Source organism: Sebastes fasciatus, chromosome 15 (assembly GCF_043250625.1).
Source record: "Sebastes fasciatus isolate fSebFas1 chromosome 15, fSebFas1.pri, whole genome shotgun sequence".
Classification (NCBI taxonomy): domain Eukaryota; kingdom Metazoa; phylum Chordata; class Actinopteri; order Perciformes; family Sebastidae; genus Sebastes; species Sebastes fasciatus.
Genome location: NC_133809.1, coordinates 19,039,982 through 19,328,339, shown reverse-complemented (window position 1 = coordinate 19,328,339; position 288,358 = coordinate 19,039,982). Strand labels below are relative to the sequence as shown.

Genomic DNA, 288,358 nt, shown 5'->3' with positions numbered 1-288,358 from the left:
CTGCGGCCCAGCAGGCAACGCACCCCCTTATACCTCCCAATGGGAGCGCCGCCGGAAAGTGTCAGTCACAAGACGTCGGCATCTGTAACCTGAGGGAAGCAAAACACTTAGCTTCTGTTTCTCCACTTTCCCTGACACAGCACATTGGACGTGGGCACGTGTCCACTGAGCAGGACCTCCAGTGGAGTATCACACGCGATGCAGAGTATAGGGAAATGCTCACTGCACACAAATACATTGGTGAGCGTGAGGCTGGCTCCGTTGGAGAAACAGCTCTGTGTCATGTCATATTCAAAGTCTCATCTATCAGCAGCCTCAGTTGGCTCGTGCCACATCTCCTTTCAGCAGATGACAAAATAAACTCACAGGGCCAATACTCACAGGCCCAGATGTCTGTGAACACAACACCGGTGCCATTGCCTGGGAGCGTTTCTTTGAGCCACACAGAGCTCGGTGCCGCATATCTCTGACTTACAGTATCCTGGAGCTGGGATGTTGGTTCTGGTGTGTGGTGTGGAAAGCCTCTGAGCCTTTTTGATGCGAGTATCAAAATTAACCAGACATTTCAGAGGAAATATCCCCAATAAGTGACACGGGGGTTGAGATATTTCCTGGCACACTTCTTGTCCAATCAGTGCCGTCTGAGTAAAGTTGTCAGGGAAACAAAAGGGCTTCAGTTTAGGAGTGCAGCTCGGTGCAATCTCTGATTGATTCACCAGTTCGTCTTCATCAGCATTTAGAGGAGTTTGATGAAAGAAGCTTTGACCTTTCTGATGATTTGGAACATTACTCATCCCTCGCTATTTCTTAAAGCTCTAGATGGAGTTTTCTCTTCTTCTCTTCCGCCTGGAATCATCTGCTAAAGAAATCTCACTTTAGACTTTTTGGAAATGGATTTGGACCATGAAGCTGCACCAAGGACCTGCGCTACAGAGTAGTATAAAACTCACTGGTAGAGTTCACTGAGACTGAAAACATATACAGTGATCTGACAAGGGCCATAAACCAAGGCGGTTCAGTAACACATAGTGTAGCTAATGCACATACTGTAGCCTAATAAGCCAGAATAATCATGTGGAATAAGCCTTTAAAACCAGCAGGAAGTCAGCGGACAAATGCAGGAATGTGTCCCAACATGTGTTTTTGTTTAGTAGCTCTATCTCGTCACAAAAAAAAGAAGAATTACACTGATTCCTCTGCTGCGCCACAGCTACGTCCGACGTCAACCTGCATCAAGATCTAATGGAATAAACGCACATGCGACTCTCAGATCTGTTCACTGACTTTAAAGTGGATTCATGTTTATATTGTACAAGCAGCCAAAGCTCCAAATTGGAAAATGTTGCATGCAGCTGTCTGGTGACTGGTCGCAGTGTTTTTTCCCCATGTGCAGAACAAATCACACGGCTAAATATGGTTCAGAACATTTGTTATTGGCAGTTCATCAGAGATGGTCTGATTGCACATAGGAACTGTAGTGAGATCTTTGCTGATAAATTGTTATAAGGAAAAATAACGGTGCGTACATTTCCAGTTCACGCAAACATTGTATGGAATAAATAACTTTCTATGAGCTGTACTTATTTGTATGGTATAGTATCTGCAGAGTGTAAAGATAACACTATTCCTAACTTGGTGAATAAGCCCCCCTTTTCCTCTTTTTCATCGGGGAAAGCCTTTTTGTCCAGAGGAATTCAGACAGACGCCCACCCCCACCTCACTTCAACGCAGCCACGCAAGAACGTGGAGTCTCCATTTGTTCCCCGGGGACATAGCTTCCTCGAGCGTGCTTCAGCTTTAACCGTAAATGCTCAGACATGACAGCAAGAGTTATAACTCCACCAGTGCAGGGAACCTCCGATTTGTGGGGCATGGAAAGATCCGAACAAGAGGAAAGTGGGAGGGGGGAAGGGGTTCCCGGCACTCTTAAAGGGTGATGGCCTTATATTTTTCTGAGAAATCACCAGTTTTTTGTTAGAGGATGGAGAAGCCCTAAAAAAATGTGGGAAATTCCTCAGATTCTTGCTTGTTCTAGTAACTCTTGTTGGGTGTTCACCATGTTCTTCTATTCTTTTCTTTTTTTATAGCACATTTGGGTGACACGTTTGTTTCCAAACCCCCTCCTCATCACACGCAACCATGATCCAAAAGCTGGAGAAACTCTTGAAGGTATTTATTGACTGATTATTGGGGAAATTTACCACGCATGTGGCAAACACATGGAGTAATTTAAACACCTCTAATCTGTACGTGTGAAATGACTCTTGATGCAAATATTCATTTAGTAATCCCCTTGCAGAGTAAATGCCTTGTTGTTGTGACTAGAAGGAAGCTTTTGGAAATATCAAATAAAATGAGGCTACATGTGGTGTTTAAACTGACCAATTCACAGTTTTCAGTGGGAGACATAGAACTGTTTTGAATATCAGTCATGCGTTTTTAAAAGAAATATATTAAGCTGTGTTTTTTTTGTACATGATGTACATAAATCAGAGCTGTGAGCCTTCCAGTGAACATCTGCATGTGCTGGCGTGTCCCGCATTGCGAATGACTGGAAGCGATTCCCTCCGAGAGCTGCAAAATCTTGGAAATTAATCTGTTTTCACAACATGCATGTTGCCCGGATTGCAGCCAGTACACGAGTCATCTCTGTGGCTTGATGTGTAACAACAAGAACTTTCAATTCTTGCTCATAATGTACTTATAAGGGGGTTAAGGTCAGTCAGAGAACAGCAGTCCAGTGAGACGCTTCACCGGGAAGACTAATACAATGTCACGGTCACAGGTAGGACCTGCCCTTTGTGCCGGGAATCTCTGAAAATATTTACCCTGCTAAAGGGATTTTTTGTATGCCAGGAAATAAAAGCCATGATAGATATTTTGGCAACAGTATGACACTCCAGAAAATCTGTTAAACAACCTCAAAGAAATATAATTTTATATTCCTCATACATGTCTGTAGAAAATGAACATAAAGATGCACAACATGCAACACCTTCTTTTTCATTTTAACATGACTGATTACCCAATCGTCACGCTCCGCTCTATATTTATTGCACTGCTGTATTTTAAACACGGTGTAGTGGTTGTGTTACACCACAAGAAAAATAATCAGGTGTGGTCTGTTTTAGTGTCCTCCTGAGCAACCGAGACAACACCAGGCTAAGCTCGTACCCCAGGGCCGCTGCTGTACGGGACTCACGCCTGGATGAGTTATTGTATGGGAGCTGTTCAACAGTTGTACCTGGCATAAAAGTTAAACACTTATCACTATTGACTTGGGCTTGTAATGTTGATTGTAACAATGTTAGATGTGTTATGGTCGTCATTCACAGCATTTATATTCCTGTTAATTTGCCTGCAAAGTGTTTCTCCCTCATCAGTGTTGTGCAGTAAAACAAGCTAAACCGCACTGAGCTTACAGTGCCAAACTAAAATGATAACATTCAAGGAGCGGTAATAACTCATCTTAATGTACACGTTATGCCTACAGATGAGAAACATCAGCTCTCAATAACCCCCTGCAGTTGCAGCTGCAGGAAGAACACAGGAAAGTGCAGTGATAGTTTTTCAAGCTGTAGGGACTACAAACAGTAGTCAGTACTCCCTTTAACTACTCTCCAAGCTGTTGGAGGCCCTCACAGGCCGAATGGTAACAGATTCAATTGGGGGAGAGAAAAAAAGCCAAGACAATATCTGTTTGGGTACATTCTTAGGCAGCATTCCCAGACACCGACAGTGACTTCAGTGAGGCTCTGGGACTGTGCCGGCTTTGCCAAGTTTATTCAAAACACAGGGACATTTGAAAGATTGTCCAAGTAGGTGATTGATGGAAAGAATGAGAGGTAAATGGAATAGCTGAGATGAGGTAAGAAAATTTTTTCATCAAGTCACGCACACCTCAAGTGAGGGTGCTGAGAATAATCCATTTGTATATGTTGTGTGCATCCACGCCACATGGCAGAAGAAACCCTTTTTGAGTGAAAGTCTGGTGATACTTTTCCCGTGAGGACTTGGCAGTCATCTTGACACTGACTGGAAGAAGTAGCACAAACGGGCAGTAAATAAAAACGTCTTTATCAAGAAGATAAAAAATGAGCTGCTGCCATTTATTAGCTTCTTCACTGTGACCCTGACAGACTCTGTTGATTAGTTTCCAGGAGAAGAGCAGTGGAATGGCTTTAGATGGCACATTCCCCAGAGCACGGTGGACACTGACTCTGCACAGCCAACTGTTTTGAATCAGCGGTAAATACTGCATGGTACATTTAAAGACCTTAAAAGGGATGCCAAATAGGAAAAACCCTCTAAGTAAATGCCACAGAATTGCAAGAGTGCATGCAATCAGTCTTCACATGCAAATGTCTGGACAGGGAGTACCCGTAAACAAACGGGAAAGGTTTGTATTATGTCAACATATGACGGTAAAGAAAAAAAAAAAAAAAGCACTCATATCCATATGTTTTTATAGGGTTTTAAAGCTGTACGCATCTCCAATCAGGTCATGGCAGTGAGAGGCAAACTTGATCATGTGCAGTACGAGCTGGGAATTCCAGGACAACTCGTGCAGGAGTGTATAACCTATAGCTCGAGGCAAATCTGTGCAATAAAGCTACTGGGAAATATTGAAATCCCACCTGGTTCTGTTCAGCAGAAACATCTGTAAGAATGTAAGGAATTCCAAAGATAGGGCAGCTTTTGCCTGATTTTGCATCATAAAAAAGGTTTTAATCAGTGGCTAGTATAGACAAACACTGTTTATCTGCAGTGTGACTCATAAAGAGCGCCCCACAAACTGGCGGGGGGGGGTTATTGATTTATTATTATTGATTTAGGTCAAAAGTGAAAATCAAACAGAACTGTAAAAGCCGTTTCTGTTTTCTTAAAAGTACTGTAGGTCAGTCATGTGCCATGAATCGTAAAAGTAACGTGAATGACACATTAACTTCCAAAAGGCCCCCGCTGCACCGAGGGGTGAAGTTTCATGTCCCTAACCTGCCTCAGCGGGGGGCCATCTCTGATCTTCTCACCTAGATAGCAAAGAGTGTTCATCCGATACATGAGCGATGATGTTTTCCGAGCATGTTCTCTATTTGATCTTCACACCGTGTTATCTCCAAGCACGTGATTAAGTCTTAACACCTGGGATGGAAAGTGATTACCTGCCACTGGTGCTCATGCATGTAACATATACAGCTACTCCACAGAACTGTATGTGACCTAAAGATGTGTGACTGATGAGTTTATTATCTAGAACTATGGACAAATGGAGCATGTAGGATGAAGTTGTCTTTCTTTACTATACTGTAGATGAACATTTTGGGCCAAAACAGAAACATGCAAGAATTTGCAAAAGATAGATTAACCCCTTCCATCCACTTTTTCTTTTTTTATTTCTCCTAAGGTTGCTTTAAAGGTGCTAAATGCTAGATTTGGAGCATTTCTGTTGCTTCGGCATGGCTCTCAACATGGCGATGGCTGAGCCGACAGATCGCAGCTAAGCAACTTCGTTCTCTGCTCAGGTAGACATTACTACACTATATCTTAACATAGCAAATTTTGCTGCTATATTAATGCTCTGGATATCATATAAGGCACCTTTAGAGCAGCAGTAATCAATATTTTTGTATTAACAATGGAAAAAATTACTCTCTGGTACTCTATGGTTACTTGTAGTGATGAACGCACATAATCATCACCTCACTCTGCTGTTCTCCTCAACTCTAAAGAGTGTTTTTCACATTTTTTGGTTTTACAGCCCACAACTAAAACTACTGTTTTGATTCAGTCTCTAGTGTCAACACAATTTTCCAGCAGGCAGCTGTTTTGTGCAGGAAAGCTCTAAAAACCCACCATCTGCCAAGCCCCAAACAGCATACTGACAAAGTTAGCAACTAGTTTGTGAAGAAAAGTATAGCATTTGGCAGCTAAAAAAGCCAAAAGATTTTTCTTTGAAGTTGGTGGAGACCAAAATAGTGCTTAAAAGAGAGTGAACATTGGCCTAACATTTGCCAGGTGGCCAGAAACACAACTTCCAAATGAATGATAATGTTGTTGCTTCGTGTCTGCTGGTTGTGTAAGTTCTGTTTGCTACCAAGTTCGCCATATCAACACCATATCAACATGCTCACGTTACAAGGTGATGATATGCAAATGTTGGGTTTACGGCTTGTTGCACTGCCCCCTAATTTGCCAAAAAAGTTAAAGGAACAGTGTGTAACATTTAGGAGGATCTATTGAAAGAAATGGAATATAATATAAATAAGTATGTTTTCTTTCGTGTATAATCACTTGAAAATAAGAATCGTTGTGTTTTCGTTACCTTAGAATGAGCCGTTTATATCTACATACGGAGCGGGTTCTCTCCACGGAGCCAGGCCGCCATGTTTCTACAGTAGCCCAGAACAGACAAACTACTGTGTTAACTTTTCCTGCCTGGGACGGAGTTTCTAGAGGCTCAAAGAGTAGAGCAGGTTGTCCACCAATCGGAAGGTCGGTGGTTTGATCCCCGACTGCTCCGGGTCACATGTCGATGTGTCCTTGAGCAAGACACTTAACCCCAAATTGCTTCCGAAGGCATAGCCAACGATGTGTGAATGAGTATTTAGATTACATCCTGATGGGCAAAGTTGGCACCTTAGCAGCCTCTGCCCTCAGTGTATGAATGTGTGGGTGAATGGATGAATGCTGACATGTAGTGTAAAGCGCTTTGAGTGGTCGGAAGACTAGAAAAGCGCTATATAAATGCAAGTCCATTTACCATTTCAATCTGTAACCTCACCACTAGATGTCGCCAGATCTTACACATTGGACCTTTTAAGTTTAAGCAAAGTTTAGTTCTTGATAAATAATCTTGTTCAACACTGACTTCTATATCAGCTTGTTCCTATTCAAGCTATGTGAAGTTTACAATGATTGAAATAGTCAAACCCTGGACTCAGTCATTTTTATGGCTGCACCCATCCAATGGAAATATTCTACATGTCGACTTCCACATACTTTAATTCACACGTTTCCCATATATTCTACCATATTTGGTATTTTTGGAAGCTTTGGGATCTACGCTCCAATAGAATTTAAAATAAATTTCTGAGGGTTTGAACAAAGTTTGTCTGCACTGCATGACTTTGTACTGACTGACATACCATTGATTCAGTGGGGTTGAAGAGATAAAGAATATTCCTTTGCATGTTTTTTTGTTTTTGCATTACAGCATTTTTAAATCTATGAGTAATCCAGAGTAAATAGGTCATGGGTCACACAGTTTAGTAACTTTGCGCGAGCTTGGCGCTCCTGTAAAGAGCCAAATAAAAAGCACTGGAGGTGTTTAAAGTTACATTATAGCAACACCGAGCAGCAGGGCTCCCTGTGGGCTCATATCTAACTCCATTAAGTGATTTTGACAGAATTAGACCATGGGCATCACCACACACCTATGATGACATGGGAAAGATGCAAAGTGGCACACTTTGCATCTTTCAGCGACTGTGGAGCGCTGTGTTCTAAATGGCTGTTTAGTGTCTGAAGAGGTGGCAGCATGGAGAAGCATGGCCTCACCTGGCTGCCATCGTTAAAGGCTGTTTCACTATGAGTTTAATATCCTTCAGGGTCGACATGGCGTGAGCACACTTCCTAAAATCGGTGTGGAATTTTTACGAGAAGGCCAAGAAAAGCAGGGTCTCGTAGCAAACTGAACTGTAAATGTGTGTGTGGGAGGATGAAATAGTGCCATTAACATCTAGTTTGTTCTGTACAGCCCAGTGCACAATATCATCAGTGAGCTATTTTCTTTATAAAGCTACTATTTCCTTCTGAGGAATTGTGGGAGAGACAGGCTCCGATGGTGCTCTGTTAGAAGGGGTTTGCATGGGATCTCTTCCCTCTAAAATCACCACAGTGGCAACAAACCCATTTCGATGAACAGTAGTAGTGGGAGTGTTGAAAGTTCACAGGAACTGTAGACGTATTCACAATTGGCAGGGGTCCTCTTCTTGGGAAATCTTGTGTTTTGAAATGGAGCCGAATGTCCTCAAAAAAACTGATGATTCCAGCTGAAAGAATCTCAGTGACCAAACTGCACATACTGCACATTTCCACATTTCCATTTTTGCATTAGAATATTACGTCACCAGCTTCCTGTGACTGAATCTTCCATGTCTCCCCCTGATGAAATAAGAAACCAGACATTTAATCAAGATAAATCCTAGAGCTGCTTCACCAGCCTGTTCTCATTCCCAGGGTGTCAAATACCGACGCTTTGTCATGGCCGTCAGCGTTTGATACCGTCACACTTTAGCGCCTGTATGAAACACACCAAGCTTTCCGTTAACTACAATGTAAACCCATCCGCGGCAACAGTAAACGCTCAGAGACTGTGCACCAGGAGTGTGGTGAGGTAGTTTAAAGAGCGAAAAGACACACTAAGGGCGGACGGGAGGGGAGATGGATGGGTCCAACAAACACAAGGCTTTTATCCAGGACACCGCTGTTCGTCTCCTGTGCGTTAAGTTTCACTTTCACTTTACAATCAGTTCTTTGTTCGTGTCCCGTGCTCACAAGGTTCAGTTTCATTTTCACTGTTCAAATGTAGTAGTTTTAAGCCCAACTATGTACCTAACTAAGTGGTTTTGATGCCAAAACCTAAAGTGATGCCAAGGGGCGTGAGCAAGCGGCAGTATGTGACGAGTTAGGATGAGAATGTGTTGGCTTCACTTGTTCAATTTGCCAGTGAATATACCGTAGTGAAGCACTTTGCCACTGCACTCCTTTCTCAGGAGTTGGTGGAGACCAAAACCGAGCTTAAAGAAGAGTGAATATTGTTTACCAAATTACCAAATGCAGCCTGTTGGCCCGAAAAGGATTGACACGATAATGTGCAAGGATTTTGATGTGCAATAACGCCTTTCTTTCTTTTGGTGTGTCATTTGTACGCCATGTAGTCTTTACTGACTGCAATGTAGACGCCTCTGTGTAAATATACTATAACATAGAATAAAAAGCGAGAAAGACTACTTATGGCAGGTTGGTGGGGAGGTGCAAGTGTCCAACAATTTTTTTATGATTTTTAACCAGGAGACCTTGTGTTCGAGACTGGTGTTTTGTTTTATAATTCCGTTACATTTGTGACATGTTTTTCTTATTAATGCTACGTTGTTTCTGTATGTATTTTACTTAGTTTACATACTTATTTTAAGCCCAACCATGACGTTTTTCCTAAAACTATAAGAGGTTTTGTTCACGCCAAAAGCCTAAAATGCATCCTTGTAATGTTGTGCTATTTATACGCCTTCCCGTTAGACCTGGTGCCAAATGAATGCTAATGTTCCATGTCCGCTGGATGTGTATACAGGCAACTGTTTGCTAACAAGTTAGCCATAACTTTATAAACTGATAATCACCCATTGTTCTATGACTAAAGCCACAAAGTCTTCTCAAATAATCTGTAACAATACAGCTGCCTCTAGCTCTAATTTTAGCTGTCTGACTCAGTGTTGTCTTAAGTTGGAGTTTTCCTTGAAAATTAGATCGTACAGTAAGAGTACTTTTCAAACCATTTAGATACACTTTCCAAAAAGTCATTATCCACTTGTGTGGTCATCAGGAACTCCAGCGTGATGAGCCTCAGTTCCTTCACAAACCAAACACTCATTTGTGCCGCTTTCAAAAGACCTTTAGCATTCCTGCGTACAGTTTTCCTCTTATAGTCGAGTGGCGTGTGGTCTGTCAGCTCATTAGTCAAAGGTGTGCATTTAGCAGGAGAAATGTCACAGGACAGCAGAGAGCATTTACTGCCATCACTCACCAGGCCTAAAGCCCTCTGTGCTCGTACAATTGGCATGCGAGGAGCACCACGGATGACTTGGTGTCGGTCTGTAAACAGTAAGAGTAGACGAGCTTTCAGAACGTCCGTCCAACATAATCAGACTCTGACATCACTTGCCGGAATCGAGCAGACTCACAGCAACCAATTAATCATTTTCTTCCATGCATACATCCAAGGATGAGATAGCTTAAAGCCACCACAAGAAGATCTAATCCCTCTCTGGTGCTCTGCAGTGGCTGTGTTGAGCAAAACAGATTCCCTGAAACTGAACTCCACTGGATTTCTGCATATGTAGCTAAACGACTAAACATCAAACATGATTGATTAATGGCGCTTAAGTGCAAAATATTGGAAAACATTTACACGCAGAATATTTTTAAGGATTTAGGATAAGCAGGTTCTTATAATGCTGCTTCACAGAACATAATTTTCGCCATACTACGCCAGCTCCAAAGCCACTGGTAATATCCATACTTCCCTCTTTTATCCCTCCAAGGCCAAGCGTTGACTACGATCAAGGATTTACAACAGCTAACGAGTCCAAGGCATTTTAGTGTTCTGGCATGAGCCAAAGACCAAACAGCTGAAAGAATAAAAAAACATTAGTTTAGTCTGGCAATGCACTGCCTTCAGTTCCTTTCATAAATGATACCTTTTGATTCAAGCCAAGCATTCAGCCGCACAGATAGTTACTATAATATGTTGCACACAAAGTTCAATATAGACCTCAGCAGAAAGGATTAATAGGTTATTGTCAGGGCTTTAACATCAATCCACAGTTGTTCCAAACATAAAAGATGATCAGTGATCGATGATGACCTTGCTGGTGACCTTCTGATAGTCTATCAGTGACTCATGTTATTCTGTCTGTGACTAGTAGCCATAATACAGTTGGCCTCTTACTCACTCTTTCCACTTTCACGCTCAAGCCGTTGTAATTTTTTTTCCAAAAACATGTCTTACACAAGCTTGCTCCTCCCCCCAGGGATATTTTATGGCAGATAACAATGATTCATTCGAGCAAGGCCCACTTGCCAAATAAAACGTTGTTAATACACGCTAGTCTTTCATACACACCTTTCTTAATAAACATGTTATCCTGCTGTTAAAAACTATAGCTGCGGGGGGATTGATAACGGAGCCAATCCAGGTAAACGGTTGCACGGACTTCAAATGTTTGATGAATTAGTCATTGCAAATGATGGTAAATTTCAGGAGAAAGTCTTAACCTGTCTGTACGACAACGTAGACTTTCTGCGTCATATCATCCCTGTAAACTGCCCATCCTCAGATGTTGTTCCAGTTCAGCATGCTGTTACCATGCTGTCATAAATACACAACTATTGCATCTTTAAAGATGGAAAAAACACATTGGCTTGATTTGCTCAGAATGAATGAATAAAGTTTTAATACACCATAAAATGGCACATATTTATCATTTAGAATCTATCATTTAGAAATCATTAAGCATAATGACTTTTCAAAATGGGATTTGCACTTCTCACTATGATAATGCACATCACAACTGTAATGCGCTCCATAATTATACAAAAAAAGCAACCTTTTTTTCGGTGGGCCTTTTTTTTTAGGTGCTTAAAATACATTTTGCTCCCAGCCCCTTCCACAGCAGTACATTGCTTTGCTCCCATGCGGTAGCTCCTGTCTGCTTCTCCAGACTGGGGGCGTGCCGACTGTCGTCTACTGTGGGTAATACACTATCCTCATACAACCCCACTTCAAAACACCCAAACTACTCCTTTAAGCCCAAGGCAATATAAACTAGCAATGTTAAATACAGTGCAGTAATAACTTTTAACGTTAACTGATCTTTTCACCTGCCTGCTCAGATGCATGCCATCCTATTAGCCATCACTTCACCAATGTATATAAGGTGTAGCTCTCACCTTATATATAGGGGAGAGCTACACTATCATACAAACAACCATTTGTATGATAGTCTGCGTTGCCATAGAGTTTTTCCTTCATTGATATCCCGACCGTCTGCGTCAGTCCTTTGGATTTGTTTTGACTGTTTTGACAGTGAACCTGTTGCCAGTTTCAAGCCTACTTGACTACTCATTACATTATAGCAGTACACATTATAATAACAGTGCTGGAGCATTATTTCTGAGTGTGCCCTGGGGTGCCCTGTTTTATATGAGATCTCAGGTCTCGAGTCTCTCAAATCTGTTTGTGCAAACACTCGGCCTGAGCATGTTCAGGATCGTCTGAATATTTGGTGCTTCAAGGAATAGTTTGACATCTTGGTGGAAAATGCGCTTATATGCTTTCTTGTCGAGAGTTACAAGAGAAAATTCATACCCCTTTCATGTCTGTGCCGTAAATATAGAGTTAAGTCGGTAGCTTAGCATAGTACAAAGACTGGAAACAGGGAAACAACAAATATAATGTATTAGATAGTCAGCGTTGGAGGTGTTGGTGGGCAGCTTTTGTTACCTTTGGACCGGGCAGCAAACTCAGGGTCTGAGAAGTGAAGCCAATGCAGAAATACCTTAAACTTGCATTATATCTAACAGCCAGCAGGGGGCGACTCCTCTGGTTGCACAAAGAAGTCAGATTGTATAGAAGTCTATGAGAAAATGACCCTATGTCTCACTTGATTTATTACCTCAGTAAACATTGTAAACATGAGTTTATGGTCTCAATCACTAATTTCAAGTCTTCTTCAATACAACATGATGTTCATTTAGTAAATTATGGTCCCATTTAGAGTCAACCTACCTTGTCTTTGTACTAAGCTAACAGGCTGCTGGCTGTAGCTTAATATACATGTACCGTACAGATATTAGAGTGGTACAGTATCACTCTTCTCATCTAACTCTGAGCAAGAAAGCGAAAGCGTGTATTTCCTAACATGACGAAGTATTCCATTGAGCACAGTCTATGAAATTTACATGTACATAACTCTTCTCTTTATGCAGGTATTGCTGTTTTGTTTGTTTGCGCGGCCATGGTAGCTATCGCTACTCATGCTAACCATTATAAACTACCACAGTGGCTTGTTTCAAGTGGTTTTGTCACTGCTTCAAACTAGAACATCTCTGAACAGACTTCCTGATCCTGGGTGTTTAAAACATTACTTATAAAAGCTTTTGTGTATTGGGACATACAGAAATGTATTTGTATGAATATATCACATTCTGGGACATAACGTATCCAGTGAGGTACAGAAACAGACTAAACTGCATTAGGTCAATATTTCCTGTTAGTATAAGGTGTTTTATCTTGAGGATAGCAGAGAAATTCTGCGATTAAACACAAATGAACTCTCCCACTCACTGACAAGTGCATGTAAGCGCCCCCAGTTGGAAACTAACGCTAAGGGATACACACAGAGTAAACACTTGCTATCTGTCTCCGCTGTAGTTTTGGCTCACTTTAGTGGGTTCTCATCGGAGCTTGGCAAGTCTGTTCACCTCCAACACAGTCTTGTCAGTTTCCCCTCCCACGCTGTGAACTCCCGGTCACGCCCAGAGACTCTTATCCCACTTTCGCCCCATTTCACAACAATAAAGCCATTTTCCATTTGACCAGTGAAGCATCATAACTACCGTATCACTTCCTGTAAGGTTTATGGATCACCAACGTGAATACTACATGCTGTAAATCTTATAAGTCACAGAGGTCATAAAGGAAATTCCTGTGATATGTATACACTGGCTGGATGACAGGTATCCAGATGTTGGGTCTCGTCACAATCAGAGGTCCATATATCTAACCTATTTTTAGACAGTAAGCACCTCTGTGCTTCCGTTTTCCCAGAAGGCATTCATCTCTGTCTGTCGCACACTCTCTGTCTTCAATTTTCATCTGTATCCACAAGTCTGCATGCTGGCGGGATTCAAAGAATTAGAAAAAACAAGGTCAAGGGTGACGTGACACAAATCTGTCATGAGGATTGGTCTGGGAAAGAGGAGAGTGAGAAAGAGGTCATAGGCTAAACGCTCAGCCATAAACCTTATCCTTCATCTGCTTGCTGATGTCATGATGTGGAAGGAATCTGAGCAAATATTTGAGTTAATAAGAATTTCAAAAAAGCTATTAAATGCACTCTTAAAGCTAGAGTTGATAATCTTCTTCAAAAACATCTTTGTTATATTTGTTAAAATTCTTGTTACATCCCGACAGCAATCAAAAAATCTAATGCTCTGACAAAAAAAAAAAAAATCCGGTATCTGTGGCAGGACTTTAATATCTACCTACCTGTCTTCCTGTGCACATTCTGCACGTGAACTCATTGCTCATCACCGGAGTCTTCCGCTAGCCTCTTGCTATTAGCAACTCTTGCTAGTTTCTTAAGATTACCAACCCTAGCTTTAATGATCAAATGGTATGGACAGTGGTGGAAAGTAAGTACATTTATTACACGGCTTTGTTGAATACTCAATTCTGATTCCACCACGGCGTTCTACAGTCTGTTATTTCTTTATTGCAGACCGTTGATATGGACTTATTTCTGATGTCGGTCAGAACGGAGGACCGTTTTTGTGTCAAATTATTGATTTCTTACGTAAGGAGCCGTGTAATAAGCGGGGAAATGTACAGCTAGTGTGTCACTGTTGTGAAATAAACCCCTTCAGAGTGATGCAGGGTGTCTGGGATTATTTCACAACAGTGACCGGCTAGCTGTTCATTATCTCTTACTTACTCAAGTAGTGTTTCAAGGTACTTGTATTTTACAATACTTGAGTATTTCCATTTTCTACCAGTTTACACTTCTACACTACAGTTCAGGGACAAATATTGTACACTTTACACCACTACAGTGATAGTTACATTACGGATTAAGATCAAAATAAATAAATAAAACATACAATAATAAGCTTATAAAATACAACACATTGTTAAAGGTAAAACTAGAGGTTCCAAATCTTTTAAGCCCGTTACAAAAATCAGTGTGTAGTTGGTGCCCCTTTTCAGGCTCCAGTTACACCAAAACAATGTTTCCATCTAAACTTCTCAGATGGTCCCATATAATTAAATGTTAAGGGCACATTTTTTTTCCGTCTTTCCTACCTCATTAATCATCTCACGACCCCTCATATTTGTCCCGTGGCCCTTTAGAGGGGGCCTAACCCCTTGGTTTTAAATAAAAGCAAATCATTTTTCAGAAAGGCACCTCGTTCATGTATTAACTGTTTCTTTGGCTTTTTTCTTAATCTAACCAGGGCCGGCTTAAGTCATAGGCCATATAGGCTCGTGGGCGCCCTTCCTCATTTTCTGCATCGAGGTAACACATAAATAAAGAAAGAAAGAAATACACTTTTCACCCCTTTAACTCTATTTCTCACACTTTTTTATCTACTCGTCTGCAATTATTTGTTAATAAAAGTTTAAATTGTCGTGAAACTGACTTAACACTTTTAAGCCAACAATATCAGGGACCAATTGTTTATTTATATTATAATAAATACAGTTATTTATGAAAATAAAAATCTTAATTTTGGTCTTAAAACCATTGTGATGTCTGATTTGTGTTGCGGTTTACAGGCTTGAACCCAAAGGCGCCGGTGGGGGGGGGGGCTCCACATCCGTCTTTCTCCTAGGGGACCAAAAGGGGCTAGAGCCGGCCTTGAATCTAATAATAACATAAAAGGATTTAATGGATGAGATATGCAATAAAATAATCCCCCCCTATTTTCCACAATACTTATATTTTTGGATTCTCTCTTTTCCACTTATTATTTGGATTGTCTCACACTTATTCAAGTCTACCTTTGTCATTTTAGTGCTTATAATACTGTATTGTATATATTTAGTATTTTTTACTCAATAAATACTTTTCACTCTTAAAAACAAGCTTGGTGTAGACAGGCATATGTCATACATTCCTTGGACTATTTTTATACTTTATAGGTTTAAAGACAGCCAGAGACCAGTATCCTCCCAGTTCAGCTCTCATTCTAAGACCAGTTCATTTATTACTCAATGAGTCCCCTGGTGGCCAGACTGGGAATAGCACAATGAAAGGCACACCATGAACCAGTAGCTGAAGAAATAGCTTTCTGCTGTATGTCATAAATAGGAGCTGGAATTAATACATGACTGTGGAATTTGATTTAATGTTTTATATGACTTTTAAATCCACTCATTACTGGTTTTGTATTTCCAGTCAGCTGAAATAATTGGCCAACTCACTTTTGATCATATTCTTATTATTTATTTATTATTTATAAAATGACAGCTTAATAAAATTAAGACTATTAGACGAATCATTAAAGTTTAATTTGACCGGAAACCGGCCCAGTCTTGGCTCTGGAGTGTGTATGAAATATTTGTCCGGTGATGGAAACCCAGTTCAGGAATGCATTTTTTCCCCTCAGTGTGTACGTCTCTCGGATGTTCCTCTGACTGGCTGTGAGGTAAGAAAACAAGTCCGTCCCTCTCTGCTGCTGCTGCCGCCCCATTGGTCCAGCAGGGACCTCAGGAATGTCCTCAAACTGTTTAAATAGCACTTGTATCAGCAGGATAAATTCAGTAGAATAAGTCTAAGCACCGGAATAAACCCCGGACAGAAGCTCAGAGAGACTTTGCAACTATATCTACCCAAAGAGCTTCTACAGGAGCTAAAGGAAGAGAAACAGGATAAACAAAAGGACTTTCTTCTTATCTATTTTCAGCAGGAATTCTCACTTTAAAGGTTTGTAAACTATTTTCATTACCATCATTATTTATTTATGACAAATTGTAGCCTAGATGTGTCCCGTGACGTTGTGTTTGTTATTCTTGTTGCAATAGGGACCACTTTGAGGTTTCAACATGATGCTGTGTGGCATCTTTTTGCTGTTGATGCTTTGGAGCTGTGAAGGCGCAAGATTGGCAGGTGAGACTGGAAAACCTTTTTTTTTAATATATGTATATATATTTTTTTACCTGTAAAAGTATTTCCATATTTAAAGTAATCATTTCTACAGGTGATACTCACTATAATATTTTAATAATATCCTATAATAATAGTTATATTCCTATAATATTTTGTTGTTGTAAAGTCCTTCAGTAAATATATTATTACTTTGTTTATGTTTTTTATGCATTTTCATGCACACTGTCATTATGAGAGAGAAAACTGAACAATGCCTTTTCTTTTCTTTGACCGCAGAGAGCCGGGATGATAACAGTGTGTATGACTTATTTGATCTGGCCCGGGTAAACAAGAGACGCAACGGAGTGAGTTTGGTCAAAGGTGCAGATCCCTACAGCCCTGCCTACAAGGTCCTCGACGCAGACCTGATCCCCCCAGTCCCCGACAGCTCCCTCAGGGACCTCCTCGACTCCATCCAGGCCGAGAGGGGCTTCCTCCTCCTTGTCAACCTGAAGCAGTTCAAGAAAAGCAGGGGCAGCATCTTGACCATCGAGAAGAACGATGGATCCGGGCCCGTTTTTGAGATCATCTCCAACGGCAAGGCGAACACCCTGGATGTGGTCTACTCCACCATGAACCAGCAGCATTTGGTGTCCATCGAGGATGCTGATCTGGCCACTGGACACTGGAAGAACATCACGCTGTTCGTTCAGGACGACCGCGTGCAGCTTTTTGTCGGCTGCGAGGAGATCAATGTGTCAGAGATGGATTTGCCGATCTCCAAAGTGCTGACCCAGGAGGTGGCACACATTGCCAGGCTCAGGATTGGAAAGGGAGCTGTGAGGGACAAATTCATGGTAAGTTCAACTGTGATTTAGCTCAGCAGATTATTGTCTAATGATGAAAATAATATGTTGTGCTCACAGAATATCTGATGTAAGAAAATAAAGTGTCTCTTAACTGGAATTTATTTTTCCCTCAGGGAGTGCTTCAAAATGTGCGCTTTGTCTTTGGGACCACTCTTGATGCCGTACTGAGAAATAAGGGATGCCAGAGTGGAGGTAAGTCTGAAAAATAAATCTAATATATCAGTTGTCCTTAACTGTGTGAATCTTACTCAGCTGTGCTCCAGTCAAGAGAAATTAATTTGTCTTCTCTCCTCTTTCCCCCCTGCAGCTACCTTAACTGATGTCATGACCCTGGACAACCCAGTCAACAACTCCAGCCCTGCCATTAGGACTGATTACACCGGCCACAAAGTCAAAGGTGAGACCTCCCCTCCCCAAAGTGTGTCTCTGCTCTACTGATCAGTTGTAAGATTTAAGAATTAAAGTAATTTATTGGACTCTTCTCTCCTGCCTTCAGATCTGCAGACTGTCTGCGGCTTCTCTTGCGAGGACATCGCCAGCATGTTTAAGGAGCTCAAGGGACTCGGCGTGGTCGTCAAACAGCTGTCGCAAGAGCTCCGCAAAGTGGTAAGCTCCAAGGGCCATCTGGGTCTGCTCTTCGTCATCACTCTGCTCTTTTCCACTCGTCTCCGTCTTCACCTCCACTAACGCATTCCCAGTGCGTAGCCACTTGTCGCCGTAATGGCAGCCCCCCGGCCAAGTCCTTAATGAGACCCATGTGAATACACAAATATGTTTGGCTGTCGGTTGCGTTTGCACTGCTCCGCTAGAGTCAAGCAATGTCTTAATCACGGTGTCGGTCAATGATTCATTTGTATTGGAACTTTGGCAAAGGGAAAGTTTTCCGTCCTCCATCCTCAGCAACTTTCTCTTTCTCTCTCTTTTTCCTCCAGACTGTGGACAACGCACTGCTGAGAAATCAAACCAACATCTACAGTGGAAGCTGCATCCACAACGGCATTACGCACAACAACAAAGATGAATGGACCGTGGACGGCTGCACTGAGTGCACCTGCCAGGTACGTGTCATCACACCTGCTGGAATGCAACCTTTAAACAAGCCAGGAATCAGCTGAGGAAAGGTTTCCTGTAGCCCCGCTGTAATGAAGTGATAATAGTGTTTATGTTAGCACCTTTCCTGTATAACGGCACCGCTTCTGTCTGAAAGCCATCAGCACTTCTTCTCCACTCGCAACAAAGCAGCATGGGGTCTTTTTTCCCCACCGGTAACACCTAGTGAAGGTTGTTCATGTGTTGTGTAATTAGGTAGGTGTTAGTGGGACAGTGTCAGTGAGGATTATGTTTTCTACCAACACAGCAGGAGTGTCATGTTCGTTGTAAAGATCACTCCGTTTTGAAATGTAGCAATTAGGCTTGGAACAGCACCAGCAAAGCCTGTTTTTTTCTGTAGCCAGTCAACCAGTCAGCTCATTATTCTTGTATTAATTCAACTGTTCCTCTATCCAGAACTCTGCTACCCTGTGTCGCAAAATCTCCTGCCCTCTGATCCCATGCGCTAACGCCACCGTGCCCGACGGAGAGTGCTGCCCTCGCTGTGGACCAGGTAAGCTTCTTTTTTAGCAGATTTTCTTTATTTCCTTCTTGATATCTTTTCCCCGAGCTAACTTTATGTCTTGGCCTCTACAGCGATCAACTATACAGAGGATGGTTGGTCCCCCTGGTCTGACTGGACCCATTGTTCGGTGACTTGCGGCAGGGGCATCCAGCAGCGCGGACGCTCCTGCGACCGCATCAACAGCAACTGTGAGGGCACTTCTGTCCAGACCCGTGACTGCTACCCCCAGGAATGTGACAAACGCTGTAAGTCACTCAGCGCTCTTAACGCAGCCATTGTGATAATAAATATTCTCCGATTGAGAGTGTGGTGAATTAATTGTGCATATGCGTTGTTCACAGTCAGGCAGGATGGCGGTTGGAGCCACTGGTCACCCTGGTCTTCGTGCTCTGTGACCTGTGGTGAGGGGGACATCACCCGGATACGCCTCTGCAACTCTCCCACACCCCAGATGGGTGGCAGAGACTGCCAGGGAGATGGACGTCAAACGGAAATCTGCCAAATGTCACCCTGTCCTAGTGAGTTGAATTTCAGTAGCAAAGTATGTTAGAGTGTCTGAATACAAGGAAACATACTGACGGTTTTTATGATACTTTTTAGTCAATGGAGGTTGGGGACCTTGGTCACCGTGGGACACCTGCAGTGTTACCTGTGATGGAGGAGTCCAGACCCGCAAACGTCTCTGCTCTGACCCCATCCCCAAATATGGAGGAAAGGACTGCGTTGGTGATGCTTCTGTATCTCAAAGGTGCAACAAACAGACCTGCCCTGTTGGTAAGCATTTAAGATAAAGCAAATATTAAAGAAATAAGTCATTATTCACAACAGATTAAAGCATCAATTCTTTTTCTCTACAGATGGTTGTATCTCCAGCCCATGCTTCCCCGGCGCAAAGTGCAACAGCTTCCCCGACGGCTCTTTCAGGTGCGGCAAGTGTCCACTTGGCTACTCTGGGAACGGCGTCGCCTGCAAAGACGTCGACGAGTGTAAACTGGTCCCCGATGCTTGCCACACACATAACGGAGTCCACCGCTGTGAGAACACCGCGCCCGGCTACAACTGCCTGCCCTGCCCCGGTCGTTTCTCCGGTCCTCAGCCCTTTGGAAGAGGACTGGAACAGGCAACTTCTAAAAAACAGGTTTGAGTTATTACTTGCTCACTGTGCATGTGGCTAGAAGGTTAGCTGTTTGCATTTTTTTAATTCTCTGTAATCTTCTTTAGGTTTGCAAACCCCGCAACCCTTGCCAAGACGGTAGCCACGACTGCCATAAGAATGCAAACTGCATCTACTTGGGCGTTTACTCCGAGTCCATGTTCCGCTGCGAGTGCAGGCCAGGGTACGCCGGGAACGGTCGTATTTGCGGAGAGGACAGCGACCTGGACGGATGGCCCAACACTGACCTGCGTTGTGTGGAGAACGCCACCTACCACTGCAAGAAGGTAGCCAGACCTCAAATGGACAGAAATACAGTAGAAAAGGCTATTTTTACCCATCTACACTCTATTATTGTGATGATTGCAACCTTAACCGCTCCTTTGTTCCTTTACAGGATAACTGCCCCAACCTTCCCAACTCTGGCCAGGAAGATCACGACAAAGATGGCCTGGGTGATGAATGTGACCATGATGATGACAATGATGGGATCCCCGATGATAGGGTGAGTCATCACGGCAGTTTATTTCAGCCCCAAAGTGTGCTCTCCTCAGAGACCAGACATAGCAATCAGCAGCAGCCCTCCTTCCTCTGGGCAGCAGGAATGTAAAGTCTCTATGTTTTTGTGCTTTCACCAGAGAGTGGAAAACATGTAGCATAGGATAAAGCCAGGATTGAGGACGAGGTGGCTTGTTGCCCATAATTCTTAGTGTGGATTTGGAAAGTTGGGCAAGAAAAATGCTGTGGTGAAAAATTACCAGCTTGCTTTGCAGTGGAATATCACATTCCAGCGAAAAAACAAGCCATGAAAAGCAGAGTTTTGTTCCTATAAATATAATTTCTTTGAGTAATGACCCATTTTAGTAACTGTACTTTTGATATTTCTCTATGAATGTAGGACAACTGCCCAAAAGTGTACAACCCTGCCCAGTATGACGCAGACAGAGATGATGTTGGCGACAGCTGTGACAACTGTGTGTTTGAGGCCAACACTGACCAAACCGACACTGACAACAACGGAGAGGGTGATGCCTGCGCTGTTGACATTGATGGCGATGGTGAGTGGTTATCTTTCACGCCTTTCTTTAGCCGTAAAAAGCATTTCCACAAAAGGCTAAGATATGTATGTTTTCGACTCTACAGGCATCTTGAACGAGAACGACAACTGCCCATATGTTTACAACGTGGACCAGAGAGACACCGACAGGGATGGTGTGGGAGATCATTGTGACAACTGCCCTCTGGAGCACAACCCTGATCAGGTAACGTCACATCTTTCCGTCTCAAGCCATCCTGGGTATGATAGATCAATATGTCATGTAACTGTCTAGAAGTTGCTGCTTTAATGAAACAGATGAATGTGACAGCTTTGAGGAAAAATGAGTGCAATGTAATTTTGCTGAGGCGCAAAGACACTGGACACTTGTCTGAAAGGACATTGCTTGCATACCTGAAAACAAGGGGCTACATTTAAATCAGTAGCACCTCTCATATCGAGGCGGGTGGGAAAAAATGGGAGTTATTTGAAGTGAGGACAAGAGTCTTATAGTGCGAGTGGGAACATCTCATCATAAAGGAATTCTGTTCCCCTACAGTTCGACTCTGACTCAGATCTCGTAGGAGACAAGTGCGACAACAACCAGGACATTGACGAGGACGGCCACCAGAACAACTTGGACAACTGCCCCTACATAGCCAACGCCAACCAGGCCGACCACGACAAGGACGGCAAGGGTGACGCCTGCGACCATGACGATGACAACGACGGCATTCCTGACGAGAAAGACAACTGCAGGCTGGCATTTAACCCTGATCAGCTGGACTCTGATGGTGAGTCAGTCTCTCAGTGTTGTGTCATACATATGTGGTCTTTTGAAACATTGGTACCAGTTTTGTAGCTCCTTGTCTAATCTTTGTGATTTCCATGTTTGTGTTTTCCTCTCAGGTGATGGCCGTGGTGATATATGCAAAGACGATTTTGACCAAGACAATGTTCTGGACATCTATGACGTGTGCCCGGAGAACTTCGACATCAGCGAAACAGACTTCCGCAGGTTCCAGATGGTTCCTCTGGACCCCAAGGGCACCTCCCAGATCGACCCCAACTGGGTGGTCCGCCATCAGGGCAAGGAGCTGGTGCAGACCGTCAACTGCGATCCCGGCATTGCTGTTGGTACGTAACACACAGACAGACATCTCGCTGCGTCGACATAAAGTGGTAGCGAACCATTTCTAAACCATCTCTTATCTTGATTCAGGTTACGACGAGTTCAGCGCGGTGGATTTCAGTGGAACCTTCTTTATCAACACTGACAGAGATGACGACTACGCCGGGTTCGTGTTCGGCTACCAGTCCAGCTCGCGCTTCTACACGGTGATGTGGAAACAGATCACGCAGACCTACTGGTCCCACACGCCCACAAGAGCTCAAGGCTACTCTGGCCTGTCGATCAAAGTGGTCAACTCCACCACCGGACCTGGCGAGCATCTGAGGAACGCCCTGTGGCACACCGGAGACACCGCAGGACAGGTGAGAGCAGATTCACTGACTCAGGGTCCAAAGCATCATTCTAAACAATATTTGAAGCTTTTCTCATTTTAACCATCATCTTTTTCAGGTGCGCACCCTGTGGCACGACCCCAAGAACATTGGCTGGAAGGACTTCACTGCCTACAGATGGCATCTGACCCACAGACCCAAGTCTGGACTTATTAGGTGAGTTCAAAACCACGGAAACACGCCCTTTCATTCAATTACAAATCTGTGTAATTCATATTAAATATGGCAATGAGCTCATGTGATTGCGTTTTCTCTTTCAGAGTGGTCATGTACGAAGGCAAGAGAATTATGGCTGATTCTGGAAACATCTACGACAAGACGTACGCTGGTGGGCGACTGGGCTTGTACGTCTTCTCTCAGGAGATGGTTTACTTCTCAGATCTCAAATACGAATGCAGAGGTAAGGACAGGCTCGATATTGGCTTGATATTTCAGAAAGAATGGTTTCATCACATTAGAATTGATTTGTAACGTGTTTTCTTTCTTTTATTTCTTTCAGATACATAATTGGACCAATGCCAGAAGAACGTCCGTCAGTATGAATATAATATAATACAAGACCTGGAATCGATATCTATTTAACTGTTTTTCTTGTGAGAACTGCACATCGGAGGAATGACGAGCAAGTGAGGTAAAAACTGACCTCAGGACTTTAAGCCAAATGAAAGTTCAATGACGATTCTGCACCAAACTCAAATTGTGAGCGCAGCTCTGCTCAGAAGAAATTGGCCCTCTCGCTTTGTTCTGCATTGAATTGAAGGGGGCGGGGGGGTCCCGCATTTTATCGCTTTGCACACCTGAACTTTTGGCGGTTGGCGGTATTCCTCTGAGGATGAGGGACCAAAGGGAAGAGTGTTTTAAATTTTTTTTAAACATTATTTTTGAGCATTTATAGACATCTGCTGTGGACTCAAAGATGCTTGTTTCAGTATGAAGAAAGCAGTAGGAGAACTTTCTTAGGCCGGGGTGAATCTGCCCGTTTGAAGGAACTGTTGAGGGACCATGGACAGTATGGACTGACTGTTACTATCTGAGAGTGAATGTTGTTTGCGTGTTTGTGCATGTGTGCCACCCAACAAGCTTAGTTATGAAGACAACCATCAATTTTTCTTATTTTGATTTCTTTTAACAACCCCCCTCACCGCACACCCCACGCAGACCTGTACATATATATACGAGGTCTTGTGTTTAGCCTTTAGGCTTAGGGCTGGCCCACAACATTCATCTTCTCAGGAAAGAGCACTAGAAGAAACGAGGAGAGCACAAAATTCAGGACAGCACAGGGCCCCGGAGCAGGTGCACTGAACACTGCTTTGGTACAGTAATCATTAGCAAGCATTATGTCAATTCCTCTAATCTTTACTGAATGTGTCACGGGACGTAAACAGCTAGGGCCAGTCTATTTCCTGTCATGAGTAAAACCATTGTAAGTATGGCTGCTTGTATTTACTTATTCATCATAGAGGCTTTAATTCTCTGCGTCTTAAAATGTTTTCCGCAACCTATTCCAAGAGATAAATCATTCCATTTGACCGTAACAGTAAATATTTCAAAGATAGGCATCACTTACAGTATCTCTAAGTATTCTGCTTCTGCACAGTGTGCATGACTGGTGTGCCTGAGCTTGTGTGTCGGCCTACATTATTTCTGACAAGGGAGAATCAAAGGAAACCCTTCATGTACAAATATTACCTCATTAGTTCTTTTTGTATTGAGGCCAGCAATACACAAGAATCACTTGTCTTCGCAACAGAGTATAAATTGGTTGGCTTCTTTTTTCTTTTTTTTTTAGCAAGACTCCAGTATCATTTATATGCTGTATATAAGATATTTTTTGTAATGTTGTCTTATGTTGTGCTTTATATATGTATTTCCTGTGCATTTTGTTTTGATAAATTATTATGTTTGTTTTATGTCAAGGTTATTTCATTTGTGTAGATATATGCTATTTAAATAATTTATCTAGAAGCGTAGCCTCGTATGGAAGCGTTTCTGTCTGTATAAACTTATTTGCACACTGACACAAGGATGTCTTTGTTATTTTGGTTTTTGTATGTGTCTTTTTTTTTAATTATTAGTGAAGCTTTTCTATAAACTTTGTACTATAGTTTCTACCCAAAGTGCTGTTTATACTCCTACCTGGTATTTTGTAATGTCAAGTGAACAATAAACACTTTTAAAAAAAGCATAATGGTCGGTTGGTGTCTTTTTGGGGCAAACAAACAGTTAAATAGTCTCAAGACTTCTTTTCTCAATGATTTTTGGACTTCACATCTACTCTGATCGAGGTCTTCTCCCTAGAAAAGCAAAAGGAGCCGAGCCATGCTGAGTCAAGCAACTGGAATCCATTAGTCTGGTGAAGCCTTGGAGAAAGGGAGTATCCTTGGGAGTCAAACTCAAAATGAAGTATAACCCACTTACACAGCTCATCCATACAGATCTGCTTTCACATCACACAGGCATCACCTCACACCTTCAAACAATGAAACTCCACGTGAGGGATTCAGACATGAGGAATTTTACATTCTGAAGTGATAAATTCACTCTCTTTGGGGACGTAAACTTATGGCTGCGGTGCGCTCTTGCCAGCAAGAATGTGCATTGAAATTCCACAGTTTTTCATAAAAATGTCTCAATAAAACAAAGTGGATGACTGGGTCTACCCTGCACCGGTATATCACTGAATTCAGACTGCTAATTTAGATGTTTCACAGGGCCTGAAAGAGCTGTAATCTAAGGCACCAGTGTGGTTCGGGCCAGAAAAACCCAGACAGTCTCAGTGTGCCGCAGGTCTCTTTACATTAGAAGTGACCTCATTCTTACCACACTGAGCTCACTGTGTTTCCATTACCCCAAATGAGCGCCATATCTAACCCCACTCAAGATATATTGTGTCAACTACATGAATGGTGTTTGTAAAATGGACAAATATGTTACATGTGCTGCATGTGTATCTATGAAATGGTTATAAATGTATGGAATAAGTCTGATGTAGTGTTTGCGTGTGCTCTTTTGGACCTGTGCTGAGGTATCTGTCAAGACACTGGTTCCCAAAGTGGGGTCCAGGAGGTCCCCAGCAAAAATGGGAAATTTATGTTCACTATAACTCCATCCATAAGTAACAGGATGGCAGAATGTATGATTATTTTGATCTTGGGTTTCATACACTTTCTGTAATAACACATCTAAAAGCAAAAATCCTCCGCGGTCTAATTTGTGTCAGTTTAGGGGTCCTTGACGAACAAAAGTTTGGTGTTAAGATCCCTGGACAGATAGTGCTTCAGGTTTCTCGTTGGGATTTGACATTGGAGGCTCACCTGGCTGGCGTGTTTTCAGTCCAGAGGAATGTGAGATAATTCCTGCCGTTTAGCCGGGGTCAGAGTGTATGGGCGAGGTGAAGAGTGAGGCGAACAGGCCTGTAGGTGTCCAGTGCAGAGAGAGAGGAGAGGCAGGACCTCTGGGCTGAGATCAGCCAGGTGCAGGCTTGCTACTCACGCTGTGCAAGCAGGAGCTAATAGGAACTGTGTCAACAAATCTCCCAAACAAAACCAAAAGGCATCATTCGCAAAGCTGGCCATCTTTTGTCAGTTTGAATGAAAATTAAGTTGGAAAGAGGTCACACAGGGGTTCAGTTTCAGAGGATCCTACTAACCTGACTAATCACCTGTAGAGGCACGAATGAAAGGAATGCTAAAGTGGATCTGACTATCCTCCCTCTGTTCTAATTAACAGCCACATTACTAACAGAGACATATTTCATAGGAGAGGGCTTAAAGTTAATAGAATATAGTGTTCAGACTTCACCCCACAGATCAGTGTTTATGTGAGCAGTAGAACATTCTGCGGCCACCGTACCCGCTTATTAGATTTAATGGCAGCAATTTTCTGTTCTCATCTATGATACTTAGGTTAATACAAAGGGTGGCCCTGCTGCTCTGTTTCCTCATGCAGGGCCATAAACACAAATAAAAACAATGGGATGCAATCCAGCTGCTTATTGAAAACATGGAGACCAATTAGGATAAGGTCTTCAAGGTGGAAGTAACACATTACATTCACTCTCCTTTCTGTAACAAAGTCATTTTATTGTGTACTTTTTTGAGTATTTTTTAAAAATCTGTAATTTTACTTATACTTAAGTACTTTTTTATCACAAGTATAGTACTTTGCTACATTTTAAGTCACATCTGTAAATGATTTAAAACAAAAGTCACATGAAAAGTCCTGATAAACTGTGAAAATGGAAATCAGCAGCTATAGACATACAGTATTAAACCAAACACTCCATAGAATAGGCAAGCACCCAACTGGACTATGCACGCACTGTAATAAACCGGAAACTGTCAAGCATGTTCTTACAGAGTGCAACAAATATGACAAAGAAAGAAGGGAATTGCTATCAGGAGTAGATGATGGAAATATTAAAATGGGGAATCTGCTAGGAAAGACATCTAAGAAAGTACACAATCTTCTAATGAATTACTTAAGGGCAACAGGAATAATGGAGAGAATTGAATTGTTTGTATTATTATTATTATTATTATTATTGTTATTATTAATAATTATTATACATTTTAATTTTATTGTTATTGTTTATTTTTTATTTTTTATTTATTTTTATTTATTTATTTTTCCTGCCAATCTACTGCTCCACACTCCAGTCCAGTAGCTGGTTTGCCAACCAACAATAAACATCAAAGAAGAAGAAGAAGAAGAAGATCAACATCTGCAGGTGTGTCTGCGGCCGCAGGATGACGTCAGCTCTACGTCAGAGAGGTGACGCTCCGGAAATGATACGTCATAAATGTTTGCTGTTCACGGAGCGCAGAGTTCACGGGCCGAGGCGACTTCAAGTACAGTCAATTAAAGTATCAAATATGGGGTTGGTTAGCGTTATTGTACCTCTGCATAGTTAAAACATGTCTATGTCTAACGTTATCTATATTAATTACGGAGTTAATACGCTGTCCCTGGCTAGCACGCTAAGTGACAACAAGTGTTAGTGACCGGTAACTAGGGACCGGTAACTAGGGTCCGGTAACCAGGGCAACGCTGGGTCCGGCTAGCATTCAAAGCTAAATGCTAACATGCTCGTGGAGGAACTTCTACCTGCAGTGAGGCGTTTGTGACTTCCTGCTGTTTGAGACTGTTCATCCATGATGTAATGGTAGAGTCTCATTCAGCTCAAAACGTTTTGGATTTGAGGAGCACAGAGAGAGGCCGAGTGGACTGGTTCTACTGGGACAGAGAGGCTGAGTGGACTGGTTATACTGGGACAGAGAGGCTGAGTGTACTGGTTATACTGGGACCAGAGAAACAGAGTGGACTGGTTATAGTGGGACAGAGAGGCTGAGTGGACTGGTTATACTGGGACAGACACGCAGAGTGGACTGGTTTTACTGGGACAGAGAGGCTGAGTGTACTGGTTATACTGGGACACAGAGAGACAGAGTGGACTGGTTATAGTGGGACAGAGAGGCAGAGTGGGCTGGTTTTACTGGGACAGAGAGGCCGAGTGGACTGGTTATACTGGGACCAGAGAGGCAGAGTGGACTGGTTATACTGGGACCAGAGAGACAGTGTGGACTGGTTATACTGGGACCAGAGAGGCTGAGTGTACTGGTTATACTGGGACCAGAGAAACAGAGTGGACTGGTTATAGTGGGACAGAGAGGCTGAGTGGACTGGTTATACTGGGACAGACAGGCAGAGTGGACTGGTTTTACTGGGACAGAGAGGCCGAGTGGACTGGTTATACCGGGACCAGAGAGGCTGAGTGGACTGGTTATACAGGGACCAGAGAGGCTGAGTGGACTGGTTTTACTGGGACAGAGAGGCAGTGTGGACTGGTTATACTGGGACAGAGAGGCAGAGTGGACTGGTTTTACTGGGACAGAGAGGCAGAGTGGACTGGTTATGTTATGCTTTGAGGATGAAGGAGAAGAGGAGTTGAACCTGGAGCACATTGTGGAGGACCTCAGGACAAGACTGGCAGGGTGCCGTTCAGACAGGTGAGTACAACAACACAATGCTGAACTCTCCAGATGAGAACGTCAAAAAACACTTAGTTGCCTAGCAACTCCTTTGCTGTTATATGTGTGTTTTAGTTTATATTGTTTACGTGTCCATGATATCTGCTTTGGTGTTTTTTTTATTCTAATGTTAACTCAAAAAGAAGTTTGGTCGCCGTGGTGTCCATACAGTAGCTGGTTTTATTTATGGTCAATCATTTTTGTTTAATTGTCTGAGTTTTGTTTCTTTTCTGGTTTCTTCTTGTGAGGCTACACTGAGAAAGTTAGTTGTATGTTTATAATTGATAATCAGTTGTATGAACAGACTGCAGAGAGCCCACCTGTTGGTTTGGACTGAAGGGGTTTTGTTGTTGCTGATGTTGTTCCACTTGTGTATAAGTAAACATTTAATGCAATCTATTTTGTAAGCTAAATATGTAGTATATGTAGTATGTAGTATCATACATCATCATATAAAGTGTAACGCAGTAACTGACTTACTTTTTACTTTTACTTAAGTACATTTTTACACAAGTACTTTTACTCGAGTAAAATGTCTTTAAAGTAACAGTACTCTTTCCACCGCTTGCCAAATAACCTAACTACAATTTTTTTTACAATACTGACACATTGTGGAACATGTAGGCTACATAAGACAGGTTAGTTATATAATTGTGATAGGGTTAGAAATATACTGGTTACTAAATATGTTTAGGTCCAGTCATTTTTTCTGTCTCAACCCCCCCAGTAGCCTGATAGTGACATCCCAGCAATGATGCATCTTGATAGGCGGTCTGATAGCAGGGCTTCAGATGGATCGAGTCTTTCTTAGGTTCTCATGGTGTTGTGTCATTTGTCTCTAGATCCTGGGTCCCACTCTCTGTCAGCTCCCATTCATCCAGCAGACTAAGTAACTGCTCCTCAGTCAGGTCTGGTGACTCATTCTGCAGGAAGACACAAACATAATGTATTTATATATGATTTTAGACCATAGGGTTAAATAAAAACAAACTCAGGAATATGTGCACACAGAATACCACCATTTTATAAACAGTCATGCACAGTAGAGGCATCGAGATCACATGTCCCAAATTAATTACAGAAGTGATGACTGGATATTTTTCAGCTTAGCTGCTGATATCTTCCTAACGTCCTCCCTTCCGATTACGAACATCCTTTACTGGGCTTAAAACTAAGTTCTTGACAAATACAGACAATGTATTAATGCGTGTACTGTGATAACAGTGGCAGTTCATAATAATAATGCTGCGCTCCTCCCCTGCGCTTAGCTGGAAGCCGTCCGGGGAAAAACACTTCCAGTTGGATGTAACTGTTGTTTTTCTACTGATAAGTCCGACTCCTCACAGGCAGCCTTCTGGGAGAGCATGTGAGTTCAAGGAAAAAAGCCAACTTTCTTAAAGTAGGTTACGAGGGAAAAGGGTTCAGAATATGAATAAAAGTCAGTATCTATTCATAGGAGTGATGTGTTATCTGGCAACCGCAACTGTAATATCTGATTTCAAATTACTATTGGCAATGTAAACTTGTAAGTCCTTTATCATAATAATGAGGTGAGATGGGACTAATTCACCTACGCACGTGTGCTCAGAGACAGTTGCCATCTCTTGGTGTGACAATGCTGTACTTAGTTTAGACAGCTGCGACAACGCAACAGTCAGATTTTTTCCAATAATGTCAACTCATTATTACCTTCCATGACATTAGCATTATGCCAAAAACGTGTCCAGGAATGCCAGACCTTAAACCTCTCAGTTGAATAGTAGGCTAATCATTGTCATCGTTTTCTCAGCATGTGCACTTCTGTTTCTAGCTGTCATCCCACACTGAACACAATGTCCCTGGCATTAAGGAAGGAATCTGGTCCCGATCTGGTTATTCTGTCATTGATTCAAGTCCTATACTAAAGCCGTCTACACGTGTTCAGCGGTAAAAACGCTCTGTGCTGTCTGTGCCATTGTTTTCCTATGGGGAGAGTGGTGCCGCCCGACAAGGTGGAAGCACTACCCTTGGCGTGGCGCACCACTCAAAATCACCACCGAGTGCTGCGCTCAAAGTTCAAATTATTTCAACTTTGACCTTGTTGCCGCTGACCTTTCAAAGTGCAGCCAATGAGATAACGGCTGCAACTGTTGTTGTTGCCTAGAAACAGTGAATGCTGTTCCCTGTGCTCTTTTTGAGGAGATGTATTACCTGGTGCTCTACCTCGTGGTGAGTGAAAAGCATATGTCCTGTCATGTAAAAGCAGCTTAAGACAGAAATAATTGATTCTTTTGGCCATTTGTTTATGTTGTTTCCGTATGAATTTTACTTAGTTTATGTACTTATTTTAAGCCCAATTATGACATTTTTTCCTAAACCTACCTAAGTGGCTTTGTTGCCTTAATGTAACTGCGGATGTTACCATAGTTTTGATGCATGGTGTTCAGATGACAAAAAAAGGCCGAAAATGCGTCCTCCTGCTGCAGCTGTGCCAAGTTAGATTAGCACAAAGACACGAAGCAAGGTCAAACAGCTAGCAAGCTTTATCTTGTTTTTGTACGGATTAAAGAAACAAGATATAATGTCATGTTATATCGCCTGAGCTAAAGCTGTAAATCACCTGAAAATCAACACATTTATTTCTCGTCGGGCTTCATTTAACGGCTCAATCACAACAACCTGAGCAAAGTGTAAGTCACGTGCACAATATTTGCATTCCTATAGTACGAGTGCAAGCTGGTGCAATGTGTGAAATGATGGGGTAAAATGAAGATACTGGGATTCAGCCAGGAATCACAACTATAGATAGAACATTAAGGAGGTACTTCAGAAAGTCTCTGGGGCAAATTGTTATCTGTATTATCCACATTATCTGACATATGACAAACACGTTTTTGTCTTCTAACCTCGATGCATTCACAGTGATGTCATCGGAGTACTACAGCAGAAAGTATCGACGGCTTGTCTCGTGAGTTGGTCTCAACATCTATGTTGAATGAATACAATTCCTTCCTACATCAGTGGAGAACTGGCCCCTGGGCCTCTGGATGATAAAAGCTGAACTATGTGACTGATGTCAGTGACCTTGAAAGCTGAGCAGCCCACGCTTGTGGCGAACCACTCTTGCACCCTGTTTGAACAGTAGCCAACAGTGAGCTGTACAGGGGTGGTGGTCCATTGCAGGGCAGATAGCTGGAGCGCTGAACAGTTCTGGCTTTGTCAAGTTCATCACCAGGTGGGAAACTGATACAGGACAGTGATCAGGAACCTTGATCTTTAACCAAAGGTCAGGGGTACACCCAACCAGCCATTGTCCCATCTGGAGGTCAATCCACACACTGAACTCACCATCACAATTGGTGCAATTCAGATCCACAAAGAAGTGAAGTGAAAAATGACTTTAATGAATGCACTGTAAAGAGTAAACTAAACAGGGTAGTGCTAGGGGTTTCCCTTACACTTACTTTCCCTGAACACGGCTTTGTGTGGCTACAGGTCAGACTGAGGCTGATACAATGAGCCCGCTGGGTCTGGATAGCAGGTGGGAAAGTAAGAGCACACGGAGCAGTGCTGACAATAACCACCAGACATATCGTGCTATCTGACTCTAACTTTGTCTTTTCAAAGACTCGCTGACTTCAGTGATGAGAGCCGATGTGCCCGAGGCAAAGGCTGTTCTTATCATCTATGGAATCGCTCATTCGTGGATTAATAGATAATTATCTAATAATGCGTTGGGTTCATGAGCAGCCACGTCAAAGCCATTTCCTCGTCGATGCAATTATGTTCCGACTCGAATCAATCACGATGTTCACAGCAACTCTTTGAGTAGCAGGGAAGCAGCAAGGGAGAAATATTAGGGGGAGAACAACACTGAAAATGAAGCAGTGTTTGAAAGCACCTGACCTATCTTGCTCATTTTCAGGTGCATACTTGTATTTTGGGTTTCTACTAGAACATGTTTTCACACTTTTAATGTTCAAATAATATATTCTCATACCGGCTGTGCTGCAGCACCTCTTTTCCCCCTCTGTCTGAAATGCTCTGTTTGAGCTCCTGCCCCCCCTCCCGAGAAGCCCAGTCTGCTCTGATTGGTCAGCTGGCCCACTGTTTGTGATTAGTCAACTGAACCAAACTCTTCGGACTCTGATCCAGCTCCGCTCTAACTAGCTTTATTTGAGGGCGTACCAAATTAGCCGTTATGCAAATGTGTTACTTGGTGACATCACCACGTTACGAAGGAAAAGGCGGGACTTCAAGAGAGGTGTTTCAAACAGTTCAGGAGCAGTGTTTCTGTGGGGGAGAGTAACTCCCTTTGGTGTAGACTTTGTAACTTTGGAGACCTTTTACATGCACAAGAAACTATATAACACACTAAAGGAAAGGGGGGGAAAGCACAATAGGTCCCCTTTAACAAAAAGGTCATTATAGAACAGAACAGTGTTATCCTAATGAATGTGTATGGGGTTCTTTCTGTTAATTTCATTCAGTAGTGTTCAGTAAGTCAGTGTTATATAACATAGGCGATAGTCTTTCCATAAATCTGCCAAAGGCCCCTAACTTTCCCCAGTAGGAACCTCACTGTTACGTGAGTCTATAGATTCTCCACCTCCAGCTTGTATTTCACATGTTTATACCAGAGGATGTATGTTTGGGAACAACTCCAAAACCAGCTCACACAGCTACACACTTCCCCCGACTCGGCAATGGTTACCAATGTATGTATTTACTTCCCTTGCCGTGTGTTTGCTTGCAAAAAAAACACTTGTGACAGCTTAAAAACAGAAGCTTGTCCAGTTCTGATAAAAGTTTTATCCTCTCCTGCTCTACTCATCCGTGTCCTTGAGTAATCAGTCTGATGATAATGCTGTGTTGACAACCGGGCTCAACATTGTTGTTCCTGTCTCAGTGATGACCCAGTGGAAGAGGAGGCGGGTACTCTCCAGAACTCCCTCAATCAAACATATCATGTATTTTCTTTGGAAAATGTTCACGTATTCGCAACTCTTTTCCTGAAATGAGTGTGGTGTCTACTGGGAAGCTGGTTGTAACACTTTAGTTTAACTGGCTCTTTAGAAAGTAGCCAGACAGGAAAACACATATCAGTCACCCACAGACACCCTTGGCCTCCCTACCATTAAGGGCACCTGAGGTCAACCACTTTTAAAGTGTCACAGCAGTAAAGAAACACTTTCTTTCTTCCATCTCTTTTTTCTCTCCTCTCTGATGGAAAGTCTAACTTGTAGTTCCCATCCAACCGGCTGGTACTGGTTAAAGGCATTTCTGCCCATTAATAGTCCAGCCAGTAGGCCACTTTTTATTGGCCCATTCAGGAACGCTCAAACACTGACATGCCTGTAATTGACGTGATTTAATTTTTGTGCCCTTCGTCTCAAGTTGCAGTAATGGCTCACTTATGTTTGTGCAAATTGATGTTACAGTTCCAAGAAAATCATTTATTTCTGTGGGTGGGGTGTCAACTATACCTATTAAAATGTAGAATAAACATGGAAGGAAAGCTAAGTGTATCCAAAATGCCTAGACACTAAGTGTGTCACTATGCATATGTTCATGTGCATGCACAAAGATACACAGGATTTTTTCTTGCCCCCTTTCACTATTTAGAGGTGAAGGTCAAGTCCATAGGCAAAGGGCCATGTCTTGCTCCATGCATGTCAAAGGAGACAAACGTGCAGTGCATGGAGGCTGAAATGTGTCCATGGTGCCTGTGGTCTCCTGTCCATTGGTAGGAGAGCATTTTCTGAGTAATTGCAGGGGTCATAAATGAGTAACATGGCACAACCTGTCATGACCTAAAGCGTGTCTGTCATTACTTTCTGGAGGACTTTGAACTTGGACTGGATTTGTCTGGTAGAGATGTCTATCAGCAACTGGGTCCTGGAGAGTCTCAGAGGGTGGTCTGGTCAGATGTGAGGAATACGGATGATCGATGAAGAGTATTAGCTTCATCTAGTGGGGATAGATGAGACACAGGAATGTGATTTTGTCTTTGAGTGACTCAGCGGGATGTGATGGGGAAGAGGTGAAAACAACTGCATGGGCATAATATTCTCTCTGTGCCTAAGATGGGTCACACTGTGGTGCAAGCTGTGTTTTTTCCAACACCTAAATGCAGGTTATTATGCCCGGCATAGCAAGCTAGGCTAATTAGTTCCAATTTGAGTTGAGTTGGAACTAGTAAGAAAAGGGGGGGGACTGTCTCGTGTCAGCTTTCATTAACTACACAGGGCTATGAAGTAGATGACTCCTAGCAATGCCCGCTCTAAAATATCAGTCAACAGCTGCCATGGTGAACACCCACAGTAAACGTTGTTTCCACATATAGGTCCAAAAATGGTTTTATGCTCCTTTGAAAAATATGCTGTAAATAACTAATAACTTTAAATATGTGACATTGATCTAAATTGATTTAAGCTTTTTTAAAGGAGAGGTTTAACAACAGTACTTTTCGGTGCAGCAGTAAAAGCACCAGTGCATAGACAGTGGTTTACAACATATCACAAATCCCATCTTTACAACAAAAGCCATCTTTGTCATGAGTGGGAACACCTCTTAGTTTCTGCCAGAAAAACAGTGACTATGTTTACATGCACACTAATATTCCACTATTATTCAGAATAAGACAGTATTCTGAATTTGATAGGGGTCATAGGGGTCATGTAAACAGCATATTCAGTTTGGATTTTCCGAATTATGCCTTATTGCGAATGGAGCATTTTCCGATTAAGACACGTGGATATGCCGATATTATTCTGGTTTTAGGAGCATATTTGAAAATGTATACAGTGCATTCGGAACATGCCTCTCAATTGGGGTTTTTACTGCGGTTTCCGACACACGACTTCTAATTTACAGCCAGCTCTGTGTGTTGTACACAAACCAACTAGCTGACAGTTCATAGAGCCGCATGCCCAAAAGAAAAGCCCAAATTTATGGTCATAAGTAGAAACACAATTACTTTAAACATTATGAAAGACTTGGATAACAACAGGTTTTTGTATATGTGCAAATATCACAGCGACGACCTTTTCAAGAAGGTCCATTAATCGAAGTATGCACGGCTGCATGTAAACGGGAATATTAGTGGAATATTCATTTTCATTAGCCATGTAAACAGCTTAGTAGGAATATTGTCTTTTTTGGAATAAGGGCAAAAAACAGAATATTTTGTGCATGTAAACGTAGTCACTGACACAGCAAAAGGAGACTATTGTGGAGAACCCTCTTTGTCAAACTGTCTCTATTTCAGGAGATCATAAAGTGGCAAACAAGAGCAGACAGTGTGACAAGCCAAAAGCTAACAGCCAGTAGCCATGGAAGGACTGAAGAGTAGGGAAGAGGGTGAGAAAGAAAGAATCCCTTTTCTCCATGCTTGGCTCCTCTTTTCTGGCAAACCTGACCGGCCTCCTGTGGAAAAAGAGTTGTGAAACTGCAGAGTTGGCACAACGTAACCTAACAGATTCAGGTCCACTTTGACCTATCGCGGATGGGTTGGGTATCCTCTTTGTATTGAAAGGACTGTAGGTGGAGTTTCATGTTGATATTTTTGTATTATTCCAGGATGCTGTAGTTACATTTTGTGGTTTTAAAGATTACCTATTCTGCTCATTTTTAGGTGCATACTTGTATTTTGGGTTTCTACTAGAACATGTTTACGTGCTTTAATGTTCAAATGCTTTACTTTACTTTGATTGCTCTGATTGGTCAGCTGGCCCACTGTTGTGATTGGTCAACTGAACCAAACTCTTTTGACTCTTTTCGCTCTTTTTTTTTCCGCTCCAGCTCGGCTCTAACTAGCTTTGTTTGAGGGCCTGCCAAAGTATCCGCTAGGCAAATGTGTTACTTGGTGACATCACCATGTTACGGAAGAAAATGCAGGACTTCAAGCGAGGCGTTTCAGGCAGTTCAGAAGCAGTAACTTTGCAGACTTTTTACATGCACAAAAAACCTATATAACACACTAAAGGAATGGGAAAAAGCACAAAAGCGTAATAGGTCTCCTTTTAATATAACTTTTATCATCCAACCATGCAAAAAAGGTTCTCACATCGCTAACAGATTTCTGAAGAATTGAAAAATAAATACATATTCTAGTCCCCACGCACTAGGAAACCTTGCTAACATGAAAAAGAGTGCATGATTAATGATGTCGGCTTTAGAAGACTAAGATTGTCCTGCTGGGACCATCCGGCCTTACTGTTAATGTTGGGATTGTGCAGGAAAACTAGTACTGAACCCTGCTGAACTCTTCTTTCTGGAAATGTTTTTTTTACTGTAGTTCTATGTCTCATCAAAAGAGAACAATGACCAGTAATACCAATAATACCTTTCTCTAGAGGAAAGGCCAAGACCTTTCTACACAGGCAAACATTACTAACTGTGAGAGGGAAAAAAATGAAAGGTGAGAGAAGAGATTCCTTGGCAAAGAGATGAATTTCACCGGAATGGGGTTTTTGTTTGGATTGAGAAAGGAGAAGCCGAGATGACGCACAAATTTACAAGTCTCAGATGTGAATCCAACACAACACAGCTTTTGTTTAAATAAATCACCGCAAAAAGGTAAATCAGGTAGATCTCAAGACAAACACTTAAATTCTTAACATCACACGCTGGAATCAATCAAACTGAGGCAGAGCAGAGGACCTGTGCTCACTGCTACAATGTACGGGACTAACCTTTTGAACATTTTCCACCTTTACAATATGTGCTTCACTCCAGCAGCAAGCCAGACTAAACACAGAGCGGCATACTTCCAAAACATCTAATATCCAATCCATCCTGGTAGTTTTTTTAGGGATATGGTACTTCAGTAAAATATTTTTATTTCAAAAATATTCCTAAAACAAATTCATGAACAGTCAACATTAGCTTCCTTCTCTGGAATTCATTTTCTAACTCTTGTCATCACCGACTGTAGTAAACACTACTTCTTTATAAGGTTTGACAGACAAATAGCATTTTCTGGGCCATAGTATCACAAGCATATATTATTGTTTTTGGACTAGATTTTCAAAATCATTCCAACAACTGAGAGTGTCATCGATCTTCTCGAGAGGAAGAAAATAAGAACATCTTTTAATACTTTAATAGTATTAGTATTGAGAGCATTTGGAGGAATACTTACTTTACAAGAAAGGATATTCCTGAATTGCTCTGGCTTTGATTAAAGTGATAGTTCAGGTGTATTGAAGCGGGGTAGTATGAGGTAATTATCCATAGTAGGTGTATTATTTACAGTAGATGATTGTTGACATGCCCCCAGCATCGAGAAACAGAGAGGCATACCGGCACCGGAGCAAAGCAATACAGTGGTGTGGACGGGGAAAGCAGAAAAATGTATTTTAGCCACCTAAAAAAAATGTATATCTGTTTAAGTGTACGCTATATTTAGAATATTTTCCAACAGCGAACTGAACTGTTACTATACTATTTTTGTCAATGAAGCCTGCTGACTTTGGAGATATATATATATATATATATATATATAAATTTCACTTTCAGTTAATTTCCCCGTTGGAAAGGAGAAGGAAAGGGCTGTCTGACGGGTCTTTCTTTTAGGTGGCTAAAATAAGTTTTTCTGCTGGCCCCGTCCACAGCACTGTATTGCTTTGCTACGGTGTCGGTACTCCTGTCTGCTTCTCCATGCTGGGGGCACGCCGACTGTCATCTACTGTAAATAATACACTGACTATGGATAAGTACCTCATACAACCCCACTTCAAAAAACCTGAACTATCCCTTTAACTGCACAATTCAACACAAAAACTCTTTCTATTCACAAACTAATCTCCTCTTAGTTATCATGCTCTTATAAAACACAGAGAACTACGCACAAAGCCTGAACAGTTTGTACCCACTTCAGGTGCGAGAAGACTGTGAGGAGACATTTGAATTACGGATGTTACACAAATCAACTTTATGAGTATACTGGAGCTGTGTGAAACTGTTCAAGAATGCCCTCCCAGACAAATTCCGTACGAATAAATCTTTTCCAACCACAAAACAAGCCCGGTGGCACAAAGGATATACACAGTGAGTGTGCTGTTTACATTGCAGGCGCTTACTGGGTTCAATCATTTAGTGACAGTATATAAAATGCAGTGAGACACAGCTATATACAAAGAGTGTCCACCATAAGTTAAGAGACTGCGGTTTTGATGTTTTGTGATCATAATGAGAGAACTGCTTCCTCAAACGGAGCTTGGCTTAATTAGCAAAAAATTCCACTTGTGTCTCCTTAATTAAGCCAGGAATAGGTTGGGGTTGCATGGCATGGTGCCTTGTTTGATGTAAGGGCGTGGTTGCTGCTTCATGTTTTTATTACCTCACTGTTTGTGAGCATCTTTTATGTTTAAATTAGGCATCTATGCATCATGTTGTGGTTCATCACTGTGAGAACTGATGTGTCGGTAAAGTTAAGTCAACACATTTAAATTTGTATTCCATCGACAGCAGCTCTGTGAAGAATCTAACCGGTAGTTTGTTGTGCAAGACCGGGAGAAGCTACCCCATTCGAACAATGACAAAGTCAAACCACTAAATCTATCTCAAATGTTTTCCTTTTCTCTCGCACAAAATTTAAAGTCATAAATGTCAGAGAAAGCAGAAATCAGAGCTATCAACCTTTTGTTCTTGGTACATTCTTCTGTTGTGCCTTTAGCTACAGGGTTTGGGGAGAGGATGACACTTCTTTGGTTGTAACTCTGCAGAGGCTCCTAAAAGCAGACAGAGCTCAATGGTTTCTAGGAAACACTGCGGAGGGCGGACATCGAATCTAAGCGAAGAATGCTCGAGAGCAATGAAACACGGTGGAGGACAAAAGGCTATCGGAGGAGTAAACGTCCGTCCTTGCCCTCGGATCAAACCCGTGTACAAAAGCAAAGCAGAGGAAGATATTTAACTCCTCACTCAAAACATACATTTTACTCAAAACATACATTTTACACAAAACGTTAAAGTAAGTGTGTTAGTGATTCAAAGAGAGAGAAGAAAAATGGAGAAAAACAGGAAAATATATGGGCCTGCAGAGACACGAATATTGCATGCAATTTCATTGTCCCCCTGTGAGAATGACAGAATGAGCTGTGCACTTGTAATAATTTGTCACACACATGTCTACAGATAGAAGCACTGAGTACTGTTACAACCATAGAAATAGGATATGAGTAGAACGGACATTCCCATTCAAATCAACGTATCAGGATGGTCAGAGTGGCGGCCATTTTTATGTGTACCGTTGCCATTGCAACCGTTGTAGCGGGTTGACTTCCGTCTAAACTAAACAGACTTCCGGCAAGTCGCAGACTCACTGAGGTGAGCTTTGACTAACAAGCAGTGGAGTAACGTTAGTAATGTTAGAACAGAGAGTAGGGCTGGGTATCGGTACTCGATACATTTAAGGTATTGGCCGAAATAACCCAGTACCAAGTGATATCGAAACTTCTCCAGTCAAACAATACCTGCAATCGATCATTTTTGTGCCCAGATCTAGAGCAAAATGACTATTTGTATGGTTTTGCTTGCAGCCGATCACCACAAGCATTGTTCAATTTAATGCGACGTGTGTTTGGCCCACTACCACATTGGTATTGGTATCACTTTAAGGGTACTGGTATTGGTACTGGCATCGTCATTTTTTAAACGATACTCATCCCTAATAGAGTGCCAGAGTACATGAGTAAAATTTAACAACTTAATGCTTCATTCACACACTTGTAACAGTGTAGGAAAACATATTGCTAACACCAGGGACAAGTTTGTTTGGCTAATTTTATGTAACCAGTGTAGTATTAAAGCATGGTGGAATTAGCAAGCTAGCTAGCTATCTAGCAATAACAACGAACAACAATTTCTTTTGTACAAGCCAAATGACCGGGGAAAACAGTTCAATGTCCGCTCTACTTCTATTCTATTTCTATGGTTATATTGCATACACAGAGTGAAGGGATGTAGCCTAAGTGCGAGTGTGAATTTGAGCATGTGTTGCGAGTGTGTGAACGAACATAGCTGCTTTGAACTCACAGTCATCTCTTGGCCCTGGTCCAGGGTCTCCAGCTGCTGTTGGATCTCTTGGAGCCGCCTCTCCTGCCCTCTCCTCTCCTTTATATCCTGCAGGACCTTCTCTCCTGGCTGCGGGTCCTCATCCCACTTCCAGCTAACCTCCGAGCCACGGCCCTGACACACAACAGACACGACTGGTTCTCACAGGGAGCAAACATCTCATCTCACATGTGGACATGCTCGGGTTAGCTCTCCTGGAGCTGCACTCACAGCTTATGGCTTTCACTGGGAAACATTTAAATAGGGATCAAAGTCATATAACAGTTCATCGCAATTAATTTGAGTGAAAGTTTTCCATTTCTCCAAGACTTATGAGTTACAGTATCTCTGTTAAAATGTCATCATTGTGGCGTGTTCTAAAGATGTAGAGATGAACAACAATCTTTCTCTTCTGCGCTGAGAAAACCCAATACTTATAGCTATAGCTATAGTCCAACATAAATCACACATTTATGGCATCCACGTGCACTGGGCTGACACAATGGTCTGCAAGCTGTATCCAAGGCAAATTCTGAAAATGGGTCAGGAGGAAATGGGAGAGTCGTGTCTGGAGGACCATCCACAGACAGCTGATAAGCGAGAGGCTTGTCTTTCTGACCACAGGATGGATCTATTTCATTTGGGCTCGGTCACAGAGAGAGCGAACAATTCACAGTAAATTCATCAGATTCAAATAACCCATTTAGATGTCAGATCTATCACAGATATTTAAACAAAATGCTGTGCTACACCGAAGGAAATAGCTTCTGCAGACGTAGTGTTATGAACAGTAGGTGCTGAAAAGCGAGCGCATTTGTGGCTGTTCATATCCTTCCCAACCCCACCCACAATTTATTTCTTTATGAGCAAGGATGGAAAAACATGACAAAATTAACAATACCGACTGACTGACCAGTAAATGACCTGTGGTACGGTCATACTTCGACCTCTAAAAATACACAGCTACTCTATAAAAGCAGCAGCTAGGTTTAAAAAATGGTCGGGTCTGAGAGGATGCTGCCAACCGCAGGGCTGTTTTGGAGTGTCAGTCCAGCGCCATGTGGTTGAAATCTCCATCTCTCTCGGTTAGTCTGGATGCCAGGCAGGCGTATGTATGATCTAATAATGTTGAAATTGATGGATATTTCATAAAATGTCGACATCTCAATGGGGACTTGCATACAGCGAAATGGTAGGTTACCGGAGACAGCGGGGCCCAGCAGAAATTGTGAACTTAAACTCTGAGTTACTAAATCTATTTTGACACATTTATGATAGGATGTAATCTTAGTTAAACCCTGAATAGGAGGGGAGTTCAGTTAGTGGAGCCAGTACGTTGAGAAGAAGAATGAATGCTTCTTCACTTGTTAATAAGCAAAACAGACATGCCTACTGGACTAATACCACATTTTGTATTTACACAGATTTTAGACTTAACTTTAATATTTAAATCTTGGCAAAAACAAGGCGATTTTTCCCAAGTGTGTGTGGCCTCACCTACCAGTGCCCTCTGTCTCCCTATAGGGAAATAATGACAGCTTCTATCTGAAGCCTCTTTTAAGTGGTCGTTACTAGAGCCCTTCAGTTAAGACTCCCTCATTCAGACTACAAAAGCCAGGACCACGACGGGATCAGACTCCTGTCATGCACCAGAGTGAGAAACGCGGCGTTCCAACCAGGAAAAATAAAAATTAAAGTCTAGCTTTTCCACCGTCCTCACACCACTAAATGCACGTTTCTAAAAAAGCCCAAATCTTTGGGAGAAACTGTTTATTTAATTTGGAAACGACAGCTGCCCTACTTTTCAAGAACTAGACTGCAAACTTTAAGATTGTCTGCGAGGCTTAGCAATGATAAAGCTATCACTGACCACAGTTTGAATGCATTTGGCGTGTACAGTATGTCACATATTTTCTTACTAAACCAAATCTCTGTGGCTAAATTAACACCCTGAGTGTAAGGGGAAAGCCCACAGTCTCTTTATATAAACTTTATTGATTTGACCTTAATTACAGCAAAGATAGATGGTCCACAAATTACACATCATCTTTCCTGGCTTTCAATTTCTCCTTACTGTATCTCTGCCTTGTATTAGCTTAGTTACAACAAAGAAAAATCAAGCGCTCTTCAATATGATAATTATAATATTCCAATTCTACAAACTAAATTAGCAATATCTTATTTTTATTCCAATGAATTAAAACAAGACTAAGAAGGAGTTCTGTGAGGCTGTAACAGTGGACAACCTCCCAGTCTGAGAAGTGAAGCCAATGCAGAAGTGCCTTAAACTTGCATTCTTTCTAATGGCCAGCAGGGGGCGACTTCTCTGGTTGCAAAAAGAAGTCTGATTGTATAGAAGTCTATGAGAAAATGACCCCATGTCTCACTTGATTTATTACCCCAGTAAACATTGTAAACATGAGTTTATGGTCTCAATCGCTAGTTTCAAGTCTTCATCAATACAGCATGATGTTCATTTAGTAAATTATGATCCCATTTAGAGTCAAATAGACCATAAAGCAGGATATGCTTTAGGGCATGGCTACCTTGTGATTGACAGGTCGCTACCACGGCGTTGTCTGGTCTGGGTGTTGTCCGTGTTTTCGTCTCACAACTTTAACCCTTTCACAGTGTATTTCAGTTCATTACAGTTAATTGTAACATTTTGGTCGCCTAAAAATGTCTTAACCAGCGTTCGGTTGTACTTAGCTCCACCCTTTCGTGTCACTTTTGGTTGCAAAAAATCAAGATGGCGACAGCCAAAAACCAAGACGTAGACGGCCAAAATGCCGCACTTGAGGCTTAAAACCGTAATCCACAAACCAATGGGTGATGTCAGGTGACTACGTCCACTTGTTATATACAGTCTATGGGCTGTACTTAGGCTCAGCGGTGCTTTCTGCTAACTGCTAACATCAACATGCTAACATGCTCATGATGACAACATTCAGCAGGTGTACCATATTCTAGTTTAGCATGCTAGTATGCTAACATTTGGTAATTACAGCTGATACTGATGGGAATGTCATTAGTTTTAAAGGTATTTGGTCATAAACCAAAGTATATTTTGACCTGAAAAGTTACAGGATCACAAAAGTGACTATGATTTATCCTCAGGGGAACAAGAATGTCTCCAACAAATTGGTTGGCAATCCATCCAATAACTGAGATATTTCACCACCAATGTCAGTCTCATGATGGCGCAGAGAAAAAGTCAGAAGATCACCAAAGTCAGTAGACTTCAATGTCTATAAACCACAAATATCTACCAAATTTACTAATCTAACCCAGTAGATGTGGAGATATTTTACATGATAAGTGAAAACTTGGACCTGTTGGTGGTGCTGTAGGAAAAGTCAGGCCATTAGGATTTATTCTCTGGGAACCGGGAATGTCACAAATTTTCATGGCAATCCATCTAATAGTTGTTGAGATATTTCCGTTTGGACCAAAGAGGCGGACCGACCGACTGACCGACATTGCCAACCCTACATCCCAAGCTGCCAGCATGGCTAAAAAGAAATCACAACAAAAATAAACTGTATTATTTCAGAGTCATGTAAGGTTCATCTACACATGTTAGTTCTAATGTTTGAAATATAAAATGGCAAGATAAAACAGATTTGATATCGTTGGCAACCTTCTAATACTGCATGTGAATGTGTACTTGCTGATAATAGAACTGACAATTGAAAGCTGTATGAGATCATATGTGTTAACCTGACGCAGGGTTCATTTTCTGTTTTATGGAAGACTCGTAGAACTTATTTGCAGGACTTTGTCCACAGTGTTTCTAAATATATAATTGATTAAGCAGTCATAATAAATTAGTGCAACAAGTTTAGATCCATTTCCAAGGCATTGGCGAGGATAAACAGTAGATTAGTCTCTGATCTTGTGCCAGTCAAATTATAGTAATGAGTCACTTCTTGGAGAAGACTAAATGTTTCTTGACCTTAAAATACTCCAGTGATTGTTCTAGTGCATTACGGTATTTGTGCTTCTGGAATGTTTGATAGCTTTAACTTAATATGAGGTTAGACTGGGTGACTTCCAAAGGGAGAGACCAGCTTATCTGAACATCAGCAAAATGCTGGTAATTGGCCCTCGTCCTAGTAGCCACTTGACATTCTGTTGAAGATCTCCAATAATCACATCACCTATCTGGGTCACAAAACCGCTGGGAGGCCACAATGATGTTTTGTTTCAGTATGAAAAACATGTCAAACATAATTATCTTTTTTAGGAGAAAAGTATGTCAGCTTATATTGATGAAATACCAAATGAACGCCCTGTACTTTGATGTTACATTAGTGTCACGAGTTGATATAAAGTGCAACATTGTCAATATTACGCAGACTGCCAAGTGCACCTAGAATGCAGAATGAATGTTAATTAAAACAGGAAAAGGTCATTCGTGCGTGATATGACAACGCCTGAGAAGCTGTCCTTGTTTCACCTTATGGTTCAGATTTCGCTTTCCCACAATATGGGGGAAAAAAATAACGGTTAGCCAATTGCTGTGAGCAAAACCATCATTAGTAGATTATTTTGAATCAGATAACCTTAATCAAGCACGCATTTCGCATTCATTAAGTGGTTATTGATATCCTGTGATCAATTTTATGATTGCAAATAGAGGCAATACATTCCATCCAGTGGTTGTCATGGTGTGAAACAGCTGCAGCGGTTGATGGATGATCCAAAGTGATGAAATAGGAAAAATTGCGTGGATTATTTTATGTTTATAATCTTGGATGCCTCACACTCGGCAATAGTGAACATATAATTATATCATGTCAGTCATATAAGTTTTGTTAGATAGTGGAGGGAGCTATTGGGATTGGTAGCCTTGAGCTTCTTCTCTGCTCCAATGTGGGTTGCATCTGTGCTACGATTTGCCAAATATAACAGCTGGATCGTTTCATGCGACGTATTCTCAGACACATCAGGAAAACAAGACAAGAAAACAAGACAAATGATTAGGTCACCCTTATGTAGAAGTGTCCTGCTGCAATACGTGTATTGTATACATGGAAAGAGGGTGTGTCAGCCCACTGTTTGCTTCAGGTTCCTTCTTCTATCAGGCGTTTAGGTGGACCAAGAACTGCTGAGAGAGCTTGATTACCTTATTCACACACTCCAGACAAGCTAAACAGGGACAGCATGCTCTGAGGCAGCTAATCCAAGGAAGCGTCAACACCGAAATCATCAACGCTACCGCTTACTCCAAACAAACTAATTCGAAAAACGTGTGGTTTTTTTCAACCAAGTTCTTCATGCATTTTTCAAACTAGCTAAAATTGATTAAAAAAAAAAAAATAGAAGGACAAGCTGTCATAAGAAGGAAAATAGAGACTTCTCTGCAATTCTTTTTTTTTCGCAAACATGATGCAAAGAGTTGCACAATTCAAACAAAGGAAAAAACACTCCATGGAGATTTCCTCGAAAAACACTTATGTTATGTGGACGCTAGCCAGCATTTCAAACAGCAGTTTGTTTTAGCATGCAGTAGCTACTAAATGGCTCATTGGCCTCGACTCTGGGGGGGTCACATTAAGTCACTCAGTCGTTAAAAAACAGGCTACACATATAATGAAAACGGGATGTTTTGTTATACATGTTTTATTTGTTTATTTGGTAATCTAATGCAATCCAGTACAACCCTGCAATAATTCTTTTCTTTTTAAAGAGCATAACTGAGCTACTAATTGAAATCTACAATTTACTGTAGTAATTTTGTATTTAGTGGTAGTGTAGTGTTATATTGGACTGCATTACTTTGAAAATCCACTCTATTTACATCAGAGAACAGAATGCACTTTTCACTATATTGCAGTACAATATGTGTCAACAAAAACTGAACATCATAAATTTCACAAACTGGGCTTTTGTGGATTTAATAAGATTATTGGTAACTTAAGTGTAATTTCTTATAGTAGGACTTTGTAGAAACTGATTCCTATTGACTGGAAAATATACGCCCTTGTGTTTGCGGACAATACGTCTTGTTAACGACCCTTGTCTACACATTGCAAAGGGACAGTGCTGGTATGATGAAAAGGAGCCAGCCATACTGACTCACACCGGGAAGTCTGGTGTTGTTCAGAATAGCACGCTCCTCTCTTTCTCTCTGTTTCTCTCCCTCTGATTCTCTGCGAATCTGAAGTATAGTAGGAGCTCTGGCTGTGCCACGTGGACCCAGGCTACCTGCCAAGGCCTGTCCACATGCCTCGCCACGAGCACTCCCTGTGAGAGCTCGGGAGTAAAAGCTGTTCGGAAGCTATGGCTGAGAGTCTCTTGATTTCACTCTTATTCCCGTATTCCTTTCTCTGTCTCTCAGACTGACATTTTGCCCAGCTATGACTTTCATCTGTAACATCTGCAAAGTTCTGAGACAGAGGTGCTGAAAAACAGATGTTTGCCATACACGTTATATACCTACGTGCATGCTGACACAAGCAAGGTAATGCAAGGTAAAGTAAGGTAATGCAAATTGTTTTGATCCTGCACCATTCCCCTTGTTCAAAGGGATAGTTCGAAGTGGGTGTGTTTAAAGTGGGGTCGTATAAGGTACCTATCCATAGTCAGTGCATTACCTACAGTATATGATTTTCAGCATGCTCCCAGTTTGGAGAAGCAGACAGGAGTTACCGCACAGAAGCAGAGCAATGTACTGCTGTGGACAGGGCCGGCGGGAAAATGTATTTTAGCCACCTAAAAGAATATCCGTTTAAGTTTAAGCTATATTTAAAATATTTTCCGATGGGAAACTGAACTGAATCTATACGGTTTTAGTCAGATAAGTTTAACTTTCAGTTCAGTTCTCCATCGGAAAGGGCTGTATGTCTGTCTTTTTTTAGGTTAAGCGGTAAGGCGGACCAAATAAAAAAAAAAAAAATTAAATAAGTTGCTGAGGGGCATGTACGAAGGAGCGAATTCAATACTTTCTCATCTCGAGAGCTGCCACTTACTTCTATGCAGGGAATCGCGGACTTTGATTTTTGTTTTTATCACGTTGACTCTGCATATATCTACTGTACGCACGAATCCTGTCACTTTGCGGACTTTATTTAGCATATTCTGTATGTTCTCTTCGGCCCACGTCGGACAAACACCGGACTTCTGCAGAAGTCCAGGTCAGTCCTCTCTCACTTATGTTAACCTGTCGTTTACCTGTGTCAATCTCACCCCGTACAGGCAGCCTGCGTTTTGGTTCGCTTGGAAGAACACCCCTCGCAAGCGGTCTCAGACCGGTTGTTTTGGTCCACACCAGAGTGCGATTACTGTGTTCACAACCGCCCAAATGAACCGCACCAGAGTTCAATTCAAGCGGACTAAATGTTAGCTTGTGACAGCGCCCTTAGCTGGCTAAAATATTTTTTTCTGCCGGCCCCGTCCACAGCACTATATTGCTTTGCTTCCGTGCTGGTACTCCTGTCTGTTTCTCTAAGCTGCAGGCACGCCGTACGTCATCTACTGTAGGTAATACACTGACTATGGATAAGTACCTCATACAACCCAACTTCAAAACACCTGTACTATCCCTTTAACACTGTAATTCTTTCCTCTCCCTCCTCAGCCAGAAGAAGTCAGTCCTCAGATCGATCTAATACTGCTCCATAAGAGACAATGTGAGGGGTTGTATATCACAATCTTAAAAGTGTCCCAGATATGGAATTTGTTTGAATCTGAGTCGTCTTTTCCTCCTCCAGAGATCATGTTTTTACGTCAGTGTTTTGGATCTGTGTTAGATGAGTTGGTGATTGCTGAACATTCCTGAAGTATTAGAAGATTCACTTGTGGGTCATCTGGACTTCATACTTTTTTTTTTTTTTTTTTCAGACCTGAGGGTGGTCTGGAGCAATCACTGTTGCACAGATCAAAACCTTCTGGTGCATCCTACAATCAGAAAAGCATGTTGAATGTGATTCTGGGTTAAAATATTCACACCACCTGTGTGTTCTTAGTATCTCAGCAGAATCCAAAGAGCAATCCAAGGTCGAAAAACGTTCGATCTGTTTGAAGTTTTCACTGCTTGGGTTGTGGAATAAAATCTTGCATCTGTGATCCTTCCAAATCATTGTACATACTTCACAGTCTCAGGCTTTTACTGTGGCTGAGAGACCTCCACCCAGCATCACTTCACTACTAATGTCATTTAAGTGTTTTCCAAATAGTGACAGAAAAAATTAATTTGAGCAAAGAGCTTAAGAAGCAGACCATGTTGAATATTTATCAGAAGCATCTGGAGGGAAAAACGTCCAAGCATCTTTCTGCACTTATTGTCACCCAGTGACACATGCTGTGTCAGGCATCTGACCTACATTTCAGCTTGTGTACAATGAGGTAGTGATTTTTCAATGGTGAGAGACATAATATTGGGACTGTTAGCATTGTTGCGATGCTTGAAAGAATAGTTTGCAGCTAACAGCTAGCCTGGCTGTGACCGAAACCACAAAATGTCATTTTTCAAACCGATCTTACGGGGAGGCGTATAAACAGCACAACTTTACAAAGACATTTTGCATGTCATGAGGAGACATTTTAGGCTATCCGTGTGTCATTTGTACGCCACTTTTCGTGTGTCATTTGTACACTTACTTAAGTTTAGGCAACAAAATCACTTAGTTAGGTTTCGGCAACAAAAAGTTATGGTTCGGCTTAAAATAAGTACGTAAACTAAGGAAAATACCTACGGAAACAATGTTACATAAGTATTCAAAACATGTCACAAATGTCACTAAAAACATGTGACAAACGTCACTGACGTAACTTACAAAACTTAAACGCTTTTCATTTTACGCCAATAGCTCTAAGCGGAGCATTTTTACGCGGAGGCGTTTACATTGCAGTGATTACAAGTACAGACTACATGGCGCACAAATGACACGACAAAAGCAAGAAAAATGTTCTTATTGCACGCTAAATGCTTTGCGCATTATCGTGTCATACATACTCCTTTTTGGGCTAACGAGCTGCGTTTTTACACTTCGGTTTTTGTATGAATTAAACAAATAAGATATAATGTGGTAATGAGCTTGAAAGTGTGTTTAAACAGAAGGCGTAGTACATTTTTGCCTCGCATCTTTCGCACAGATCTGTATACTTGACTTTGAGTAGTTTGTGCAGTCCTTGTTGATTCATCCCAAACAATGTATACTGTCAAGATGTTAGCTGTAAGCTAATCGCATCTTTCCATTGACTTAATATGTGACCGTGCCACCTTTTAAAAGTTGCCTCACGTTTTTTTCCCCCAAAATGTCGAACTATTCCCTTAAAATATGGTGTGCTCTGCCATGTATTAAAACACAAAGAATAGTGGGCTGTGATAATATCCTAAAATGTTTTAATGGTCTTTAATTTGGAACATAGAGGAGACTGGCGAATATTTTAAGCGTTGTTTATTGTTGTTTATTTTGTGACTGAATAATCCAACATGGAGCGTGATAACGAGTGGAACAGTCAAAAGTTAGATCTCAACCATAACGGGGAAAAAAAATCTCTCTAAACCACTTAACACAACTGCTTCTGTGGATAACACCAATGGGAGAGGCGTTTATAAGAAGACAATAAACTGGGTCTCATGGGAATTATAGGGTGGGGAAGGGTGTGGAGACTATTCTTTTTAGCCAAGTTAACCTTGTGAAAAGCCCCAAGCGTGCCACATGACAAACCTGACATCTCAGTTCTCACCATGCAGCTGCAAAGCCAGACTCCTGCAGAATATGTAAGCCACAATGGCTGCAAAGATATGAAACTTTTCATATTAGCATACACTTAAATTCCAAAGTTTTCATGATAATACACTATAATAATCCATTTACTGGCAAGTTTGCCAGTGTGTTGAATGCTGGAGCCAAACTTCAGCCACTGGTAAGGAACAAAACAGTCACATCCTTTTCTGTTGTGAATTAGCATATTTCCAATATTTCAGCAGGGACATGGACATCATCTTCCAGACAGGACAGTTTTTTCCTTAGCCCAAAGGACAAGATGTCTTTTTGTGTTTTCTTTGTGTTTTTTTTGTGTTTTCCTCATCACTACTGAAGAGAAATACATTATTCTATTAAAATGACACTGCCTCCTTTTTTTTCTTTTACTTTCTACACGCAGTGATGAAGGCCTATAGAGCTTCACAGTGAGGTTCTGTAAATGAAAATCTGGCAGAAGTACTACACTACCCACAATAAGTGTAACAGCGACACCTCCGATTGGTGGAGCCCGCTGTTACCATGAAATGTGTACCGCATCAACGGACGGCTAGTGAGTGTACGTCCTTGTACGCGCTCGTACCTGCTGCCCGATGGTCTGCTCCCGGATTTCAAACCACGCCAACATGGAGGCTCGTTTGGAAACTTTCTCTCATGTTATGACAATAGTTCACCGAAATGTGTTTTTGAAAACATTTAAGGCGAGAATTAAAGCATATAGATGCTGAATCTGTCTTTATTTTACTGTAGACCGACAACGGTTAGTTTAAACGTTTTTCAGGAGCAATGGTTTAGTAGTTCCTACACTGTTATAATATGTATAATTATGTACAGAGTCTTGTACCTTTGCCTTTTTTCCATTTTCCAATGTTGTTTTTTTTTGCTCCGAATCAAATGATTTATGGTCACGATTCATCTCATAGCTGGTTGGCTTGGTTCCATGCTTAAAACTCTTTATATAAGGATTTTCTGAAACTTCAACGGAGTAAATTAATGGGAATTCACTTTTGGAACCGGAGGCGTTACACAAGTGTGCAATCACTGTTTAGCTCTATATTAAATTAATACTATCTGTATCACATTTCTGAGCATTATGAATATGTTAAGGTCAGCTCGTATCCAGACTTTCTATCATGAATTCTAACTCAGCTTACACTTGACGCTATAAATTAAGAACTAACCTACACTTTAGATGACTATAACGTGACCAAAGCTTTTCCACAGCTGTTTAATTATATGACCCGTACCCAATAAGATAAATTTGTAAACTATCTGCTGACCGCGTTGTGTTGGTCAAAAGGGCGTTTTCTGTCCAAAACTCTGCTCCCTCACTTAACATTCGCTGTAGTTAGAATCATGGGTGCTCATCAGCAACCACACAATGTGACTGAGTGACCTCATAGTCTTGTATCAAAATATAGCCAACCGATGCACAACAAAAACACAGCTGGAGTTACTATGCAAACACAGAGGGGGTGGAGGCCCTGCTGCTGATTAAGGGAGGGGATCCGATGCAATCAAATGCAGTGGGACAATGACCGAAAACCATATTGTATATTGACATTCATTAATTTCCATTGTAACCACACATTCAAAACACCCACATTTGAGAGAATGTAACTCTGACACACACAAACACCTACACACCCATGTCACCAAACACCCAACACCAGCTAATTCTCATGACAGAATCCCCCTCAGCTGGCTTCAAACCATGGGCGGTGCAGGCATTACCACACAGCGGCACAGTAGGAGGGGTGTACTGTACGTTAATCCTATGTGCCAACAGATGTTTTTAATGACAGAAAGGCTATTTCAGCTGAAAGCCTGAGAAAATGGGAGAAAGCAAAGAATGCAAAAGGAGCAATGCTGTCATAAGCACAACATTGACAGCATCCAAGGAAAACACTGTTGATTCCATTCAATCCAAATCATTAAAGGAGGGTTTATAGCTACTTGACCTTTTCCCTATCATTAGAAATCATCAAAAATGAACCAGAGGCGAAGAAAACAAGGCTTTGTCCCATCAAGACTTTCACCATGACTCACCATGTAGTCATATACTGAGTGATACCATGCTTCTACAAATACTGATTCTGTGGTTTATGGCATTATGAGAGGGATTTTTCTGTGCTTTATCATTCAGTCAGTGCAGAATAATATGCACCTGCCACTAGGGAAGTAACAATAGCAGAAATTTAGTAGTCGATACCAATACCGGTGAAATTCCACGATTCTCAATACCATGGGAAAAAACAAAAGTAAAGCAATAAATCCCATGTACTTCAACATCCACTCCTCTATTACATTTGCATACTGGGTTTTGTTAGGAAATCAAACAGGTCATAATTCCCTCTATTATCTATTTTATATTGTTGTGAAAACATCTCCTTCAAACAACTGGATTTATTCAAGTTTCTCACCAAAAACTACATTTTAAAAGATTACATTTGAACACATCATGATAACGTTAGAATTAACCTTCGCCCAATATTCCTTTTTACTTAATAGAACTTGAATGCACCATAATGTAAATCGATGGCACCTCCCATTAATGTAAGCTATTAGCTCTGTACAGGAATGTGCTGCTTACCGGCTGCTAACAGCTAACGTTGACTAGCTCTCTTCATGCAGATTTCAACACAGATTTGTGGTTCACAATGTACAGTAGCATTATCAGGGAAAAAATAGGGTGCATCCTCTGGCCGTGTCAGTGAGTTTACTGCATCCCATTTTCTATCGTCCCCAGGACGACGGGACACAATTAGTCCCTGACGGTACCTGCGGTACTTTAGAAATACAAGTAACTTTCCGTTTACAGAATTTTGGCATCGACTTGGTACCGACGTATCGGTTCTTGTGACATCCCTACCTGCGACTGCACTGACTTATAGAAATGGACAGAGAGAAAAAAAATAGCTGGTCCCAGTGCGCTGATATGTGCTTTATCACAAAAATACACAGGTCTAAAACCTATAATCCACAAATGACCACCTCTGTTCGAGACATTTTCACCTGTACAAAAATGTGCTAAGTACGCTTTCGTACACTTTTGTTCAAAAATGTATTACTACAATTATATGTCTGGCTGCAGTATGTGAGCTATTGGTCTTCCTATCCAGTATACAGTACTGTATATGTGCTGTAGTAAGCCTTTCTGCCTATATATCTCCAAATGAAAGGGAAAGCATGGTTCCTTTTCTGGAGCTGGCACTCCTCTACCTCCACCAGCTCTGTAATTAGGTTCTGATGGGGGGACAGTATCCCGGCTGGTCCCGGGCCTCACAAGACTGCAGCCAGCCCTCGCAGGCTCAAGTGAAGGACCCGCTTAGCCAGAGAGGCACTAAGGTGGCCGCACATGAATGCACCAGCTGCTTTTTACTCAGAATATCAATCACAACTTATTGGGAAAGGATGCCGCCAAGTTCGGAGATCACAGATTCAAGCCTCGACTGATCCTTTATGAGCGAGTGCTCACTGGGGAGCGGTGAATAACTTCTTCTTCCATGTAATACGTGACAGATCCGACGTGGCCAGAAAACAAGAGACAACAGCAAATGTGGTCATCTGGGCCGTGATTTAATATCATGTGTTTCAGTGGTGTTGAAACAGATGATGTGATGATCTCTTTTGTGTATGTTGCAGATTTCCCTGGAATGAGCAAGCAAACAAACAGGTCCCTGAATTGCTGTCCAAATGGTTTCAGTATGAAAATCAGACTGGTGCAAGCTACTGCCGAGAAGAAAGGTAACCGCAAAACAAAGCATATTTACTTTTATGACCACCTTTAAGATTTACAGGCACTGATGTGGAATGAATGACTGGCCCTGAAAGACATTTATAGTCAGTGCAGTCTATCTTTAATGTATGCCACACCAGACGGGATTAGGGTAGGGTAAGGTAACCTCTACTTTTTAAGAAATACAGGTGTGAGGTTCACCAACCTTTCACTTTTTATTTTATGAAAACACTAATATTTTCAATGTTTTGTCATCTGAAGATGAATCATCTGCGAACGGTTACTTGAGAGACAGAAGTTTTGTGTCATTGTTTAATTCAGATTTTACATCATTTGGACAGGAATGCCTGCATTAGCCATTTCAGCACTAATGGAGAGCAGATGATGGATGGATGATGGGGAATTTTACTTTCTAGAAAAACTCTTTTAACCAGGCACGATGATTAAAGGGTGGGAAGGGAGGGGAAATGGTTACACAAAGTAACACATCCAGCTGCCCAGTTATATCACAGTTTTGTACTAATTGGGCAAAATCAGCTACACAGAAAGCAGCGGGAAACTGGGAAATAATTAAGCCAGCAACATAAATATTCCAGACATTATGACATTGATCATGTGCTATTCCAGCACTGGGATTCAAGTACTGCAGTTTTTCCTCGTCTACATCCAGCAGTGGTAGTAGAAAAAGGCACCCTGGGTTCGCAAAACTGCGTTGTAAAGTTTTTATGACTTCAAAAAACACAATTTTCCACTGACAGGCTACGCAAATGATGAGCAATGCCATCTGGCCTTTTAAAATGCAGTGAGATAAGGTCCTGAGATGACTCACTGAGCTCACATCTACGAGCGGGCCCAAACCCAGAACCAAGGCCTGGAAAAACAGTTATATGAAGATCTGTTAAGTTAGTTCTCCACTGTCTGATGTGGTAATGATGTACAGATCATACTCCAAACTCAGACAACGTACAGTATTTAAAGGGGAGCATTATGAGTTGGCACAATTTAAAATGTATTAAATGTATACATGCAACTCAGGGAATGGACAAAATATTAGAAATCACTAACAAAAAAGAGTCCAAATGGGCAAAACATCACCAGGTATGAAAATTATGGACACATAAAATATTATAAATGCCCTAAATGTAGCAAATTTTCCATTGCTTGTATGGAAAATAATAGTTATAATAATAAAACAAAGCAAAGGTCAAAGCAAAATCTTTACATTAAATTTCCTAGGAGCAAACAATGCACAAGAGGCTTCATATGGAAACGTGGAAAAGTGGATGGAAAAGTGAAGCAACCCTCCGTTCCAAATCACAGCTGCTTACATAATACTGTTTTTCCCCACTTAGGAATAAGGGAGTGACTCCCTGAGGGTCAATAACAAAGGATTTTACAAGAGGGGTTGCCATCGATGCCATACAAAACTTAATTAATGACATTGCGTCAGTGCAGTTTTGGATGGTGTTTCTATATACACCCATTGCTGTTATAATGTGTAGACAGTAGTGCTGTTGGATACGTACCTGGGCCATGCTAAGGTGTGTGTATGAGCTTTGCACTGAGAGAAATTCCTCGACAGGAAGGAGAAGGCGAATTTTGGAGTCAATGTCAATCAGCCGCTGCAGGTCAGAGGGCTCCGGGGTGTAACCCTGGCCTGTCCGGACTGACACAGCCCACATGTCCTCCTGCAAGAGAATCACTGCTGAATTAAGTCATGGCCCACTGGGTGCCTCATTTAGTAGTAATCTCAATAATAGGGGACTGATAAACACTATCTAAAGCTTATTTAGCTACTTTGTGACAGTGATTTCTTGAACAGGGAAGAGGTACAAGTCTGACTCTCGCTCTTGGTATTCACTTCTGGATGGTGAACAAGGCTGCTTCTAGTCAAATGCCAAAATTTTGACAATTACCCCCTCCTTCACGGTGACTGTTTGTCCCCGTGAGACTCTCCTTATGTCCCATGGGAAACAGTGTGAGCTCATCATAGCACAGTGGTGAGATAAAATCTTGCAGTTAAGGTTTTAATGCCAAAAAGAAGATCACAATTCTGCAAAGGATGCAGCTGTGTGACCTCTGAGCGTTCTTAGGGGGGAGCAGAAGAAAACAGCAAACACAGGAGTCTGTCAACTAGGTGGAGCACCATGCAGAGCCAAAATTTAACAAATGAGATCAACAAATTCTCATGACAGTGATTTGTGTTTCATGTTTGTGGATCTATTCTGATCAAACTACTTTAATGTGTTTAACCATTGCAGTGGTTTACTTGGTTGTGGCAGAATCATAGACTGTACATAAGAAGTGGACGTAGTCATCGTGACGTCACCCATTGGTTTGTGGACTGCCGTTTTGAAGCATCGAGTTTAGCGTTTTGGCCGTCGTCATCTTGTTTTTTTGCAACCAGAAGTGACACGAGAGGATGGAGCTAAATGCAACTGAATGCTGAATAAGGCATTTTTACTTAACTTTCATGAACTACAAAACACTGTGAAAGGGTTAAAGTTGTAAGACGAAAACATGGACAACTCCTAGAATTGTCAATCACAAGGTAGCCATGCCCTAAAGCATCCCCTGCTTTATGGTCTATTTGACTCTAAATGGGACCATCATTTACTAAATGAACATCATGCTGTATTAAAGAAGACTTGAAACTAGCGATTGAGATCATAAACTCATGTTTACAATGTTTACTGAGGTAATAAATCAAGTGAGAAGTAGGAGTCATTTTCTCATAGACCTCTATACAATCAGACTTCTTTTTGCAACCAGAGGAGTCGCCCCCTGCTGGCTGTTAGAAAGAATGCAAGTTTAAGAAGGCACCCCCCATTTTGGCTTCACTTCTCAGACCCCGGAGTTACCCACTGGGTAGAATACCTAAATCCCGGACTTCAGACAGGTCTCGGTTTGTCCTTTGTATTCACATGCACATCTTTGACCATTGCTTGAAAATGTGAGTTGTTAAACAGACATAACATAAAACTCTCAGACAGACAGAATGATAAAATTCCACCATCATTTTTACAATGGGACACTGGAAGTCATAGACGAGATGTAAAACACAGCCTTAGAGCAAAGTTATATTTGTACCCTTGGCCTTTACTCAGCACTACTCTGAATCTGTCCCACTGCACTGATGGTATAGTCATCTTAGCTAAGATGATATTAAATGAAACCAAGAAATAATTCTGAAAAACTTTTTTAGTCAAACAAATCAATTCCATCTTTAAATGAATAGTTTGACATTTTGGGACATACGGTTATTTTCTTTCTTGCCGAGAGTTGAATGAGAAGATTGATACCACTCATTTGTGGAAGAGTGGGATTAATGTTCTCATTGCCTCTCGACAAGAAATCAAATAAGCGTATTAGCCATGTCAAACTTTGCCTTTGATAAAGCAGGAGATTACATCCACTACTGCAGCACCAACATGTTCTGTGATGACGGACTGCTACTGATTTACTGCCTCGGGCTACCAGAACAACACAAAACCGTAGAACTTGTTAGGATGAGAGTCAGTAACATAAAAAAAAGTGTGTTAGGCAAACAGAGAGCGGCAGCGAGTGTTTGATGGGTGCCGGGGGATTCTGCCAAGAACTGACTGAAGTCCTCAGAACTAAAGACGCATTGCTGCCAAAGTCCTGGTGACATAAATTATGTGCTCGCTCCGTTATGACCATTCATAATAGCACGCCTCGCAATAACAGGAAGTCTTCCTCCCGCCAATAAAAAAAAACCAGAGCATCTGCGCTCCCCTCGGTTTGGTATCTGCCGCCACAATTACTGCGGTGTTGTTCTAAAAGTCAAGGCAAACATCATAAATAGAGCAGCAAGACATGAAAAACCTTGGCAAAGCTGTCCCACGGATGCAGAGCTGTCGGGGTCAAGCTAAATGAAACCGTATGTGAAAGGTAAGTATGTTCCCTCTCGCTTCCCAACATCCCATCTGACTTCAAACTGGCCTCACAGCTGCCAAAAGGGGCTATTAAAGCAAATTAAAACTTAAAATAAAAATCATTTGAAGTTAGGAGGGTGCAGGTGGGTTCACAGTGAAATAGTCTACTGCTCCAGGTGCCCCGGCGTCTCAGCACACCCTCGAGTGCAACTGTAGCTTATATTAGGGCTATATGAAAGATCCTGGCCTCTGAATTTTGCAGAAACGCCAGAAAGGGAATTGTTGAATACGAGGATGAATCCATAACTTGCGGCATTCCATTTGAACTGCATATGACACTTGACATCTGGTTTGTAATCTGAACTGCTTTGAGGAGTCCGAATCTTCTGCCCAGAGGCCGTCTGAGCTGCCAAGCAGTCATCAAAACATGGATGTCTGACCAATGTTACTCTGTGTGTGCAGTTCTGAGGGCCAGAGTCTGCTGGAGTTACTCAATGTGTTTAATAAATGGCCAAATGTTAGATAATGACACAGATTCCAACAAATTAGATCATGAAAGAAACATTTAATTAACGGCAAGATGAAAATGGCTGTGGCTAAACACTGGAAGCAATATTTGCTATGTTTTAAAATGAATAATTATTAGATCAAAACATTGGTAGCAGACGCAGTGGATGGGATCACCCGCTGCTCCCCATAACACTTCTAGACATGAGGGGGAAGTATTAAGGAACTTGAAAAAGAGCGACTCATCCTACAGCACATGTTGTCTGTTAGGGTGTCATGTCAGCCTACCTCGCTGTCTGCGCCTTTGGCACTGTCCTCTTCCTCTTCGTCTACGTCTCGAAGCAGCTCAGCCAGACGCTCTTTCTCTGCCTGAGTCAAAGACACGTGGTCCCCCTCACCCCTTATTAGCTGTCGCATTTGGAGAAAAAGAAAGAGAATGATCAGTATTCATTCTTCATAATATCAAATCATTATTTGCACAATTCTTTTCAGCGGTGCCCTACTAGGCTTAAAATGTCTCTCTCTTGAACCAGAGATAAATATTTTCTCCACTGGAAAAACAAACAGTCGAGAGAATTGCTCTGAGCCGTGCGATATACCCCGGCACTGCATTTGGCCCACTGTGAACTTTGACACACCTCAATGTTTCTCTTGACAAAGTCCTTCTGTTGTTTCTTGCCTTTGGAAGCTCTACAGTGGCTGCCTTCAAATTGCTCTTCCCCAGTCTCCTCGTGGCCCGGTTCAAATGATTCTGACGAGCTGTCTGGCCTCTCTTCACCTGTCAGGCAATAAGCCACACTTTAGATTCCAAAAGGTAAATATTGAAAAAGTAAGTAAAAGCTCTAATAATAAGCATTAGCCAAATGATATTACAAAAACACAGAATTTCTATAGGATTAATCTTTCAACTATTAGTTCTTCTTCCATTATCTGATCAACATAAAGAGTGAAATATAAAAATAATTGAAAATAAAAATGGACTATTCTAATGCTAGCCCTGCAAGGCTGAGTGACAACAAGCAGCCAACCTACCTAAATGTCTCTGAACAGAGCAACACAATGAATTCCTCACATTTTCCTTTTTCCTTAGGGGCTCAATATCATAAAAGGCCATGATCAGGAAGTTTTTCATGGGTTGCAAAGCGGGTAAACTGTTATGCACTTCTGGAAAACTCAGTTAGTGCACTAGTATCTGCACCGGGCTACCATGAAGGGGAAAAACAACGGCTATAAGTTCCCTGAGCTCATGGCACCATCAAGTGCACAATTTAGGCAGTACAACTGAGAACATAGATTTTAATATTCGATTCTCACTAACTCACTTTGCTCCAAGTTCTGTCTGTCTCTGTTGTGCTCCCAGTCAGGAACCTGAGTTCCAAACACAGGCACAAAGTCGTCCTCCTCTTCTTCTGTTCCTTTGAGATAAAAAAATATATATTTAAGATGTCTCACAGTGAATGTATGTAGTGTTGCTGGCCTGTATACTGTTTCCTATGCTTACCAGTGGGTGTTTCCAGAGCCAAAAACAACCTTGTGTTCATGGTTTCTTGGGCACATTCAGAGTGACCTTCAGCCTTATTCTGCTGCAGAAAAACACACAGTAAGCCTATTAACATCACATCATATATGTAATAAGCGTGAACACCTTTTTTAGTCAAAAACAGTTTTAGTGAACCGGTAATGTAAGTGGAGTGAATGCAAAGACTGTGTCTACCAGAAGCTCTTGCCAGAGTTTTGCTTGAAGTTCTTTCCTTTGACGCTTGACTTCCTTTTCTTTGCGGATCTTTGCAGACAGTATTTCATCAAGTCGTCTCATTTCCTCAATGGCTCTCTGTAGTTCGGCATCTTCCTTCTCTTCATCAGTAACTTCAATGTGACACTGACCTAAAAGATGCACAAATATTACATAGTGTGGTGTAACTTAAAGCAGCAGTGGGTAGAAACGGAGCAAATATGATTGAAAAAAAGTTATTTTTATAAAACGGTCACTATATCCTGACAGTAGTGCATGAGACAGATAATCTGAAAAAAATCATGTGCCTCTGTGTCCCCCGGTGCTCCTAACGCCATCTGCAAGATTTCACAGACCGGATTAGATCTGTTGATGTTAACCAATCAGAGCCGAGCTGGAGCCTTGCCGCCTCTGAGTAGCTGTCAATCACTTCGCTCAGCGCTGCCTAGTTTGACCGCTTGATTGGTGTTCACGAGTGATTGACAGCTGCCTCCGTTGAATGAACAACCAATAGGAGCGCTCTCTCTCTCTGAAATGACCTGTGATTGGCCAAAGTCTCCCGTCAGAGGCTAGATTTTCTAAAGCCTGAAAACAGCCATGAGGAGGTGCAGAAGTCTAGTTATCTCTCACAACACTTGAATTACAATATGCTGAAAGGTTATTATGGAGTTTATGCCCAATGATCCCAAAAATATTGTAACTTCTTACACGTATAAATCACCCGGGTCGGTGTCCCATGCGCGCCCGCATATGCGCGCTCGCGTGTGGCTACGCTGTTCAGACAAGACTCCAACACAAACTACACGGAAGCACCAAAACCTTAAAGTTATATCTAGTGAAGCCCGTCTTGCAAAACAGTGTTGGCTGCGGTCCGAGGACGCAGTGGGAGACCGTAGCTTCGGTCTCCAGGGCCGGAGTCTCTGCTCCTCTGCTCCTCTGCCTGCCTGCCTTCCTTCACTCAGCTCGCTCTACCTCACATGCATGCACGCACACTACACACCGCAGAAGACTTTGTAGCTCTGAGAATATCTAGTGAATGTAGAGTGGACGTTTGTGCAGAATTAAATGCTGCAGCTCCTCCAGACCAACAGAGGTTTCCCGTGTCTTGTGAAGCTACGGGGCTCCGCAGCGAAAAACTTTATCGTCTCTGACCGGGTGCCGGTGTCTCCCTCCGACCGGTTGGGAGGCTGAAGCAGGAAAAGCCAACACTAGGATCAGCACTGATTCATGGAGAGACCTTCGTCTGGTCAGCTAACATTACTGCCAAGCAGGTGAAATAGAGTAGAGTGATATTGTGGTTTTAGCTGATGTGTGTCGCCTCACTATTTTGATCGTTGCTCGTTCACGTCTATTTAGAGCGAGCACAGGCGCAACCCCAACGCTGACTTTCGTTGACTTAACGGCCACAGGTGTCGCTGTTAACAAGAATTTCTGATTCTTACAAACAGTCCCTTTAATTAAAACTGGATCATCCTAAAACTGAGTCTATAGCTACGCCATTTGAACACTTACTTTTGTCAGGATCTCTGGCTGAGGAGTTGATTATAGTTTCTTCAGAGCTGCTCTGGATCTACAGGAAATTGTTTATAAAGTTATTGGAAATGATCCAATTTTGTCAGTTAATAGATAGATAGATAGATAGATAGATAGATAGATAGATAGATAGATAGATAGATAGTAACTTTATTGATCCTGAGGGAAATTCAAGTTTAAAAGTAGTAAAAAGGTAGTAAAAAAGTTAGTAGTGCAAAGTACAGGATTCCCTGAGTCTGTCATCATGAATCATGAATGTTGTAATGCCAAAGTATCACTTAATTACCTGAATATCAGCAGCATCGCTGGTCAAAACAACAAGGGAAAAGGGAGCTGTAGGACCACTTCTGTCACTGTGAGGCAACGACACACATCTACCTGTTTGCTCACTCGACGCAGGTCGAGAAATGTCGTCTAAACCACCTCTGATAATTTCCATAGTGTGATTTTTCTTCAGCTGAATTTCAAGAAGAAAAACGACCAAAAAAGGTATTTACTTATTATTAATGTCGACTAAGTAAAAACCCGCTTATCAACAGAAACCTTCCACAGTTTGTCCGCACCATTTATTTGTTGGTAACTATGGACGCAAACACTCCCGGATGTTGTAACTATGGAAATGTGCATTTGTTACTATGGCCACCGGAGGAGGTCGAGGCAACGCAGCTGATGGATGCTTCAATCGATGCAGCTAGCAGCTAGCGCATAGCGGGTAACAAGCTAGCCTATAGGGAGCTAGCTAGCTGTAGCAGTACCTCGTTAAATCATCGTCGTCGATGTAGCGGAGATATTGTTGATACATGTCGACAGTGTGAGGAAACGAGGGTGGAGGATTGGAGGCAGTGTTTTGTGGTAGGTAACGCTTTTGTTCATGTCTAGCTAGCAAGCTAAGAAGGCTGTTATTGATGATCCCAGTGTAGCTAGCTAACCTAACAATGAAACCCAGCTAGGATGTGCTCTGTTGGATGTGAATGTGGTAGCTAGTTATCATCAACATGATATAGTCGGTATGTAACTGTGCTGTTTTGTTTTCTCTGTATTATCAAACGTAGCTATCAGAGCTAATGAGGAGGCACTGAAAATGGGTGTGTATCCTTCAGAACCAGAGTTATGTTTAATATGTGGGAGATGTAATCAGCTAAAGTCGTTTATAATTAGCTAAAGACATAAATAACGGCATCCAAATAGAGGAATTGGTGGTTTCTAATTAACACTAGCTTGGTATAAAAGATTATATCATTATTGCTAGTTGTTTTTTTACCTTCAGTTTTGTCATTGTACCACAATCACACCCATTCCGCTGGCAGCTGTCCAAGCTCTGCAGAGTACCTGCAAGCAGGCAGGTGACAGCATATGGTGAAGGCTATTATGGGGGATTGGATTTTCCATCATGATATATAATACCTTTTTATTATTACATTATTTTTCTCATCATACCAGGTTGAGTTGACTCTGCAAGGGGAAGATGTGCAATGGAATGATAGAGGCAATATCAAAAGCCTTTTGGGCCCACACCTCAGCCACTAAACGGTCCTTCTTGTTGCTGCTGGTACTGACTGCAGTGTCCACTGGGCAAGGGTCAGGTAAGAGGCAATACAAATACACATAATATACAATACAAAGTGTTATGGATTATGTCTGTGTTGTATTAACCTTTCTTTTCTCTGCTGAAGAAACAGTATCAAATCAACTTTGTCATGACACAGATCAAATGGGTGAACATTGATTTCAACACATGACCGTTTATCCCAGCGTATTTATCAACAATAGTACATCACTAATAAAACAGCCCTATAACTACCTGATATGTCAGTGCCATTGATGTGTTATTTTTTTTAGTATAGTTCACTAATGAAATATTTAATGTAACTACTGTACATATAATGAACTATTCTTAAAGCTAACAAGTTGTGGAATTCATTAAAAGCCACAGTACAGTAGACAAAACAAATAAGTCCCCTGTCTAATGTGTGACCAGACCATGTTAGGATTATTGCAGAAAATAAGCTCTGTGGCAAACAAACATATATGATACTTACACATTTTGTTCAGCAAGATAATCTTCATTAATAAACACCATTTTTATGATTTTCGAAGTTTAAATGCAATTGCCAGAAGTAAAAAAACAAAAACAAAAAAAACAACTAACATTGTGCTATAGACGAACTACACCACGGGCTCATGACTTCACGTCACCACCACTAAGCTAAAGGCGGACTAGTGTTCATCGTGATGACGTTTTGTTATATAGCCACTAGTTAGCAACGGGCTTTGTTAAGACACGTAAAAACTTCAAAATTCACAAGTGGGGTTTTTGTTAACTACAGACCTTATATCAGGCATCTAAACCCAATCAAAAAACCATTGACTTCCAGATGAGGGAACCGGAAGTGCAAACATGTTAACTCACATGAGTTAGCATTTTTAGTTCTTAGGTTTAGGACTCATTTCTGCAGCACCCTATAGGAAAGGAAACACTAGAGACAGCACAGGTGCTGATACTGACCTGATTAAGTGGATATCCACCATGACACAGCCAATCCGCCTTAAATACAGTTTGTTTGTTGGTTGCTCTTTGCAGCCGTTAACATTTTGCTCCATGGCAGTGTATCTCAAAAACTAATGCTGTGAAATTAGTCATGGATATTCATGATCTCTAGGAGATTAATCCTACTGATTGTGGTGGCCCATTGACCTTAACTTCTTCACCACTCACACCAAATCTTCAACTTCTTCACAGTATTGTAATGTTAATATAATAGGAGGACTGCCATGACACATTCTGAGCACATGTGGTGCCACCGCAAAGCCTTTCTAGTACAGATGGTTACCATAGGTCATTCTGTGTCTCTATCACTCTGGCTTCACTGGGTAACGTGTCAAACCAGGCTCAAAATATTTGTTGTATTAATTCTACTGAAAACCTGAGCGGTTTCACAGAATTTCTTCTTCTGTGTTCTTCTCTTTCCCAGGATGTGTGAGGCCGTACATGGTCCAGAACAGCTGGGTAAACCTCACAGAAACCAACAGGGGCTCGTTCCCTGTGGGCACAGTACTGCAGTACAGCTGCGACCCTGGTTACCTGCCAGACGGACCCAGCATCCTCACCTGCAGCACACTGGGACGCTGGACCTCGGACCCTCCTCACTGTATACGCAGTGGTGGTAAGATATTTTTTTGTCCACCACTAATGAGGACTGTGTTGTGAGCAGCTAACCTGATTTAAAATCCTTCCCTCATGAGTAAAACCATCTTTATTTCCAGTTATTTTCACATTTAATTATGCGCCACTTAAATCTCTGTAATGATTTTTAGCCAATGTTGCGTACATATAAAACTAAACTAAAAAACACACAACACATTTTTAAAATTGGGCTGGTACTTTATATGTTGCATTTTTCCCCCCTCATCAGCATGTCTACCCCTCTCCAAACCCGAAAATGGAGGCTACACCTGCCACCCAACACCCTGCCGGATGTTTTCCCACGGCACTGTGATCGAATTCTTCTGTGATGAGGGCTTCGTTCTCAGTGGAGACTATAACTACCTGACCTGTCAGGATGGACAGTGGGACGGCCCCATGCAGATCAGTTGTGTGAGCCAAGGTTGGTCAGTCCTCAGTCTCAGATCTATACATTAGTCTTAAACACCCAACTGTCAATAAAATAATGCCCCAAATATTTGGATTTCGTGGATAAACCAGTCCACATAGAGATAGTCTTAATACTATCAACAGTCTCAGCTGTGGAAGTTCGTACTGTCTTCATTTAAACAGTCTTCAAAACAAATTTTTATGTTAAGCTCTTTTCTTATTTGAATTGTTATTAAAGTTCCTGTACTATTTTGAACTCTCTTTTATCCGTGCTAAACTCTGTTACCTGTTTTATCTTTACCTGTAAAGCTCAATGTAAAATAAATGAAAGCCTATATTTATTATTATAAGCTATTTACAGATATTAACTCTACTTTTGACTGTCCCTTTTTTAAGGTTGTATAAGACCCTCTACAGTGCAGCATGGCTCAACTAATCTGACAGACACCAATAGGAGCTTGTTCCCTGTGGGCACAGTACTGCAGTACAGCTGTGACCCTGGTTACCTGCCATCCGGACCCAGCATCCTCACCTGCACCCCACTGGGACGCTGGACCTCTGAACCTCCTCGCTGTATACGCAGTGACGGTAAAGACAAACCCCCTCATAGTACCGCCTGCATTTCTGACCCAGTTTACGCCTGGTATCAACATGTACTGTACCCTGAATGAACAGATAGTATCTGCTTTTGTATTATATTATTTTTAAATTTCATTTTCACCCCTACTGTAAGTATTTCCTGTTTATATTTCGGTTTACGTCTGCGTTCTTAACATCTACAGTTTGTTTACATTAATAACGTTGATTTGGATTCAGCAAAAACAAGTTGAAGTGTTCCTGTAAATGACCTCAGGGTCTGTGATCACACAAACCAACTCCACAGGAGGTCAGACAGATTTGTTCTTTAAATCAACATCCAGCAACTGCGAAAACAAAAATATTATGACCAACATGCTGCCCAGATTGAAGCATGCTCAGAATGTCCTTGGACAAACAGATACACCAAGAAGACACCTAGTGAAACAGCAGACAATACTGGAGTCTTCTGTATTTATTGTTTTCCTTTCTGTATTTTTGACTGTTGTCCCTTTTTTTTTTAAAGGTTGTATAAGACCCTCTACGGTGCAGCATGGCTCAACTAATCTGACAGAAACCAACAGGAGCTCGTTCCGTGTGGGCACAGTACTGGAGTACCGCTGTGACCCTGGTTACGTGCCAGACGGACCCAGCATCATCACCTGCTCCGCACTGGGACACTGGTCCTCTGAACCTCCTCGCTGTATACGCAGTGACGGTAAAGACAAACCTCTACAAGATATTTAGTTGTTTTTCATAATGTGAGCTTGTGGTAGCATGTAGAGGTTGAACAGAAGAGGCACGAGAATGGAGACTTGGGTAACTCTGTGTGTCATTTCGGATGTGTAACTACTAGGGCTGTCGAAATGAACGCAAAAATAACGCGTAATCGCAAATTTGTTTTAACACCACTAATTTCTTTAAGGCATTAAAGCAATCGTTCTTCCGGAGGGTGTAGCTTGTCGGGAAGGAGGTTAAATAACGCTCCAAATTTGGTGAGGAAAAACTGGCATGGCCATTTTCAAAGGGTTCCCTTGACCTCTGACCTCAAGATATGTGAGTGTGGGTTCTACGGGTACCCACGAGTACAGACATGCCCACTTTATGATAATCACATGCAGCTTGGGGCAAGTCATAGTCAAGTCAGCACACTGACACACTGACAGCTGTTGTTGCTTGTTGGGCTTGAAATTGCCATGTTATGATTTGAGCATATTTTTTATGCTAAATGCAGTACCTGTGAGGGTTTCTGGACAATAATTGTCATTGTTTTGTGTTGTTAATTGATTTCTAATAATAAATATATACATACATTTGCATAAAGCAAGCATATTTGTCCACTCCCATGCTGATAAGAGTATTAAATACTTGACAAATCTCCCTTTTAAGGTACATTTTGAACCGATATAAAATGTGTGATTAATTTACGATTAATCACGATTAACTATGGACAATCATGCGATTAATCACGATTAAATATTTGAATTGATTGACAGCCCTAGTTATTACAGATCGACACAAAGTAGTTCCTGTCCTTCAAATATGATTCAAAACAGTTTAGCACTGATAGCTTAGCTTAAACAACATGCATCAGTGAAGTTGATGTATTTTTTTGTTTTCCTTTCTTTCCATGGGACAGTATGCCAGCCTCCATTTCAGCCAGAGAACGGGGGCTTCACCTGCCACCCCGCCTCATGCCAAAGACTTTCTCATGGCACTGTGATTGAGTATTTCTGTGATGAAGGCTATGTTCTGAAGGGAGACTATAAATACCTTACCTGTCAGTTTGGAGAGTGGGACAGCCAAATGAAGCTCAGCTGCCTCATGGAGCAAGGTAAAAAAAACAATTAGATTACACATTTGGACAACTAGATAAATAATGACAGTAAGTTCTGTACACATAACTGTGTCAACTGTTGTCTTTCTCACAGACCGCAATCCATCTTTACCGTTAGGCATGCCCGCCTTGTCTATAGTGGCATCCACAGCCAGCTCAGTGGCCCTCATCCTGCTCCTGGTGGTGCTGTTTGTTCTTCTGCAGCCAAAACTCAAGTCCCTCCATCGGTGAGTCCGCCCTCAAAATACAGAATGTGCTTAACAGTCAGGAAAATAGTCGTAGAAGTAACGAGTTCACATATTTTTAACTTTGTTGTGCTTCTCCACAACTAGACGTGATCAGGGCGTGTCCGGCCAGCCCGTGTCGATCATGGTGGAAGGAGTCCAGGTGACTCTGCCCTCGTATGAGGAGGCTGTGAACATCAGTGGAGCCTCAGCTCCCAGCTCTGAGTCTCGAGTCCAGATAGTGCTGTCTGAGGGTCAGCATGCCACGGCGCCAGAGGCTGGCCCCTCTAGGCCCTCTTCCCTCAAACAGCAGCAGTCAGAGATGGCTGTGGTCCACCCTGTGCCACCGTCCTCATCCTCCTCGTCACCCTCACCCTCATCCTCTACCTGGGTCCTGGAGCATGCAGGTGCTGCAGCTCCTTCATCCTCACGAAGAAGGCCGTCTGCAGGCAGCGACCAACACAGCCTGTCTCTGGACTCTGAGACAGACTACTCTGATGGTAAAGCCCTCTTCAAACACACTTTTTACTTACTTTAAGGGCAGTTCTGTCTGCGTTCTTTTCTGTTTTTTCAAATGAAAACGCCCACTCAGCCGTAAGCAAAAAACAGTGACACGGGTTACTAAAGTTAGCTAATCAGTGACGTTATGAATCATGTGAACGCTAGCACTAGCTGAGTCAAAGTTAACTGTGCTAAGTTTTGGAAATAACTGAAAGGGTTAGTTTTGATTTTTTGAAGCGGGGTTGTATGTATACTCCCACAATCTGCATGGTAAAATGACTGTTTTTGTGAATGTAGTCTGGTGTCTTTGAAGAGAGCGATATAACGGTTTCAGTTCCCTGGCGGAAAATGGCTATCTGACGGCGAAGTAAAGTGGCTGTGGACAGGAGCTGCAGAAAAGCGGATTTTAACCACCTAAAAAAAACAATATCAGTTTAAGTGTACACTATATTTAGCATATTTCCCGCTTTACCTCGCCATCAGACAGCCCTTTCCAACAGGTAACTTTAGCTGTTATATCACTGTCTTCAAAGCAACCAGACTACATTCACAAAAACAGTCATTTTATCTCGCAGAACACGGGAGTTTCTGGTCTCACGCTGCCTCGATCAGTTAGTTTGTTATTGTGTGACTTTTGGATCCGAACTAACCTGGCGTCCACACAGCAGTACATTGCTTTGCTTCCATGCCAATACTCCTGTCTGCTTCTCCAAACTGGGAGTGTGCCGACCGCCATCTAAGCTAGTTTATGTAAAGTTAATACACTGACTATAAGGATGTGTATATATACTGTGTATATATAGCAGCAACATCATGCAGAAACCTACATCAGGTCATGTGGGAAAAAGTTTTTAGAGTGGTTCGGGGGGAAAAAAGCATTTTGACACTAAAACATACATACTTTAATGACAATTTTAATGTTTGGATTTGAATACATAAGCAACACCACCATGAATCAACAGAATGATGTAAAAAAAAAAAAGATCTCGCCCGTTAAAGTCCCCACTGTACTGATGCAAATGTCTGTCTGTTGTCTTTTTGCACTATGGAACTGTGATGCTGGAAACTTGAATTTCCCTCGGGATTAATAAAGTATCTATCTATCTATCTATCTATCTATCTATCTATCTATCTATCTATCTATCTATCTATCTATCTACAGACATGCCATTGCTGAAGGAGGCCTGAAAAATGCAGCAGTCTCTGGACACACCTGAGACAACCGGCGTTGCTACTGACCTGTACTGGTGAGCGGGATGCCTCTTGAGAGTTCGTCAACACAGACGAGGTCAACTAAAGCAGCTCTGAGTGAAGCTGTGGGTCACTCAGAAATAGTTCCTCGGTCCATCCCAAAGGAGAGCAGAGAAGGGATTCACATGTACATACATGCTTACATTTTTTTATAGGAATTCCTACACTATGTATGTACGTCTAATGTCTGAAGCTCAGTTTGAGGCACCTCCTGAAGGAGTGTGTCTTAAAGGCTGGTGAAAAAAAAAAAAAAAAAGACTGATGTATTTCAGTTGAACGGGCAAAGCTGCAAACTCATTTTGGGAGCTAATAATCTCTTCAGTGTCTTGTTTACTTTTTTCTTTAACCACATATCGCACCATTTGAGTCGCACATCGGCAAAGAATGCATGAAGTCCAGGTTATCTAGATTGTTGTCCAAGTCATGCATTGTCTTCAAAGATTTTTGTGATTATAAATCATTATTTAAGGTGTTATTAAATCATGACTCACATCATTCCACATGTCACTGTACAGTTTAAGGCTGCTTGTCCAACCTAGAGTTCACTCTGCTGCGTTTTTCATTGGATTGAGGGCAAACATTTTAAGAGACTTGTTGTTTCAGGTCTGCATTTACTACATTTCACCTTTGCAAAGCGTTCAGATGTATTCTCTTTATACTCATACCTTTGCCCCCCGATGGCCTTAGCTTTCCACTTCTATGCACAGGTATCTATAACATGTACAATAAGGAATTTTAAAAATGAATGTCAGTTAAATGCCTCCACTGCTTAGTGATATTATGTGTGGCTCTGTCTGACACGTCACTTGTACACCAGAAAATATTATTCTCTTAATTTATTCAGGCTGCGTGGAAATTCCTGTTTAAATGTAAACAGGATAATTAAGATGTGTATTTTATTTATTTGTGTCCAGAACGCTGTTGATCAGCCATGGCTTCTTTTGATGCTTCCACAGCGCTTGGAAACTTTTAACTTCGCCGCTTCAGTTTTTAATTCTACTGCAGGCACGTTACATGTGACACTGTAAATACGGTTGGGGAAGCTCCAACACAAAAACGAGCAAGTGTACAGATTAGTGTTATGTCAGTGTTCACTTTGTTTGACCGTCCATTGGATTTACTTTTGGACTGAGGAATGGATGTTTTGTTTTGTGTGTTTTGTGAAGATGGTATTTTAATATATGTAAAAAGTTTTAAGTTAAGTTTACTCTGTATATACCATGCGGCCAATTTGATTAAATATTATTTGAGGTGTTCAAATTGGCTGTATCCTTCTTTTTCATTAGACCGCTTTAGAGCTGCAACGATAAAATAGACAACTATTTTGATAATCGATTCATTTGTTTGAGTCATTTTTAAGGAAAAAACGTCAAAATTCTCTGATTCCAGCTTCTTAAATGTGAATATTTTCTTGTTTCTTTACTCCTATATGACAGTAAACTGAATATCTTTGAGTTGTGGATAAAACAAGACGTCTTTGGGAAACACTGATCGACATTTTACACCATTTTCTGACATTTTATAGACCAAACGGCTAATCGATTAATCAAGAAAATAATCAACATATTAATCAACAATGAAAATAATCCTTAGTTGCACCCATAGACCGCTTTTCAAATCTTCAAACACCTGAGATGGATTTAGTATTTAAGCATTAAATAACGTCCCAAAAGAGCAAATGACACGTCAATAGATTTTATAAACTCATTCATTCATTCTCAAGGTGTCAGTCATAAAATTAGCAGATTTCAGTCTTACACCAAATATTTTGAATACAAAAATATAAATACAAAATGTCATTTCTTTTAATCATCGACTTCCTACTTCAACAGGCACATTACCCGGAGTTAACATTGTATAGAACTGATTAGGTAAACAATAGTTAAAGTATTAGTGTTTGCATAAGCTTTAACAGTCTTTCTGTCAGTATCACAGGCCTGAGTGAAGAATATGCAGATGATGTGGAGACTGTGAGGGCACCGAGTCACCGCATCCTCAGCAGGTAGGATTCAGCTCTTCTTCGTTCACCTCTCCAGCACTGCGCTGTCATCTGCGACGCGTTCATGGCTGCGTCTTCACCTCCACTTGTTTAACGTCAACAGCGTCTGTGTAAGAGAAGGGTGATATTAGACTTCTGCTTTCTTTGGTCTCAATTCAAAAGAGTGCATTTGCTCATCTGACCCCTCCAGCCCTCCTCCCAGCCTCGTTGTACAAAAACACACAGGCAGCTGTGACATTTACCCTCAGCTGGTGGCTTGAACGCTTGGTAACATCTGAAGCAGAGGGTCAGCAGAAGGGCCTCGGTACACTGGAATGTGTAGTATATCAGAGGGAAGAGGAACATGGGTCCGATGACCTGAGGGGAAAAGGCCACTTTTAGGATGGTAACGCACAGCTGGATGTTTTGACACCCTGTTTCCATGGAGACTGTCCTGCTGCATCTAAAAAGAGATTAGTTTTGATGTTACATTATTTGGATTTCATACTCAAATGCACCAATTTTATGGCTACCAGAAGAAATAACATGATTACATGCAAAATGTAGTTAAAGTATCAAAAGTAAAAGTACTCATAAAACAGACAAATGGCTCCTGCAGGGTTTGACTAATGCATATATTATTTGATTATTATTATTACTGATGCATTAATGTGTAAGTAGCTTTTTACTGTTATAACTTTACTTTTACTGTTGCTTAGTTTAATCTATAACTGCATCATATTTTATAAACCCATATAGTAGTACGTATAGTAACTATAAGCTCTCAGATAAATGTAGTGGAGTAATAAACATAAGTTCCCCTGTAGTGTAGTGGAGTAGAAGTATAAAGTAGTATGAAATGGAAATAGTCAAGTAAACACCACTGGTCCCCAACCTGGGGGACGGGGTCCTCTAGGAGGTCCCCGATTAAACTGAGGGGTCACAAAAAATCTGCTTCACAAAATTATCTTAATTTCTCTCTCTAATTTATGCATTTTTCTCATGAAATACTACTAGATACTTTCAGCTCTTCAGGCTGCCAAAAAATCCTTAAATTAAACAAACCAAGAAAGCAACTCAAAGACGGGTACATTGAGCGTCTATTCACTTACCGTGGACTGAGTCTGCATATGACAGACATGACGTATCCCAGCGTGAAGCCAATCAGTGGCATCAGTGCAGCCACGACCAGAACGTCAGGCGTGAGAGCCATCCATATCACGTCTTTGATGGCGATACCAGACAGGCTGAACACTATGATGCCGGAGACAATCAGGATGCTGAGACCAACCTGTAGAGAAAGTGAAAGCAAGAGTCAATTTATCTCCTCTAAATGGTACTTGAATCAACGGAACCTGCCAAAATAATAAATAAATGACTCGATAAATAAATAAATATGCCATTAAATGAACCAAAAATATGAAAAAATAAATGTAGGCATTCATTAATTGATCAAATGTGACATAAATTGCTTCTTTATTTATCTTGGTATAACTTCCCTTTTCTATCTACTCTTCCATTTAATTTTCCCTTTTATTTATTAATTTATTTATTTTTATTAAGTTTTAAATGTGTTTATTTTTTTTATTTTTTTTTTTAACTTATTTTTAAATGTATTTATTCATTATTAAATTGTATGTAATTAATACAATTTATGAATTTATTTATTTCTGCATGATTTTAACCATAACCCTTTGCATTTCCTTCCCATATTTATTTCCCCAAACTTATTTATTTCTGTTTTCTTTTCTTTTTATATTTATTTATGCATTTCTGCCTCATTATACAAATGAGGGGGCTGTCATTAAACATGAGTCATGAGATCAGAGTGCGTAGATCAACCATATGCTAGTGAGTCATTTATTTATTTATTTATGTTGGCAGGTCCCGTCCTCCGTAGCATCTCAGCATTGAAGCACGAAACTTCTCTCTTCTTCCCTATTTCCAAATGTGGCAGACATCATCTGGAGGCTTAAGGTCTGCTCTTAGTTAGCATTAAATGACTACGGCTTCCTGTTTATTTAGAACACAAATTACGCCCCCGCCATGTGATGACTGGAAAACACAGTGAAAACAGTATGGCTGAATTCCATTTAGCTGCTTCAGTTTCAGGGTCCTGGTATTGTTTTCCTCTTCTGACAAGTCAAAGTGTCTGCCTGTGAAAAAGGGCTTTCTATAACAGGTTAGGTTTGTGTGAGGCACATTTCAAGAGTCTCACTTTTTTGACGACCGATGAGTAGTTTGGTTTGTAGTGATTGATGCCGATGCCGATTGCACAAGGCAGCAGGGTGAACGCGAGAGCAGAGATGATGCCGACGTACGGCACGGCGTTTTCCAGACCTGGGAAGCCTTGGCTGTAGATATAGAGCAGCAAAGGCATCAGACCCAGCGCCGCGATACAGGAGCAAGTAGTCATCACGATGCTGGGAGGACGTCACAGAGAGAAGAAGCATTATTAGACTGACGTGCCTAAAATGTTTTAAATTGTACATTTAAAACAAGGCTCTTGGAACATTTCTGTCAGGAATCAATACATCAGTGAGAGATTACCTGAGGTTCATGTCACCCTTCATGGCCAGGGAGAAAATGTTTGATAAGCTTCCTCCTGGACAGCAGCCACAGATGAGCACCGTCACCGCCTTGATGGGATCCATCTGTAGCACTTTGGCGAGAGAGAAAGCAGTCAGGGGCATGATGCCGAACTGGGCCAGCAGTGCGATGGCGACTCCTTTTGGCTTGAGGAGATGGGTCTTTATTTTGGAAATCTCCATCGTGCAGCCGAGGGATATCATGGTGATGAAGAGGATGACGATGGCGAAGAAGTCGATGGCTCTGTTTAGGGAGGCGGGGATGTTCAGGACGCCCATGCTTCCATTGCTAGAGACATTTCCCTCAGTGTAGTTGTTAGCTATTCCCTCGTAGACTCCTGTCACATTCATTGTCGCGCTCATCTCGACACTGTTTATTGTGCAGCGGCTTTCACCTGTCACACAAAGGAATTACAGTATGAGACTCTTTTCATTAGACTTTTATACACATATATAAATGCAGCCACTTACATTTCAATTCAGTAATTGGTTAGGTAGTTTGACTACTTCTTTTACTACTTTTTTTATGCAATGCATCTAATATAACCGGCTTATAACTCACTCATAAATCCACTCATGCAACCTGCTAGTTGTAAACCTAGCAGGTTGCAGATGTCCAATTTAGGAGCTTTACAATCCCCCTAAACAAACAGTGCCTCCTATAATAGTCAAAACAGCAGTTTTAGAATTTGTGCTACCAGCAAGCAAAGATTGCTACAGCTGCAGTTTTTTTAATAGTTACTGTAGTTGTGTGCCCTAAAACAAAAATGATTCAGAAAATGTAACGTCATTGTTGATGAAGCTGACAATATTCCATATTTATTTATAACAAATTCCATGAAAAGACCAAAACCATCAACGCATCAATCCATCTCCCAAGCCAACTGGTTCTCATCCCAACTCGTTATATACTGAGACTTTGTCAGACCCCTCTGCGTCACTTTTCGGTCGCAGTGTTTAATGTTGTGAATTTAACAAAAACACTTGCTTAGGTTTAGGAAAGAACTGCATGGTTGGGCTTAAAACTACTACGTTTGTACAGTGAAAATGACATTGAACGTTGAGAACACGGGACACAAACGAACAGCTGATTGTTACGTGACGCACGTGACACGAACAGCGGTGTCCTGGATGAAAGCCTTGTGTGTGTTTGTTTTATTCACGTAAAGTTTTACAGCTAGATACAATACTAGTTTTAGTCCAAACCCAGTCTGCTTTTCATGGTCTACAGATTTGCTCTTTTGAATTTCAGACAAAAATTCCATCAAAGGACATCATATCAATGATCAGTGTGGAATGTAAACACCATACTAACAAGAACGCACAGTATCATTGATGTGAAGCCCAGTCAGCCAAAACGCCAGCAGTTGTCAGATCTCAGTTAAAATCCAGTCTCTAACATTGATCAGCCTGCAGAAGTAGACAACAAGTGTTTCGCTTGTTGTTGCTTCATTTGAATGTTTGACGTATACTGTCCAGGATGAGTTTGACACTAGAAGGCTGTTTTTCCATTTAATCTGCTGAAAGAGTAAAGTTTCTCTGACCTCATTAAATCTCAGTTTTAAGCTGTGTTGGTATGAGTCATCACACCTGGAAGCCAGTTGCAGCTTAAACAAGTGTGTTGTGGAAAGTTGAAGCCTTCATACTTTTCAGAGACATTTTATGTCAACAGTTAAACTTTTGAAATAAATGATTTTTAACTAGGTAATTTATTTATTTTGTGGAAAAACCAAATCAGATGCAAATTCATATTCCAAACAGTATTTTTTTTATGTCTGGAGGGAATCTCTAAGAAAACTTAGTGTAGATTTAGCGGTACTGCAAAAGAAAATAAACCCTTTGGTTTAAAAAACATTTCCCCATCAAAATCTGACATTATGTATTTCTCCTGTAATACTAAACCAACCACTCAGCCATTTTCCTCTGTCTGTTTGTTCATAAAGCAGTCGATGTTTTGATCTAAAATGATTGATATAATGTAATGTAATATTGTAACTGCAACCTCAGATTGAGGCCTTTAAAACATCTGCAAATACTTAAAACAACAGATCAAAAAAACGAATTAAAAAACGGACTTATTTTATAATTGTATTACAATCGACACATTTCCTACAGAGACAGCTGCCAACAGTTAAGTTGTCCAGTTATTGTCTTTGAAGCCCGATACAACATCTGCCTTCATGCCTGAATTAATAATAAACATACTTATAGAGCCATATTTTTGCACTGCGTGACATATTATCTTGTTACAACACACATGGCAAAATGTAGTGTAGTTTAAAACAACTCCATACCTGCATTTTGATATGTGACTACATATCATCAGAGGAATAATTGCACTGGCCATGCTCATTGTAAAGAAGGAATTTATCACACAATGCAATTTAATAGTTTTTGGATAGCACTACAAATTCTACGGCAGAGGGACGAGCAGGCTGTATCTCAACAGTACACAATACTTCAATTATTTTAATCATTTTTGGTCTTTTCGTGGAAATTGCCGCTGATAATATAAGAATAGAATAGTGGCAGTCTTACCCTTTAAAAGTAAAGATATCCTAAAGATAGACTAAGAAATAAAGGCACTTTCTTACCTTAATTTAAGTCCAGCTTCTGTAACTTGGCTGTGCTCACTCCCACTCTTGTTTCCATCTCTGGGTACATTCTTGTGCCTAACTCCTTTTCTCTGTTTGGACCCCCTGCCCGCCCCTCTGTGTCACATGATGGGGCTTATGGTACCATGGTAGGTGTAAACACAACTCCAGAAGAAAACCATCCGTTCAACTCCTTGAACAGCTGCTTTCATTTCATTTGTTAAATTCTAGTAAACCCAGCTTTTACGCCAGTTACTGGAAGTTGCTCCCCTAGTTTCTGTTTTTCAGGGCACCGTGGGAAAGTGTGCCGTCGGTGGGCTCGATAATGTGGAAAGAATGGAATTGCTTCTGTACCTCTAAAGAGGCACTTTATTCATTTGGCCTCACTTGCATGTGTAAACAGACCCTCAATTAATATTATGCAACCAGGCAGAAGATCCAGTTTGCCTGGCAAAGTTATCAGTCTTTTCAAAAGGGGCCCTCTCTCACTGTGAGATTTGGCTGCTTTGTACACCAAAACCTTTTATTAACAACTCACACAGCTGATCAGATTTGTTAGGCAAGGCTGAAATGTTGTTGCCTTGATATCTGAAGCATGGTAGAGATTACAAAGTTGAAGGGGCCATATGTTAAAATCTCAATGCACCTCACGTGCTGACATTCGGTGGAATCTCTTACAGGAACAACAGCTGAAGTTATCTTGCTTCTTCCACAAACATAGAAGTCTTGATCAAACAATCTTATACAACAAAACATGATACAACATGTTATTGAACTTGCCATATAAATGAAAATGGGTGTTGTTTAAGGTTTTGGGAGGCACTGAGGATGATTTAAGTACTTAAAGGAGCTAAATATGAAATTAAGAGCATATCTATTGTCTCCACATGGCTATCAAAGAACGTATATTGACAAGAAGTGAAAGTCAATTGTTCATTCCATTGCAACATCAGCACCCAGCAGCAGCGCTACGCCTCCGCCATTTTGGACTGAAAGCGACTGGACGCCAGTAAAAATATCCGCCTAAAGAGTGTCGCACAAAAGTAAATCAAAATTATTTCTATTTTATTGTCATATTCTATCGAAATGGCCTGTGTTGAATAATTAAATATTATATATATAATAAGCGTTTTCAGTCCAAAATGGCGGCAGTGGCTGTTGTCAAAAAAATCCCCTCGTCTCTTTGCTAAAATGCACTAAAAGCTTGCATAGCCAGCCCAGCTATGTCAACAAAATAAGGAGAAGCTCTGATTACAACACACACAGAGGGAGAGTGACTTCATTCTCTGCTCAGGTAGACATTACTCCTCTATATCGTTACATAGCAAATAGTTGTTTGCAGAGATGGGGACTTGGACTCAAGTTGCGCTTAAGTTGCACACACAGTGACTTAAGACTTGACTTCGACTGGCAAAAAAATAACATGTGAGCATCTCTGGGTTTGAGGAATATGTTAAACAGTAGATTATAAGGTGTCATTAGTTGGAGACCCAGTGTAATTATACAATACAGTTATACTCTAACTGTTGTTGAAAGATAGGTTATAGTTATTATTGAATGCCTAATAATGTTAGCAATATTTTCCTGTTACCCTGCGTAACGTTAGTCTATATCCATTTTTAGTGGCAAAATACAGTTATTTACTTTAAAGGAAAGATTATTATTTATTTTTTTCATATTGCATTGCAATAGCCAGTTTAAAGTGATCATATACCAAACAACTAATCAATGCTGATATTGTATGCTAATAGATAAAGGAGTGACGATGCCGTACGTGCTTTGAATCCCTCAGATATAGCTGTGCCGTGTTCTAAGTAGACCGGATGACATGCAGCAGATGATAGAACGCTCATTACAACCGTAAGACACTCGACACTTGACTTGCATAAAATGACTTGTGAGCATCTCTGGTCGTTTGGTCTGCTATATCAATTCTCTGAATATTGAATAGAGAACCTTTAAAAAGCAATGTATAATTCTATGTATTTATAAAAAATATTTCCATATAATAAATATCACCATCTAAACCTGAGCTGAATTGTAAACTGGAAGTAAGACAAGAAGAAAAAATGGGGACGAAGATCATTTACAGACCTGTTGTTGAATCTTAACAAAAAACAGGTGCAGGTTGACTGAGGACAGTCCAAGCCAGCTTGAACAAGCATGTTTATCAGGAAAGACATCCAGGAGTTTCATTTTCATGTGTTACACAGAATTCTAGTGAATCCAGCTTTTAATAATCCAGTTACTGGAAATCATCCCTTATCCATAGTGAGTTGTTCTCCTTAGTTTCTCTTTTCAGGGAATTCTGGTGAAGTTTGACATTAGTGGGCTCGATAATGTGGTAAGAGAGAAATTGTTTCTTCCATGCTGTGGAAACGAGGTTTTAGCCACAGGCACACACACATCACACACATAACAGATTGTCTCCAGATATTGACACCTTTAAACTTGTGGACAGTTTTAGGAAACTTTTAATTGTGTGAGCAAACATTGAATTTCTGGTACTGCCAATTAATTTCTTAAAATAATGGATATAATTATTCTTTTTTTAACATATATTTGATTTTATACATTTAACACATTATACATAGAACACGGAACCTTTCCCCGAAATTATATAACATATGGCAGTGTATAAAATAATGATAATAATAATAAAAATTCTTACTTGAAAGTAAATAGCTAAACATGAAGTTAAAGAGATATATATTTACAATAAAAATATAATCTAAATAAATAAAATAGATACATAAATAAATGAAATAAGGTCACAAACATAAAACAAAGTAAACATATTCCTCACATATTCCTCCCAATAGATTAGTCATTCTAACTCTCACTGACGTCACACTTCTAGTTCCTCTTCAACGTCACCATTTTTAACAAAGTCCAAAAGCATTTCCCATAAGTCATAAAACTCTGAAGCTTTCTTCCTAACTACATATGTGAGTTTCTCAAGAGCCAAACTTGATGTTAAGTTTTTCAACCAGTGGCTAAGAGAGGGTCAACCAACATTTTTCCAACACAGAGCAATCGAACGCCTGGCTTGTAGTAGACATAGGTCAACCATTTTTCTTTCTCTATGGGTTTGAGAACAATCATCTGTATTATAAATGCTTAATATACTGTACATAGTTTAGGATTTAAAGGTTTTGGAGAAGAGGTCATTTGAGAGATATATCGTATCACAGCAGACCAAAATCGTTGAACCTCCTCACATTCCCACAAGCAGTGATATAAAGTACCTTGATGGATATTACACTTATAGCAATGGTCAGGGATATAAGGATCAAATTTGTTCTCATTATCCAATTATATTGTATAATTTATATATATATATATATTTTAAATTATTATTATCATTATTATTATTATTATTATTATTATTATTATTATTATTAAATGTAATACCGATTTTAATTATGTGGATAACATGATTTTGTGATCTTGTTGGCCACAGGTTTTGGTGGCTTGATTGAGGTTTTTAATTGGAGAGATGCGACAGTGATGACAGTGAAGGTAACATGTGCTGATGTGCTAGAGACACCCTCTGTTGTCTAAATAGTAAATGATAAAGGTGTAGGTGTAGGTGCATGTTGTTTTTAAGCATGTACAAACAGCCCATGTTTAGCTTTGTTTTGTTCAAATAAAAACAAATTCCTGATAATAGAGCACCTCTCTATAGTGCTGCAGTAGGTTTATAAGCAGTGATGGGTTGCTGCAGAAGCTATTTAAAGGTCCTATGGAGGCAAGTGTGCAGCCATGAATGGAGAGAGTGGGGGAGGGCAGCCATAGTGAGCTAGGCCACCATCTGGCCTCATAATCATATGCTGGTGAGAAGAATCTCGTTTATTGTGACAATGACCACTGAAACAGCACACTTTAGCACAATGCATCTTGCTCCTTAATACCACAGAAGCATACTGTTGCATGACAGGTAGAGAGAGTATGTTACATGCATGTAAGGCATCACTGATTTATTCATGAGATGTTGCATTTAATATATTTATTTATAACTTTACAACAAAGATGCTCCATTTGAGTCATAACACCATATAGAGATGTAAAAAAACACTGAAAGGTCCTGAGAGGCTGCTGTGTTTGCATGACAGGTAGAGAGAGAGAGTATGTTACATGCATGCATGTTTAAGGCATTTATTCATGACAATTTAATGAGATCTAATATATCTATTTATAACTCTACTACAAAGATGCTCCATTTGAGTCATAACAACATATAAACATGTAAAAAAAACACTGAAAGGTCCTGAGAGGCTGCTGTGTTTGCATGACAGGTAGAGAGAGAGTATGTTACATGCATGCATGTTTAAGGCATTTATTCATGACAATTTAATGAGATGTTGCATGTAATATATTTATCTATAACTATACAACAAAGAGCATTTGAGTCCATAGCACCATATAAACATGTAAAAAAACACTGAAAGGTCCTGAGAGGCTGCTGTGTTTGCATGACAGGTAGAGAGAGAGTATGTTACATGCATTCATGTTTAAGGCATTTATTCATGACAATTTAATGAGATCTAATATACTTATTTATAACTATACAACAAAAATGCTCCATTTGAGTCATAACACCATATAAACATGTAAAAAAAACACTGAAAGGTCCTGAGAGGCTGCTGTGTTTGCATGACAGGTGGAGAGAGTATGTTACATGCATGTAAGACATCACTGATTTTATTCATGACAATTTAATGAGATCTAATATATTTATTTATAACTATACAACAAAGATGCTCCATTTGAGTCATAACACCATATAAACATGTAAAAAACACTGAAAGGTCCTGAGAGGCTGCTGTGTTTGCATGACAGGTAGAGAGAGAGTATGTTACATGCATGCATGTTTGAAGCATCACTGATTTTATTCATGACAATTTAAATATTCAACAAAAATGCTCTATTTGAGTCCATAACACCATATAAACATGTAAAAAAACACTGAAGGTCCTGTGTTCCTGCTGTGTTTGCAACTTGTAGGGAGATAACGGTATATTTTTTAGTGGGCGCGTCCAAACCCCCGTGGGATTCTGGGAAACATAGTCCATATTCCAGAATCAGCACCACAGCACAAACGTTCTCCGTGTTAGCGAAAGACTCCATTACCCAGAATGCCTTGTTTCGGGCGCGCCTGCGCTGTTTATGTTGTTCCCCTCGTCCATGTGTAGGCGAATCACGTGTTAGAGAGAAACCCGTTGATCGTCATGTCTCTGCTGTAGCAGCCAGCGAAAAGCTCAGCCCGTTGCTAAAAGATTTTATTATTTGCCTCCCAGTTGTCTGTCGCTGCACTTTTTGTTTTGACAGCTGCTTTGTTTTCCTTTCTTCTTCAACCTGTTTACCGAAGAATGAGCGAAAACGATGACATCGAAGTCGACAGCGATGTATGTTGGTTTAGTTTCCCTCTAGAGAAGTAGCTAGTAGCACAGATATATATATATATATGTGTGTGTGTGTGTGTGTGTTAGCCAAACAGCAACTTTAACTGACAACCTGAAGCTAGTTAGCTTAGCTTAGCTTAGCTTAGCTGGGTTCTTTGCTAAAAACTGGATTTTTGAGCCAAATAGGGAGAAATAAAAGTGTTTTTCAGGTGCTAACTGACTGGCTGAGGTTGTTAATGGAAGTCCAGTATGGTGAATAAGTTGCGTGGTGTTTTTTACTGCGGTCAAGTCGGGTCAAGTACCGTCGATTGGATTTTTTGATGCATATCTATTTGTGCAATTACGGTACAGGTGCTGGGAGCGGCCAAAAAGCACGTAGACCGACTTTCGCTCACTGTATTTATATTATTATTATTATATTATATATATTATTATTATTATTATTATATATTATAATATTATTATTATATTATATATATATTACTATTATTATTATTTATTATTATTATTATATTATATTATATTACACATAATATGATGAAAACTATTTCCTTGAAAACCTGATAAAATACGATATATTTAAATATATATATTATTATTATGTTATATATTACATTATTATTTATTTATTATTATTATATTATATATTATATTATATTACACATAATATGATGAAATATGTCTCCTTGAAAACTTGATAAAATATGATATATATAAATATATATATATATATATATATATATATATGAATACACCTTCACTGTGAATACAGCATACAGTATGTTTGCTGAACATCACATGGGATTTCTGCTCATTGACTCTAGTTATATGAATATATATGTGAAATTTGAAGTACTGTACATTTGTGGAGAAAATTAAAGGAAAAGTCACATTCAAAGTCAAAATACATTGAAACTCATAGAGCATGCCTTTTAAAAATTAAAATGTAATGTTATATTATAACAATTGAGGTTATTCTGAGCAGATTTCTTTTGGGATTCTCAGCAAATGTGTTGTAGATGTTTATTGTTGTTTTGTCATAGTTAGTTATATCCCATGCATTACAATGTGTATGTATAGTGGATGCGGTTTTATATTTATTTAGATTGTTCATCATCTTTTCATCAGGTTTGTAATGCATGTTGAGTATTAATTGTAGTTGAATGTGAGTATTAACTTTAGTAACTTTGTTTTCAAGTCTTTAAACGTCCATCTTGGCCCCTTCACTGTCACCGTAATTGTGTGAATACACGCGCAACAAAACCCAAACGGCGACTGTGCAAAACACCAGAGACGGATGTGTTGATGTTTTCATGTTTTGTCGATTAGGGGACGTGCCCGAGTTCAGCTGTTATATCCCTGCAGCTTTTCAAATATGTCCTCCTACAACGAGAAACCAGTGCTGCTGCTGCAGGACTTGACACTGCATTTGCTTTCTCTAATGCAACATCAAACATACTGTGTTGTACATGCACATCTAAATCCCCCATGGTTCACAAACCAACTGCATTTAGTTGCACATACATGTGCCGTGGTGTTTTATTGAGTATGCATGTGAAATGGTGTCAGATCCTCGATCTGGTCACATATTTCTCAGAGCCATGGATTCCCCTCCCCCCTGTTTGATTAAGCTGGGATCTCCAGCGTTGGATCCTCTTAGAGCCACAGTATACATATACACTGCCAGGCTTGTACAGTTGTGAACATTTATTATGTTACAGGATAGCTCAAACCTTAATATGAAAAGCAAGATATGATTTTAGTGGTTTCTTTGTACAGTACTCTGTAGGATAGAGGTGTAAGAAAATATCGATACACATGAGTATCGTGATATTATGTTTTGTGATACTGTATTGATTCTCCAGAACAACTTTCAATTAATCTCTTCAAAAATCTGCTATGCTGTCTTTCAGAGTATTGCTCCAAAGTTAGGCTAAATTTTGGCGAGGAAAAACTGGCATGGCCATTTTCAAGGGGGTCCCTTGACCTCTGACCTCAAGATATGTGAATGAAAACAGGTTCTATGGATACCCACGAGTCTCCCCTTTACAGACATGCCCACTTTATGATAATCACATGCAGTTTGGGGCAAAAACCATGCTGTTTTTTCATCTAGTGCATCTTTACCCCTGTATCATGATACGTATTTTCTTTTTTGTAGATACATATTTTCGTAGATTCTTGCCAATATACAGCCCTAGTGTAGGAGAAGATTTGTTTCCCATGTTATATATTTATCATTGGCAGCTTTTATTAATGGCAATGCAGCTATACAATTAAAAATGTGTATAGCCATGACATCCATGACAAATCTTATCCTATACTATATTTGTCCTGTTTTTATAAAATGTTTACTGTACTTGACATGGTAAACTGTTCCAATGAGTGTATGATAACTATAAGAAGATCAAGAAATCTTCATTCAGCCATATTAGGCCATATTTGACACACGTGTCAAGTCTATGTCTATTGCCAATCAAGCCGTCATCAGGTGAGTTAAACTTTTGCACCAGATAAGCATGCATTTATTTTGCTTTGGAAGATACTGAGCTCAAGATTAGATCTATATTAGTTCTGTTCAGTCCATTTAAAACAGCAGAGAGAAGGTAGAGATTGGAGTTGATATTGAGCTCCTGTGAAGGGCAGTCGTTGGAAAAAGTTAGATAAGACTGTCAGGATATGCTGGTTCAACCCTTTCAGCAAGTTAAAGCAAACAGCACGTCTTCAGTTGAGATCCCCTCTCTGTAAACATTATACTCGCATCACAGGTTCCTGCTCTATGGCGGCAGGGAAATTAGATTTACACATATACACACAAGGACCCCGTGGAAGATGAAACCACGACTTATTCTACTTATTTGCAATTTAAAGCTGCAGCATTTGCATTTTGCAGCTTTACATTGCTCCCTGTCTTCTTCTTAAATGTTAAAAATCTAATGGGAATGAAGTAACACACTTTGTTGTGACTTCCTTCGTTTTATCTTGTGTGTTTTTAAATACATGACCTGCTTTTTAAGTATAAACTTTGCCTGTCCCTTTGCAGGCAGACAAGCGAGCCCATCACAATGCGCTGGAGCGCAAACGCAGGGACCACATTAAAGACAGCTTCCACGGTTTACGAGATTCTGTGCCTGCATTACAAGGGGAGAAGGTGAGAGGAATATTTATGCATTTTCTACATTTCCATAAGTACCAGCAAGGATATTGATTCCTTTTTTAAGGTAAGACTTATGTCAGCTGTCTATCTCAGGGAGAGCAACCTTGATCACATAAAGAGCCACTTTTAGATCCATCATTCATCTACCTTAATGCTAGAAAACTATTAGTATAAGCCTGACCTGCATGTCCTTAGAGGCAGGAAAACAAGCAGAGGCAAAATAGTCATTATGAAACCATTCGCCCTTATTTCCTTTACTGCACTTTGCTGTGCACATGCAAAGCACCTTTGCAATGCATGAGAACTGTATGTTGACCTGAAGACTGCCAGCAAAAACAAAATAAAGCTCAGGAGACGGCTGCATTTCTCTGGTACAGATGACCAGCAGGTGAGAACGCAGCTTCTCTAACCTTCACTGCAGTGCTTCCTTGCTGTTTTCACAGCTCTGCAAACGCAGTGGTCACCCACAGTGGTGAAGTCTGCAGCTCAACAGCTGCATTTCCAAGTCCATAACATTCAACCGCCTTATCAGACATTATTCCAGTTTGTAGCCATCAAAGCAAATACACACCTGGCATTAGAATGCGTCTCCACATGCGTCTTGAGTGACCACTTGCGATCAGATCTCACATCCCCCCTCTATATGCAAATAAACACATGGCTAATACAAGAGACGTTGTGATGTAATATTACAGGAATGTCTATAGTGATGTGAATTTGGGTACATTTTATGAACCTAAAAATATAAGGTTATTGTCTAACAGCGGTTCCCAGGGAGAGCAGGTGGGCGGGTGTCACATCTGTGCAGAGCACCGGAACAAAAGCACCGTCACATCACCGACATCACCTAACATCCAAAACACACAAGGCCTTTTTTCATTTCCTTGTTTATACATCCTCGATTCCTTTCCTCGCCTCCTCTACTCACATCTTAGTCCCACCCACGGAAGATGGAAGCAGAGGAGACGAGGAAGAGGCATGAGAGAGGAGACGAGGCAACAGGCATTTAACAAATGAGACATCCTTGCCTCGGAGCCGTCATTTTAAACAGCACAGCTGCATCATCAGCCGTCCATTGTTTTGTTATACCGCCGTATTTTATGATCTCTGTCAGATGAGCGTAACAGTGTTCATGACAACTTATATATTTACTGTTAATTCAATTCACACCATGGCATAATGTGACAAGTATGTACAGATGTCTTTTACTTTTTTTTTTTATTTAACAAGCAAACACACATATTAGGCCTTTTTATATATCCTTTATATAATGCACTACTAATGTTTGTATGAAAAGTATTATACAAATAAAGAGTGACATATATTATATACAGTATATGAATGAGTGATATATATTATACACACAAACACAGTTCTGTTTTATCTATATGACAACACGAAGCAAATTAGTGCTGAATGCAAGAGAATATTCTTATTGATATAATAATTTGCTGTCAGCAGCTGTTTGCACTTGTAGACATCATGTCACGATTATAGCAGTTGAATTGGGTCTAGCCTACATTCAATAATAAACATGTAATATCAAGGTGAAATGTCATTAAGGAATGGGGTTAGAACAGCGCTTTACAAGGCGCTACACAAACGGTGAAGGGCAGAAAGTTTGATCATCGTGAATAGCTGCAGCTTATGAAATGAAAAGGAGAAGTTACATTTGTAGAGTCCTGCCATGGTTGGAGATCATTCCAGCTGTGCGTCACATCTCTTTTATACGCCGCGGGTGCCGAAAAAACTCCTGCAAAGGATACACCGGTGTATCCTCACTTATAGCTCCCCCGGATAGACTCCTCGATCCTCAAGCTGCATCTAAGGAATTGGCATGTCCTTCAAGATGGAGTGCTGAGATCAATTTCCGGGTCACAAGAGGAGAGACGAGGAGGCACAAAATTGAGAAATGAGAAGGTTAACTCTCAGTGGTTTCTGTGACATCAGAAATACAGCAGCAGCAATGCACTTCCCATGCCTACTAGTCTGATACTCTGTAGATATATAGCCTATAGATAAGATATGTTTTAACATGTTGCTATAGCATATGAAGAAAATACAGTTGTACCGACAGGGAGTAGTGCACTGAAGTTCTGCGTTACTACGTATAGAGCCAGCCTGTCTATTCACATGAGGAGCACAGTGAGACCCCGCGGATCCAAGCAGGAAGTCTGTAGAGTAGTCAGTGATTCAGTGTGGTCCAGGAAACATTCACGTACACACTGCTAAACAAATATGTCCATATACGGCACAGACCACCTCTGATTGTGGAGCGATCAGATCTCAATGCGTCCTCAATGGGTCTTGGGTGCATTCACAACCTCTACTCAGAGCTGTCCGCTTGTAATCAGTCACATGTTAATGCGTGAGATCTGAACCGGGCCTTAGAGGTCTAAACAGGAGGAATGTGAAAATCATGGGCTCATTTTAAAAGATGTCTTGTCAAGCAAAGCCATCCATGTGTGTTGCACTCTGAGTTTTGAGATTGTCCAATTTATGTCCTCAGTGTACTTTCACTTTTAACTGGTAGAGATATGTTTGTATGTCCAATTTATGTCCTCAGTGTACTTTCACTTTTAACCGGTAGAGATATGTTTGTATCTACAGTCTATTTTATCAGTCAGTAAATCATTCAAATGAAATCCAAGTGCAGCAGGCGTTGGTATAATTCAGTATGCAGGTGTGATAGTGCTTCAACATGAAGAAGATTAGTGCTTTTGTGTTAGGAACTATTCTGCAATATGTCAATGTTAGGACAAGTCCCAAAGGTTGCTGACCCCTTAGAATAGTCCTGTTTTTGTACTCTTATTTTATATCAATATTAAAAACTAATTTAAGCATACATGTATTGCACTGTGATGACTGCATAAACTGTTGACATATTAATGTTGTTCTGCCTGAACGAACAGACACTGCAGCTTTTCCCCCATGGCTCTCTGAACTTTTTGCTGACAGAGTTCTGTCAAACAGGCTTCCCGAGCACAGATTCTAGACAAAGCCACCGAGTACATCCAGTACATGAGGCGAAAAAACCATACTCACCAGCAAGACATCGATGACTTAAAGAAGCAGAATGCACTGTTGGAGCAGCAGGGTGAGTGGAGTTTTGCATGTGCATGTTTTTTGTTGTTGTTAATGTCTTGTTATGATGAAGTGTGATGTACATGGAGGATGGAACCTGCCAAAATAAAAAATAAATGACCCGATAAATAAACAAATTTATGTTTTTAATGTACTAAAAATAATATTGAAAATAAATGTAGGCATTAATTAATGGATAAAATGTGACATAAAACGACTGTTTAAATTTGCTTATTTTTTTTTATTTACCTTTGTATTAATTCTCTTATCTATCTACCCTTCTATTTAATTTCCCCTTTTATTTATTTATTTATATGAACTTTAAAATGTATTTTAGATTTATTTTTACATTTATTTATTCATTCTCATCAGTATTGACTTGTCTCGGCAAGATTATAAAACTATTATTAAATAAATACATACAATTTAATTATGAATGAATACATGTAAAAATCTATTTAAAATAAATAATAAATAAATACGTTTAAATTTCAGAAAATAAATAAAAGGGGAAATTAGAGTAGATAGATAGGGGAATTAATACAAAGGTAAAATAAAAAAAAAAGTAGCAAATTAAAACAGAAATATCAAATTATGCCACATTTGATCAATTAATTAATGCCTTCATTTAGTTTTAATATTATTTTTGGTACATTTAATTGCATATTTATTTATTAATCAAGCCATTTATTTGTTTATTCATTTTAGATTTTGGCAGGTTCCGTCCTCTAAAGTATAGGTAGTCTTTCAGTTACAATATGCAGCATTCAATGAGATCTTCTGCATTCTTTGTCTTTCTGTGTGTGGGAACTGCAGTTCGCGCACTGGAGAAGGCGAAGGGGAACACTCAGCTCCAGACAAACTACTCTTCTGACAGCAGCTTGTACACAAACCGCAAAGGCAGCGCGGTGTCTGCCTTCGACGGCGGGTCCGACTCCAGCTCTGAATCAGAGCCAGATGAGCCGCCCAACCGAAAGAAGCTTCGCGTGGAGCCCAGCTAGACTCGGATCGCCCGCCCCCACCCCACCCAGTTCTCCAAACAGACTCTTTTTGCCCACCAGCCCCAACTCCTCTCACCTGTCCGCACTCAGTCCTGCCTTCTAACGCCAGTCCAGGAGACAAGGTGGAGACTGCGTGAGAGAGGTGCTATGATGTATAAAACGCTTCTACCTTCCTTTTTTCCTCCTGGCAAGCATCCCGTCACTCCGTTCGTGGCCCAGCAACAACTTTTAAGACCCCCAAAGTGAGGCAGCTCTGCAGTTTTGAAGGACTTTAAGCTCTTTTCAAACCTCATGTTAACCATTCATAATCAAAATATGGAGATGACAAGGTATGACGCTTTAGTTAAGCTACACAAAAAAGTTTTTTTCTCTTTTTTTTGGATAACCTCTGCAATCTATTGGAGTTGTGAGACTTTTCGACCTTTCACAAAATGGTAATTAGGGAGTGTTTACCTTTTTAATATTCATACTTTTCCAGAAAAGAATGTGAAGTTGCTTTTGAAAAAAAAAAAATGTCTGTTATGCAAGATGCAACCCTCCTTATTCAGTGTAGGTGGCTGAAGTTTTTGTCTTTGAAAATGTTTGTGTAATCAAAAAGAATCCCTCTATTTATAGTGACGCACCGAAAATTGATTTCTTACCCTCATGTCTGATCTCCCTTATGTTTGGCTTGAGATTTTCCAGAGAGCACAGGGGGATGAACAAGTTGACCTGCTGTTTTAGTGGATTTTCCACAGGTTCAACTATTTATTTTCCTCTATTTTTATTATCATTATCAGATAAAATGTGGGTATAACAACAAAAAAAAATCCCCTAATGGATACTGAATGTTACGCAATGCAGTTCAAAGGCAGCGACCTTTTATTTTTGTTAATGGAAGTCCATTTCAGTGTGTAGTATATAACACTGTATACTCTTTAATGGTGTCAGTTCTGCAAAGAAAAGCCTTCCCTTGAAATATTTGCCTGTGCTGGGAACGTTTATCTTTCTTTTCTTTTCTTTCCTTTTTGCAGAGGTAAATTAGTGTGTACGTAATCAATATTTGTTTGTTCCATTCCATGGAAATTACAGGTATGTTGTACATACTGCCAACGGTTGTCTTGCAAGTTGAGGCATACCTTTATTATGAGACTATAAATAAAACTATTTTATCCTTTTGGGATGTATTTGTGACTCGACATGTTTTTAATAACATCATATGATACATTTTGTACATTAAGCTTCCAAAGTTACTACTTTTTATGTGTTTGGGGGTTGGAGAGAAACAGCTGAGTGAACTCATTTCTAATCCCAGTTAATGAAATAATCAGATGTGTTCAGTCAAATTTATGAAACTAATAGAATCAAAGCAATCAAGAGGGATAATTTATGAACTATTGGAGGATATTAAATGTTTCTAGAGCACTATATTTGAATTGTGGTGTCAAGGGCACAAAGACAATTCAGATTTCATTGGTTTTCTACTGAGTTTGACCAGTGTGTAACATGTCAGCTGATCTATTAGCAGAAATGGAATATAATATTCATAACTATGTTTAGTGTATAATCACCTGAAAAATAAGAATTGTGTTTTCGTTAGCTTAGAATGAGCCCTTCATATCTACATAGGGAGTGGGTCCACTTCACGAAGTACACCATGTTGCGTGAGCGGAGCGGTACTCAGTTGGTTGCAATCTGCAACCACACCACTAGATGCCGCCAAATCATACACATTGTACCTTTAAGTAGACAATAGGAGCATCAGGAGGCAGGTGCCTGTACTCAAGCTACTAGTGAGAATACAGAGGTAGTGATGGCGAGATGACGCTTCATGAAGCACTGAAGCTCTTCAGCAAATTGGTTCGCAAAAAGGTTAATCGTACGAGGCTTCATCTGGTCTTCAATGACGTAATTTGTCTAAAACGATACAAGCCTCGATACGCGCTTCAAAGACAACTTCCTGGATTACTCGACACACGCTCCGAAGCCTCGGCACAGCACGTAACATCACTACACGGAGATCATGTCCTTAGTTATATTTCCGGGAATGTTTGGGTATTAGATAATATCAAGAAGAGTTTACATTGAGGGATTTTACATATCGTTTTTTTTAAAGCCTGATTCTGGTTGAAAATTTTAAGTTTTTATTGTTTTCATGCTAGAATAAATAAATGACCGTGAATTAGGGATTTACTATTCTCCACCAACGTTATGTAACGGCAGTGTAGAGGAACAATTGAATGCGGCAAAAGAGACTCTTCGGACTCCACTCCAGCTCCGCTCTAACAAGATTTGTTTTAGGGCGTGCTAAACTATCTGCTAGGCTGGTACTATGCAATTGTGTTTCTTGGTGACATCACCACGTTACGGAAGAAAAGGCAGGACTTCAAGCAAGGCTTTTCAGGCAGTTCAGGAGCAGTGTTTCTGTGGAGGAGAGTAACTCCCTCTGACGTTGACTTTGGGCTTTATAACTTTGCAGACTGTTTACATGCACAAAAGACTATACAACACACTAAAGGAAAGGGGGAAAAGCAAAAAAGCATAATATGTCCTCTTTAAATGATGATACCCTATAAAAGGAAAAAGTCCAAATGTGCTGGGGTGGGTGGGGTTAACTTAGGGGGAATTTGGTCTCAGTTTCTCTAATACTTAGCTACAGCTCTGCATATATTGTTAGTTTAAATATTGATTTTGGGATCAGCTCAGGGTGATGTGTCCCTGCTGACACTCCCACTGCTAGAGGCAGCTTCTTCAAGGATGCAGGTTGCATGCTGCATTCAGGGACCGTAGGAAATATTTTAGAAGCAACAGGAACATAAAGTAGGAAATAACATACTGTATTTTTTACGCAGTGTTAAGACTGTAGATGAGAAGGTTGCGATCACAAAAAAAAACAATAAGCAAAAGAGATGCATTTAATACATTTTATGGATAAAATACACGTGAACTCAGCATAAAATCAGCATGTTTGTGTTTCTACAGTCTTTATAACTCACTAAACGCGAACCGAACCACAAAATAACTTGTTATATTTCAAGAAAAAGCCACTTAAACAACGTGGTTATAAAAAAGGTTTCGAGACGATTTGTTATGAGTTCCTCTCATGGGGTTTCTACTTTGTTTTTACGATTTCCGAGTGTGGAAGTAGTATTTTCCGAGGGGCAGTGAACGCAGCGCACAGCAACAGTGCTCCCACAGCTCCATGGAAGAGTCATGCTTTCTCCTCCTATGTGTTAGTTTTTATTATCATGGCTAAACAATACGACGTATTGTTCCGGTTGCTGATGCTCGGAGACTCTGGGGTCGGGAAGACGTGCATGCTTCGTCGGTTCACAGAAAGTGACTTTGATCCTTCACATATCTCCACCATTGGTAAGTTATCTAACAAGTTTTCAGCCTGTTTCTAAACTCATCCTCTGTGTCATCAGGTTGAACCAGATACACATCAGTGAATACCTTTTTTTTTTTTTTTTTTTTACAGAATGAATGACACTTTTACTGCATTTTCAGAAAAGTAAAACTGTAGTTTTCCCCATTTGTTCAAAGTGTGTGAGCAGGCCTACTTAGCTAGAAGGATTAGTGCAAAGTGCCTCAGGTCATAACAGCCATGAAACTAACTGAAAAACACTGTCAGTGTGCTAAGAAAGCCCAGCCTAGAACATTTACATTTTCTAACAGATGTGCCTCTAGATGAAGATAAAGGATGCAGAGGAGGTGTGAGAAAGCAGGGCTGGTAACTGTCACACTAACAATGGAAAAGAATATCAACTTTATTAATGTTCTGCCCTCAAAGTGTGATATCCTGTTTTATTCTGTAAATGAGACCTGTAGAGTGATATGCATATTAGTGCTTCATATCATAGCTGCCTGATCTTTTCCTGACTGTGTGAAGAACTGATGACTTGGAGGAAAGTGGTGGGTCTGTTAATAGGCTACACAAAAGAGTAAATTATATCCACATAAGCAAAGAAAAATACTTTCATTGTAGGCTATAGACTATAGTTTGTTGTGACTGTAATAGAAAGGGCTGTAGTGTAGTGGGAGTTCAGGGGCAAAAGGTTGGAGAGCTGGATCTCAGGAGAGCTTTACATGGGATTAAACCCAGTTATTTGGAAAAAGTGTATGGTACGTAAAATCTCCTTGCTTTTAGATCCCTGATGTTGTGATTATTGGTAAACATCCGACAGCTTCCTTTCCAGATGTGCATCCCCAGTTCTCACAAGCACAGTGCAGTGGTGTAGTGGTTGTTGATGAGGTGGATGTACTTCTAGATAGATGGGTAACCGAGGAGGAAGTGGGTATACGCTCCTATATATTCCAATGGCTTTTTGGTTGATAGGTGGGTATATTGTAAACCACCAGAAGAAGAGTTGGTTATACCTGTGTATAGCCTCCACTACACCACTGGTTCAGTGTCTTTCAGAGATGTGGGAACGAGAAAGCTCTAACACACAGGTTAAACAGACCTGTTGAATGCACAGCTTTGCAGATATTAAGCTACAGTATATAGACACACTCAAGTGACGCATGAATGACACATTTTAAACATGCAAGCTTGTGTCAGTGACAAGGTGTTAACATGTCTTTGTATCCCACAAGTAGCATTGTTTGTCATGAATATGAAGTAATATTTATAAATAGCCAAACATATGTTTGATATTTAGAAGTATGGCTTTTGTATTGCTGTTTTTTTTTGCACTTTTTCTATGTACTTTATTGAATTGTTTACTGTTTACTGTTTGTTTTGGATGAATCACACCTGCCATCATAGAGCTTGTTTGCCTGTTGGTGTTCTTTATGTGTGAATATGGGTGTGGTCTCCACTCTTCAAACATTTTTACCTGACGAAGATCCAAGTAGGATCGAAACGTCGTCTTTTCTTTGTCTATTTTTTTGCACTGTCACACTGTCATGGCTCACTGGGAAACTTGAATAGAGCAGTGCCATCGTTGACGTCATTAATACATGCTATTCCTACGAGGGCTGGGTGATATGGCCATAGTCTTCTATCCTGATATTGGTCATTTCATATATTTGATAACCATATATCACAATATAGCTTGTTTTCTGGTAATTCAATAAATAAATCTGTCTATATGAAATAACCACATGGAAAAGCCTATTTCTGTATACCCCTGTGTGAATTACATACTTGACAAATGAAAAGTACTGAGTATTTTTTCTCATTTAATTAAGAACTTTAGTGCTAAATGAACATAACACTAACAGTTTTAGGCAAAATAAACATTTCCAGCTATACACCGACTATGTTTACATGCATAAACAAATACAGAGTAATAAGATTAATACAATATATTACGATAATGTAAAGTGTGATGTATAAACAAAACCGCAATCTTCAAATGGTATTCCCTCAAAACATTTCACACCAGATTTTCTGAAAAATTTGAGTCTGTATGTGCTTGTAATTATGGATTTAGAAGACGTAATTCTCGATATATGATTTTTTCACGATAGGATTCCATTGAAATACGATAAATTATTATTATGTTGTTGGCTTCACGAAAGTTTGATGGGTATTTTTCACCATTTTCTCTAATTTCTTAGCTCAAACGATTAATTAAATAATCAGGAAAAATAAGCAGTAGATGAATCATAAATTGAAACTAATAATAATACGACTTTTTTTAGTCCCGATAATGATAACAATACCTAAGCTTTGAGTATCAGCCGATACCGAGTACCGATCCGATACCAGTGTTTAATTAATAAGCTGTTTTCCTCACTGTGTGGAAGTGACGGCGATAAAAACTATTTATGTGTAAGGCAGAATCAGGCTTGACTTAAACATTTCTTTCCTAACTTTGTAAAACAAAATGTAACAATAAATACATAGATATAAATGTACTGAATTGTTATTTATTAAATAATGGTATCCGATACTAGATCAGCCCATTGTCACGATACCCAATCCACATATTTGAGTCAGTATCGTATCGGTGCAACCCTAGGAAATAATATGCCACATTGATAATATAGGATAGATAACCTCAAAACTACAATACTACAGTATATACAGTTTAAGCATCAGTACTTGTTGGCAGCTGGTGTTATTCTGTCACATGTCTTAGCTCTCTTGTCCTGTTACTGAGCAGAAAAAGACACAGCTGTAGTTCACAACAACCCCCTTGTGGAGACTCGATGATTTAAAAGCTGACACTGTGCAGTGCCTGAGATACTATTCATTAGGGATAATAGTGTCCCTGAGCAACACTCATTAAGTGCTCACAAGCACATAATGGCCCATGTAAAGCAGGATTTTTCACCAATTTGTCACAGTTGCTTAAGTGATTCCGGTTTGACCTTGTGAAGGTGTTTGCAGCTGGTATGTGCTGTTGACTCTGATTCTCTGTGAAATAAAATGTCATGTTCTTCTTTTTTTATTTGGTAGGAGTTGATTTTAAAATGAAAACACTAGAAGTAGATGGAGTCAAGGTTCGAGTACAGATATGGTAAGTTATGTTACGTATATTGTTATTGCATTTACAGTATGCTGACGTGCATACGGTGTGATCTTCTGCTGATGTGGCTTTTGTCTTCTGTGCAGGGACACGGCTGGTCAGGAACGTTATCAGACCATCACCAAACAGTACTACAGGCGTGCACAGGTGATCCCTCCATACAGTATGAACAAGTTACCTTCATGACTTACTGTAGGATTTGTTCTTAAATCCTTCTTCGTGGATTCTTGTCCACAGGGTATCGTCTTTGTATACGACATCACAAACCAGTCCTCCTTTCAGCACCTGGCGAAGTGGGCCAGTGATGTGGATGAAGTAAGCACTCTCATTTCACTCCCTTGCCCTTCACAGTGACCCGGTATTCGTACTACCTCTCAGTGCCCCTGCTGATGCTTGCTGCACATCTAATGGCTTAGTGTGAGTGACAAGATGATGAAGGCCCTCATCTCTCTGCTGTCTGTCGTGTGTTTTGTTGTTTTTGTTTTGCAGTATGCGCCAGAGAAGGTGCAGATGATCATGGTAGGAACCAAGTCTGATGAGGAGCGAAGGAGGAAGGTGTCAAAGGACCAAGGAAGCAAGGTTTGATTGACCCTTATTGTGTGGGGTTTATTTAGGGCTGTCAAAGTTGACCTGATAATAACGCGTTAACGCAAATTTGTTTTAATGCCACTAATTTCTTTTTTGCTCTCGCAACTTGAGTGAAGATACTGGTATCATATGAAACTAGAAAACCTAACATGTTGTAGATATACAAAAGCATCCAAGTCATTGTTTCCAGTGTTCTGCTATATATTCAGTGATCTAAGGTGACCAGGATTAAATGGTAAGCAGACATTTATAAAGGATACACAACTAAATCTAACAGTTTTGGTTATTAATTTGGCAAGTATTTCACAAACTATAGAACGGAAATACTTTTTAATGTAGCTTTCTTGACCACTTTCTTTGCTTATACAGAATGTGAGTTTTTATATTTTTATCGTTTTGGTTTTGGGTTTGCTATCGTTCTTGTGAACGCGTTATCTCAGGAACGCCTGAAGGGAATTTCTTCAAATTTGGCACAAACGTCCACTTGGACTCAAGGATGAACTGATTAGATTTTGGTGTTAAAGGTCACTGCGACCTCACGTCCGTCCCATTCTCGTTATATCTCAGGAACGCCTTGATCAAGTTTCTTAACATTTGGCACAAACTTCCATTTGGACTCAAGGATGAACTGATTGAAGGTCAAGGTCACTGTGACCTCACAAAACACATTCTCGGCCATAACTCACAAACTAATAGGCTAATTATGACAATATCACACAACGGTCTAATAGGAAAAAAAGAAGAAGTGATGACATATTGGACAGATATGGAAGTAAACTGCAACTTGACTGGTTGACGGAGGCATACAACCGTGAGGCGGTAATTCTAGTTTTATTTAGATTTGTCCAAAGTGGACCTAGCACATCTGCTAATTTGTATGAATATGTCTTTAAAAACAAATTGATAGGCCAGTTAATAACTACTAACATCCAGTCTCCTAAACCCTGGGTTCATTTCTTGTGGAGAAAACTAACTAAAGCTATGAAATACCTTTTGTTGTACTTACTTCTAACCATATCCAACTGGATATTGCAGCTAGCAGAAACCTATGGGATGGAGTTCTTTGAGACCAGCGCCTCCACCAACACCAACATCGCTGAGGTAGGACACAGGGTTCATCTCCGAAAAAACTGTCTCTCACATTAGAAATGTGCACAAATACTACAGGGAAGTCCCTGCTGCATTCTTATTTATTATCTCATTGTTTATTTTTCACTTCCTCCTTCCTTCAGGCCTTCACTCGTGTGACAGAACTGGTGCTACAGGCTCACAAGAGAGATGTGGACAACTTGTTGGGATCTCTGGATGATTATCTGGATACGGCCGCTTTGGGAAACGAGAAAGTCAAAGACGGCACCAACGACGAGAGCGCTCAGAAGACCTGCGCCTGTTAGAAAAACAGCCATCACAGTACCACGGCTCATAAAGACATTTGTTTCTCACTGTGACTTGACTCAGCCCTCCTCTGCCTTCCTCATAGATACTGTAACCTGTTGGCCTCCTTGAAAGTGCTCCTTTAGTTTCACTTTTTGTAAGTGGGCGAAGTGGTAAATGCAGTTTGCATTAGCAACCAACAGAGGGCCCATTCTGTTGCATGATTACTGAAGCCTGTAGCCATTGAACAGTATAGCTCTGCATCCATTTGCTCTAGCAAAATTATCAATGTTCTTCTTCTCCATCATCTTCATTTTCCCTGGTGAAAATGCACTTTTCATCTACAAATTTATTGGTAATGTGTGGATCCATATCCAAGAAATCAGCTTATTAAGTTGCAAATAGTATATATGTTTTTACAAGAGGACAGAGTTGAATTATTTACACCGGGAAACTCAAACCAAGCAGGGGTGGATTATTTTACACAATGGGCTTATTTCCTCAAGGGAGACAGTGTTGTGCCATGTTCAATGACCTTTCTGAATGCAGTGCGTGTTTGTTTACCATCCTGAATGTACAGTTTGTGTTATGAATGTGACTACGCTGCTTAAAATAATGTTTTCAGGGTCTAATGATGTGCCACAGATATATAATTTTAATGTAATGTTTGAAACTCAAGGATGTTGGAAAAGAATCAAGCAATGTATAAGTTAATAAATATAAATTGCCATATTTAAAACAAATTAATTGGGTATATTAGCCTTGCTGAGTCATTCAATTTTGGATTGAGAGTGAAGTTAGGTCCACGAAGAGTTCAGACAGGTTCATTTATTTTTCATTTCCTGCTGTGAAAGACGTTAAATTTTTGATGACTGAGAAAACTGATACATGTTATAGAGGTACCATAAGGCCGAATACATGCAATAGTGCATGCTATTTCCCCATTGTCTCTTTACAATGAGCATGTCAAATACAAACTCAGGATAATACTACATTTTTTTTTAAATTTCAATGATTAGCAGCACATTTGAGTTCAAAGAAATTTTTAAATGTAAACACTTCAGAGTTTATCTAAAATTGTATAACGCACATCATTGTAAATCATGCAAAAACGACTTCATGTACTTGTGCGGTTTTACAATCAGTTACATCAATCTATCTGAAACTTGTAAAGAGTATTGTATGTCAGGTTCAGATCAGTTTCTTGCAGAGCCATTTGACACCCATGAAAGGCGAGTGAGTCAGGTGACCAAGCAGTTGGATACAGTAACACGTCGAGATCCCGTCTGCCTCCAGTGAGGAAACACAGGAGTTGAGATGACGTTCATCGCCAAGACCTTCTACGACCTGAGAGCCACCTCGCTGGAGGGAGACAAGGTGGATTTCAACGTGTTTCGGGGACGGGTGGTCCTGATAGAGAATGTGGCCTCGCTCTGAGGCACCACCACCCGGGACTTCAGTGAGCTCAACCAGCTTCAGAGCAAGTACCCCCATCGTCTGGTGGTCCTGGGTTTTCCCTGTAACCAGTTTGGATATCAGGTCAGTTGAGCTGCATGGTTCGGTTGACCCACAGTATCTGGTCTTGATATACCGGTAGACCAGAAATCTCAAAAAATTACTTTATATGCAGATGATGTTTTATTATTCATGTCAAACCTGCTGTATCGGTTCACTTGTTAATGCAAAATTTCACCAAATTTGTGTTTTCTCTGGATATAAAACACTTTTTTGAAAATTGGAAGCTTCACTTGAGTCCCATCTGATGTTTAAAGACAATTTCAATGCATTATTTGATACATTTAAACTAGGGCTGCCAAAGTTAACGCAAATAACGCTCCAAACTTGCACTACATCTTGGCAAGGAAAAACTGTCGTGGCCATTTTCAAAGGGGTCCCTTGACCTCTGATCTCAAGATATGTGAATGAAAATGGGTTCTATGGGTACCCACGAGTCTCCCCTTTACAGATATGCCCACTTTATGATAATCACATGCAGTTTGCGGCAAGTCATAGTCAAGTCAGCACAACTGACGCAGTCACAGCTGTTGGTGCCTGTTGGGCTTGAGTTTGCCATGTTATGATTTGAGCATATATTTTATGCTAAATGCAGTACCTGTGAGGGTTTCTGGACAATATTTGTCATTGTTTTGTGTTGTTAATTGATTTCCAATTATACATATATACATATATTTTCATAAATCAAGCATATTTGCCCACTCCCATGTTGATAAGAGTATTAAATACTTGACAAATCTCTCTTAAGGATACATTTTGAACGGATAAAAAATGTGCAATTAATTTGCGATTAATCACGATTAACTATTTCAATCAACTGACAGCCCTAATTTAAACAGGATCTTGTGCTTTCTCCTTATATCTTGGCTAGGCCAAGTTTCACTTCTGGAAACGAATGTTCTCTCATGTTTGCTTTACCCAATGAGAATGATTCCCATTATATTTACCATTAGTAAATAAGTAATTCAAAAGAACAGCATTGCATAGTATGAAAACTAGCTGTTATTTTAGATTTTATACTGCATTCAATTTGAAGTGTCTGCCTGACACTCTTATAGAGAGTGAGCTTGTTTGCTAGAATGTAATCAGCAAAATTCCTGTTATCACCAAAATTACAATTGAACTATGAGCTTTTTTCAGTATTGCTGTGGAGTGTAAAACAGCTGGACAATATGAAAATGAACGCTTGTGTTTTGCAGGAGAACTGCGGCAATGGTGAAATCCTAAATTCCCTGCAGCATGTGCGGCCCGGCGGCGGCTTTCAGCCCAGCTTTACCATCTTTGAGAAGTGTGACGTCAACGGGACGAACACACACCCGGTCTTTGCCTATCTTAAAGACAAGCTCCCTTATCCGGATGACGACCCCACCTCCCTCATGCAGGACCCCAGATTTCTGGTTTGGAGTCCCATCAGCAGGAGGGACGTCTCCTGGAACTTTGAGAAATTCCTCATCGGGCCAGAGGGAGAGCCCTTTAAAAGATACAGCAAAAAGTTCCCCACCATTGACATAGAGCCCGACATTCAAAGACTGTTAAGATTAACCAAGACCTAAGAATAGCCTCCACCTCTTAATGACTTCTCATCCATCACAGTCAAAGCTGATATGCTGTCCTCCACACTTTTAAGCCTTATTAAATGAGGGTGATATTCTGAAAAGCTGAGGGAATATTATCTGAGGCCTCATAAGTGCTTAAGAGTCGTGGAGGAATAAATTCAATACATGTAAAATTAATTCTACAATATATCACTTGAAAAGCATATTTGCATGTCCTTTTTCAGCCTGGCCAGCAGATGGTGCTACTGATTTGATCATGCACATAGATAACTTCTGTCATGCTTTTATGAATTAACATTCATCACACACACACACTCACGAAATGTTTGCACTGGAATAAAACCCTAAAAAACAATATTCTCTCTCGCTGCTGTATCTTCTTTTAATTGGACCATATAACCAGTGAAGCACCTGCTATAAAGATGTGTGCCTCTGATGTAAGGTTGACAAAAATAGATGCTATCATGTCTGAAACAGCTCTGTGTAGGCACAATAATGAGGTTTGAAATACAGTGGGATGATTGTGGAATTATAATGCTCGCTGTCATTGCACATTAAAAAGCTTGCAGGCCGTTCCACTGCATTATGAATCTTCTATCCTGCTGAGTCATTCTTTATTTGTTGAGATCTTCTTTCTCCACCAATTCACAAGATCTACATTTTCCAAGTAAGATCCGCTGACACCAGTAGCCTACACAGCAGCAGGAATGCTTTACTACCACAGTGACACTTGAAGACAAGCCCTAAATCATGCATTTAGAAGAGCATCGGCCTTGCCACTGTGTAATGAGCTCTTATCCAGCTTTAATTTCCTATGCACAGTGTGCCTTGTTTGCAAGGTCTGCAGATTAGCTGTGGATTTCCTGCACATTCACATCAGCCGATGATGTCAGAGCCACAGGCTACACAGGCCAGGCAGCGCCGTAATGTCTTTGGCAGGTTGCTGCGGGGACAACAGTGAAACACTCAGTCATCTGACACTGTTTTAGATGTGTGTAGATAGCCTGACTCACTGTCTTTGAATATCACATTTAAATATTTGTGTTGTCGTGATACACGAGGACATTTGATTAATATATTTCCCACAAGCCCACTGGTCTGTGGCTGACAGTCAGGTAAGTAATGTTGCCTATTAGAGGCAGCAAATATTGGAGGAGGTATACCAGGGGCCTCTCCTCCACCCTCTCTGCACTGCTACCCTGCACAAACAGCTTGCAGAAAAATACCACCAAAGATCGTTTATGTTTGAATGATGACTCACTCCATTCAATTCTCTAAAATAGTGTATCATTGAAATAATAGAATAAAACGACAGTATCTCATCACATGTGAATTTGTGTCAAATGTTACACAAATTCTAACTTCATCTCTTGACAATACTTTTGATTTGCATGTATTTTGGTCCAAATAACCCTGCACGTAAATGTAGCAATATCACCCAAATATTAGAAATAAGCTCAATATTGTTTAGAATATAGGCACTGTATGATATTGTAAACGTTGATTTTAAGACAGCTTTAGAAGCTGCTTTGAATGTTTTCTCAATTTTTCCCCCAAATTCAGATATTCCCATAAACAATAGGTAAATGGGTGGCACATGGGAGAAGTTTACCTTCAGGGCTTTCTGCCCAAAAGGATTTATTTTAACCCAAACCAATATTGTGAAATTTTGGAGCTCCCATATGTTTTCATTATTGTCAATGGAAAGATGAAATGTAAGCAAAATTAAGCAGAAACAGACAATGAACTTTTGTGCAAATTTGACCAAATATTCAAGATTCAAGATTCACTTTATTGTCATTTCACTGATTATTTGCATACACAGAAGGAAACAACATATTGTTTCTCCCAGCTCCCGTCAGTGCATTAAAAAGGATAGAATAAATAAGTATTAAAATTAACATTCCTAAAAATAACAATACAAAATAAATAAATTAAAAAATTAAAATATATATAAATATAAACATATAAACATAGTAAGAGATAAGAAGGTGTGTAACTGGACGTACAGAGAAAAGAATGTAAGTAAAAGTAAAAACTGGAGCTACTTTATCTATTAGCTTGCAGAGTTTAAAGCCTATGTTTGTTTTTTTGTAAATATGTTTTATTGATTTTCAAAGATTTTAACCCACAAAAATATCAGATACAAAACATGTATAAGGCAAACAAAATAGATATCATTCATCAGATCTGTCCGTCCAAATTCAGTCTATGTTTTTTTAAGGCAGAGTGAGAGCTCTTCGTTTCACCTCTTCTCCATCCACTCACTACAGGTGAGCCCTGTTGCCACGGAAACGTTTGCTTTTCCCTGACAACAGCTTCTCGCGAGACTCCAGGGCAGAGAGAGAGGGAGAGAGAGAAAGAGAGAGAGAGGAGGAGGCTGCCTGAATGATCTCATCCCTCCAGCAGCAGCTGCATAGCGCAGCGAGGCAAAACCCCGTAACTTTCTATCAAACTTACCAAGTTGCCTTTCAGAGGAGGACGACACCACCGGGGCGTTTTAACGTGTCTGAACCGGAGCGAACACGTTTTTACCGAGTAGCCCTAAAGGTGAGGAGGAAGAGCTGCGCAGTTTGTGTTCCTCCGGACTTAAAACAGCAACGAGTTGAAACAAAAGGAGGAAAAACACGCTTCCTATCGTGTGTGTGACATCCAGGAGCTTGAGGCAGAAAGCAGGGAAAAGGTGAGTCTGGAGGTAGCGTGTTGCTATGATACAAGCTGTCTACATTATAGCTCCAACATCTGTATGTCTGTGGACAAAGCACATCTTTGTGCTGCGTAAAGGTGCCAGTGCGCAATCAGTGTTTTTGTTACAAATAGGAAATCTGTCAACATATATATATGTGTAACCGTGGCGTCGTTGTAGAGGCTTTATATGTCAAGGGCATTGTTCTGCTTTATAGGAGACGATTTACAGGTGGTGGTGGTGGTGTCGTGCACACTACACCACTAACATATAGCCTCTATAGGATGTGTGCATGTCTCCTCCTTGTGTAACTGTCACCACCCAGAAAACCTCTGTTTTTTTTATAGCATGGGTCGTATTGTTGGAGGGATTTCATTTCAGGCAGGTGATTTCCTTGTTGTGCCACATCTGTCTGTCTTGAGCTCTGATTTGTTTGCAGCCTTTTGCCTGATGGTTCATCATCTTGTTGAGCAGATTAAGGCCTGCAGGTTCAGTTTCAATCAATATATACCATGTTAGGTTCTGTATAACAGGAGGAGGGGGGGTCTACTAGTCATGATCCTCCATGGCATTTTGATCACCCAATCAGACCCTCCTTTTGTTGATTTATTTATGCATAATGTACAGAGTATACATTGTATTTACAGTGATCATATACCATATACAGTAGCCTTGAGCAGAGGTTTTCAAAGTGGAGTCTGGGGATTCCCAAGGATCCTTGAGGGGGTCTCCAGCGAAAAGGGGAATCATTTATTTATTTCCCCTGTTATAATAATTTATAACAGGGGGGTTTACTAGTCATGGTCCTCCATGGCATTTTGATCAGATGTTACCCAATCAGACCCTCCTTTTGTTGATTTATTTATGCATAACGTACAGAGTATATATTCTCCACTATGTGTAGACCATGTAGCCTAGAGCAGTGGTTTTCAAAGTGGTGTCTGAGGATCCTTGAGGGGGAAAAGGGGGAGAATACTGATACTGTTACCCAATTAGACCCTCCTTTTGCTGATTTATTTATGAATAATGTACAGAGTATACATTGTATTTTTTGCCCACTATGTCTAGACCATATACAGTAGCCTAGAGCAGGGGTTTTCAAAGTGGAGTCCGGGGATTCCAGGGGTCCTTGAGGGGGAAAAGGGGGTCCCTAGCAAAAAAGGGGAATCATTAATTTCACTATAATTCCATCCATAAGTAACACAATGACAGAATTTGTTCTATTTTGGCTATAGATTTGATACACTTCATGTAATAAAACACATAAGGGGGGACCCTGAGACAAAATCTTATCAAATGGGGGTCCATGCCGGTCTAAGTTGTGTCAGTTTAGGGGTCCTTGACATGAAAAAGTTTGGGAACCACTGGCCTAGAGACTGATTTGGAATTAGATAGAGAATACTGTTACTGTTACCCAATCAGACCCTCCTTTTGTTGATTTATTTATGCATAATGTGCAGAGTGTAGTTACACAAAACCAGCTGTATTTTTGTCCACTATGTGTAGACCATATACAGTAGCCTAGAGCAGTGGTTTTCAAAGTGGGATCTGAGGATCCCAGGAGTCCTTGAGGGGGAAAAGGGGCAAAAAGGGGAATCATTTATTTTCACTATAATTCCATGATCCATAAGTAACACAATGACAGAATTTGTTCTATTATGGTCTTGTGTTTAATACACTTTATGTAATAAAACTAGGTCTGTCGATTAAAATATTTAATCGCACATTTTTTATCTGTTTAAAATGTACTTAAAAGGGCGATTTGTCAAGTGTTTAATACTCTTATCAACATGGGAGTGGACCAATATTCTTCCTTTATGCAAATGTATGTAAATATTTATTATTGGAAATCAATTAACAACACAAAACAATGACAAATATTGTCCAGAAGCCCTCACAGGTACTGCATCTAGCATAACAAATATGCTCTAATCATAACATGGAAAACTCAAGCCCAACAGGCAACAACAGCTTTCAGGTCACATATCTTGAGGTCAGAGGTCAAGGGACTCCTTTGACAGTTTTTCCTCACCAAAATTTCGCGCGAATTTGGAGCGTTATTTAACCTCCTTCCCAACAAGATTGGTACCAATGGATTCCTTAAGTTTTCTAGTTTCATATGATACCAGTATCTTTACTCTAGCTTTAAAACTGAGCCTGGTACAACCTCCAAAATATCAATTGTGTTAATGTGTTAGAAATTAGTGGCGTTAAAACAAATTTTCGTTAACGCGTTATTATCGTGTGAACTTTGACAGCTCTAAATAAAACACCTGAAAGTAAAAATCCTATCAGATGGGGTAGCCTGAGACAACATCTTATGAAATGGGGGTCCATGCCGGTCTAAGTTGTGTCAGTTTAGGGGTCTTTGACATGAAAAAGTTTGGGAACCACTGTCCTAGAGACTGATTTGGAATAGATAGAGAATACTGTACAGATCACGGCTACATGATCGAATAGGAAAGATTTGTTAATGCGGGGCAACAAGGCAAACAGAGGTTTGTTTAAATAGTAAAAACCAGGAAACTTTGACAACCTTTCAAAGTTCAAACATATGCAGTATTTTGCAGCTGTAACAAACTAGTTACAACTATGCAGGTGGGTTCCCCTCTACCTGAACCATAGTGCCGGCTCCAGTAGCTTGTTGGAGTTGGATAACTTGGCATGAGTCAGGTGAAAAAAAAAGGAAGCTTTGGAGTTTAGCTTTTGGCAAGGATCAGGGATTTTTGGCATTCTCAATGGGCTTAGCTGACCTGCGGCGCGGTGGGCATGACTGATCATACACTGCACCGCAATTTTTACTAGTGAGTCTCTAATCTCGGCTTTGTCCCGTCTAAATCGCAGCTATTATTCACACTGGACTGCTTCTTGCTCTCTCTGATGGGATTTCTTCTGGAGAGTTAATCTAATGCAGAGGCAGGAGCTTTATATATCACTGTTGGGGAAAGCATGCATGCTCTGTTTTAATCTGCCTCAGTGGACCAACAAGTCTGTGTTTTATGCTGCTGACAAAAACACCATTCAAGGTTAAGATAAGACGTTACTGCGTGGGCCTTAAAACATCTCATTTAGGGAGTTTGCAGCCATAGTAGCGTGAGGCCAATAGGAGTAACAGCTAGTTGACAAGATAAGTCCAAAGATCAGTTTGGCTCTCGTCAAAATGCATTTACATCCAAGCTATAAACTTGACAGTTCCTTGAGAAAAAAGCCTTCTCACGTCTCTTATCAGGATAAATAGTCCTCCCCCTGGTTTACGACTGAAGGACGGTGTTTCTATTTTCACTTTTAGCATCATACTTCTCACACACAACGATAACAATTGTTATTGTGCTTCATTTGTCGTTCTAACGTGCACGGCGGGATGCTTCCTGTTACTAAGTTGAGCTTCTGTTTCTATTGTCTCTTGTGCATTGGCTCGAAGGGAATAGCTCGAGCAAAGATAAAAGACAACAACAAGAGGAGCATTGTGCTGCTTTATAATTTGCCGCTCTGGAATGTGTGGGTTGCAATTATGCTAAGTGGCCATCATCATGAAATGCTTAAACAAACTGTTTTTAATTCATTTTATAACGAATAATGAGATTATTGTTAGGATTGATTCTCAAGTTCAAAGTGGATTATTGTTTATTCGTTTAATGATCTTGATGCGTAAAGTAGGTTTTTGATCACACTCTTTTCTAGGGCTGGGACGATATGCCTATCTCCTGATTCGATACAATCACGATACTTGGGTGCCGATTAGATCTGTATTGCGATTTTTAAGTACTGCGACTACAAGTATTGCGAGACCATGGGAAAAAGTTGAATCATACACTTCTATGGACTTTTACTTTGGAAAATATCTCAATTATACAGTAAAAATGTTTGATTATTAGCATGTGTAAGTAGTCACAGATGTCCTGAAGTCAAATATATCAGTCATTGTGAGGCATTATTTATAAATTTTTTCCAGCAACCCAAAAATCAAAGAATAAAGACATTTCCCTCACAAATTAGTGGTATTTTCTTTTTAATTTATAAGGGACATGTAATGTTTTACACTTCTGGTTAATATAATCAGTCTTATTTTCGGATATATGTATTTTGTATATACAGTTCCCTTTGTTAACAAAGTTAGCACACAGCTTTAGCCATGATGTCTAGCCCTGCTTTTCCTGGCAATGTGTGAAACCCAAAGTGTTTCCATACTTTACAGTATGTGTAGTGTTTACCACTTTGGATTTAACATGTGAGGGTGCAGGTCGTATCTACGCAGAACCTCTGCCGTTTTCTGCTTTTTCATTTCCGCTTGCTGCGGTTTGTTTTTTGTTGATGGATATGATGTCACGTTACTCAGACTACAACAATAAAGGCGGTAACTCTCTTCTACCTCCACATAGACTCAAATGAAGCAAATATATCGATTCTGGCGTTAAAAAATAAAATTTCAAAATCGTGAAAAAAAAAAAAAAAATTCCCACCCTTACTCATTTCTCCATGATGTGCTGCTTCTTGCACGCACAGTGTTTTTTTAAAAGGTTGCACAATTTTTCAAACCTCTTGACCTCATCTTTTGGAAATGTGCAGTCCCACCTGTGCCCCCGTCACCTCTAGCTACCTGTTACTGATGATGACAGACTAGATGACAAACTAAACACACCTCCAGTGTGACCCTGGATGATCTGGTGCACCAGTGTGGCCTTGTAACTTTCATGCTTTTTATTCTATAACAGACACCAAATGAGTCATGAGTTTTGACACAACCTTCAGCAAATACTTCATCATTTATTTTTTTTTTAGAAAAAAAAGGGAAGCTTTGTCTGTTTTATCATGAGTGTTGCGTCTGGCTGGTATTAGTCAGCCCGTAGTCAGAAGTCAAATGACTTGACAGTAATATGGCCTCCAGCTTTTTTTCTGTGTGTCTTTTCACTGGTGACTGAGGGTGTTGATGAGTTTGATTGTAATGAAGTGTGATTGTGAGTCCGCGTTTCCTGCTTGCTAAACTGTTGGAATGCTCCGTCTTTGTCTGGATCGGACGGTCCGCTGTATACCAGCCAATGGAGGAAAGCAGAGGGCTCGGAAGCTACAATAGTGATGATGTAATCTCTTTTCAGCACACTGTCACAGAGTAAATGCGTGCAGACAAAGGAAAATTCCCCTCTTTTTCACCCCACCTGCCACAAAGTTTGGGGAATTTTTACCTCGTAAAAAAAAATGCATTCGGACACTGTAATTATCTATGCGGGAGATTCTGTAACTCTCACCACCACTGAGGGAGTTTAGTAGCGGAACAGGTGCAAAGTGTTGCTATTGACTCTGATTTGGACCTTATATCTGATTGACAGTTGGTGGTCTGTATTCATAGGCTCTTGAGCTAAAGCAACCTCTCTGTGACTGGGCTATGTCATGCTGCGTCCAACTCTCAACCCCAAACCAAAACCCACAGTCATGCAGAGATCAGACACTGTGTAATTCCCCTTTTCTGCTCCCATCAAACCTCATACATGCCGAAAATAGTACGACATGGCGTAGAGATCGCAGGATGGAGGAGAAAGAAAAAAAGCAACCACTTAAGAAAAACTTAAAGTGAGAGAAGGAAAGAAAACTTTCCATAATGAAATCTGGAATTGTGATGATGATGATGATGATGTGCTGCTGCGCTGCTGCGGGCTATCTCCGCTGCCACACAGCGATGACGTGCTCGGCGCTGCCTCGACATGTCTGCCAGTTGCTACACTGTCTTGGCCTTCACACACTCCCCCTGGAACGCATTACCGAACTCTGCTCGGAGAAGAATCAAAACATCAAGCGGAGCTACAGGCCCGTTTGCCCCATGCAGAGCGGGCAGCGGTGGAAAATAATTCCGCGTACAAAAACCACAGAGGTTTTGCTGTTGTCCCTCCTGTGGACAGAAATCTGAGAAGCAGGCAGGAATGCGTGAGCGCTTGGTCATGGCTGAGCTCAAAGCAGATCTCAATGCGGAGACAGGTCTGTTCAGCTTGTCCTCATTCCTGTGCATGCTTACAACTGTTTTCCTTACTTTCAGGTGTCACTTTTCCCAGGTGATTTGTAGTAAAGCTGGAATGCTGGCACAACAATAACACCGTGTGAGGTTTTCTCCTGGAAAACACAACTCTGAAGTTTTCTGAAATAGTGAACGCATTCTTTCTGTAGTTTGTGTTGTGCTTTGTTTCCTGTGCTGAAACTCAAAAAAATCCCTCCTCGTCATATTGCTCCGAAATTCCACATCCTTTTCTTTGGAACCAGGGAATCCATTTCCACCCTGCGAGTTCCTGCTTTGCTCTTAGTGAAGCCGGGAGGGAAGAATGAGACCACTGTGAATCAAAGGCGTCCTTTGCTAGATTCAGAGGACTTTTTAAACAAACTGGATGGACTGAGTGAAGTGAGTAGGAAAATGTCCCACTGTCACTATTTCAGCAGTATGTCCATGCAGGTCTGTATTATTACCTCAGCCTTTAACAAAAAACATTTACTCAATTAGGGAAAAAATCAATACAGCATAGTATTGCAACATTTTGCGTGGCAATATTGTATCGATACACAGACTTAAAGTATGAATCTTTTATTATATAAACTATTAACCTCTTAACAATCTGGCCGCTATTCTGTCTAGATAACGCTCCAAAGTTATGTTATATTTTGGCGAGGAAAAACTGGAGTCCCTTGACCTCTGACCTCAAGATATGTGAGTGAAAACTCTGAGATGAACAGAGTGAAGACGGGATCTTATTAGATAAAACAGATGTTGATAAACTGCATCATTTGCATTTGAAAAAAGGTAATAAATCGCGATTAATCGCATGATTGTCCATAGTTAATTAATCACACAATTTTGTATCTGTTCAAAATGTACCTCAAAGGGAGGTTTGTCAAGTATTTAATACTCTTATCAACATTGGAGTGGACAAAAATGCTTGTTTTATGCAAATGTATGTATGTATTTATAATTGGAAATCAATAAACAACACAAAACAATGACAAATATTGTCCAGAAACCCTCACAGGTACTGCATTTAGCAAAAAATATGCTCAAATCGTAACATGGCAAACTCAAGCCCAACAGGCAACGGCAGATCTTGAGGTGGGAGGTTAAGGGACCCCTTTGAAAATGGCCATGCCAGTTTTTCCTCGCCAAAATTTAGTGTAAGTTTGGAGCGTTATTAAGCCTCCTTGGCGTCAAGCTAGTATGACATACTAATGAATCCCTTAGGTTTTCTAGTTTTATATGATGCCAGTGACAGCTCTAATCTTATAGCAATACTCAGCATATCGCAAAATGTTAAAAAAATTGCAATAAGATTGTATCGCGACTAAAGTATCGTGATAATATCGTATCGTGGGGCCTCTGGTGATTCTCAGCCTTATACTCAATCTTGATGTTAAATTAATGAGCCCATACAGTGTGTATATTATAGTATAGTGTGTATATAACAGAACGCTGTCTGATGAATTAGGCCATAGTCTCTTTTTCCATGTTGCTCCAGGTGCAAAGGGCAGATAGGGCCGGCTAATAACAAACATGGCTGCTTTCCCAGCCTTTCCTCTCTCGCTGCCTGTTTCCTGTGTGTTTCATTGATGTATTCCTGGATACCCTGCCTGCCTACAGCTTCGCTACACAAGGAACACATTTGAAACTGAAAGCTGTTTTGCAAATATGAAGATGAGGCATGGGTTTGTATAATCTCAAAGTTGAATATTGATATGGGAGATATGAGGTTAACATTACTGTTATTGCTTGGGAGGAGATAAGGTGTTGACATGTCTGTGTTTACATGGCACTCATATTTGCCTTAAATACTGATTAGGAGGAAGTCACCAGTGGGTGTTTACTACTAGAAAGAGAAAGCCTGCACCTGCACACATCCTGGTTTGCTGCCCTGGATGTTCACCTTTTGCCTCATTTTTAACTGACCCTAGAAACCAGGTGTTAAAATACCCAACACCAGGTAGGCAAACACTAGATGTGAATGAGGGACTCTCTAACCCTGTTCAGACCTGGTATTAACATGCGTCCTGAGTGATCGGATCACAAGTGGACAGCTTTAAGTACGTCTGTTCACACCTGGCATTAGAATGCGTCTCCATATGCGTCTTGAGTAACCACTTGTGATACAATCTCACTTCCCCGCTCTATATGCAAATTAAACACGTAGTAAACACATGACTAATACAGCAGACGTTATATTACATGAATGTCAGTAGTAACATATTTGTGAATTCTGGTACATTTTTATCAACATCAAAATATAAAGTTATTGTACCGGCGGTCCCCGGTGACCTCTGTGCCGCAGCACTGCTGCCTTTGCCAGGCAACAGCGGGGTACAGAGCTTCAGAGAGCCAGGGATGAGAGCGAGCGAGCGGGCGGGTGGGTGTCAGATCTGTGCAGAACACCGGAGCAAAAACACAGGCACATCTCCGACAGTATGATAATAATGCACTTCATGTGCCTAGTCTGATAGTCTGTACATATGTAGCCTATAGATAAGATATATTTTAATGAACTACAGCTGTACCGACAGAATACAGTAGAGCACAGAAGCCAATTCCATGCTGCGAGGCAGACAAGCGCCCGCGTCACTTGAGGAGCGCAGAGACCCGCGGATCCCAGCGGGACATCAGTTGAGTAGGCGGTCCTTAATGTGACCCAGGACACATTTGCGTACACACTGCTAAAAGAATGTGGCCATATGTGGTCCAGACCACCTCTGAATGTGGTCTGAAAGATCGGATCTCTGAAAGTGCGTTCACACCTGTACTTAGAGCTGTCCACTTGCGATCCGATCACTGAGGACGCATGTTAATACAGAGAGCTCCAGAGAAAACTTGCATGCTTTTCTTTCCTCCTCTGTCACTTGCGGGGATGCAAAGTCCTGATTATTGCCAGCCGGGGGGGATAAAGGGGAGGGGGTGCGTGTTAATTGCATTCTGCTTCACTCTGTATCCACGAACCAAGACTAAAACAGAAGAATTACTGGGACAGCTGTCTGATGTTGTCTGATTAATAAAGCAGATGTTAATTTGCTTGCCTTTTGCCGTCGTGTGTTTTAAAATCAACGTTTTTTGTTTTTTTTGGTGTTTCAATGGAAACAAAAGCATTGAAAACACTGCACCCTGGGCTGCTGTTTTTAAAATGAGATGTGGCTTCATGCATGGAGCTGGCTCAGATGGAAGCATGATAAACCACAGTTGCAGAGCTGGCTGGCTGGAGCGTGCCAGTAAGTGCGGTGTGCAGTGCAGGCCAGCAGCAGCAGAACGCTGTGCAGGTTTTGCACTGTGGTTTCCTGGCACAGACTGTGATTTAGCAGGGCACCACTGTTATGCAACACTAGCTGACTTATCGCAGTCCAAATGACTCTGTATGAATTGATTAACTCTGCGGCCTGACTGGTTATAATTGGACTGGAAGTGCACTGGGCTATGCACTGGGCACGTGCCAAAATCAATGGCTGTAAATGGTTTTACGTGTATAACTTTGCTACGCTGTTGTTGTGTATTTTGTGTCCTCAGTCAAGCCTTTTCACATTTAGAAACTATTTGCCATTTCTGACAAATAATGCTGAGTACTGAGGCACACCTGAGCTTTCCACTGAGTCCTCAGTTGGGGAATTAGGCTGCACTCCAAGCTGTAGGGGACAACACAGTCAGCCGGGCTTCTCCAGAGACGTGGCAGAGAATCCCCTGAGGTTTTCTGTGAGGATAATAAGCCCTTCCTTTGTTGCCCCCTCCCTCCTCTTCTCCACTGCGCTGCTCCTCATGTCAGCTCACACTGGAGCTTTCCTCCTGTCCCCAGCACCGCAGCCCATGTTGTTAAACCGCTTACCTGGCAAGATCCTTATTTCTGCCTTCAACATTGCACACCAAAAAAGGGTTAATTACAAAATTGTAGAGTACATCTTGTACTCTAGGCACACAATTAATGTCCGGTGGCAGCACTGCAGATATTTGGCCGGTGTGAGGGGATATTAATCAAGCTTTCACCTTGACTCTGGCCTTCCACGACGGCTGGCTGTGTTCTCCTTTTCTCCGCCGCTCCGTTAGCGAAGGATCCTTTTGTTTCCTAGCAGCGCTCTCGTGCTCCTCTGTCACTGATATTAGTCTGCGGGGAATCCTTGTACAGTTGAAATGCATCCCCGTTATGGCTGCCGCTATTCATCTCTGCAATCAAATTAGTTGATGTGCTTTACCCTGATTGCCGCAGAGGTGTATTTGTTGGCCAAGCAGCTGTTGATCGATTGATGGATCAGTTTGACGGATGAAAATGAACTCCAAAGGATGTGTAGAGCATCTTATGATGGATTTAATTGCATTCTCTCTGGAGGCCTTTTAAATAGCCTGTGGTCAATGCTGCTGCTGCTGCTGCTGTTGCTGCTGCAGTGAAGCTCATGTTTCTCATGTTTGCTCAGCAGGGTCCCGACCCCTTCCTAAACTGCCTAATCAAACCTTCACAACTGCTCCTCTTCCATAACATCACCTTGCTACAACCTGTCCAGACAATATTGTCAAAACAAAGAACAAACCAGCGTGTCATTTCTAAAGTATCCCATTTTTTAAAATGCCATTTCAGCAGCACAAAGAGTTCCTATTGAGGGTTTCATGTTCCCTCTGAGCCATTTCTTTGTTGCTGACAATGTTTTCATTCTTTTCTCCTGACAGACGGTTATCTGATCTGAGCAATGTGTCTGTGTTTTAGCAACAGATACAAGGTTGGTGTTGCATGGGCACGTAGGATATGATTTTCACTTCAAAACACTTGATTACGTATTTACTAGAGTTTCCAATAAATTACTTAACTTTATTGTGGTAAGGGCGGTCTAATCTGGATTCTGTGTTCGTAGCCCTCTGTGATTTGGCTTGTTTGCTACCTGTGTAGTCAGGCAGAGGATGTGAGAGGACAGGGCGGTGGATGACTTCCAAACATCGCAAGCATCTGTCACATTGACACCTCTGCTGTTAGAATCTGTCAGGCTGCTGTCGACTGACCTTGCTGCTCATACACGGTTGTACACGAAGACCTAAGTGCTCTCACCGTGGCCCCGTCCTCGTCCTCGTCCCAAACCTGCACTACATACACATACTCATGAATATAATCGCATTCACTTTTTGCACAAACTAGACTACACAAGTATAAAGGCCCTGACACACTAAGCTGACGGTCAGCCGTCAGACACTTTGGGGCCGTCGGTATAGTTTTTGCGGTTTGTCCCACACCGTTGGCTCTAGTCTTCCCGTTTCAGAGTTTTTTTGGCCGATTCAGCATGTTGAATCGGCGGCAGTGCCCTTCGGTGGGAGAAATCACTCTAATTGGTGGTTCAGCTTAAACGAATCAGTGCACGACAAGAGAAACTGAAATTAGGAAAACAAGCCAACGAATAAAGTCAAGAGGAAAAACACAGAAGGTTCTTCTCATTTTTCATCTTGATCTCACCTGATCATTCCAATACACGTATATTTTCACAACGACATGGCCATCTTGAATGAAGCTAAGTAATGAGTGAGAGTGGTGTGAAAATGGTCGGCAAACGCCGCTTTATTTCATGTACTTATCATAACAATGGCTTGTATATCCGCAGTCCTCGGTCCTCCGGTTTCTCTTTTTGAATGACGAATACAGACTACCGCCACCTGCTGGTAGGGAGAGTAGTTTCCTCTCACGCAGGCGCAAGAACGTATGTGCTAGCTAACTGGCCATCGGCTGTAGTCTGTGCGGTGTGTTCGAGTGCAACTTGTCGGCCAAAACAAAGGCGACATGAGGCGACGTAGCTGGTGGCCTTTGTCGCCGCTTGTTCTCTGATGTCGGTTGGTGTATCCCCAGCTTAACAACAATTTGGACCTAGAGGTTCAGCGACCCAAGACAATCGGGAAGCCAACATTATCGTCTTCTGAGCCCTAAGCTCTCACTGGCAGGGCTGAAATTTTAACATCGATTTGTTTGTTTCAAATAGGAACAATGGAGCCACGTTATTGGTATGTGTCATATATGCTTTTTGTCTCTAAGCATGACGACTTTCAGGAATATTATCGACCGCCTCCATTTTATTTCCATCGTCAGTAGCCGTGGGCCACAGGAGTAAATGGCTGTATTGGCCTGAGCCCAGCTAGGACTGGCACTGGGCAAGTGACCAATACTCACTAATGGGCACACACAGCAGGGTTCTCTGGCGTGCAGTGTGCGTGTGACCACTGGATGCTCCCAGCCTCGAGTAGCCAGCGGTGCACGCTACATCCCATCTCCGGCACCAGCCCCCGCACGATCAAAACACTGTGATCTAATTGACATTTTGAATGACCCACTCTGTTTATCCCTGTTCAAACGCTCCACAAACTCTGCTGCCACTGGCGCTAATGTGACATCGATCCAGTGGAGCACTCGAAATGAATCTGAACATGCTAGATACATGCAACGTGTGAGCAGCATTGCATGCTTATACTCTGATTTGTTTTGCTCGTGAGTGCCTGGGATGAGAGAATGAAGTAATAGCAGGCTTGGGAAGTGTTTTGGGCCCCCTGGCTGAGCCCCATCCCCCGTCTTCTGGCACGTGGAGAGGCTGAATTATAGACGGCAAACACACAAACTATTCACTCAGCCCTCCTCCTCGCATCAACACTGTTAATTATACTGCCACTACTCTCGCATCCCTTCTATTTTAATCCTCAATTGATGGAAACTGCTTCATCCCAACACACACACTTGAGTGCACTCGGAGGCGCCGTGTGCCAGCCCCATGCTGAGCGGGGAGTATTTGTGTTGTAACACATAGGTTTCAGATATTAAGAGGGGCATATTTACCTTTTGTTGGGCAAATAGAGGAAACGCAGTGCCCCTATAAACACCTCGGTGTGCCCCGGCTCACACTGCCCTGTTTAACAAGGCACACTGCTGGGAAATGTTCCCATTGCGTTGGGTTTTAATCCAGCAATGCAAAATTTGGTCAAATTATGGCTGCATTTTACTACACTGTAACAAGTGGGAATATTCCAATATAATAGCAATAAACCTACAGTTGTTAAAATCAAATGCATGACTGCCAAGAAGGGAGTCACCTTACAGCCTCTTATAGGAGCTGTGAGTAGAAACAGTAGGTGAAGGAGACTTTCCAACAGCTCAGGGTTAGTCATTGAAATCCAAAGCTTTCTCTCTTTCAGGAGTCACACGGAAACATTCCCATATAAATCACAGATCTTTTTCACCTGGAGGAACGGGTGCGCTGTTTGGCAGCGTGCCTGTGTGGGAACGGTTGCCAGTATGTTTGCTGTGCGAAGCAATTGAGGTGGAATTGTCATATTAAATTTCTCAAGATGTTTTTTGAAGCTCCTGTGTTGGTTTATGAGATCTGATATCAAAGGGTGTTTGTCTTTCCACTGAACCGCAGCAGGCAGATTTTCCTGTTGTGTTGAAACGCCGGGCAGCCGAGGACACTGATTATTCAGTAATAAAGTAGCAAGGCAAATTCAGATTAATATAAAGATATAAAAATTAGGTTGTGGGGAGTTTATTCGTACTTAATTTACACGGCTCAGCTCCTTCCCCATGCAGCCCTGGTACACGTAGGTTCTTGGCTCAGTTTTTTTTTTTTAAGTGAAGCAGCAAATTAATGGTAAAATAACATTTTTAGCAAATAGATACTTAAAGAGGACATATTATGCTTTTGTGCTTTTCCCCTTTCCTTTAGTGTGTTATATAGTTTTTGTGCACATAAAAGATCTTCAAAGTTACAAAGCCCAAAGTCCACGTCAAAGAGAGTAACTCTCCCCCACAGAAACACTGCTCCCGAACTGTCTGAAACACCTTGCTTGAAGTCCTGCCCTTTCTTCCGTAACGTGGTGATGTCACCAAGTAACACATTTGCATAATACCTGCCTAGCGGCTAATTTAGCCAATTAGAGGTTCTGCAGCACAGCCGGTATGGGAAAAATAAAGTGTTTTTTGAACATTAAAGCATGTACACATGTTCTAGTGGAAACCTAAAATAAAAGTACGCACCTGAAAATAAGCACAATAGGTCCTCTTTAAATTATGATCTGAGAGGACTTTCCAGGTTTGGGATGGTTATACATAGAAGCAATAGCCCTAAATACTAATTATTTCACTATGAGTGTGCGTATCAGACACCTGCAAGTGAGACGGTGGACTTTGGGCTTTACTCATCTGCTTTTGGCACGATGCCAACACTCGTGGCGAGGTTTACTACAGTCATCTTTGTGGTTACAGTCTAGTGCAACTGACACACACAACAGCCACATTCATTGCTGACAAATGAACCTGTTAATCATCAACAGGTGTTTGACCCATTTACCAGACTGCTGTAACAGGTAAATCCCTGATCACAAGCGATTACACAAGACCTGTCTTTAACTACATTTCGACACACACACACACACACACACACACACACCACTACTACTACCACTGCTCCTACTATACAATACTATACTACTTTGCTCTAGAAATGTAGGAGAACTTGTTGAAATGCAGTATATGTTAAACAGAGTTGTCAACTTTCAGTTCATTAAACATGGGTATGGTAGTTTACAATAGAGATAAGATATGGCAGACAGTGCAGATATGAGAATGTAACTTTCTAGGGTATGATTTCTCTCTTCATCACCTTATAAAAAGATTGAGAAGAGCAAGGTTTATGGCTGAGAGGGCTACAAATCACACCAGTATCTTCCGTCTGATAAAGCCCAGGAACACCAAACCGACATCGGCCGAGGTCGGCTGTTGAGTCGCCTGTCTCTTGGCCAAAAAGTTGCACTTGAACACACCGCGCAGACTACAGCCAACTACCATGTAGTCCTGCGCCTGCATGAGATGAAAAACTCTTCCTACCAGCAGGTCGCGATAGTCTGTATTTGTCATTCAAAATGGGGAAACCGGAAGACCGAGGACTGCGTATATACAAGCCGTTGTTATGATACGTACATGAAACAAAGCGGCGTTTGCCGACCATTTTCACACCACTCTCACTCACCACTTAGCTTCATTCCAGATGGCCATGTCGTTGTGAAAATATCCGTATATTGGAATGATCAGATGAGATGAAGATGAAAAATGAGAAGATCCTTCTGTGCACCTTCCTGACTTTACTCGTTGGCTTGCTTTCCTCACATTCGTTTCTCTTCTCGCGCACTGATTTGCTTAAGCTGAACAGCCAATAAGAGTGATTTCTCTCACTGACGAGCTCCGCCACCAATTCAACATGCTGAATTGGCCAAAAAGCCCCCGATATCGGCAGACTAGTGCTGACGGTGCGGGACACACCGCAAAAACTAGGGCGCCAGATGCTCGCCAATGACCCGAAATTGTCGGATGGCTGACTGTTGGCCTGCGAGCAATACCTGCTGGGTACATTTTGGCGCCCAACCAAGTCGGAAACACTGCTGCAGAGTTAAACCACCATGTTTATTTGCATGCAATGTACATTTCATTGTTCATTTATATAAAGAGAGGTTAGGGAGACCAATTGGGCAGATCCTTTTGTTCTGGGCAGCCCTGATTGGACTCTACAGAGACCAGAAACTTGCATTTCAAACATGTGATTCCCAAGAAAAGTTAATCTTAGTTTGAGCCAGGTATTGCAGAAATAGCATCTCTTCAAGCTGTCAGGGGACAGGAAAGCGCTGTCTTTGATGTTTGCAGAACAAAAAAGCAGTTTGGATTGTCTTATTCAGAAATAGCTATCGTCCCATGAGTTTATTCTTATGAGCCAAATTGACTGGTTTGTGTTCTTGTAGTTTTTTTAGAATTTGGTGTTTTATTTTCAGGGTTTTGCTTTGTCACGCGTGTGTGTGTGTGTGTGTGTGAGCCTTTGTCTCTGCGTGTACCTGTTCATATGCATCAGTAGCCCACCGTCTCTCTAATGGAGTCCTCCTAGAGTTGGAGGAGTTGGGCAGGGAGGGCTGGGAGAGGGAAAGTGCAGCCTAGAGCAGACTTCCACTTTAAACCTCAGCTCCCAACTACTGCTGCTGCTGCTGCAGCAGCCAGGCAGCCGCCTCATTAGAATTTTTTACATTCCTCTTCAGGCAGCAGCGCACTGCTTCCTCCCCATTGCTCTTTATAATGCACAGCTTTTTTAAAGCTGACGAGCTTAAATCTGAACCTCCTCAATAAAGACAAGTCATCTATAAAACCACGTCAAACGCGAGGCACTAAACCAACTCTGGCTGTAGATTAATGTATTTATGGAGCGTAAAGTTGTAAAGCTTCTGTTGATGTGCATACTTTAAATCAATGGAATACAAGCCTGACTTTTTTTTTTTTGTTTTGACGGGGGCAGCTAATAGATTAGAATATAAGAAGTAGTGATCCGTCTTTACTCTGGACAAGCAGACCACCTAAGCTGTTAACAGTGCAATTAGCTTTTTTTTAAAGAGGTAAAGAGGCCCTCTAGGAGTCGGACAAAGGCTTTCATTGTCCTGGCGCACCCAGATAATGACATTGGAAATAGGACCGGGTTTACCGTTTCTAAGTATAAACTATGTCAAGTGTTTCAAGTGTCTATTTATCCTGCTGTCTCACCCACGTAAAATGTGAAACCCCGGTGGAGTACTTTCTGGATAAGAAGAGGCGAAGGATCGAGGACACCCTGCTGGAGATAATGGCAATGAATATATCCTGGCGCTCCTCCAGAGCTGTCGTCTTGTGTAAGGCAGTGAGTGAAATTCACTTTGCCAGTGGTTCGCTATGCCCATTACTCACTGAACTGTGCTGCAGTGATAGCGAGGGGGCCCAGAGACGGGGCCGAGCGGCGACACATCACAGAACAACGGTGATGATGAATGTCGATACACTGCCACCGTTTTTTAAAGTGCTCCAACTAACACGCGGCGTTTGCGTCGCATGTGTGGTCGGTTGAACAATTCGTCTGTTCAGTTCTTGTTTTATCGTGGCGTTTCCACTTCATCCAGAGCTGGTGTTTCATACATCAAAGTACAACTTGGCTGCAAAGATAGAGGACTGTTGGTTGTAAAGTGACTTTTTGTGAATGTTTTATAACAGACTTTCACTGTGACAGTCAGTGTTGCACTTCTCTCTTGGAATTTGCCCAAACATGCCCTACTTCTCTTCTCCCCCCCCCCCCCCCTTACACAGACGTTCATCACTTCCTCCGCTGAAATTGGTGGAATTCCAGGACGTCGGCTCGCGGTTGGATGATGCTAGTATCGTTTGTCTGCCAGTGGGCCTGCCTGTTTTTTCTCTGAAGGTGTCAGGTTCTCAGGTTTGCTCAATCAGACGGGCAGGTTTGTGCTTGGTTGTCAACCAGATGCGCATACAGGAGGGGGGGAGCAAATGGAAAAAAGAGCGACGCAGATGGGAGACGGGGGAGTGATGGTGGAGATGCTTTGTTACTTCCTGTGCATCTGTTGTGCCTATGGGCGGCCGTGGTTAGGCTACACCTCAGTGGATATGTGGAGACCTCGGTTTACCTCCCCTCACTCCTCAAAAACTCCCTCCTTGACAGGAAATAGTGATGTGTAGGAGTTATTATTGCTGCAGAATTTTTCTCTTCTGAAGTCTAAATTCTGTCTGACTGGTGACCTTGTGGGAAACTTTCTCACTGTGGAAGAGTTTATCTGCAGTCTGGCTCCAGTGGCTTTCCTCAGGTTTTTCCCAAGTTACTTCCCTAAATCTTAGTCAGCTGTTAGTTCATTTCATAAATTGTGTATATAAAGATGGACGACATGACAGCGGCCCAAAAGTTAAGTCAAAACAGCTCGATCGCCCCCTGGTGGCTGGCTGCAGTATAGGTCATAAAGCCCGCCCCCTCCATGTTAGTGGATGGGACATAGGCCAAACTAAAAAGTAAAAGTACACGTCAAATACATTTTTCCCAGAGATGGTTTCTGTCATTTTAGGTAGTTCTCATGCTGGTGTATGTTCAAATGTTAGTTTTTCAGATAAATTTGGTTTTAATTAGGGATGCACCGATCAGACTTTTTCAGTTCCGATACCGATAGCGATACCTGGGCTTTGGGTATCGGCCGATACCGAGTACCGATCTGATACCAAAGTATAATTAATAAACTGTATGCCTCACTGTGTGGAAGTGACTGGGATCAATCTTTTATGTGTAAGGCAACATCAAGCTTGACTTAAACATTGTTTTCCTGACTTTGTAAAAAACAAAATGTAACAAATAAGTGCATCAGCAACTTGATAAAAACATCTTCAAATTTAACAGGTCTTACAGTTCAAGTGTAAACCTTTTTAATAGAACAACAAATTGGTCAAAACTTAAACAGGAATTAAAATTCCAGTATATAATGTATAAAGTAAATAAACCTAGACCTGAACTGAATAGATTGGACCCATTGTCAACGATACCCAGCTGTGAGTCTTTCTCACTGACAAGCTGCAGCCGTGTTCGACTCGCAATGTGTGTGGGCGGGACCTCGATACGACCTCCACCGCCTGATCACTATTTCGCAGACTCTGGCTCCAAATTACGTCAAAATCTCGAGATGGCAGCTCCCGTATCCGGGATGTTTTGGCTTCACTTTTGTACAGTGGGAGGAAGTGGGGGCACGCCGTCCATCTATATACAGTATATATACTGTATATATACAGTCTATGGTTGATATGTGTTGTGGCAGTCATACTCGTACAAACACAACACAGATCATTTTCTGCTTTTTGTTGTAAGCCTTCTTGATATTTATCTGGCCAGGTGAGCCCCTCCTCTGTGCTCATCACAAAAGTATCCTTCTAGTTCTTTGATGTTTGCCTTGTTTCCAAACTCTGCTTCATTGTTTGCTTCATCTCTATTTCTCCAGCTCCTCTTGCATCTGATTCCTTTGGTTTTCCTGGACGGGCCTCATATAGGCAGCCACAGTGAGGTTCCCATGCCAGGCCATTTTCAAAGACTTCACTATGTTGGAATGGGGCCCCAGTCTTGCCCAGGACAGAGGGACCTTTGTGCCTGCTTGCCCAGTCAGCCCTTAGAGCAGGGGAAGATTAGGGGACAGGGCGAGCCAATGGGCTAAATGGTAGGGTGCTTGTTTGAAAGCCAATGGTGTCAGCCAAACAGCCCCTCAGCCCCATTCAAGCACGCAGTAATTACAAGCTTGTAGGGCAATCCTTTGGCTCCTTTGTCTCGGCTTTGGAAACACTTGCCCAGTCCACTGGGAAACTTCATTCCCCTCTCTGTTTGGAGACCCTGGACGAAGAGTCTTTCAACTCGGGCATGCTGTCCTTTCTCTCTGGAAAACCAGCGAGTCGAGCCAGCTCAGCAACAGGGATCCCCCCTCCAGGAGGCCTTTGGCTTTGAGAGTTCCTAGCACCCCGTGCTGTGTCTTGATGATGACTCAGGTCTTTGCATAAGTTGTTCTGATGTTTGTGAGTCAGATTTGAAAGACCCTAGTTTCATGTTTGTGATTCATCTCAGTACAGTTCTGCTGACTGAGTGCTGTCTGTCTTCCACCTTCAATACCATGCAGTGTGTGTGTGTGTGTGTGTGTGTGTGGAAGGCCCACTCTGAGTCACATGTAACACATGCATGCTGAGTCTTTATAGGGGCATGTTTCTCTATCAGAGCACAGTCCTCTGTGTCTAGACTCGCCCCTACAACTGGCACAACAAATTGTAACACCTCAGAGGTGTGTCGTTACATCACCATCCCCTCGCCTGCATCTGTACCACCGCTTTGCTAATCTCTCGACAAGCCTGACGGACCAGCTGGGAGGTCAGAGCCCCAATTACAGGAAGTTAACCTCATTTAGTCAACAGGCTCAAGCTGTCTGGACATGTCCCACAGAGTTGTGGAAAAATTCATCTGTTTAATTCTGCAGGGGATGGATAGGGGATGGCAGGATGGGTTATGCTGTGGGGTCTCTTTCAGCCTGTCCAAGACACACTCCCTCAGTCTCTACGCCACACTCCCTTTAATCTGACAAGACCATGAAGCCAGTTGTCTGTCTGCGTGTCCGTCAGCGAGGAGATTAGCGGTTTTCTGGGACGTGTGTGTGTGTTTTGTGTGTGTTGCGTCTCTTCTTCTGTCTGTCCCCGTGGACGCTCGGCAGCGGGAATGAGGCCCAACGCTCGGGGACTGGACCTGCAGTTTAAAGTACATTCCCTGACTATTTTCACTCTTATTCATATCAGAGAAATTAGGGTGTTAGTAGGACATAAATGAGTCTTTTAAAAAAAAATCATTAATGAGTTTGTATTAATCTCCTCTAGACACTTACTCTGCTCTAATGCCCCAAAGAATCGGTGCCCATTCATTAGAGGAGTGTATAGTTAGGAACCTTCCTCATGTGACGGATGAAAGATCACTGTGGCGATATTTTTCTTTAATCTTATTTGAATGTCTTCATGTCATGTAACCGCAAAGCTGTTACATCCTGAGTTTGAATCTGTCCATTTTCATTTGACGGTCTTTGCTCTGATCGGCTTATTATCAGACTGCTAGGCTCCAATGTGAAAACCCTCTATAATGAATTTTTTGCTCGAGGACCTTGTTCATTACTACTTTATGTTTGTGATTAAAAAAAAAGTTTAAATATGTAGGAGCATATTTTTTATTATGCTGTTTGCTTTTGCTCGATATTGGACTAACAGAAGGGGTCTCTGCTGCAGAATATTTAGAGTTTTGTTTGTCAGAAAACACTCTTCTATGTTTTGAAGAAAGGCTGACTGGGGATGCTTTGCCTCAGGCACTCTGAAAACTGAATCATCTCCACCGCCTTGAGATTTTACACTTGCACTTGTTTCTTTACTTGCAAATTTATGTTTGTATTATTAAAGAAACTGCATTGTCTAGGGAACATTTGACCCATCTCTCAGTTGACTGTGCCACTGTGGTAATGTTGTTGATCACATTATATTATGTATTCCTATTATATCATACCACTGGGAAACCTCCTGGTCTGAGAAGTGAAGCCAATGCAAAAGTGCCTTAAACTTGCATTCTTTCTAAGAGCCAGCAGGGGGGCTGCAAAAAGAAGTCTGATTGTATAGAAGTCTATTAGAAAATGACCCTACTTCTCACTTGATTTATTACCTCAGTAAACATTGTAAACATGAGTTTATGGTCTCAGTCGCTAGTTTCAAGTCTTCTTCAATACAGCATGATGTTCATTTAGTAAATTATGGTCCCATTTAGAGTCAAATAGACCATAAAGCAGGGGATGCTTTAGGGCGTGGCGGCCTTGTGATTGACAGGTCGCTACCACGGCGTTTCCCGGTCTGGGAGTTCATGTTTTTGTTTTAGAACTTTCACGGTGTGTTTTCAGTTCATGAAAGATAATAATAACCTTTTTGGTTGTCCGAAAATGTCTTATTCAATGTTCGGTTGTATTTTGCTCCACCCTCTCCTGTCTTTTCTGGTTGCAAATAACTAAGATGGCGACGGCCAAATACCAAGATGGTGACGGCCAAAATGCCGAATTTGAGGCTTCAAAACGTCAGTCCACAAACCAATGGGTGACATCAGGGTGACTACGTCCACTTCTTATATAAAGTGTATGTATCATACACTTCATCTAGGCTACATCTTTGATTACTTTTATATATTTATATATATATATATATATATATACTTTGACTTATATAGTAAATATTTTAATTATTTACTATTATTCAAATAAGTATGTGTCTTAGTTAGCATGAAGTTGTCCCTGATGTTGGGACGCAGTGTGAAGGTGGCTGTGCTGTAGGCCCGTCACAGTGCTGTGATTGCTCGCGGCTAATGTGATCACAGCCACAGCGAAGCAGGGCTGACTGAGAGCGGAGCCTTAATCTCTCCCAGTGTCTTACTGCCAAATTGGCCCGAGAGGATTGTCAGGCAGAGGATCATCACCCACGTTCAAAGGGGCCCTTTTGCTTTTTGATGTGCAGCTTGGGATATTTGATCGAGAAGACTGCAACTCATTACAGAATTCACTAATATTGGCTACTAAAGAGACGTCAGACAAGTCACAAGCCAGGAGTCAGTGACTGAGGGATGAGATGATATTCCTCTCACTTATATGTAATCCTGGTTATGACATAAATCCTGAACAGGTTTATTAAATTACCAACCAAGTCATCTTCACCGTTCTCTTTGGATGAATTAACTGATTAGGGCAAAGGCATCGTTTTACTCAGACTTTCAAGAAGAAGAAAAAAACACGTATTGTTGAACTCATTTTGAATTTGACTGCATTTTCATTTCCCCTTGATGCTTATTCTGAAATTGGTTTGAAAAGTAGGCCCTCTTATCTGAAATTGAACATGTCAGTGACTTTTCATTGGCTCTTAAAAAGCCGTCAGAAAAAAAATAAATATCATCCACATTCTGTTCTGCAGGCAGGTTTGTAGATGTATCTCTCATTTTTCTACAGAGGAAACTTTTGCATATTTGTAAAGATATCCTCACATATTTTCAAGAGAAGAGCGCATGAAAAGATGCCCTGTTGTCTGAGGACAGAAACTAGAATATCTTTTAGCAGATGCCCTAAAACCACAATGTTATTAAGTAGTGAAAAGTGGAGATATTTTCTTGCTTAGCTTAAGAAGAGAGATTGTGATTGTGATTTCCATTGTGCTTTCTCTCATGTCGAGTGTAACAGGGCACTGATCACAGCCAATCAGGTGTAAAGTCATCTGGTTTTCCAATGCTAAGGATCATATTTCAACAACTTATTAATTTAAGAATTGGTTTCCAGTCTTATATATCTGAAGAAAAGTGGTGTGTGTCAGGAAACAGATGTGTTTGTGATTATCTTCTCTCCAGACCCTCACCGTATGTACTAACTGATTTTTCTTTTCTTTTCAGGGTTGTTTATTTGGAGTAAGACAAATGCGGTGGCAGTGTCGACAAAGTTGAAGAAGCAGTATGCAGGCTTGAAAGCTGAAGAAGTGGGCTCGTCCCTTCACTTTTTTCTCTTCACTTGTTGATCCAGACAATCAACCTGCTCATGAAGTCAGGGAGCAGCATCCCATCCCAGAGGCAGCCATGTCTCCCTGCTAAGTGCCTTTAGCCTTTTTGCACTGGTGTCATTACCAGCCTGAAGCATCCGCCCATGGAACGCACCGTTGGGGGTTCCGTCCCCGCCACTGATGAGTTTTACACCCGCCACCTCCGTATGGTCAATGGAGGGACTGTGACGACCCGCACAGACAACGTCCACGCCACTGTGAGCACAGGAGTGCCTAAAATGGGTGTACGGGCTCGGGTGGCTGACTGGCCCCCGAGGAAAGACCTTGCAGGTGTCATGTGGCAGTCGGCTACAGAGCCTGAGAACTCTGGTGTGCCCTCTGCTGGAAAAAATCACATTAAGTTAGGCTCTGCAATGAGCCCTCAGGACTCGTCAATGCTGCGTAACATTCACAACACTCTGAAGAATCGAACCCAGGCCCAGGCAAACAACTACAGCCCCGACACCCGCTACCTAGCCCCAGGCGACTACAGAAGCTCCGCACATAGAAACCGACATAGACGCATCCGTCAGCGCAGCAACAGTGACATGACCATTAGCGAGATGGAAGGCAGCGGAGACAGTGGCGAGGACTGGGGATCAGCGTCGGGAGCCAAATGGTCCCCTCTTCATCGCGAATATGGTAGCACCTCCTCAATAGATCAGCATGGAGCAGCTGGAGAGAGCTTCTTTGAAATGCTTCGGGGCTATCACGGGGACAAAGTTGACCAGCGTAGCCCTGCTCCAGAGACACTGGAGGACATGCTTAATGTCGGGCCCAAGCAGGCCAGCGTTGATCTTCAGGAGGACGTCGTAGACAGCCAGCCTACTAAATCCAGAGATAAGCCCCCAAAGAGACGGACTAAATCTGAGACAGGGGGTGAGTCTATATTCCGTAAACTTCGTAATGTGCGGGGCGAGTCGGACTCCCCCAGAGCGGGGTCCGACGTAGAGGACAGCCGCACGGAGGACATGGGTCCCCTGTTCAAGCCCTGGGTGTGTCAGAAAAGCTTCGCCCACTACGATGTTCAAAGCATGCTGTTTGACCTCAACGAAGTTACACAGTTGCGGCAGATCGCAGGCAAGAGGAAAAACACCACCACGGGGGCATCCGCTGCCGCTGTAGCCTCAGCCACCTCAACCCTCTCGTCCACACACAGCCTGCCTTACAGCTCCCCGAGCGGCAGCCAGGAGGAGCTCAGTTCGAGGGACAGTCCTGGTCTGGACGCCGGGGACGAACAGAGCAATGAAATGCTGCTGAGTTGCCCCTGCTTCCGCAACGAGATAGGCGCTGATGGCAACGGGAGGCGCAGATTGGGAGGGTATCATGGGCTTGTGGGTGGTGGAGCTGAGCTGAGTGGGGAAGGAAACGTGTACGAAACATCTGTGAGCACGCACTGCACTAATGCTGGAGTAGCAGTGCTAGAGGGACCAAAGGAAGGCCCCAGCACGCTCAGCGAAAAGGGCAAACAATACATTGTGGAGCATGTGGATCTGGGAGCCTACTACTATAGGAAGTTCTTTTACCTTAGGGGTAAGATTAATTTAACTGCTTTCATTATGTACTCATTAGCATACAAATGTGTGTTGTTTAAAGTGTGATATTACCCAACAGATGTTTTTTAATTTCTCTGTCACTTCCTCCACCTCAGAGCACTGGAACTATTTTGGGATGGACGAGGCGCTGGGTCCAGTGGCGGTGAGCTTGCGCAGGGAGAAGCTGGAGGAGGACAAGGAGCACGGCCAGCAGTATAACTACCGCCTCATCTTCAGAACCAGCGAGGTCAGTCATAGCGTCCTATCATTCTTCCACCCCAACCTCAACCTCAACCTCATCCTCCGCACCACATCACATCAATCCTTCCTGCTGCAAAGTGAAACTGCCCGCAGCATTTAACGATGCAGCCCTTTATTATTTTTGCACTCACAGATATGGGAAAGTTAAGGAAACTGTTTTGGTTTGTGAGAAAAGACATTTAGACATCATTTAGTTTAATGCTTGCTTGGATCTTATATCCAGTTTATAGAACACCTTCTATACCTGTTATAAGAAAATGCACTGATCGATCGACCGGTAAACGGAATTGTCTTTCAGCTTGATCGTCCATGATTTATTGATTTACTGTAACCGACTGTTGACCATCCGGGGAAAAAGTGAGAAATATAAACAGTCCCATGAATGCTTCTCAGAGTAACGCCGAATTCACACCAGAACAGCGGTGAAGTGCGGCCTTTGGCGAGCTGCCATGCAATATCTATGAAAAGCTGCGGCGGCCGCTCTTGAGCTCAGCGAGCTGCAGCTATTTCTTTCTGCGGCGGAGTGCGGCCAAACAAAAGTTGAGAAAAGTTTAACTTTTAGCAGCATTGTGTGGCCAGACAGGACCCGCAGCCAATCAGTAAACAGATCCTGTGACTCCATGTTGACCTGTGTTACAAAGAATTTCTTCCCACCTGAAACACATGTACACGCCTCCCAGCCACAGAAAAATTTAACTATTGCAGTCAGTAGGTGTGCAGGCTGGCAGGAGGACACCACTTGCCGCAGGAGTGGGAGTTAATATAATATGATACACACACCTTTACATTCTTGTAAATAGATACTGATTCATAAATAGTTTGGTATAAATAAATAGATAAATAATTACATAGTTTAAGATAGATAGATAGATAGATAGATAGATCTCGATAGACAATAAATACTTTACTCTCTATAATAGGCCTACACAATATAGAATCATATTTTTTCTGATTCTTCTCTGATATGTAAATAGTATTTACATATCATGTTCATAATTTATGAACATATACTTGATATTTCCATTAAAGAAAAGTTACAATAATGTTTGTGTATGCTGTCAATTATAGTTCTTAGAAAGAAAGGAAATCCGAATCGGCCAAGAAAATTGCAATCGGTGCATCTCTAATACTCCAATACGTATAGAAGGTGTGTATAGTTCAAATGCTACTATGCCTGCTGCATACTAGGAAGACCAGCTCAAGGTGAAACCAGTCTCAGCCCTTGTTTCTTATCATGCAAACAGCCTTGGGACTATTCAGCTGTCTCCCAATATCAGCAATGTGTGAAGAAACTTGAGGAAGTGCACTCATCTTCCAGCCTCCAAGGCCTGTCAGTGCCCAGCAACCTCAAACCACTATGTGGAGAGTGTTTCAGTAAAAATAGACTGTCATATTTAGTTGCAACGTTGGCTCCCAGTCTTCTGTGTTTGGTTTGGGGATTTTGGCTTCTGGGTTATGGGGTTTATTATATGGACGTACATTCCCAGACAGAGGCCAAAGGCACCTGCCTGGAGCTGTTTGTTGTGGACCGAAGTAGGACAGGTGCATGTGATTAAACCCCCACACATTAGACTGAAGCACCACAGGACCCCCGCCCCCGATCCTACCTTCCAAACATGGGGAACACAGGTCCATTGTAAACACTGCACGGCCTCGAGCTCGTAGGAGAGAAAGTCTCGGCCCATTCCAGCTGCTTATGATAGCCGAGTGATTGAGTTCACTCCCAGAGCCCAGCACAATGCAGACTTTGTGTACACAGAATGCTTGGACAAGCCCTCCCACCTCTTCTTCCTCAGGTCCACTTTCTATTTACCCAAGGCTTTGAGTCATGATTGTCTTGTTGTTTTTATGGCGCTTTCTTTAAGGCTACAGTAAGAGGATGGTAGTACTTTAACAACTGCAGCGACTTGTATCTTTTTTTTCTTGGTGTCTGGGCACGCATGTTTTGCTATCAGTATGCTCCATCTCTCAGGAGATTCCTGAGATGCATTCTTTCTCTTTTCACTCTCCTGTCTGTAACCTCTTCCTATCTCCCTCTATTCAGCTGACCACGCTTCGGGGTTCTGTCCTGGAGGATGGAGTGCCTTCCACCTCGAAGCACGGCACCACCAGGGGGCTTCCCATCAAGGAGGTCCTGGAGTACCTTCTCCCTGAGCTGGATATGTCCTGCCTCAGACTGGCCCTCAACACACCCAAAGTCACTGAGCAGCTGATGAAACTGGATGAACAAGGGGTAGGTGGATGAAGCATGTTATTTTACAGAATCACAACTTTTTCGCAGTTATGTACAATTTGCTTGCCTGAATTTGTACAGAGTGTTTTGTAATTTTCTACATTGTACTGTCCTGACATGAACTGTTTTCCTCTTTGCTGTCCCCCCAGCTGAGTTTTCAGGTGAAAGTGGGGGTGATGTACTGCCGAGCGGGCCAGAGCACCGAGGAGGAGATGTACAACAACGAGATGGCCGGTCCCGCCCTGGAGGAGTTCCTCCAGCTGTTGGGGGAGAAGGTTCGCCTCAAGGGCTTCACCAAGTACAGAGCCCAGCTGGACACCAAAAGTAACAACTCCCAAACACACCTCTAGATCACACACACACACATACACACACATACACACAGAATGTGTGCTTTTATACATTAGTGACCCAGGTTGTGATGCATCTTTAAAGCAACTAGGGCTGCAACTAACGACTATTCTCATTGTCGATTCATCTTATTTTCTCGATTAATCGATTAGTCGTTTGGACTATAAAATGTCAGAAAATGGTGAAATGTCGATCAGTGTTTCCCAAAGCCCAAGATGAAATCCCTAAATGTCTTGTTTTGTCCACAACTCAAAGTTTACTGTCATAGAGGAGTAAAGACACCAGAAAGTATTCACATTTAAGAAGCTGTAATCAGAGATTTGTATTTATTTTTTTCTTAAAAAATTACTAAAACCGATTAATCGATTATTAAAATAGTTTGCGATTAATTTAATAGTTGACAACTCAAATCGATTAATCGTTGCAGCTCTGAAAGCAACCAATTTTTTGTATTTATTAGTTTATTTGACAGGGACAATACGTAGGCATTGTTACACTTAAATAAAGTGCAACCGATGCAACGTATATAGGACTTCTAGCCATAGCTAATTTGCAGACCGTGTCCCTGGTTAGGCTTTTAAGAAAAAGTAGTAGTTGAGTTGATGACTGGTCATATATACGACTGCAGATGTAATGTGTCTTTTCCTGCCTAGCCCATGGCCTCAACTTGTTATTACTAGCAGTCCTGCTCTAAGTTAGTTTCACTTAAGTTTCATATTGCACAACACTTCATAGTGCTTGTACTTTGCTCCTTTATCATGCTTTTGGTCAAATGTTTCCCATCACTGAATCTAATTTTCTCCCACCAGATTTGTCCTTGTGACTCTTTACTTTTCTTTTCATCTCTCTTCTCTAGAATCCTTTTCTCTCTGGTGTGTCTTCTACAATAGTCCCTCAGTGGTACTAATGAGAGCATGTGGATAATTGCATCAATCTTTAGGGAATGTGGCTCGACTAAAACAAACATAGATTTGGCAATTGAATGAACAAGTTTATAATGTCCAGTTTACGGCCTTGTTGTCCACAAAGAATCATTGAATTAAAGTCTAATTATGTAAACATTTAGACACTGTCCATTGTTCTGGGAACTGTTATGTCACACAGAAAGGCAACGGGCTCCACTTACATTTGAGGAAAACAGTTGAGCATTAGTTTTGACAGTCATCTTATCCAGTCTGACATCGATCCACAGTTCACTATTGTCTAGCTGTTTGGGCTACGGTGAAATTGCATCCTGTCTTGCACAGAAACCGCAGAGCGCAAAGAATACACATGTGAGAGAGATGGATGGCAGTAATTGTGCAATGGGCCTCAACACTGTATTTCTATTTTTCCCCGGCAGCGGATTCCACGGGCACTCACTCCCTGTACACGACTTACAAGGACTATGAGATCATGTTCCATGTGACGACTCTACTGCCTTACACACCCAACAACAAACAACAGGTAAAGATGGAGAGCCTAGCCTTTGTGGTATACCATTAGTTTGTGTATGAGGAAATGGAAAACCCCTTTGTTTGGAAACATATGGAGCAAAGAAAACCTTAAAGGAAGGGTGTATCATTAAGAGGAATGCATCATATGACGTGTGGCTCGGTTATCAGATTTTGATTTCCATCCAACTTTCATTCTACAGAAACTTATTGTTTCCAAGTGCCATGTGATTAAATGGAATGTATCATATGATTGGTATGACTTTGCTTTCAGATTCGACTCCCATACTTCTCTAATTAAGACTGTGTTGTTTTTCGATGACTAGTTGCTGAGGAAGCGCCACATAGGGAACGACATTGTGACCATCGTGTTCCAGGAGCCCGGCTCTCACCCCTTCACACCGAAGGCCATTCGCTCTCACTTTCAACATGTCTTTATCATCGTACGGGTGCACGATCCCTGCTCTGACAACACATGCTACAGGTGGGTCTTTGCATTTGACCAGCAGAATAAATAATAGCTAAATACAACATAATGAACAACCCATTCATCTTGGATGTGTAGGCAGGGGGGGCAACCATCCCTCTTTGGGCCCCCATGTTAAAATAACGCAACAAAAGTGCCCTCTTTGGTGCCCTTAAATGGAGTAAACATGATAAAGTGCCTTCTAGGGTGCCCTTCCAGTGGAGAAAACATGATAAAGTGCCATGAAGGCTGTCCTACATGCTAGAAAACTCTCTGCACTGGTGCCCCACTGCAGGCAGCTGATGCCCTTTTTATTTTTTCGCCCCTGCCTCTCAGACAACCTGAGTCCACCACTGTGTGAGGACCACAATGGAAACATGCCCAATTATTTTTTTCCTCTACACATGTATACATGCTATGTGGTTTGTCAAAGGAAGGAAGGAAGGAAAAAGCAGCAAATGTTGGTGTATGCAGCAACAAAACCTCTTCCTGGATAAGTACAGGTTCTTAAAAAAATCTGACAACCTACCAAAGCCTTGGAAAGGTTTCCAATTTACCGTCTCCAAGAATTACGAGTATGGAACTGCGACTGACACTGAGGTTAAGTTGAAAGAGAGGCAGTCAACATCCCGAGGTGTAGCTCGCGGTGCACAGGTAAAATAATATAAAACTCTAAATATAAGAACTTCAAACAAGATTTTAAAAAAGATGCTGGTTAGGCTACCAGCTATGAATACATATGACTGTATCTAGAGACTAAGGAGACTCATTACAATTTTATGTAGGCCAGACTGACCAAACCCAGTAGCAATGTTGAATAAAAATCTGGTTTTAACTTCTCATCTCAGTGCAGCACTGGACCCTTTTTATGGGAAAGCTCCACACGCCACTTTCACTACTACTACCAGCGATGTTGTTTTTTATGCTACAGTAGCACTGAGACAAAAGCTTTGACTGGAAGGCATGGGTCAAACATAAAAGCCTGTTGCGTGACTGTCCTGTCTCCCTGGATTGTGCATGCTCATGTCTACTGTATGTCTGCATCAGTACAAAATTAGTTTGATTATGATCAAATGGAATAGATTGGCCCTGCAGTAGCTGTCTAACTGATGGGAGTCCTCCTCCTCCTCTGTTGGCTGATTCTCAGCCTCGTGATGATCAGACTGCAACTCAGTGGCGTTCACACTCATGTATCCCTACCCCACCACACACACTCTCTCTGCTCTGCATACACGGATATTACACACACATTACACATAGTTGCTTCCTCTCACTCTCTCCTTTTTACCTCTTTCTCATGCTCACTTGCACACGGTTACACACACACATGCACGCACTTTTTCCCATGCACACTAATTCACTCAAAGGCTCACTCTTCACACACTGATATAATACAAGCCTCCCCCACTACTTCTTCTTCTCCCCTCCCTCCCTCCCTCCCTGCCTGCCACTTTGCCTTTGGGCAGCGTGAGCCGGAATGGTCTGAAGGAGTTAGCGCCATGCACATGAAGTGCTCTCTTCACCCGGACATGCATGTGAGCGGGGAGGATTGTTGAGAGCAGAGTCCCCTCAGAGCTCACAGAGTCTTTCTCTGGAGCGGACGGGTCAGGACAGCCTTCTGTCTCTCAGCTCGGACCCGCGTCAGATTTGGGCTAATTTATTTTGGAGCCTTTTCTCCTCTCTGGCAAGTTTTGTTTTTTTCTAACTTGCTTCTCCGTCCCATCGAGTGGACACCGTCATTCAGCTTGCTTTTTGCCTAAAAGGGGGCATGTTTTAGTTTAAACTGTGGGAAAATAGAAAGGGTGAAACGCTGGTTTTCCTGGTTTGCCGTATTGATGAAATGGAGATTCACAGGACACAGAATCCTTGAGGACAATCTAACTACCCCACCCAGAGAAACTCACACACTCCCAGCCTTTGGCCTCTATTGCTATTCAGTGGATCGAGGCACCATAATGTTAAGACCTCGCTCCGGACTGTTTGTCACAAGTCTTTCCGTGGACGCCTTTCCCTGATGGTTTGGAAAAAATTCTGCGTCGGGACAAGAGAACACAGGCTACAAAGATTTGCTGCACTGTACCGAGTGGTATATCGGATTTTAGCTACAGAGCAGAATCGAGTTATCATCGATTCCCGGGGAATCTTTGTGTCGCTTCACATTGATTGCAACAAAGATTCAGGATATTGTGCAGTTATACACTGAGGAGCATGGTTGCTTTTTGGTGACACCAGGAGGTGAGTTATACTGTAGGTGTTTGTGTTGATGTTTGCAGGTTGTGGTGTGTTGGTTTTGTTAAAACCATGCAGAGTAGCTGAACAGTGATTTGACTTACTGGATACCAAGCTCTATGGATGTCAGCTGATCGCTAGTCACACATTTCCAAACATAAACACACAGATTCTTACACACACACACCCATACTAGCTTAAAACCTGATTTCCCACAAAGACATTATTGTGAGAATTTTGCCATCATGTCATATGTCTGTTTCTCCATATATTGTGACCGTGTCAATAATGGGATGTCTTTATTAACAGAGATTAGCGGAGTAAAGATTATGTTATGATTTGTTGAGTCATCCAGTTATTAATAGCCTGTTGTTGCCCGCTGCTGAGTTTTGGATAATGCTCAGGTCATATTGAGCCAGACCAGAGCATTAGAGGAGTAAGTGGCCCGGGGCCAGCGGGGTGCTAATCTGCTGCTTTCAACCGCTGCCTCAAAGTCACACAGGGCCAGCGAGGCGGATTGCATAACCGGACCTTTTGTTTAGGCCGTTTGTGTTCGCTAGCTCCAGCCTCCGCACTGCTTCTCCATACCGTGATGTAGCAGAGAGTGGCAGGGTGTCAGCACTGGGACGCCGGCCTGTCAGCTGTGATTGGATGTATAGTATTTATACGCCGGGTGTAGTCAGGCATAGCTTGCAACATTTCCACGAAAAGGCTATGAGTGTGTTATCTGTTGAATGGACTGGATGGAGACTTGTCAGGACTGTCACATCAGCTTATCCAAGACCACGTCTCGGTTTTCATGCATTAATGGGCTTAGTGTATATGCTTCTGACTGTATGTATGTGTACAATTATAGTCTCGATTCATGCAGCCAGAGTGGGTATAAACATGCTACCAACTGATTTTATAATCCAAGCATGTCCTAACAAATGGTCCCAATATGTTTAAAAGCCCTCTTTGCTGAATTTGTTCTCTACCCTGAGCCAGTTTTTTTTTATGAACAACAGATATGAAACAACAATACCTACACCTGTTGACTAATTTATAGTAATCCAACACAAGAACAGCCATTGTGTGCAAATAGGAATAGGAGCATTAGAGGGTAACAAGAGGAGCGCCTTGCCTGTAGGAATTCAAACGCCCTCTTTTCTACTCACAAGTGAAACAGGTCAAAGGCAACAGCAATACCTCAGGGGAAACTATGTACTGTAAAGATGTCTCCGCTATGCTGTTTTACAAGCCCATGTGCTGTTTGTCCTTGTAGTGAAACTTTTCCCCCCAAGTTATTTGACTTTAATAGAAATAAGTTACTTTTAGTGTTTGTTTTCCTGTCATGTTTCAGTTTTATGCAAAACATCTTGTTGTGTTTCACGCTATCTATATTTTTGTTATTTTACTTTGATGCATTTGTCTTCATATATACACATCCAATACTTTTCAGACTTTTTGTTTTCCTGTATATTTCGGCAACCTTTTTTTTTGGTAAATTGTTTTATATTTCCGAATCAAACAAAACCATACTTTTAAAGTACCGTGCAGCAAAGGCTTATGAAAACTGGTTTACCAGCTATGAATTATATAATGTCTGTTCATTTACATACTATAGCAGTGAGCTCTAACTCTTCTCCTTGTATAATGCATCAAATTTCAAGTATTGAAGTTTATTAGGGCTGTCAATCGATTCAAATATTTATATATATTAATATAGTTAATTGCAAATTAATCGCATTTTTTATCTGTACAACATGTACCTTAAAGAGAGATTTGTCAAGTAATCAATACTCTTATCAACATGGGAGTGGGCAAATATGCTGCTTTATGCAAACATATGTATATATTTATTATTGGAAATCAATTAACAACACAAAACAATGACAAATATTGTCCAGAAACCCTCACAGGTACTGCATATAGCATAAGAAATATGTTCAAATCATAACATGGCAAACTCAAGCCCAAAAGGTAACAACAGCTGTCAGTGTGTCAGTGTGCTGACTTGACTATGACTTGCCCCAAACTGCATGTGATTATTATAAAGTGGGAATGTCTGTAAAGGGGAGACTCATATAACCCATTTTTATTCACATATCTTGAGGTCAGAGGTCAAGGGACCCCTTTGAAAATGGCTATGACAGTTTTTCCTCGCCAAAATTTAGCCTACGTTTGGAGCATGTTTATTATACGTGGTTCCTGTCAAATAAACTTGTAAATAAAAATAAAACATACTACAGCAGTGACCTCAAACCCTTCCGCTCTTTTTCTCCTTTCTGCAGTGTGGCTGTCACCCGTTCCCAGGACGTTCCCTCCTTTGGCCCACCAATCCCCAAGGGCGTGACCTTCCCCAAGTCCACCGTCTTCAGGGACTTCCTGTTGGGCAAAATCATCAACGCCGAGAACGCAGCCCACAAGTCAGACAAGTTCGGTGCCATGGCAACGCGCACACGCCAGGAGTATCTTCGAGACTTGGCAGAGCGTCACGTGACCAATACTCCAGTAGAACCCACTGGGAAGTTCCCCTTCATCTCTCTGGCGCACAAACGGCGAGAGAAGGTACGTCCGTACAGCGGGGCGGAGCTGCGGAGCCTGGGGGCCGTGACCTGGCAGGTCCACGCTGAAGATCAGGTAGCCGGCGCTGAACGCGAATGCCTGTTGGCCATTTCAAATGACTTCATCATCCTGTTGGATCAGGAGGCCAAAGCGGTCGTGTTTAACTGTGCCACGCGTGATGTGATTGGTTGGTCAACGGGGAGCCCCGCCTCTATGAAGATCTACTATGAGCGTGGTGAGAGTGTGTCACTGCGCTCCATCAATAACAACACAGAAGATTTTGGAGAGGTCGTCAAGAGACTGGAGGTCAGTGGGGCACCACTACTGTCTATGAGAGTACATCTCATTATCACACACCATCTGCTGCATCTGTCAGAGGTTAAACTGGGCCAAACACGCCGTCTCTGATAAACGGCTTGTAATGAACACGCACAGTCCTTGTACCTCTCAATATCTGAATGCAGACCACTTTGATCATTATATTTACATTTTAGCCAGTTATCCGCAAAGCTTATCCAATACACATAACAACGACTTAAACCGTAGAATAAACATACATTTCTAAATCAATCAAAAAGTGTCGATGAGTGCAAAGGTCAGGGCCTTTAAGGGGAGACACTACAGGCAAAAACATCATTTTTCATGCACTAATCAGTTTTTAGATTTTGGGCTATTTTACTTCCATAACATGTCATCTTTCAGACTAGTGGAAAGGAAATGTCCAAAATACACATTTAGGTATTTATTTTACTACTTTGTCTATTTGCATCTGTAGATTTCTCCTAAATTCACCAAAAGTTAGCATTAGATAATGCCTCATTTATATATTAAAACATACAATTTCAGAAAACTTCTAATACAAAAAAGAATTGTCTTAATGTAAGTAATCAACTGGGGAAGTTTCATGGTGATATTTATTAGTTATTTTCTTTACTCTATTCACCTGTGGTGTCTTGCAAAATGTATGGAATACATATCTATAAAGGCTGTATTTTTCATACTCCGAGCCAGAAATCTCCACCTCAGTAGCACTTACATACACCAAATTTTCCATTTTCATTCTTATCTATATTCTGAAGGTTTTTACATAGGGGGTTGTTTATACAGTATATCATTCATAGCCTGATTTATATAAGATTTTATTGCTAAAAACATGGCGAAAATAGATGTTTTTTTTTGGCAGTTGACAATATCTTCTGATTTATGGAGTGTTAAAAAGAGATATCCAAAGTTCCCTCCGTAAAAACCTTTGGATCTAATATATCAACAAAATAAAAAAAAACTTGCTTTATCCAATGTTTCAATTTCTGTTCTGGAAATTATTGCAAATTTGCACATATTTAATAAGATAATGTCTCATTTGCATATTGAAACATAAAATTTCAGAAAACTTGAAATTAAAAAAGATAATTGTCTTAATGTAAGTAATCAACTAAAGAAATTTATGGTGATGTCTATTATATTATATACTATTATATATCAAGTTTTTACGCTATTAAACTGCTGTGTCTCCCTTTAAAGGAGAACTACGCCTATTTTCAGAATTCATACATGTTGTTCCTATGGTCTAAGACAGTCCAAAACATATTAATAAACATGAACAACTCTCTCCCAAATCCAAAAACTAGAGTGCTAAAACTCAAACTTGTGATGTCATAGGGTATAAAGGTTGGAGTTGCTCCATAGACAATGAATAGGGAGAGATGTTACACATGACACTTACAGCACCCAGGGGAATGTTCTGAGTATATGGAAACATTTTGTGTTGTGTAGTAGCTCCAGACTTTATACTTGATGACATCACAAGTTTGAGACTTACTTCTGTGGTTTCTGGCTTTGAGAGAGACTATCTCATGTTCAATACAGATGAACTTTACAAAGCCATGGAAATAACATATTGGAATTATTAATTTGGGTGGTGTTCCCCTTTAAGAGTATCCCTGTGGCCAGTCAACAGGTATGCAGGCAAAAGTGCTTAGCAAAGTTTTTCTGTGGTATCATCAGTGACTTCCAGTCCCATGATGTGTGCGGGCATGTTATACCCTCTACCCGCTTCCTTGACAACAGTAGTACAAAAAAATGAGATCTAAGTATTGTTGATGTTATTATAGCAACATAAGGGCGTAGTCTCAAATTCTATAGTCACAAAAAAGCCACAGCTGTTGTGTTGACTCTATGATTATAAGTCATGCTGAGCACAATACATAGTAATTTGGTGATATGATATCATTACTGAGGTTTTCAATGTGGTGTAGGTGCGGCAGTGCTTTTTGATGGGTCATTTAGATCATTCTGCTGACACAGCCGTTCTAGTTAATGATAAATAAGGGATAGTGTTGCCTGCTACCAGTACTGGCACGTGCCCGTCTCTGTAAAGCAGGAATAAAGCTGTAACTCTTCTTGTTCTGTGATCTGCTACTATTTACTATTCTGTGTACTAACTACTATTTACTTCTCAGTTAACTGCCCACAGGTAGAGGAAGAGCTAGACAGGGTGTCTAATGGTAGTCAGTTATCATGGGAATGTACCGAATAATTTAAATCCAAGTGCTTAGTATTCAATATTCATAGTATGTGCGGTGGGATTAGAGCTGCATCTTAAATATGTGGTTGCTTTGAAGACTGTATATTAGTTTACCTGCAATAGACCTTTTACTAAATTGTCTCATACATTATGCATGTCTTCTATTCTCTGATTCGTCCCTCTCTATCTCCCTCTCTCTCTGTCCTGTAGCTGCTGACCAAGGGCACTCAGACCACAGAGATGACCCTGCGCCGCAATGCCCTGGGCCAGCTGGGCTTTCACGTGAACTTTGAGGGCATTGTTGCTGAGGTGGAGCCCTACGGCTACGCTTGGCAGGCTGGGCTCAGGCAGGGCAGCCGATTGGTGGAGATCTGCAAGGTGTCGGTGGCCTCGCTGTCTCACGAGCAGATGATCGACCTGCTTAGAACCTCCGTTACTGTCAAGGTGGTCATCATCCCCCCACATGAGGACTCCACTCCACGCAGGTAGAGTGGATATAGATGATCTATAGATGCAAGAGAGACTCTGCTTAAAGGGATAGTTTGGGTGTTTTGAAGTGGGGTTGTATGAGGTACTTATCCGTAGTCAGTTTATTCCCTACAGATGATGACGGTCGGCACCAGGTTGAAGAAGCAGACAGGAGTTACGTCACAGAAGCAAAGCAATGTACTGCTGTGGACGGGGCCGGCAGCAAAACGTATTTTTCCCACCTAAAAGAAAGGCTCACCTAAAAAAAAAATCAATATCAGTTTTAGTGTACTCTATATTTAGAATATTTTCACCGCTTCACCTTGCAGTCAGACAGCCCTTTCCGACGAGGAACTGAAGCCATTCACCAAAGCCACCAGATTCTATTGAAAAAACCTGTAATTTGACCTCGCAGAACACAGGAGTTGCTGGTCTACCGCTGCCTGGATCGGTTAGTTTGTTTGTGCTATTGTGTGACTTTGGTAAATCCAAACTAACCAAAGTCACTCAAACAAATAACACCGACAAACAAACCAATCGAGGCAGCGGTAGACCAGTGACTCCTGTGTTCTGCGAGGTAAAATTACTTTTTTTTCCAATGGAGTCTGGTTGCTTTGGCGAGAGCATAGATAACGGCTTCAGTTCCCCATCGGATACATGTATAGCTGTCTCACGACAAAGTAAACCGGCAAAAATATTCTAAATATATCATACACTTAAAGTAATATTGATTGTTTTAGGTGGGTCTTTCGTTTAGGTGGCTAAAATACGTTTTGCTGCCAGCCCCGTTCACAGCAGTACAATGCTTTGCTTACATGCGGTAACTCCTGTCTGCTTCTCCAAACTGGGGGCTTGCCGACCGTCATCTACTGTAGGTAATACACTGACTATGGATAAGTACCTCATACAACCCCACTTCAAAACATCCAAACTATCCCTTTAATGCAGTTGTCTGTGGCTTTTTGAGGCTGTCCCATTCTGACTGAACACTTTATGTGCCAACAGGGGCTGCTCAGAAATCTACCACATGCCGCTGGTGGATTACAAGAACCACAAGGAGGGCATGCCCTACGAGTTAAAGTTCCCTTTCCGCCCCACCAACAACAACAACACCAAGTGGCCACGCACCTCATCCAGCCCTCAAACACGAGCTGCTGGCACGGGGGGAACGCTGATCAAGGCCCCGGCGCCATCAGACTTCAGTAACTCTGCTGCTATTCCCCGAAGTGTGTCCAGCGACGGGCGACCCGTCAACCCCAAAAGGTCACAAAATAAATATAATGCTGCTATGAAACTTGCAGACACACTGAACACAAAGCTGTCTGTCTGCAGTTAATCTTTAATGACATACTTATGCGTCGTCACAGATACTCCCCAGGGAACGACAACTACGCTCTCGCCTGCTCCATCGTGATGGGCCGCACGCTGCACAACACCAACTCCCCTTCCAGCGTCCCATACACAGACACCACGAGCTCCAACCAGTGGAGGCAGAAGTCAATGCCTGAAGGGTAAGTTCTTCTGCCCCTCATTATGGGTTACATATGCTACATATGGCCTGCTGCGCTACCTGGCAACATAGGTGACCTTCCTCATCTCCCCTCTAGGTTTAATAACAACAACTGCCAGTCGCCTGTGTCATCTGCGCGGCAGGTGCCAGGTGAGGGGGTCAACGGGGTCAAAGCGTGCTCTAGCTCTGGTGTTGGATGGTCCCGAACTGGGGAGAGGGACAAAACCAGTGCAGGTAAGAGGAACTCTGAACTCTGGTCTCAGCTTTAGCATTAGTATTGTCTGCATTAGGAATGGGATGATATTTTATCGCAGATCTCGCTAAAACATTAACAATAAGTTGATCATGGTGAATTTCCAGTATCGGGATATTCGTGAATACCCCTTAAATGTACCCTTTATTTCGCCTCTTCTGATTTATGATTACCTTATTTAAGATTGTCTGATGTTTGTTTTACAATAAAAAGCATGTTCACTAAAAAAAGATGTGTCCTATCTGTGACGCAATAAAAATATTTGCTTCATAACAGAATGTATTCCAGTATGTTTTAGTGACATTTTAAGAGTTTTAAGCATATTTTGATGATTATTGGGATAATATCGTCAATCACAATTATTTTTACCAGGATAATCGTTACATTAATTTATCATATCGTCCCATGCCTGGATAGCATTAAATAAAACGTGACTTTAACTGTGCACCCACTTGTCTACAAAACTCATTACCCATATGTCTTTGCTTCCCACAGACACTGTGGTTTCCAAGGCAGTGGTTCCTCGACTCCAGGCGTCAGAGCAGGGCAGCCACGTGTCTCCTAACAAAAGCACTAAGGTGAGCCAGAATCAACAAGCACCATCCTGTAAGTCATTTCCAGACCAGTAAACCAGAAGGCTGCTGTTTAACTGCCGGTAATCATCATGTGTTTTTGAGTAAGAGCTACAACATGTGTATACCAGCCTGCACTGAGCACAGTCTTTAATAATAACAATGACAGTGGAGTGAGCTTGCAATATCATTATCGGTGAAAATATGAAATATATACTGTAAAAAACTGTGAAAATGCTGATTTGAGTTCTCATCTCTGAATAGCCGGACGCTCCGTATTCATCCAGCCAGTCTAGCAGCAACACGCTCTCGAGCAACGCCTCCAGCTCCGCCCACAGCGACGAGAAGTGGTACGAAGTCGGCTCACGTTCGGGAGTGCGGAGCGACCTCGAGCTCAACGGCTACCTCCAGGGCACCTCCACCGACAGCGGCATCGATGCCACCTCCTTCACCGCCACACAAAGCAGCACAGCTTCCTCCACTGGTGCCTTCAGGGCCAAAGACAAAATCCCATGGCAGGATGACACAGCAGGCAGCCAGGGGGCCACGGACTCTTCAGCCCCGTCGCCAGACTCTCTTGTCGCCATCGGAGGCAGCGAGGTCCCAGCGAAGAGTCCAACAGCCTTTCCCCTGGTTCCTGATAACGGCTCCTACAGCCTGAGTGACGCCGCCTCACACTCCAGGTGTGCTGCTGTTCTGTTTGAGTCAGCTGTAGGCAGCTGAGGAATTTGTGGGCTTGCATCAATGTTTTATTAAACAGACAGTGATTCATTGTAGTCCGGATATATCCTGTACCATCCCAGATGCAAAAGTCCAAAGCTCTGCGGTTTGGTATTAACAAAGGGAGAGAGGAAGAATGAAATAACTGTGTGTGTATGTGAGCGGTTTTGCATTTGTATGTATCTCCCGGTATCCACGATAGAAAGGAAGTGCTTGAAGTTGCTAGAAATGCAGACTGTGAGCTCAGCACTGTTCCCCCCTCCTCTAAATCCCACTTCCTTTTTGAATCAACTAAAGCTTTCCTCCGTCTCCTCTTCGCTCAGCCAGAAATAACTCAGCTCCACCAAACCTGTACATTGGCAGTTTTGTTTTATAGTATGCGCACGCACATGCACACCAGCACACAGACGCAAAACTTGCTGTTTGAAAACTAAAGCTTTTATGTCAAAGTACGGAGAAATGTTATTTGAAGTTGCTGGAAATGGAGTGCAAGGACACCGTGTCCTATTTTTTTTATCCGTAAAGTCATCAGTTAATCCCATCTGCAGAGATAATAAGAAAAGTAGTGATGGAACAGGCTTACTAATGCTTTTTAAGAGAATCTTTTTATGTTCTGTTATGTGTGAGCTGTCTTTATGCAACTGCTAAAAGTATTTATGAGAGTTTGACCTAGAAGGAAAGGGGTCTTCTGGGGGACTTAAATTTCAGTCAATTAAATATATCGGTGCTTCATCAATCATGCCAATTGAACAAAGGCCAAATAAAATGAAACAATAAAAATATGTAACATAAATAGTCTAGACTTATGTCTCACCTCCCTCCATTTTTCTCCAGCACACTCAGTTCTGGCCACTCGGGGAGTCCGATGGACCAGGGGCAAGACGAGGCAGCTGCCGCGGCCACCTCACCGACATCACCGGGGTCCAAGAGTTTCTACCCTCGGCAAGGAGCGACCTCCAAGTACCTGATTGGCTGGAGGAAACCTGGGGGGACCGTCAACTCTGTGGACTTTGGCAACACTCGCAAGTAAGACAGGAACTGTGTCTCCCTGCAGTGCTGCATGTTGAGAGAATGATAATTCAGTGTAGAAATACGTCCTGCTGTCTGTGGTGTTGATGTTTGAGAGACTGGGGAGAGGAATATTGTGTTATATTTTCGCTCACTGACTGCTCACCTAATAATACTTTTCATTTGGCCAACACTGCCACCATGTGGTGTAGCTGAACCTGTTTTTTTAAAACCAAATCTTTTGGATCCCCGAGAAGGGTGACTAAACATAATTGCCCTTTTTCATTCATTCAAGGCAGCATATGTCTCATTGTTTGGCCTTAAGGGCGATTGCATCATTCGTGGTTGATGGCAACTGCTGTTTTCACACTGTACAGCTGCTCAACAGACCAAAGTTATTCCTGGTGAAGCAATTAAGTGGTTAAGTGTCTTGTCGAGGGCATGTTAACATCACAGGGAATAGTTGCAGCTCCTTATCATTCACAGATTCTCATTTGAACGGCCGACCTTTAATCACAGACATGCTTTGTTATGTTCTTGGCCTCCACCTCCACTATCTTTGCTTCCTGATATTCTATATAACTAGTGCAGTGCCCATTCGGAGGGCGTGCTCGTCCTGAACAGGCTGATTGTTTAGCCCCAAGAAGTTCTGCTTGCAGCCTTGTCGCGAACCGCGGTATGCCTGCTTGTACCTGCCAAGTCAATTGGATGAATGGTTCTCGAGATATGCGAAGGGCAGTCATACATGCATGCAGTACATACATTCACAGGCAGACAGACAGCAACAGCGCCACCTATTGGCCAAATGTTACCAAATTTGTCATAGTCACTCAGACATCATATCTACACATGCCTACCAAATGTGGTCGTAAAAGCATAAAGCGTTCAGGAGACACACACATGACATTTTTTATAAAAAACAAGCCCTGCCCACAGCATTTGATCAAATTTTGAAGGCCAGCTATACCAAAACTGTACGGAACATCAACAATCCAAAAAAGCAACTTTTTCCGGCTTGGTTCAGAGATGTTCTGTACCAAATCTGGTGACGATTGCTCAAAATTTGTAGGAGGAGCAGCCAAAAATCTGATTTGTCTAGATGCAAATGGGCGTGGCTTATATGGATGGATTTGTCTAAACCCACAAAATCCAGGGAAAACTAGATTATTAATATATAAAAATATGATTGTTTCTGAGATGGTTCAAAAGTTACAGGCCAACATATAAAGTTCTTTGTTATAGTGCCACCATCTGGCCAAATTACACCACATTCGGCATTGCACTCCCTTTTGATCCTGATATGCGAATAACACACAGAGGGACGGACAGAGATTCCTCGCTTTATAGTGAGATGTGAGTTATTTGGATTTAAGAGGTATCTCTCTGAGTTGAATCTTGCTTTTAATCTCCAGACGGCACCAGAGTGATGGTCTTCTGGGAGGTCAGCCGCAGCTCAGGGCCAATCTCCGGGGCTCCCAGTCTCCTCAGCGGCACACCGCCAAGTCCAGCCTGGAAGAAGACTTGAAGAAGCTCATCACACTTGACAGCCCTCCACCCACTACGAGTGAAGAGAAGGTACTGAGAAAGCCTGAGGGCCTTATCGTCTATACTGATGCTTGTAACATAGTACAGTGATTCTTCACCAGGGATAGGATTTCAAATTGCAATATTTTTCACCTTGTTTTACCTGAGTCCTGTCACTTTTCATCCCTATCTGCAGCCGTTGTTTCCGGGTCCGCCGCCCGTTCGTCGCTCCCTCCAGAGAACCCTGTCAGATGAGAGTATTTACAGCGGGCAGAGGGAGCCATCCTCCAGTGGACAGCGCGACACGCCAACTGACCTTCTGTTCAGCTGCTCCACAATTCCACGCTCACCCACCGCTCGCCATGGACCAAGCCGGCGAGCATCACACAAATCCCTGGGTGAATGTTCAGTATTTATAGCTGATCATAGAAGAGGTGGCGGTGTGATACAGATTTTCCTGTGAACCTTTGTTTGTAGTTAGAATTTTTTTTTTTAAATGTAGCATCGCTGTTGGCTGCAAAATTCCTCTGTTTTTCTGTCATGGGAGAACAGATACAGTGTCCACTGTGTTTTACTTTGCTGTTTCTCCTTCCCAGGAGACCTGTCAGCCCCAGAGAGCTCAGAGGAGCAGGAGAGGAAGAGGCAGCAGCTGCAGGACGCCGTCCTCATGCCCCTGCCTGACTCTGGGGCAGATGGCCCGCTGGACTGGGCCCACCTGGTAGACGCTGCCAAGGCCTTTGAGGGTAGGCACACGCCGTGTTTTCATTTCCTCCTCGAAATCATTAAGTGAAGGTTAATTACTGATATTACTTTTCAGTGGTATCTGTGGCAGAAAAACCCAGCTGTCATCTTTATCCTCACCAGAAGAGGGCACTGTTAGTCTGTATTTGTTCTCTCTCCAAGTCTAATAATACGTCTTTAAACTGTTTTTTTATTCAGAGCAGAGGCTGGTCTTCCTAGCAGCCCAAGAGGAGAGCTCCATGGCTGAGAGCGCAGCAGCCACCAGTCCCCAGCAGGCTGAGCCTCAGGCAGCCCCGCTGAGACAGCCCTCGCCTGGGTAAGAGGCCTCAGGTCATGGCCCGGGGCCAGTGTTTGCTTTGATCCACTGGTGTCCAGCACTATGCCATGGAAGATTTCACTCCAGTGAAACACTACTGCAGCTGATATCAATAATTAGACCTCCACTCTAGTTGACTGCATGGTAAACCGTAAAATCATCAACCATAGTGTTAAATGAAAGTAAACCTCCATTTCCACAGGAGTTGAAAAAGCCAACATTAGACTGTGGTGTAGCTTTAACCTCTGCTTCACTCTGATGTTTCAGTGCTCGTTCGAGCTAACGTCCTTGTTGTCCTTTTTCACAGAGAGACTCCTGCCTGCCTGATGGGGAAGGTCAGCCAGCTGGAGTCAATGGTGAAAGTGCTACAGGAGGACTTGAAGAAGGTGAGTCATCTCTCAATAAGAGAGAGAGAGCTCTTAAAACAACAAACACACAGACTTAGACTGACAACATGTGATATATCCAATTGATTATTTTTTTTTAATGTCAAAAGGCATTTAAATGAGGCTGTAAAGGGTACGGTGTGTAGGATTTGGCGGCAGCTAGTGGTGTGGTTCCAGATTGCAACCAACTGAGTACTCCTCTGCTCACTCCTCCCTTTCCAAGACCGCGGTAATGTGAGCCACCAAGTGCAGAACCGTGGTAACGGCGTTCGCCTCGCTCATAATAATACTACTTTAGGAGCAATGGAAGTCAGACAGCGGCTGGCGGTACCACGGTTTTGCACTCTGCGGCTCAGGTTACCAGTTTCACAAGCGTGTCGGAGAACTATGGTGGCCTTCAGGTGACATAAAAACATGAAAGGCTCTCTCTAGAGCCAGTGTTTGGTTTGTCCGTTCTGGGCTTCTCTAGAAACATGAAGACACCGTGAAGAGGACCTGCTCTCTATTTAGATATAAACTGCTCATTCTAAGCTAACAAAAACCCAGAGATACTTAGTTTCAGGTGATTATACAATAATGAAAACATAGTTATGATTATTATATTCCATTTCTGCTAATAGATCCCCGAAAATTAACACTGTTCCTCTAGCATACAATAAGAAGATATCAAGCAGCTATTAAGCTACAGAAAGCTTTACTCAAAAACAAGATGAAAGACTAAATTACATTTTCATAGCTTGTTTTTTTTCATTTCTTATAATGGTGTTCTCCAGACATGGTTTCGTAATAAACCTGTATAGAACTGGGAAGCTTTGAATAACTAGAATTATCTTCTTGCCAATTTTGTACTTAAGCACTGTTGATGAAATGAAATCACATCAAAAGGGAAACCAGCAAGCCCATTGTTGAACCTCAATCCAAGATCACATTGCTCATACGTGTTGTTGTTGCCACCAGGAGAAGGATGCCAAGGCGTCGCTGCAGGCTCAGATCCAGGGCCTGCGCGAGGACAACCAGCGTCTCCTGGAAGAGTCCTACAGCGCCTCAGCCAAGCTCAAGAAGTTCACAGAGTGGGTCTTTAACACCATCGACATGAACTGACGCGCTCAGCTGCAGACTGCTCTACATTAGGAGTTTGACCACTACTCAAGCTGATCTGAAACTTCAGTGCTGCACACACACACAACAGAATTACTTACAAAAACTCACAACGTGAACTGTTTCTCTCGGGCTTTTACAAACCAGTGCCAACATGGACTTACACGTCTTCAGCCTTGGGGATCTGTGGTATAATCACCATGAAAGACTTCTTGGGAAAGAACAGGGGACTAGAAGAAAAAGAGCAGCGGTGCGACTGTACGTCAGTTTTGATCAGCATGCACTCCCTTCCTTAGAACTTCACAAATATGATGCTTTGTGTCCGATCTAATGGATTGTCGGTACCCCCTGCATGTCGGAGACGGCAAGAAACTAACCTAAAGGGATTTAAAAGTCGCTGTCCCCATTTATCTCCCCAGCTAACCTAATTACAAGCGAACAGATTTCCAATTAAAAAGCTCCAACACAATTTAAAATGTGTTCCTCCCATGCAAGAGTTGATGAAAATAGTCCTCTAATAGAGGATTACACTTTCTAAGGATTAAGTGATAGTGTGTTGTAAATGAATTGCTGTTCAATTTCCCATTTCAGTGATAACACTGATTATTTTTTATTACTAACCAAAAGAAAAGAAGCTATATGAGATGATGGGAGAAGCTATGCTTAGCAGTGTAGGTAGGTAGACACAGACAGACAGACAGACAGACCCTCTGCACAGCACATAACTGTAAACACTGTAAGGTCAAGTCTGTAATGTAATAAGAAGTGTTGAACTTCTAGAGGGTTAAAAGCAAGTAAAACGTGTAAAGGACTACTGGTGGTCACAAGCTGATGAAAAGAATATATATTGTAAAATCACAGAACAATATGGGTGCCATAAAGATAGAGATTGACAGTTCAGTGTCACTTATTCAGATTATTGTAAATATATGATGTTTATTTTCTCACCTCTGCCCTTGATATATGTAAAGAAGAGTATTTATGACAAAGATGATGGCCAAGAAAAGAAAAACAGTCGTGTGCAGTTAGAGATCTGCATGTACTTATAATGGTCAGTCTCCTATATGAGAAAAAATATATGAACTTTAACTCTAAACTGAGTTTTCAACAGGAGAAAGCTAACTTTTGATCCAAAATACTAATTCTTGTGTTTTTTGAAACCGTTAATGCAGTGGATTGATTGACAGCGCCACCTATTGTTAACATGTCCTCCATCCATAGCATGCTAAAATCTGATCCTTCTTCTCTCAATGGATTAAATCGGTACTGTTCAATATGTGATTACATATTAAGATATTGTGTAAATCCTGAAATTCCAGCTACAGAGTTCTCTGTAATGTGTAAATCTGCTTGTCAGCCCGAATTGAATCTGTAGCTGACCACACAAAGTCCTTATTTAAGCCTCATAACTGTTTCCTTTTCTACTCAGATACTGTGTAGCTGTACATAAGGAGAATTTGATATTCATCAGAATTTGCACCTTCATTCTTATTTTTTAAGATTATTTTTTGATGTATTTCTGCTTTATTGGCTAGGATATAGGAGAGTGAATGGAGCAATATGAAAGATAAACGGGGAGAGACATAAGACAGGACAAAGACCATGAGTCCCAGGCCCCTAGCACAGCAGATCGCCCCTGCCACCTTCATTCTTAACATGTGTGACAGCATGTGATTCTGTTTCCATTGAGCTGTGATGTGTAAAAATGTTTATATCTATTAAAGATATTTTGTTGAATTACACTTCGTCTCACAGAGTGGTCTTTTGGCGTGGCAGATGGACATCATTAGTATCAATATCGAGATTGAGATTTCCTAAAAAAACATCAGACAAACACAGGAAACGTAATTTAAACTGCTGGGGCCATCTGAGGTGGCTTCCAGGGTAAATGGATATCTGTCAGTGGCCTGGCAGGAGGTGGCTGCCTGCTGTTGTATTGTGATTAACAGAGGGCTGCTGTTTTTCCACTTTAGGCATGATTACACAAGGCAGTCGCCCTGACACAGACGAGCCTCGATCAGACAGATTGATGGATGAGGATAACCTGAGAGACGACACGGTGAAGACGTGAACGATTAGAAATGGCTGGAGTGTGATGTCTTGCAGAGTTACGGCTATACTGCTGCAAAGCTGTTTTGGCTATTTAGTCTATGAGATTAAATGATAGGCTCAAATGTTTTTCAGTCTGTCTTAACATAACACTCACATGACCATATGTAGGCTACATTGATAGAGGTGTTTGTAGCTAATTGTTCCTACTGTCCATGAAGGGATCCATTAGGGAATGGGAATCTGACATCACCAATAGCAAGTTGGCCATTTTTGGAGGGTAAAGGTTAAGAGTGCCAAAAGAAATGTTGAAATAACACAAAAACACTACACAGTGAATAACATTCAAAAGACAAAATGTTGTATATATAGTATCAGTGTTGGGCATGCTACTTGGAAAGTGTAGTGAGCTAAGCTACCAGTTACTTTATATTGTATTGTAATACAATACAATATAATGTAAATGATTGTATAATTTATTATTATATTATATTTTCATATTAATAGCATTGACTTGGAATGAAGTTGGTTCATTGTAAAATATATAATATATATATTTTACAATAATCAACTTCATTCCAAGTCAATGCTATTAATATGAAAATATAATATAATAATAAATTATACAATCATTTAATAATATAATTAGAGATGCCCCAATCATCAATTTTTTTTTTAATTTTTTTTTGCCACCAATAAGGCTCCAGACTAACTTTTTTCACCACCAGGTGTAGCCTAGTGAAAAATAATTTCATCCGCCACCGTAATCCTTCTTAAATATTTTCCTTTTACTTTATTATTGTTATCTATAGTGATTATTTGCATAAAAACACACAATTCAAATGATTAGGAAATAAATGATTGTATTTTTACTTAAATATTTGATTATTTTTACTATCATTTCTTCAAATTAGTAGTTTTAAAGGGACTGTTTGTAAGAATCAGAAATGCTTGTTAACAGCGACACCTGTGGCCGTTAAGTCAACGAAAGTCAGCGTAGGGCTCGTGCTTGCGCTTGCTCTACATAGACATGAACAAGCATCGCTCAACGCAGTGAGGCGACACACGTCAGCTAAAACCACAATATCACTCTATATTTCAGCTGCTTGGCAGTAATGTTAGCTGACCAGACCAAGGTCTCTCCATGAATCAATGCTGATCCTAGTGTTGGCTTTTCCTGCTTCAGCCTCCCGACCGCGGTCGGAGGGAACAGGGGAGACACCGGCACCCGGTCGGAGACGATAACGTTTCTCGCTGCGGAGCCCCGTCACTTCACAAGACACGGAAAACCTCTGTTGGTCTGGAGGAGCTGCAGCAGTTATTTTTTGCACAAACGTCCACTGTACATTCACTAGATATTCTCAGAGCTACTAACTCTTCTGCAGTGTGTAGTGTGCGTGCATGCATGTGAGGTGGAGCGAGCTGTGTGAAGGCAAGCAGGCAGGCAGAGGAGCAGAGGAGCAGAGTACAGCAGATACTCCGGCCACACACGAGCGTGCATATGCCAGTGCGCATGGGACACCGACTCGGGTGATTTATACGTGTAAGAAGTTACAAACAGTCCCTTTAAAAAAAAATCTTCTAATTAGTAATTAGTAATTCCCTCTCTATAATCTATTTTATATTCCTGTGAAAACATCTCAACAACTGTATTTATTGTAGTTTGTCTCCAAAAAACACATTTTACAAGATTACATATGAACACATCATGACAACTTTGTAGTTTACCATCGCCCATAAAAAAGCTTGAACGCATCATAATGTAACCTCCTTTAACAGCAGGTAGCTCCACATTTAGCCAATTTTGCTGCCCACAGGGGTGTGTTTTGTTTTATTTTAGTAGCATGTCGCACGCCTGAGCACCTGGACGACTAACAGGTGAATAGACGGTCGTGCGAAATCTGATCTGAGATGTGCAAAAACCAAGTTTCCACAGTTTGCTGGCTCCCTTCTAGCGAATACTTGAATGACCTGTGACCACGTGGCTACCCTTCCAAAAATGTCGGCTTCACCTCAGAGCGCCCATGGATGTAGTCCTGTGTGTCAAAATATGCATTTGTTATTAACCCATAAGAACCCACGGTGACATAGGTGTCACACGCCCTTTAAACGTTCTGGAAAGTTCCTTATAAAGCTTTATCCTTGACTTTAACTCATGGAGTCCCTAAGTGACGCATACTGAACATTCTGATGGGTCATGTGACAGGTCATGTGATTTTGTGTTTCCATAGCAACATTACCAAGATGTCTGTGTGCCAGGTTAGCACATGTGACAGAACTAGCTAAATTGAAAAAGCTTATTTTTTGTTGCTAAAGGTAAGAATCAAGCCATTTAAGAATTGTAATACTTAAATAACATGTCCTTTATTACATTTAACCTGTTGTGATCACATTTCTTGAACAAATTGATATAAAACAAATCAGATGAATATCGTTGAGACATTATGTCACATCGGGCCTTTAACCTGATGTGACATTAATGTCACAATAAGACAAATTATTATGATCTGCTCAGTTAATTTAGCTGATTCAATGATATTTAGTTAATATATTTTATATTGTTCAATTCAGGGCATATTAAAACAATTGTTAACAAAAAAATCATGTTATATTAATTAAATTATTAATAAAATGTATAAGGAAACAATTTTCGCCTATCAGTAAATAAAATAAACAGACAAACAAGATTTTTCTACCCTATATCAGTTATATTTCAATGCCATTTTATTTGTTTCTGTAGTATGGATAACAAGAAGCAATACAGTGTTCAGGATGCACTGGCAGTCATCCAGGGAGATGACAGTGATTTTTGTGTTGTAAAACAAATCTGAAAAAAAGATTTTGTTGTTAAACCTAAGAAGTAAAGTTATAATTTTGTGGAAATGCAAATAAAAAGACAAGTTTTTTGTTACCAAACACAAAAATACTGTCAGGCTGATTTATGTTCAAATGAGGAATACATTTACCATAAACGCCCAATGTGACGTATATGTAACTTTACAGGTCTTTAAAGACATTTAGAAAAAAAATTCAGAAATATGTTCTATGTGGTCTATTTAGTCTGTATTATAGCCCCCATAATTTTCCTTGAAGGAGAAATGGGTCCGGGTTCTTATGGGTGAAGCTAATATGAGACTTCAGAGTTAGATAAATCCCTTCTCTGTTTCCACAGTGTTTCCTTGAGGAGAGTAACAAGTAACAAGTCTACAGACATGCAGGCAGGTCCATGAGGCTGTTGAGCTACAAGGTAACAACATGCTCACAGTGATTAATGCTAACACACTCATGTTTTGGTATTTACCAGATGCACCACCTTAGTGTAGCCCACGCACTGTATATGGTTTAGCATTTTATTATGCTAACCTTTGCTAGTTTGACTAAACACAAAGCTGTGCTGAGGCATTGGGGCAAAAAAAAACAATCTATTCATTTTTGGGAGCCTGATATATCTGTTTATTTTGCACAATTTAAGACTATAGCTACAACATAACAAAAAAGATAAATGAATAATATAAAGTGCAGAGGCAAAAAACCCCACTGGGCTTATCTGAAGCCTCCACCTTTAGAGACAAGATTAATATAAAGAAATAATATAACTACATAATAGTGATAACAAACAATTAGGACAAGATGTATATATAATAACAACAATAACAATACAGTAAATATATCAAAAGTGTGTGTGTGTTGTGTGGAAGTGTATGGTTAGTGTTTGTGAGGAGGATATTGTTTAAATATCTATAACGACTTCTGGGTAATCATAACCAAACAACATTGTCAGCAGGAAAAAATAAAAAACATAAAAACAGATACATGGACAACATGGGGGAAAGCAATTACAAAACAGCAATTAAATGACCCTTTAAGCGACTTTTGAAACATTTGACCGATGAACAGTTTATTGATAGATGTGAAAGGCTACTCTGTAATTTGGTTCCCCTAAATCTTATCGAAAATTGACCTCTACTAGTGAGGAATTTAGGAGGATGAAGATCTCGAGACTGACCGGTTGAGTAAGAATGGACCTGAGAATTTGTTTTAAAATAGGTCTTGAACTGCTCAGGAATATTCTTATAAATAAAAAAAACACATATTTGAGAAATATTGATATCATAAATAGTAAGAATCTGGAGTTTCTTAAATAGAGGAGCAGAGGAGATGTGTGACTGATGGCAATCATCAAACAGTTAATGAGCTATTTCACCTTTTAGCATAACTAAAAGGAGGGAATTTCACACTACATAGACTGTTTCTTTGGAGGACACCAACTTGATTTGTCTAACTCAGACTGCTGATGCCTCATGTTAGCTTTGGATGAACTTCCCAACACATTCTGCATAAAATGAGGACTGTGGATTTTATTCCCCATTGAAAATGCATCAGGCCAGTATGAAGAGAAGGAACAATCAGAGTGACCATATTGCTTTCAATGTAAATACAGTATGGGCTTGCTGTAAAACAGATTTGAAAAAATTGTGAATATATCTTTTAAATAACTTCTTTCTATAATGAATGTCTCCATGTGGCCAGCAGTGTTGCTCTCTGGCAGTGCCGTGGCTGTGGACAGGCTGCTCAATAATTTAGCATTAATGCAGATTATAGCAGATTAGAGAAGTCCCTGTCTGTCTGTCTGTCTGTCTGTCTCTGCATGTCTGTCACCTCGTTAATGATGGCACTCCTTAATGCCGGAGCAGCTCATGGGACAGGAAGACGCGCTGATCGCAGGTCACTGCAGTGTGTGGATCACATGTGTGGCTTGTTGTAATCAGAGGGGATGTGGGGTTATGTCATATTGCTATAAGGTATATGTATAAATGTATACGTGTAATTGTGACAACAGAGCTCTAATAATATGGGGGATATAATATACCTGCTATTTTCCTGCTGAAAAGTATCAGAGGAATGTGTGGGGTAAGCACCGTGGGCCGACGAATGGTTTCACACACTAATAGGCACGCCACTCACGCGGGTGTGTGACCTCAGTTTCCCTTGGTTACCACATTTACTGACAACAGCAATTTTCAATTTTCCATCTGCTTTGGCCTGAAGAAAATTGGGCTTTTCTTCTTGATAATATCCTGTTCATTCAAGGTCTTCTCTGCGTTTGAGGAATATTTGAACCGCCTCAAATATTTTCAAAAGCAATGAAGAGGGGGGGCTTTACAGAGCCGGGACCTTTGCTTAGATAACAGCACACCGCTGAAAGAGAGAAGAAGGCACGGTGCAGAAAAGCAAGCAAAGATATAGCTCTCTGATAGCTGGTGAACTGGTTCTGTCAACACAAACATCTGTATGTGTGTGTGTGTCTGTGTGTGTCCACTCTGCATGCATGCGTTCACAAATTGGCCATGCCATGTATTTCTGGAGAATCTTCCTCGGGGGGCTTTCGGGATCTCATTTATTGCAGGAAAAAAAAAAAAAATTCATTCGTTGGGGTTTGCCATTTAAGCTTGACTGATTCCAGAGTTTTCATGATGAGAGAGGGAAGGAGGAGAACATAGACATGCACGAGGGGGAAAAGCTGGAGACGGAGACAGAGTGCATGTTTGCCATCCTCAAGCACAAAAATGGAATTTATAGTAACGTGAGGAGATAAAAAAAAGCTTTAGAAATACAAATATAAGTTGTGGAAATGTGTCTAACTTTGGATCATAGGCTGCTTAAGAAAACAAGCCTCACACACACACATAAGCTTTGAATGGAAATTGAAAAGCGTTATCTCTGAGGTTGCTTGTTCAAAGAGTCTTGGATATATATTTATAGCCTGCATCTCTGTGTGTGTGTGTGTGCGTGTCTGTGTGTGTGCTCAGTAACAGTAACTCGTTTTTATATTAGCATTTCAATATCCTCCTAATGAAATGTTTCTCATTTTCAGCATCAGTGGGCGCTGCTGCAGTGTGCATCTCTCTGTCCTCCTTTCCTCTACGCTGTGTATTCACATCTCTCACACACACACACACACACACACACACACACACACACACACACACACACACACACACACACACACATCCTCGCTCTCTGTCTTTCTCCTCCCTCTATTTTCCTCTTTATATTCTCTCTAATTCCTTCATCCCTCCCCCTTTTCCAACTTGATCTGCCTCTCTATTGCACAGCATCTCCCTGCCTCTCTCTCTCTCTCTCTCTCCCTCTCACTCTCTCTTTCTCTCTCTCTCACACACACTCACTCTTTCGCTCTCGCTCAGACTCGAGCACATGCGGACAGGGAGAGAGGGGGAATGAACGAGGTGCACACATGTGAGGATCTCCTGAACTGCCGGGGCAAGGCAGGACTTGTGAAGAGAGAAGAAGAAGAAGAAGAGGATGAGGAGGAATAGAGGAATACTGCAGTGACCAGCCAGCTTCTCTCTCTCTCTCTCTCTCTCTCTCTCTCTCTCTCTCTCTCCCTCTCTTTCTCGCTGCTTCACTGCTTTCATCACCCTGTCTTCTTCATCCCCTTCTCCCCCCACCCCCCCTCTGCCAATTACACCATGAACCTGCCTGCTGCTTGTTGCTAAGGGGGAGCCAACCGGGGGAGCAGAGTGGACCAGGCATTATTTTGTTTCTAAGGTAATGAATGCTTCAGTATTGGCAACTGTGAGGTGTCACAGAATGATGTTGCGTTGCACTAGGCTGGCGTGGTTTTGGGAGACTCACGATCACAATGTGTATCTGGAGCGCGGTTGTGAACTCTTTGGCAGTTTATTCAGTTTGTTTCAGTTGACTGGGCGTCTATTGGCTTGTTTACCTGAGCCGTTGCAGGGGGGGGTTCTGCCCTGTGAATACGAGTGTGTGCAGTGTCCTTTTTGTGTTTGTCTCCTCATAAATTGGTGTTTGCTTGGATTTGAGGCTGTGCATGTGCAGAGGCGCACACATGTACTGTACATGTTGGTGCCCTCTGTCCGTCTTGATCAGCAACTCTCCGTATTGCATCCGTTTCACTTAGACACAAGCTTTCAATTAACATCTCGGCCTCTCTGTGGAGTTAGATTTGCATGCTCAAGCAGCTCAATTGGGAGGAAGTTGTTCTCTAGAATTACAGCTTCCTGTCCACAAGGGAGCTATTGGCTCACTATTGTTTTTTAAGCAGGTGCTATGCAATCCATACTGCCTGCCCATCTATACGACCCTTGAGGCGGACGCAAAGATTAGCTGTCTAATGTGCTCAGACTCTAAAAAGAGCACCGACGTGTTGGCCAATGGGGAGTGCTGCACTCCGCACTTCTGGTGGCAATAACAAACAGTAAGGCGCGAGCTGATGATTACTTATTCACTCATGCGCATCACCACGCTCCGCGGTGGAATAGATTAAAGTGTTCAACTATGGTGACAAAGCCACCTTACATGTCTGCTGTTGTGCAAGCCGGTGGTACTCTGCATTTGAACAATTTCAATTGTCCCCTCTCTCCACCAGAGCCATTATCTGCAGTTGCTCAGACTTGTAACATTGCACGGCTACAATTACATAATTCAACTACTCCAAATCCCTTGCTAGCGGCCGGCCCTTGGCAAGACGAGCGTTACTAATTCAGTTAATGTATGAAGGTTTCTTATTGTGCCCGCTCATGTGTGCCTGTCATGAAATGCTATCTGTATCCACTGTGCTCGTTGAAGCCCAGTCGTCAGCGCAGGTCATGGAAATCCTTAGTTAAGCAGAATTAATTCTCCTGAGAGAGAGAGGGAGTGAGGGAGGGAGGGAGGGAGGGAGTGGGGAGACAGCCAAAAGAAAGTGATGGGGACTGTGTTAGGGGTTGTAAATAAATCCCTTAACAGCAGCTCTCAAAGCATGAAGCCTGAGGGTAGTTAATGTGGCGAAGTGCAGGCAAATCAGAGGTAACCATCATGTGATTGCGGCTAATGGAGTCAACGCTTAGCATGAAGACGACAACAAACATAGTGGCTCGCATTGACCACAGTTAAACTGTCAGTATCACCACCTCAGTGAGGGTTCATTCGTTATGAACATCAGTGTTCTTGTAAAGAAAGATGACTCATCTCCTCACAGCCACATCTGTGCTGTATACATAATTACTGCCATCCTGACTCCCCTGAGCCGATACTGTACTGCAGCAGTTCCCAAAACTGTGTTCATTTGAATTGATTTTTAATTGGATGTTATTTGACAGTATTGATTACACAAAAGTGGATACTGTTGCAATATTTTTTTTTCATACAATTGAACTGTCAGTGTCGTCAAGTTTGCATTTGGACTACTACCATGTAGAGTGGCTGAACCATTCAACCATTTATCCATTACCTTCATTTAGGGCTGACCCGAATGCTTCGAAGCTTCGACCGCGATAAACAAACTATTCGAATGCTTTGTTTTTATATATATATATATATATATATATGTTATATTAATTATTATTAGTTATTCTCAGACGGATATCGCTGTTTGTTGTGTGTAGAGGTGCGTGTGTACAGTAGTGCGGCAGCGGCACTGTCCCAGACACTGAAACGGGGGAGATGGAGACAGACAGACAGAAGAACATGCTGCTTACTCACCAAAGCTTCAAAGCTCAAAAAATGGTATCCGGGACAACCCTACCTTCAGTTAAATATTTCAACTTTTAGCTAACGTTATCTATTTCAACCATTTTTCCAAGTTAAATTTAGCTATTTCGACTAGCGTTGTATTTATCCATACTTAAGCTAACTGTTTGAGCAGTTGATTTATTACTTTTGGCTATCTATTTCAATCATTTATCCAGGGCTGCAACTAACCATTATTTTCATTGTTGATTAATCGATTAGTTGTTTGGTCTATAAAATGTCAGAAAATGGTGAAAAATGTTGATCAGTGTTTCCCAAAGCCCAAGATGACGTCCTCAAATGTCTTGTTTTGTCCACAACTCAAAGGTATTCAGTTTACTGTCATAGAGGAGTAAAGAAACCAGAAAATAATCACATTTAAGAAGCAATTAATCGATTAGTTGATAACTAATCGATTAATTGTTGCAGCTCTACTTTAATCTATTACTATTCTATCAAACTTTCACACTCAAGTGTTCAGGTATTACAGCTAACTTAAAATACTCCACAATCTTTCATGGTAACTGCAGAAGTGCTGCCTGGTTGGGAATCACTGCTGCATTATTGTACGTTCAAGATTTGACTTTGCAGCTTGGTTAATATTCAGCTTACATCAGCCTACCTTAGCTCTCTTATCTGTCCCCACTGTGACAGGGTGTCTCCTTTACGAGACAGCAGCATACATTTTGGCAGCTGAATGTCATGACGATAAAAGCTGGAGGAATTTGGGTTCCCGGGGGAAAATAGAAATGCTGACTGATGTTTATCGAGTCGTCACTTTGTGTTCCTTCCACCAGTCCAGACGATGCTGGGGGCGACGTGTTCATGCGGTTCATCTGTTTCTTCGACAGGACTGAGTTAAAATGGCGGAGGGGTCCAGAGACCAGGGAGGCGTGGGCATTACTGATCCAGAGGAGGACTCCCCCAATATGATCGTCTACAGAAAGGTAAGGCTGACTCTTATGTGTGTGTGCTACAGTATGTGGCCTGTATGAATGGAGAAACTGCAGGCAATGCCCCGTAGACAGTCCTGACAGCCCGCTAGTCCGTATCAGTGTGTATCTACCACTCACTCAGGTGTCAGGAGGCCTCTCTTTCAACCATCTTGAAACAAGCTCAACTCTTATCTCTCCTGCCACTGTACTATACCATCACCCTGGCAAACTTCAGCCCTCCAATGTTTTAATAAGCTCTCAATCCTGTCAGCGAGGGGTTCGGGCAGTGAGAGCTCCTTTTAGTGTCGAGGGTAATTACCTCGTCCCCGTGGTGCCTCACTTTCAATAGCTGCTGTTTGATTGGATAGGGTGAGCAGTATCGGTGGCTAATTACGCGAATGTTCGGCTGGGAGGAAGTAGCTGGGTTCTCGAGGGCCGGGATTGGGAACGGCCAGTGAGGGGGTGGTTACTCCTCTTCAACCGACGAATAGCTCGTTATTTCTCTGCCAGTACTCTGACAGCCCACTTAAAAAAAAAAAAAAGAAGCTTCTTTTGATCAGACTTAAACCATGGGATCCACTGCTACTATACCCTCGAGCCTGCTGTCTTGATTACGGTAAAAAATAAAGTGTTCTATAAGCAGGCCGCAGTTGACAGATCCTGTCCCACTGTCCCAAATCTGTTGTTTCATCCCGCTCCTAATGATTGTCCATTTATAAACAGATTAGTGGAGGGGATGGGCCGAGACGAGATGTGAAATAATTGTTGACAGCGGCTGCGTCAGTGGTGAAATTTCTCTTTCAGGCGTGTTGTTAAGTATGTGTCACTGCGGCGTTTAGGGCTCGGTGACAACTCGAAGAATTTCCTGCAAACCTCCACATTCGTAGTAAACACCTCAAATCTGCAGCTCACCCGGAAAAAACTGTCAGGACCTCCTTTGTACTCGGAAACTTGATAAATCTCTCGCGCTACTTCTGATAATGATGCTACTGGGATTGTGTGCTCTGAACAGAGTGTCACACGTCAGCAGTTGGCAGCATAAAAGGCAGTGGAAGTGCACTGCCAGCAATAATTCACTCGTCTACTGTAAATTACTCAACCTGTTAGGTAGCAGAGGGCATTTCCAGTCTCTTAAAGTCTCTGCCAGGAATCCGGGAATGATCAACAATAATCAAATAACAAGTACGACCGTCGTGAGACAAATGGCTTCTCTCCCTGATGCCTTGGATTTCATGGCAGGCGTCGCATTGCCGTCAAAAAATATTTGTGTACCGCATGTGGGTCTGTTCTACATGCTTTCATTGTTTATTCAATTTTGTCATTATCCTCCGTGTATTCTTGGAAGCTGTCACGCTGCAGAGAGAACACACTGTAGTTGCAAGTAAAACCGGGTATTTTCACAGATTTCACGGCGGAGCTTCATTATGTAACGCTACACATGCCTGGAGGCAACGCATTTAAGAGGCTAGTTTTTGCTTGTCAGGATGCTGCCTGAGGAAATATTCATCATTTCATGTTTTAGTCATACGCAGTGACAGCAGACAGATGATTCTGAGAGGGACAGGATTTTTCTTTTGGCCCTTGCCGCTTTGAAAAGTGTTTTTTGATTTGAAGCTTTTGAGGAAGAAAGCTGAGGATACAAAGTAGCTGGTTAAGAAAAAAAAAGCATTCGCATACAAAGAATATAATAATTTGACAGCAAATATTGTTGGTCTTAATGTGGTACCTGACCTTTCATTTAACAGATTTAGTTTCTTATATTTTACTCTCCGTTCGACTCACTAGCTGAAGATGTCAAATAGGGCCAAACAATAGAGAGGTGCTGGGTCTTTGAGGGCAGAGCGCCCATGGCCTCTGGACTCTGTGGGTGGGCAGGCTGGCGCAGTGTGAAGGCGCTGCTTGCAGAGAGGCAGATGGCCACCAATATGCTCGGCCGCCTGGGAAAACACTGGCAGCCTCATCCCAAAGGCCTGAGCCCCTGTCAGCTGGAAGACATCAGCACCTTACTGCAAGGAGCAAAAGGCTAGTCAAGAGATAACAATATTTCAAAGTGTGGGCAGCATCTATTGTGAAATGTATGGGTTTAAACGCCTTTACTTATAGGGCCCTATCTGTTGCAAAACTGTTAAGTTAACTGTGTAGGCAGTTAGATGAAGGTGAATGTGATGTATTTAGCCATTAGGGAGGCTGAGTGCCCGGGAGGGGAGGAGGTTGTCTCTGTCCATGCAGTGTAGGTGCTGCAGTACTATCTTGCTCTGTCTCTCTCCTCCCACGAAAATGAGGAAGCGAAGCAAAACAATCCAATAACTACAGGACGTCTTATTGCCTCGAGAACTTTTGGTCGAAACAGAAGTAGGTTGCAAACGTACTGTAAATGCACACACACACACGAATTCATACACAAGCTTAATGCCGCTTTAATGCACACACTACCCGTTACGGTTGTGTTTTTCCTTGCTATGTTTGGCATGCTTAGCAGACAGAATACGGCGGGGTAGATGAATAGGATTGGCACCAAGAGACGCACAAAAACTCAAACCATTGATGAGAAGCGCTACTGTGCCGGGAAATGCAATTAAGCTTAAGGAGAGAGTCCACTTTACTGCTCGGATGGGGTAAAGCTCAAAAACTATTAATAGCTAACATCTCTCGTCCCTAAGTGCGTGTGTGTGTCTTCCCCTTTTTCCTCTCTTTGACTTGGGGGCCAAGACTGCAGTTCTTCCGAGCTGCGATGGCTGCAATGGTTTTTGACACACACACACACACAGTTAATTGTCGCCGAAGGACCAAAGCACTCCCATCCCACCCACGGAGAGTTAAGGATTCCTGTTGAACTCCCTCCTCCGTTTATTCAGGTCATTAAATGTTTGATTGGATAATTCTTGGCAGTCAACTCATACCTGAAGGCGGGTATTATAACCATAGTGGTGCAATCACACAAAAACCTTTATCCAGATGAGTTTTAGGAGCCATTAGTGGGTAAATATTAGTAATGAGCCATGCCGGGAAGTTCAAAGACACTACTTGGTGCCAGTGGCCTTTGGGTGTGTGTAAGCTTTAGCACTCTATTAGCAGAGAATACAGATTGGTTGACAATTGCAAATGTGTTATTTTCTAGCTTAATACACTACATTTTCTCTGTTTTGTAAATTGATGTAAAAGTGTAGTGCTCTAAAAGGTCCATCTGTAATATAAATCAGTACTGAAAATCCACCTTTTAGCCTCACTCTTGAGATGGCAATGTCCATCTGTGGGTTGGTCAGTCCACCACTTTGTCCAGACTGAAATGTCTCACTAAGTGTTGGATGGATTGCCATGAACTTTTGTACAGATATTGATAGTTGTCAAAGGATGAATCCTGCTGACCTGGTGATCCTTTGACGGGGGCAGGCTTCTCTTTTGTCCTTACATTTCTGGTCGATGCGTCCTGCTTGGGTTACTGTAAGGCAGGTTTTGTTGGCAGACTTCCCCTTTTGATATTTGTTAGAGAAAAATAAAGAAGCTGTTTGCTGCTGGACATGCTTCTCCTTATTTCCTCATCAAATCTGCTCACTTAGGCTAACCCAAGATGCTCCGTTACATTGATTTTGGTAAATGGCTGTATTTATATAGCACTTTTATCCAAAGGGCTTAACGATTCGCCTCTCATTCCCCCACACACTCACACAAGCTACCATGCAAGATGACGGTCTGAACATCAGGAGCAGGGGTCAGTTGGGGCTCAGTGTCTTGCCCAAGGACACTTGTACATGTGGACAGGAGGAGTTGGAGATCGAACCACCAACCTTGTGATTACGCTCTGCCTCCAGAGCCACAGTTGCACTATCCGTTACTTTTTAGCTCAGCATTCTCAGTATAGCTTGCTGGCTAACTCCGCATTGAGATTTGTGTTTGGTGCTAATTAGCAAATGCTAGCATGCCAACACGCTAAACTGCGATGGTGGTAAAAATGTTACCTTCTAAACATTAGCATGTTATAACCGGGCGGCAACCTCCGGGTCTGAAAAGTGAATCCAATACGGAAGTGCCTTAAACTTGCATTCTTTCCAACAGCCAGCAGGGGGCGACTCAATGTCGCTAACTTTGGGGCTAACCCCCTCCACTTTAATCAGCAGGTGGCCAGCAAGACACGGGAACTTGGCTTTACTACTTGGGTCTTGAGGAGTTGTTGCATTTATTCACTGACAGTCCAAACTGTACAGACACTGCACTGCTACATTCACAGTTGTAACGTTACTACTCATACCCACTGTCAGTCACACGCTCGCTCCCTCTCTCCTCATGTCTCTCGACCGCACACTTCCTAACTTTACGGGCCGTCGGGCTTGCACTGGCTAACAGAAACCTGTCTTGTCTCATCACCCCAAAATACACATGGACTTTCTAGTAAACAAACACAAAGTGCGTCCTACGCCCCTTCCCCCTTCCACTGAAATTTGGTCTCCTTCATGTTGCCGGTGTTATGTCGAACTCAACGGCCTCGACTCAGCAGATGCGCACGGCCTGTCAGACACGTTAGTCCCTTTATAAACAAACATAATATTACCATAATCACATCATATTGCTTATTACTAATGCAATACAAGCTGGATTTAGCGCCGTGACGCCGACGGCACAGGTTGCTGATGTCGGCTACTTTTCAATTTGCAAGAATGTGTCATAATGACAAATGCCGGTCCAACCGGTTGGCATAAAATCAAACCGGTGTGAGCTCATACACCGGACAGGACCCGCGAAACTTGAAATCGACCTTACTCTAGTAAACATTGTAAACAGGGGTGAGACTGTCCTTGTGAATGACCGGTCACTACCACGGCGTTGTCCGGTCTGGGTGTTTTCGTCTTAGAACTTTCACCCTTTCACAGTGCGTTTTCAGTTCATGAAAGTTAATCGTAACATTTTGGTCGCTGGCCAAGGTGGCGAAAGCCAAAAAGCAAAAATGGCGACGGCTAAAAACCAAGATGACGACGGACGAAATGCCGAACTCAAGGCTTCAAAACCGTAGTCCACAAACCAATGGGTGATGTCACGGTGACTACGTCCACTTCTTATATACAGTCTATGGTTATAACATTGTCATTATGAGCATGTTAGCATGGTAATATTAGCATTTAGTTCAAAGCACGGCTGTGGCTAAATACTGTACCACCTCACAGTGCTGCTAGTCTTGTTATGTTTTTACCACCTAATCCCTTTCTTTTTCTCCCCCACCGTTTCCCTTTTTCTGCCTTTCTTCCGCTTCTTGCTAATTAATAATTGAAGCTCATTTCAAGCATTCCATCTTTGGAAAAATATCTGCTCCTCTGAGACATCATATCCCCCCCCATTCATTTATTCATATCCAGCACATTTTCTTCATCACTTGGTATTTATATCCATGTGTGCTTCTAAATGTTAAGAAAGAAGGACTTAAGGGAAAAAAACAAAGGCTATAAAGAAAAGACGTCTTTTAATGCCTTAATATAACACCGTTTGTAAGGCAGCTGGACAGATCTTTGAAATCACATTTACATGAACATTACAGTGCTGTGCTACATGATGGTGTTATCATCACACCTTTCCAGGAGAGCTTTTGAGTCTAACCTAGCCTGAGTGATGGGAGAAGATGAAATTACTGTCAATGCCAACCTGAGCCTCCCACACCGTCCACAGCAGTGACTGTCAGCTGGTTTGGTTTAGGATGATTTATAGACGGGACACAGAGGGAGTTCCCGCCACTCCTACAGTGCGGATGATATGGACACACTGGAAATATGTATAAAATTACTGCAATCACACTACCAGAGAGAATCTCCCTCGAGTGGCAGGAGAAGATGAAATTACTGTAAACAGCAACTTCCCACATCATCCATTCGCCTTCCACAGCAGCTGGTTGGGTTTGAAGAGCCACTGAATCGCTCTAGCTCTGCTGGTCAAAAAGGAGCTTTCCTGCCTGTCTTTCTGCTGCCGCCCCATGAGTCACTCTCTCCTCTCTCTCTGAAGTGCCCCTGGGGCCCATGGAGGGTATATCTCTCCTCTTCTAAGTCTAACCTCCATCCGAGGTGTCTATGGGCCACTACTCGCTGTTCCGGTGTGCACTTAAGATAGCACAGTCCAGCCGAGCGCTCTGGATATCGCTTCTGCAGCTGTAGGGGACGAGTTCTCCCAGTGTTTTATCATGTATGACCGTTTTAACACCGTCTCCACTTGCCTTTATCTGACACGCTGGTATGGGCTGAACCATCAGGGTCACGCTGAAGCATGTGTGCCTGTACTGTATGCTAAGTGCCAGTGTGGGTTGCTGCTTTTCTAGTTGGGTCAATAAGATAAAACAACAGTAACAGTGTAAAGCTCCATCTCTTATATAACCAAATGTGTTGGTCTTCTTTCCCGTTGAGCAGAAGGACCAACACATGAAAATCCTGGAAGTCCACTGAAAAACGAATCATAATTGGATAATAATTCACAGTGTTTTGGCAGCCTGCGCACTGTGTTGACAGGATTATTGACCTCATCCATAGAGAATCACTGTGACTGAAATAAAAGGCTTTTCTCCAGTGAGGAAAGTCCTTCCTGTGCCAGTGCCTCTCCTGGTCTCTCTCCCTGTTTGCACATTGCTGGCAGTGTGCTCTTAAAGGAGCACATTTAATAATGCAGCCAGTCAGTGTTTCTGTGCTCCTTATTGGGATTGAAGTGTAAAGCTGCATATGCATGCATAGGGGTGATGTTAATAGGGAGCTTTGTGGTTGGCACCACTGTGTCCCGCTTCTAAATGCTGCCCAAACCCCGCTGAGCCTCCCACTTATCGTATGCTGAAGCGGCTGCTTGGAGTCGCACTAGGGATGGAGTCTGCCTTAAATGCCTCCTACTGTACTATAACCTCGGCATCTCTGCAGGACACTGAGGGAGCTCACTGCACCCCTTGCAGAGCGGATTATATGAAAATACTAGAAATATGGATACAAATACAGCAATTGACTCGGAGAGGATTTCCATATCGGATAAAGTTTCCATTAACTGTCTTCGGGTTGACGTGTAATAGCATCAGCGAGGAAACTGGTGCTCAGTTAAGCTGTTGTTGATGATGCTAATTAAGAATAAACTCTTGTGTCATCATGCACAGTAAATACTAATGGGTTATTGGAACCGGCTCTGACATTAGTGTGTTAAAAAGCTGCTGGTCCTCGGTTCCTTGGGCTGACACTCCGACAGTCTGACAGCAGTGACTCGCTGGGCAAACTGGAGCCCTGCAGTAGTGCTGACACACTGAATTAGTAAAAAATAGGATGTAAAAAGAGAGCAAGCTATTACAGTCCCACATGGTTTTGTCACACTTTTTAAATAGATGCATTCACAGTAACAGAGATAATAATTAGATACCTACACTGCACTTACCTTAAAGGGATAGTTGGGGTGTTTTGTAGTGGGGTTGTATGAGGTGCTTATCCATACTCAGTGTTTTACCTACAGTAGATGACGGTCAACACACCCCCAGCTTGGAGAAGCAGACAGGAGTACGGAAGTATTTAATACTCTTATCAACATGGGAGTGAGCAAATACACTTGCTTTATGCAAATATATGTATATATTTATTATTGGAAATCAAATCAACACAAAACAATGACAAATATTGTCCAGAAACCCTCACAGGTACTGCATTCAGCATTAAAAATATAAATATGCTCAAATCATAACATGGCAAACTGCAGCCCAACAGACAACAACAGCTGTCAGTGTGCTGACTTGACTATAACTTGCCCCAAAACTGCATGTGATTATCATAAAGTGGGCATGCCTGTAAAGGGGAGACTTGTGGGTACCCAGAGAACCCATTTTCATTCACATATCTTGAGGTCAGAGGTCAAGGGACCCCTTTGAAAATGGCCATGGCAGTTTTTCCTCACCAAAATTAGCGTTATTTACCCTCCTTCCCGACAAGCTAGTGTGACATGGTTGGTACCAATGGATTCCTTGGGTTTTTCTTGTTTCATATGATACCAGTATCTTCACTCTAGCTTTAAAACTGAGCCTGGTACAACCTAAAAATCGCAAGTTGTGATATTGCGTTAAAGAAATTAATGGCGTTAAAACGAATTTGCGTTAAGGCGTTATTATCGCGTTAACTTTGACAGCCCTAATGGATACAACGGCTTCAATTCCCCGTCGGAAAAGGCTGTCTGATGGCAAGGTGAAATGGTGTAAATATTGTAAATATAGTGTACACTTAAGCTGGAAAAGGCGTGGACGGTGGACTTTTTGTACTACTAATACTACTTATAACTCTCGTCTTTTTCTCCAAACTGGGGGCATGTAGACCGACATCTACTGCAGGTAATACACTGGCTACGGATAAGTACCTCATACAACCCCACTTAAACACTCAAACTATCTCTTTACGTTCCCACCAGGAGGGAATCAATACAAGAAGAGCAAAGTGATTAAAGCAAAGTTAACAATAGGAAACATTAAACAAAAGTTGAAAGATCATAGTAATGAGAAAGGAGAAGAAAGTAATAGTAGAAGCCACAATATCCCTGATGACACTACACACTCTTCATAAGTGTAGCCTGAGGACTTCAGGTCGAACTCATAAAGTCAGTAGTGTATGGAGTTGGCCAGACTGAGCCATGCTAGGTCGGGAATGATGTCAAACAGGGAATATGGAGAAGACGATAGAAACCACTGAGACGTGTATGACCCCGACAGGAGACATCTGCTGAGTAGATTCTGTTTAAAAAGTTGGATTAAGCCCAGGAGGCAGTCAATTAAAATTACATCATCAACTGTGCTGAATGCTGCTTTACAGCTTCAGGTGAACTGTGACAAACAAAACAAACAGCATAAATACTTTCCAGGAACGAGCTTCTTAGTAAAGAATACCAATAGCGTTAAAAAAAATTCAGGGAAAATTTTCAGTATCAATATGATCAGTAACCTGGAGCTATGATTTTAGGTTAAAGACGTGTGCCATTTACACATCTATAACCCTTTTCTAATACATGCCTTTCATAATATCAAAACATATTTACTGAAGGTTTACTTTGTAATTGTATTAAGCTTTTCTGCCCCCATTTATTTATTTATTTTACGGCCGTTGTTGCGTCATTAAGCCGTGGAGATGGATTAACTTTGTGAACTGATCTAGTTTTCAAGGGTGCAGTAGCATCCAAGGCTGATGAGCACAGGTCATTAACGTGGCTAACCAAATCATTTGTGCGTGCAGGGGATGCTCAGAACGAGCCCTAAGTCTGCTTTTACTCAATTCGGCTGATGGAAATTTAATAGTTGATTGAGCATTAAGGGTGCAGGAGCAGATGGTTCATTTGTCCTGCAAAGTAACAACTTTAAAAAGGAGCATTAAAAGAAACACTGTGAATGATCCTCGGTGGAGAGTTTTCACATTTAGTGAAAACTAACTGACACTTTTCAGATACAAGGCTGCATCTCACTGCAGTGCCATGTTATTTTCACAATCTGACCCTCTGGATTCTGCTCGGCTCTTCCTCTTTTACAACTCCGTTTTCTTCGTGCTTCAATTTCAGCTGCAACGTTAACGCCGACTTGTTCAAACCTCCGGGGATCTTGTCTAGAAGCGCTCCTCCCCATGTCCCATTTTTCACTCCGACTACACTGCTAATCAAAGAAAAGGGAGTATTTTGTCACTGCTGACAGTTTCTTTTTGTTGATGGTACATTTTATCCTCGAGTTGGCAGGCCAGCCGGTGATGAGAATGTCCTCAATATGCTGAATACAGCTGATGAAGTATGGTTTCTCTGATGAAGAAAGGCTGCGCGCCACTTGCCCGATTACAAGATATGTCATATTTTAATCTTTGAATGCCTCATTAGACCGCTCTCTCTCTCTCTCTCTACTCTACTCTAACTAAAAGAAGATCTCAGAGAATGAAAAATAACAGAAGAATCTGGTCTCAGTCATTCACACATGACATTCAAATGGCTTTTAATTACCTCCGACAAAGACAAAGAGCATAATACAGCAGAGCTTGTCACACAATGAGGGCTGTAAATTAAATACCCTGAACAACCTTACCAATGTACGGTAATCGCAGCACCATCTGCCATCACTACCGTTTGTATTGTTTACAGACACATCTGATAGGTTGATAGATAACAATGATTTCCCCTTAAAATAGGAGGTCTGACTCAGATGAGCGGGAGACGGACAAAGAGGGACAGAGTGTCATCTGTGCACTGTTGAACCACAGGTAATGATGGAGTGTCTGTTGCTGGAGTGGTGTGACTCCCTGTAATTGTCTCTGGGTTGAGGCTGAAGCAGGGATGAGTCACCCAGGCCCCAAATGTTAATCACCATGGCCAGCCAGTCTGACTAAACAGCCCTCAGAGGAGAGACCAGACCATTTGGCCTCGCTCCAGAGCGTGGACCTGCACCCCCAAACCACATCCCCAACCTGAGTTCAGTTCAGACCACCCTGTCGCTTTGCCTCTTGGGGTTTCTCAAGTTAAGTTGTACACTGTCACTACGACTCCCCAACCTTTAGAAATTAATTGGACAAATGACTGTCCTTGTGTGTTTGTCTGCTTTAGTCACAGCCGCAGTCATAAAGCAGCCCATTCGTCAAGAGTGACAGTGTTATCCTCTGGTGCGCGGGGAGATTTCATACTGAATTTGTGACGTTATGGAGGCTGGGACTGTTTGACATTATTTTGTGAGTGAGTTAGATAATCAGTGGCAGATTTTCCTCTTTCTTCCTCCTCGGCTTGAAAATAATAGAAATGTCCTTGTGGAAGACCTTGCTGTGTGCCGACTCCCATTTCCACTCCAATTGCTCCGTCAATAACTCATACGGCAGAGGCCAAATCCATAACAAAGCCGTGATTACTTTCATCAAACTAAGTGAGAGGAAAACCTCAGTGAGGGAGTTATGCCGAACCTTGACTCAGGTCTTTTTGAGCTTGGCTTGATGAATGTTGAACCTGCGCTTAAAAGTGCTCCTTATGATATCCAGAGTATTAATATAGCAGCAAACAACTATTAGCTATGTAAAGATATTGTTGAGTAAGAGAATTAAGTTCCTCTGTGGGTGTTGTAATCCGAGCTTCTCTGCGCTTTGTTGACATCCGTGCTTTTAGTGCGCGTTTGAGTAGCGTTCCCCATTGGCTAGCTCACGACCGCTGCTCTGTAGTGCTCTCATACGGCGGTTACAGCTGATAACTACAAAACTTCCATAATGACCTTTCAGCATATTGTAATTCAAGTGTTCTGAGAGAAAACTAGACTTCTGCACCTCCTCATGGCTCTGTTTTCAGGCTTTAGAAAATCTAGCCCGTGACGGAAGACTTTGGCCAATCACAGGTCATTTCAGAGAGAGAGCGTTCCTATTGGCTGTTCATTTAACGGAGGCAGCTGTAAATCACTTGCGAACTCCGATCGGTCAAACTAGGCAGCGCTGATCAAACATGAATTCATATTATATTCTGTTACTGTAATGCCTATTTCTCGTGTGTTTTCAGAAACATCTTGTAGTGTACTGTTTAGCTGTAAAATGAGAAAGTGTGCTCCGGCTGGTGGGCGGTGCTTGGTATTTCCTCAACTGATCTCAACATGGCTGCCAGGTCACAAACTTGTTTCTGAAAACCTTTGAGGAGAGAAATAGGCATTACAGTAACAGAATATTGATTCATATTTGATCAATGCTGCCTAGTTTGACCGTTTGATCAGAGTTCACGAGTGATTGACAGCTGCTCAGAGACGGCAAGGCTCCAGCTCGGCTCTGATTGGTTGTTGTCTTCCGGGCTGTGAAATCTTGCAGATGCCGTTAGGAGCACTGGAGGACCTAGAGGCACACGATTTTTTTCAGATGACCTGTCTCATGCACTACTGTCAGGATATAGTGACGTTTGCTTTTTTTAATTATATTTGCTCCAGTCTTGCCTACTGCCGCTTTAACAAGGTATCCTTATATCTTCCACCACAGCGAGAGACCTTTAATAATCCCACCTTCCTTCTCAACCACTTACACGTGTCAGGCAACATGAACCTAATTTATTTAGACACTCCAATACACCCAGCTTTGAATTTGATACCACTGCATTTGCTTTAAATGGAAATTTGTCTTCATTAACGGAAATGACAGTAGGAAGGGAGTAGCGGAGCTTTTTAAGCTTAATAATCAGAATCGATCGGGCTGAGGCCACAGAGAGAGAGTGAGGCGGTGACGATGCTGCAGTAGGGTGGTAACACGAGAAGGGGCTAAAATGGTTATTCCCACGCTTCGGAAGCACAGCTGGCAGCAAGGAGCAAATGCACATTCATAAATGTGTGATTTGTTTCCACAGTAAAGGCTGTGGGTTTGAATATTGCTAGGGCTGTCCCGGGAATCAGGATTTTCAGTCGGTGCTTCAAACCAATGCATTGACTCGGAGGGGTATATATTCATGCTTTTTTTTTTTTATGAACACTGAACATTACATTTTACTGATGTCTTTTCTTCAGTACACTTTACCTACAACTATGAGAAATACATTATTCAATCAGTGCACCTGCAGAGCGTCCGCCCCCACACTAAACTCCTCTATGAGCGTACAACGGTCTCGTGTTTTACCTGTGAGACCCACGTTTTAATACCGTGCCTGTTCCATACATGCCTGTTCAGAACGGGCTGAATGCTTGGCCTGTAGTGTCGCGGCTTGCAGCTTTCTCGAGATCCGCTCATAAAAACAACTTCACACCCTCGACACTGCAGTTCCTTGGGTCCTGAGCAATACATCTGCCATGACATAGTTGCATCATACACCCAAGTCGCGGCTACTCACGGTCAGAAACACCGGTGAAATACACTGTGGTTCATGGGAATAAAACACCATGGGCAGACTTCACTGTAAGGCAAGGGAAGCAACTAAAAGGATCCCTAACAGCTATAGATTTATTCTGATGTTTAGATATGAAAAACATTGAATCATGTTACTATTCTAACTCATTGTACCCCGAAAAGGCCCAATAGGCAAAAAAAAAAAGGCCCCCAATGCACTTTGTACTTAATATGCAACTCAACTGTCTACTACTTACTTTGTACTTCTTCTTCAGAGGAAAACATTGTAGTATTACATGTATCTGACTGTTACTGGTTACGTTGCAGATTCAGATTTTACTCACAAGTTATAACAATTAAAATATGTTGCATTATTATTCAGCTCCAAATATACGCATTTTAACAGATACACACGGTAAAATAATACTTAAACACAATCCGTTTGGTGGATTATGTGTTTGCCGAATTACAGGAGATGCCTGGACAGATTCAGAAAAGATGGTGAATCTAATTTCACCGGTACATTTGGTCGGTAATTAGAGCCGCGTTTTTATCTTCCTTGTTTTTTTAATGGAGTTCAGCTGATACAGACACCAGCTCAGAGCGGGACTGGGCTGGACTGTCTGCAAATCCCTCCCTCCCCCCAGTGCTGAACAGAGCGCTGTGTGCTTGTTTATTCAAAGTTTATTAATATTGAATGTATCGCGTGTCCAGATTGCACCACATTTGACACTGCACTCCATGGGGTGCCCAGCAATACACTCGCCAAGTGTGAAGTCGATAGGATGGACGGTTCTTGAGATATGTGAAGGCGATACAGAAAGACAGAGATTCCTTGCTTCATAGTTAGATCTGTGATGTGCAAACATCAGATTTTCACAGTCGGAGAACGTAAAAGAGTGCATCCATGTCATAGTCATGTCACCGAAAATAGTAATCACATTACTAGGACTGCCCCCTCTTAGTTTATCTGTTGTCTTGGTCTTAGTCGACTGAGTTTTCTTTAGTCAATTAGTCATTTTTTATGCTTTTTTCATGCTGAATTACTTATTTCTAGGAATCTTACAAGCACATCTCTGGTATACACAATATTTAAAGTGGTGCTTTTGTGTGATTCTTTGTGGAGAAACTCAGTTTCACAGATCTGTCGATCAAATCAACTAATCGATTAGCCGACAAAATCGTATGAGTGTTAGTCGACTAACTGGGACAGCCCTAAACATTACTGTAACTCATTACTCAGTGATGCATTACTGCCCAACAACACTGGTTATGTGTGTACAGTTAAACAGAGGGCCGGCCTATTAAACTGTCCTGTGCTTGTGTCTGTTTTATTTTTGTTTTTTAGAAAAGCACCAGATCAGTTTTGGGGTCACACTATGATAAGCTTAATCCTCTCTTCATGCCAAATAATGCTGTTAGCTAAACTACTGTATGATCTTCTAAAGTATGACGTTCGGCCTCAATGAAAAAAAAAAAGGTTTTAGTTTTTATCATGAACTTTTTGCACGTCAGGATCCATTGATTATAAATGCACTTGCATTACAAGGAGGCAGGACATTAGCAGATGCTAACTCTTTGTATAAAACAGGTTGTGGCCTTTTTGCAATCAATGTCTAAGGATTTATCTCAATAATACATAATACATAATTTTCTCGATTTTTCTAGTCAACTTCACTGCTGTAGTGAAAGTGATTCCAATATTTTCCCCATTCTCTCTTTTTATGCAGTTTTTTTCTTAGTTATTCTTTCTTAATGATATTTTATTCATAGGTTATGATAGGAATATCCTAAGCCCTGGTCCGAGAAGAGCTTTTAGCAGTTGCAGTTATGGAGAAAATAACTGGACACTTCTGATGTGCAAAGTCCCAAAGCAGGTGTGGCCGAGCAGATTGAAACCCTTGCTAAATTACAGCCAGCTGTCACGCACAGATAGCATACAGCCGGGAATGAAAACAGAAAAGGACACTTCACTTCACTTTGAAATATGTTGAGAGGATATTAGATCACAAAGCATGGCCGGTCCCTTTCTAGGAAGCTTATTCAATAATTCAACGGGGGTGTGCTGGTTAGGTTGCAAATTCTAGCTTTTACGGACATAATAGATGGTTCATTTTTGACTCCCCGGAGGTCGAAGAATAAAAGATTTATGAGCATATTTGGTCGCTGCCTGGTGATGCATTAGCTAGCACTGAAGGTGGTCTGTTGACATTATAGATAATCAATCAGCAGTGAGTACAGATTTGACGCCATAAAACACCCACTCTCGCTTTACTATCTATTGATTCTATCATTCAGTCAGTCAATCAGCCTTTAAGGTAACACAGGTCTTTAACATGTCCTGTTGTGAAACACATTATGTTTTGCGTATGATGCAATTGTAGGAGCTTCCTCCGGTCACCTCAGGCCTGCATCGTTTTCATTAAAAGACGATTAGAGGATGGTAATTGGACGAGTGGCGAGCGAGGGAGAGGATGACAATGTGACAAAGGCCAGCGCTGCTGACAGGTCCTCTGCAGGTCCCTATCAGGAAGAGGAGTCACCCCCGCAGGGACTGAGGGCAGCAAAGCACATTACAGGTGTGTGGCGCTGCCTGCTGCCCCGTGGCATTGCGAGATGAGATTTTCCCTCCACATGTCAGCCCAGCTGTCCGAATTTCATTACCTGTACCTGCGAGTTGGAAGTAACAAGGCTTTATTGCCAGCATTGGAAATCTGTCACCCAGCGAGAACAGAGTTGTTTTCATAGCGCCTTCGCCAGACTTGGAAATGATGCTCCAAGAAAAAATATCCAGATTCTGCTCGGTATTACACACAGAACTGCCGGCGAATGCGCCGCTCGCTGTCTTGACAGCAGCCTCGGCTTGTGTGAGTTTCTAAAGATCTGTGAGGGTCCAGAGGCGCATTCCCCCCACTGTGCTCCACCACGCCTCCTCTCTCTTTCATAACAGCCCCTTTTCACTTAGTCCCTCTGTTGTCACAGTAACACGCCTTGCCCCTAAAAGCCTGTCAGCATTCCCACACTCACGGGGGAGCACCAACACAGGTAATAAGGACGTCAGGTCTGCAGTTACAGCAGAGTGTGAGTGACAGTCGTACCGCGGTGGAAAGGAAGGTGGAGGGGATGGAGCTTAATGATACACGACGGAGCTATAAAAATCCTCTCATACACCAGGAGCCATGACAGGAAATCCATACATCTAAAGGTCATGGGCCACTCTTACTCACTGATTGCATAGGAGCACATGAGGAACACATCTGTGAAACAGTATAATTTTGAGCTGAGATATGAAATGTGCAGAGGATTGAAGCATAACTGCCTCCCGAGAGAGAGAGAGAGAGAGAGAGAGAGAGAGCGAGAGAGAGAGAGAAGGAATTAGGAACAGATGGCGTTATAGACTGATGAAAAAAAATTCCTTTAAATCAAAAACTTGGCTAAGCCGATTAAGACGTGATGCATCATTGGGCTGTAAAGTGTCTCTACATGCTACACACACACGTGCCCGCATTACCCATTCAACAGATCACTAATGACAGGCTAAAGAACCATCTGCGTGTGTTGTAATGGATGGAGTGGAGCGCAGATGAGAGAGGCCGGACCTGCCCACCACTTGCATTTTACTGTTACTAGAAAACGCATCTTGTCATCTCAAATAACCGCCCCGGATGCTGGCTTGCATGTCTTCTGCGGGTGCATCGGGCCTATCAAGTATCATTCATCGACGCTTCAGTAGAAGGACACATTGATTCAAGTGCAAGATGAATGACTAGTTTTGATTGTGTATCGCCAACAGATGAAGTAGAATCTGGAGTAAATATTGAGGAAGGAGTTATGTTGTGGACTTCTAAAGCCCAAACCTCTCCTCCTCTCCTCTCCTCTCCTCTCCTCTCCTCCTCTCCTCTCCTCTCCTCTCCTCTCCTCTCCTTTCCTCTCCTCTCCTCTCCTCTCCTCTCCTCTCCTCTCCTCTCCTCTCCTCTCCTCGGAGATGACTCAACTCTGCAATGACAGAGTTTGTCTCCTGTGTCTCCGACATCAAGAACAGGCTTGTGGTCCCAGTGAGGGACGAGGCAAACCTGGGCTTGATGACGCCCCCTCTCCTCTCTCTCTGTAACCCAATTACCACCAGGCCTTAAGGAACGGGATCGGCAGGAGTGGCGCGTCAGGGGACGATGCCAACATCAAAGATAGACAGATGGTCCTGAGGTTTTACCACCTCGAACCAATCCCCTGCAGACATTATTACATGATTAGCTGCTGCAGTGCCCCAGATATGAAGCCAGAATGAAGATACATCGATCAAGAAAGTGGAAAAGATTCAAACTGAACTTCAGAATCACCGGTGTCCAAGTGTGGCTTCCATGAGCCACTGAGCTCCTAAATTGGCATCAGCAGAGAGAGTTTTGCCCATTCTGAGGCCCCCATAGGGGCTTTAAACGGCGAGCATCCTCACCCACATCCTCAGAATAGCACAGTGTTATCCACTGCCTCACCCGACACTGTCGCACCATTGTCGATTCCCACTTTTACATTTTAGCAGCTTACCTCCGTCTTGCATAACCGTGAACACGCTGTAACTTAGAGGCGAGACTTGGATTTCTCCCGTGACTGAGAGACTAGGGAGAAAAATGCTGATGAATGATAGAAAAACCTCTCTGGGAAGAACTACTTTGAAACTGACAATCAAGGCAGATAGCAGCAGATGCTTTTTACCCGGTACAATCTGTTCGCTTTCTCCACACTGAGCTGTCTCATGATCCCACCTCTCCCTCTCTGTTGTTTTTTTCATTGCTCCACATGCAAATAGCCTTCCTTTGCTTTTCCTCCCTAATTACAGACTAGTGGCTGTAAGGATACTGAACCTTATTAGGATCCGAACCTTTACTGAGTCCCTCGGGCACTCAAAATGCAGGTGGTGTGAGCGGTGTTTGCAGTGAAAGTAGCCTCCCTGCATGTAAATTGCTGTTCGGAAATGATCTCCAAGGTAAATCTTGCAGAGGAGTGAACTGCAGGTAATGTGATTCTCCCTCGCTCCGGAGCAAATGACCTTTTGTGGCTTGTTGTAGCTGCGGTTCATTTTTAACATGCAATAAAACCGGATTTCTACACAGCAGAGTAAAATCGGCCTACTGACGCAGTAGGGCTGGGACGATACACCTATCTCCCAATTCAATACTATCACGATACTTGAGTGCCGATTCTATATGCATTGCGATTCTACAACAATTGCGATTCGATATTACGATTTATTGACCTTTTTAACACTAGACCATGGGTAAAAGTTAAATCATAAACTTATGCAACTTATAAAATATCTAAATTAATACAATAAAAATGTTTTATTTTCAGCATGTATGTAGTCAGAGATGTCCTGAAATCAAATATTTCAGTCATTGTCAGTCATTATTGCATTTTTTTCCAGCAACCCCAAAATCAAAGAATAAAGATATTTCCCTCACAAATTAGTGGTATTTTCTATTTAATTTATAAGGGACATATAATGTTTTATACACCTGGTGAATATAATCCAATCAATCTTATTCCCATATATGTATTTTGTATACAGTTCTCTTTGTTAACACCTTATTTTGAAAACCAGATATAGTCACACGTGTATACTTCCGTTAACTTTGCCAAGTCCGTCGCTAGCTCTTACCGTTACCTCCGTTCTCTTTAAACATCCATGGTCAGCTCCATCAGGGCCGTTTGAATGCATTTAACATAAATGTCAGTATATGGGTGCTCAACAGTTGTAGCGTCGGCCGATTTGACCACAGAGATACGAGTGACGGCCGGCTTGACCGCACGTTATGATACGATAACATTTCCTGTCCATGACAGAGTTAGCACGCAGCTTTAGCCATGAGGTCTAACTCTGCTTTTCCTGGCAATTTGAGAAACCCAAAGTGTTTCCATACTTCACAGTATGTGTAGTGTTTACCACTTTGGATTTAAAATGGGAGGGTGCAGGTCGTATCCACGCAGAACCGCTGCCGTTTTCTACTTTTTTGTTTCGGCTCGCTGCGGCTGACTGCAGTTTGTTTTAGTTGATGGATACAGAACGGATATGACATCACGTTACTCAGACTACAACAATAAAAGCGGTAACTTCCTTCTACCTAAGCATAGACTAAAAAAATAAAAAATCCTGATACATAGGTGAGTCGGTTTTATTTCCCACCCCTATGATGCAGCCAGTTGAATGTGTGGCTGCTGATGCCCTTCATTGCAGACAGGGTCTCTTTTAAAAGTAGCCCCTGTATCTGCACAGTCCACTTTGTTTTAGAGTGGACTATCTATTCAGAGGAGCAGCCGACTCCTGTTTTCCCTGCACTCAAGCCCTTAGCAACCCGTGGAGTATCTAACAACAGACATTTACAAGAGTGGAGATGATCTTTTTCTGTCCTCCTTGAGTTTCATCAACAGAGAGGTGACCTGATGAGTCACTGTGGTTTGTGGGTAGGCTTGTGCTCTCTTGAGTGTAGCCCGTCTTAGCTTAGCTGCGTTTCCGTCTGCGTTTTGATCGCAAGAATTGTGCCAACTCCAAAGCTTTGATTTTAAGTATCTCCTTTTGATTTTGGGGAGCATGAAGGGAGCTTATTAATTCCTCTTTTTAAAAAAAAAAAAAAGAGAGACTCAGAAAGCACTGACAACAAGATTATCCCTCTCGTCCAAAGAGCTCGATCTGTAATTGTAATTTAGTCAAGCTGGCTTCCTGCCCATGCCGGAGCCGAACTTGACAAACTTTTAATTGCTTAGCTCCTCTTGCCACTGCGTTGCCATGGAGATGGAGAATCTAAGCCGACACACGCACACACACCGACCCATCCCATTTCCGAAATCTCCACATCGCACCCACGTCAGTTACCATAAGGGATCCTCAACTGGCCCCAACAAGTGACAAACGTCCTCATCAACACTCTCCATCCCAACATATGGGTGCGGTTGGTTCAAAGTGAAGCGCAGTTGGACACTTCTGGATGTCAGCATGTTTCCCTGAGGGGCATCCAGCTGGGTGGGCAATCGAGCAGCGGCTAATTGGACTTTTCGTACAGTCCTGTACCTCTGGGCCTCTTCGTCAGGACAGGGTCTCTGTTGTGTTGTCGCCACTCGAGCTAAACAGACTGCTAAAACCTGGTATGTGATTAAATTACACATGAATCCACAGGGCAGTGTGGGCACACAGGTGACTTAATAGCGCGGGCTGGTTCGTTGGAATTATTGTGAAAGGTCTTAATCGCTACAATGGATTGCTTACATGTTTACTGACAGGAAACACAGATTGCTTGCTAATGCTCTCAATGGGTTACCTCATACTTGAGGAAACCCGAAGAAGCCGTTTAGCAGAACAAAACGAAGATGTGCTCTAGCATACATTTAACCTTCAGCAGGCTTTTCTCGAAATGACGTAACACGGAGAGCCCAGATTTGAGTGAATAGGATTCTTTTCTCCACGTTCAAACAATTAACTTTAGTGCATTCACAATCCATCGCCACTAATGATTACAGGGATTACACATGAAAGGTATTGGATAAAGGGAAAATGGCTTCACTGGAGTGTAAACGCCATTTTTTTGTCAGCTGCAGGACATAATGGGAAAACAGTTGTTTATTGCGGTAGAGAAAAGCCTTTCCCTGCAGGGCATTCCTGTGGAGATGGCAATTTGCAGAAGAGATGGATCAGTGAATATGTCTCTTTCAGAACATACGTAGTTGATGCCTCGGTGAAATGCAATATTAGACGTAGCAGGTGATTTGGCGATGATGAGAATCGCCAGGAGCTTCAAAGCAACTGTTTATGTCTTTGTGCATGTGTTCATGCTGCACACATGACTGTGGGTACCCGTCGGCGTGTGATCGAGTATGTGCAAATGTGATTCATTCACACGTCTCCAAAGCAGTATAAGTTTCCAACCGTCACGCTCGGTTGGCAGGGCTTTTCCAGTCTGCTGTGTTGCTCCTCGCGCGGCTGTCAGTGTCTCTCCCCGGTGTGTCAGATCCAGCTGAGAAGCTCTCGCAGCTCCCTCATCATGACTTGGCATGCTAAGAGAGTTGGATGGTGGTGGCGGTGGGGTGGAGAAATGGAGGAGGGGGGTATTCTCTCTCCAGCAGGCTTTATTCTCACCTCGTTCCCCAGGGCACCACACACCAGCTGGAACTCACTTAATTATGCACACGGCATGGCGCAGAGGTCACAACGGCACTCAAAAAAAGTGTTGTGTGACAGGTTGTGTACTTTGGAGAAGTTACTTCATAATATCCGGCAAGTTATAGGCGAGGACAGAATGTATGCATTGAATATGCATGTCATTATTTTGTGTTTTGCAGTCATTACATTATAAAATTGAGTACATTGCGAACTCTATCATATAAAGTGAAGCGGCTTGAAGACAAAATAAGCATTAAAACTACAGTATATTAGTGTTATTGAGAAGAATGGGGCTTGTGGCCTTTTGTAAATGGGGGTGAAAGTGAATGAGGAGAATTTGAGATTAGAATTTTGATAGGGCCTCAAGGTGATTATATTAGCAATGACAAGGACTTCATCAACTGGAAATACCAGCAGCTTTCTGCTGTCTGGTGAAGAGTGACAGAATACAGCTTCAGCACATGCAATGTCAAATGTGCCCTTTTAATGGTTGTTTAAAGGAACAGTGTGTAACATTTTGGGGAATCCATTAACATACATGGAATATAATATTCATAACTATGTTTTCATCAGTGTATAATCTCCTGAAACTAAGAATTGTTGTGTTTTCGTTGGCTTAGAATGAGCCCTTCATATCTACATAGGGAGGGCGTCCTCTTCACGGAGTCCTCCATGTTGCTCCGCCATGTTTATACAGTAGCCCAGAATGGACAAACCAAATACTGCCTCTAGAGAGAGCCTTTCACGTTACCTGAAGGCCACCGTAGTTCTCCGACACGCTTGTGAAACTGCGGTAACGTGAGCGACAGAGTGCAAAACCGTGGTACCGTTAGCAGCCGTCTGACTTCCGTTGCTCCTAAAGTAGTGTTATTATGGTAAGGATGACCTCTGAGCGAGGCGAACGGCGTTACCACGGTTTTGCACTCGGCGGCTCGCGTTACTGCAGTCTTGGAAAGGGAGAGTTGGTTGCAATCTGCAAAAGGGTTTACGCTAGACTTTTTCTTTTTTGGCGGCTAATATGACCGTTAATTTTCCAGAATTACAGCTATATAGAACATTTTGAATAGCCATATAATAGCCTACATTTGACATAACTTGAAAATAAGTTAAATGAAGAAGCGGTCTTAAAAATAAAATAATTGGCTGGTCGGTCTGATTTCTGCGTTTGTCAAATTCCAAATAGTGTTGTGTGGCTCATAGGGCTGTAGCCTACCAAATAATTTGAAGCTTCAGTCATAACGTTGACATTCAAATTATTAATACCTTACAGAAACATTGCCCGCAGTCCACCTTCTCTTCTCCTCTCTCCGTCTCTCTCACGCACACACTCACAGTGAGCACGGCGCTCCTCGTCTCTGTATTTGTCTCAGTCCGAAGTCCAAAAGTAAAAATGTATTGAAGAAAGATAGATGTAATCGTTATTTATACCATCATTATAGTGACTTGGTCCAAGCCACTTTGTTTGTTTCACATTTACACAGTCAGCTGGTTGTGAGGAGACATTCGCTGAATTTGACAAAAAGTGTTTTGGATTAGAAACACAGCGGAGGGAAGGCATTTAAACTTTTGTATAATATAAGTTTATATTTAAGTTGTCTTAGCAACATATATTACAATACTAGGCTATTTAATATGCTATTAATTCATTCATTTATTTATTTGTCATGTTTCCCAAAGGGCATTTTGGCCGATCATTTAATCTGCCGGATAACTAGACGTGATACCGGCTAAAAGCTGGCATATGCCGGCTAACGTAAACCCTGTTCTGCAATCACACCACTAGATGCTGCCAAATCCTACACACTGTCCTTTTTTAAAGGAAGAATTAAAAAAGAGAAATCTGTTTTTAGTATGTAGGAATGCACAGAAAAATGACATTTATTTGAACTCAGTTCTTTTTAGAGAAATAAAATATATATATATATAAATAATTCCAATCAGTTAGATATCAAAACAAATCCAATCCAGAAATGCTCCCATTTTGTTGTCTATAAAGAATACATTTGCAAAAACACAAATACATTCAGAAGCTAGAGTGAGCAGGATGTACACATAAATCAAAAAAGAAGGCTACAGGCCGACTGCCAAGGGAGGTTACTATGCTAGTGGTGTCCTAGTAGCCCACAAGTGTCTGGCAACATAAATACTGCGAAAGGCAGTGCTTATGACAACACACTGAGGGTGAGAGCATGCATTGGGGAGGCTACTGTTCTATGAGCCAGCGGGGGCTCAGTGGAGCCACAGTCGCTCTCTGAAGGAACAGAGTTTTAAGTTCAAGGCTAGACAGTGCAATGCTGCATTCAGCAATCCAGACAATATACAAAGAGAAAGTGTGCTAATTAAGTCGAGTTTTGAGGCGAGGAAGGCATTAAAAGTATATAAAGCAGTTCATATGATGGAGGGAAATGCAGAACAGTTCATCTAAGTCTGAGATAATTGACCCAGCAACAGACTTGAGGCAAATTAGAAGGCAAAGCAGCTGACATAATGTAAAGCAAAGGTAAAGAACAGGAGCAGCTTCAGGCCTTCTAAAGAAAAACAATTGTGTTGTTTTTCCAAGTTAGAGGTAGAGTGCTTCATCCAGCCACACTAACAACCAGCTGCTTGAGGAGATGAAGGCTTCTCCATAAGTCTCAAATTAAAGCATTATGACATTTGTATACTGTACTTATAGAGTGGTGCAGGAATGAGTCCAAAACCCAGAAATTAATTACCAATTTAGCATTTCCGCTTCCCTCGTCTCAAAGACAGTGGTTTTTTTTTTAATGTTTTTTTAGCTAGATGCCTGAAATAAGGTCTGTGGTTAACACAAGCTTAAGAGATTTTAACGTTTTGTTCTATAATATAAAGTAAATACCCCACTTGTGAATTTTGAAGGTTTTATATGTCTTAAAAAAAGCGGTTGCTAACAAGTGGCTAAATGAGACTACAAAACGTCATCACGCCAACTCGTCCTCCTTTACAGCCTCGTTGTGTATACCCACGCTCATGCGATTTTGTTTTAGGGCCCGAATGCTTGAACGTTGCCATGGTAATCGACATCCAAATCACTATTCGAATGCTTTGTTTTTTAATTTAATTTAAATTTTTTATATAAGTATGTAATAATAATCTATAAATCCCCATAAAAGGAGAAATAATTCCACAATATTATCAATTACTAGTAGTTATTCTCAGATGAATATTGCTGTTTGTTGTGGTAGAGGTGCGTGTGTGTACAGTAGTGTAGCACTGGCAGTGGCACTGTCCACCCTAACCCTAACCCGAGCATTGAAACGGGGGAGATGGAGACAGACAGACAGAAGAAACCCAAAAATGGTATTTGGGACAGCCCTAGTTCATTTATAGCCTAACGTTAGCTTTTTACTTCTGGCGATTGCATTCACACTTCAAAAATCATAAAAGTGGTGTTTCTTTGTGGAGATTATTAAACGGAACAAAACATATAAGTATCATAAGTGTTTGTTTGCCACAGAGCTTATTTTCTACAATAATCCAAAAGCTTTTGTCGAGAGAACCAGGGCGACGCTAACTTCCAGGTTGCCCTACAAAACTACGTCATCCCTGCACCACTCTATAGTGTATTTGTTTAAATTCCTTTGTGTTCAAAGTCAGAGGATGCATCCATGGTCAGTGTGGCGACTAATGTGGTCTTGGCCTTCGATGATAGAGAGAGAGAAGTACAGTAAAGGATTGCATGTGAAGCAGGAAATCCTGGTTCAGGACTGCAGCACAATAACCTACGTCATGTCTGACGTAGTCTTAATAATGATCCAGACGTCTAGGAAGTTAGAATGAACTACCTTTTAAAAATTTAAAAAAGCCATTCAACTGTGAATATGCTCAGTATCTGTGCTTAGGTCAGATGATGAATAACCATTCACTACAGTATTTCCATTTGTTGTTGAAGGTTAACCAAGTTAAGATTTATTCATATTTTATCAGGCTACAGTGCAGCAACTGTAGATAAGGTATAATATTTTTTAATAACCGGAAATTATTTTGAATGTCACTGTGGTATTTGAGACTTAGCTTGTCTCTTAATAGAACTATTATATTCTCTCCAGATTTACACAAACAGAAGAAAGCCTGCGCTCTTCTTCTTCTCCTCCTTCTTCTTCTGTCATATTAGGAACATTATGTCACCGCTGCTGCTGTATTTGCACTGAGCAGTCAAATCCAGCCAGATGCTCTCATTTATAATAGCATTATGCATAATATAATACAATCCTAATGATTCCTAATACATTTAGAATATGGTTTTTGTTGTTGTTATGTTCTATTCTTTGATTATGGAATAGGATTTTCTGTTATAATGAGAAACTAATACATGGCTTCTGAGTACATCTATAACACAAATGAATCCTGGGATGCTCAAAACAGGACAAGTATTTATGCACTAGAAAGAACATGACTGCTTTAAGTGTTTGAGACTATTTCATTTTCCATCGCCAGCTCTCGACCGACGCGTCACAATTATCTCCAGGCCAGTAATGTATCTGGACGTCACCTGGACGTCCGTCGTTTTCCTCACAGATCACGAATGTCTTTCAACAATGACAACTGTGCCTGAGCCCCACTGATGACTGCTGAATCATTAATGGCGCTATTACCGCCTGATACATCTTTTAGCAGCAGCTGTCTCATTTCTGAAGACCGGGCCAGTTTTTAATAGCTTCATCTATGGCCATTTCTGGAGAAAGAAAAAAAAAGGGCACAGTGTTTCAATTAGAAGGAGAAATTAATGTTTCCGCACTATGTTACAGCCTTCCTACCAGAGTTCAACGTGTCGCATTTAATTGATGGTTATTTATGTCACTGACGCTCCCATTTAGGTTTTTATTTCACTTCATTAAGTCCCAATTACAAAACCATGTTACTGGAAGTAGTGATCTTGTTTTAGACATTAGAGCGTACAGGCCTTTCCCGACATTAATGTGGACCAGTTACTTACTGGTGGCCTTAGTTGTTGGTATTCACCTCTAGGTGCTCCCTCAGATTCTCCCTACACCTTTACCCTCCTACATGTGCCATATAGAGCGCTGCCCTCCGAGCCATAAAAGATAAGATGGACAGCACACACACGCAGACACAGCCGTGCGTTGGACACAAATATGACACATGTGTGTGCAGCAAATGCAAACATACGGTGGCAAGATACACAAGTGTTCTCCTGATAATCATTTATAGAGCTCGGTGGCGAGGGGCAAAGTGCTGTTATCGCACGCTAGCAGCAATTTTCATCTCTCAAAAAACCCTCCACACCAAGCTGCAAACACCATTAGCTCGTACATCCAGGAGATACGATGTGTGCACTTTCTGTAACTACGCGCCAAGTACTTCTTGTCTGCTGTCATCCTATATGGAGATAATGAGTTCTTCTTTCTATACTGCTATACCCAGTCCATTATTACATGAGAACAAAAGGAGTTAATCCTTTGCATGTTGCTTTTGTCTCAGGGGATTTGAGGAGTCCTTCAGTGATGGGTCGACCAGAGCTGATTTCAAAGCTTTTTTTCCCCCTGTTGTTTTGCTCGGAGGTTTGTCTTCAAAGGGAAGATTGTGATGTGTCAGCGCTAATCTGTCGTGCCCCCCGATTGTGCTCGTGTAAAACTGTTTATGCTCACATGTAGGCGAAAGCAGGCCTAAAATACCAGGGCTCTGTTTACAACACAGAGGGCATGCAGCTCTCTCTATCTCTCCCCACCCTCCCCGCCTCTGGGAGATTTATCAACAAGAGTTGAGGCAGTAATTCTCCATAGTGGATGTTCAATAATTCATGCCAAGACACTCTCTCAAGCTTATAGTGGGAGATTGGTAATTGTCTCGCCACGCAGTGCTCTCTCCCTCATCTCTGCTCTGCATTATGTGCGTTATTAAATCCATATGCATCTGGGTGTTTTGTTGTAGATTTACGAGGGGCGTGTATGAATCATCCAGGGAGGATGATTACCTTTGATTGTAATGGTGGTTTAGTAAATGTCCCGTAGCGTGCTGCGCTCTCCACTTGTTGTTCTCTCTTTACCTTACCGTCCACTTTTGCAAAAGCTATTGTAGACTTTTGGGTGTTATGGCTAGAAAATGTTGCAGAATTAAAGTAAATATTAAAGGTGCTCTGTACAATATCCAGAGCATTAATATAGCAGGAAACAACTATTTGCTATGTAAAGATATAGACGAGTAATGTCTACCTGAGCAGAGAATGAAGTCGCTCTCCCTCTGTGTGTTGTTATTCGAGCTTCTCCTTGCTTTGTTAACACCCGCCTGAACCAATCGCGAGCCGAGCAACGCTGCAGCTTGTCAGCGAAAGAGAATCACAGCTGTCAATATGACGTCTCACCCCGGTTTTATAGCATCAAATAACTAATTAAAACCAAACTTATCAGAAAAATTAACACTAAAACACACACAAAACATCAGCGAGGATGAGAACAACCTAAAAGTAGAATGGCACTCCGAGAGCGCAGACCTCCGTCCCCCTCTCTCCGTTCAGCTTGCGCCGTCATCCATGTGTATTTTTGTTTATGTCGAGATCAGCTGTACGTAGTGGAGCATCGTAAAACACTTTTTAATGTGAAAAAACGCTGATTCTACAGTTTTCTACAGGCCTTGGCGGAAGTAATGACAGAAACCATCTTTGGGAAAAATATATTTGACGTGTACATTAACTTTTTAGTTTGGCCCATGTCCCATCCACTAACATGGAGGAGGCTGGACTTATGAGCTATACTGCAGCCAGCCACCAGGGGGCGATCAAGATGTTTTGGCTTCACTTTTGGGGAGCTGTCATGTCGTCCATCTTTATATACAGTCTATGATTCATCCTCTGTTGACCCTAAATGTTCATACAAAATGTCATGCCAATCCATCCAGTAATTGAGATTTGTCAGTCTAGACAAAAGGTGAACTGACTGACCGACAGGCCGACCGATATTAGCGCTCCATAGAGTCTAGCATGGTTAAAAAAACAAAACAGGTGCAACGTCAAAAGCGAATATCTGTATTCAGTGTTTTAGAGCCTGTCTACTCGCCATAGTGGTGTTCACTCACAGACATGCTGTGTTAAATGATGGATGAACAAGTGGATGAAGGAAGACAGAGAGAAAACGGTCCAGAAGTATGCTGGAATGGCACGAACTAGAGCACAGCGTGATGTTTAGTGCCTGTGATCGTGACTTGAGGTCAACTGTAAATGTGGTGGGAGAAGGAGGGAACACGCTAAGTTGGAGCCTGCTTGCTTCGGATGAAAAAGAAAAAAGGCTTTTTTTAAATTCGGAGTGTGCCGAGCCCGTGAGTTGAACCCGTGAAATTCACCTAATCAGCTTTGTCATACTGTAGCAGCGTGTGTGCTTGTGTGCATATGCATGCAAGTGTGTATGTGTGTGAACATCTGAGTGTGCTTTCTTGCTAGACAGATGCTTAGGGAGCCATAAAGAATTTAATAGCCAGCTACTGTACTGCATATGGTTGGCTGCATGTGTGCAAAATCAGGATTTTTTTTATGTGGATTGATTTCTTCAACAGAGCACTGACTGCTCGCATCAATACAGGACCTGACCTGACTGCTTATGCTCTATAAACAATCTGTTCAAAGAATTGGCCTAACAAAAATAAATGACGTGTTTCTCTACGTTTGTGTGTTTAGGACTCCGTATATGGATTTCTGTATGTTGAATGTGTGTGTTTAGTGCATGTGTGTCCATATCCTTGGGTGACTGGATGTTCGCTTGTTTACTGTATGTGCTCTCCCCTGTGTAGTGCGAGCTGTGCTGTGCCGGGCCTAATTTTAGGTGGCTGATGTGTGATGTGTTTGCAGCTCTGTCTGTGTCGGAGGTGTGATGTTTATCTCTGCCTCCGGGGAATAGCTGTGACAGCCTTTTTCAATTGGCCAAAGCTTCTGACTGAAGCCCTTGTTACAGATAAATAAATCACCCCAACGTGTGGCTATATTACCGCTACACTATATACAGTATGTGTGTGTGTGTCAGTAAACTATTCAATCTACTGAACCTTTGACCCGTTCTATCTTTAAGGTCTGAGCTTTATAGAGCGCATTCCACAGGATGCCACTTTAGACTCCATTCTATCAAAACCGCATATGTTATATGAGACTTTAAAGTGACAGTAGGTAGTATATTTTTGGCATCATTGGGCAAAAATTCCATAATGACCTTTCAGCATATTTTAATTCAAGTGTTCTGAGAGATAACTAGACTTCTGCACCTCCTCATGGCTCTGTTTTCAGGCTTTAGAAAATCTAGCCCGTGATGGGAGACTTTGACCAATCACAGGTCATTTCATTGAGACAGCGTTGCTATTGGCTGTGCTCCGGTAATGTGACCAGTACTTGGCGTTGCTTCATTTCAGAATGGTGGCGGCGTCACAAACTTTCTCATTTTACAGCTAAACCGTACACTACAAGATGATTCTGAAAACATTTGAGGGTAGAAATAGGCATTACAGTAACATAATATTGATTCATATTTGATCAGCGCTGCCTAGTTTGACCGTTTGGTCGGAGTTCGCGAGTGATTGACAGCCGGCTCTCATAGACAGCAGACCTCAGATCAGATCTGACTGCTTGTTTTCCTCCGGTCTGTAAAATCTTGCAGACGCCGTTGGGAGCACCGGAGGACACAGAGGCACATTATTTTTTTTCAGGTCACCTGTTTCATGTACTGCTGTCACGATATAGCGACCGTTTTATAAAAATAACTTTTTTTAATCATATTTGCTCCAATCTCGCCTACTGATGCTTTAACTAAACCTAACCTGATTTTAAAGCTGCACTAATCTATGTTTTTATGTGGATCAGATGACTAGGTGTAGTGTGAAAGGTCTCACTCATAGTAACAAACCAACAGAAAACTAGAAAAGGGCCCGGAGAGCGCCGACCCAAGGCCGTTTCCATAAGGGAAAAATAATATGCGTATCCACCCGTGATTCGGAAAGTGATGTAATTTTCTTAGGGTTGTCAAAGTTAACACAAATTCATTTTAACGCCACTAATTTCTTAACACATTAACACAATCGTTCTTCTGGAGGTTGTACTGGGCTCAGTTTTAAAGATAGAGTGAAGATACTGACCTCTGACCTCAAGATATGTGGATGAAAATGGGTTCTATGGGTACCCACGAGTCATTTACATAAAGCAAGCATATTTGCCCACTCCCAAAGTAATAAGAGTATTAAATACTTGACAAATCTCCCTTTAAGGTACATTTTGAACAGATAAAAAATTTGATTTATTTGCAATTAATTGTGATTAATAATGGACAATCATGCGATTAATCGTGATTAAATATTTTAATCAATTGACAAGTTGAAGTTGTTCTATAATTTGCCTTTACCCACTTATCTTTAAATCCGCATCACTGATTTTATATTTATCAAAAATCTCATTTATGTATTTTGTGAAAGAACCAATGGTCAACCCTGCAATATAGTCGCAGTATCGATCGAGGTATTTGGTCAAAAATAGTGGAGCATTTAGCCACTAAAGAGTCAGATATTTTCCTCAAGAGTTGGTGGAGAGCAAACTCAGAGCTAAAAGGAGAATGAATATTTGATTTACATTCGTCGGGTGTTCAGAATCATGACTCCAAATGAATGCTAATGTATCTCCGTGTCTGCTGGGTGTGTAAATAGGCAACTGTTTATCAGCAACTTTATAAAGTGATAAAATGTAAATGATGGGTTTACAGCTTGTTCTGCTCCCCTTAAGTCTCTAATATATCAGTTGATGCAGATTTAATTTAACCCTGAATCTAATGTTTGACTTTAAAGAGCTCCTGTAATTAGGGAAAACTAGTAAAAAGGACTTTCTTTACATTGAATGTTTTTCTTTTCTATCACTGTGTTGAATGTTAATTATAGAAAAAAAAGAACAAAAAACATATGAACAATAATCCCAGCTGTGTAGAACCATTTTAAATAGCTGCTGAAGAAAATATAATACTGTATATGATTAATTGGTTTTTAAAATCTTTAACACAATTGCCCTTTGGCCTCCCCACAGATTGAAGACATTGTTACCCGAATACAAGATGAGAAAGCCGGAGGTGTAGCCATCCGGACCGTCAAAAGCTTCCTCTCCAAGATCCCCAGTGTGGTGTCAGGTTAGTATTTGTGTGTGGACGTGCCTGTTTACAGTATATGGCTGCGTGTGATTACACATTTACATATATGATTGTGTGTGTGAGTGTTTTGTTGTTCAGAGAAAACTAACGAGTCAGGATCAGGAAAGCAAATATGACCTTTTGGGCTCATTTAAATTGCTGCCTCTACGGTTGGAGGCGGTTGATGTCTTTGCCAATAAGACCTAAGCCACTGAGTAAACTGCCTGTGGTGTGACGCTGCCCTTGTCACACTTTTCTCCTTCTTCTTTCTGTCTGTGTCCATCTGTGTGTGTGTGCACTGTACTCCTTCATGTGTTTGTGCATGTGGTTGCTTGTGTACGACGTGAGTCACCAGTTGTTGGACGACGAGGTCGGTTCCCGTTCTCCAAAAGGTTGTTTCGGAGTCACTGCTTCACATGGCTCCCCCGGGCCCGATGGCCTCGCGATCTTTCTCAGCAGCCTCTGCCAAAGCATAAAGGCCGGGCCAAATGTTGTGCTGTCCAGGAGCAGAGATAGAGAGAGACAGGACTGCAAACCTGTTAACATTATGTTGTGTTCAGACTCCGCTTTGACCCATAGCTTTTGAACAGAGACGAATCACAAAGACTTTCCTCAAAGCTCATTTGTGTTTGCGGATTGCAGCTTTTGTCAAAACTATTGTACATGTAGAACTGTGAACGCCACTTCTAACCAATGTCCTTCTCTGAATGCCAGGGGCGGACATTGTTCAGTGGCTGATGAAAAACCTCTCCATTGAGGATCCAGGTAAGCCTGCTGGGAAATCTGTCATTACATGTAAGCACAATAGAGCTCAATTGAAGAGGAAGGCAATTTGAAATCACCCCTCCCATCTGTTGGGTCTTCTCTTATGTCAACAGCTGAAGCCATCCACCTTGGGAGTCTGGTCGCTGCCCATGGCTACATCTTCCCCATCTCTGACCATGTCCTGACACTTAAAGATGATGGAACCCTTTACCGCTTTCAGGTAACAGACCATCGGAGTATCCTTGATATGTGTTGGGAGGCCAAGAATAATGAGATGTAGTTCATCATAGGGATATGTTTATTGCATGATGCTAATGAGAGCAATCCTCGCTAAGCCTATTACTCACCACACCAAGGTCGATACTGTATATCCCTGCTGGACGCTGCGTCAGAGCAGGAGGTGGGCCGCAGAACAAGGCCTTCGGGCCAGCCGTGCAGCTTGTTAGAGGGGTGTTTTTTTCTTCGCTCAGTCTGATCCAGCATGAACCTTGACAGGTCCCTCTGATGGCTAACGGGCTCCATGATGACTCATTACTGTGACTGGGCCATTAGCATCTTAATCCTGGCCACCTACACTCGGCAGGCTCCCCTATGGGAAAGCACCGAGCCGGCTGCACGCTGGCTCTGCACTTTTTCATTGTCACCAGCCGCCCCCACCTCCCCCACCTCTGCTCCTCCCACTCAATCTACCTCTGAATGCATTTATCTTCACCTCTATTGCTCAAGATTAAAAGCCATTATTGTGCCTGCGCAGGGAGGGCAGCGTGTGTCACACTCGCTCATTCAGCGAGAGCTAAAAATATTCCCTCTGATGTTGTCGTGATGCAACAAGCCCACGTCATCAGAACATGTAAAAAAGACATTTGAAATGCATTGGCCAGTCTCCATAGCTGTGCTGTAAGGCATAGTGACAGGGGATTTTTTTTAGTCTGCTAGTCTATAAATAGATGCTATTCTGGTAGAAGACCCAGATTTAATGACAACTGTCTTATGTTTGTCACAAATTAGCTTTTTTTGTGCATTCAGGGAAGTCTTATAGCTCAACTTTATCCTCTCTGATGTTTACAATGCTATTAAGAGCATGCACGTTAACCTTTTTGTTCATTACACTCAAACAAGCGCATACATCAGTGTTAGCCTTTTGCTCTTAGGCTAATCGCCGCTATGAGTAATAGTGGGAATGAAATATGTGGTTTGAGTACCACCAACTTCTAATTCTGTCCCGTTATTAAGAATGCATGATAGATGTGAGTGATCCATTATTAATGGACTTGGGAATGAACTTTGAATGTGTAATATCAGTTGCAATGGACAATTAAATATGGATAGAGAGAATATAGCTACCATCGCTCCCCAGATAGTTATGTGCAGCACACGGACGTCAAGGATCATCATGAAGCAATGAGTCGTCTTTTGACTTTGCGTGGAAGTGCGGAGGGAGCGTGGGTGGTGGGAGAAATGAGATTCCAGCATACACACTGGAGAATATTACTGTTTATCTAGACACAATTTAATTCTGGTTATTTGAGTAAATAAACATACTCTGTTTCTGTTTTCATCAGTCTCCATACTTCTGGCCTTCAAACTGTTGGGAGCCGGAGAACACAGACTATGGTGAGTCACTTACACTCTCAATTTTTTGCCTCTTTCTCCAAACCAGTAAGATCTCGCTAATGCCTTCAGCTGTCTCTGAAACACAACTCACACTGCAGATCTGTTGTTGACACTCACTGAGTATTGATCCACATGAGCCATTCTCTGTAATGTATCTGGCCCGGAGGAGCCCCGACGACGGAGAATCCCGTGGGATAAGATTTGCCAAACAAAATAAAGGGGCAGTCGCTGATGTGACCGCATCTCCGGCTCTCTGCATGGCATTTACTTGAAGCTTGTTATTTCAGAAGAAAACACATCGCCTGCCTGCTCCAGCAAAACATTCATTAGTGTTGGTTCACACAGCTGAGACCTCAGTCAAAAAAAAAAAAAAAAAGAGCACCATCCATTGGAGATATTCCTTTTTTTATTTTGTAGTTACAAAGCAGACAACCCATCTGACTAACTCTATTACCCTCTTCATGTCTCACTCTTTCTCCCTTTCCCCACCTCCAGCCATTTACCTGTGCAAGCGCACCATGCAGAATAAGGCCAGGCTTGAGCTAGCTGACTATGAGGCTGTAAGTACACCGTCATTTTTGGTTTGGCGATTCAGTTCAGTGCTATCATTGTGCATGGACCATAATATGATGACACTCTGAATTTCCTGTTTTCTTTCACATCAGTGAAAAACAAAAGAGCTGTAGCGCGGCGTCCTCTGGGGCCTTGAAATGCCAGAATCCATTCATGCCGGCATAAATCCATTATCGAATTACAGACTTTTATACAAATCTGTCAAAGGGCATTTTTTCTTTTTCAGGAGCACCACTTGGCAGACCACAATGCAGTCATTTACTGGCCCCAAATATAAATACCTATAGGCCTAGTTGGCATCAGCAGATCAATACAGTATCGAGAGGGGCATTACTGCAGTGCTATTATACAATAGCAATCCACTGCACTTCTATATTCTAAATTACTCTGCAACTATTGTCCAGTAGATTTCCCTTCGCTCCTATTCAGGTCACTTTATACCTCCAGGCCTCATCGCTCTCACTGTTAACATGCCTGCTAGTTGGCACTCACATTTGTTTTCTCTTGGTTGTAATGAGGTCATGTACTGTATCTTTGACAGATGCTTGTTTGAGTGGTGTTATTAAGGACGCACAATTTGGTATGCAGCTGTGATATGGGTACATTATGGCGTTTTGAAAGAGCTAGTTATTTCTTTTCCTCAAGCAAAATGTAACATGCGAAGAGTTGCACTCGGCAAAGTCATGAGTTTGTGGTATGAGTTGCGACCTTTGTCAGTTATCATCTGCTGTGTCTCACATCAGAGATGATATATTCGGGTTTTTTCTAATTCAGTTTTAAATCTAGAATGAAGATCCTGGCATCATATGAAACTAGAAACCCTAAGTAGTCCATTGGTATCAACCATGTCATACTAGCTTGTCGGGAAGGAGGTTCAAATTAATAAACTTTCAAAGGGGTCCCTTGACCTCTGACCTCAAGGTATGAATAGAAATGGGTTCTATGGGTACCCACGAGTCTCCCCCTTACAGACATGCCCACTTTATGATAATCACATGCAGTTTTGAGCAAGTCATAGTCAAGTCAGCACACTGACTTGGGCTTGAGTTTGCCACATTATGATTTGGGCATATTTAAATATAAATGCAGTACCTGTGAGGGTTTCCGGACAATATTTGTCATTATTTTGTGTTAATTGATTGTCATTAATAAATACATACATAAAGCAGCATATTTGTTGATATCCCATGTTGATAAGAGTATTAAATATTTGACAAATCTCCCTTTAAGGTACATTTTGAATAGATACAGATTGATTTGAAAGCCCTACTAAAAATGCAAATGCAAGTACATAACCCCCCTTAAATTCACAATTTTGTTTTTTATCTTTGTATTTTGTACGGATTAAACTAATGAGATATAACATGTTAGTTAGTTAGTGAGCTATAGCGGTGTTGGAGGTGGGTTTTCTTACCTTTGGACAGAGCCGGTTAGCTGTTCCCCATTTCCAGTCTTTGTGCTAAGCTAAGATTGTGGCTGTTTGTGGTTATTTAACGTACAGATGTGAGAGTGGTTTCAATCTTCTCATTTAACACTCGGGATGAAAACGACAAAAAACATACCAAAATGTGCGCTGATTCATTCAGTGATTGTGTATACCAAAAGCAGTGCCTATGAGTGAAACTCCAAAGAGTGTGTGGTATCAGCAGCTCAGTAATTTGTTCAGGGACACGTTAGTGAGAGGTCGCCTCATCTGAGCAACAGTAATCCAAAGTTCTGGCAGCTGTGGCCATCACGGCGAATGGATAATGTGATCATCTAAAGGCCTTGAATTAAAAAAAAACTTCTCCGCTAACGTCGCGCCTGGTTTGTTCCACCAGGAAAACCTCGCCCGGCTGCAGAGGGCCTTCGCCAGGAAGTGGGAATTTATCTTCATGCAAGCAGAGGCTCAAGTCAAGTGAGTACATGAGTGTACATGTGAGTCAGAACATGTCACATGTTGACATCAGAGTCATGCTAACGTGACACACAGCAGGAAATGTTTATACATCCATATTAACCTTATACAGTATGTATAATACAGGGTTTTTCCCCCAAGGAAGAGAAAATGCTTCAGTGTGCAGTGTCAGTTGGGCCAATGCTTTTCTCATTAACGATGCTCTGTTTACATGCCCTGCTTTGACTGCAGGGTTCCATGCATTAAATACAGCAAGCATCCCCCTATGGAATTAAACAAACACAATCCTCCCTAACGTCTAGCTCTTCGTAACACTTCCATCTGGTGGCTTGCATGTGTAAGCACACCACTAATATGTCATGCATCGTTTTAGTGAGGAAAAATCTCTTGTCTATAAAAATCTTTAAAGTTGCCATTGTTTATCGGCCACGTTTTTTTTACAAGTGGGGGTGATATGGAAAGCAATAATTCTTCTTACAACTGGGGAGTAAACAATACCTAGCGAGGGCCGATCAGTAAATGTCAGTTATGCAAGAGCTCGGCCCCACCAGCGGCAAAACCTGGCATCGCTTGGTGAGGCGAGCAGACAGGTTAAGACCTACACTCTTCAGCTTTTTGCTCCCAACTCTGCCCTGTAAGTGGTATTAACAAATATGTGGCTTAGTGTGTGTTTGAGAGTGTGTGACTTAATTATGGGGCCTGATTTATTGTGTTTGGCCTGATATTTCAGAGGTATATGTGTTCTATATATACTGTAAGTGGCCTGTTTCCTCTGTTGACAGGATTGACAGGAAGAAGGACAAGGCAGAGAGGAAGATCCTGGATAGCCAGGAGAGGGCATTCTGGGACGTCCATCGGCCAGTGGTGAGTTAGGGACGAAAGGAAAGGAGGGTCAGATGCTGCAACAGTGTAAAAATGGAAATGAACAATGTAGAAAGAAAGCAAAGAGGGAGTTATGTGGGTAGACAATTTTAGCATTAAAAGCCTGAAAACAGCAGATTCAGCTGCAAACACTGTTCAGCCGAGAGCCCCGGTTTGTTATTGGTAGCAGAATCAGATTTGGTGGCAGTCACTTTGCATACAAGCCTTTTGTGAGCGTGGCATTGCTGAATAGAGGAACAGCATCATATTGTGTGAGGAGAGACAGGCGCAGACAATGCATGCTGGAGAAACACTGTTATCTGACCCCGAAACGCGCTCTGTCTCCCGTCCCCTCCCACAGCCAGGCTGTGTCAACACTACAGAGATGGACATCCGCAAGTGCCGAAGAGAGAGGAACCCACACAGAGTAAAAAAGGTGAGGAGAGAAGAGAAGATGAAAAGTTAGCTTTCCAAACCGTAATGTAATTATCATCTCAACACTGGTATGGTGGTTGACATCAGTAGTTTAGAAATACCAAGGTCCAGCACCACCTCACCACTCCTGACTGTTTTTGACTACCCACCAAAATGTTTAATTCGATTGTTTTATTAATTTAACCACTCAATTACATTTTCTGTAAATTGTATATCCCTAAATGCTTCAAAGCCTTTTTCAGTGTTTTATGTATATATACATACATGTGTGTGTATATATATATATATATATATACACACATAAATATATTCACACAAATGTATAAATATATATACATATATATTTATGTGTATGTATATATGTATATACTGTATATATATATATATATATACACTGATCAGCCATAACATTAAGACCACTGACAGTTGAAGTGAATAACATGGATTATTTCGTTACAATGGCACCTGGCAGTGGGTGGGATATATTAGGCAGCAAGCGAACATTTTGAACTTTGGACTTTGTGTTGGAAGCAGAAGAAATAGGCCAGCGTAAGGATGTGAGCGACTTTGACAAGGGCCAAATAGTGCTGGCTAGACGACTGGGTCAGAGCATCTCCAGAACTGCAGCTCTTGTGGGATGTTCCCGGTCTGCAGTGGTCAGGACCTACCAGAAGTGTCCATGCTGACCTAATGTTATGGCTGATATATTGTATATACAAACATATATATATATACATAAAAATATGTGTATATACTGTATATATATGTGTATATATATGTGTGTGTGTGTGTGTGTGTATATATATATGTATATAAAATAGTTTTATTGTTTAGTTAAGTATTTATTTTATAATATACAGTATATAAAACATAGAATTATTTACAGAACATATTTAAATACTAATTGAATTTTCCCAAGAGGGATTAATAAAGTACTTCTAATTTTTACAAAAGTATAAACATTTGTGTGTAAAAGCAATCTAAAGCTCTAAAGATTCAACATATTCTAAAAATTCAAACCCACCATGTGTAATCTGTGTGTAGTTGTAAAACAAAGTCTTCTTCAGATCATTTAAACCTCCTGATTCCCAGACACAATACTGAGGCCATGATGACACCAATGGTAGCTACAGTACTAGTCCCACAACTATTACCTGACATTCATCAATCTACAATATCGATGCCCCTGATCTGTAATCGTTTATCAAAACAACATGTCTCCTCTCGTCTCCTCCAGTCGGTCTATGGGGTTCCAGATGACAGCCAGAGCCAGCCGAGTCCCGTCCACATCAGCTCCCAGCCGACCAGGAAGCCCACCAAAGAGGACGTTCAGAAGGAGGTAACTCATAGTGTGACAGTCTTCTCCATAGGTCATTACCACCAGTCTGCCTCACCCATCCATCATAACGACAGTCGGGGACGCAGACTGATGAGCTGTTACCTTATTTAGCTTCCTCATTATTCTCTCTCCCTCTCCGTCAGATTTCCTTCTTGAACATCCAACTGGACAGACACTGTATGAAGGTTTCCAAAGTGGCCGACAGTCTGATGACCTACACGGAGCAGTTCATCGAATATGACCCCTTTGTGTCGGCCACAGAGCCTTCCAACCCCTGGATCGGTGATGACACTTCCTTCTGGGACTTGGAGACAAGGTGAGGCTGTTGGGGCCACGTTGGGGACGCAGGCTGAGAGTTCACAGGAGGCTGATGATGCTTTAAACCAACACAGAGGTCAGGTGAAGCGTAGCGGTCTCGGTGATGATGAACTTAGAAGTGATCTGTCTGTTTCTATCTCGTCTCAAATGAGAACTAATGCTGGCATTCCCAAAGGTTTACTGTGTTCTGACATTCTGGCCTCTGCTCTCTGTACACCGCGAGGAAAAATGACCTATTTCTTTTTTTTTTGCTTTTCTTTTCTAATCTGTTTTATTCTGAGCAGTCGTGACCCCAGCCAGCAGCGTGTGAAGAAATGGGGCTTCTCTCTGGAGGAGGCACTGAAAGATCCGGCAGGACGAGACCAGTTCCTGAAGTTCCTCGAGTCAGAGTTCAGCTCAGAGAACCTGCGGTGAGTCTGACGTTGTACCTGATGCCTTTCTTAGAGCGACTATAATCAATATTTTTATATTAACAATGGATCACTCCTGATGATGCAGTTGTTGTGGATACGATAACTAGACAATATGATCTAATTCGATTTGAGGCATCTTTCTGCACAGAGACTAAGGTTTTTATTATAACTACTACAACTCCTTAATACTTTAAAATAGATGCTATTAATACCATGCAGTGGTGAAAAGTACATTTAATCAAGTAGCCTACAGTTTTGAGGTACTTTCTGCTACTTTATACTTCTACTCCACTACATTTCACTGGTAAAAAATGTGCTCTTCTACTGTACAATGTACAATGTTAAAATGCTGTTTACCTCTTTGCATCATGCAGCATTAATAATATAATACTGAGTAGTAATAAAAAATAGCTTCACTACTGCTGACATACTAAATGTATGCAAGTAAAGATTTGAATGGTGCATTTTTAAATTGTAGTATTGCTATTTTTATGTAATTAGAGTGAATACTTCTTCCACCATTAAGTCGTAACAAGTGTGTTAACATATGATAGAAATAATTTATTCAGATATCACATTAAATGGCATCATCAGCATAAGAGTGAATGTAACAAAACAGGCAGCTGAACAATTTTTGTATACACAGAATCTTTTATTTTGGAGAAGTTGTTATTGATTTAGATGCGATGCTGTTGTAGGTTCTGGTTAGCAGTGCAGGATCTGAAGCGGCGGCCGCTCCAGGAAGTGTCCTCCAGGGCGCAGGAGATCTGGCAGGAGTTTCTGGCCGAGGGCGCGCCGAGCTCCATCAACCTGGACTCTCACAGCTACGAGCGCACCAGCCAGAACCTCAAAGACCCCGGACGATACAGCTACGAGGATGCTCAGGTGGACTCTGTTGTTTCTCACTCATGGATCAATTCACATGGCTATACATGTTCACGCACGCATGAGCACACACTCACACAGGTCTGAATAAACACCAGACACTAGACTGCTAACACACCTGAACACATTGATACAACCCAATACTTCTCTAGTGCTACATAGAAAGTGATTTAGTGGTACATAAAGACAAAGTAACAAATTTATATTTTTATATATGTATAAGCTCTATTTACCCTCCACTACATCCCTGTTTATAACACACACACTACAGCCATTTATTTCCTCTCCCATCCACTCGCCCACAGAAACACTGAACCCTTCCACCCCACTCATGTTACACAAGTGAATGAGTGAGAGGGCACGGAGGAACTGAAAAGCGAGAGGAGAGAATGACGGACTGTGTTTGTGCCAGAGCCTAATGAGGCGAGTAATGCCATGAATAGGTTGTTCGGTCGGTTCACCATGGATTCCTTTGGTTTAAAGTGGGTTGGTGAAGTGTGACGTGGAACGCCTCTCACTGGCAGGATATTACTCAGCTGTGTCTCACAGGACTATGGCGTTCAAGTCAGCACGCTCGGTTTGCATCACAGAGTCCGAATCACACATGCATGCATGGCATTACCATAATCAGACCTCCTTTATTACTCTGCACTCTTTACTTTTACTTTTCACTCACTTTTCTCCCAGGCCAACACACACTCATCCGTTTTTTCTTTCTATTGCAGGAGCACATATTCAAGCTAATGAAAAGTGACAGCTATGCACGCTTTTTGCGATCCAACATCTACCAAGACCTCCTGTTAGCCAGAAAGAAGGTGAGCTGTACTCTCTGACCCCTATGTCACCTTTTCTTTTTACACAAGCTTGTCACTTATTGCATTTTTCATATTGGTTTGATTTACTTTTTATGATTTAAAAGACATTCCAGGTTCATATCTATTGTATATAAGTAGTCAGTAATTAGATATGGGGCCCAATTATATCGCACAAGTGCTATGCTTTTTTTTGGTTCATATATGTGCAGCAGCACAAAGTGCAAAAGGGCTTGGTAAAATAGATCAGAGGTGTGGTCACATCACTGGTTTCATCGCTCTGAAACAGCTGTGCCAATCGCAGTGAAGCTTTTCATACAGTAGAACAACCGATACTGATATAAATATATAGATATAAGGCTGTCGTGGTGAATGAATTTCCCCTGCTCAAAAGCACAATATGCGGTATTATTGCCATTTTTTTTATTGCAAATTACTTAATTTATCCAGATTGTAGTGTTATATAAATAATCTTTATGGTTAGTCTATTATTAATTATATTGTTGCTTTTTAAATGACAAAGCCAACACAGTTTTAAAACTAATTAAATACTTGATTATTGTAAAGTGCAGAACATTGAAGGGCAATGAGCCGCAAAGTTTTTTTCAGCTGAGACGCTCTGGTTGCTATGATCCTTAATACAGCACAGCAGTACAGTAGGCCCAATTATGGCACGTGTCAGAAGGTGTGTGGTCTGAAACACATTGGAAATAAAATACACATCAGATTAGTGATAATTACCAACCTTTAACTAGGCTTTGCTTATAATTTGAACACTAACAGCAATAATCAAACTAGCAGACCTATAATAGAATATTACTATCAATAGGCATACTAACACTCAATATCAATATCAGAGTTTCTTAGGAGCGACTGCTGCAATTAACAACTACACAATATAATATCCATGAACAGAAACATGATTACAGACTGTATTAAATAAAACGGAGCCTAATTTACACATGATAACTCTGTTAACTCCTTGAGAGTTTATCAATTAACTCAGAGGAATGTACATAGTCAGAAACAAGTCCGTTCTCAGGCTCAATATTACCATGAGAACATATGACTTACTAGTCAGACATTCACGCACACAGGAAAAGGCAAAGAAACATGCTGGATAACCAAAGGAAAAGTCATGCAGCGAGGTCTGCTCAACCGATATTGGACTTTATTATATTGCCATTCCCTGTGGTTGGCTTGTCAATAGCTCGATATGGCAATATTGCGGTTATTGTGACAGCCCTATATACTGTAGATATAGATCTACTGACTGGGAAGTGTTTAATAAAATTGTATTTACGATTGTCTATTCTCTGCTCGCGCTGGTTGTTTTGCCGCCACAAAAATACGGCCCTTATGTAACTAAGTACATGTATTTAAGTCAAATTTTGAGGTATTTGTACTTGAGCATTTCCATTTTATATACTTTATACTTCTACATCCATTTTGGAGGCTTGTACTTTTCACTTTTACCTGTAACAGTATTTCTACACTGTGGTATTGATGCTTATATTAGAGTAAAAGATCTGAATGCTTCCACCACTAGTTAGTGATCATCTTATAATATACATAGGAAAAGTAATTCAAATAACTCAAGGTTTAGGACTTGCACTTTAAGGTAATCTGATCACACTTACATGCTACAAAGATGGGCCGTTTTAATGCCATTTGGCAGCTCTTAACAAGGTCTGGCATTCTACAGTTTGATACCGTCATGAGACTAACAGAGCCCTAAAAAGGCAAAACAACTGTTCCCAAGATGCAGGTGCAAGAAAACTGCTAAATTATGTAAAATGTCTATGGAACAGTCTCGGAAAAACATGACATCATATGCCAAACAGCAGCAAACTGCTGTGTAAAAGAGGTCATGCTGTAAATAGAAAATAAGCAACATACAGCACATAGATACGACATAAGAGTACAGTGCATAAGTGGTTGACAGATGCAGCCTAATGCTGTAGCAGTGATTTTGTTAGCTTCATGTTCTATATGTTATCAGTGTAATTTTTAAACTTGCACAATTAAAGGGACTATTTGTAACTTTCAGAAATGCTTCTTAACAGCGACACCTGCGGCCGTGAAATCAACGAAAGTCAGCGTCGGGCTCGCGCTTGCTCGCTCTAAATATACCTGAACGAGCATCGCTCAACACAGTGAGGCGACACACGTCAGCTAAAACCACAATATCACTCTATATTTCAGCTGCTTGGCAGTAATGTTAGCTGACCAGACGAAGGTCTCTCCATGAACATGATTTAGATCTGATCCTAGTGTTGGCTTTTCCTGCCTGAGTGCAGGCTGAGGCAGCGGGGCTCTGCAGCATGTCTCCCTGCTCTCTCCGCCCGCAGCCGGAGAGAGCAGAGGAGACACCGGCACCCGGTCGGTAACAAGAAGACAACGTAACTCTCTGCACAGCGCCATCACTTCACAAGACACGGAAAGCCTCTGTTGGTCTGGAGGAGCTGCAGCAGTTATTTCTGCACAAACGTCCCCTGTACATTCACTAGATATTCTCAGAGCTAAACTAACTCTTCTGCAGTGTGGAGTGAGCGCGCGTTCACGTCTAGAGGTGGAGCGAGTACGCGAGAAGTCTGAGTGAAGGCGAGCAGGCAGAGGAGGAGGGTACAGCGGCTACACGTGAACGCGCATATGTGAGCGCGCATGTGTGCTGACCCGCTACATTTATACGCTTACAAAGTTACAAACAGTCCCTTTAAATAGTCATACAGCTGTTACTGTGTAATATGGAGCTTTTCAGCAAATCACAGCTGCCTCTGTTCATGCTGGCCTTTCTGCCCTTTTCCGTTTGGACACTGCTCCTTGTGCTGGCCTGTCACTGACCCCAATCCATTTCCTAAAAGCAACTCCCACCTTATCCTCGGCCCTCATTTTTGCAATGCTTGGCCCCTTTTTTCCTCACTAATTACATCACCTCCCTGACCCCCCCACCCCCACCCCACCCCACCCCCCCCGTCAACACCTGACCCGAACACTCACCCTGCTTCCCCCCCTCCCAAAACAGCAGCCAGCAGACACTGAACAGGGCCGCCGCACCTCCTTGGAGAAGTTCACCCGCAGTGTGGTAAGTCATTTGGAGCTGGGGCTGTTCATATCACAAACCACACTGGCTGGCTCACTATCAGTGGCTTTTGCAATTATAACCATAATACACTCTATTATGGCTACCTGTAATAAGATGTGTATAAAGATCACATGCTAGTCACATGAATGGTTGCAACCAAGCATTTAAGAATAAAAAAAGCACGTTGGTAGAGATTTTTTGTGACTTATAAAAGTACTTTCGTCTCAGTCTGTGTTTTCATTTTAATTTACCTTCTAGGGCAAGTCGTTGACGGGAAAGCGCCTGACAGGCCTGATGCAGTCATCCTGACACAGCCTGTGCTGGAGGGGCACAGCCAGACCCTGTTGGAGGGGTGACCGCCACACAGGGGCCGGGGTGGGGGCATGGACAGTGGAGCCGGGCTGGACAGGGCTGCTGTGGAGGCTCTCACACACTGCTCCGAGGACTGCTGCCATTCTGGTAGTGCAGCACTGGGCCCGCCAGGGTGAACGCCCCACACGGAACCACTGAGGGAAAAGACAGACAATGCTGACAAGGGAAACCTCAGCCAACGCACCACATGGCATGCAGCATACGGTATAAGCACATTCAGACTAGGGCTGCCCTCTTTTGATCACTCAGTCGGCAAACTAGTCGTTAGACTCTTTGTCGACTGAGCTGATCAGTTAATATTGTTTAATTTGTTTCATATATGTGTTTATTGGATATTAAAAGCACATCTGTGGTTTCACAACAATATTCTTTGATTGAAAACTACATTTAAAAGCTATTTGCCACAGCATTTGCAATGAATTGACTAGTTGTCCTAAAACAGCTGGGGCCAAAGAGGTCAAAGAGGCACATCAACACAAACCTACAGTATTTTTGCATATGTCTCACAAGGCAGCCAGCAATAACTAAAGTGTGTGACCACTTTTTTCTTTTTCTTTTTTTTAAATATATATCCTTTTTATATCCTTAAAATTTCTATTATATCTGTTCCTTATAAAGCACATATGTCAGTTAAATAGTCAACATAGTTTTGGCCGTATTCAAGAATACAAAGTTGTTTTATTGTTCTATTGTTTTAAGTTATATTTACAACAACATCTACAAAATAGACTTTTGAAGGTTAACTTTTCATGCTTCATTACATTCCAAAAATCTGGCATAAGGGCTTAATGTAGCATTCACACTGCACCGTTGCATGTTTCATCCAAATGTCTTTGTTGAAGATTTATTGTTTCTACAACAGTGCTTTGTAATGAGACTTATGACAAAGATTAATTTAATCCAGTTGGCAAATTGGTTCACTGAACTTCCAGCCTTCAAGTTCCAAACAGTTCAGGCTACAAATTAGTCAATTCCAAAAGTCTGTGTGAATAACTGCGAAGCGTAAAACACAGTGTCACAGTGATTTGAGCTTTTATCTAGTCACAGTTCTAGTGTGCACAGTCACTGCTTTTTTGGGCTCCTACTATAATGTAGTTTTTAAACGTTTCCAGTGCCATGGGTCCATCTAGTGGTGGTTAAATCACAGGACCAGCAACAGAGTGTTACAAGAAACTGCGTTCATATGGAAGGACATGATGATGTCAAACCTAGCTGTTCTCCGTTCATGGAGGTATTACAAGGCCTGCAGCCCAATACGGGATCATTTATGTTTTGTCGCTTTTTTTACTGCATGAATTTCATCTTTTGTTTTGTCAAAAGAATGAAACCTGCCCACTTTTGTTTGGCAAAATGTATGCCATTACTCTCCATCTAATAATCGTCATGTGCTTTAATGACTTTGGGAGCAATGGTGCATGTTAGTGGACCATAATGGAGTTTAGGGGAAGATGGTTTGGCTTTCCAAAGACGGCACACAGACGTGGAGCAACACTCCTCAGTGAACGGACATTAAAGCCCCGAAATGCAACTGGGAACAATAATTGACCCGTCATGGGCGCCGCACACTGAACGTTAAGGCCTCTGTGCTCCACTGTGGCTACAAACTTCTTTTACAGACGGAAAGCGCTTGGAATACGGAGATTTGAAGTCTCACAGCTCCCCCATGAGGCCAGTGACTGCTACAGTGACGGACTACACTGCTGAATGAGTGTAACTCCTATTGTTTTCTATTAGAGTTGTTGCAATGCACTGTACAGGTCATATTAATAATCATCATAAACCAATAACCTCTTGATTATAAGGTAGAGAGAGAGATGCTTAACTTGAGTCGATGTACCAAATGTTATTCTCAGCACAAACACAATGACACTATGTACAGGGTACATTGTAGATGTAAATTGGCTAAATTTCATTATCCAAAAGCACACTTTATTATAATATGGGCACATTACTATGCATGTAACATATTCAGGGCATTTTGTGCTTTTAGTTTCTCAATCAGCAAGATGACTAAGGGTGCTGTAAAACACTCAAGCACCTGCCATCTATTCATGGGTACCAAATAATAAAAAGAATCTGGACCTGTCTCCTCTGTGCCACTCTTTTGTTGGTGTTTGCGGTTCTGCATCATGAAACAAAAGCAGTCAAATGTCTTGTCTATTTGCATGTGTTTCTTAATTCACAATGCATTGAACTCTCAGCTGCCGTATTTGTTCTGCTTTTTTTTTTTCCAGACAGTTTTTCTTTATCCACTGCCACAAACTCACAATTTCAGTACTTGGTAGTATAGTAGTACTCCTCAGTAGCAGTAGTTATCTGCTTGCTTGAAATAACCTACTGAGGGTTAGCAGGTGGTCCATGCTAGCAGCTCTGTGAAGCTGTATGTATGAACCAAATGCTAACATGGTGATATTTAGCAAATAAAATGTTTACCATGTTCACAATCTTAGTTTAGCGTATTAGCATGCAAACATTTGCTAATTACCACTAAACACAAAGTACAGCCACCTGTTGATGACTCTAGAAGAAAAGTTAAATGATCATCAAAGTAATTTACTTGAATGTGTAATTTCATGGCAGTCCATCCTATAGTTGTTGAAATATTTTAGTTGTGATGGACTGAATGGCTAAAGGATGTTTGACCAGTTTTTAAAAGGGATGTAATTGAAAGTCATAAATTCATGGTAAAGTCATAGTATAGTATGTCATAACAATTTCATACCATAGCATGCCATAAAAATGTTTTACAAAAATGTCATAGTACAGTATGCCATAAAATAGTGTCGTAAGTAATTTCATGAAAAAGTCATAGTATAGTATGTCATGAAAAAAAATCCTAAAGAGGTCATTTTAAAATGTCATAGTATAGTATGTCATAAAAAGTCATAGTACAGTATGTCCAAAAGAATTTATAGTATAGTATCTGGAAACAAAAACACAAAAGTCATTAAAAGTAAAAAAAAACTAAAACTTTTTTTTCAACATACTATACTGACGTTTTTTTACATACTATGACTTTTTTTTCGACCTACTATACCATGACTTTTTTTCTGACATACTATACCATGACTTTTTTTCGACATAATATACTATGACTTTTTTTCGACATACTATACCATGACTTTTTTTTCGACATATACCATGACTTTTTTTTTGCGACATAGTATATGACTTTTTTTTCGACATACTACACTGACTTTTTTCTGACCTTTTTTCGATATACTGACTTTTTTTCAACACCAAACTGACTTTTTTTCGACATACTATACCATGACTTTTTTTCCACATACTATGACTTTTTCTTTACTTTTTTTGACATAATATTATACTATGACTTTTTTGTGACATTTTTTTGACATAAATACTATGACTTTTTTTCGACATAATATACTATGACTTTTTTTCGACGTAATATACTATGATTTTTTTCGTCCTACTATACCATGACTTTTTTTTCCAACATACTATATCATGACTTTTTTTCGTTATACTATGACTTTTTCTTTTTACTTTTTTTGACATACTATACTATGACTTTTTTGTGAAATTTTTTCGACATACTATACCATGACTTTTTTTCCGACATACTATACAATGACTTTTTTTCCGACATACTATACCATGACTTTTTTCCGACATACTATATGACTTTTTTTTGCGACATAGTATGACTTTTTTGCGACATACTATGATTTTTATTTTTTCGACATACTATACTATGACTTATTTTTCGACATACCATAGCATGAACATTTTTTGCGACAAAAAAATATATAAGTATGACTTTTTTTCGTTATACTATTACTTTTTTTTTTTTTACTTTTTTCGACATAATATACTATGACTTTTTCGACACACTATACTATGACTTGTTTTTAACTAGCCAAACTATGACTTTTTTAATATACTATACTAAGACCTTTTTTTCGACATACTATACTATGACTTTTTTCGACATACTATACTGACTTTTCTTTCGACATAGTATACCATAGCTCTCTCTAGATACTACACTGACTTTTTCATATAACAACAAAGTCATCAAAACTCATACTATAACATGCCATAAAAATGTCAAAGAAGTCAGTATGTCATAATAAAGTATTCAAAAAATCATAAAGTCATGGTAATACATAGTATAGCATGTCAAAAAAATCACAGTATAGTATGACATAAAAAAGTGACAAAAAATTTTTAAAAAAAAAATAGTATAGTACGACCTAAAAAAGTTGTAGTACAGTATAAAACAATGACCAAATTTCATGTTTTTCTTTCTTTCAAAAGGTATCAATTAAAGCAAGAGTATTATTTGCTCCTTGCGTCATTGATCAGCACTTGATATTTGTTTAAGTTGCTTTCTTTTTCAGCAAGTTCACACATCAACCCTTGAATTATCCTTTTTAAGTTGGCTGCTTTATTTTCAGAATTGATCTAAATCGTTTATTGTACGAAGCAATGCCTTTTCTTTAAGTGTCACAAATAAGTTTCTAACAGTGACAGCTCCTCATTGTTGCATTCATTTTACCCTTTGTTTTTTAACCACACAAAAAGTACAGATTTGGGTAAACACTGTTGCTTCTTCAAAACCTCTCACAGAGGAAGGTTTTGGACTTATTTTGTTGACCCACCGTGTGTTGTGCGCCTGGCTCCGGTGTAGATGGCGTGCTTCTTGGCTCTTCTTGTCCTTTCTCACCAAACAACTTGCCAAAAAGCCAAGTTTGCACTTTGCAGATATATCATTCGATTTACTTTCACACTATAACAAAAGTAGGTTAAATATTTTCAAATAAACATCACCAGCATGAACCTGACTCGGTCAAAATCCAGAGACCTCGCTGTGCGCCACACCTGAATCTAATTAGTCTAATTAGGCCTAAGACACAAAACATACTACCATGGCTCCCCACAGCGCCACCTGTTGGTCACCACTGAAATAGCTCCAAAATAGACTTTATTACCTACTTTATAATGACATTTATGGCTGACTTTTTTTTTACTTGCCAAACTATTAACTTTTTTAGATTTTTTTTTTACACATACTATACTATGACTTTTTCTTCGACATACTATACTATGACTTTTTCTTCGACATACTATACTATGACTTTTTTCGACAAACTACACTATACCATGTACTCTGCTTTTTTATTAGTTCTTTCGAAATACTATAACTTTTTAGACATACTATACTATGACTGTTTTATGACTTTTTTAGACATTTTTAAAATATTACTTTTTAATCATGATAAAATGTCATAAACAAAGTCGTATTATAGCATGTCATGAAAAAAATTCAGAAAAGGTCATATTATGGTATGCCTTGAAAATGTTATAAAAAGTGTCATAAAAAGTCACAGTATAGTATGTCATAAAAAATGAGGGTCTAATGAAAAGATATTTTCAAGTTGCATTATGGGAAATGCAGCATTCAACATTTTTGGAAGATTTGACCCATACTGGGACTAGAAGTCAGGATATCTCGGCCTCTGCTGCTTCAATTTTGATCACCCTTTTTAAAATCTGCCTCTTGCATTTACGTATACAGCGCCTTTCTAGTTTTCAGACAACTCAAAGCTCTTCACACTACATGTCAATATTCACACATTCATTCACTGATGCCATGCAAGGTGCCAACCAGCCCATCAGAATCTAATCTAAATACTAATTTACACACCGATGGCAATTTGGGTAAGTATCTTGCTCAAGGACACTTCAACATGTGGACTGGAGGAGCCGGGGATCGAACTGCCGACTTTCCGATTGGTGGATGACCCGCTCCAACTCTAAGCCACAGCTGCCCAAAAGTACAATACTAAATCGCTGGTGTACTCTTTAAGTTCCCTCGAAACAGACTATGTGAGGTGTATTAAACAAAATACTACATGAAGAAAACATAAATATTTTCGCCTAAAATTGTATCTCGCTTGTTAACGTATCTTATAATTAATTCCTCCTATTAGAGATATTAAGATTAAGATATTATCCTATCTTTAAATGTTATTATACTGCAACTCTGTGATGAAGCGATGTGATACATTTAATAGGAAACCTGCTCCTATAGCAGCATAACATTTCTCCCTTTAGTCATTTTGAAGACTCCAAACTATACTGCTAATACTAAATATCCCTCTCTGCAGGCAGACTCTATTGCTCATATATAACTTCTTCCGGCTTACTTGTGATTTCTCAGCACCTACCAATCAATAAGAGCTCCCATGTGCTGGAGCCTCTTTTAGTCGTCTTGTTCGTACCTCTCCTCTCACAAACTCAAGTGGTGTTTTTTTTTCCCCGTCTGCTCACACAGTCTGAGGGTCACTCCAACCTATCGATCCAGTCTAGGATTCCTCTGCTTATCAGCTGCATTTTCAAAATGACCCCTGGTCTTTCTCAGAAAAACATCACAGTGCAGTACCATTCATTCTTTATTATTTTTCTTTATTTTTTCAGAACAATAAAAATAGTTTAACAAACAAAGACTTCTTCATTCTCTCCGTTTCGACTCGTATTTACATCTGAAGATGAAACAAACGCCCAGTCATGTCCATTTCATCTCCTCTTGGCTCCGTTCCCACCCCGATCCTCCCTCTCCACCCCCGGCAGGCTTTGACAAGAGAGTACCAGGGCCTATTGCTGTGTCTTCGACGAGGTATACAGGCTATTCAATGATTGGTGACACATAGTTCGAAGCAGACATCACTGACTTTTGCATTTAGGAGCTTCTCCTATTGTTCAGAACTGCACCACACTAGGCCTGTTCATATACGGTAGGTAACATTAAGCAGGTTATGGTTGATGAACACATGCTTTCACTTACTGGCATGACTTTGGAAGATAAAAGACACAATGACCCATTTAACAGTGGAAACACCACATAACTGATACAAGAGAAGAAGACGAGATAATTGAGAAGTCTCAGATCCATTCTTTGTCCAGAGGAGATAAACTGTTGTGTGGGAGGGTCCCTGAGGGAAGTGAAGAAAGATGGTTTGAATGCACGAGCACTTACGCAAGTCACACCAGACACATAGGATTAATGGTTAGCTTCAAAAACGGAGCGGCTATTATTACATTGCAGCGATACTGAATAATCACATGGAAGGACACAGACCTCTTACACAGTATGTGCAACCTATGGACCTAAAAGGCTTTTTGATATAGTACCGCAAGCACCTTCTAAATGTCATAAAGCAATTAGGCCCTCTAAAGCACTCAACGGAAATGTCACATAAATTGGATTTACAGTTTTCACTTCTCACTACGTATGTGGATCTGAGCGGAGTTACAGTATGTCTCTCTAGCAACAATATTGTTTTTCAATCTCACTGCTGTCACAATCTGCTGAGGCAGATCTCAAACGGAAAGCAGAGAGGTTTAGCATGGCGAGCATGACACCGGGCAAAAATCAGCAGAGACCAGACAAAGCTGAAGCTAGTTATTGCGATGTTTTCCTATAGCGTTTAAACTGCAGCATCCCATATCCCTCCTGGGAGTTGATTATAATGGGATCCTTGTGTGGCGTTATTGTCCCTCCTTGCCAACTGAATACAATCACATGAATCAGGGCTGAGTGGCTGAACAATCAACAGCAGAGGAAATGAAAGATGCCTGAGTAGTTGTGGCTATTGTGCACCTGATCAGGACAGAGGTATCAATACAGTCCGAACAAACCCAAGAAGTCATACTAATCAAACTTTAAAGAGCTCAAAACAGAAATATTATACAACAGAGAAAAGATGCAAAAGAAAAAAAAAAAAAAGAGCTAAAGTAATGCGACGCATTCGAGTCAGAATGAGATCAGAGATGCCCAGGAAATAGAGAGCAAAAACAGACAGAGGGACAGAGGCAGAAAGATCAAACCTTTGCGTCCATGTCAGAGTATTAATACAGTAGTCCAGAGGTCTGCATGTAATAGTGGTGGATTTGAGCACCATTTCTATGGCTAGGGGTCAGGGGGTCACTGGTCCAATCAGGTTGGAGGGTCATGGCTGTCAGAGCTGGTTTCCAGTGCAGAGCGGCTGGCTGGCACAGTGATGGGGATAATGACGTCTTAGTGTCACATCGGATCACACGGCAGACACACAGTCAAAGAGCAGGAGTGGGCAGGCTGGGCCGCGGGGCCCCAAATGCACCCGTTGGGCGCAAACAGTCCAAAAGGCCTGGCCTTTAGTGTTCCCATAGCTCAGTGGAGCTCCAGCACAGTGCAGAAAGGATGAAATGAAGCTGGATCTACTCACATTTCAAATGTTCAGAGGGGATCGATACTTATCGTCAAGGGAGTAGTTGCTTCAATTAAGCCACGTGGCCTGTAGAAGTGGTGGATGTCTGTTCATCCGTTTCAGTCAGTTATTTTAGGCCCAAATCAGAAGGGACATGAAGGCTCATTAGTTTTTCCAGAGTTAAATCCTCTTCTTCGCTGGTCACCCCCACCTCTGGGCCACATGCCAATGTGCCGAGTGCTCCTACAGTGTGGAACAGACAATGTGTTAAGACTCACACTTAATATGTCTCAACAAGAGTCTACAGCCACGCTAGCGGCTCTGTCAAGGTGTACTTAAGCACAATGGCGCTTTGAGCTAAATGCTAACATCAGCACGCTATCACGATCACAATGACAATGCTAACATGCTGATGTTTAGCAGGTATAATGTTCATCATCTTAGTGTGTGAGTTTGCCAACATTTGCTAATTAGCACTAAACACAAACAGCTGAGGCTGATGGGAATTACATTAGTTTTACTTTACAGGCGTTTTATCATAAACCAATATTGGACAAATTGAAATGTGGCCCTGCTGGTGGCACAAGAAGGGAAAAAGTCAGGGGATCACCATCATCATTATATGGCAACCCATCCAGTATTTGTTGAGACAATTTGGTCTGGACCAAAGAGGTGGACTGACCGACAGAGACAGACATTGTCATCCGTAGAGCTGCTAGCATGACGGGACAGGAGATTGAGTGATTTTCATTTGCAAAGTCAAATTACACTCAATCTGTCCGACTGTCCGATATACATTTACAACAATGTGTTTCAACCATAGACTGTATATAAAGATGGACGACAAAAAACGGAAGCCAAAACATCTTGATCGCCCCCTGGTGGCCGGCTGCTGTTTAGGTCATAAAGCCAGACTCCTCCATGTTAGCGGATGGAACATGGGCCAAACTAAAAATTCAAACTACACGTCAAATACATTTTTCCCAAAGATGGTTTCTGTCGTTTTTAGGAAGTTCTTAACACGCTGATGTATGTGCAAGTCTTCATTTTTCTGATAAGTTTGGTTTTAATTAGTTATTTGATGCAGTAAAAAGGGGGGGTGAGACGTCATGATTGGCGGCTGTGAGACTCTCTCGCTGAAAAGCTGCAGCCTTGCTCGGTTCACGATTGGTTTGGGCGGCTGACCTCAATACCGCGGCTCCACCGCCCGATCACTAGTGCGCAGACTCCGGCTCCAAATGATGAAAAAAATCTCAAGATGATAGCTCCCGTATCCGGGATATTTTGGCTTCACTTCTGTACAGCGGGAAGAAGTGGAGACGCGTCGTCCATCTTTATATACAGTCTATGATCTCGTCATATTGAAATTGACGCTAATCAAGCATCTGCAGAATTTCTAAACAAGAAAAAAAAAAACCTGTTGCTTACCTTTCATTTATTTAGTCCTCTATCTGTAAAGACTATATTTAAAGGCTTCTTCATCTCCAAACATTTCCAGTGGCAGTCCGTTCATCGGTTCCTTCATTTTCAAACAAGTTTAATCCAGAGTTAGAGCAGAAGCAGAGACCTTCATAGTCACACCAGACTACTGATTCAAAAACACACAGTAGCTCAAGTATGGGTCTGCAATGACATTCAATCATCTCCCAAACGTACTGTATCATTTATGCCTTTCAAATTTTCAATTGTTCAAATTTCTCCAGTGTTTTTTTTGTTCATAACGTTTATGCTCCTTCTGCTCCAGTGACGGGGAAAAAAAAAAAAGTCCATCTTCTGTTTTCAGAAACACTGACAGTCGTGTTCATAGCCTTGAAAGTTAATATATATATTTATATATAAAAAAGTGTTCATAAATTATTCAACAATGTTCAGTAGATAAAATACCACTTGCATTTCTGTCCTGAAATTATCACTTTGTGCTTTCTGCAAACAAAAAACATTGAAAAAGAAGCAGCAGATTTTTGCCAGAGGTTAATCCATATAAAAAAATTGTCTCTTCAAATCTAAAAGGTTTTCTCTATCTGTGTCGGTTGGATATTCCGTTGCTGTTTGTGGCAGGTTCTTCCAGGTCGTCGTCCTCGAAGCCGTGAAAGGTGGAGGTGTCGCTCTCCGAGGTGGTGCCGAACAGCTCCTCTGCTCCAGTAAAAGTCCCATCTTCCTTCTCTTCTCCACGGTCAGCTGGCACACAGGACAGCAGAGGAACACAGTCGGTGCACACAGGTGATGGATAACAATCGAGAGCACCATCGTGAGGCAAGAGCATCCATTTCTTCTCATCAGTTTGGACAGAAAGGTTATGTATTGTATGTATATTATACTTGGGTGTACTTACTTTTGCATTGGCAGGTTGAGTAGGGAGACCCAGATTTACCCGTTTTCTTGATCGCGCCCTGGCATTTATTACAGTAGCTGTTGGGAATACTGGTCCCACCTGGACCCTTTGGACCTACAAGGAAATGTAAAAAAAAGTTTTAGTTTTAGGGACAGCTGATTTTCCCTCGAGTACGGCTGAGCATGTCACACTTTTCTAATATCATACCTGTATTCTGGTATTGATACAAAAGCAATAAGCATTATTTGTGTAACTATAGATTTGTATTTTGTGGTTTCTTTCTCTAATATGAATGTAAGATGTTTTCTATTTTGTCTTGTATTCTTCTGATTTGTGCTCGTTGATTTCTTGATTATGTGGACATGTTTTCGGCAAAGCATTCAGTGACAACATTTTGTATATAACATTTTTCCATACAAACAGTCAGCACAGCATTGGAGTGGAGCAATCTAATGGGACAGATATATAGTATGCAATGGTGAGTGATGGTTTGCTTGATGAAATCAAACATTATGATATATTACATGTGCAACAGTTTGACTTATTACGTTTGTGTCTGTCAGTCGGTTGTGCGGAGGGGGATTTAGACGCCACCGTGCTTCTCTCTCCGGCTCTGCCCTCCTCTGCCAGGTGGGAATGGGTGTAGTGGTAGCTTAGTCCCGTACGGTTCCTGTAGCGCTTTGCACACACTGCAACAGAGGGCGGATGTTCATTCCTACTACTACGACTGGTTGCATTTCAGTATCTAAAAATAATATAGGCAACGCAGCATTTCTAAATGCAGGATTTGTGTATTTTTATGCTTTGACTGTAATGAGACCTTCACAAAGCAGCTTGGTGAGCTCGTAATGCCTCTGTGTTACAAAGCAACATGACTCATGGTGTTTAATGAAGGCAACTATTCTACTTCTGACTCTATAACGGGTAAAAGGTAAGCACTTCAGGATCTGATTACAATAGTCAGTCAAATAAAACACAGACAACATAATAACCATGTCTCAGTTTCACAGCCCCAAGGCCACTTTTCAGCTTGAGAAAAGTCAGATAATACAGGGGCGAAATCAAATCAGCACTTGCGACACTACCAATAAATCTATCAAAACAAATACCCGTAAAAAACTACTGTCAAAAAGAGTAAAAATCAAGGTACCTGAAGCTGAAGATTTTGAGTTCTGCTTCGGTTTGTATCTGTCTGAAACAGAGAAGAAACAAAGCAAACCCGAGAGAAAGAGAAAACAGCATGAGTACGTGTTTTTCAAGAAGAGTCACAACATTCAATACCCACTACCTGGAGTTTCCACATACAACTTGCATGTACAGGAATACGTGAGACTACAGTGACACTAAGTCACCTTGTTTCATCCTGTGGTTCCATCTCAAAAAAAAAAGTCTTGGTGATCGAGTTACAGTCGGTTGACTTTCAGACAACAGAAGCCCAGACGGTATTTTTGCAATAACCTTTTAATCAGTGTATATTCTATACATATACAGTCTAAAGCTAATAAGTAAGAAGCGGACGAGTCAGACTATGGACCTCTTTTAGAACAGTTTCTTGAGCAAAAGTGAGTAAATATGTTTAATAGTAGTTCATTATAATGTCATAAAAAGTCATAGTATAGTATGTCATAAAAATGTCATGGTAAAGTAGATCATAAAAAACTCATCTCGAAAACTCATAATATAGTATGCGATAAAAAAGTCATAAAAAGTCATTGTATAGTATGACGTATAAAAAGTAATAAAAAGTCATAATATAGTTTGTGATAAAAAAAGTAATAAAAAGTCATAATATAGTATGACATAAATAAGAAATAAAAAGTTGTAGTATAGTATGCCATAAAAAAGTAATAAAAAGTCATAGTATAGCATGCCTTTAAAATGTCTAAACAGATGTGCTTTTTACTAATTTTAGAATATGATAGATCCAATAAAAGGGAACCGGATTTAGTGAGAGTGGAGAAGAACATTATTTTAAAAAATTTACAAAATTAAGTGTAGATTTTGTTTAGAAAAAAAGCATAAAAAACGACTAATCAACTAATAAAATCTAGGTCGACTAAGCTCGAAATGGCTGATTAGTCGACTAATCTACTAAGAGGGGGCAGCCCTAGAGCAAACCGACCGTTTCGGAATTCATCTCTACTTACTGTCACAGACATATGGCTTGTCAGCATCCACCTCTGCCTTCCTGCGGCCTGAACCCCGACCCTGAGGAAAAACATCCAGATACTGTAACTATCTGCAATAATAACAATAAACTTTATTTGTACAGCACCTTTCATATAGGAAATGCTGCACAAAGTGATTTGCTTTAATAAAGGAAAATAGACAAAGAATTAACACAAAAACAGGGGAAAATAAGATGGAAAATAAAACACACTTGATACAATAAGATACAAATAAATATAAGGTAAAAAAACAAGATGAAATAGAATACACAGAATGCATAACATAAGATGGAAAATACCACTGGAAATATCCACTGAATAATAATAATAATAATAATAATAATAATAATAATAAAATCAGTACCAATTTTTGCAGCATGCACATATATATCTTTTCTTTTCTACATCAGTGGTGGAGACTCAAATTTTTAAGACGAAAACTCTGAAAGTACTTCGCCTCGAGTGCTCTCTCTACAACATTTTTTTTTTTTTTTTTTTTTTAAGTTATTTTTTTGGGGGCATTTTCCATTTTTATTGACAGGACAGTGGATAGAGTCTTGAAAGGGGGGAGAGAGAGAGTGGATGCGGAAAGGGCCACAGGCCGGATTCGAACCCGGGCCGCCGCGGTCAGGACCAAGCCTTAATACATGGACGCCCGCTCTACCAACTGAGCTAACCCAGGCGCCCTCTACATTTTTTACCAATAAAACGTATGCCCAGGGCTTTCCAACATGCACATATCAGCTGCAGCACCACAGGTGTGTAAAATACATCCACTACCAATGCAAAACTATTGATTGATGTGATTAAGGTGTGGCATACATAGGGACAACTTCTGACACAATAATCAAGCTAATGTTTACTCTATGTTTTATAAAGAAACAAAACTGTTGAGGAAATTGTCTGATAATGCAATTCTTCTTAAACCTTCAGTGGATCTCTGACTACTGTTCAACTTAAGCTACGTAAGTTGAACAGTATTGCGTATGCGTTCCAAATCGCATACTTTTTCTTTTTGCTTCTAGTACATACTGCAGCTGCCCTTACAAAGTGCGTCCTGTTGCATGCAGTATGCATACAATTGGGACATAATACTTTGTCATAATATTGCGCCTTGAACTTTGACCCTCTTGCTCATATATCCGCTGGGCAGAGGATTGTGGGTCAGCCAGAAAAGCCTGCTGGCTTGCATACTACATAATGCGACTGGATGCAGTAGGACATCCTGGTATTTGACATACTATGTATTGGGACATACTAAATCTTTTTCTGGCATACTAAATAATAGGCCACTTACTCTTCCTTTGCCCCGATGTCTCCTCTTGGGAGTGTCCACCTCGAAGTCGTCGTCATCATTGAAAGCATCTTCTGCTGCGTCTGCCTCCAGAACCCTCTGAGACAGAGAGAAAGAGAAAGGACAGACCAGTTCAATACTCAGCCCTGATTGAAAAAAACAACAACTTAGCTGCAACAACAGAGGAAAAGAGAGGTAAGAAAAAAAAGATTTTTCAGTTCTCGACACAATCTGGGGCTTTTTGACACATACTGAATTGCTCACAGATCATACAGGTACTTAGAGGACCGGAGGCTCTTTCTTTATTGCAGTAATTTGTTTAGTACAAGGAGAATGAATTAATAAAAATTAACTGTCTGTCTTGAGGGATGAGCCATTATGCTCCAAGCCCTGTCTTCCTGTGTGTCCTTCCTGTAAATATAGTTGAGATATGACAGCCAACAGAGATCAACGATGTTATGCACAGAGCTACTGAACATATCATTCTGTGGGCATAACTTATTACCATTACCATATATAAATGGGAATTTAAAAGTTGAAGCAGTCTACTTGTCCAAAATGCCTCGCAGTGAGACAGCAGTCAGCTAACGAGCCCTGCAGGTCAGCTGGAAAAACTGGGCAAGTTGCCTTGACAACCAGTTGGGGCGCAACACTTCACTCTCAATGCCAGGCCCCCCAATCACTTGAGTGATATCACTGAACCTTTACACTTTAAACTCACACATACTGTATACACACATACAGTGAGTGTTTGAGACAACCTCTCACCTGGATCTCCAGCAGGCTCTCCTCGTCGTTCTTAGAGTTGTTGTTCCTCTTGTCTAGACCCTCTCCTCGTAGCAGAGCCTCCAGCGTGGTGCTCTGGGCGGGCAAGGTGTCCTTAGCCCTGATGCCGCCGTCTGCACAAAGACGAAAACAGGCGACATGTGATGAATCATCAAAATACCGACAAATTCATGTCTAATTGTTCGCTTTAGGTTAACAAAAAAAATCCACTAGGGCTGTGTATTGGCAAGAATCTGGCGATACGATACGTACCATGATACAGGGGGGTTACGATTCAATACATTGGGATCTATTGCGTGATATTGTAAGCAATTACTGCAATTTTTTTAATCAAACTTTAGGAAAACTGTCATAGTAAATGAGTGCATTTTTAAAAACTTGTTTATGCAATCAGAGCAGTGGGATCTTGTATTTATCACAGTCCCTGTAACATCCAACATAATATCACAGTCTATTGATTAAAAATCGATCGCCGTGTTTTTGAAAATCAATACAGTATCACAAAACACAATATCGCAATACTCAAGTGTATGAAATTTTTTCACACCCCTAAAATCCACAGGTATATAATGGAAACAATGGAGTCTGTATAGCCTATTGCTAATGATCCCAGAGCTGCAGTATGTTACAGTCCTCTAGCATGTGCTGTTTCCTCCCCTTCATCACCATCAACAACTGTAATTATGACAAGAAGCATCAGAGCTACAGTCTCTGACCTGCGTGAGCCGCTTTCTATCAACATTAATTTCCATTATGTCTCTTCTCTTCCACTCACACTAGACCTAATAAAAGCATGTGGCAAATTGCTGGAGCCTTTGATTGTTAAAGCGGCTGTTATCTTTTTTTGCCTGCAACAAAATGTGTCATCACAACTATTTTCACAGCACTATATTACTGAAGAAAATTATATTTTCATTCTGAGAGAGAATGCGTTGTCATTGATGAGCTCTCGATGATGCTGCACTATGCAGACATTAGGCCGACTTTGTCCACAGGAATCTCCGAGGTATAATGCAGTTAAGTGGCTTATCGCTTTAACCTGAACACATCATGCAGATATCTCCTCCTACGGTTCAGCTGAGGATTCGAACAAACAGTGTAGGAGGCAAGCAGGTTGAGCAGACAAAGCAGAGCAAACAAAAGCTTTGACAGTCAAGTTGGATCTGCCGATCTTATTTACACAATCTCTTCTCCACAGACAGCTACATGATCATCCAGTTGCTTTGTGGGTGTTTGAAAAGAGGACACACTTCAAAAGCCCCCTGACTAGGGCTTTCTATCAGCCCTTCATCTTACCACTGCGCCCACCCGAAAGACTTTTGCAGAATATTGAGCATGAAGTGCTGAAGCGACGGAAGACTGCATAGGTAAGAGGCAGATATAGGGAGGTAGGCGTGAGAAGCAGATACAACACACTCCTCTAAAATGGGCCCCTCCACCATGCGGCGGCGGCAACCCCTCACCATTGTGTCTGCACACGTTGACTTTCAACTCTCCGCGACGAGACAGACCACCCCCCTCCCCTCCCTCCCAACCCATGGGAGCTGGGGGGCTAAAAATAGAGCCGGCAGCAGCCTGCAGCAGGGAGCTGATTCTGCATGCAGCCCCCGTCTCTAGCACACCATCAGTTAGCCTGCCGAGGCAGCGAGACAGAGTCTGGCTGCTGCCCTGTGCTGGCCACCTCTGGCCAGCTGCACAACGTGCTCCATATAAGAGACGCCAGGTTAAATCAGGGTACGCTTCCCCTCCGCTGGGCACTGGCAGACAGCGCATACTATCCACTGTTGCTGGAGAAGGGAAGGGACAGCAGGGTGGCGGCGGTGGGGTCTTAGCCAGCGCAAGCTCAGTGGAAAACAATAGGCTACAGTGGGATGTGTCTGGGAAACAAAGGCTCGGTTCATATGCTATCTCTCCATCTTGCTTTCTCTTTCCAGGCCCGCTCCCTCTTTCGTACTTTCTCAACTTCCCAAACATGCAGAAATTAAATTTGAACTAAAGCATCATGACCATGGAGATTTCTATCAAAACACAATGGATTGCTCAGTCTTTTATAGAAACTACTAGAGTGAAAGTGAAAGATGTAACATAATCTAGGGCTGTGCAATTAATTTCAATTGCGATTTTGGCTTCCAAAGATTATGAAAACAAGATAATCAACATTAAACGATTATTGTGCCGCATTCCGTTTCGCAATGACACTCTCGTTTTGTCTTGTGTTATAATGCCAGCGCACCCCTTTCCTTTACAGCGGTGCACTTTTGCCCTGCTTGACGGGGCGTATTTCCTCCATGGTGGTGCACCACCACTGTCTGTAGGTCACCTTGGAAAGGCCCATCGTGAAGGTGTTATATGGTTATAAAGCACCCTTGCCCGGACCTCGCCATTTGGTGCTCGCTGTGAGGCAGACTGTCCTCAGTGCGGCGATGTCGGCAACCCACCTGGCCCATCTTGAAACACAGCCCCCCCGTCTCGTTTACTATGCTTTGTGGGTGTGACTTTTTTTTGCTGTGTCATCACTATTCATATCTCTACAACAACATGTTTATGATTAAATTGTTTACTAGAGCACAAAGTTCCTCATAGATTTAGTCTTGTAATGTTGCTCTCAAAGTGCACCAGATTGATGCATTTAACTTTAAAATGTGGGCATTTTACATTATTTTTCTAAATGCATCACGTTTCCGAAGTCAATGAGTTATCATGTTAAATAATCGTGGTCTCAATATTGACCAAAATAATCGTGATCATGATATTTGCCATAATCTACAAAAGACCTAACATAATGTTTCTGTGTTAAGGACCAGACACGCCAACAAGGCATCAAAGAACTAGTGGCAAAAAAGGCCGATCGTTGAGTCGCCTCACGTCGCCTTTGTCTTGGCCAAAAAGTTGCACTCAAACACACCGCAAAGACTACAGCCGACATCCAACTACCATGTACGTTCATTCCAGATGGCCATTTCCTTGTGAAAATTTGTTCTTGTATTGGAATGATCGGATGAAATGAAGATGAAAAAAGACTTTACTCCTTGGCTTGCTTTCCTCACTTCTGTTTCTCTTCTAGTGTACTGATTCGTTTAAGCTAAACAGCCAATCAGATTGATTTCTCTCACCAATGGGCGCCGCCGCAAATTCAACATGCTGAATCAGCCCAAAAAACTCAGACACCGGCAGACAAGAGCCGACGATACGAGACACACCAAAAAAACTAGACCGACAGACATTCACCGATGGCCCCAAACTGTCCGACGGCCGACTGTCGGCATGGTATGTGTCGGGGCCTTGAGATTCTCTCCTTTGTCCTGCTCATTCCTATGAATAGTGTAACATCCCAGTGGGTATGTAAGCCTTGGACACATAATGGATCAGTTACGTGAGCTCAAGATCACAAAAACACACACAAGACTGCAGGGCGGACTACGGGGAGAGATGGAGAGATGGAGAGATGAAAGACTTGTCAGAGTAAAAGAGACAAAACCAATCAGCAAGGGAGGTAGTCAGGAGAAAATAAGATAGAGGGAGAATATAGAGGAGAGGGTAAATGTGTTGAGTGAGCGGTTTCAAGTGGCAGCCAGAGAAGGCCAAACTTCATTCCATAACATTTATTAAATAGTGTCTGCAGTGGCCGGACTCCGTCTCGCTGCTCCCAGCAGCGGTAAATCTAATTACATGTTCTACTTCTCACAAAACAAGTTTACCAGCCGGGGTGAACACAGCCACATTTCATCCTCTGAAAAATGACAGGCAGCCTGTTCAGCTCAGTGCGCTGACCACAGAGTGATATGCTTTTAGCCAGATTATTCCAGATCATCACCAGTAATCACATGAGCTGAAGGAGGTGGTGGAGGTGGGTGGGAGACGAGGAAGGGAGGGGTTAGGGGAGGAAGAGGCTGCAGGATCTTACCGAGCTGGAGACCGTATATGCCCAGGCGGGGATCTGTGGCGTTGTGCAGCCGTCTCTTCTTCCTCCAGCAGCGGGCGGGGTATGTGTACATCTGCCCGGCTGCGACCCCTGTACAATAACAGTTGTAAATATGCAAACAAGACAGTTTCTCCTTGATAATAAAACGTTAGAGGATCTTTGAAATGTAGAAACCCCTGATTACACAGATATGAAAGAAGAAAACCAGATCTGGTACAGTGTATTACAAATTCCTCACACTAATTGTAGGGCTGCAACTAACAAACATTTTCACCGCCGATTATTTTCTTGATTAATCGATTAGTTGTTTGTCTATAAAATGGTAGAAAATGGTGAAAAATGTCCTCAAATGTCTTGTTTTGACCACAACTCAACTCAAAGATATTCAGTTTACTGTCATAGAGGAGTAAAGAAACCAGACAATATTCACATTTAAGAAGCTGGAATCAGAGAATTTAAATTTTTTTTCTTAAAAAATTACTCAAAATGATTATCAAAATAGTTGGCGATTAATTTAATAGTTGACAACTAATCGATTAATTATTGCAACTGATTGTACTGATTTTTTTGTTTTGTTTGAGATATCTGTATTGAGATTAATACATTGAGGCCGCTTGAAACATTACTAACTAGCTTCAAAATGATTAGTTAATCAACCAGTTTCTTTGTTTTATATCATTTGATTGAACAAAGTAGACAGGCTGTGTTAAAATTGTGGGGGGAATTTTTCTCTATTTTCTAACACTGTATTAACTAAAGGATTGACCGCAAAAAAGCAAAGCAATCAAAAGATTTATCAATAATGAAAATAATTATTTGCAACCTTAGTTAATAGTTTAAGAAAATGTAGACACAGACATCATTTTTGCAAGCTTAAAGGCAGGGTCGGTGATCTTGAGAAACTAGCAAGAGAACACTAGATTTTTAAAAATGTGTGTTGCCAACTCTTGTCCAATGAAAGTAGCTAGCAGCTCTTGCTCCAAAAGTCCCTAAATCTAGAGAGAAAGTCGCCAACTTGAGAACACTGATAGTCCGTCCCTTCAGGCCTCCCTACAAAGCCACTCCCCCACAATTATCATCATGAAGGTAAACATATAAGGAACGTGAACGGCAAACATGGCTATTGTTAGTACTGCCAGCTGTATAGCTAGCAGCTTGTTGAAGACTCCAGTGACGTGCAATGAGTGCACGAGCAGAGCGCGCACAGGCAGGCAGGTTTATTGCAGTCCTGCGACGGCCACAGATGCCGTATTTTTTTTTATTTTTTTGTCAGAGCATTTGATTTATTGATTGCTGTTGGGAATGAGAATTTCAACAAATATCAAAAATGTTTCTAAAATCTTTACCAACCCTACCTTTAATGGACCAAAAACACTCTGAACTCCCACCAACACATTATCTGTAAGTGTGTGTGTGTTTACCCACCGGGGCTGCGGTGGTGTCGTTCCATCCAGATGTAGCAGTTGTTCTGGGCCACGCCGGTTTGCGAGTCCAGAAATGGCAGGCGGACGCTGCGCTCAGCACACAGGCGAGCATTGTAGCTGCGGCACTGCTCAATGGCGTCCTTGTAGAACTGGTCACCCAACCTGCGGGGCGGGTTAATGTTATCAGCAGAGGTCAGTGACACTGGATAATGTGGTTGACACATAATATGATCACATTTGCAGAACCTCTGATATGGAGATGAGCCTTTTTATCATGTATGTATGTATGTGTGTAAGCCGCCTTGATAATAATGGCCTGTTGCTTTGCTGGCTACAGATCATTGAATCAGTGAGCTGAGGCTGCTACAAGATTTGTATCCCTTAGAAACTCTCCTCAATCCAAATAATGCTGTTAACGTCTGCTCAAACTTCTAATCAGCACTGTTCAATGTAAGTCTCAAACTGACAGCTGAGCGTCTCTCTCCTCTTTCAGCTTGCCATCAGGAAGAATTTGTGGAAAGAAAAAAACAAAACAATGCAACCCAGTTACAAGACTGCTCCCATTCTGGAGGTTAAACATATTATTACCTCTGTGGGCTCTTTGACTGATCTGATTATTGATAGGCTGTGAGCTACGGTGGCGTTGAATAGTGTTACATTATCACAACAACATAGGATATGGGGTCTGATACGTAGTCACTCCTTCGATCGGCAAAGCAGCAAAGACTCTCACACTTTAGTTCCACTTTTCTTAGCGCCACTGAGATTTTGGCAGTCCCTCAGGGTTTCAATGTTAATATTCAGAGTGAAATGGGGGAGGATATTTCACATTCAAGCCCTCAATCGCTGCCACACGCCTGGTATGGTAATTAGCCTACTTAATTAATCTCAGCAGAGTGCCTAGCACAAGGGCAGGTTCTAATTTGACTATATCAAAGATGGGGGTAAACGCTGCAACTCGGAAATCATGGCGAGGTACTTTGTATGTGATTTCCACAGTCTGCTGTTATATCACAGGGGCAACAAGGGCAAATTAGAGCTACTGGTTCTCCTTGTATGAACATCTCCACATCCGCATAATAAAGTTCCTCCACGTGTTCTCAATTACAACATTAGGAAGACGGCCATTTTGAAGTGAAACTAATGAGCTGTAGGCTGCGAGCCGAGCCTGGAATCTTAAACTGGAGGTGGAGGAGGTGGGAGCCTGATTTGTCAGCATCTCCCGAATCCTGCTCTCCCTCGCTCTCTTTCTCTCTCTCAGTCTTTAACCCTTGATAAGACAACGTCCAGCAGATGAACAGCCGTGTTAGGAATGCTGTCCCGCACAAAGCCCACTGCTCTGCGGTTCAGACAAAGCCACAGTGTGTGAGGCTTCTGGGAAAGAGTGGGGCTTCGTGTCAGTGTGACTGGGAAGAGTAAACAGTCGCAGGTACCGAGCGAGGGCAGGGAGGGGTGGAAAGGTGTGAGAAAGACTATGGGGAGAGAAAAATAAAAACAAGACGGGGTTCAAAAAGGCAAGACGGTGAGAAAAGGAGGTTAAAAGCGGATCATGACTAATAACTATGGGACTTGTGCTCTCCTTCCTTGTGCTACAGTCATACCAAGATGGCTTTATTGTAGTTAACAACTACTACTCTCTGCCTTGTAAAGAAGGCATACAGTAGTTTTTCTTAGTGCATGCAAAACACCAGTTTCTGAGATGTACTTTCTCACCCTTTAATGCATGAATGCAGGAATTTTTACAAGAGGAATCACACAGGGATATACTCAAAACAGATTGGCCACATAGCTGAACACACAAGTTCAGATGTTTGACATCTTCACCAGTAGCTTGCTCAAGGATTTCTTTTAAAGAAACAGAAATAATAAACACACACAGCTGTGTAATAATATGTATAAATCTCAGCTTGATATCATATGTGGAATGTTGTTTCCAACAGTAAATCCGCGTCTAACTAACCTGTTTGCTTCGCTGCCATTCCTCGATATCAACACACAGCTCTGATGAGACCCAGTGTGACATATCAGATTACTAAAAGCAGACCAGCTGTAAATGCTCCCCGAAGTCACTCTACAAGTGCACGCTCAAAGGGTGCATACCGTGGAGCGCCAACAATCTGAGATTACTCAGGTTGAACAAACCAAGAGAGGATGCTGATCCGTCTCAAGTGAAACGTGCAGGGAGGGGTCGGAGGGGAGAACAAATAAGTGGTGAAAGTGTTCTGATGGGTGCTGTCTATCTGTCTGTCTGTCTGTCTGTCTGTGCATTGACACGCTCTCCATCAGGGCCCCGCTGCCCCGAGCAGCAGGTGCACTGGCTTGGGTGAGAGATCTTTCTGACACTTGTAATGAGTGACGAGACCCACACAGCCAACGACACGGGAGGGGGGAGAGTGCCACACCACCCCTTACAGCACACAACTTCTCCCCTCTTGTCTGTTTTGAGGCACATGTTTCTGTTTTTCCGCTGTCCTTTGAAAACGATGTCACTGAAGTGGTTTAAGAATTATTTCCAGGGAATTGAGCAACATAACTAAAACAGAGTCAGATGACTCAAAAAACACGAGCAATCTGACGTTCATACAGAAATTTAAACCAACTCTTACTTGGAAGAGAAAACAAATGCAAACAGTAAAAAATATTACTCAAACTGTCTGTTGTAAACATCCATCACGGTTTACAGATCAGCTTCCTGGTTCACTCTGACCTACCGTACTTGCCACAGATGAGCGCACACTCAGTTTCCTGTGCAATGAAGGATTATTACCAACGTTTCAAGTGCACTCACTTTCAGTTTCACCTCATAATGAAGTGGTTTAGAAGAGTGGGTTCCTGATCTTTTTGACCCCTTAAAACAAAACAATGTCTACTCGCAAACAGTCATCAACAGTTGCATATTTATAAATCCGCAAGAAGTAAAATAATCCAGTAATTTAAAAGAAAAAACGTAAAAGGTTGGAGGAAAGTGTGCAGCAGAAATATATATTCATCTGCTTTCCTCTTATGCTAATAAACCCCTTAAATTTGTCTTGAAACTGCCAAAGGGATCCAGACCCCCCGGTTGGGAACTACTTGTTTAGATAATCTGTTGGCTTGTGTATAAACTGTTTGATTGCTTGACTGCTCATTTCTAACACCATTGGACTTTTTTGTGATTTCCCAGATATCAACAATTACTTTTGTGAAGCCAGTTCCACCAAACCTGATAGAAATTAAACTACAAATATAAGACCCAAGCTGTAATAAACCATAATTATCCTTTAAAGCTAGCCTACAGTTGGCCAAATTGTGTGGAATCAAACTGAACTAGAAACACCGCATGTGCATTTCAGGGCTTAAAAAGGTGCCTCAGAGCAGAGGTATGTGCTACACATCCTTAATATCTTCCAGTCGAGTAGAGAAGGTGAGTGTGTGCATGAGGGCGAGGAACAAAAGCAAATCTTGTGGCCAGTGGGGCCTCCGCTATCAGCGTGTTCCTGTCAACGGTTCGTCGTGTCACATGGCTGCGTCCGTAATGTGAGCATGTGTCAACATTCATTTTGCATATCTGACGACGAAACTTTAGTTTGCAGGAGGAGAAGCAGCTCGCGGAGGCAAAGTGATCATGACAGTCATGACAAAACTCCAGCGTCTGCTTCCAAATGGTCCAGCGGGACTCCAGATATCTGACTGACGAAATGAGAATAAAAAGCTGATCTACAAACACAACTTCAGTCTCTTCAGCTCTGCTCAGGAGGTTTCTCGAGTTTGCAGGTGCACTACTCCTTCACAGGAAGCTAGAGCCACCACATAACAAGAGAGGGGTAGGAGGAGGAGGAGGGCCTACAGAGTGACTGCATCCTGACAACAACCGCTGATTACACCAATCAGAACAACACAGTCAGGGCGAGGGCAGGAGTAAAACCAGACCATACACCTCCACACTGCAGTGCCAATAAACAGCAGGCCCGGCTCCCTCAAAGTGGAGAAGGAGCTCGCCGATGTGATGTCAGGAGAGCTGTGTGGCTGGAAGATGTGTCCAACTCCAGCTGTGGCTAAAATTTTAATGAGCAGCTTTATGAGCTTTATTAATCAAATATTCCAGGCTCCATTTTAATCAGCAGATTCTGGAGATTACCGTCCTCCCATCATGCTCATAGGAGGGACAGACCTCACACAGGCGTGCACAGGCTTGCACGGCGCAGCTTCATCCACCACCATCCCTACAACAAAGTCAAACCGCTGTTTCATTTCCCTAAAGTGAATCATCTTAATACAAAAAAAAGGTCAAACTGGTCCACAGGAGCGACATCCAATTAGTGTCAAGTGTGACTAATTATAATCTGACAAACGTGTGAAATGAAGTCAGAAACCCGAGACCAAGGCTAATTATAGCACATTGAAACACTTCATTAAGCACAGTTTATAGCAAGGAGACATTCCACATCAGAATGCTAAAGCGCCTCCGAGATGAAACTGCAGCTAGACAGCAGACGCACGCTGAAGCTTGTTGGGACACAAGAGAGGGAAATAATCCAACAAGGTAATAATGGAAATGCACTTTCCAATAATAATCATGCTCTTATGAAAAAAAAAAAAAATACACAGATACGTGATAGGGCTGGGCGATATGGCCAAAATCTTCTATCGCCATATACATCAGTTCATATCTCGATAACGATATATATCACGATATAGCATGTTTTCTGGTAATTCAATAAATAAATAGTCTATATGAAATAACCACATAGTAAAGTTTTGTATACTCCTGTGTGAACTACATACTTGACAAAGGAAAAGTAGAGTATTTTCTCTTTTTAAGAACTTGAGAGCAAAATGAACACAACAGTTTTTAGTGAAATTATAGAGAAATTAAAGAAATATTGGCCTAGTCTGTATCACTATAGAGAAAGATATAAAAGATAAATGTTTTTATATTGTTTTGAGTCTGACTATATATATATATATATATATATATATATATCATAGGGCTGTCCCTATTACCATTTTTGGACTCGAAGCTTCACTGAAAAATATTCAAAGGTATTCGAAGCTTCGCGGAGCAGCAGGCTGACATGCTCTTCTGTCTGTCTGTCACTCGCACCTCAAACAGCGATATCCATTTAAGAATAACTAATAATAATTAATATGAATAATGTGGTGGGGTTATTTCTTATTTCATGGGGTATTTTGGGATTATATACATATATAATGCAAAAAAAAAGGTTGATTACCATGGCAACGGTTGAAGCTTCGAAGCTTCGAAGCATTTGGGTCAGCCCTAATAAATAGTCTACATGAAATAACCACATGGTAAAGCCTAATTTTGTATACTCCTGTATGAATTAAATACTTGACAAAGTACAGAGTATTTTCTCTTACTTGAGTGCAAAATGGATAATAGTGAAATTATAGAGACAAAATAAATAAATATTGGCTTAGCCTATATCACGATAGAAACGATATAGAAAAATAGAAACGGTTTTGATGATATGTATCATCATATTGCCCAGCCCTAATACGTGATGAGAGAACTGAAGGAACTAGGAAGTAATATTAATTTAACATCTACATTGAGCACGTTAACATCAACTGCTTCACTGAGCCGTTCAGGTGCCAACAGCAGAAGGCTGTGATTGCATTGGGCAATGCCCTGTGAAACTGAAGCAAGGCATTGCATGAAAAGTGCAGTCAACTAATGCAAAAATACAGATTAAAACAGATATTTTTGCATTTAGCCACCATCCAGAGCATGATGCAATGAGTGTGCAGGTTGGAGGTTATCTTGATAAAGACCATGCTCAGGATCCACGGCCTCTGTATATTCAGTCAAATTAAATTAATATGAGATAATAGTCTCTGAACTGGACACATGCAAAATTATCTTCAGCATAAAAAATGGCAATGTGCACAATCAGGTATCCAAAATATAATTCTATATTCAATAGGTGTAGTAACAATGTCATAACAACAATGGCAACAGTGTGGGAGATGTGTGGTCCACTCTCCTTGTGCTTCCAGTCCACTGGAGGTGCCAGGGTGTACCTCTATGGAGGAGCAGATGGTTCTCCTGCTTGTGCCCAACACTTCCTCTCTGTCGGAGCATCTCTCTGACAGATGGGCCCAGGATCCTGGACCAAGCTAATCTCCAGCACTCCTCCACTTAAAGGCACAGTGGAGTGCCTTGCTCTGAGTCTATACCTCCACCAGTCCCAGAGAAGCCAGTGATGGTGATGATAACACATCGATACAGGCTCAATGCTTTGGGCACAGCTGAATGTGCATGTCAACAAATTGCTCCATTATTAGTTTAGATATACAAATGACAAGAAGCAGGAGTCTAACTTATATGTTAACCAGTATTGAAACAACACAGAAGAACAAAGGGTGGAAATGGAGAAAAAAAGGTGGAGCATTTTCTATGAAGTTGAAGGGATAAAAGCGACCACAGCTCAGGCTATTTGAGCACAGAGTGACAAGCTGTTTCCAACATCGGACTCACAATTTGCTGTCACTTTTGTCGATTTCAGCCAGCCAAAGCATGCAAATACAAAATGCCTCCTCCCTTTGCTTTACCGGGTCCTGACCACGTCTGCGCTTTGTAGGGAGCCAAAGTTGACATGTCGACAATTCACACCAACTATAAAACGACTTTCAGGAATGTCAAGATGATATTTCCCCCCTTGCTATGTATACCAAAGCCGAGCACGAAGGGAAATCTTTTAATTATTCGGTGCAGCAGCAGCAAAAAGGCACGTTGTCGACAGTTTTCCAAATAAATGTACACCCCAGGAAAAAGACGACAGTGTCTTGTGTTGAATGCACAGCCTGTGTGGAGGAAAAGCTCCTCTCTAGTGCAGCACAGGCACATGTTAAAGACTAAATGTTTTAAATCCTGTGAGAATAAAAAAGAAGTAGACGAGGCTACTTTGCCATGCAAGAAGTACACACAAATGATTTTAGACAGCTTATTCTATCATATGCACACGGCTGAAAAACACATGCACGCACAGCCGGGTTTAATGTACAAGTTTGCAACAAAGTAATTGTTTAGAATTTCCTAAAATTCTTTAATTACTTACGCTTTTAGTGGATTCTGAATGACAGCCGCCATTTTGCTACAATGTAACGCAATATCGGCGTCTTGCAGTTCTGAGGGAAACCTAGAGGAATGGACCAATCAGAGAGCAGGGTGAAATCGTGGACCAATAGGTGTGCAGCATACCAGGATGGGGGCGTGGCTTCACAGGGGTAAACTGTCAAAATGATTTTAAAGGGTTTTCCCTTGTATTTATACACAACAGAATAACAGCACCTTTTTTTTTTTTTTTTAAAGAGCCCCTTACTGGAGATTGGATATCAAAGTGAAGTTCCCTCCTGTGACACCACACAGTGCAAGTGTGCACAGAATATATATATAAACATGGAAGCTCTTGTGTTTAATTATTTATTAAAATAATTATAAATCATTTATCATCATCAATAAGCACCGAGCAAATAATTTCCCCTCACTTTATCTGCAGTGTGGAAAAGCAAGGCTCATAATACACACAGGCGTGCACACGATCTATTCCTCCCACATACAGTACAAGTAAGTGGTTTGACACAGGGAGGTTTTTTAAACACACAAACACACACTGAAGACATGGAGGCGATTCCAGATTATGTTTTTTTGACAGATGGGAGCTGATACAACTTTAATCTTATGCAAATCTTCCATTAATTTAGTATCCACACAGCATCGCTTTCAAGTTTTGTTTCCCACAGTTTTAAATGCATCAATCATTCCTGCTTGATTTGTAGTCTGGAGGTGAGAAGTGTTGATTGCATCTAATATAATCAGAAAAAAAAATATGGACATCACAAAATGCAAAAGGATTTCTGAAGCAACAGACTGCACAAATTTGCATGGGAATGAACTCCGGTACACGTAATCTGACATGATGTATTTCCTATTCTTTACTGTGCAATATTAGCACCTCAGAGGAGGGTGTGTGTGTGTGTGTGTGTGTGTGTGTGTGTGTGTGATGCAACATTCAGACAGATAAATCTATTTTGAGACAAGACAACAACATTTTCTCATCAGAACCAAGAAGTTCCACGTTGGGAGCAAAAGAAGAATTCACTTTATCTACAAAGCTTACAATCGACAACAACCCTTTTTTCCCCCCACTCATTGTTAACAACAAAATACAAGCATATGTGTTAAAGGCATCACCTTGTGCTTTGTATGGTATCCAGATGTAAAGCTCTCAGTCACTATATGGTTCAATATGTCATTGCCACATTCAAGCATCAATTCCTCTGTGTAATGCTTAAAGACGAAAACAATAGAGAAAAAAAACAATACTTGGAGGACGAGTGGTTCGCATACAGCTGCTAAAAAGTATATAAATATCCATACAGTAACTAGTGTCAAACAAAAAACAGAAAAAGAAAATACACAATATCAATAACGGATGAATAATAACGGAAAAAACAAGCTGTGAAGAGCTAAAACACAACTAAAATGTGTTGTCAGGAGTCTGCATCCTGTCAGTCTGTGCCTACGGAGACGTGGAGGTGTGAGTGTAATATGTAAAACTGGTTTGAAGACAAATTTGGATATTCTTCAATATCCATACAACCAAACAACTGTGAATATTTAGAAAAACAATTAAAATCAAGGTCAAGAAAACATGAAACATGAACATTTTATAACATGGACACACTAAATTGCCGTTTGGTAAAAGAGATAGTGAGGTTTATTCAGAGCCCATCCTCTGAACAAGTAAAAGGCCATGGATCTCTCAGACTGTCATGCAAGTCAGAGTGTTAATAAGCTTTTTTTTTTTTTTTAAATCTTCAATACATAAATAATTTTTCAACGTTTCAAAATGTACACTCCTCTAACATATGTCTTCTTACAACCACAAATTACATGATAAAATATAAACATTATACCAGCACAGACACAGTGACCTGAATGATTTTTGGCACACCAGATATCCACAATCTAGACCTACTGTGGTAGATTTCAGCTCAGACTACTTGATCATCTGGATATCTGGATTTTTGGCCACGGTAAGCAACAGCCTATAACAGCTGAAAAAAAGGCTTAGTGCAAAAAACTAAAATGTTGCAATACAGCATGCAATGGAACCTGCAGTTATACCTGCACGGATATAAAATATCTCCTTGCCATTACACGTGCGACATCAGAGAAAACAATGCTCAATAATATGAATCGCTGGAAACTAATCACACCAACCCCACAGGGTTCTCAACTAACTATTATTCTTTAAATGATACTTTTTTTTTATATTTTCTGAGAGTAGAAAAATAGCTCAACAGCCTTATTTAACGTAAAATTAGGGACTTGTGTCAATCAAAATATTCACTCTGTGAATAATCAGAGTGGAAAAGCAGGTTTCACACTCAGTCAAGTAACTCACATGTTCTGGCTGTTCTACAAAGGCCACAGGAACTCTGCTAAATGTCCTATATATGTATATATATGCCTAAATACTTCCTTTCCACAGATACAAGACAGAACCATTAGATTAACGGAGGTAAAGCAGTGACAGACTGCGAGCTGTAGTGAGTGAGTGGTTCTCTCCGGTGCTCTGAGGAAGGAAGGCCGTCCCTGTTAAAGTTCTCCAGGTTTCTGGTTGCAGCTGGAGCACACACGCACCGGGTGGTCCCAGCCCCGGGACGGAACCGACCGGCGCTCCGGGGAGCAGTCGTCGCACACTCCTTGGCCACAGGCGCGGCAGTGATGCTTGGACAGCTTGGCAGTGAAGTCGCGCTGGCAGTTGTGGCAGGACAGGATGTCCTGGTCAGGCACCCAGTAGGCAGGACGGGCGGCATCTTTCACGAGGCCTACGAGGTAACATAAATACACACACATACACAATGTCAGTGATAGTATAAGGTTTACATTTGCAAAACACTATAGTAAGTCACTTTAAACTTTATAGTGCTGGCATTTAAAGGAACAGCTCGACCTTTTGGGAAATATACTTATTCACCTTTGTGCTTGAGGAATTCAATAACACTAACACACATATAACACTGTCTGTTAGATTACCTTAGCACATACATCTAGCCTGGCTCTGTCCAAAGGATATTGTACACCTACACTATATGTACTGGTAAAGGGCACAGATGAATAACCTGATTGATAACCTGATATACTGTTGATGACATCTATGTCTGTCCAAAGGTAACTAAGTCTGCCTACAAGAGCCGAAGCTCACTAATTAACACGTCATATCTTGTTTAATCTGTACAAAAACGGAAGTGTAAAACCGACAAATTGTGTTTTTACGAGGGGTTATGTCCTGGATATTTTCTTGGCAGAGAGCAACGACTTCCTGGAATCTCTGCTGGTTGCCTGGCAACTGCTCCCGGGCCAAGAAATAGTCCAGCACGTAGGCTAACCTCCCCCAAAAATGTCCATTTCCCAAAATGTTGAGCTATTCCTTTAATTTAGAGGTGCATTCACTTCCTCTAATCAAAATACTAGACTGTTGACCCTTCAATTCTCAGTTGCCATTGCTTTACTTTAGCTTTATCCATACTTATTTTTCCATGGAAACAAGATTTGAGTTTGGAAACTGTAAGTATTTTGTTGTGATTGGATCAGACCTTGCTCTGAGGTATTTTTGGGGCGGTGATGGATATGGAGAAGTTTTCAGCAGGATATCAGGTTATCAACACATATCCATCCAAGCCCTTTACTAGTCATTATACAGCAGGTCTACAGCCCAATATACATTAATAATCTTACTACTTTTGCTCTGGATGAGGGCTGTCCTCAACCAAAGAAATTCTTAGTTGACTAATCGATTAGTTGATTTAATTGAATCTTTAAAACTGTAAAACTGAGTTTCTCCACAAAGAATCAAACAAAAGCACCACTTTAAATCTTTTGTTTACCAGAGATGTGCTCATAAGTTTCTTGGAAATACGTTATGAAAAAAGCATAAAACCGACTAATCGACTAAAGAAATCGTCGAATAATCGACTAAGGGGGGGCAGCCCTACTTTGGATTAAACAAATATTTTTTCCAAATATGTTAAGACGTGTGAAACAACAACCTGGAGGTAAAATAAGGGCAATGATTTTGTGGTGTGTATTTGAGCGAGTACAGCATTTATTCATGCCAACTCTTTGAGAATTCTTCCCGTGCAGCAGAGCCAGTTTTCTCAATCTAAAACACATTTTGGATTATCTTGACAGAAAAGCGTCATTTTGGCTGTTATAAAAAAATGTTCTCCTCATAAACGCTGGACCAAAGTGCATGCCAGACATTTGTGCAGAGAGTGACTGATCCAGACTATTGCACATGAGTCTATGCAAAATCTTTATGCATGTTGTGTCAGGAAACCTCAAAACATTTATATTATTGACTCAGTAAATGTGAGTTTACAGCAGGGAGTCTCGTAAAAAGAAATGAATAAACAGGGTAACTGCTCATCTATTTCACCTTTGCACTAAGACAAAACTCTCAAACTGCAATGTTAAACATTAGGTAGCAGAGCACTCCTACATGGAAGCACTGACATGTCCTGAAGAGATTGTCAAAGGTAGTTTTAGGTTCTGTAGCGAGTGTGTGTGGGAGGTTTTTAAATTTGTAGTCCATCAACATTTTTTATTGGCATGAATAAGTTACAGATAAATGCAAATTCAGTATTTGAACTTCTGCAGTAGAACACACAAAGCAGTTTGGGAATCAGTTGCCCCTGTGTGCTTTTGGTAATTTAACAGGCTCTATTATAACTAGGCCATTAGGGCATCCCACATTCCTTATAAGGCAGGCTTTGCTGGACTCCTGCATAACATCATTGAGAGTTCAAACTAGAAACAACACTGCTTTTCTTTCTTACTGTAAATAAGCATGTTACGCCTCCGCCACTAGAGGGCATTGTATCCATTCACTCACATTTACTGGGTCATTTATTCCTGTTACATAACAATCCTCTTTAGGTTTTGTTTTGGGCTCACACTCACCAAGTGGGATGTCAATAGCAGTGACCACAACCCCGAAGGTGTTGGTGACTGCTTCTCCAACCTTCCTGGCGAGGGTTCCACCTTCTTCCTCCTCGAGCTCTGCCTCAAGCGACTCTGCGGACAGAAAATACCTTTCCTCAAGCCAAATGTTCCACGGCTGCATAACACACAGAAGAGCAAAGACTCGGAACATTTGACATTATTGAGAGTTGAGAGTTGATACGCGTACCTGCGTATGAAGCTCTCTGCTCGAAGCAGACGTCACAGACTCTGACAGGGGCAAGACCCCAGCCTCTCTCAGGGACGGGCGCAGCTTTGGAAGAGCAGCCGTCGCAGAAGCCCTCCCCGCAGGCACGGCAGTGATGCTTGGTGTCGTTGTCCTGGAAGACTGTGTGACACTTATGGCACACCTTGTAAAAAAACAACAACAAGAGAAGCTGTTATTGACCAAGTGCTACAGGAAAGAGGACACACTCGGAGTCTATCTATGTTTTTATCTTATGACCTGCAAACATATATTGTGTAACAGGCACAGAGCAGCACAGACAGTAAACATAGCTCTGGACACGAAAGTGTTGACTTGGCTGTTGGTGGCGGGTGGCAGCGGGTGGGGCTGTGTGTGTCACTCACCAAGATGAGGGAGTTGGGTTTCCAGTAGGCTGGGGCGATCTGATCTGTCAGCCAGGAGGTGACGGCCTTGGCAGGCTTGACACTGAGCTCTGACACAGACTGGGCCACTAGGTTGACTCCATCTAGGAGACGCTGCGCTGCATTGCTATTGTCCTTTAGAAAGCCATCCGACTGCAAAAAGCAGACAGGTTTTTACTACATTAAGTAGATAAATGGTTACCTTTAGCCATAAGTCTAGGTCTGTATGATTACAGACAATTAAAGGAATATAATCTACATCAGATAAATAAATCAAATAGCTTGTTTCTCTTACCCCTGGCCATACATGCTGGATCTCAGTGCGGACAACTGTATCCACAGGGTCCTGGTTCCCATACCAGTATTGACGGCTACGATAGATCACTCCACAGCCGGGACATTCAATAACGTACCTTAACATAGAGTAGACACATAAATGTACTGTGAAAATGTAAAGGTAAATATCTGAGGTATTACTTGGGACTTGTATGCTAATGTGAATAGAAAAACTTGATTTGAGTTCAGAGTCTGGAGCTAAAAATTAGGCTCTGTAAAAGGTAACATAAGACGAACCCAAGCTTTGTTACTCACCCAGACCAGGCGTATTTGGCGAGGCCCAACCATGGAGAGTCTGAGGAAGCTGAGGTCTTGGGGACAACAATCACTTCCTTTCCCCCTTCATAGCAAGCCTGAAGGGATGTATCACACAATGACTTCAACTTCATACTCATCAGTCATGGAACAAGAGTAATTACTAGGACTGCCCCCTTCTTAGTCGATTAATCGACTAATCAGTCGTTTTGGTCTTAGCTGACTGAGATGTCTTTAGTCGATTATTTGTTTTTTACGCTTTTTTTCATGCTGAATGACATATCTCCAAGAAACATATGAGCACATCTCTGTTAAACACAAGATTTAAAGTGGTGCTTTTGTGTTATTCTTTGTGGAGAAACTCAGTTTTACAGATACGTCGATTAAATCAACTAACTTATTAGTCGACAAAATCGTGTGAGTGTTAGTCGACTAAGAATTTCTTTGGTTGAGGACAGCCCTAGTAATTACACAGTCAATGGTATAGAGAGAAAGATTAGTTCTATCTAAGTGATATCGGTGAGCAGCAGGACCTACCTTGCAGGTGTAAATGCGATTATCATACTGAAGAGAATAACGACAACGAAGGTTTGCCTCATGGCACCCTCCTTCTCCTAAGTGGTTCATGCTGTTCTTGCAGCCAGATCTGGGTTAAAAGTAAAATGTCAGAATGGTTAGCAATCTGAAAAGCAAGAGATTGAAGGAGAGATTATAATGGTTACACATTTTTTAAAAAGGAGGAAGGTACTGACCCACAGCTGAGGCACTGGCTGGAGCAGGTGAAGTACTCGTCAGGAAAGAAGCAGCTGTGGGCTACAAGCTCACCTGCAATTTCCCCATTAAAGCGCTCGCTCAATGCCTGTGGGAGAATCAAGGACCAGAAGAAATTAGCTAGACCCAGACAAAACTAAGTGTTGCACCTCCTCTTCATACAGTATAGTATAGATGCATTTTTACAAACATTAACATGACACGTATAAGCTTAAAACTTGAGCTGTGCTGATTTAAATACATCTTTACCTGAATCAAGGAACCAGTTTATCAGCGAATTGTGTATAAATTCAGTTCAGTGGCTTTACAACAACAACAACAACAACAACCAGCCAGCCTGAAGCAGGCAGGAAGCTTCAAACTATATACAGCCCTACCTGCAGGGCTTTGAAGATGACCACGGGGGTGCGTGGGGAACGGGTGGCGTTGTTATCCAGGAGCTGCTCCAGTTTATTCTGCAGGCCACGGAAGTCTGTCGGGGGGCTGAGAGTCTGGGTGCCCCAGTACTGGACAGAGCTGAAGGCCTCTGGGAAACGGGAAAGCTTCTTGAAGCGCTCCAACAGCAGCCGATCTACGGACTCAGACGCCTTATCTAAAACAAGAAGGAGAGGTTACAATAGATAATCCATTAGCATTGGCATCAGATACAACACAACTCTTAAAATACTGTGCATCATCGTACCCAATAAGAAATGTGAGAGAAAAATACTACGACTGTTGCAGAATCAGCCAAAACACATGCCTAATAAACCTATGAGCAAACACATGTAGCTCACTCATTTACATGACATCTGTTGTCCCGAGACTTGAAGGCTAAAACAAGTTTTCCTTCATGCTTTAGCACATTTAATACAAATCATGTGCACTTTACACTCCAATGCCTACCATATTGTGAATGTGTTTTTTCTCCTTCATATACAGTGACAACATTTAAATTGTAGTGAACTGCATGTCTTGGAAAATGGTTGACAGTAATTTAAAGTATGAGTTGTAGCAACTGGACTATAATTACAAGTTGACTACAGCTAAAAATATGTGACATTTTTGCCTTTTTCTTTTTGGTCCAAAAAGTAGTGTTTCCACATTTCACAAAAAGTTGGAACGCAGATTGCTACGTCCAGTGATGTAAAAGTCAGCTGTAGGCTAATATTTGCTAAACCTGTAATTATCTGCAAGGCTTAATTGTTAGTTTACTTTAAAGGCGCCGCCTCTCTTCCTTTATGGTAATGCTCGAATACATTCGGGTGATGCAATCACAATGTATTGTTTTAATGGACGTTTCGCAGTAAAATAATATGTAAAGCTTTGACTTGTTTAATAAATGTGTAGCAGATGAAGTAATAACACTCCACGTATTACAAGCGGGACCTGAGTAACAAAAACGTTGAGATATTTTACCTGAGCCAAGCAGCTTGGTGTGGACAGTTTCATGGAAGATGACCACCGCGGGGCCCAAGGTGGACAGAGGGACATCCAGGCCACAGCGGGCCGTCGTGGCCTTCAGTTCCTTGGTGAAATGCTTCAAGTAAGCATCCGAGGCATCCCCGAGGAACTTGAAGAGGTCGTCATGGAGACGGTCGGCATGGGTGCGGTAGATGATGAGGTCGGAGATGGCGAGCACCTTGAGCAAGAGACGGGTCCTCTGGCCCTGTTTGGAACTGTTCCCAAGCAGCCCCTCAGTGTCAATGACTACTATTTTACGGAAGGGGTCAAACGCCGCCCACACGCCGACCGTGCAGGACTCTTGTGTGGGAGAAGTCTTGAACACTTCCCTGCCCATGAAGAACGCGTGGTTCAGGGTGTGAGATTTGCCCTCTCCTGTGTTGCCAAAGATGGACACCACCTTCAGCAGCTGGTCTGGGTTACAGCTCAGGCTCTTCACAAATGAAGATTCATCTTTTAGCTTGGGGAAAAACAAGAGTTTAGAAGTGAATGTTTGTTTGTTTAGGTATTTTGATTCTTCAATGACAAGTGTGACTTTTGCACAACTCACCTGCATTTCCTCATTCTCATCAACCAAGAGAAAACTGTAAATCTTCTCCAGAAGTTTTGCTCTTTGAGATTTGGTCTCATCGGCTATTTGGACAGCAGGCGGGACGGACGCCTGGACAGGGATGACCTCTGCGGGTTTGGGTGGCGGAGGATAAGATGTGAGCTGGTGTTTCTTCTTGTTGCCTCCACTGTGGGTGCGTTTCTGGCAGTCTTGGCACAAGTTAACTTTGCAGTTCTGGCAGCGGACCACAGCTCTATGGCGTTTGCCACTGTCTCCATTACCTCCTTTACAGTTGTCACAGTAAGGGACGTGCCCAGGTCCTATCTGAACCCGCTCGTGGTTCTTCAGACGCTCCTGACTGTGGAGCTCGAGCTCACAACGAACACACTGCAAGCTTCTGCATTCATCACACTCAAATGCAGCCTCCTCAGAGCCACCACATGCATAACTCTCTTGACATATTAGGCTGGTATTGACTCCCTTTTCTGAAGATGAGCCATGCCCACTCATCGTTTCTTACAAGGTACACTTGAATACAGAAGCAGAGCTTATTGGGAACAGCTTTTGACAAACAGTACCAGCTGTTTTCCAATAGCAGTTAATGGAAAATATACAACATGTGGGTAATACTGACAAAGGGAAAATGACCAAATGCAATGACTAACTTTAAAACAGCTGCATGGTAAGAGGGCTGGTGACTGTAACAACTAACTCACAACAATAATATATCAAACTAGTTGTCTCTGCATGGATTTTAAACACTTAATGATGTTATTTAGTGCAACTAACAGTGAGGCAATGAAGCAGAAACAGCAGTCTCCAAAGGGAAAATGACCAAATACAATGACTAACTTTAAAACAGCTGCATGGTAAGAGGGCTGGTGACTGTAACAACTAACTCACAACAATAATATATCAAACTAGTTGTCTCTGCATGGATTTTAAACACTTAATAATGTTATTTAGTGCAACTAACAGTGAGGCAATGAAGCAGAAACAGCAGTCTCCAAAGGGAAAATGACCAAATACACTGACTAACTTTAAAACAGCTGCATGGAAACAGGGCTATAATAGGACAATAATACAAATATATCAAACTAGTTTTCTCTGCATGTATTTCAAACACTTAATGATGTTATTTAGTGCAACTAACAGTGAGGCAATGAAGCAGAAACAGCCTCCAGTCTCCTTGAGTTACACCACATATGTTTTCACCACTAGTTAGCATTTAGCTGCAGCATTACAATCAAGCATTATATGTAAGGTTAGCAGATAAATAAAACTGTAAAATAAGACAGAAAGATGTATATAGGTAGCAAGTAGCGACCGGGACAATCCTCTGAGAGGATGAATGTGCAAATGTTGACGCTAACAACAGGCTATCTGGCAACCTAACTCTCAATAGCTTAGCTGGCAAACTCGGTGGATAATTTGGCAAAACAAGCAGCAATACTTAGCTTACAGCTAGCTAGTTTTAGACGGACAGTTTCAACTTTGTTTTCCCCAAAGAAAAGCTGTAATTAGCGGGCCAACCAAGCAGCTAGCCTCCAGTCTGTCAGCTGTTAACAACAACAACAACAACAAAAACCCCCGATGTCATAAAGCTCGGATATCAGCTGGACTCTTTTACTTTAAAACTAGGAGGGTAAATCCGTGCTATTCGTGCTTAAAAAGTCTCTTTAAAGTGTTACTGTTGTTGAGTCCGTCCGAGCAGTGTCATTGTTTTGTTCTTCAGCCCTCCTCCTCCCTGTGCAGATCTTCTCTAGCTACGTTATTTTGTTGCCAGGTCAGATCAGCTGATCAGATTATTTTCAGTCACAGGGTCAGAGCAGGGTAAAGCGCTGATGCATCATGGGAAACGTAGTCAACAAGACAGACCCGATCAGCTGAGTCAAGACTACAAAATGTTGTTGTTGTTGTTGTTGTGCTCACAAAATCGAAGTCGTTTGCAATTTTCAACCAAAGAAATTAACTTTTAAACCATTACTGCTATAAAACCTAATAATATAACTGTTGTCCCCTTTACCAAAAAGAAGTTTATTCAAGTGTGCTATTTGTTTACTTCTTTTAAACTTAAAATAATAGAGTATACTTTCAGTTTATTTTATGTACTTATCAGAGATATACTTAACAAAAGTATACATAAGTATACTTTGCTTATACTGACAAGTACACAGAAAAGTCTAAGTATACTTGGCTTATACTGACAAGTATACAGAAAGGTCTAAGTATACTTGGCTTATACTGTTAAGTACAGAAAAGTCTAAGTATACTTGGCTTATACTGTTAAGTACAGAAAAGTCTAAGTATACTTGGCTTATACTGTTAAGTACAGAAAAGTCTAAGTATACTTGGCTTATACTGTTAAGTACAGAAAAGTCTAAGTATACTTGGCTCATACTGATAAGTATACAGAAAAGTCTAAATATACTTGGCTTATACTGACAAGTATACAGAAAGGTCTAAGTATACTTTGCTCATACTGACAAGTATACAGAAAAGTCTAAATAAGTATACTTGGCTTACTGACAAATATACAGAAAAGTTTAACTTGGCTTATAGGCCTAATTGTACTTAATCTTTTGATCGACATATACTTAAGAAAACTATAATTAAATATTCTTGCCTTCTAGGCCTAAAGAAAGGTATACTTGGCTTGTAGTTGTGCTTACTTTTTGATAGGATAACCTATTAAAGTGTGTGATCTGCAGGGCTGCAGGGTTTAGGTGTCTTGCGTGTTAAAAATTGTTGAAGGAGACACCCAGTCTGTCCTATAGGCAATCAAACCAGTTTAACCGCTTCAATTTATAGTGCCCTGAGGCACAGTAAAATAACACAGATTATTACAAGATGAAAGCAAGAAGCACAAGCACATATTTAAGATTACTTCACAGGTAATGCATGTTATTTGTTGGGCCTTATGTTATTTCTTTAGTGTTTTTGTGCTCTTTTGAGGCATACAAATGAATTAGATACAGATAATGTAAAATGATAAGATATTGGTCTTAGTTGGTATAACAAATGGCTCCAAATGTTGCAATACATTTTAATGAATATTATCTTTTGTAAGTGATAGTTTCTTTTGATATCACAATCCTTTTGGGAAATTTACTATAATTAATAAAAAAAAACACATCTTTGATAATCATTTTACCAAAGAAAATTCCATGTGTGTGGCTGTTTTAAAAGTAATTGTGGTATTCATGCCTCAGCATAAGCTTTCACACAGAGGATGGATTTAAATGGCTTTTGTCTTGTAAAGTAGCACTTCAAAGTATCAGCAGGTGACCATTTGTCTCAAACGGCACTTTGTGTTTTCCCTCCATTTCTTCACTGACAGTACTTTCCACTGCAGGATCTACAGACTGTATGTTTTCAGATTTAACAATTAAAGCAATTATTCACAAAAAAAACAGCAACTGGCAATTAAATATGTGTTATACTGTAGTACATTTATTACAAACCTTTAACACACATACACACAGAAATATGAACAACAAATACAACACAAAACAAAGGAAAGGGAAGATTAAAAAAGAGCAGAATACATAGCCTTCTTAATGCAATGAATTATGGATAAAGATTGCCACATTTCAATTCATGTCAATGTTGTTTTAGTGCACAATTCACATTCTGTAGAGAAATATTTTGATAAAAATGCATGATTTGTCTTAAGAAATAACCAAACAGATCGTGTCCAGAGTAAGCAGAGTACTCTCTTTGATTCCCCTTCAGATGAATCTGAAGATTTTCCTCCATCCACAATCACAAAATGTCTTTAAACGTCTGAGCAGGCTGAGCTTTTTATATGTTTTGCCGGTGTGCTTGTGCTGGATGGCAGCAAATATAGCACAGTCAAACACATCTTTGAGGTTGTGTTGTGTCAGAGCTGAACACTCCACATAGCCGTGAGCTCTGATCCTGTGTGCCAGCTTCCTGGCCCGGCTGAAGTGCACTGGTTTGGTGCCTCGCTGGTCCAGATGAATCAGCACATCCACGTTGTGGCAAAGGTCTGACTGAGTTCCAACCAGGAGGATGGGAGAGGACGGGTTGCCGGCTCGGATCTGTGGGATCCATTTAGAGGTGATGTTCTCAAAGGAGACAGGGTTGGCCAGGCTGAAGCAGAGGATGAAGACGTCCACATGGGCATAGCACAGAGAGCGAAGATGGCCAAACTCCTCCTGTAAGATCAGATAATGAGAGATGAGGAGGAAACCGGTCTGGTAAAGAAATCACAATGTGGTGTGCAACATTTACCTGCCCAGCAGTGTCTATCAGTTTGATACGAGTTGGAAAGCCATTCACATGAACCAAACCTGGAAGTGGAAATCAGTTTAAATTTCTGAGTCAAGCAGCCATATTAACCTTTAATTAAATAATAATAACCTCCTAACTCACCAGTGAAAACATCAAAAGCTGTTTGTCTGTACTCGCTGTTGTATCCATTGAAGATGTAGCTGATGATCATGCTGGTCTTCCCCACAGCTCCATCACCAACCAGCATGCAGCTCAGCTCTTCCCTCAGTCTGTTTGGTCTATCATGTCTCTGACAGGCCATCTTCCCTGATATTATCATTACTCCATTATCCCTGCAGCAGTTTGGAGGTCCATGCAGGAGAGCAGCATTACTGTAAAAGATGTGTTCTCCCCCAGGGGCCCAATAAAGGAGAGGGGACAACTCGATTTGAAAGAACAAAGGCGCCCAATCAGATGAGTGATGCTCCAGTGATTTACATAGTCACTCCCACTGACCTCTGCTAAAAGTCAGCTGATTTGACCTTCAATGCCTCACAATGAAGAGCACACAGTAACTGAAAAGGCAAAAAAATAGTCTTTAAAAGTGTATCTTGTGTAATATATTAAAAAATCGTGCTTCTTCTATATTTGCGTTTAGTAGTGCACTTCATGAATTTACTCAATAAATAACTGAGTGTAATACCAGTACTGGTACATAGAGGGTGGTGTTGCTCCAGCATTGGCTTTTGCATGTTGGTGTCCACCTTGTGCTTCATCCACACGCTGCTTTCAGTTTCTTCTTTCTACAACTTGCCAAGAATTCACGTTAGTCAGACACATAATGATTTTTTTGTGTATAATTATGGTGTGTTTTAGGTCCTCAAGTGGGACATATATTTGGCCTGTCATGTTTAACAAAAGTTGCTGTTTTTCATTTCATAATTAAAGCAGCAGTGGGTAGAATTGGAGCAAATGTGATTAAAAAAAGTTATTTTTATAAAAAGGTAAAAATATATATCCTGACAGTGGTGCATGAGACAGGTAATCTGAAAAAACTAAATCATGTGCCTCTGTGTCCTCAGGCGCTCCTAATGGCATCTACGAGATTTCACAGACAAAACCAACCAGTCATAGCTGGAGCCTTGCCGTCTCTAAGCAGCTGTCAATCACTCGCGAACTCTGATTAATTAATTAATTGTGTCCTCAGGTATCCTCCGGTGTCCTCAGGTGCTCCTAATGGCATCTGCAAGATTTCACATACCGGAGGAAAACAAGCAGTTAGAGTTGATCTGAGGTCTGCTGTCTATGAGAGCCAGATGTTAATCACTCGCAAACTCCGACCAAACGGTCAAACTAGTCAGCGCTGATCAAATATGAATCAATATTCTGTTACAGTAATGCCTATTTCTCGCCTCAAATGTTTTCAGAAACATCTTGTAGTGTACTGTTTAGCTGTAAAATTAGAAAGTTTGTGACCCGGCAGCCATGTTGAGATCAGTTAAGGAAATACCAAGCACCGCCCACCAGCTGGAGCAAACTCTCTCATTTTACAGCTAAACAGTACACTACAAGATGCCTCCGTTGAATGAACAGTCAATAGGAACGCTCTCTCAATTAAATGACCTGTGATTGGCCAAAGTCTCCCGTTACGGACTAGGTTTTTTAAAGCCTGAAAACAGAGCCATGAGGTGCAGAAGTCTAGTTTTCTCTCAGAACACTTGAATTACAATATGCTGAAAGGTTATTAAGGCATTTTTGCCCAATGATGCCCAAAACATTCTGTCTACTGCGGGTTCAATGTCATTTGTGTTCCATGCTCTCTATCACATCACACCTCAGTAACTTTGATATCACTGATTTTTTTTATTTTTTGTTTTATTTTCCCTGACTTGGTTGCCACCTTGTTGCATTGTTCATGTGTTTTCAATCTATAAATTCAATTTTCTGAAGGCAGCTTTATTCTCCCATGTAAAAGGGGCAAAGGGCACAGCTGAGGGGGCATTGTTAGACTGTCACCAGCTGCAGTTTATAGCAGAAACTTCATGTGCCATGTTTCATCCTGTCTCTTTCAGGGTGACTGGGTTCACAAATTCCCCTATTATAAACGTTCACTTGCGGTTTACACTGTAAAACTATACTAATGATAATAATAATAATACCTTATTCTAAAATAATGATCATTTGGGATGTGCACTGTAGATGCACCCTGACTGATGCACCCCTGCAATGACTGGTTGGGCGTGCTGGTATGGAGTTTAAGTGTGGATTAACTGCTGTTCTTTGGCAGTCACACCCCAAAGATGTTGTGAATGTCATTTCCAGGTATTAACCCTGTTTATCTTTGGCTCAGTACAGACTGCTTCACTGGCATTCTTGCAAGTATCACACTGAACTTGTCTGATGATGTGGATCTTAATGTGACTACTTATTGGAGAATGTCTATTCAAAGTGTTTATTTGCATTGTTTGACATGATTATATAGTTGCTCCAAGTTGTTCTGCCTCGTTTGCATGGAACTGCTTTTGCAGCACTGCTGTAGGATCATCATCACACAGCAATCCTTGTGTCTGACCCCTGACCCTAAGAAGTATAGGCCTATTGTCATAATACTAATAATAACTTTAGAATGCTAATAATAGCAATGGTTATAATAATAATCTGACATTGTCTTGCTTTGATTAAACTCACTACTGCATGTCATATAGATTTGAGATATTAGGGCTGAGGGTATACATTCAAAAGCTCAAAATCCACATTATCACAGTTGTAGTGCCGAAGAATTGTACGAGCATTTAAGAGATCGGGAAACGTTTGTGGGTGAAAATACAGCTTTAAACAAAGTGTTGTTCCTTATCTGTCAGAGCCTGCAGGAAACTCTGCGTGCATTGTGTTGTAAGGTCCCTGCTTCCTGTTTGCCGTTGTTTCTCGCTCACTCGTTCTCTTCTCTCTTTCTCTCCCCCTTTTTCCCACCACCTGCGCTGTGAGTGATAGAGTTTATTCCCAATGGTAGGAGGACAACATCTGGTCCCTGGTCCCCCCCCCACCCCCCTACACTGACCCACGTCATGTTGCCGGCTCGGCTCCCATGCTGCACCTCTGGCAGCTGTGAGTCACAATGCTTGTGTTCCTTAATCCAAGGTAAATGTCAAACACAGGAAACGGCCTTTAAATATCTCCACTTCCAAAGATTCTCTTTCCTGCAACAGCCACTTTTATCATCATAGATCAAACCGGTAAGCTGCTCTTCAATGCTGCAAATGCAGGCGCTGTGCAACTACAGTATATGCAAATGCGTCTGCAAGATTTGCATGTACCGTAACTTGTGCAGCAGATGTCAGCAGCGTGCTGATGACTTCGACAGTGGCTCAGTGATACATATGTGATGCTGTAAACATGTTTTGGTTCTGCATTCTCACGCTCTCTTTGCATGACTAGACATGCAGAAATGTATCCTGACATATATAGAGATAATCTGCTTAGTAAGGGTGTCTCAATGCGTGCAGTTGAGGGAGAGCCCCCAGCATACACACAGCACACTTCAAAATTCATTCCTCTTGCATTGACTGACTTGGGTGAATTAATAAAAATAAGAGATAAACTCAAATGCATCCTTGTTTGTCCTTGAACTATTGCACTGTTTGTTAAAAATAAACCTGACTCAAAATCCCGTTGCATCTCAAATCTGACAACAATAGAGAAATCTGCCAGATAGGTGTTAAAAGATTACGCTGCTCCTCCCTAAGCCAGAGATCAGCATGGCACACTGCAGACAGGGCACAAAACAAGTGGCTGACATGGAGATGAGGCGATAAACAAGTCATTTGCATAACATTTCCTGCGTAATGTCTCTTTAAGTAGATATTGCCGAGGCTCTTAAGTGATTAGAGCAGGATGGGTGCTTCCATCACACTGAGACCTCACATTAATGGAAATCGTTTCCCTCTTCTTCTTTAGTTCCTAGGTGTGACTTCAGGGTCGCGGCTGGGACACCCTGTCACTTGCTATACATATATCCCACATAATCTCTGTGACACTGTTTGCATCCTGGTGTCAAGGGTCCGGACCTGCTTGCTTGAATTTGACACAAAACATAGACCGTATGGATTAACTTGTTTTGAGTTCATTGATGATATGCAGTTAGTCTTGGTAAATTTTATACTCCTTTACTGGTGCACATAGAGACGTTTTTGCATTTTCTGCCACTAAATATTACTTCACATTAAATAGGCAACTGGAAATGACATCTAACCCAAACAAGTTTCACATTTTAGATGCTTGCAGTACAATTAACAGAATGCTATCAGAGCAAAACAACACTTAAAGGTGTAGTGTGTAGGATATGGTGGCATTTAGCGGTGAGGTTGCAGATTGCAACCAACTGAAACTTCTCTCGTGTGCGAAGCGTGTAGGAGAACTACTATGGCCGACGTGAAAAAATTAAAACAAGATTGGCCCTATCTATCCAGTGTTTGGTTTGCTCATTCTAAGCTGATGAAAACACAACAATTCTTATTTTCAGGTGATTATACTAAAGAAAACATACTTATTAATATTCCATTTCTGCCAATAGATCCCTCTAAATGCTACACACCGTTCCTTTAAGAGGCTACAGCCATGCTAGTGGCTCGGTGAGGCTAGTAGTAGTAGTAAATGCAAATGTTAGCATGCAAACATGCTCACAATGACAGAGCTTACATGCTACTGTTTAGCAGGTATAATGTTTACTATGTTGACTATGAATGTGTTTACCAAATTGAATGAAAAATACCAGTAATAGTTGCTGACACTTCAAATCCAGAATGTGAACTTTATTGTGGTACTCCAGGAAAAGTCAGGGGATCGCCAAAGTCATTAGGATTCATCCTCTGATGACCATAAATGTCTTCATAGCAATCCATCCAATTAAAAAGCATAACTTTGTCCTCATATCGCCCATGAGCACTGGTTTGATGCGTGGGGTTTCTGCTTCATTAGAGAGTCATGCCATGTATCTCTCCAGTTTATTAGCAACAGGATATGGCCCCCTTCCCAGGACAACTCGAATTCTAGCACCTTATGGTCACTGCACCAAGTGATTCATGGGAATTCAGATCTGTGTGGATCTCCCCCACCTCGGCCCTTCCTCCTAGCTGACCCCTGTTGTTCACATTCTTGACTTGTAGCCAGTCATTGCAGGAAAGCATAAACTACGTCTGTGAATACATTGTGTGAATGAGGATATACATGCCTTGCCTTTATTTTTTGTTGGATCAGTGCATTTGCAGTTAATCTGAATTAACATCATAACCAGTATTGTAACATTTTTATCTGAGCTTAGGTTAAGTCAGCATGTCCCACTTTCTAAGTAAAGCCTAAGTGTTTTTTGGGCTTTTGTTGGCCAGCAAGCAGACCTGTCAATTTAGTTACTCATGCTCCATTAAACCCTGGCGGGAGTCCAGGAGCAGCGGACTAATCCCACTTTACCCTCCGGAGAGCATCACAGGGGGTCTGTCCTCCGTGCCTCATGGGATATACGGTAGTTCTGCTCCAAATGAGTCAAACAAGAATCCTTCAATTGATCTGCTCGGTGACCATTAAATTCATAAATATATTGATTTAACGCACATTTAACGGCCTTAAAAATGTGTTTTCTCAATAAGCTTCTAACTATGTGCACTGGGGTACTACATGGACACAATTTGCCAAAGTTGTAACAGTTTTGGTTATTTAACATGACACATTTTTGTGTGTGTTGTTTCATCTGTGCTCTTCTCACTGGTTTTAACAGGGTGATTGGGCTAGTTTGGGCAAGTTGATATCACATATATTTCTGAGCTTAATTTAAATCAAAATGTGACAATCAAAACTGATCAAACCACACCCACACAGGCCTGTGTGTAGTGTTACTCTTGGTATATAATAACTGGTCTGGGGGGGGATTTTTCAACTAATTTAAACTTTTATTGTTGTACATTTAGTACATCATGTTAAAGGTTATAGAAAAACACCTGAAAAAAACGTTTTAGTGTCTTCAGAAGGCTCACAGCTTATTGTATAGATCACATTGGATTTCAATCTCATGGTTATACCTTTATTTGTTAAGCGATTCAAATAATAATGAATATTGAATGACTGATGTGAAACAAAAGGACTGTCTGATTATATCAGGCTAATAATTTATACATAATGTTTAATGAATAGTTTGATATTTTTGGATACGCATTTTTTTTCTTTCTTGCCAAGCGTTAGATGAGAAGATGGATGACCCTCTCTTATCTGTACGGTAAATATGAAGCTACCGCCAGCTCTATGTAGAGCTCTCTGTAAGCTATCTCTATCAAAAGAAGGACATTGCCCGGGGTTGGGCCGCTGTGGTAAAAGCGGGCTCTCCTCCCTCAAATACTTCTTTACCTTTTGTCAATGTCAACACGTGGCTGATTTCTGTAGGCTACAAGTCTAGAATGCTGACTGACCGTCATACACTGTCATTGCACATAGGGTAACCAGATCCTAACAAACCAAATGTTGGACAAAGAATCTATTGCGCTCCTTATCTTGTAACATCTCCATGCTTTGCCCGAATGCATCCATTGATCGGCACATCTCTTTGTGATCTGCACGTGTCTCACATGAACTGTGTCGCTTCATGACGTATTCCCTCTGTGTGAAATAACGTGAAAAAATAACTAGCAAATTGCATTAAAAAAACTCTGAGAATCGCTTTCCACCGGCTTATAAATACTTTTAATTAGTTTCAGAGTCTTTGTTGTAGCTGCTCTTTCTTTTCTTTGTGGTAGTTTCCATCATATTCCGCCTAAATCTGCATGGCTTGTGACTTTGCGGTGACTCGCAATTTTCTCCGCTGGGTGTAGCGTAGCAAAGACAGTGAAAGGTCAACCTGCACTTTACCCACGTGTGCGCAGTTTGACAGCAAACACAGCGCCGTGATGACAGCCTTCCCTGCTTTCTTTCGCAGCCATTTGATAAAAGCCAGATTTTAAGAAAGCGTGTGTCCTGCAGTGGTTTGACTTTTGAAAACTAGAGTCATTGAAAATGTGGGACATTGTCTCAATATGTGGGACGATGTGGGCAAACGGATAAAAATGCTGTGCAGTCCCTCGTAAAGTGGAACACCTGGTCACCTTAAATACACACCACACGGGAAAACCTTATATAAGGGATAATGTACAGATGTTCAGAACAGCTAGCAGAACGCCGTGATTGACCAATCAGAATTGCGTATTCAACACAGCCGTGTAATAACGAAGCTATAATTATGATGTTTCAGCTTACAAATGCAAATCCACATCAGTCACTCAACGTCTGAGTGTTTGATCCGATGCATTACAGGGAACTGATAACAATATCACCAGGGGTCTCACCCTTTGGCCTTTGAAGCATCTGTGTTTTCTTCTTCTTTTAGTTTCAATTGGCTCCACATCAATCCACACAGCAGCATATGTTCTCGCAGAGCCCGATTAGAATCTATCTAAACAGGAAACTCTGCCGCAATTGGCTGATTAACATGAGAACACAACCTTTTCAAAGGGATAAAACTTTCCAAACAAACACAAGGCATCATTACTTGCCATTACACACTTGGGAAACATTTGACTCAGACTGAAAATAAAAGAAAAAGTGTTTTTGAAAAACTTGTTTGTGGTCAACACAAGAACGCCTTCATGGTTATGTTGATTATAGATATGTAGATTGTTAAATCATTGATTACAAAATTTGCTTTTGTCTAAGAATGTTAAATAAGTGCCTTCTCTTTCCAGAGAAAGGGTGACAGCGTTCAGGCGTTCATGGTACATTTCTTACTCTGAAGAGACTCAAATGAAAAAACAAATGAAGTGAGAACACAGATCTTGTATCAACAACATAAACTGCTCTAATAATCAGTGTTAAAAGACATTTACAAGCAGATAGAGGCTATAACCATAATGTTGCAAATGTGTTGCTTTTAAAAGATGCAAACCGGCACCATTACTTTAGTGTGGTTTCGCAGCAATGATACTCTCACAATGACTCTGCAGCTGCTTGATTGTGTGCTGCAGTGGTCACACTGTAAAAAAGGCATTGATATCCAACCTCTGTGAGTGTGTGGGAAACAGAGCTGCCTTTCCTGTTCTTTGAGAGAAAACACTCCAGAGAAAAATGGCAGGAAATCTCCAGGGCCTTTTGATTCACAGTACCTGAGAGCTTAGAGTCCTCATAATGTCAGGGTCGTCTAAGGAGGGAAGTGTCAAGCAGTATAGGTAAGAAAGTCCAACAAGTATTCATAATTCACAAAGTCATTTGAAAGTACCTGATTATTACATAGTGCTGTTTTGGTGACACAAATCACTTCTAAGTTGTGCTTGCTGTTCAAAAACAGCTTGCATCTGCCAACAGGGGGGGCTGGAGCCTCATCACTCATCTGTATTACTTTCACTCAGTGGGCGACCTCCAGGTCTGAGAAGTGAGGCCAATGCAGGAGTGCCTTAAATTAGCATTCTTTCTAATTCTTTCTCTGGTTGTGTGTTTGGTTTGTCCGTTCTGGACTACTGTAGAAACATCGCGGAGCAATGTGGTGGACTCCGTGAAGAGGACACGCTCCCTATGAAGATATGAAGGGCTCATTCTAAGCTAGAGAAAACACAATAATTCTTAGTTTCAGGTGATTATACACTAACTAAAACATAGTTATGAATATTATATTCAGTTTCTGCTAATAAATCCCCCAAAATGTTACACACTGTTCCATTTAGACCACACCTCTCAATAATTCCTCAGAGTTTCTTGACGTCGTGGTTGTTCCCTCACTGTCTACATTTAGCTGCTGCCTACGTCTCTAAGAATTTGTGGTTTGGCCATTTGCGAAAATGTTGTGCATTCATTTTGTTTTTGGCATGTGTTGACATCCATAGAGAAAGGTAGTGTGTCATTCAATAAGTGCTGCTATGCAAATAAGGTGTTGTTTCAACCAAAACAAGCACCTGCCACTCCCTGCACAGTGTGTTCTCACTACATAGCCAGGATATTGTGTTCTCACTCTTTCTTTTACTCTCTTACGCTTTTGGCTTATTGAAAAAATATAAACTGAAAGATTAAAGCTGAAGTAGGCGAGATTGGAGCAAATATGATTAAAAAAAGTTATTTTTATAAAACGGTTGCTATATCGTGACAGTAGTACATGAAACAGGTGACCTGAAAAAAATCATGTGCCTCTGTGTCCTCAGGTGTCCTCCTGTGTCCTCAGGTATCCTCCGGTGTCCTCAGGTATCCTCCGGTGTCCTCAGGTGCTCCTAATGGCATCTGCAAGATTTCACATGCCAGAGGAAAACAAGCAGTTAGAGTTGATCTGAGGTCTGCTGTCTATGAGAGCCAGATGTTAATAACTCGCAAACTCCGACCAAACGGTAAAAACTAGTCAGCGCTGATTAAATATGAATCAATATTATGTTACGTTAATGCCTATTTCTCTCCTCAAATGTTTTCAGAATCATCTTGTAGTGCACGGTTTAGCTGTAAAATGAGAAAGTTTGTGACGCCGCCGCCAATGTGAAATCTGGCGAAGGAACGCCAAGTACCGGTCACATTACCAGAGCACAGCCAATAGGAACGCTCTCTCAATGAAATGACCTGTGATTGGTCAAAGTCTCCCGTCACGGGTTAGATTTTCTAAAGCATGAAAACAGAGCCATGAGGAGGTACAGAAGTCCAGTTATCTCTCAGAACACTTGAATTACATTATGCTGAAAGGTTATAATGGAATTTTTGTCCAATGATGCCAAAAATATACTGCCTACTGAAGCTTTAAGGAGATGAAGAATTAACAAATAGGACTTCAACATGTTAAAACAGGCTACATCCTGTGGTTATTTGCCAAATGTCGATGTGGCACTTCACTTGAAAAAGAAAAAAAACCACCTGCTCCACCCAATTGTTATGCCTTCACAAAGTTAACACCACAAGAGGTTTATTTGGCTTCACAACGTGAGATAACTACGGTGGTTGCTGCTCTGCAGGCTGCCAAAGTGAAGCAGAACCACACTGAGCGACACAATCTGCACCTGTGATGGATGCTAATGCTGAGCCATCTGCAGAAGTGAAAGAGGTTTGCATTGCTAAACTGAGTTGGACTCAGATGTTTCCTGCAAAGCAGACCAGGAAGCATATGCACACCCTGCTACCTCTCCTCCCCTTAATACTACCATTGTCAGCTCAAATGCTCTATCTCATGCCTCATGTACAGTAAAACTGAAACAAAAACATAATAAACCCCTGAAAAATGGTCCAACTCTGTGGCCCTGCCACAACAATTGTCACACAACCAGGATATTTCATTGATGAAGGCGACACACTGGCTTAGTGAGCTGCCACTAATTTGTCCACTACAGCATCCCGGGAAAGTTTACAATAAAAAAATGAATTTTGGGAAATCTGCTTACAGTATATGCTTCATTGCTGAGAGTTAGATGTGAAGATCGATACCACGCTCATGTGTGTACGGTAACTATGAAGCTACAGCCAGCAGCCGGTTAGCTTTACCAAAACACAAACAAAAAAAAGCATCCAGATCACATGCAACTGTGAGGTGTCATTGTATGCTCCACGGTACGTAGCTATTAATACTTTCCATCAGGGCAACAATGACGCAGTTCAAGTTTATACATCCCACAGTACAACATAGTATGTGTACAATTTCAAAATTGTGGTGTTTCAAGTTAAAACAGATGAAAAGTTCACTAACTATGATCTCACAGAGCCATTTCCCCTCAGGGCCTGACACCCCTCGGCCAGGTGCAGGCAGCTGTGGTAGGTTTGAGTATAAAAGAGATTAAGGAAATCAAATTAAGAGCGCCATTCCTCGGGGAGAGAGCAGGCTAATGAAGCAGGAGGCAGCTCTCTGGCTGGAGCTTTAATTTAGTCAAGCCTGGTTCAGTCCCCAGTCCTGCTCCAAACAGATTGGATTAAAAGATCCAGCGGGTGTGAGTCATGTTCTGTTCGGGATGAGAAGAAACAGTTTTTACATCAACCACTGCCGATGATGAATGAATTAAAGAATGTGTTTATCGTTGCGCAATGATGGATGAGCCTAAACTGTGTTCTTTCTATTCTGTGTCACGAAACAAGATGAGCAACAGCTCACGCCAAAGCCACAAACCAGATACGCCTTTTGATCTAAGCTGTCAGAAAGCTAAAAGGGTAACTTAAAAAGGGTATTTCCCAAACCTATTTTTCCATGTTTTTGTGTCTTAATGACAAATGGGGACAAAAATGTTTGAAATTTGTCCAGTATTGAGCAGAATGCTGAAGACCGCAGTCACTAAACAAGCTATTAAATAGGCATAATCAGTCGCTATAAGCCCCATAGATATCGGTCAATAGGAGCCTACTAAGCCAACTAGTAGGTTTTATCATCTAAACAAACACGACAGCGACCTCTAGCGACCGTAGTAATTATGACAGGAGCACACGCTAAGTCAGGTGCTGTAGTATAGACAGTGTGACTGTGTCAAAACACAGGGCTTTCTCCCAGGAGACTGGAATTTGCATCCGTGTGAAACCAACAATGTGTAGTTGTCTTTGTGTTCGTAGTTATTTTAACCCAAAACACAATATTTTTTCCTAAACTTTGTGTTTTTTTTGCCTAAACCTAAAGAAGTTGTAGTTTTGTTGCCTAAACCTAAAGAAGTAAAGCTGTTGTTTTGTTGCCTAAACCTAAAGAAGTAAAGCTGTAGTTGTGTTGCCTAAACCTAAAGAAGTGAAGCTGTAGTTTTGTTGCCTAAACCTAAAGAAGTAAAGCTGTTGTTTTGTTGCCTAAACCTAAAGAAGTAAAGCTGTAGTTTTGTTGCCTAAACCTAAAGAAGTAAAGCTGTAGTTTTGTTGCCTAAACCTAAAGAAGTAAAGCTGTAGTTTTGTTGCCTAAACCTAAAGAAGTGAAGCTGTAGTTTTGTTGCCTAAACCTAAAGAAGTAAAGCTGTAGTTTTGTTGCCTAAACCTAAAGAAGTGAAGTTGTTGTTTTGTTGCCTAAACCTAAAGAAGTAAAGCTGTAGTTTTGTTGCCTAAACCTAAAGAAGTGAAGTTGTTGTTTTGTTGCCTAAACCTAAGAAGTGAAGCTGTAGTTTTGTTGCCTAAACCTAAAGAATTTGTAGTTTTGTTGCCTAAACCTAAAGAAGCCTTTTTGTTTGTGTTCAAAAGCTGATGTTTCATTCAGTTTTAGTTATGTTGCATTTAAGTTTTGCTTGTAGTAGGCGTAGTGGCCCCCCGGGGAAATTCCTCGCTGTCAATGTACGTCCACAAAAAGTGCTTGTTTTTGCCACTGATAGGCTCAGATTGTTATTATAAATGTTGGTTTTGTGGCTGCCGGCTACAACGCTCTCCCTCAATACTGGACCAATTTCAAAATAGTTGTCGTCACTAGACACTTAGACATAAAAACATGGGAAAACAGGTTGAAAAATAACAACGTTACCCTTTTAAAATATATAACATATGGCGGACAATTACTTTCTGTTTCTATTTTGTTGATTGATACGAAGGTAGAAAAAAGGCATGTGGTTTACTGCTAAATCATTAGCCATCGTTTGAGCCTTTTTAATGGACGGGTCTTCCTCTTGTGGTGAAGTGGCCTCCATGACCGCACAGCACCCATGTCCACTGGCAGGAGCCCAGCGAGGGGTGAGGTGACCCTCAGCGGGCAGCGCTGACCTCCCAATATGAGAGGGCTATAGGGCTCTAAAGCGGATGGACTCCATTAGTGGCCCAATCACTTTCTCTTTAACACACTTCCAGGGTGACCTTCAGCCCTGCACTGACCGAGCCAAGGTCAAGGGTCAGGGTTCAGGCTAGGTGCACATTAGCATGCAGGTGGAGGCTCCAAAATGCATCAGTAGGAAGAATGCTTTTTGGGCATGCGTGACCACTATTATGGGTCGTTATAGGCAGATCCCTAGGACGTGACCTCAACCTGCGGTATTGTGTGTTCCTCATAATCAGTGTGCGTTTTGTTCAGAGGATAATGGCTGACATCTTTTCCTGGAGAGCAAGTGACCTCAGGAAGGGTATTAATATTGATTAGGGGTTCAAACTGCACAGGGATCACAGTGCATCCATGTATACGTATTGTACATTTTAATTTGATGTTAATAGGATATGCTTTTTTTTCATAGTATATTCACTGCAGATGCACAAAGAGTAGAGTCATGTGAACATGTTTTGCTCTTCTCTTTGTGAGTGAATATCCTCTACTGGTGACCCCAGGGTTTCATATCCCCTCTGTACGTCTCCAAAGAGCCCTAACCGTGTGCTAAGGGGCATTTATTGATTTACTCATCTTTATTGTTATATCTCTAATGAGAGGCGTCAGAGTGAGCTGTAAATCATGATGCTCTAATGCAGCATAATTGAGATTTCATAGCAAATAGATACATAAACACTTATTTCAGACTTCATAAACACATTAAAATAGCCGTTATAGAGCATATATGACTCCATATGACTCCATAACATTGGAGTTTTGACACTGAATATAGTTGCTGTGTCTTTATACCACATTGTTTTGTACTAAGATGTGGGGTTGGAGAGGATGAACTTTGGTATTGCATATGGAGTGGATAAATAGTCATCAAATTAAAAGAGCGGAACGTCATGCAAACAGTATTATTAAATCAGAGGCATTTTTTTTATAGCAAATCCATTATGAGATGCATATTTCTACTTGGTGAGTTCCTTTACTGGTGACTCAGAACAACAAAAAATTAACGGAGAGAACAAACACAATGTCGGTTTGGACCTGGAGGCAAAGTGTACCACAAATCCACTGACTCATCAGATATTTTTGTTGGCCACTCATATGCCACATGTTACCATGTCACGTTGTCGGGAACCACAGACAAACATGTGTGTTGTTGTCTGTCTTTCTGTCTGGATGATCTCATAGTTGCATCCAAAACAAAACACTGTGTCTCTGACCGGACAGAGAACCCGTTGTGCTTTGCTCTGAGTAGAAAAATATGTTTATCAGTGGTGATTTAGCAACAGCAGGAGCAATAAACTCTTCTTCCATACATCAGTTTTATCATTGTTTCCTGCAAAAGGACAACTGGACACAGCAGCTTTAGTTACTGTATGGAATGACAGGCCATAGTGATCTGACTTTCTGTCCCATGTTCTGTACATGTGAGATCTTGAACTGTATCTTCCTGCACTCTCTCGCTCTCTCTGACAGCTGAAACCTTTGACCTAGTTTTTCCTGATTTCTAGGAAAGTAGAACGGTGTACCACAGAACTGCAGCTTCAAATGTGGGCTTGTTTATCCATGGGTGAAACTACTTTTTAAAAAAACGTCTGACATGTGGCATGTGCACATGTTATGGCAACGTGATCAAAGTTCGGACAGGGGAACAAACACAATCTGCTGCACCTCCACCCCCCAGCTCAGCCCCTATGCACTCTGCCTATACTGTCAGAGCATGCAGGCAGTCTTCCATGGTATGTGGTTTCTTCTATAGCTGACTGTGTGCACTCTTATTCCACACCAGCACCCATCGACATTACTCTGGACAAGCTGTGCATGCTTGATTTCTGTATTTCATTACATCAAATGCAAATATTCCAGATGTTTGCATATCATATTTGTTGTCTCTGAGAACTTTATGATTTTAAAGTTCACTTTTATGTTTGAGGAATGCTTGGCTGCACAACAGGAGTTTTAAAAGATCGACCCACCACTGTGAGTTGCAAAGTTTAGGAGGTTAATCCTGGCATCATGAAAGAAAATGTTATTAAAGCCAGCTGGTTTTGACAGGAAGTGCACAGAACGGCCCACAAAACATCCAGAGTAAACATTTTTCAAGGTAAATGCATGTATACGATAAAGTGTAATTGCACAAAATATATCTAAAAGCTGATGGGTCTGTGCAGTTAACAAGCCTCCAGCATTTCCTCTGAGAGGCCACTGCTGTACATTCCCCTGGCCACGTGATGCGGGAGCATGAGGAATGCGATCAGGCATTCGACCGAAAACATAAATATACACCGATCGGCCATAACATTAAGACCACTGACAGGTGAAGTGAATAAAATTGATTATCTTGTTACAATGGCACCTGGCAGTGTGCGGGATATATCAGACAGCAAGCTAAGATTTTTTACTTTGTGTTGGAAGCAGAAAAAATGGGCAAGCGTAAGGATGTGAGCGACTTTGACAAGGGCCAAATTGTGATGGCTAAACGACTTGGTCAGAGCATCTCCAAAACTGCAGCTCTTGTGGGATGTTCCCGGTCTGCAGTGGTCAGCACCTACCAAAAGTAATCCAAGGAAGGAAAATCGGTGAACCGGCGACAGGGTCAGACCAAAGGCTCATTGATGCACGCGGGGAGCGAAGTCTGGCCCGTGTTGTCTGATCCAATAGAAGAGCTACTGTAGCTCAAATTGCTGAAAAAGTTAATGCAGGTTCCAATAGAAAGGTGTCAGAACACACAGTGCATCGCAGTTTGGTGCGTATGGGGCTACGTAGCCGCAGACCAGTCAGGGTGACCATGCTGTCCTAATGTTATGGCTGATCGATGTATAGGAGACTTGTTCAAACTCACATGTGAGTTCAGCATGAGCCAATGAAACATACATTCACTTCATGAAGTTTTTTATGTATTTATTACAATAAATAAAAAAAATGTACACAGTATACAATCGCTTCTGAGAGCCTTTTACAACAAAGGTGTAAGATATTATGTATTCAAAAAGAGATGCTGTTTTTAAAAGCACCACCTGCATCTGGAGTTTGCATACAGTAAAGCATGTATAACTTACAAATGTTCTGTCTCCACAGTCGAAAAATATCAAGTCAGAAGGTCAAAAGGTCATATTCTGTGAGGTTATGTCAAGACATAAAAACTGCCACAGAAAATATCTCCACTTTTAAATTTCCCATAAAACCATATCAAGTATTCCTCTTACAAGCACCTTAAACATGTGTCGCAGGACATCATTTCCCATTCACCCAGTATAAAAACATTTTTATGTTGTGGAGTGTAGTCTTTTATGTAGCACCGAGCAGAAGGACTGTTGGTCTAGGGGTTTGACCCCTCCGCAGTCATTGAAAGTGTTCAAAAGAGCTGCCTCAATAGAGAAGAGGTGCTCATCTTCCACTTCTGGACAGTAGAGCCTCATGAACTCCGCCAGGCGGACCAGGTATTCAATATTGGGGCCCGAGTTCCCTCTGCAGATGGCGATCTGTGCAGCGATCTCCTTGTCCGAGGCTGGGCCGAGGTAGATGGGGTTGTCAGAGGTAGCGATGTAGACGAGGGCCAACAGAGCGCCCTGGCCCTTCTCCCGGGGGATGAACTCAACCATCTCTGTTATGTAACCGCCCGACACAACCTCTCTCAGGTTCAGGTACTGAAGGGATTCTTCAACCTGGGAGTCTGTCACCTCGTAGGCCACACCCCATGTGCAAGACTGCAGAGAGAGCAAGTGGAGGAGGAATGTTAGCGGTACAACAAAGACAGTATCTACAGGTCATTCATGTCAGGTACAACAGATAGAAGACCTTGATTCGTAGAGAGTTTGATCTTGATTTTGTGAACATTCACAGCCGGAAAAGTACATTTTTAGCTTTACATAAATGTTTCATGACATCATTTTATAGAATGAATCACTGTTGTATTGTAGTATGCTATCACTATCAACTATCACTGTCAAATAAAGGCAAAAAGACCCCCACAAATAATCTAAATAAATGTTATATATATATATATAAACAATAAATAAATAATATATTATTTATTTAGATAGGTGGGTAGGGTAGGTCTGTTTTGTGGGTGTTTAGCTGTTGTAAAAATTGCACAATTGAAACCTGTCTCTACAACTTCTTTGGAGCGGTTGCTCATGTTCACTAATAGTGATTGGGTTAAAATAATATTTCCCACTTTGATTGTTATTTTTCATAAATCATAGAATGGTAATGGTAGGACTATAGAAAGCGGATTCACTACTGCATGCTGCTGTATACAGTATGAAAATAGACTGGGACACTTACCTCCTGATCCTCCACTAGTGTGGCCACTCTGGCTGGCTGTGGAGAGCAAGGAAAACAGACAGTGAAAAAAATGATACATATAATAAACAGAAAAACCATATAAAGTCATGAGAAGATATTTGAACCAACTGGAAAAAAAAAACAGTATAATATCTTTTTATCTTTTATTGGGATCTCCATTAGCTGAGCATGAAGCCCAGCTATTCTTCCTGGAGTCCACTTAAATCACTTTGAACTGTTAGGCTACATTTCAGTACACAATCACATTACAATCGTACAATTACAATCATGACCACAACATCAAAAGCGACAGCAACAAAACACAACAATATTTAAGAGGTAACTATTATAGAGGTAAATATGATTAATTAGTGGTTGGACCATAGCATATTATGTCAAAATACAAAAACATACAAAAACAGAACAAGCACCACTTCTTTTACCATAAATGTTATTAATAGTAACTCACCTTTTTCTTGTCCCCTCGATAAAAATTATCTCCATGCCAGAAGCGCCTTTTATATCCTTTAATGAAGCCAACTTTGCTCCTCTTGTACTCAAAATCAGGCTTCCACACCAAGGAGCCATATCCAAATATCCACAGGTTGCTCTTTTCTTTGATGATGTCCTGAGGTTTCATTGTGATCGCTCAGCTGTGTTTTAAAAACGAGACTGTTATGTGTCTACTTGCTGTCAACTTCTCTCTGATATTTCCTCTCTATACATTCCAGTACATGCAGACAGACAATGATATAAAGTGTTGGAAAAGGCAGAATAATCTTCCAAAAATCTTAATGCAGTCTTGTAGAAAGTCTATTGCTATGTCATGATCGAAAACACTGTGTGGATAAACTGTAAGTAACTCTTCTGTTTATGATGTACCAAACACGTGTATTTGTTATTCAGAGCACGTCAGAGTATGTCAGATCGAGATGGGCGTCGACCAATTAGATCACTGGAGGGGCGGGGCTTAGCGAACAGATCAACCAATCAGACACACCAGCGTTTACCAGTGAACGTGAGGAAAACACACCCCCTTCCAGATACTATTGGCTGCTGCAGTAAAACAACATGTTCCAACTTGAACTTTTAAGGTGTGGTAATAAAAATGTCTTTCAAATACACATGTGATTTTTTCTTTTTTCACATCATTGTCAAAGGCATATAAGCTTGTATTGTTATGACCATTTTCTTCTTCTTTTTTTGTTAAATGTGGAAACACCTCTTGTGCCCTTGAGTGTCAAACAGTCAGTGATAGTCCAGCAGGTAATCACATTACCTATAAATAGCTGGGACTGTTATATCAGTGCTCTCTTAAGCTCATTAACTGTCTGCTCAGGTCGGTCTAGCACATTATTGTGCCCGCGCAGGCTTATCACCTAAGAATGACTGCTTGAGATCACTTGTCCTCTGCCTGTCACTGACTGTGCATAATATTTGATGAGCTATAAATTCAGACAGAAACTCTTTTCTTCCAACTTCACACAAAGCCTACTGCCCCCAGGTGGTAGTAAAATACATTGCTCCACTCTTGAGACTTTTAAACCAATGATTTAAAGCTGCAGTGGGTAGAAATGGAGCAAATATGATTACAAAAAAAGTTATTTTTATAAAGCAGTCACTATATCCTGACAGTAGTGCATGAGACAGGTAATCTGGAAAAAAAATCATGTGCTCCTAATGGCATCTGCAAGATTTCACAGACCAGAGGAACACAACCAATCAGAGTCGAGCTGGAGCCTTGCCGTCTCTGAGCAGCTGTCAATACTCACGCTGATCAGCGCTGATCAGATATGAATCAATATTCTGTTACTGTAATGCCCATTCCTCTCCTAAAATGTTTTCAGAAACATCTTGTAGTTTACTGTTTAGCTGTAAAATGAGAAAGTTTGTGACCCGGCAGCCATGTTGAGATCAGTTAAGGAAATAACAAGCACCGCCCACCAGCTGGAGCACAGCCAATAGGAACGCTCAATAGGAACGCTCTCTCTCTGAAATGACCTGTGATTGGCCAAAGTCTCCCGTCGGGGGATAGTTTTTTTAAGGCCTGAAAACAGAGCCATGAGGTGCAGAAGTCTCTAGTTTTCTCTCAGAACACTTGAATTACAATATGCTGAAAGGTTATTATGGAATTTTTGCCCAATGAGTTCAGGTGAATAAAATGCAAGATGTTCAAAGTGCCATTTGCTGGGTTGTTATGGTCCTCTGCCTCAGCAGGCTGGGCTGTGGGGCCCCTGTTTGCTGCATGTGCTCAATAGTGAGAGGGCATATGCAGATTTCCTTATTGACACACAAGCGCAAGCATATGCCGAGTTCCTCACATCCCTCTCCATCCCCTCCCCCTTTCAGCTCACAGCTATAAAAGATAGCTTATCATCAGAGATCATAAATCTAGTGCTTTGTTCCTCAGCCATATCTAAAATTACAGTAGCAGTTCAGAGAAGCAGTTACGTACTGTAGAAAGACCACAAGGATTCTTTATTTTCACATACAGATGTTGTTTTTTTAAATATATGTCTTTTTGTTTGAGTATTTCCTTACATTGCTGTCCACTGAATGACTGCTAGCACATTGATTTCACATCACACCGACACAGACGCCATGGACATACTGTAGACATGGAATCATTAGAAATGCTACCAGGCCAAACACGACTGTATCTAATAGACAGTGAAGCCACTTCCACACCTGCTGACACAAAGAAAGTTTCTAGATGATTCCAACAGTTAGATTAGGATCTCTATTTGACCATGAAGACCAACAAACAAACAGTGTACCAGATATGTGTTCATCATTTCTTTTTATAACAAAAAATAATACAAATTAAAACACCGACAACACTTTAAAAATAAATTCACCTTTTTCTGGGCATCAACTTAAAAACAGATACTTCTAATCTCAACATATAAATATACAGTATATACAAAATAATCTTATAAAACACAGAAAGAGAAAGATCAGTGCTTCATATTCTTAAATTACTACTAATCTTACAAAATAACATTATTGGTTCAGTAATTTCCTTTGAAGGCGTCCTTGGTACGATAGTCACTTCATGTATTTCTTTGCATAAGGTAAAACGAGGCCTTATCGTGAGTTTCCCTGCACGGCGCTGTAGCATATTGCATTTTTTGATCTTTTTATGTTAATTTTGCTGTGCAAAGGACTCAAGATAAGGCGGGGCACGATGCTTTAAACACATATATAAGGCTTTGTGATCTAGGCTGCATACATTCTTTATAAAAAAGGATTGAAACACTAAATATCCTTCAAAAATGAACCGTTTTCAGTAGTTTTTGTCCCTTTCTGATTACGCACAATGCAGATTTTTGCTTGCATAGCGCATTGCAGGCCACAAAAAAAATGGAAAAGGCTGGCTCCTTCCACAGGCTCGTTGGCAGCAAGTTGATTTGTTGATTGCTGATTGCTGCAATAAGCTGGAGAGGAGTGCATCGAGATAGTCCTCTAATCAACACGCAGGCACAAACATCTCGGCCTGTTGCCCTTGGATGAACTTGGACGGAGCGGACGAGAGTTCGCATCCACAAGTCAGATGTGCTCATTATTTATAGTCTTTTTTCAGTCTTTACATTCTCACAAAGATTAGTAGCTTCAGTTCTGTTGAATTCAAAGAGCACGCCGGCTCCATCCAGTTATCAAGTTTTCAAGAGCAGCAAGTTGCATTTTTAAATAAATCCCAGTCTCTTCCACACTTGTAAACAGTCCACAAGAAATCCAATGTCGACAGTGAATAATATCTTCCATTTATTATACCTGAAAAAGAAGAAGAGAAAAAAGCTTAATATCTGAAATAACAGACAATAAGATGCTATTTCTGGTTAATAATAAAGGCCACGCTCTAAAGAAACAAGGAAATAGATTGATTATACAAAAAAAAAAGACTTACCTCAGTTGCAATGATGCATTCGTTTTTCTCCTCTGCTAATACAAAGACAGACTGGTACATTGAATCTCTGGAAGAACATATTGTTGATATTCTACACTCTGGCCTTTCACTGTGGAATGAAGAGACATCATGTTAGTTACTGGGCACATCAAAACACATGAAAAACACATAATATAACCATAATACAACTGCTCGTGTGCACTTACCTGTACATTCTACTCAAATGCTTTTTTTCTTCTATTGTCTTTTCACAGTTTTCATCTTTGTCCAAAAGGGACAGTTCATCCTTGTACCCCGTGGAGGTTTTATAGTCCAGGTGGTAGTGGTTGATGTGCTTGTGATTAGACTTTTCCCTGGGACAGTCCACCTCCAAATCCACCATTTTATTGGTGTTCTTGAGCTCTAGAGCAGAGATGAGGTTCTCCTTCTGAAAGTCAACCTTGGAGAGGTTGTTCATGGTCTCCGAGTCCCGCTCCTTTCTCCTCTGCTTCCTGACGTGACGTATCACCACCGCTACCATGCAGAGAAGCACCAGAACGGCCACCAGGCCCACTCCCAAGCAGATGGCTGCCAAGCTCAGCTTGTCACCGGACTCCAAGCCTACGTTGGGGCTGGGGGTGTTGGGTGAAGGCACGTCGCTGGACTGGCACTGGGGGCCGCTGTAATGTGCGGGGCAGATGCAGGTGGGCTGGCCTTTGGCTACGGCGGCGCAGGTCCCACCGTTCAGGCAGGGCCGAGAGGCACAGCGGTCTGTTGGCTTGTCGCAGTGGCGGCCTGTGTACCCCGGGGGGCATGTGCAGGTGTAGTCGTTGATGCGGTCTATGCAGGTGGAGCCGTTCGCGCAGGGGTTCCTGGCACACTCATTGATGTTGATCTCACAGCGCAGACCCGTGAAGCCTGAGCGACAGCTGCACCGTCGGAGGTTACCGTGGGTCACACAATGTCCACCTACGCAAAACAAAACAAACATTATAGAAGCCTTCCAGATTACTTCTAACACAGATATACAGAAAGGGAATGATGTATTACCGTTGGTGCATTGCAGTGAGGTGCATTTATCCACTTTCTTCTCGCAGTTGAGTCCAGTGTAGCCTGCTGGACACTCGCATATGTACGTGTTTCCATTATCCCTCTCTCTGCACTTGCCACCATGAAAGCAGGGTGTATCTGCGCAGGTCAGCATCCTGTGTTCACAGTGCGTCCCTTCAAACCCCTGCGGGCACACGCACCTATAGCCGTTCTCAGAGTCCTGCAGTGGGGGGAAAAAGATATAAAGTTTATCAAAAAAGCTCCCTGTCAGATGTTTTCTTTATCATATCCTGTTCACGACTGCCCCCAACGAACCCCATTCTCCTTAGTCTGAATTCTATTTACAGTGCACGCTCTGTGAACTGGGTCATCTACCGACTTGACAATCGATAGCATCCTCCTGGACTAGCAGATAGAGTGAGGCGAAAACAAAAACAGGAAGGCCTGTGTTGTGGGAAAGGAGAGAGAGAGACTTCCGCACTCACCAGGCAGTGGCCTCCGTTGCGACAGGGCTGGCTGTCACACTCCCTGACCTCCAGGTCACAGTTAACCCCGCTGAAGCCCGGCATGCAGGTGCAGGTGTAGCTGCCCTGACCTGTGTTCAAACACGTGGCCCCGTTGGCACAGGGTTTGTGATGGGTGCAGTAGTTCAGATCTGCAAAAAAAAAAAAAATGGGTGGAAATGTTACTAAAAAGGAACCAAAAGAATTGAAGCAGCATTCTTTTATTTACAGAACAAAGAGATATAGCTACACACCTTGGTCACAAAAGATGCCTCCCCAGCCCTCCTTGCAGGTGCACTGCCACGGCTCTGTACAGGTACCATGTTTACAGGATGGATGGAGTTTACACACATCACAAAAGAGTCCCTGCCAGCCCTCTCGGCATCTGTTCACACATAAAACAGGACGACGTGACTGTTATGCTCACAACACAATCAACACCTCTACCCTCATATATCCCGCTCATTGCCTCTTAAAGCACACTCACAACAAAGAGAACATTTAAAAAATACATTATTTACACACTGTAATCTTTTTATCCACTATGTCATAATCCTAAAGATAATCCTAGAGATGATTTAAAATAGAAAGACAAAGAAATGCATCCATTTGTTACATAATTGGGCACTAAAAGATGATTTAATGGTGTGTCTGCTCTTAATGTAGCTTCTGCAGTAATGTAAATGTTTATTGTGGATCACCAGAAATGAACATTTAATTAGATAATGGTGACTCACTTGCACTCTGCAGGTAATGTGCAGTTTCCATTCCTTTCGCTGCATCCTTCCAGACAGATTGCTGCAAAAAAAAGAGTTCAAGTTTCAAGTTTATTTGTCATATGCATTTAAAAGTACAGTGTACAGTGAAATGCATTTTACCCTGGCTCTCTCTCAGCCCTCAAAATCTATAAATAGTACAGTTGATAAATACTACAATAAATAAGACAATACCTGAGAATAAAATTATAAAACAACCTAAAACATCCACAAAACAATCCACAGCTCTGCATTCATTTAGTGTTACTGTTCAGTAGAGAGAAAAACCAAGATATTAAGGTTTCTACTAGCTGTTAATAAGACTTTTATCACTTTTAAATGTGTTTTTTTTCTTTGCACAATAAAACCTGTTACCTGACCTTATCAATGGCTGCCCTGTGCTGAATGTGACATTGTGATATCTCGTGGTTTTATGGTGTTAAACGGCTGGTTAGTGCAGCAGCAGATGCTTGTTCTTAAAAAAAAGCAAGAAAGAAAAAAAAAAAAAGCAGGACAGCTGCCCCATTGTTATCGGGTGGGGCAATTGGAGCCCCGTTTGCAGCTGCTGCTCTACACCACCTCAACAATAGAGCCCGCAATTTAGTGGCGCGTGGCGGCCGATAATGCCGCGATTAACCCAGACCGGCGCGCGCTGCTGGGCGACCACCGCCCTGGATTAAAACCTGCACGCGCCACACGGAGAAAGTGTGTCGTCATATTTCACCTTAATAGCTCCTCTCATCCGAAAACACACACCTGTGAGTGATCATGTAACAGGTCATTTGACGTTATTCTGAAATGTACAATAAACCTATATGGAGCTTATTTAGCTGAATGTTTAAGAGCAACTAGAATAAAACAAAAAACTACCCACAAAGTCTAAAAAAAACAACCCCAAATTTATTTCTTTATTGGTGTGAATGCTGGAAGCATATGTTATTCTACTAAGTTTATTTTTATTTTTCGTAAGACCACTTTTTTTGCAACACTACTTGTTCCACATTTTTCAACATAGAAACTCCATTCAAACATCAAAACGTGCAGCTCAATTAGGACATGATGGCTATTACTTTTCTCATTCATAACTTTCATATTTTCAGAATTATTAACCATAATTCACCAAAAAATCTCCATTTCAAGCATTTTCAACTCTTCACTGCTCATTCATACTTTCACCTAGAAACTCCATTCAAACCGTAAAATGTTCCACATCTTCCGTAGATTCTGGCTATTATTCAACTTTCATTCATCCCATTTGTACTTTTTGAAATATTTAACTTTGTTTGGAGCTTGGTAAAAATTCCCCTTTTTGTATGTTAACAGGAAACTAGGGATTCACCTAGTTTTTCAAAATAAAAGCCCCAGAAGGTAACTTTCTTAACAGGGAACTCAGAACTAACTATTTATAAGGCTTCAGCTGCTTTTCATGCAATTACAACTTTTATTTACTGATTAATAATCTTTTGATTCTAATTCTGTATCCTTCTTCATACAGATTAAAACCAGCAATGCAGTTTAGCGTCAGCTATTCAAAAACCTTAAAATATTCCACATCTTTTATACACTATTGGTATTATTCAACTTCTCAATGATATTCATACAAATTAAACCCATTCCCACTTTTCTAACTATTCCTACTATTTCATCTTCTTCTCACAACATTTAAGCCAGCATTACAGCGTAGCGTTGGCTCTTCAGCATCTAGCATTCACATCGCAATTTCTTCAGAAATTGCTTTTCTAGTCTACCTTTAATGTCTCTTTGTATTTAATGTTCTATAGACTTTTAGCTTAATTCTTGCTCCCTTATGTCGCATTTAAAATCTATCTACCTTGTGACCTTCTGTCAAAAAACAAAAGAAAGTGTCCACATGGTGTCTTTTTTAACTCTTGCTTACGTTCTTGGCAGTATTCTCCCTTCCATCCCGGCAGACAGGCTATTTGCCCGTCAGGTTTGCAGGTGTAGTGGCCAAAGTGGTCGTCTCTCGGTGTGCATATCTTGGAACAAGTGTCCCCGTAGTAATGTTCATTGCAGATGAACCGGTATGAGTACCTGAGCTCCGTTTGAGGAGCCTGAGACCACTCACGACCTATTGCCAACTCACTATGGATGGCAAAAGAGCCAATCAAGAATTCAGGGTTGGTGGTATCTGTGAGGAAACACATCAGACATATATACAGATTAGTTGATACATCTAACAATTATTCCATTAGTAATTAACAACAACAATAATAAAAATAATAATAATAATAATAATAATAATAAATGTATTTATATAGCACTTATCAAAACAGATGTTACAAAGTGCTTCACAAGACAATAAAAGCAGATAAATAATGTAAAAGATATGGTAACTGCTAAAACAGAACATCAGACAATAAAAGCACGATAGAGTAAAACAAATGTGGTAACTGTTAAAACAGAACATCACAGAACATATCAATAATAATAGAAGTTATATATCTTGTCCTAATTGTTTGTTATCACTGTTATGTAATTTATTATTTCTTTATATTAATCTTGTCTCTAGGTGGAGGCTTCAGACAAGATTTTTGCCTCTTCCTTCACTGTATATTATTCATTTATTTTTTTTGTTATGTTGTATAGTCTTAAATTGTGCAAAACAAATAAACAAAATAAACAAACAAGTGGTAAAATGGTAGGACAAGTTGATAAAAGAAATATACACAAATAAATGTGTATAAATGTACACAAAAACGGATGTATACATACATATAGTTATACCCTTCTACTTATAGGAATGCTATTCTAAAAAAATGTGTCTTCAAAAGTTTTTTAAAAGAGGATACAGAGTTAGATGATTTTATCTCTATAGGAAGTGCATGACAGAGTTTGGGAGCCCTGACAGCAAAATACACAATCTGTACACTGAAATGTCCTCTTCCTCTCACATGTGACTCACATTATTCCCTCCCCCAGTTATGATGAAGGACCCAACTAAAAAAAAAAAAAAGGTGTAAAATCCAGGAAAAAGGCTGTCATGTTTTTTTTTTTTTTGGCAAGGCTTCATTTTCTCACTGAAGCTTTGTACACTTTCCCATGCAGGCCAAAAATAAAACAAGGGAAGTGCAATTGTGTGTGTTGAGGAGAGATTTGATTGTGAAGAATTGTCGTGTGTGACTCATAAGGCATCCTAACAAACACGGATCTATGACGCTGGAAAATGCCAGATGTATTTGGCAGCAGAATACGTTCATATAAGTGGAGGAGGGTTATTGATTAAATGTGTGATAGATAGGTAATGACAAGTCAGTGAAGCTATAAACATGACATGTCTCCCTCTAGTGGTGGTGGACAGACAGTGTGTGTGTCTCCTCACCTCCAGGTAGATCCGCTGCAGGACAATACCGAGCTTCAATAACTAGTGAGAAAGCACCCTGTGGGGACAAATGAGGAAATAAAGGTCACCAAAAAATCTGAAAATAATATAGAAAAATGTATATTTACATAGCTTCTGTCTTTTGTTTCACTGAAATACCCATGTAAGGGTTCCAACATTATAAAATAATTATATTTCACTTTAATTTGCTAGAAAAACTGAAAATATATGAGAATGCACACATGCAGTAAACCATTTATTATTTGATCTACAATGTTCGACTTTAATGGCATGTATATGACATTAAAAACACATTTCTATGACAATTAAAATATATATATATGGTAGGCCTATCTAGGAATAATAGTGCAGTTAGTGAGTTTTGTGTTGATTTGATATAAATAATAAAATAGGCTATTAATAGTTTTCTTTTACAAAATAAAGTCATTTTTTTGTCACTGTAGTACTTTTTTTTTTCTTATCTCTTCAATTCATTACTAAATATCATATCAATTTGTACATATTTGGTTGTTTTCAGCATAAGAGTGGTTAAAGCCACTGGTAAAGGACAGGTGCACACATGCAGTAAACCATTTATTATTTGATGTACAATATTCGGCTTTTAATGGCATGCATTTGACATTAAAAACACATTTCTATGACAATTAGAATATATATGGTAGGCCTATCTATGAATAATAGTGCAGTAAGTGAGTTTTGTGTTGATTTGATATAGATAATAAAATGATAAAATAGGCTATTAATAGTTTTCTTTTAGGTAATTTTTTGTCACTGCAGTACGTTTTTTTTTTTTATTATCTCTTCAATTCATTACTGAAAATGATATCAATGTTTACATATGTGGTTGGTTTCAGCATATGAGTGGTTAAATATATAATACAATAGGCTATTAATAGTTTTCTTTAAAAAAAAATAAAGGTATTTTTTTGTCACTGCAGTACGTTTTTTTCCTTATCTCTTCAATTCATTCCTAGAAACCCTATCACTGTGTACATATTTGGTTGGTTTCAGCATCAGAGTGTTTAAAGGACAGGTGTTCTTACCGGCCAGGTGAAGTTGAGAGGCAGACGCAGCCTGCTGTCCTGCTGCTGGATGCTGAAGGAGTCGGTGCCCAGAACAGGTGTGGTGACTTTGCCAAATATACAGTTTCCTGGAGACACCACCGTCTGGAAGTTCTTCAAACAAACCCTGAAATAAGTCCTGCAGCCACTCATGCTGCAACTAAGTCCGTTTGCCAGCAAACCTTTAGTATTCTGAAAGTGATGGAGATCTAACTCGAACACACCTGATCCCAGAACCTATAAAAGCATACACAAAAGTGAGCACAAACAGAATAATGCATTTCTTTTTTAAGATTTCCAAATTTGCAAAAAATTATAAAAAAAAGAAAGTTACCTGAGTAAATAATGTTATTGCGATGACAAAGGTGAACCAACTGGCCATCCTTTAGAGTTTGATGTGCGTATCCTTAAAAAATCAGTCCAACAAAAAAACGCTCCTATTCCAAAGTGATGACAAATAAAGTGATCAGAATAAATATAATCCTTGCTCCAAAAAAGCCTGTAGGACAAGATCCAGCTCCAGCTCCGCAATCCGTATCCTGAAGAAGAAGAAGTTGGCGAAAAGACCTTGTTATCCAGTGCTTTAGACACATATCAGTAACGTCAATATCCACAAGTGAGTCTGTCTGCGGTCTTTATGTTGCCCATCCATCGTGCCGGTCAGATGTGGTTTGTTGAGTTTGCTGTGCTGATGATGCGAGGCTCGTGTTGCAGACACTGATGCAAGCATGTGGAGGAGCATCAGCGCACAGTGACTCCCAGTGAGGGATGTTTCACCTCCCTCTCGGTTTATATACCACAGTAGTAGTGCCATCACTAAACACCGCCCACTCTCCTCTCCACCTTCTTCTTGCATGCAATATCATCATCATTCAGTATCATTATTTGGAGAGAGATTGTCTTTGACTCACCTGGTCCAGAAAAAAAAAATGCACTTTTCTGTGCTTTGCATGCAGATTGTTCATCATTAAAACTACACTGTTAAGAATTTCCCAGTAAAATAACAGTAAAGAACTGGCAGCAGGGTTGCCTTTATGTTACTGTAAAATTAACATTATTATACTGTCGCTGAAATTTACAGCTTTGTACTGTTAATGAAAAATACAGTTTGAATTTTTTTATTAATTTCACAGTATTTTACAGTTAATTTACAGTTTAAAGATACATTATATAGCTGTTTTTCACCTTTCTTTTATCTTACTGATTTGTTTTAATGCACTATTTAGGTTGTATTTTTTACATACATTTTAATAAACATAATTTTTTGCCTAGATGAATAGACTTAGCAGGTTACAGACATCGGAATAGTCACATTAAATACAATTAAAGGCACTTGTTAGGAAAAAGGCTATAATAGACTTGTTGACACTTTCCCCAAAATGTCTGTCTATAGCTGGCTACAAGCACAGAATGCAAACCAGAACAACATGTGAGTGAAGAACAGAGCTAATTCACTGATTTTACAGTCATGTACAATGTACAAGCCTCACATGTGCAGATCAGGTCCCAGAATTAAAAAAATACTGCATGAAACTGTTACTGATGATACTTTAGACAGTTGATCAGCAGTAAAGTGCTGTTTTTTAAGAATGCATTATAGTTCAGTTAAAAAACAAACGGCCTATGAGCGTAATTTAACAGGTTTTCTTTTGTATTAACAGTAAAGCACTGTTTTTAGCAATAACAGGTTAATACTGTTGAAATCCTGCTGTAAATTAACAGCAATTGTTTACAGTGTAGCTGCTAAAGACATGTAAATCCAGAGGACAGATGGTAATGTTGTAATGGGTTATGTATGAATAACTGTGATGTGTTTTGTTTTTTGTCTGATGGGTCTTACTTGTCTCTCTGTTTATGGTAACAGTATGTCTATTGTATGTGTACTTTTTTCTCAAACTAAGCTGCCTATGGATGCAAAATTAGTTTCAGTGCAAAATGACAATCAAGTTGTATCGTTTCGTATCGTATTTGCAAAAAACAAACTAAGGTAAAATAATAATAAGGTATTTTAGCAGGTCAATAAGGTCATTAAATTCACAGTTTGCTACCCTACCAGAGGTACAGGCTCGATAGAAACAGTAAAAACTACAGGAAAATACTTCATTATTCTTCAGGGATCACTGATTGTTTGTGCGTCTTTACGCTCCTGGACGCCCAGAGTGCCTTTTTAAACATGTGACCTCGCAGCCTTCTCTCTTGTTTCTGGTGTTTATTTTAGATAGAGAGGACGGAGCGGGAGATTATAGCTACACAGCTGTATGATAATGGATTCTTATTGCAAACACATTGTCTCAGTCATAAATCAGCTGAGGAACCCGAGTTTTACAAAAAAATCTGGCGCGTAAAGGAGTAAAGATGGGCCGTTCTATACTTACTATGCAGATTTGAAATTCATATTAATGAGATTATGTTCCCTGGGAATATTTACAGATCAGTCTAACATGCACTCAACAGACTTAATTGTTTTTTTATACATATATAATTGGATAGTTATCATTTGGAAAGCTTCCACAGGCATGCATGCTGTGTTGCATAAAGACGGAGAGGAAGAGGGACCATATATTTTACTTTAGTGTACATTTATTATGCTTAATAAAAAGACCATAACAAGTGCAGGCACCCAGCTGTTCAGGCTCTTTATTTAGCATCATAACCAATAATGCCCTCAATTGAAAGCCCATTTATATAAATTAAAGTGGAGATTGTATCCTACATGTGGCGTAACAATGTTTATTGAACTAGCATCCAGTATAGAGAGGGAGGAAAAAGTGAACTCAAAAACAGTATATAGAGGTTGCTAAGTAAATAAATAAAAAATGCCATGTACATTTTTATCACATGTAAACTCATGCTGGGCATAGGCATTGTTGCCTTTATCACCCCTGCACCAGGCCAACTTGTCTGGGAGGATTTACAGTGAGGGAACAGGATTCAGGAGCTGTTCCCTGGCCATGACGGTGTCTGGCTGGACGGCTCTCCTGCCGAGATGACTTCATCTCTATCCCCCCACCTTTGACTTATAGGTTTGAGGTTCCACTTTAAGGGCAGAGACAATGGACTATTGAGTGTGGAGCAGTGTGAGTAATAAGAGGCCCGGACATCTCGCAGCTCTGCTGTATTGAAGCGTTTGGCGTTCCCACCATTGACTGAATCACACAGATCCTGTACAGTGGCCTACTCCTGTGTTCCTGCTCTGTGACTTTAATGCACTTATCTATGAGGGATCTCACTGGTTTATATGGCTGCCACGGACTCTAGAGCCTCATTAATCTCTTTTGTAGAGACAAGTGTAGTGCTCCTGCCCTCCCTTCATACACGTCAAAACATCCATACACTTTAATATTTGATGGGCCACGGTTAAGGTTTCCCAACTGTAGCTCAGGTTACAGTTCCTTGTAAAGCTTTGGACTGTGCGAAACAAGCAGTGATGCTCGGATTGGATGCAAGATGGGAAACATTTCTGATGATGTACTTAATAGGCTCTCTTAATATTTACATATTAATCTCCTGATTTTATCTTTTTATTTAATTTTTTGGTGTGTTTATAAATAGACAGAGAGCCTGGCCTGAAATAATAGGTCATTTTAGCTGTATGGGTTATTTACTCTTGGCCAATGCAAACAATAATCTAACAGGCTCTTTTGCTCTAGAATAAACACAGCCTTTGGAAACAGACGTCGGCCCACCGCGGTTCCATCTCAGCCTTGCGTAGGACATCATTTTTCTTCATGACAGTGTTTTGTAAAGCTGACTTCTGATTGTTCTATGGCTTTTCAGCTGGCATCCGAACCCTCAAAAATAACATTTTGATTGGGAAACGAAGAGGTATGAAAGAAGTGCCTCTGGACTTATTAGGCAAGTTATGAAAAAGTGCCTGATGCAATTGTTTGGTCCTTTGGCAGACCTAATGTTTGTTCCCAGGAAAGCTGGCCTTCTTAGCAGCGTTCATAAGTTATAGATATGAACAAGATGTTTGAAATCTCATTACTCAAAATACTAATAATTTAATCCAATCAGCGATGTGCTATTTCGTCTCTTTTCTCTCGGGACTGGGCTTTTTTCCAAATATAAGCGACTGACTCAAAACACATCAGTCCCACCAACATACTGTTGATACTTATCTATTTCCAAAACACATGGAGATTATTGTGTCCCCATCAATATGGGGATCAAAGACATTTCTAAATTAAATTGTCCTCTGCTAAATGCCAATATATATTTACTGTTTATTTGCACAGGACAGGGAGTGACTAAAACAATGAACATGATGAGTGAAAAGTCACCTGACATACTCTCACTGTTGTGCGATTATATGTCACTTTACTGATGATGTTAGCATTTATTTGTCTCTTCTATAGTGCGTCTCCTTAGATGCACTCAGACTTTCTCCTCTTTATCTACCCTCCAGGTTCATCGGACCACATGGCCCGATTTGGACCGTCTCTGGCCACTGTTAGTATCAACAATCTGGGCGAGTGTAATGAGAAATTAGCTACAGTGCTAACAGATGGCGCCCTTTTAGTCCAGAAATCTGCCCTGTTTAATGCAGAGCAGTTTAACACTTCTTTACAGCAGCATTTGATCTCTACGCCCCAATCTGTCCAGCCAATCAATGGGGCTTTTGATGTGCGCTGCCAATGGATCCGAGGCATCTGAGCATGTCGCCCTCGGAGGAGAAATCACCTGCTGCTGCCGCAATTAGAAAGGCGAGGGGTGGTTTCCTCCTCTCACAGCACCCCGCTGCCCAGTACTGCCGTCAGATACACAGATACTGTCTCTTCATAGCTTTTTGGGGGGGATATTTGTTTCAGCCAAAATTGTTGAAATATGTGTGTGAGGGTTCAGGGTGAAAAGAACATTTCCAGAAAAAACTTTATGTGCTCAAGCCAAGGATTAAACGTTGAATTTAATGACTGTATGTTTGCTGTCGGCTGCAGTGAATGGCTTTGACATATGACAACATATTTGGACAAAATTAAGCATAGAGTTATATTAATATTATCAAGTGTGTAATTTTTGGACCTCAACGTGATGTCTGATCGGCATCATAAATTACATAGTGTAAAAACTGCTATGGATGTCTGTTTTCACTCAGTTTAAAGGTACAGTGTGTAGGATTTGATGGCATCTAGTGGTTGCAGAATGCAAAAAACTGAGTACCCCTCCGCTCACTCCTCCCTTTCCAAGACTGCTGTACTCGTGAGTGTAAAACCGTGGTAACGCCGTTCGCATCGCTCAGAGGCCATCCTTCAAGTGATGACACTACTTCAGGAGCAACGGAAGTCAGACGTTGGCTGGCGGTACCACCGTTTTGCACTCAGCGGCTCACGTTACCGCAGTTTCACAAGCGTGTCGGAGAACTACGGTGGCGTTCAGGTAACGTAAAAATGTGAAAGGCTCTCTCTAGAGCCGGTGTTTGGTTTGTCCGTTCTGTGGAAACATGGCGGAGCAACATGGCGGACTCCGTGAAGAGGACCCGCTCCCTATGTAGATATGAAGGGCTCATTCTAAGCTAACGAAAAAAAGTTATGAATATCATATTCCATTTCTGCTAATAGATTCCCCAAAATGTTAAACACTGTTCCTTTAAAACTTCAAACCTTCAGCTGACATTAGACACCCTGACATTATGGTTGCCTGTCTAATAAGAGTCCTGGTCTGTCTGTGGAACTTTCCAGCCACCCTCTTGCTACGCTGTTGACAAAACACAGCCAGGTCAGCACTCCTCTACCCGCACAACGCAACCAACAACACACTTCCACCAGACAGGGGCCGTTAATACTCCGACCACCCCTTCAATACTTGATATTGATCCCAACAGACCAGCTCCACCTTTGACACATGGAGTGTCAGCAGGGGCTGTAGGCATTACCACATCTGTCACTCTAACCGAATGATGTCATCTCCTACTACATTTCAGCATTTCCATTTTACAGTGTTTTTCTGTCATTGTCCCCCCTGTTGCTGCTGTTTGTGTTGCACTTAGAAAACAAATACGCGAAGGACACTCCCAGGCACAAAACATGTTTTCGTGTCCGAGCAAGCTCTTGAGTGATTACCAGGCTAATTGTGTGTGTGTGTGTGTGTGTGTGGAAGAAGCTACTGTAGCCTTGAGGAAATCCTCCCTCGCCAGAGTCAAAGCATCGTTGCTTCGCGCAAGACAAAACCTCACAGCAGGAAAAGGAAAGAGATAAATGGAGGAGAAGGGAAAAGCGTGCTGGTGTGAAGAGGGCTGTTAAAACTGCATCAGGAAGACCAGCCTGAGACCCTACAAACCCTCAGGCCTCGCTAAACCCGCAATTCACACACTAATCTACCTGTTAGCATGAGGTGTGAACAGGTGCATTCCCTTTATGCGCTGCACAGCGGGGTCTCTGCGTCCTCGAGTGGTTTTGGCGACACAGATGCGCCCCAGGCAGAGTTTGAAATAGCTTCTATTAATTGTCTTGGCTTCGTGAATCAGGGGACATTTTCATCAAAGTAATAGCCAATATTAATCTTCAAAAACTCAAGCCTCAATGTCACCATAGGGGGAATTCAACATAATGACTGAACACCATCAGCGTGATAAGCATCTAGTAATTTCACCTTGGTATGCCACGCTGTTAGATGCTGTGATTTGGTGTGATAAGAGCCCGGTTTAATTATCCAGAGACTTAATGATCTCTTATCTGCTTCCACTTCCTGACCGGGGTCACATGACCTCTACAGTGCACAACACTATATTATTGTTTATTTATACAGACGGATCCAGAGGTATTTTTGGTCCTGTTGTTTTTTCCTTTGACGATTTGAAATTCCTATTTGTCCTTTTCCCATTTGAGCAGTTTCCTAACTTTGCTTCCGATTTCACGAACAGAAATTCTTGGGCTCCGCTGGCGTTGTGCGTGGGAGTGTTATGTTTCAGAGTAATGCACGAGGATGTGTGTCTCTGAAGGTGAGAGGGCTCTCACGAAAGTCACATTCTCCGTGCCCGTGCAAGGCCCTTTCTTCACCTTATACCGAGAGACATCAGAGTGAAATGTGACCTTTTGTTTCGATCCCATTTAGCTAGCTGAACTACAGCCGACCTCATAACTGCTCACTGTGTACATACACACAAACCCATCTCCACTCCGCAGGACAAACAGCAGATGCAAATCCTTTTTGTGTAGAGCGATTGTTATCCAAGTCATGATATTAACAGCAGTGTACGGCACAGATGGAAGATGTATACGTTTCCACGGCTGGTTTGTGCTCCTGTGGCCAATGAACGAGCGAGTGGGCTTTGTGCCATGTTTGACATCACTTAGGCCTCTGTCCATGCTTACCCAGCCTCGTGCTGAGACAACAGGGGCTGACTGGATGTGGTTTGATTAATCCTCTCAGTGGGAGCCTGGTGGCGAGGAGTCCGGGTGCAGCCTGTTTGTCTAGTAAAGGCTCATTGAGGTTGGATCTTCGCTGATGAGATTGTGTCAAAAGCCGTCATGTTTACAGTGATGAATATGTTCTCACGGAGTCGAACTAGCGGACCGCAGCGGTGATGCTTTGGGCCTAATTTCTGAAGTCGCCCCCGTCGCCCAGGAGGAGCTCCCTCGCTGCCAGGCCTAATGGCCGTGGAGTGTTGTTCCAGCTTGACCCTGTGAGTCCCACGATGCCCCAGTTGTTACCCCTCTGGCTCGGCTCTCATAGGCAATTTTCATGTCTCTGTCCAATATTTGACATCTCTCAAGAACTCTGCGCTCTCCAGATCATACTCATAGGCTGGGATGTCATACTTGTAATATTCCCTCATTTAAAAAAATGCACCACACTGAGCAATGCTCACATTTTAAAGCGATTTCTTCCTTATGAGGGAAAAGAAAAAGTGTGGAAAATGAATGTGTAAGAGGAGTGATTCCTCATCGCCGTCCGATGGCGTGGTGACATAGCGATGCCCGAAATGCCGCTCCTAGATGCACACATATGGATTTCTGATGTTTTCTTTCAAAGCGGGAGCACTTCTAAGGGATTTAGATGAATAGTCAACTGTGCCGTGCATATTAATCTTTCTGTTCAGAGTTTGTGTTCTCATACACTCCGTGATGATTTATTAGGCGGGGTGATGAATGACGCTGATAGTAGAAGTGCAGACCGAGCACATTTTAACAGGGGTTATGTTGTTTATCTTGCAGCCCTGCGCTGTAGGACCAAGAGCAAAAAAAAAAAATCAGCACCATGCAATACTGATGCCAACCATATTACACAGAGCGGTGCATGTTTTCAAGTCTATACATGGAAGCTCACAAGACCACCAAGTTGTTTTGCAATAAAGGAAATGAAAATGTATCTCAGCAGTGGCTTCCAGGTTGATGCTACTCTGGAGACAATAAAAGTGTTTATTATATTTACTTACTTATATTTACTATATTTATATAGTGCTAAATGCGAGATTGATTCATTCTCTGCTCAGGTAGACATTACTCCTCTCTATCTTTACATAGCAAATAGTTGTTTGCTGCTTTATTAATGCTCTGGATATCATATAGAGCACCTTTAAATAAACATGCAAAACAATTATCAACACTAACTGGCACTAAAGGTTGCTATCAACAAAGCTGCAGTAGCAAGTCTTGACAAAGTCCGCAGGCAGCAGGAATAGTATCCACAGGCTAAGAGGCTAACAAGCAATCACTCAATTGAGTACTTAGTACTGTTGTACATTCAGCTGACATGTCACACAATACTACTCACTGAGCCTTTCATCTGTGTGGTCAGACCATGCCTTGATGCTACATGGTCAAGTCTGCTAAAGCATGGTGTCATTTATGGAGAAAAATGGAGGAAAACGTTTGTGAAATTATGGAAGTGATTATGATTTTATTTTGTAGGGTTGCATTGAAAAGATAAAGCTACAGTTTGATAATGCATGAACCATGAAGAGTTTATTGTGTAATGACTGCTACTTTCAAGGTTTGCACTGAAAGTATAAAGATTTTTTTTTTTTTTGCTTTTGTTGACGTGCCATAATTTTCGAAGAGGAACTTTACTTTCCCTGCCTGCGTTGGACACAAGTGTCCACTGGTCACTTTTGTATCACCTCGCTCCGCTAACAGCCGTCAACCTCCGCCCTCCACCTCCCGCCCTCTCACCCTCGCCCCATCCTCGGCCTTACCCCGAGCCTGGGAGCGGAATTCTGGGAACATTTTTCCATGTGAAATGCCGAGGTCCAGTCGAGGGGTGTGACGCCAGTGCATTGTTCCAGCGGCAAAAAAAGGAACCGCTTGTGATGAGGCCAATTCCTGTTGGTCCCAAAAAAACAGGCACTTTCTCACACCGACTTCCTTCCTCATTGGACAGCACAAAACAATCCCAGACCAACCAGCAAAGTGAAAAAGAAAGAAAGAGAAGGGAAAAATAGCAGTGAGCTTAGAGAGTCGGTTCAGGTTTTGTATCTGTAGCTGCAGATTGTCTCTGCACCCTTTCAAAGGTAAATGTCTTTTATCTGCGGACACAGACTCCTGCAAAACACGCTCACCCTTATGCACTGTATGCTATCCTAGTGACAGCAAGCTGCTCTTATCTTTACTACCTGTATGATCGTCATCACTTCAGTGAAATGCAAAGCTTTTTACTGTCCCTGCATGTTTGCTTTTGGCTCCAGCGTCAAGACAACAGGCAGTGATTGTGGGTTGATCTCAAACCTCGCTATCATGTTATGAATTAGGAAAACCTTTTGCAGCACATTGAGAAAAAAAGAATGAGGAAAGCAAGTGAGGCTCGACTGATTGAGAGAGCAGGACTCAGGAAGCACCTGCCTGTGTGGAGGGCTGAGCATTTATCTGACCCCGCTCACATCAGGTGGTTTCCTTGTTTACGTTATCTCCCCACAGTTCCCTGCGGCCCGGCGGCCACTATTGGCTGCCCCGGGCCACTCCTTTTTCCACCACACTCATTGATCTTAAGAGGGCTTGCCACTTCCCTGGTTCTCCTTTCCCACCAGAATGACGGTTTAGAGGAGAAACAGCGAGAAACTGACAAACGGAGGGATCGGCTTAATAAGCTAAAAACTCAAAGCCCTTCACGACCTCTCACCTCTGTCCTCACAACACAAACATGGCAGCCTTGAAGACCGTCTTCCTTTTCCTCCTCGTGCCTATACTTAGGCTCAGTGAAAACAAGTAGGCTCATCAATTAGCCTGACTGATAACCTTGATCCCGCTGTCCTCCGTGTCACCTGTATTGCTCAACCCTAACCCAGCTGGCAAGATTTAAACACTGATCTGCCTGGGAGGTCAGGGTTTTTAAATGTTTTCATGCACCGGTTTCTGGTGGCTCATTATTCCAGGAATCCTGTTGAGACGGTGCTTTTTCCTCTCAACGCAGCAGTAACGTTTAATAGTAAAGTTATTGAGTTGTACTGCTGCTGCTGAATGTTTCCTTTCCCCCCCCTGTTGATATAATTACAGTTAAATTGCTGCTTGGCTTTCTCGGTAATGACTGCAGGTGGGCCGGGCACAGGTGCGGTCTGTAATTATAGTGCACATGAGATCCAAAAATGATTATCTAGGCTAAATACATGTAATCAACCTCTGCAGATGCGCATCTAAACTGTTTGATCAAATGTTTATTCTCACCGGGAGGCACGGCTGAGCGTTGTGTGTGTGCGTGAGAGACACAGGCGGAGTGTGTATACATGCATCTGTATGGAAGTGCTTGGTTGCAGGGGTCGTACCCTTGCTGCCCCATCATGTTGCTGGAGATCTATTTGTCCTGGCAAGGCTTTAGCTTATCTGACGTCACAGACTCTGATGGTCAGCCAAGTGACTCATTGAAGCAAGAACAATACCCATAATTTGTATCAATCAGCTCAGTTATGACTCGTTACCTGATACATGCTCAGTTTTAATGGTCAGTCTAAAGCGAGACCCTCTCGATGGACATTTTCCTCTACAGTCAGTCCGCCCTCCGTCTCTCTGCGTGGCCTCTCAGTGGCCCTGCTTTCCTTACTATCTTGTTATCTCAGCAAGTGTTTCCTGTGAGCACCTCGCTCCTCTCTGGGACATGTGGTAGAGCTTGCAGCGTGTTACGTCCACGGGGTATTGTTCTCCCGCAGTTTGACCATCGTAAATTAGCTGGAAACGATTTATCAGACATGAGAAGGGGGGGGGGTAACCAGGAAAGGGAAAAAAACAACAACAAAATCAGGGCCCTGGTTTGCCCCCCAGCACTGAACCGAACACTGAACAGATATGTTAATGGTCTCTGTAATTGCTGCAATTCAGGCTATTAAACAGAAATATTATCCAGAACACTTAACTATCGGCTAACTGGAAGAAATTTTCTAATTTTACGCTTTACTCAGAATGCTTGACGCTATGTCACTTCCATGGCATTTCCATATTTATCACTTTATGTGACAAGCTTACAGTGAAAGGTTGTTATATGCATGTATGGACTGGACTAAATTATACATTCACTTAACCCTCCTGTTACCTTCAAATTAGCAAATTTGTCCTGTAATGCGAAGGGAACTACGGACATTTAGGGCCCACTACAAAGGAAATGGTGCACTTAAGAAATGTACATTTGTGACAACCACTTCCATGTTGACTGAATGAAAAGTGTGTTTATTTGAAATCACTGGAGGAACCACCCCTGTTTATTCCGCAGGCTGATTCCTATGAGCATCAACACGACCCTCTTTAATGAGGGAATTCCTGAACATCAGAGGATGTCTCACGCACATCCTGGCCCTTAATCAGCCTTCGTGCTCTCACCTATATCATCACGATCCCGCAGCAGTGACCTATTCTAGGGAGAGTTGACACATCCTTCTACTCCCTCCAGGAAGGAGCACGTGGCCTGTCCATACAGGGCTGGCCGAGTGTCGAATCCTTTTATAAAATGCCCCCCCGGTAACCTCAAACCGCCTCAGTTTGGCCGCAGCAGAGGATTTTTGAACTCTACAACTATGCCTTTCTGGCCTCGCAGTGATTTTTCTGTCGGGATCTACCCCGTACCATCCCCTCCGGGAATCCATACTGTCACAACCAATGTTCCCATGGATGGGAACGACCCTCGGGGAGGCAGAGATTGACAGTGAGCAGAGTGGGACCAGGAATTAAAGGTCTCTGAAGAGTCAAGAGGCTTGTCAGAGGAGTACAAAATAAAAACAGGCTGTAAAGTAGGTCCACAACTTCAGCATGGCCTTAGCTGAGACATGGGAACCACTCCCACCCCTAAATTATGCCTGCAGTCATTCCCCCCTGGACAGCGGGGGCAGGTCACACATGAGGCCCTGCTTGCAGCTGGGTTCGCTCCCTGCTACCTCATGCCAGGCTGAACTATGCTGGGAACCAACTAAAGTTAAGCACACAACCTTGAGATCAGCCCCCCGATACGCGCCGAACCTCACGCGGCTTTTTGATATAAAGCCAAAGAAGTAACCGTTTTACTAAATTGCTTTGATAAGGAAACGTTGCAAGGCGAGGGAAAGGGGGACCCTGGCAGTCATCAGGAGCGTGAAAAATGACTGCGATTCCGTACGAAAACAACTTCCCCCCCCACTGTAAAATAACAGTATCCCTGCAAGTGTAGGAAGTTCCTCCCTTATAAGAGAGTGGATTGTTCTCCAGCTTTGATTGTTTATGCAAAGCTAAGCATGTTTGCTTAAATTATGTCACAATGTATCACAGGACCGTTTTGTACAGGAACAAATACTGCATGCCTCATTGGGAATGAGTGTGCATTTGTTTAGCGCTGCATCTCTTGATTTACTTATCGGCAGAAATGACTTGAAAACCACTCCAAATTGAAGCTCATCACCAGAACAAATGACATGCCGTATTTTGGATCCAGTAGTTTTTGGCTCTTTTCTGATCTACTTTGCTTTCACTGTTATTTTTCTTGGCAATATTTTATTTCTAACCTCTCTTCATTTTGATAAAATCTTGGCTAGCAGTCCAGAACACACACCATTTAACCATAATGCCCTCAGATTGAGTCTCTCTCCCATGATGTCTATCACTCTCTACTGTCAAGTAAATGCAAAACAATGCCATAAAAATAACTTTAAAAAGGTGAACTTGGTCTAGAATTTGCCCCCATATTTCTTCTCCATATTAAATGGATATAATCCAGACAAACCCAACTCTGAAGCAAGGACAATATCCTTAATTTTATATCTCAATCAGCTCAGTATCTAGACTACTGGCTAAACTCTTAGAAATAAACTTACCTTACCATTAAAGCCTGAACGTCCCCTGTAAGTCTCAATAGCAGGCGATGGTGACTCTCTGCTCCCTCCAGCCAGCCCTATTTCATCCCATCATCAATCTCCTTAAACGTTACCATGGCACCCAGTATCCTGCAGGGGAAGATGACAGGATGCCAACATTAAAGCAGGTGAGGTTTTGTGTGATGTTGGATAACAACTGGAAACCGCCCAAAAAAACATTTGCTGGACTGCTGGTTTGGCTCAAAGTGTGAGGTGGATGTTTTGTGTGAAGCCTCAGATCTGGCCAGATATCAGAAGCACTGCAGGTGCAAAATCTAGATAGAGAACATGATGCAGGGATGTTATCGACAAAAGATTTTAAGTTTGTGGTCACTGTGATTGTTCACAGGTTAAAGGTGCAGTGTGTAGGATCTGGCGGCATCCAGCGGTGAGGTTGAAGATCATAACCAACTGAAACAGCTACTGTGTAGGAGAACTATGTTGGCCCATGCGAAAACGTAATAATGCCCCATCTAGAGCCAGTTTATATTCCATTTCTTCCAATAGATCCCCTAAACGTTACACACTGTTCCTTTAAAAGAATGGTTCAGTATTTGGGGAAACACACTTACTTGCAAACAGTTAAATGATATTGATATCCTCTCATGTCTGTATGGTAAATATGAAGCTAACGTTAGCCAGCAGCCAGGCTCAGTACTCTGTGATCTTTGTGGGGTTTAAAAGAGCAAGACATACCGTGTCAGTTAGTGAGCTCGAGAGGTGATGGTAGGCAGATTTAGTTAGCTTTGGAAAGAGCCAGGCTAGCTGTTTCCAGTCTTTATGCTAAGCTAATTTAACCGTCTCCTGGCAGTAGCTTCACATTTACCGTACGGACATGAATGGTATAACCATAGACTGTATATAAGAAGTGGACGTAGTCACCGTGACATCACCCATTCGTTTTGTGGAACATGGTTTTGAAGACTCAAGTTTGGCATTTTGGCCGTCGCCATCTTGGTTTTTGCTAGTCGCATCTTGTTTTTTTGGTCGTGTCTAGAAGGTAACCCACTAGACAGCTAAGGTCAGGCACTGACCTCAAATGGTTAAAGTTAGGATGGGTCGTCGGGCAGCGAATCTCAGGAGAGTTTTTGCAGATTTCAGATCAGATTTCACAATTTGTGTGTTACCTTCTAGACACAACCTGTTTTTTTTGCAACCAGAAGTGACACGACAGGGTGGAGCTAAGTACAACCGAATGCTGAATAAGATATTTTTAAAATTAACTTTCATGAACTGAAAACACACTGTGAAAGGGTTAAAGCTCTAAGATGAAAACACAGACAACTCCCAGACCGGACAACGCCCTAAAGCATCCCCTGCTTTATGGTCTATTTGACTCTAAATGGGACCATAATTTACTAAATGAACATAATGCTGTATTGAAGAAGACTTGAAACTAGTGATTGAGACCATAAACTCATGTTTACAATGTTTACTGAGGTAATAAATCAAGTGAGAAGTAGGGTCGTTTTCTCATAGACTTCGATACAATCAGACTTCTTTTTGCAACCAGAGGAGTCGCCCCCTGCTGGCTATTAGAAAGAATGCAAGTTTAAGGCACTTCTGCATTGCCTTCACTTCTCAGACCCAGAGGTAGCCCACTGGGTATAACTAAATCTTCCAATCTAACTCTGCAAGAAAGCAAAGAAGCATAATTCCTTAAAGCATTTTTTTCTTGCTGTATAGGCTCCAAGTTAAAAAGCCTAATTCGAAGGACTGTAAAATAGCATTAGTGGCATTTGATTTCCCAAGCACAGACAGTAGTCACGAGAGAAACAGATAAGCATCGGGGCCACATTCAGGCTGGTTCCTGTTTGTCCTATGGGAGAGAGTGACTCCTTACTCTGCTGCTGCTGGTAAACCTATCAGGGCACAAAGGAGAACGGCACCCTCTGTAGACAACGTGGCTCCTCCTCAGACAATAAGGCACGGGACAATGTGGGAATCCTGCTGGAGGACCCACCTCACGCCTGCTGAGTATGCTGAATTTAACTTTACAATAGTGTTAAATACACACCTTAGCATGAAAACACCAAAAAGTAAAAGACCCGAGAAAAGGAAACAACAAATTGAATGATGTGTCATGTCGCCATTCAAATCAGCTGACATGAAACTTACTGAAAACCCCTGCTGTCGTTTTGCCTG

The 288,358-nt window shown here is 41.5% G+C and overlaps 14 protein-coding genes and 1 long non-coding RNA gene across 28 annotated transcripts; 7 read left to right on the top strand and 8 right to left on the bottom strand.

Annotated features, from left to right (window-relative positions):
- Positions 1-16,294: 16,294 nt before the first annotated feature.
- thbs1a (thrombospondin 1a) lies at positions 16,295-24,638 on the top strand. The gene is made up of 22 exons (XM_074609751.1): positions 16,295-16,484; positions 16,583-16,667; positions 16,944-17,503; positions 17,629-17,707; positions 17,823-17,912; positions 18,012-18,121; positions 18,448-18,573; positions 19,022-19,118; positions 19,202-19,375; positions 19,472-19,648; positions 19,731-19,904; positions 19,988-20,268; positions 20,352-20,570; positions 20,681-20,788; positions 21,182-21,341; positions 21,427-21,545; positions 21,879-22,113; positions 22,229-22,456; positions 22,542-22,813; positions 22,902-22,999; positions 23,104-23,243; positions 23,343-24,638. Exons 2-22 carry the CDS (start codon positions 16,604-16,606, stop codon positions 23,348-23,350), a joined length of 3,519 nt encoding a protein of 1,172 aa, XP_074465852.1. The 5' UTR covers positions 16,295-16,484; positions 16,583-16,603; the 3' UTR covers positions 23,351-24,638.
- Positions 24,639-29,035: 4,397 nt separating this feature from the next.
- On the bottom strand, positions 29,036-62,709 carry fsip1 (fibrous sheath interacting protein 1). Of its 9 annotated transcripts, none has more exons than XM_074660291.1 (12): positions 62,598-62,709; positions 62,321-62,491; positions 62,014-62,065; positions 60,484-60,653; positions 60,271-60,352; positions 60,092-60,184; positions 59,408-59,547; positions 59,058-59,177; positions 55,893-56,054; positions 40,897-41,049; positions 39,499-39,590; positions 29,036-29,798 (listed from the first exon to the last, which is right to left on the bottom strand). In XM_074660291.1, exons 1-12 carry the CDS (start codon positions 62,598-62,600, stop codon positions 29,780-29,782), a joined length of 1,257 nt encoding a protein of 418 aa, XP_074516392.1. In that variant the 5' UTR covers positions 62,601-62,709; the 3' UTR covers positions 29,036-29,779. The 9 variants fall into 9 exon arrangements, with proteins under 9 accessions (XP_074516392.1, XP_074516389.1, XP_074516391.1 ...); XM_074660288.1 differs by lacking the exon at positions 39,499-39,590 and adding an exon at positions 34,689-34,824 and having other exon boundaries at positions 29,036-29,801; XM_074660294.1 differs by lacking the exon at positions 29,036-29,798 and adding an exon at positions 34,806-34,824.
- A 37-nt stretch (positions 62,710-62,746) lies between these two features.
- Positions 62,747-71,275, top strand: LOC141783184 (sushi domain-containing protein 4-like). Of its 2 annotated transcripts, none has more exons than XR_012597226.1 (10): positions 62,747-62,886; positions 63,475-63,617; positions 65,007-65,198; positions 65,448-65,639; positions 66,023-66,214; positions 66,729-66,920; positions 67,842-68,036; positions 68,134-68,266; positions 68,372-68,918; positions 68,961-69,817. XR_012597226.1 is itself a non-coding variant. In XM_074660285.1 (10 exons), the coding sequence occupies exons 2-10, from the start codon at positions 63,500-63,502 to the stop codon at positions 69,950-69,952; spliced, it is 1,632 nt and encodes a 543-aa protein (XP_074516386.1). In that variant the 5' UTR covers positions 62,747-62,886; positions 63,475-63,499; the 3' UTR covers positions 69,953-71,275. The 2 variants fall into 2 exon arrangements, 1 of the variants encoding a protein (XP_074516386.1); XM_074660285.1 differs by lacking the exon at positions 68,961-69,817 and adding an exon at positions 69,927-71,275 and having other exon boundaries at positions 68,372-68,763.
- Positions 71,276-71,286: 11 nt separating this feature from the next.
- LOC141783186 (hepatic sodium/bile acid cotransporter-like) lies at positions 71,287-77,320 on the bottom strand. Its single transcript, XM_074660296.1, has 6 exons — positions 77,176-77,320; positions 74,544-74,976; positions 74,212-74,416; positions 73,106-73,284; positions 72,257-72,456; positions 71,287-72,120 (listed from the first exon to the last, which is right to left on the bottom strand). The coding sequence occupies exons 2-6, from the start codon at positions 74,942-74,944 to the stop codon at positions 72,077-72,079; spliced, it is 1,029 nt and encodes a 342-aa protein (XP_074516397.1). The 5' UTR covers positions 74,945-74,976; positions 77,176-77,320; the 3' UTR covers positions 71,287-72,076.
- A 5,045-nt stretch (positions 77,321-82,365) lies between these two features.
- Positions 82,366-90,988, top strand: LOC141783938 (protein max-like). Of its 2 annotated transcripts, none has more exons than XM_074661548.1 (4): positions 82,366-82,583; positions 85,624-85,731; positions 88,711-88,834; positions 89,638-90,988. In XM_074661548.1, exons 1-4 carry the CDS (start codon positions 82,548-82,550, stop codon positions 89,820-89,822), a joined length of 453 nt encoding a protein of 150 aa, XP_074517649.1. In that variant the 5' UTR covers positions 82,366-82,547; the 3' UTR covers positions 89,823-90,988. The 2 variants fall into 2 exon arrangements, with proteins under 2 accessions (XP_074517649.1, XP_074517648.1); XM_074661547.1 differs by having other exon boundaries at positions 82,369-82,583; positions 88,696-88,834.
- Positions 90,989-93,015: 2,027 nt separating this feature from the next.
- On the top strand, positions 93,016-98,988 carry LOC141783645 (ras-related protein Rab-15-like). Its single transcript, XM_074661044.1, has 7 exons — positions 93,016-93,173; positions 96,214-96,274; positions 96,370-96,430; positions 96,521-96,598; positions 96,773-96,862; positions 97,907-97,972; positions 98,104-98,988. Exons 1-7 carry the CDS (start codon positions 93,050-93,052, stop codon positions 98,263-98,265), a joined length of 642 nt encoding a protein of 213 aa, XP_074517145.1. The 5' UTR covers positions 93,016-93,049; the 3' UTR covers positions 98,266-98,988.
- Positions 98,989-99,517: 529 nt separating this feature from the next.
- Positions 99,518-102,240, top strand: gpx2 (glutathione peroxidase 2). The gene is made up of 2 exons (XM_074661043.1): positions 99,518-99,784; positions 100,960-102,240. Exons 1-2 carry the CDS (start codon positions 99,563-99,565, stop codon positions 101,311-101,313), a joined length of 576 nt encoding a protein of 191 aa, XP_074517144.1. The 5' UTR covers positions 99,518-99,562; the 3' UTR covers positions 101,314-102,240.
- Positions 102,241-103,730: 1,490 nt separating this feature from the next.
- Positions 103,731-150,820, top strand: LOC141783937 (signal-induced proliferation-associated 1-like protein 1). Its single transcript, XM_074661546.1, has 21 exons — positions 103,731-103,999; positions 126,761-128,436; positions 128,555-128,685; positions 130,744-130,932; positions 131,082-131,256; positions 132,626-132,729; positions 133,043-133,200; positions 137,685-138,264; positions 140,693-140,967; positions 141,956-142,213; positions 142,318-142,461; positions 142,558-142,694; positions 143,209-143,291; positions 143,550-143,968; positions 144,840-145,031; positions 146,426-146,588; positions 146,734-146,935; positions 147,134-147,280; positions 147,477-147,594; positions 147,902-147,980; positions 148,938-150,820. Exons 2-21 carry the CDS (start codon positions 127,008-127,010, stop codon positions 149,079-149,081), a joined length of 5,127 nt encoding a protein of 1,708 aa, XP_074517647.1. The 5' UTR covers positions 103,731-103,999; positions 126,761-127,007; the 3' UTR covers positions 149,082-150,820.
- A 3,490-nt stretch (positions 150,821-154,310) lies between these two features.
- On the top strand, positions 154,311-207,087 carry LOC141783441 (regulator of G-protein signaling 6-like). 3 transcript variants are annotated; one of them, XM_074660750.1, is made up of 18 exons: positions 154,316-154,374; positions 157,003-157,697; positions 160,514-160,609; positions 191,532-191,631; positions 192,346-192,396; positions 192,510-192,616; positions 193,959-194,010; positions 194,506-194,570; positions 196,404-196,480; positions 197,263-197,344; positions 197,703-197,777; positions 199,014-199,115; positions 199,259-199,431; positions 199,718-199,843; positions 200,545-200,731; positions 201,457-201,546; positions 204,572-204,628; positions 204,887-207,087. In XM_074660750.1, the coding sequence occupies exons 3-18, from the start codon at positions 160,526-160,528 to the stop codon at positions 204,935-204,937; spliced, it is 1,479 nt and encodes a 492-aa protein (XP_074516851.1). In that variant the 5' UTR covers positions 154,316-154,374; positions 157,003-157,697; positions 160,514-160,525; the 3' UTR covers positions 204,938-207,087. The 3 variants fall into 3 exon arrangements, with proteins under 3 accessions (XP_074516852.1, XP_074516851.1, XP_074516850.1); XM_074660749.1 differs by having other exon boundaries at positions 154,318-154,374; positions 204,569-204,628; XM_074660751.1 differs by lacking the exon at positions 204,572-204,628 and having other exon boundaries at positions 154,311-154,374.
- LOC141783442 (uncharacterized) lies at positions 200,633-209,960 on the bottom strand. Its single transcript, XR_012597273.1, has 3 exons — positions 209,629-209,960; positions 204,880-205,134; positions 200,633-200,772 (listed from the first exon to the last, which is right to left on the bottom strand). It is a non-coding gene; the product is annotated as an uncharacterized LOC141783442 (long non-coding RNA).
- A 1,457-nt stretch (positions 209,961-211,417) lies between these two features.
- On the bottom strand, positions 211,418-232,355 carry LOC141783300 (zinc finger protein DPF3-like). 2 transcript variants are annotated; one of them, XM_074660521.1, is made up of 11 exons: positions 232,204-232,355; positions 225,144-225,304; positions 223,701-223,808; positions 219,779-219,909; positions 219,014-219,109; positions 217,696-217,756; positions 216,699-216,740; positions 216,097-216,237; positions 215,549-215,662; positions 214,645-215,394; positions 211,418-213,459 (listed from the first exon to the last, which is right to left on the bottom strand). In XM_074660521.1, exons 1-10 carry the CDS (start codon positions 232,233-232,235, stop codon positions 215,234-215,236), a joined length of 1,047 nt encoding a protein of 348 aa, XP_074516622.1. In that variant the 5' UTR covers positions 232,236-232,355; the 3' UTR covers positions 211,418-213,459; positions 214,645-215,233. The 2 variants fall into 2 exon arrangements, with proteins under 2 accessions (XP_074516622.1, XP_074516623.1); XM_074660522.1 differs by having other exon boundaries at positions 213,323-213,459; positions 214,645-214,735.
- A 433-nt stretch (positions 232,356-232,788) lies between these two features.
- LOC141783135 (zinc finger FYVE domain-containing protein 1-like) lies at positions 232,789-242,883 on the bottom strand. Its single transcript, XM_074660171.1, has 11 exons — positions 241,120-242,883; positions 240,525-241,029; positions 239,504-239,718; positions 239,108-239,214; positions 238,893-239,001; positions 238,356-238,453; positions 238,060-238,177; positions 237,747-237,917; positions 237,346-237,526; positions 237,117-237,230; positions 232,789-234,982 (listed from the first exon to the last, which is right to left on the bottom strand). Exons 1-11 carry the CDS (start codon positions 241,627-241,629, stop codon positions 234,750-234,752), a joined length of 2,361 nt encoding a protein of 786 aa, XP_074516272.1. The 5' UTR covers positions 241,630-242,883; the 3' UTR covers positions 232,789-234,749.
- A 1,669-nt stretch (positions 242,884-244,552) lies between these two features.
- On the bottom strand, positions 244,553-246,536 carry LOC141783336 (rho-related GTP-binding protein RhoV-like). Its single transcript, XM_074660577.1, has 3 exons — positions 245,518-246,536; positions 245,377-245,435; positions 244,553-245,300 (listed from the first exon to the last, which is right to left on the bottom strand). The coding sequence occupies exons 1-3, from the start codon at positions 245,693-245,695 to the stop codon at positions 244,851-244,853; spliced, it is 687 nt and encodes a 228-aa protein (XP_074516678.1). The 5' UTR covers positions 245,696-246,536; the 3' UTR covers positions 244,553-244,850.
- Positions 246,537-260,957: 14,421 nt separating this feature from the next.
- Positions 260,958-263,250, bottom strand: LOC141783668 (glutathione-specific gamma-glutamylcyclotransferase 1-like). The gene is made up of 3 exons (XM_074661077.1): positions 262,830-263,250; positions 262,361-262,396; positions 260,958-261,780 (listed from the first exon to the last, which is right to left on the bottom strand). The coding sequence occupies exons 1-3, from the start codon at positions 262,998-263,000 to the stop codon at positions 261,340-261,342; spliced, it is 648 nt and encodes a 215-aa protein (XP_074517178.1). The 5' UTR covers positions 263,001-263,250; the 3' UTR covers positions 260,958-261,339.
- Positions 263,251-264,812: 1,562 nt separating this feature from the next.
- On the bottom strand, positions 264,813-273,743 carry LOC141783348 (delta-like protein 4). The gene is made up of 11 exons (XM_074660597.1): positions 273,311-273,743; positions 272,959-273,213; positions 271,895-271,952; positions 270,452-270,703; positions 268,537-268,597; positions 268,054-268,184; positions 267,782-267,951; positions 267,297-267,516; positions 266,474-267,215; positions 266,268-266,376; positions 264,813-266,134 (listed from the first exon to the last, which is right to left on the bottom strand). Exons 1-11 carry the CDS (start codon positions 273,356-273,358, stop codon positions 266,129-266,131), a joined length of 2,052 nt encoding a protein of 683 aa, XP_074516698.1. The 5' UTR covers positions 273,359-273,743; the 3' UTR covers positions 264,813-266,128.
- Positions 273,744-288,358: the final 14,615 nt, after the last annotated feature.

Bases quoted from the DNA above. Each gene is read 5' to 3' on its own strand.
- LOC141783938 (XM_074661547.1), top strand. From the start codon at position 82,548: ATGAGCGAAAACGATGACATCGAAGTCGACAGCGAT. The intron at 82,584-85,623 runs GTATGTTGGTTT...GTCCCTTTGCAG, and splicing joins ACATCGAAGTCGACAGCGAT to GCAGACAAGCGAGCCCATCA. The intron at 85,732-88,695 runs GTGAGAGGAATA...TTTTGCTGACAG, and splicing joins CTGCATTACAAGGGGAGAAG to AGTTCTGTCAAACAGGCTTC.
- LOC141783336 (XM_074660577.1), bottom strand. From the start codon at position 245,695: ATGATAATATCAGGGAAGATGGCCTGTCAGAGACATGATAGACCAAAC. The intron at 245,436-245,517 runs GTGAGTTAGGAG...TTCCACTTCCAG, and splicing joins AGCTTTTGATGTTTTCACTG to GTTTGGTTCATGTGAATGGC. The intron at 245,301-245,376 runs GTAAATGTTGCA...CTGATCTTACAG, and splicing joins TGATAGACACTGCTGGGCAG to GAGGAGTTTGGCCATCTTCG.
- LOC141783348 (XM_074660597.1), bottom strand. From the start codon at position 273,358: ATGGCCAGTTGGTTCACCTTTGTCATCGCAATAACATTATTTACTCAG. The intron at 273,214-273,310 runs GTAACTTTCTTT...ATGCTTTTATAG, and splicing joins CAATAACATTATTTACTCAG to GTTCTGGGATCAGGTGTGTT. The intron at 267,216-267,296 runs GTAATACATCAT...TGTTTTGCGTAG, and splicing joins CTCACTGCAATGCACCAACG to GTGGACATTGTGTGACCCAC.
- LOC141783668 (XM_074661077.1), bottom strand. From the start codon at position 263,000: ATGAAACCTCAGGACATCATCAAAGAAAAGAGCAACCTGTGGATATTT. The intron at 262,397-262,829 runs GTGAGTTACTAT...TGCTCTCCACAG, and splicing joins ATCGAGGGGACAAGAAAAAG to CCAGCCAGAGTGGCCACACT. The intron at 261,781-262,360 runs GTAAGTGTCCCA...CTCTCTCTGCAG, and splicing joins CACTAGTGGAGGATCAGGAG to TCTTGCACATGGGGTGTGGC.
- LOC141783300 (XM_074660521.1), bottom strand. From the start codon at position 232,235: ATGGCGGCTGTCATTCAGAATCCACTAAAAGC. The intron at 219,910-223,700 runs GTAAGATCCTGC...GTCTTTGTGCAG, and splicing joins CATATACGGTCTCCAGCTCG to ACGGCGGCATCAGGGCTAAG. The intron at 216,238-216,698 runs GTACCTTGATTT...CCTCTGTTGCAG, and splicing joins CTCAAAATCTTCAGCTTCAG to TGTGTGCAAAGCGCTACAGG.
- LOC141783186 (XM_074660296.1), bottom strand. From the start codon at position 74,944: ATGAGCGCGACAATGAATGTGACAGGAGTCTACGAGGGAATAGCTAAC. The intron at 73,285-74,211 runs GTGAGACTCTTG...CTTTCTCTACAG, and splicing joins ACTCATCGGTCGTCAAAAAA to GTTGGTCTCAGCATCCTGAT. The intron at 72,457-73,105 runs GTAAGTGAATAG...ATCTCTTTTTAG, and splicing joins ATATGCAGACTCAGTCCACG to ATGCAGCAGGACAGTCTCCA.
- LOC141783184 (XM_074660285.1), top strand. From the start codon at position 63,500: ATGTGCAATGGAATGATAGAGGCAATATCAAAAGCCTTTTGGGCCCAC. The intron at 66,921-67,841 runs GTAAAGACAAAC...TCCATGGGACAG, and splicing joins TCGCTGTATACGCAGTGACG to TATGCCAGCCTCCATTTCAG. The intron at 68,764-69,926 runs GTAAAGCCCTCT...ATCTATCTACAG, and splicing joins TGAGACAGACTACTCTGATG to ACATGCCATTGCTGAAGGAG.
- LOC141783441 (XM_074660749.1), top strand. From the start codon at position 160,526: ATGGCGGAGGGGTCCAGAGACCAGGGAGGCGTGGGCATTACTGATCCA. The intron at 194,011-194,505 runs GTGAGTCACTTA...CCCCACCTCCAG, and splicing joins GCCGGAGAACACAGACTATG to CCATTTACCTGTGCAAGCGC. The intron at 199,844-200,544 runs GTGAGTCTGACG...ATGCTGTTGTAG, and splicing joins TTCAGCTCAGAGAACCTGCG to GTTCTGGTTAGCAGTGCAGG.
- fsip1 (XM_074660286.1), bottom strand. The intron at 60,353-60,483 runs GTAGACACAGTC...GTTTTTCTGCAG, and splicing joins AACTCTGGCAAGAGCTTCTG to CAGAATAAGGCTGAAGGTCA. The intron at 60,185-60,270 runs GTAAGCATAGGA...TTTATCTCAAAG, and splicing joins GGCTCTGGAAACACCCACTG to GAACAGAAGAAGAGGAGGAC.
- thbs1a (XM_074609751.1), top strand. From the start codon at position 16,604: ATGATGCTGTGTGGCATCTTTTTGCTGTTGATGCTTTGGAGCTGTGAA. The intron at 20,269-20,351 runs GTTTGAGTTATT...AATCTTCTTTAG, and splicing joins AGGCAACTTCTAAAAAACAG to GTTTGCAAACCCCGCAACCC. The intron at 20,789-21,181 runs GTGAGTCATCAC...CTATGAATGTAG, and splicing joins ATGGGATCCCCGATGATAGG to GACAACTGCCCAAAAGTGTA.
- LOC141783937 (XM_074661546.1), top strand. From the start codon at position 127,008: ATGGAACGCACCGTTGGGGGTTCCGTCCCCGCCACTGATGAGTTTTAC. The intron at 128,437-128,554 runs GTAAGATTAATT...CCTCCACCTCAG, and splicing joins GAAGTTCTTTTACCTTAGGG to AGCACTGGAACTATTTTGGG. The intron at 147,595-147,901 runs GTAAGAGGCCTC...CCTTTTTCACAG, and splicing joins CTGAGACAGCCCTCGCCTGG to AGAGACTCCTGCCTGCCTGA.
- LOC141783645 (XM_074661044.1), top strand. From the start codon at position 93,050: ATGGCTAAACAATACGACGTATTGTTCCGGTTGCTGATGCTCGGAGAC. The intron at 96,275-96,369 runs GTAAGTTATGTT...TCTTCTGTGCAG, and splicing joins AAGGTTCGAGTACAGATATG to GGACACGGCTGGTCAGGAAC. The intron at 97,973-98,103 runs GTAGGACACAGG...TCCTTCCTTCAG, and splicing joins CCAACACCAACATCGCTGAG to GCCTTCACTCGTGTGACAGA.
- LOC141783135 (XM_074660171.1), bottom strand. From the start codon at position 241,629: ATGAGTGGGCATGGCTCATCTTCAGAAAAGGGAGTCAATACCAGCCTA. The intron at 238,178-238,355 runs GTGAGTAACAAA...CTCTATGTTAAG, and splicing joins GCCAAATACGCCTGGTCTGG to GTACGTTATTGAATGTCCCG. The intron at 237,231-237,345 runs GTACGCGTATCA...TTCTGTCCGCAG, and splicing joins GCAGAGAGCTTCATACGCAG to AGTCGCTTGAGGCAGAGCTC.